Below are 257,212 nucleotides of genomic sequence, written 5' to 3' on the forward strand. Positions count from 1 at the left end.
TGGGACAGACAGACAGACCAACAGACTCGGGGACGAGGGGGAGGGACACCCGCTGACCTCAGTCATTCAGTTATATGAAGCGCCTCGCCCCACCAGGCGCTGACCTCACACTGGTGGAAGGGACGGATGGAGCAAGAATGACCAGTCTAGGGAGGAGGGGAGGGGAGGGGGAGCAGAGGAGGGGTGTGCACCCCGCGAGGCAGGCCTGGCAGGGAGGACCTGGGGAAGGATTCCTGGTGTCCTTAACCCCAGCTGCGCCCTGCGGCGGGTCTGCCGTAGGGAAGGGGCCGGGCGCCGCAGGCTCACTCGCTCCCATCTCCGCGTCAGCGCTGCCCGCGCTCCCGTCATTTCCGGCCAGCTAAGCGGGGCTGGGTGCGGAGGTGGAGGATGGAGACTAAGGGCGGGGCAGCCGCAACTCGGCTGAGCAGCGGTGTCCCCGGCTGGAGTCCCGATGCCCGCCTGGGTATGGGGAGCAGGATGTCAGCGGCCCCTGCGCGCCTGGCGTGGGCGCCTGTCAACCGTCAACGTCTCCGGCTCCGGGAGGGATGGAGTCCCCCGCATCCCAAGGCACTGGGGTTTGGGTTCCCTGGACAAGAACTGATAAAGTACCAGGGCTCCAAGGGTTCCCCAGGTCAGGTAGCGAGGTCCCCTGTGCCACCCCTGGGCACTGAGCTCCCCACCCTGCTAAATGGACCCCATGACAGGGCTTCCTGGCTGGTGGCTCAGGGAAGCCCGGCCCTGTGCATCTGGGAAGGCAGAGCTGATGTTCTTCATGGAGTAGGTTTTGTTTGTTTGGGCCTTGGGATATACTCAGTTCCTTCTTCATACAAGCTAGGAAAGGGCTTGAGCCATGCCTCCACCCCATTCTTTACTTTTTAGTTTCTTTGTTTTTTTTTTTTCTTTTGTCGGTCGTGGGGCTTGAACTCTGGGCCTGGGCACTGCCCCTCAGCTCTTCAGCTCAAGGCCAGCACTCTATCACTTCTTGAGCCACAGTGCCACTTCCGGTTTTCTGGTTCATGGGAGCTAAGAGTCTCACACCTTTCCTGCCTGGGCTGGCTTTGAACCTCAATCCTCAGATCCCTGCCTCCTGAGTAGCTAGGATGACTGGCATGAAAGCTTTTTAGTTTCTTTTAATAGAGAGCCTGCTAACGCTACCCAGGCTGGCTTTGATGATCCTCCTGATCCACCTCCAGGAGACAGGCAAGAGCCATTCAGGTTAGCGCCACCATGCCCAGCTTGTCAGGTGCTAGTTTAGAACATGCTTAGTCCAGATCAAACAGCAGACCCAGCACAGGGCTGGCACACAGAAAGAAAGCACGCCATCTGCCAGCAAGTCCCCAGCTCTAGAGTCACTTGTACTCAGTGCCCTGCAGAGGAAGGACCAGAGAAAGACCAAGGGTTCCACCATCTTGGCCAAGGTTGGTTGGTTGCCCAGCTTCAGCCCCACCCCCATCTGGGCCATCCACCTTGGATGAATGAACATGGATACTCTAACCTTCCTCCTCCAGCCTGTTTTCATCTCCAGTCCCTTCTGCTTGGTGTGTGACAGACCTGCATCTACGCATGACTGGAGCAGGAGTGAGAATGGTTTCCAGAAAGGAGAATACTTAGGTTAGACAGGGAGAGGGGTTGGCCAATGTGGACAAGGATAAAAAGTCTGAGAGGTGAGCCAGGAGCTGGACAACTTTCAATCCAGGTTGGGAGTGGGGGAAGCGTGGAATCTAAGTTGTGTCCAGGCTGGCTTCCAACCTTGATTCTCAGATCTTAGCCTCCTGAGTATTTAGGATTACAGGTGTGAGCTACTAGTGCTTGGCTAGGGAAGGAATGCTTAGTAGGCAGAGTTTTAATTTTATAATATGTAAAGAATTCAGGAAACAGGACTGGGAAGGTGGCTTAGTGGTAGAGTGCTTGCTTATCATGCATGAAGCCCTGGGTTCAATTCCTCAATACCACATACACAGGAAAAGCTGGAAGTGGCGCTGTGGCTCAAGTGGTAGAGCATTAGCCTTGAGGAAAAGAATCTCAGGGACAGTGCCAAGACCCTGAGTTTAAGCCCCAGGACTGGCAAGAAAGAAAGAAAGAAAGAAAGGCAAAAAGAATTCAGGAAACAGATGCTATGCAACATTATAATTTTATTTAAGACCATTTTGCTGTACACTTAAAACTTGTTAAGCTGGACATGGTGATATAAAGCTGTAACCCCAGCTACTAAGGAAGCAGAGGCAAGAGGATCACAAGTTTGAAGTCAGCCTGGGTAACTTAGACACTGACTCAGAATAAAAAGGGATATGGCTCAGTGGTAGAGTGCTTGTCCAGCATGCCTTCTGAGGGCCTTGGGTTCAATCCCCGAGCTACATAAAGGAAAAAATGTTAAGATGGCATATTTTACACTATGTATATTTACCACAATAAAATACCTAATTAAAAAAAAAAACAAGAGCTAGAGGCATGGCTCATGTGGTAGAGCACCAGCTATGAGCAAACAAGAGTATGAGGGCCTGAGTTCAAAGCCCCAGTACCTTATTTACCATAGCTAAGATATGGAACCAACCCAGATGCCCCTCAGTAGATGAATGGATCAAGAAAATGTGGTATATATACACAATGGAATTCTATGCCTCCATCAGAAATAATGACATTTCCCCATTTGTTAGGAAATGGAAAGGCTTGGAAAAAATTATATTAAGTGAAGTAAGCCAGGCCCAAAGAAACATAGGTCCCATGGTTTCCCTTATTTGCAATATCTAGTATAGGTATGAGTCAAGCGGAAAAGGTCAGATAATGTGATGTTAGGAAAACGAACCCTTAAATATGTATTTTAATGTTTTCGTTTCTTTCATGCATGTGTTTCTAACGCATTTATAAGATTATTTCTTTGTTGCTTTGTATGTCCCTCCCCCACAGTGTAATCCCCGCTTTCACTATATTTGATGTCAGTATAACATGTGGAGGAGATGGGGACAAACAAGTCGTTTAAGGATTCAGGTGGACCTGTTGCAACAATGAGAAGTACAAAATGTCATGTCAAAACCAGCTTTACAATGTCAGTGTGGCGGGGGGGGGGGGTATGATTGGGGGGGGGAGGGGGGAGGCTGGGAAGGGAGGTGAAGGGTAAACAAAGGAGGAGGCTGCAATGCTTGGTAAGAAATGTATGCATTATCCTGCCCATGTAATTGTAACCCCTCTGTACAGTATGTTCTCAAATAAAATAAAATAAAATTAAAAAAAAAAGAAGATACAAAGCCCCAGTACCCTCATAAAAATAAATCAATTTAAAAAAAAAAAAAGAGCCTTGGACCTTTGGGATTTCTCATGTCTCCCCACAGACAAACCTAATTACATTGATCAGATTTGAACTTCATACACATGAGGACACGGTATTGTGACCTAACCATACCCCCAAATGTCTCAGCATCTAATCCCCCAAAACCTCTCAATATGGGAGTTTGGACTGCATAAGGGATTTTGCACATGTGTTAATTTAAGAACATTGAGAGAGGAAAATCACTGTGTGTTATTCAGGTGGGACAAACATCATTATAAAATAGGTGGTAGCAAAAGGCAGAGCCATACCATGTAAGAAGGATTCGTTGCTGAATTTTTTTTGTCAATCCCGGGGTTTGAACTCAGCCTGGGCACTGTCCCTGAGCTTCTTTTGTTCAAGGTTAGCACTCTACCACTTGAAACACAGTGTTACTTCTGGCCTTTTCTGTGTATATGATACTGAGGAATGGAACCCAGAGCTTCATGCATGCCAGGCAAGCACTCTACCACTAAGCCACATTCCCAGCTCTCATTGCTGGCTTTTAAGACAGAAAAAGGAGCCATGAGCTAAGGAAAAACACAGTTCTGCCAATATCTTGACTTGAACCAGCAATATTCATGTCAGACCCCTATAAAACTGCAAGATAATAAACGTGTGCTGTTTCAAGGCAGTATATGTGGGACCATTTGCTTTAAAGAGCTAGGAAATGAATGTAAATATTTGCTGTTAGTATCTGCCATCTTAATATTTACCATATAATATTTCATTATATGAAACACTGTGTGTATGTGCTTGTGTGTGTGCACACGTGTGTGCACATACGCGTGCTGCGATTTGACTCAGGACTTGCACACTGTTCCTTAGCTTTTTCTCTCAAGGCTGTTGCTTTACCACTTAATCCACAACTCCACTTCCAGCTTGATGCTGGCTAATTGGAATTAAGAGTCTTATGGACTTTCCTATCTGGGCTAGCTTCAAACTGCAGTCCTCAGATCTCAGCCTCCTGGGAAGCTAGATTACAGGTGTGAGCCACAGGTGCCTGGCTTTTTCATCGACTGTTGATGAGCGTTTGGAGATTTCCAGTGTAAGATATTATGACATGTGCTGCTAGGAACATTCTTGTGTCTTTTTGTTAACATACCTTGTTTTCATTTCTCTTGCACATATATGGGACTAGAATTTCTGGTTTCCAAGAGTTCTTGGAAACTACACAGAATCATTGAGGACCTATCCTGCTCAGTGAGCATCCACTGCTAGCTGAGAACTTGCTTCAGCAGAAGAGAGCCAAGGTCACCTCACTTCCCAGAAATACCTTTAATCTATTCAATGCCTAGTTGATGAGTGCTGAAGATATAAAGGTCCTCTTTGCATTGCCACTTGGAATAGCTTGGAAGGGTAACCCCAGATTCAGAGCTCTTGGAGATGACTTTTTTTTTTTTTTTTTGTGGTCATTGGGCTTGAACTCTGGGCCTGGGTGCTGATCCTCAGCTCTTCAGTTCAAGGCTAGTGCTCTACCACTTGAGCCACAGTGCCACTGCCGGTTTTCTGGTGATTCATTGGAGATAAGAGTCTCATGGACTTTCCTGCCTGGGCTGGCTTTGAACCGTGATCCTTAGATCTCAGCCTCCTGAGTAGCTAGGATTACAGTGGTGAGCCACTTGCGTCTAGCTAAGAGGGTTTTTTTTTTTTTGTCGGTTGTGGGGCTTGAACTCTGGGCCTGGGCGCTGTCCCTCAGCTCTTCAGCTCAAGGCGAGCGCTCTACCACTTGAGCTACAGCGCCACTTCCGGTTTTCTGGTGGTTTATTGGAGATAGGAGTCTCACGGTCTTTCTTGCCTGGGCTGGCTTTGAACCGCGATCCTCAGATCTCAGCCTCCTGAGTAGCTAGGATTACAGGCGTGAGCCACCAGCGCCCGGCTAAGAGGGTTTTTTTTTGAGGTGACATCTCAAGCCCTCCCTCTGCCCAACCCTGCAGCTTCCTCTGCAGTGCACTGCACTCCCTAATCAACTCTCTTCATCCCAGGACCAGTTGCCTGGGAATCCCAACTTCTAACAGACTACAAACCAACAATGTGAGGGAATTCCAGTTGCTCAGTATTTTTTTTTTTTTTTTTTGGTTCCGGTCATGGGGCCTGAACTCTGGGCCTGGGTGCTGTCCCTCAGCTCTTCAGCTCAAGGCTAGTGCTCTACTTCTTTTTGCTTATGTGGTGCTGAGGAATCGAACCCAGGGCCTCATGCATTCAAGGCAAGTGCTCTACCACTGAGCCACCTTCCCAGCCCTTGCTCAGTATTCTTGTTAATAGTCTTGTCCTAAAATTAAAGTTTAGCCACTCATTTGGTAAGCTGAGTGTCTCAGTTTCCTGTCACTATAACAAATACCTTAGATAATGAACTGCTATGGTTTGGAAGTGTCCTCTAAAACCTTATGCTATCAAGCCCTACGACCAACAAAAATAAATAAATAAATAGCAACCAACCTTCATTAATTTATACCAGGAGCATGATATCATACAAAGTACTTGATGGTCACAGAAATAAATGAACAAACTAAAACCCTATGCTAAAGGCTTGGTCACCAGCCTATTAGGTAGCACTACTGGAAAGTGGTAAAACTTTACAGATGAAGGACCTGTGGAAAGGAAGTTAGGTCATTGGGGGTGGGGCCTGTGGGAAGGAAGTTAGATCATTGGCCCTTGCCTTTAAAGGGGATATTGAGTCCTTAGTTCTTTCCTGGCTCTCTCTTTGCTTCCTAGCTGCCATTAGGTAATGAATGTCCTCTGCCATATACTCCCACTATGACATACTACCTTGCTACAAGTCCAAAAGCAAGGGAACTAAACAACCATGGACTGAAACCTTGAGAATAAACCTTTTCTCCTAAGTTGATTTATCTCAGGTATTTTGTCACAGGGATGGAAAAGTGTGTTAGTTACTTCTTACAGTTCTGACGAAGATAGATTTGTTTGGGCTTACGTTTTCAGAGCATTTGGTCCAGGCTTACTTTGCCTTGTGTACTTGGGGAGAATGTAACACACCAGCTGGAACATGTAGTGAGGACATTCTTCCATTCTTCTCTTCTTGGTGGACAGGTAGCAGAGACTGGGGACGAGAAGGAGCAAGGACAAGATATAACCCCCAAGGACACACCCTTGATGACCTACTTCCTTCAGCTAGGTCCTACTTCCTGTCTTTTAATCCCGCCCCCCCATAGCATCATTCCATTATGAACCCATCAAGGGATTAATCCATTAAGTCAGAGCCCCCATGTTCTACTTGACCCATCATAAACAACCTCCAGAGGATGCTTTTATTAATCTGGACATTTCTCAATCCAATTGGGTTAGTTAAAATTAACTATTACACTAACAAACCAACTTACAAAGACCATTCAGAAGGCCCAGACCTCTAAAGGCTCTACCACCCCACCGCCCAACAACAGCACCATCTTTTTTTTTTTTTTTAATTGTAAAGATACTATACAGAGGGTTACAGTTACATGAGTGAGGTAATGAGTACACTTCCTCTTGAACATTGTTACCCCCTCCATTGTTTTCCCCCTACCATCCCCTCCCTCCCTCCCTTCCCCGAGGTTCTTTTTTTTTTTTTTTGATTGTGATTGAGTGATTACATAATTTCAAAGTCACAAGTTCATTCTAACTTCCCTGGAGCAAATTGTCTACCACAGTCTGTAATATATAACAGTGTTCACATGTTATATACCATATTTGTGATCAGCAGCATGGGGATATTTAGTAGTGGTTCAACCAGATGAGCGGGAGTTCTTTGTTTCTTAAGTCCTGTTAGTTTTGTCATATCACCTAACATTTTGGATTTAGCATCTACTTATCAGGGAGACCATGTACCATTTGTCTCTTCGTTCTAGGCTTACCTCGCTCAACATGATTCCTTCCAGCTCCATCCATTTCCCTGCAAATGCCATTATTTTGTCATTTCTAATGGCTGCATAATATTCCATTGTGTATAGATACCACAATTTTTGGATCCATTCATCTGTGGTGGGGCATCTAGGTTGTTTCCATATCCTAGCTATTGCGAACAGTGCTGCAATAAACATGGAGGTGCACGTGTCCTTGTATATTGGTTCCTGTTGTTCAGGGTAGATGCCTAGAAGTGGTATGACTGGGTCGTAAGGTAGGTCAATCTTTAGCTTTCTAAGGACCCGCCAGACTGCTTTCCAAAGTGGTTGTATAAGTGACCACCTTTTTATTTTCTTTTTTCTTTCCTTTTTTTTCTTTTTGTGCTAGTGCTGGGACTTGAACTCAGGGCCTCACACTCTCAGCTGAGCTTTCTTGTTTTCTGCTGGTACTCTTCCACTTGAGCCACAGCTCCAGCCTGCATAACACTAGCCTTGAAATCAAGCCTCTAACATATGGGAGTTGGGGATAGGGGATGAGGTCATTAAAGACTCAAATTATATCAGTAATGGTTTTTTATTATGGATTTAATTTGCATTTCCCTGATGACTAAAGAAGTTAAGAACCTTATATGTTTGTTGGGCCATTTATCTTACAGGCTAGGCAGACACTTTACCACTAAGAGCCACACCCATTTTCTTCTTATATTTTTTGTTTTTGAGATAGAGTCTGACCAGTAACTCACTATCTTACTTCTAGCTCTTCAGAAGCTGCAATTACAGGAGTGACCCACCTGGCCCAGCTCTGGTCAAGTCTTTTATATACTTTTCTTCTAAGTTTTAGCCTTTCTCTGATGGATTTGCAGGTTTTTCTCTTTCTTTCTTTCTGTACTTTGGATATACACCCTTTGTTGGCTATATTACAACCTATATTCAGAGGTCTAGCGGGTGGGTGGGAGCCAGCAAAAATTACTTACATGAATGCTTGAGTCTGAAAATTCCTGTAAGGAAGGAATACTTGGGTCGGTGAAATGGGTGGTTTAAACAGGTACAGTTGGATAGGGATACCCCAGGAAAAAGGAAACAAAAACTTAAAAGAGAAAGGCCCAGAACGCAAGTAACACACCCTCAACCCTTCACTACACCCGGCCTGCTTCGGTTTTTCCAGCCAGAGGCTTTTAAACCTTAGAAGATTATAAGTTAACACCGTTCAAAGAATGTTCATGGGAGGTGTCGGTGGGCCAGCTTGGGTTGGTTTTCTTTTGGAGGGGAGTTCCCGCTGTGAACAAGAGACCGATCCTTTCTTGCTGTCATCCAGAAGGAGGGACAACACGTAGACAAATAACTGCAGATGGACCCAAAGAAGCGGGGCGCGGGGGGGGGGGGGGGGGGGCCGAGGGCGCGAGGGGGGCCGCTGACCCAGCAACTCCCACAGCAGGACCCCAGGAAGGTCCCCCTCCCGGCCCCGCCTCCCGCTTTGCATACGCGTCCTGATTGGCTGGCGGCGGCTGACCCCACCCCGCGGAGCTGTTGGGCTTGGGGAAGCTGCGGGCCCAGGGCCGGCCCAGCCGAGATGCGGCGTCGGCGGCGGCTCGGGGCGTCGCGGGCCGGGCCGGGGAGCGCGCGGGCCGGAGCTGAGCACCGGGGGCCCGCCGCGATGCCCGCGCCCTTCTAAGCTCCAGAACCATCGGGCGCGCCTGAACCTTCTCTCCCACCGTCCCGCTCTTGGTCCCCACCCCTCCAATCCTTTGTGCCGCGGTTACCCCCCGACTCTGCGGGACTCTTCCCCCCGCCATCCCCGGGGCGAGCGAGGCTCCGGACTCCCCTCCGCGCGCCCGCGCGCGCCCGCGGGCACCGGGCAGGCGGCCCATGGCGAGGGTGCGCGGCGCGGGCAGGGGCGACGCGGGAGGCCGGGCCCGCCTCCGCCGCCTCGGCCGCCGCCGCCGCATTGTCCCGGCCCCCGCGCCCCGGCCCTGAGCGGCAGCGGCGCCGCCCGCCCCGCCGCCGCCGCCGCAGCGCCCGCCCCCCGCCAGCGCCCCGCGCGGGGCCATGCGGAGAGCCGCGGGCATGGAGGACTTCCCGGCCGAGGAAGAGGAGCCCTGGTACGACCAGCAGGATCTGGAGCAGGGTGAGCGCGTGGCGCAGGCAGGGCGGGGAGGACGCGGGTGCCCCTGCGACCCCGGGCCCGCTACTCCATTGTTGGGGGAGGCGGGGTGACCGTCACCCGGGCTGGGCTGGGCTTGAACCCGGGCAGCGCTGAGTCGGGAGGATGGGAGGGGGGGGGGCCGCTGTGGACAGTAGTAGATCCTTGTCCAGTAAATCCTGGACGGGGCGGAAGGAGACCTACAGAAGTGCCTGGGTATTCTTCCCATTTCTCCACCCGCCAGCTCAACCCAGAGGCGGCCACAGCTCGGGTGCCCCTGGTTTTGTTGGGGGGCGGGGGGCTTGGGTGCTGGCTGGAAAGCCTATGGGGGGGGGGGGGTGGCGATGGGGGCTCAGGGCCCGTTCGGGTGACAGCATGTAATCTAGGTGAAGGGAAGTCATCTCTGGAGATCCAGCCGCACCTGTTCCTGCCAGGATTTCCGAGCGCTGCTGAGACTAGCAGAAAGTTTCCCCGACTCGCTTGACTGTACCCAGGGAAGGGGGTGGGTGCGGGCACCAAGCCCGGCAAACAGAAAAGCCCCAATCTGTCTTCCTGAGGGGAGGAGGAATCGCCTAGCCCCCTTCCCTTCCCAGGACCTCCTCCCCCAAATGGCTTCCTGCCTAGGGGAAGGTCGAGTTGGGGAACTGCAGACCACGTCCCAACACAGAGCCTGAGAAAAGAGGGGAGCCGTCCCTTCCACCACCACCGCGTCCCTCCGAGGGCGCATCTCGGGGCGGAGAGGGCCACTGGAAGAGGTTAGAATCTGGTGATGAGGTGGCATCACTGGGAGGAGGGGTGGAGCTGTTGGACAGGAAGGAGAAGACTTGAGGGTCATGGCTGAAGCCTGCTGGAATGGAATCAAATCCATCCTCTCCAACACCAAAGGGCCACTTTCTTGGATGCTGAGGGCTCTGAAGGGACAAAAACAAATGTCCAGGGAGAAGGGACCTTCCCACTGTCATCTGTAAAGCCCGGAGGCTGTGGACACAAGCCTGGCACATTCGGTGCCCTTGGTACCCTGGTCTCTGTCTCAGAAGACCTAGGCTCTAGGTCCCCACAGAGAACATCCACCCAGATCCTGCAGCCTTTGTTTCCCTGCCCTGACCCACTTCTCCAGGCAGCCAAGACTCACAGGCAGATGAGGCTCTATCCTTGTGCTTAGAACTATGGGTCAATCAGAGCCTTGGGGGGGAGGGGGTGAATCATGCCAGATGGAGGATGTATTTTAGACCCTGCTGTGCGCTATTCTGTGGACTGTAGCCTCAGCCATCCTGTGGTGAGATGCCCCCCATACTGGCTAGGACAATGTCTTCTCCCACCCTGGATAACTTTTCCATTCCACAAACACCTCTGGGCCTCACTTGCATGCTAGATCCCATCTTGGAAATTCAGAAGAGTGACCACCTTGACCTCTAGTTCTACCTGGGCCTGTGGAGGAGGCTTGCTTGTAACTATAGGTGGCAAGAGTGTGTCGATGACTTCCTGGAAGTGGCAGTTGCTAAGTTCAAGGGAAGATGGCCTCCAGGGAAGGCAGATGCTGATACCGTTGGCGTCTCATTTAGTTCCAGCACTCTTGATGAAGGCTTGGCACTGTGCCCGGCCCAGATGTGGGAGGAAGGAGCCAGGGAGCTGGGGCAGGAAGGCGATGAGCAGCTTCTGAGGATAGGGAAGTGTGGAGATTCCAGTAGGGTCCCTGAGCTTGGTGAGGAAATGGGCCCTATAGGCTCCCATCTTTTCTGTCCCTGCTAGTCTGCACTAGTCATGTGGGTAGCTGGAGCCCAGGAACAAGTCGGGGAGGGAGAACTAGTAATTAGACCGACTGGAAAGCAACTGGAACTTCCCACCAGAATCCAAGGTATCTGTCTGCCATGGGCCAGGGGCTGTGCTGAGCCTGCCCTCTGAGGACCCCACATTCCAGCAGAGAAGACTGAAATGAGATCACACCAACAGCTGTGTCCCCTCAACGGGGGATTTGCAATTCCCTGCACCAGACACAGTGAAGCTTGCGCTGGAGGGCTGAGGAAGGAGGAGAAAAGGACATTTGTACCAAGGCCCGGGAGCCAAATGAGAAACTAGACAGTAGGAAGTGGGGGTACAACCACAGAAGCACCAGCACCCCACCTCTGCATGGCTAGGAGAGCAGCTGCAGCGGGGGTCACATACCTGTTGAATTCCTCTTTCCTACACCCAGTCCTCAAATTCTCTTCTGTCCCAGCTGCTCTCTGGTGGCCTCTGGGTGGCCCAGGGGGGATGATTTTCCTCTCTAGTCGTTCATCAGGTCCCCCTCTTTCCCCTAGCCAAGTACAAACCTGACTTCACTTTCCACATGTTTGGCCCTAGAGCCAAACTGTGACTGTGGCTGTGTCCCAAGAGAAGGAAGTGATTGAGACAGACAAGGGCCTAGATTTGCTGCGTTCTCTCTACCCACTGCCACGACCACTTTAAAAATAGAAAAAGCCATGAATTATTAAGCGCTGGCTCTCTGTCTACCCACCCCCTCCCCCACATTGGGCCCAGTGGGGCAGACTGTGTGGATACCTCTGTCCAGGCAGAGATGGCTGCTGACTCACAGATTTGAAAGTCCTGGGCACCTGCCTAGCCTGACCTTGAGTCCTTTCCCTCTAGGGAGAGCTCTGACATGGCAAAAGGAGGGGACATTCTTCTTCCATCTTGGGTGTCCTAAAAGACCTGACCACCGCTCCCCTCCTCTCCAAATCTGTGAGCTCCAGAATTCCTGAGAATTCCTGTTCCTTTCCTTCCAGTCTATTCTGGAGTCTGCCCTTCCTGGCCGAGGATTTTCATGTTTCTGGTGGTGCTAGGGATTGAACTCAGTGCCCTGAGCTTCCTAAGACAGGGATTCTACCACTTGAGCCAGGCCTTCCTTTCCAGCTTTTTGCTGGTTAATTGGAGGTAAGAGTCAAATTTGTCTGCCTGGACTGGCAGACTCCTTAAATCTCTCCTTATGTCTCAGTGTTGCTGGGAGCCGGTGGCTCCTGCCTTTAATCCTAGCTACTCAGGAGATTGAGATCTGAGGATCACAGTTCAAAGCCAGCCCAGGCAGGAAAAGTCCATGAGATTCTTATCGCCAACAAACCACCAGAAAAACCAGAAGTGGCGCTGTGACTCAAATGGTAGAGCGCTTGCCTTGAGGTGAAGAGCTGAGGGACAGCACCCAGGCCCCGAGTTCAAGCCCCATGACCCAAAAAACAAACAAATAAAAAAACTCAGCCTCCTGAGTAGCTCGGATTACAGGTGTGAGCCACCAGTGTTTGGCTTGATGGTTATTTTCTAGGTAGGGTCTTTCTGTATTCCTTGGGCAGCCTAGGCTGTAATACTCCTGTTCATGCTGCTGGAGGTGTTAGGTGTGTGCTTTTGTGCCCAGCCATTGCTTTAGATGGCATCTCACAAACTTCTTTTTGCCCAGGCTGGTCTAGAACCATGATCCCTCAATCTCTGCTTCCCCCCAAGTAGCTAAGATAACAGGCTTGAACCACTATACCTAGCTTTGCTTTTGAGACAGCCAATATGTAACCTGCTTGGCCTTGAACTTCATTGGAGATTTCCTTTCAAAGACAGCCCCTGAACCCTTAGCCATTCCCTCTCAGGCCTCTGGAGCAATGCATCATAAAAACACTGAAGTCCCTTGGAAGGAACCCCAGAAAACCCTGAGGCCCAGGCAGGGGAAGTGTGAGCTCAGACTCCAAAGCTTCCCTGGCTTGGTCCTGTTTATCTGGCCATAGACATCTGTTTGTCACTCAGCACAAATCCCACAAAGCCACCCTCCCCGGAACCTGGAGCTGCCTGGTGATACTGAGTCTTCTGCCCTGCAGCTTCTAGACTCCTGCGATTCTCCTGTGGGGGAATCTGGCTGGGACCAGTGTCGTGGTCTGAGATACTCCTCCTTGTCCCCAGGTGGCTTGCACTATGACCCCTCCTCCCTGTCCCTGAAGAAGTAGGTGACTAGGTTATGAAGCAGTCTCTGATGACCCCACTTATAGTACCAAGTGTGGACAATAGGACTCCGAAAGCCAGACACACACTGACCTGGAAGGAGAAGCACTTGAGTCTTTCCTCTCTCCCCCTCTGATGCTGTGTCTTTGGGCCCTGGTGAAGGTGCAGAGGCCCCACGCAGGCCACTTTGTAGAGTGCTAGCAACAGCCTCTTTGAAGACCACGTCATAGTTCATGTGTGTGTGTGTGTGTGTGTGTGTGTGTGTGTGTGTGTGTGTGTGTGTTTGCAAGTACTGGGCTTGCTCTCCCTTAGCTTTTTCACTCAAGGCTGGCATTCTACCACTACAGCAACAGCTCCACTTCTGGCTTTTTGGTGGTTAACTGGAGATAAGTCTCTCCATTTTGTCTACTTAGGCTGGCTTCCAATCTCAAGTCTTCAGATCTCAGCCTCTTTTTTTTTTTTTTTTTTTGTACACAGCACCACTTCTAGTTTTCTGGTGGTTCACTGGAGATAAGAGTCTCACAGACTTTCCTGCCCCAGCTGGCTTTGAACCATGATCCTCAGATCCTAGCCTCCTGAGTAGCTAGAATTACAGGCATGAGCTGCTGGTGCCCTGCTAAGGTTTCTGGTTTGTTTTGATGATATTTGGCCTTTTGTTCATGCCAATAGCAATCAGGCCCCTCTGGCTTCCAGAAGGTGACTTAAGTCCTGTGTCTAGTTTGGCTGAAAGAAATCACAAGGCTTTGCTTAAGGGTCCCACGAGGAAGGCCTCCAACCACCTGCCTGATATGTAGCAAACGGCTAAGCAGAGACAACCATATTTATGAAGTTTGTTAGGAGGAAAAAGGAAGCCCACCCAGAAGTAGTATTAGGTCTAAAAAGGAAAAGCATTAATGCTCGGGCCAGTGGCTCACGCCTGTATTCCTAGCTACTCAGGAGGCTGAGATCTGAGGATCACAGTTCAAGCCAGCCTGGGCAGGAAAGTTCATGAGACTCTTGTTTCCAATTAAACACCAAAAAACTGGAAGTGGAACTGTGGCTCAAGGTGGTAAAGCACTAGCCTTGAGTGAAAAAGCTCAGGAACAGCACATAGGCCCTGAGTTCAGGCCCCCCAACCGACAGAAAAAAGAAAAAGCATTAACCAGCTGAATCCTTGGACCACATCATATAGGCCCTAGTAGATTCGTTTTTATGCATCTTGATCCAGATTTACACCATCAGCCTAGCTTGAAGGCTGTCTTAGCAAACAGCTCGTAAAATAGAAAGACCAAATCTTTCTTGCTTTGGACAGAAAATAGACCAAAAAGGCTCACCCTTTGGATCATGGCTCAGGTGCTCACCTGGTTGGGAAGAGACCCTATCTTAAAAATAACCAGTGAGGGATTGGAGGCATGGCTCAGTCAGTAGAGTGCTAGCCAGTGACCAAAAACATCAGGTACCCAGTTCAAGTCCTGATCTTGGACCAAAAGATAATAATAACCAATGAAAAGCTGATGGCTCATACCTGAAGTCCTAGATACTCAGGAGTCTGAGATCTGATGGTCATAGGTCAAAGCACACAAATCCATGAGACTTTTATTTCCAGTTAACTAGCAAAAAGCATGGAGTGGAGATGTGGCCCAAGTGGTAGAGTACCAGCCTTGAGTCATAAGCCAAGAAAAAGCTAAATGAGACTAAGGCCTTGAGTTGAAGCCCAGAACTGGCACAAAAAAAGAAAAAAGAGAGAGACAGAAACAGAGAGAGAGAGAAGAGGGAAGGGAGGGAGGGAAGAAGGCAGGCAGGCAGGAAGGAAGAAAGGAAGGAAGGAAGGGAGGAAGGAAGGAAGGAAGGAAATAGAATAATGAAGCCTGTTGGGGGAGGAGAAATGAGGGAGAGTGATGGAGGAGAGAGGTTGATGAGGTATAAGTTGTTGAGATGGATGGAAATGTCACAGTGAAACCCCCCTTGTACAATTAATGTGTGCCAATAAAAAACTTAATTAAAAAGATAAAAAAGAAAAGAATTAAAGCTATTTTAGAAAACAGCATGGTGTCTCAGCCTGAGCTTACCCTAAGGATCTCTTTAAGGACTTACTTTCTTCCATCAGTCTCTGTCTTTGGATTAAACCCACTTAAAAATTATATATATTTACATATTTTATTATTAATAATTATTTTCTTTCTGGGTGGTGCTAGGGTTTGGATTTAGGGTGGACAGGCACTCTACCACTCATGCCACACCTCATCTTTTTTTGAACTTTATTTTTTAAATAGCCTCCCAAATTGGCCTTGGATTGCAATTCTGCTCCCTGTAACTTACCCAGTAACTGTGACTATGCCTGTTTATTGGTTGAGATATGTTGTCACTGACACAGGTTGGCCTTGATCCTCCATAGGATTGTCACCTCCATAGTTGCTGGGCAAAAAAAAAAAATGCTTAACTTTATTGTATAATTCACATACTATAAAATTCACCCATTTAAGCTGGGTGCCAGTGACTCCGACCTAGCTACTCAGTAGCCTAGCTAAGTAGCCTAGCTACTCATGAGGCTGAGCTCTGAGGATCACGGTTCAAAACCAGCCTAGGCAGGAAAGTCCTTGAGACTCTCATCTCCAATTAATCACCAGAAAACTGGAAGTGGTGCTGTGGCTCAGGTGGTAGAGTGCTAGCCCTGAGCATAGAGCTAAGGGACAGTAGCCGGGCGCTGGTGGCTCACGCTTGTAATCCTAGCTACTCAGGAGGCTGAGATGTGAGGATCTCGGTTCAAAGCCAGCCTGGGCAGGAGAGACCGTGAGACTCTTATCTCCAATAAACCACCAGAAAACCGGAAGTGGCGCTGTAGCTCAAATGGTAGAGCACTTGCCTTGAGCTGAAGAGCTGAGAGACAGTGTCCAGGCCCAGAGTTGAAGCCCCATGACTGACAAAAAAAAAAAAAAAGAGCTAAGGGACAGTGCCAAGGCCCAGAGTTCAAGCTCCATGACTGGCAAAAAAAAAAAACAAAAAAATTCACCCATTTGATGGGTTCAATTTAGTCTGGTCACAGACTTGTATGTTCACAACCATAATCAACCTTAAAATAGTTCACTCCCTCATGATTGCTGGGAAGGTGGCTCAGTGGTAGAGTGCTTGCCTTGCATGCATGAGGCCCTGGGTTCGATTCCTCAGCACCACATAAGCAAAAAGAAAAAAGCGGGAAGTGACACTGTGGCTCAAGTGGTAGAGCGTTAGCCTTGAGCTGAAGAGCTGAGGGACAGCCCCATGACCGGACCCCCCCCCCAAAAAATTAATATATCAAATATACATAAATGTGGAAGGATGGATCTGCACGCTAAATGTCTAGGCACCTTCACACAGACCCATAAGGAAAAGTTTTAGAGGGAAGTGAGGGTGTGGTCCAAGTGGTAGGACTCAGCCTTGAGCAAAGAATCGAAGCAAGGCTTGGGATGCCAGTGGCTTATGCCTGTAATCCCAGCTACTCAGGAGGCTGAGATCTGAGGATCGAGGTTCAAAGCCAACCCTGGCAAAAAAGACTCTTTATCTCCCATTAGCCAGAAAAGGGCTGGAAGCAGAGCTGTGGCTCAAGTAGTAGAGCTCTCTAGCCTTGAGCATAAAAGCTCAGGGACAGCACCCAGGCCCTGAGTTCAAGCCCCAGGACCAGTACAGGGGGAAAACAAAAACAAAACAACAAAGAAAGAAAGAAAGAAGCTTTAGGGCTCTCAGTACCTGCCACGTCCTTTTACCCCAACATGAATCCTAAAAACAGGACAGATTTACTCTGAACTCACCTTTGTCTGAGCGTGAGGGAGAAGTTCCAGTTCTACAAGGTACCAGAACTGGGCTGCTACAGAAAGATTATTTGCCATCCAAAGAAAGGAGAAGTTTGGGGGAGGGCCATACGTCACCAGCATCTAATAGCTCCCAGCTGAGGTAATGAGACCAGCCAGCTGCTGACTATGGGAAAGATGCTTTTCCTTGGCCTGCCTGTGACCTATAACATGACGAAGCTGGATCAACCCCACCCAATTCTAGTACTGTGCCCTATCTGCCCCTCGCTGAGCCCCTACTCACCCTTCAAAGCCAAACTGCAGCATTGCTCATTTGCCTCTTCCTTACATACTGACTCCTTAGCCTCCTATGTTTATTGATGTACTTAGTATATTCTACTTACTCATTCTTTGCAAAATGATGTATTATAGATCTGCTCTGTACCATGTATTGTCCTAGACCCTGGGCCTATCAGTGAACAAAATATAATTAGTTATGGGTAATAAACAAGAAAAATGAATATGTTGTTTGCTTAGATGGTGCTAGGAGAAAAATTAAGGAAGAGAGAGAATGCAGAGCAGGGGAGACTTCAGCTTTGAATCCCATGGTTGGCAAAGACCATACCATCACACCCAGGAAAAGGTGACATTAAAAGACAGACTTGTTTCTGATCACAGTCTTCCTGTGATCCTAGCACTCAAGAGGCTGAGGTAATAAGATCCTGAGTTTGAGACCAGCCTGGGATACTTAAGGAGGCTAAGAGCCAGTAACTCTTGCTCATAATCCTAACTACTCAAAAGGCTGAGATCCAAGCATTGAAGCTTGAAACTAATTCAGACAAGAAAGTCTAAGAGACTCTTATCTTCAATTAACCATCAAAAAGCCAGCAGTGGAGCTGTGGCTCAAGTAATAGAACACCAGCCTTAGGAGAAAAAAACTAAGGGAAGCACCGAGGCCCTGAGTACAAGCCCTGGTACTGGTACAAAAATAATGAAGTAATTAGGGCTGGGAAGGTGGCTCAGTGGTAGACTGCTTGCCAGTATAATGCCAAGCTGGAGGCATGGGTCAAGTGGTAGGACACCGGCCAAGCAAGCAAGCTGAGCAAGCATGAGGCCTCGAGTTCAAACCCCTAGAAACAACAACAAAAACAGATTTTGAAGGAGGAAAGGTAGTGAGAGCGCTGGAGCGTGCAGATAAAGGACATTTGGGGCAGAAACAACAGTGGTAGAAAGGTGACCTCCCAGGCTCCCTGTGTAAAAAATGATGAGCTCAGCACCGGTAATCACACCTGTATTCCTAGCTACTCAAGAGGCTGAGATCTGAGGATCTCAGTTCAAAGCCAGCCTGGGCAGGAAAGTCTGTGAGACTCTTATCTCCAATAAGCCACTAGAAAACCAGAAGTGGTGCTGTGGCACAAGTGGTAGAGCACTAGCCTTGAGCTGAAGAGCCAAGGGACAGCACCAAGACCCAGAATTCAAGCCCCATGAACAACCAAAAAAAAAAAAAATGCTGGCCTTTCTCACAGTGCTGTGTTCTCCTGCCCCCTCCCTCAGACTTACACCTGGCGGCCGAACTGGGAAAGACCCTGCTGGAGAGGAACAAGGAGCTGGAGGAGTCTCTTCAGCAGATGTACTCCACCAATGAGGAGCAAGTGCAGGAGATTGAGGTAAGCGCCTCGCAGCCTCCTCAAGTGCAGCTCTGTGCATGCGGCCTCCTCCCATCGAGAGCCTGCTTTGCAAGAAGCACCCTCTGAGCAGACAGCCCTAATCCCAAGGCCTTGTACAGCTCACAACCTGCTTGGCTGTCCTAGGCACCCCCATTGTCTTTATCTCTTGCTCAGCTGAAGATAAACTGCTCAGCTGGTGCCCACCAACGCCTGTAATCCTAGCTACTCAGGATGCAGAGATCTAAGGATCGCGGTTCAAAGCCAGCCTAGGCAGGAAAGTCTATGAGATACTTATCTCCAATAAACCACTAGAAAACCGGAAGTGACACTGTGGCCCAAGTGGTAGAGCTCTGGCCTTGAGCCGAATAGTTGAGGGATAGTGCCCAGGCCCAGAGTTCAAGCCCCATGACTGACCAAAAAAAAAAAGAAAAAGATAAATCATTCAAAAGCAGTGAGTGTGTCCATAGGAGTGAGCTAGGCAGAGATACCAGCCCTGCTTCCTCCAAAAGTTCACTTCAGCTGGATGCCAGTGGCTCACGCCTATAATCCTAGCTACTCAGGAGGCTGAGATCTGAGGATCATGGTTCAAAGCCAGCCCAGGCAGGAAAGTCTGTGAGATTTTTATCTCCAATAAAAACCACTCAAACCAGAAGTGGCACTGTGGTTTAAGCAGTAGAGTGCTCACCTTGAGCTGAAGAGTGCAAGGACAGCACCCAAGCCCAGAGTTCAAGCCCCACAACCGACCAAAAACAAAAACATAAAGTTCACTCCAGCCAGGTACTGGTGGCTCATACCTGTAATCCTAGCTACTTAGGAGGTTGAGGTCTGAAGACTGCAGTTCAAAGCCAACCCAGGCAGGAAAATACAAGAGATTTTTTTTTTTTGTCGGTCATGGGGCTTGAACTCTGGGCCTGGGCGCTGTCCCTCAGCTCTTCAGCTCAAGGCAAGCGCTCTACCACTTGAGCTACAGCGCCACTTCCGGTTTTCTAGTGGTTTATTGGAGATAGGAGTCTCACGGTCTTTTCTGCCCGGGCTGGCTTTGAACCGCGATTCTCAGATCTCAGCCTCCTGAGTAGCTAGGATTACAGGCGTGAGCCACCGGCGCCCGGCCTAATACAAGAGATTATTATCTCCAATTATTGAACTATCAAAAATCTGGAAGTGGGCTGGGAAGGTAGCTCAGTGGTAGAGTGCTTGCGTCGCATGCATGAGGCCCTGGGTTCGATTCCTCAGCACCACATAAGCAAAAAAGCCAGAAGTGGCGCTGTGGCTCAAGTGGTAGAGCGCGAGCCTTGAGCTAAAGAGCTGAGGGACAGCACCCAGGCCCAGAGTTCAGGTCCCACGACTGACAAAAAAAATAAATAAATCTGGAAGTGGAGCTGTGCTCAAAGTGGTAGAGCAGTAGCTTTGAGCACAAAAGCAAAGGAGCAGTGCCCTGAGTTCAAACAAAAACTGTTTTACTACAACTTACCTCTTGCTCATAGTATCTGACCAAGCAGCTAGACACGCTACGGCATGTGAACGAGCAGCACGCCAAAGTGTATGAGCAGCTGGACCTGACTGCCCGAGACCTGGAGCTGACCAACCAGAGGCTGGTGCTGGAGAGTAAGGCTGCCCAGCAGAAGATCCATGGGTGAGGGCTGGGCCGAGGTGGGGGAGGGGAGAGGCCCAGGGCTGAGTGCACCTGGGCCTGGGGCAGGGGGGGAGAGGGGGATCCCAGGCCAGGACCCCAGGATTGTGCTGAGTTTTGTCCTCACCAGTTCAGCACCAGGCTGTTTTAGACAAAAGATGAGGTGCCAGTGGCTCACGCCTGCAATCCTGGCTACTCAGGAGACTGAGATATGAGGATCCCAGTTCAAAGTCAGCCTGGGTAGGAAAGTCTATGAGAGTCTTACCTCCAAATAACCAGACAAAGAGGGAAGTGAAACTGTGGCTCAGGTGGTAGAGTGCTAGTCTTGAGTAAAAAGGAGGCAGTGTCTAGCATGCAGAGGTCCCTGTTCATCTCAGCAGACTCAAGTTTGGGTGATTTTGTTTTGGTGTTGATATTGGGCCTTGAACGCAAGAACTTGTGCTCTTGCCTGGTTTTTATGCTCAAGGTTTGATGCTCTACCACTTGATGAGAATCCCATGGATTTGTCTGTCTGGGCTGGTTTTCAACCAGAATCCTCAGATCTCAGCCTCCTGCGTAGCTAGGGTTATAGGCATGAGCCACCAGTGCCCGGCCACTCATGTCCCTTCGTCCACAGTGAGCCAGGACTGCCCTGAGTAGGCTTTTCTGTGCCCTTCAAACTTCTCCCATCTATATGATCCCCTCACCTCAGGCTGACAGAGACCATCGAGCGTCTTCAGACCCAGGTGGAGGAGCTGCAAGCCCAGGTGGAGCAGCTGCGGGGCCTGGAGCAGCTGCAGGTGCGCCGGGAAAAGCGGGAACGCAGGAGGACCATCCACACGTTCCCCTGCCTCAAGGAACTGTGCAGCAGCCCCCGGTAGGTGAGGGTCCCCAGGGTCTCTGAATCCCAGGAGTGCCAGTCAGGGGAAAAAGGCAAAGATGGACAACAACAGGCAGCAGGTGGGAGGGAGGGTTGGTAGTTCATCCGGGACACAGACAGTAGTGGCCAGGACACACTGTTCTGTCGATTTAACACTCACTGCTTCCTACAAGGCGTGTTTTGCCCACCACCACACAGGTAAGGCAATTGGAGCTTGGTGGTGTTTCATCCAAGGTCATGTGTTTAACAAGAGGCACAGATGAGTTCTAAACCAGGAGGACTTAAGCACTGCACCTTTCAGTGCCCATTAAATCTAAGATGGACAAGAAACACTAAATGAAGCCTGCCACCTGTGGCTTACACGTGTAATCCTAGCTACTCAGGAGATCTGAGATCTGAGGATTGCAATTCAGTCAGCCAGGGCAGGAACATCTCTGAAACTCTTATCTCTAATTAACCACCAAAAAGCCCAAAGTGGAGCTGTGGTTCAAGTTGTAGAGTACCAGCCTTGATCAAGAAAGCTAAGGACAGCACCCAGACCCTGAGCTCAAGCCCCAGTACTGAGCACTTGTGGCTCACACCTGTAGCCCTGGCTACTCAAAAGACTGAAATCTAAGGACTGCAGTTCAAAGCCAGCCCAGGCACAGAAGCTTGAGAGTCTCTTCTCTCCAGTTATCCAGCCAAAAGCCAAAGTATTAGTGTGGCTCAAGTGGTAGAGGGCCAGCCTTGAGGAAAAAAGTCCAGCAAAAGGGCAAGGCCCTGATTTCAAGTTCCAGAAAGAGCACTAAAATAAGAGCAAAAAGAGTGGTGGGGTGAGGGGGACCCTCGGCTGAGCTTGTAGCGCAGTGCATCCCAGGATGCATGGGGGACTTTGGCCCTGACCAGTGACCGCCCATCCCTCCTCCCTGCAGGTGCGAGGATGCCTTCCGCCTGCACAGCTCCTCGCTGGAGCTGGGCCCTCGGCCCCTAGAGCAGGAGAACGAGCGGCTGCAGACCTTGGTGGGGGTGCTACGTTCCCAGGTGAGCCAGGAACGCCAGCGCAAGGACCGGGCTGAGCGAGAGTACACAGCGGTACTACAGGAGTACACAGAGCTGGAGGGTCAGCTGTGTGAGATGGAGGGCTGCCGCCTGCGGGTGCAGGAGCTGGAGGCCGAGCTGCTGGAGCTACAGCAGATGAAGCAGGCCAAGACCTACCTGCTAGGCCGGGATGACCACCTGGCTGAGGCCCTGCTAGCCCCCCTGGCCCAGGCCCCTGAGGCTGACGATCCCCAGCCAGGAAGTGGGGACGGTTGCGGAGGCCAGGATGGGATCTCCTCTCCCACGGCCTCCCCCGGACACGCAGTGCGGAAGAGCTGCAGCGACACCGCGCTCAATGCCATCGTGGCCAAAGACCCAGCCAGCAGGCACGCAGGCAACCTCACCCTGCATGCCAACAGCGTGCGCCGGCGGGGCATGTCCATCCTGCGAGAGGTGGACGAGCAGTACCACGCGCTGCTGGACAAGTACGAGGAGCTGTTGAGCAAGTGCCGGCAGCACGGGGCCGCGGTGCGGCACGCAGGCGTGCAGACCTCCCGGCCCATCTCTCGGGACAGCTCGTGGAGGGACCTGCGGGGTGGCGAGGATGGCCAAGGGGAGGCCAAGACGGGCGAGAAGAGTCTGAGCCAACATGTGGAGGCTGTAGACAAGAGGCTGGAGCAGAGCCAGCCCGAGTACAAGGCGCTCTTCAAGGAGATTTTTGCCAGGATCCAGAAGACCAAGGCGGACATCAACGCCACCAAAGTCAAGACGCACAGCAGCAAGTGACCCCTTCCCAGCCCGCAGCCTCCCCTGGGCTCCCGGCTCTGGGGTCCCTCATGCCAGGCCCGCCATCTTTGTAGAGGAAAGGGACCCTTTAGCCACACTGTGTTCTGGCAGGCGTATGAGGTGAGGCCGCTCTGGTGTGGGGATCTAACATATTCCTGGCTCATGGAGTGGCCTGCCTGCCCTGTCTTCTAAGATCCCTTGGCCACCCCGCTTCAGCCTGAAGGCACAGCTCAGTTTCAAAGCCAAACACCCCCATTCCCTGCACCCCAGGCTTCCAGGCTCTGAGCCTCTCTTTCAGAGGGTGGCTGAATGGCAGGAAGCAACTCTGGCTCAGCTGACTTTGTTTTCCCTTCCCCAAAGTTGTTTTTCTGAGAGATTTGTAATGCAAGTCTCCTTGACTGTGTCCTCCCCCCCCCCCCCCCCCCCATGCCACAACTGGAAACACTTGAAAAGGGAAGTCTCAGAGCCAGCCAGTGCTGGTTTCCAGAGCCCCCTAGACCACCCACTGCTTCTCTCCAGCCATGACATGCTGTCATTCCCTTAGTACCAGCTGTCCCACCCCCCCCCCCTCCAGAGCCCTGAGCAGGTCACAGATGGCCCTGGCACTGCAAAGCCAGGCCCAGTGTCCCCTGCTCCAGCCATGGCAGGGACCCTCAGTTCATGACAGATCTGTAGCCAATCAGAGGAGGGGGAGATGGCGCCCCCCCTTCCGCAGCCATACACAAGTGGTGCCCATTTCCCTCAGATCCAACATCCTCCACCTCCAGCCTTGGAAAAGCCTTCTGGGCAGGAAACTCACTAGGACCCAGGATGGCTAGGGAGCCCCCCCCATGTCTGCAACCTCCTCTGCCTCCCGTCTCTGCGCTGCCCCATCTCAGGGACCATGATGGCTCATCTATTCCATGCTCCCAGCCCGGGCACAGGGCGCAGCTGCAACACCCCCTCCCCCTAGAATGTCTTGGGCATGTGCTTCCAGCCAGTGCTCTCCGTGTCACCCCGTTTCCCTCTTTACTGGGGACTACCCATGACTCTCACCTCACATTGGGCAGAGGCAGGGACAAGAACGAGCTCCTTTCCCCACCCGAAATGCCCGCTCTTCACCTCTCATCTTTGGGGGGAAGGCCCTCTGGAGGCACCAGCTTACCCCTAAAGGGTTAAGATTTCAGAGAATCATCCAAGAAATGTCCAGGTCCCCAGCTTGCCCTCAGCTTCTGGTTCCTTCTGCCACCCTCCCTGAGACCCTGGTAGTCCAAGAAGCCGTGGAAGACAGTGGCCCTGCCCTGAGTGGAGAACACAGCGGAAACCTTCATGCCTTATTCTTTCTAATGGGTAAAGGGGTTTTCTTAGCATGCCTGACCTCCCTGGAGATGCCACCGAGCTCCTGGAGGCACTGTGACACCAGCCGCCCGCTGGGTCTCTGTTCAGACAACTTGGAATCTCACCCTTTGGGGCTGGACAGTTCCCAGCCTTCATGTCTCTGTCCTATTGGGGTGGGAGGGGGGAGCTCTGGTCTCTTTGCTCCCAGCTCTGTAGCAGCCACCCAGCATCCCCTTTGAAGTGTACATGAGAGAAATATATTTACAAATGCTTTATTCTCTTCTTTAATAAAAAAAAAAAAAAAGTACCAGTATTCTAAAAGCCAAAACAGCCCTGCTGTCTATTTTTTTTTTTTTTTTGTGGGTCATGGGGCTTGAACTCTGGGCCTGGGCGCTGTCCCTGAGCTCTTCAGCTCAAGGCCAGAGCTCTACCACTTGAGCCACAACACCACTTCTGGTTTTCTGGTGGCTTATTGGAGATAAGAGTCTCTCGGAATTTCCTGCCCTGGCTGGCTTTGAACCATGTTCCTCAGCTAGGATTACAGGAGTGAGCCAGCAGCACCCGGCCAGCCCTACAGTCGTGTGTGTGCGTGTGTGTGTGTGTGTGCGTGTGTGTGTGTGTGTGTGTGTGTGTGTGTGTGTGTGTGTGTGTGTGTGTGTCACAGGCCTGCCTTTCCTATGATCTTCCTGAGCGCCTGGCTTCTCAGCCTGTCCTTGTTCACTGCAATACCAGGAGCATCTGTACAGTTCTAAGCGAGCTCTGGAGGAAGTCGCCAACTTACTGGACAGAGCCCCCATTCCATTGGAGCATCTACTTTGGTGTGGGGGGGATCGTGCCCCCAAATCAGTTAAAATTAAACCAAAATAGAAGATGAGGTGATGGGGAAATTGGAGAGTGGTTCTACATCAGCCAGGGCACGTATGTTCAGCGCAGGTATACTGACGTTAAATCATTTTTGGAGGCACTGGGGGCCTGAACTCAGGGCTTTGTACTCTTGCTTAAGTGGTTTGTTGTTGTTGTTGTTGTTTGTTGTTTGCTTAAAGCTGGTGCTCTGCAACTAGAATCATACCTCCACTTCTGGTTTTTTGCCAGTTAATTGGAGACAAGAGCTGGAGATTGTTCTACCTGAGCTGGCTTTGAACCTTGATCCTCAGATCTCAGCCTCCTGAGTAGCTAGGATGACAGGAGAGAGCCTGGAGAACTCAGCATTCTCCCTCAACGCTAAAACTACCCTCTCCCTTCTGATCACTACTGGGGCCTTAGCTAGTGGATGTTCACTCCCTGTAGCTTCCTTACTGGATGGAACTGGCACCTCCCCACTCCCAAGAGCCCCACTGAGTGACTGTCTTCAGGGGGCAGGACAGACAGGAGGAGGGGGTAAAGAAAGCAGTTTCCAGCAAGGAGGTGAAGTTGTACACACTCCTGCCACAGACCTGCCATGTGCCTTCAGGAAGCAGGAAATGCACTGTGGACAGAGCTAGTCAAGACTGGATTTCCCACCCCAGAGCTTCAGGAAAAGCTAACATTCCTCAAGTATCTGGAAGAAAAAGAAAATTCCTAGCTGGACTCTAAGTGACTTGTGCCTGTAATCTTACCTACTAAGAAGTCTGAGATCTCAGGATCACAGATCAAAGCCAGCCCAGGCAGGGAAGTCTGTGAAATTCTTACCTGCAATAAAGGATTTTTTTTAAAAAAAAGGTCACAAGTGGAGTTGTAGCTCAAGTGGTAGAGGACCAGCCTTGAGGAAAACCTCAGGGACAGCACCCAGGCCCTGAGTTCTAGTGTCAGGACCAACACACACACACACACACACACACACGTGGGGAGTGGTATCTGTGAGCCCATCTGCTACCAGGAATGGCTTGATGAGTTGTTTTTTGAAGAAGAATCTCAATATGTAGCCCACGATGAGTGCTGGTGGCTCAAGCCTGTAATCCTAGCTACTCAGGAGGCTGAGATCTGAGGCTCATAGTTCAAAGCCAGCCTAGGTGGGAAAGTCCGTGAGTCTTATCTCCAGTTAATCATCAGAAAACTGGAAGTGGGCTGTGGCTCAAAGCAGTAAGGCCCTAGCGTTGAGCAGAAAAACTGAGAAACATTGCCCAGGCCTGAGTTCAAGCTCCACAACTGACAAAACAAAAACAATAGGTAGCCCAGGCTGGCCTCAAATTGACAATCCTCCTGCCTTAGCCTCCTGAGTTCTGGGATTACAGGCATGTACCACCATGCTTCCCATCGATGATTCTTTGTCCTTTTCTCCTCTTTCTTCTCTTGCCATGAATGTCCCCCTCCTGAAGCACTATCTCAACCTGTGAAGGGACTGAGGAGGGGAAGGAAAAAAGTGACGCCAGTCTTCAGTGTGGGCCTTTCTAGGGGAACAGGTGGCTTCTCTCAGGCCTGGTTCTCCCAGAAGGGCCTCCATTCTGGATGTTTTCCTACAGCAGCAGGTGAGGGGTGCTTGCCAGCTGCTCTATTCTCCATCCGAGGGCAGCTTGTCTCATTCTCTCCTCTACCCCCACCTCTTCCAGAATCCAGGCCACCAGATGGCCTGAGCAGGCTGTGTTTATTTGAGGCCATGGAAACCTACAGCTTCCTTTTCCTGAGGCTGTGCGGCACAAGCACAGGCTGGATCGCAGCCTGGGAGCAACAATGATTCCATCTCTGATTTTCTTATTTCTAATCTTGAGTCCTAGACCTGAGTGAGAGACTAGCTATGCTCTCCTGAGCAGCTCATTCCAGTCACCATGGAGACAACTCTGTTCCCTCTGGGACTGTGGGACTAAGTCAGACAAAGAAGGACCCAGGAGAGTTTCATTGCAGCCTACAGCTCCAAAAGAATATGTCAATTGCCATTCCTCCCTTGGTTTATCTCCTCAATGATGCAGAGATAGTAAAGGCTCCCTTCAATGATAATCTCCGGTTTCAATCAGCCAGCATCCCCAGGGAATACTTAAACTATCCCAGGGGCTTATTTTTGTAGGTAATTATGTTTTTTGTCCCTAAAAATAGCACTCTTCATGAAGAAAACTACCACAAGCATTACTACTAATGACTACATTTATTGAGTTCTGTTTTCCCTCAGCACTGTGTAAAGGAACTTTGGGTTTAGCTTGTTTTCAAACTGCTGGCTCTACTTGGAACCTTTTCAGAATTAAGAGCTTCTCAGTTCAGGAGTTCATGCTTTAGCAGAGCTATTTAAAAAAAAAAAAAAAAAGATGGGGAGGGGTTGCTTTGCAGGTTGGGTGCCAGTGGCTCATACTTATAATTCTAGCTACTCAGGAGGCTGAGATCTGAGGATCCTTTTCTTTTTGTCAGTTGTGGGGCTTTAACTCCAGGCCTGGGCACAGTCCCTCAGCTCTTCAGCTCAAGGCTAGCGCTCTGCCACTTGTGCCACAGCACCACTTCCAGTTTTCTGGTGGTTAATTGGAGATAAGAGTCTCAAGGACTTAACTACCTGGGCTGGCTTTGAACTGTATTCCTCAGATCTCAGCCTCCTGAGTAGCTAGGATTACAGGCGTGAGCCACTGGCACCTTGCAAGGGAATCCTATTTCAAAGCCAGTCTGTGCAGGAAAGCCCAAGACTCTGGTCTCCAATTAACTAGCCAAAAGCTAGACGTGAGTGTGTGGCTTAAGTGGTACAGCACCTGCCTTGGAGCAGGGGAAGCTAAAGCTGAGTGAAAAGCCCTGAGTTCAAGTCTTAGTACCCCCTCCCCCTATATACAAACATATAACTATGGCCCTCTGTACCTACCTCTCCAGGCTCCCCTTTACTTCCTGGCTAGAAGAAATCACCTTCCTAATCCTGGAAGCTGGGGGGGAGGGAATGTTGTCAACGCTTTGGAAATACTTTCCTCTGTGACCTTCCTTTCTAACATGCCCTACAGACCTGCAAAGGTGTGCTGATAGGCTGCCTTTTGGAAAGATCCAAAATCCTTTCATCTGTATCTAAACTCAACTCTCAAATACACATCACCACAAAAGGACCTCCATTCTGGATGTTTTCCTACAGCAGTAGGTGAGGGGAGCTTTGCCAGCTGCTCTATTCACCCCAGGGCAGCTTGTCTCAAGTCTTTCCTCGACCTTGCTCAGTATTTGTGCAGTGCTACAGAGGTGCCATGCTCCTGTTGCTAGGCAGGGAGGCTCTCTCCTAGGGCTCACATTCTGCCTAAGAGACAGAAACTTAAATTAGAAAAGTAAGATCGGATGATGGGTAGCTAGAAGGCAGGCAATCAAGTTCGAAAAATAAGATTGGGCCACAGGGGAAGATTACACTAATGAGAGCTTTCATTTGGATATTGAAGGATCCAAGAGGAGGCTGAACACACTGAGAAAAGAAGTATTTCTAGGGGCAAGGAATCCTGGGTTTTATCTTAAAGGTCTCCCAGCGTAGCCCACTGGCGCGCGGCCCGCCAGCCTCTACCTCCTGAGCGCTGGGATTACAGGCGCGCACCACCAGCTGACCCAGGGTTCCTTTTACTGGCGGGCTCTTTGGGAAACCCACTGTCTGGGAGTCTTCCGGGTGCCAACCAGGACTCCCCAGGAACAGCTGACCCGGGAGTATTACGGGGCGCCCAGCCTGCCGCCTCCAGGACAGGAGACTCGGAAGCGGGACGCAACCCCAGAAGCAGGACGGAACCGAAGTGTCTAGCGCAGCGCGAGCGCGCAGACCGCAGAAGGACGTGCACACCGGAAGTCGCTTGAGATTCCAACATGGCGGCCGCCAGGTGCCTGCGCTGGGGCCTGACACGAGCCGGAACTTGGCTGTTCCCGCCGCCCGCACGCTGTCCCCGCCGGGCTCTGCACAAGCAGGTAGACGGCACCGAGTTCCAGAGCATCTACAGCCTGGACAAACTCTACCCCGACTCCAAGGGTTCCGACACCGCCTGGAGGGTCCCGGTGAGCTGGAAAGGACGACGTCATGCCGACGGGGTTCCATTGGCCGGGCATGGAGTCACGTGAAGGCCTCCGCGCAGAACGTGGCGGCGGGGAGGGGCTTGTCGTCCTGGCAACCAGGGGGCGGGGCGGGGACTGCAGCGCGGGCACTGCGGGGCTGGGGCCCGGTCTCCGGTGGCTAGAGCGGTGGGCGCGTTGGGAAACTTGGTTAGATGGACTTCTTTCGAGGCCTGTAGCTTTTCCGCGTTTGTTCCTGGTCGTCAGGCCCACATTCTTACCCCCAGAGGCATTCTGGCCCTCCACGATGGACAATAATGGTAGAGGCTGCCTGCTGCCTGGTACCGGTGACTCACACCTGTAATCCTTACTGAGACTGAGATCTGAGGGTCCGTGGTTCGAAGCCAGACAGGTCAGAAAAGCCCCCGTAAGATTCATCTCCAATTAATCATTCAAAAACCAGAAGTGGGGTTGTGGATCAAGCGCCAGAGAGCTACCCTTGAGCGGGGAAAAAGCTCCAGGACAGTGACCAGACCCTAAATTCAAGCCCCAGTACTGGCACAAAATTAATTAATTAAGGGGCTGGGAAGGTGGCTTAGTGGTAGAGCGCTTGCCTTGCATGCATGAGGCCCTGGGTTCGATTCCTCAGCACCACATAAGCAAAAAAGAAAAAAGCCGGAAGTGGCGCTGTGGCTCAAGTGGTAGAGTGCCAGCCTTGAGCTGGAGAGTTGAAGGACAGCGCCCAGGCCCAGAGTTCAGGCCCCACGACCGGACCCAAAAAATAAATAAATAAAGTAGGATAGGGCCTATGAAGAGTTGGCATTTAAGTAACAGTAGAAGAAACAAATCAATGAGCTGTGAGAATATGGGGGAGGTGAACATCCCAGGTGTGTTTTATGCTCCCAAGGCAGTCCCTGTATTCAGGTTTTCATAATCCCTTCACGTATATGTATAGACTCAGATAAACAGACTTAGAGAAATACAGATTTCAGCCACATGTGAGCAGCACATAAACTCTCAAGGCAGTAGCACGCTGGACAGGTATGGCTGATCAGAGCAAGTCTAGAGTGAAGCTACATAGGAGAAGGGTAGTTGGGGAAAGCGTCTTCTGGCCGTTAACCTTTCCTCTGAATGCAGTGGAGACCTTTTGGAGAGTTGAGGTAGAGAATGGAATGTTAGAACCCAGTTTTACAAGGATCTTTTATAGAGTCTGGCCACTCACAAACAATGGCCATCGCAAGATAAATTAGGAGATTGTAATAATGCAGCCAGAGGGCTGAGAGTGTGGCCTAGTTGGTAGAGTGCTTGCCTAGCATGCATGAAACCCAGGGTTCGATTCCTCAGTACCACATAACAGAGAAAAAGCCAAAAGTGGTGCTGTGGCTCAAGTCGTAGAGTGCTAGCCTTGAGCAAAAGAAGCTCAGGGACAGTGCCCAAGCCCTGAATTCAAGCCCTAGGGCTAGCAAAATAATAATAATCATCATCATCATCATAATCATCATCATAATAATAACGTAGGAAGAGAGGACAAGCAGGGTGAAAACAGGAGAAGTACTCTAAATTGATCAGATTCTAGCCTCTGTGTGTATGCAGACAGGGCAGTCTCCAGTGACAGTGAGGTGTGAAAGTACATTAGCATCTCAGAAGTGACTTTACATATAGAACTGAAGTTGTGAGGTTTGAGCCAACAAGTAGTCAGTCACCAACACAGATGACATTTTTTTTTTTTGCCAATCTTGGGGCCTGAACTGAGGGCCTGGGCACTGTCCCTGAACTTCATTTGCTCAAGGCTATAGCACTCTACCATTTGAGCCACAGTACCACTTCCAGCATTTTTCTTATTATGTGGTACTGAGGAATCGAACCCAGGGCTTCATGCATGCTAGGCAAGCATTCTACCACTAAGCCACATTCCCAGCCCACAGATGATATTTTCATCATGGAAATATGAACAGAGAAAGGATTTCAGGCAGACACCAGTATTTAAGATTACAAAGGCCAGGATTATGCCTGCAATCCTAGCTGAAATCTGGAGGATCATGGTTTGAAGCCAGACCAGGCAGAAAAGTCTGCTAGACTCTATTTCCAATTAAACAGCAAAATGCCAGACCTAAAGGATGGCTCAAGTAGTAGAGCATCATGAGACCCTTGGCTTAAGCCCCAGCACATGCCCACGCACGCGCGCACACGCACACAAAGAGATTCTAAGGAAGAGATATAGGGAGATATCTTCCCTCAGTCATTCTTTTTGTTGTTGTTGTTGAATTCAGGGCTTGGGCCCTGCGGAGCTCTTTTGCTCAAGGCTAGTGTTTTACCACTTTGAGCAACTGCTGCCCTTGCAGTTTTTGAGTGGTTAATTGGAGATAAGAGTCTCATGGGGACTTTTCTGCCCAGCTGACTTTGAACCATGATCCTCAGCTCTCAGCTTCCTGAGTAGCCAAGATTACAGTAGTGAGCCACTGGCACCCAGCTTTCCTCAGTCATTCTAAGACAAAAGGGATGCAGGCAGCCAGAAGGAATGTTTGGGCTTGGATGTCAGCAGCCAGAGGGCGTCCAGACAAAGATGCTTTGTGCTTAGTGGGCCAGAAAAGCCTTGGAGAGGGTAGTGATTGTGCTGGGCCTCAAGGATTTAAGGCTGAAGAGGACAAAGAGCTTAGGGAGAAACACATGATAGATAAGTCCTGGGCTAAGGTAGTTTGACAGGAGCCTGCCCAGGCCCAATCAAGGTAGGTGCCCTCACCTGGGAGTCTCCTGTGACACCCAAAGGAGTCGGGAGCAGAGGTGACCAGGCTTGAGGCTCAAGGGTGACAGTGGATGTTGGCTCTGTTCTGCAGCTACATACAGATGCATGTGTGCAGGTCTCTGGCCGTGCCTCCCAAGAGCTTATGTCCACTCAGTCAGGGGCAGCTGCAGATGTGAATTCTGTTTCCTAGAGGAGCGGAGTTTTGGGTTTTTTCTTTTGTTTTGTTTTGCCAGTCCTAGGTCTTGAACTCAGTACCTGGGCTCTGTCCCTGAGCTTCTTTTGCTCAAGGCTAGTACTCTGCCAGTTGAGCCACAATGCTAACTTCTGGCTTTTTTCTGCTTACGTGGTACCAAGGAATTGAACCCAGGGCTTCATGCATGCTAGGTAAGCATGCTAAGCTAAGCCACAGTTCCAGCCCTCAGGAGTGTTTCTAAGGGGGCATTTCTGGAATCAGCAGAATACTGCTTCTGTCACTCTGATCTGATGATTTTGTTGGACACTTGAAAATGCTCATTATTTCATTTGAGAGAATTACAGTTTTAAAGCTACTTCTTTTGTTGCCCTGGACCAGTTAGGGGGTCACCCAGCAGGTAATACTTCTTTGACACTGTGTACATTACATTCCAGGGTGATTTGAAACAAGCCATCAATGACATCCCTCTAGGTAAGTAATTTGGCTTTCATTAAAATATCAGACAGTTTGGTAGAGCACTTGCCAATGAGCGAAAGTGTCGGTTACTGAGTTTGAGTCCTGGTCTCAGACTAAAAAAAAAGAGAGGCTAGATGGTAGAGCGCCCCCCTCCATCTCACACTTGTTCCTTCCAAAATCCCTCACCCACTCAAGGAAAAGAAATAGTTTGAGGCTGGGAAGGTGGCTCAGCGGTAGAGTGCTTGCCTTGCATGCATGAGGCCCTGAGTTCGATTCCTGAGCTCCACATAAGTGGAAAAAGCCAGAAGTAGCTCTGTGGCTCAAGTGGTAGAGCGCTAGCCTTGAGCTGAAGAGCTGAGGGACAGTGCCCAGGCCCAGAGTTCAGACCCCAGGACCGACCAAAAAAAAAAAGAAAGAAATGGTTTCTGGGTAAAAAGTAAATGGCGTGTAGCTACTCATGTACAGCTATACAGGTTACCACACAATTGAAGAGTGAGCTTGCTTGCTTTCTCTCTCTCTCTCTCTCTCTCTGTCTTTTGTTCGTGTGTGTGTGTATTGGTACTGGGGCTTGAACTCAGGGCCTTCTGCTCTCATTCAGTGTTTTCTGCTTGTAGCTAGTGTTCTACTACTTGAACTCTGCCTCCAATCCAACTTGAACTTGGTGCGTGGGCATAGTCCCTGAGCATTTTCACTCAAGGCTGGCGCTCTACCACTTGAGCCATACCACCACTTGGATTCTTGCTGGTTATTTGGAGTTTCATGGACTTTTCTGCCCAGGAGGCTTCAAATCTCAAGCCCCAGATCTCAGCCTCCTGAATAGCTAGTGCCACTGGCACCTGGCTTGGTACCAGAATTTAAATCCAGAACTTTTTGCTTGCTGGGCAAGGTGCTCTGCCCCTAGAGCCACACCTCCAGCCTCACTCTGTGTTTGACTGTGTGTGGCTGGAGGGCAGGGCTGTGCGGTGGGGCAGCTGGACTGACGGTGGGTTCGCAGTTTGCGTATTTGGGTGTGTGATAGTCATTTGTGTGTGTGTGTTCCTCCATTTCACAGACCGCCTGACCATATCTTACTGTCGGAGCAGTGGGCCCGGGGGTCAGAACGTTAACAAAGGTACAGCACCTTGGTGTGTTCTTTTGCTTTAAAACTCAGTTAGGGGATGGGCTTGAGGAGGGAGCACTGTGTATGCATGCCTGTGAAATAAAGGGATTTTTCAGCAGCATCTTACGCGCCACCAGCTTAGAATAATCCTCTCTGTTCTTCTGAGTGTGGTCTGACCGTAGGCTCTCTGCTGTGGGTTGCTAGACTGGCTTGTGAAGCTGAACAAAGAGAACTCAGTGTGAGCTGCTAGCCTGGTCCAGGAACAGGTTTCCTGCATTCTTTTTGTTTTGTTTTACTTTTTTTTTTTTTTTTTTTTGTGCCAGTATTGGGGCTTGAATCGGGCCTGAGTGCTGTCCCTGAGCTTTTGTATGCAGTGCTAGCACTCTACCACTTGAGCTACAGCTCCACTTCTGGTTTTCTGGTGGTTAATTGGTGATAAGAAGCTCATGGACTTTTCTGCCCAGGCTGGCTTTGAACCATGATCCTTAGATCTCAGCCTCCTCAGTAGCTGGGATTACAGGCGTGCGTCACCGGTGCCTGCTGGTTCCCTTCCTTCCTTATGGGACACACTCCTCCTTTTCTTTTTGGGACCACAGTAGAACTGTACATGAGCACTGTACATTGGGTTCCCAGGATCTCTTTTGTCTTAGTCCACTAGCTTTGCAGGCCTGTGCTGGGGCTGGTTGATACAGAACTCAGTGTGTGTGGTCGGGGTCCCCTGGGCACCTCCTAAGAGCCTTGTGATCTATGTGTGCCCTGTTCTCCCTTCATCCACAGTGAATTCCAAGGCAGAGGTCAGGTTCCACTTGGCATCTGCTGACTGGATGGCAGAGCCCGTGCGGCAGAAGATCGCTGTCAGGGTACTCTTCTCCCCATCTTCCTCCTGGTGCCACGGGGGGGGGGGGGGGGGGGGGGGGGGGGGGAGGGCGGGGGCAGGGAAGGGAGAGCTAAGCCTGCCCCTGCCGGACCCATTGTTGTGTTTGTTCTCTGCAGCATAAAAATAAGATCAACCGAGCAGGAGAGTTGATAGTCACCTCTGAAAGCAGCCGCTTTCAATTCCGCAATCTAGCAGACTGCCTACAGAAAATTCGAGATATGATCGCTGAGGCCAGCCAGACACCCAAGGAGCCATCCAGAGAAGATGCTCAAATCCAGAGAATTAGGTATCAGACAGTGCCCTAGGCTTTTATGAACTGGTCTGTGTGGCCAAAGGCTGCACTGGTGAGAAGAGGAGGCAGGGTGGCGCCTGGGAGCTCCCAGCAGGTGGGGGGGGGGGGGGAGGTGGGTAGGAGGAGGAGTGGTGAGGACTTTGACCCTGGCTGAGGTACACCTCTGGCACCTGCAGGCGGGGATGCTCGGCTTCCAGCTCCTCTCTCCACTCTGAAAAGCACTGATTGGACATCTGGGCCTCACTGCGGTGTTTTTGTTTCTAGGATAGAAAACATGAATCGGGAAAGGCTGAGACAAAAGAGAATCAGTTCTGCCATAAAGACAAGCAGGAGGGTAGATGTGGATTGACATCACCCGCAGCAGCAAAGACCAGTGCTTGGGACGTCGCAGTAACACCACAAGAAGATGGCTCTGTTTCATTTGTCTGTGGCGAATGATTGTGCACTGACTCCGTACAAGCACCATCCGTGGTCCCTAGGCAGTGTCATTGTTCTTCCCGTCCCCCAACATTGTTGGCCCCAGTAAACTCCCCAGCTTGCTGGGCTCCACTCCCCATTCAGAATGCCTCAGAGCCGAATTCTTACTTTTTCTCTCAGTGAGATAGATCCTCCTGGACACCAACCGTCCTAACGTGGTGCAGGGCAGAGGGTTCTGGCTCTGTCCTTGAGGGCTGAAGCGAGTAAGCAGCCATTTCGGCTGAGCTTTGGGAAAGGTGTGCGTTTTAATCAGGGAGGGAGTAGGACATGGCGTCTGAAGGGGACAGACAGTGTGAACACAAGACAGTGTGAGCACGGAACAGGAAACAGCTGTCTGCAGGTGCCGAGGAAAACAGTGGTAGGTCCTGCATGGGGCTGAGGGCTTGACTAAGGGGTAAGGGAGAGGCAGTGAGAAGACCTCAGATCCAAGGGAAGGTGGTTAGGTTTGGGGTTTTTTTGGCCCTTCATGAGGCTTGAACTCTAGGCCTGGGCATTTTCCCTGAGCTGCTTTTGCTCAAGACTAGCACTCTACCACTTGAGCCACAGCTCCACTTCTGGCTTTTTCCGAGTAGTTTATTGGAGATAAAGAGTCTCATGGATTTTCATGCCCAGGCTGGCTTCATACGATTCTTGGATCTCAGCCTCCTGAGTAGCTAGGATTGCAGGTGTGAGCCACCAGCACCCAGTAGGAGGTTAGGTTTTAATAGAGAAGCTGGACACTGGTGGCTCACTATAATCCTAGCTACTTAGGAAACTAAGATCTGAGGATCACAGTTCATAGCCAGCCTGGGAAGATAAATCCAATAGACTCTTAAGTCCAAATAACCAGTAAAAAGTCAGAAGTAGAACTGTAGCTTAAGTAATAGAGCATCACTTTTGAGGGAAAATGCTAAGCAAGAGTAGAGTATAAAGCCTTGGGCTGGGAGTGTGGCTTAGTGGTAGATTGCTTGCCTAGCATACATGAAGCCCTGGGTTTGATTCCTCAGTACCACATACTCAGAAAAAGCTAGAAGTAGTGCTATGGCTCCAGTTTTAGAGTGCTAGCCTTGAGCAAAAAGCTCAAGGATAGTGCCCAGGCCCTGAGTTCAAGCCCCAGTACTGCCCAAAAATAAAACAAACAGGAGCCATAGAGTATTTGAAGGAAGAAGCGGCATGCATGAGGAGCTGTGTTAGGTGTAGACTTCAAAGGCAGGGCTGGGAAGATTTTTACAGTCCTCTGAGGATGAACACAGAGGCTTGCATGACAGAAGATTACTTGGAAGTTCTTAGAATGTTCTATACTGTCAGATCAAGTTCTCCCATTTGACAAATACCACATCATGATGTATCAGATGTGCACTGATGAACCAGGTGTGAGCAGGTACATGCCTCCCTGCAGGCCAGGCCAGATACCAGAGAAACATTGTTTGGCGTCATATAGGTGAGCAGGGGGTTGAGGGTCGTATGCAGGATGTGCAACGTTCTTTAACTCAGTGATGCTGGGTGTATGACATACTGGATGAGGAGGAGGATGGCAGGGAACAAAGGAAGTCATCCTTGGATATTCTAGCAGGTGACAATGAAAAGCTGAGCTCAGGAGGCAGAGCTGGTGAGAGACACTGAGTTCAAACCCCCAGAAAAGGACACCGGGGGGGGGGGGGTGCATTGGGAAGGTGGCTCAGTGGTAGAGTGCTTGCCTAGCATGCATGAAGCCCTGGGTTTAATTCCTCAGTACCACAGACACAGAAAAGGCCAGAAGTGGTTCTGTGGCTCAAGTGGCAGAGCGCTAGCCTTGAGCAAAAGCAGCTCATTGACAGTGCCCAGGCCCTGAGCTCAAGCCCCAGGACTGGCCAAAAAATGGGGGAAAATGGATTTCTATTCTACTTATGTAACCCAAGAAAGGTCTCAAGACAGAGGCAGGGTGACAACAGCAGCTGGATGGGCAGAGGCGAGGTGGGCAGAGGCGGGGTGGTATAGAAGACACGGCTCCATGGAAGGGAAGCTAGGTAAAAGTGTTTCTTGGAGAAACCAGTGGTGACTCAAGGTACAGAGGGGGGTGAGCCGGGGAGGGGGTCACTCCTAGACCTGCCTGGGGCTGGGATGGTGAGTGCAAATTACAACCATCTCCTGCCCCCCACCCCAGCTGGGACCCTCTGGGAAGTGGCTACCCTTTCGTCATTACAGGGGCTTAAATAAGAGACTCCTGCTCATCTCCAGAGAATCATAGCCTTGGTTTCTAGCTCAATTCACTGGAACCCAGAGGTTCCAGCCAAGACACCTCACCCCTATTGGGGCTACTGCCCAGCCAGGGTGTGAGCAGGCAGGGACCCCAGGGGCAGGTGGAGAGGAAATGCCAGGTGTTCCAGGAACCTGGGGACAACATTGGCCTGGGAAGAATGGGAGTTGGGGGTTGGGGGTAGGAAGCCCCAGCCAAGCATGGCTGCATGAACCCTCCTGGCCTACAGGAGCTGGATGTGTGGCCAGGAGTGAGGTGAAGAAGGAGGGGTATTGGGAACACAGACAAGGCAAGCCAGCACTCAGGGAGGAAGGAAGGAAAGCAGAGGAGGCTTAGAAGACACGTGATTTGTGAAGGCCCCTGGGAAAGCAGGAAATGCACAGGAGGGGATGGTGGGGGAAACAGACACACACCAGTGGCTCACACCTGTAATCCTAGCTCCTTAGGAGGTTGAGATCTGAGGATCTTGAAGCCAACCTGGGCAGAAGAGGCCATGAATGAGACTCTTCTCTCCAATTAACTAGCAAAAGAAAGGGGAGTAGAAAGTGGAGGTGTGGCTGAAGTGGTAGAGCACCAGCTTGAACAAAAAAAAAACCAAGTGAGAGTGTAAGACCCTGTAGTGCGTGCGCCCCCCCCCCCACACACACAAGCAGGTTCAAAAGAATGAACATGACAGGTCTCAAAGACTCAGGACTGAGTGACAGAGACAACTACAATTCCACTAAGGTGATACTCAAGAAGACGCAAAACTACTTCAGGAATGCTTGTCTCAACGGAAGTGGCTCAAAGACATATGCATAGGTACACACGGAGACTCAAGTCTTTTTTGGTGGAACTGAGGCTGGAATCCAAGGTCTAGTGCTTGTCCTCTACCACTTGAGTCACACTTCCCAACCCCTGTATTGTGTGTGTGTGTGTGTGTGTTTGGATAGGGTCTCCCTAAAGTTGTCCTAGCTGGCCTCAAATTCCTGATCCTCCTGTCTCTGCCTCCCATGGTGGTACAGCCATTGTAAGACCTGTAGTTACTACTGATTGTTAGGTTTCAAAGGCACTGTCTTCTTTTTTTTTTTTTTTTGAGGGTCCTGGGGCTTGAACTCGGGGCCTGGGCGCTGTCCCTCAGCTCTTCAGCTCAAGGCTAGCACTCTACCACTTGAGCCACAGCACCACTTCCGGCTTCTGCTTATGTGGTGCTGAGGAATCGAACCCAGGGCCTCATGCATGCAAGACAAGCACTGTACCACTGAGTCACCTTCCCAGCCCCTGTTTGTCATTCTTAAACAAGATTTTAAATAAATAACCAAACAAACAAACAAATGGACACTATGTTTATCACTTGCCTAAGGCAGGGTATTCTGCTCCAACAGGAAAGCAAGACTAGGGTGAAGTACCCCTTTGCCTGATGCATACATACAGAACAGACAGGCCTAACAGGACCTTTGGGGGACGACTGTCCGTGTTTTCCTTTCAGGGGTATGATTCCTATTTGTTCATCTTCAGCCTAAAGTTCTTGGGTTACCCTGATAGGGTATTTTTCCTCTTTGTGAAGTGCCCTCCTCCCCCCCCACACACACACATGGGTTTGACTATAGATGGACACAACAAGCCCAGAGCAGTAGGAAAGTGCATCCCTGGTGCAGATGTCCCGGCGGCCCCAGCGCGGCCCAGCGCGGCCTCGGGCGGCCTCGGGCGGCCCAGCGCGGCCCCAGCGCGGCCCCCAGTGAGGCCCCAGCGCGGCCTCGGGCAGCCCCAGCGCGGCCCAGCGCGGCCCCAGCGCGGCCTCGGGCGGCCCAGCGCGGCCCCAGCGCGGCCCCCAGTGAGGCCCCAGCGCGGCCTCGGGCAGCCCCAGCGCGGCCCAGCGCGGCCCCAGCGCGGCCTCGGGCGGCCCAGCGCGGCCCCAGTGCGGCCCCCAGTGAGGCCCCAGCGCGGCCTCGGGCAGCCCCAGCGCGGCCCAGCGCGGCCTCAGGCAGCAGCCCCATCACGGCCCCAGCGCGGCCCAGCGAGGCCCCCAGCGCGGCCCCAGCTCCCTTGTGTACTGGGACTGGGCTGGAGTCTGCTGCTGGCCCAGCTCTCTGCTCCTGAAGACACTACAAGGTCACCGTCCTGGAAGCGCCGTCCATTAGAGGCATAGGGGCAACAAGCACGTGCTGTGAGCCCCAGTGGCCTAATGGATAAGGCACTGGCCTCCTAAGCCAGGGATTGTGGGTTCGAGTCCCACCTGGGGTAAGGGTGTGTTTATTTTACCAAACGACAGGGATGTATCGATCCACCTTAGCCTCCCACTGCACTGCGACCTAAAGGAGAGTCTCCATACCGACGTGGGAAGAAAAACAAGGCCAAGTAGGGGAACTGCGTGGCCACCGCCCTTCTATACGCGAAGTCCTGCCACCAAAATTCACTTGAAAAGCTGCAAATGAGGGCACCACCCCAGGTGGGACTCGAACCCACAATCCCTGGCTTAGGAGGCCAGTGCCTTATCCATTAGGCCACTGGGGCGCGACAAAAAGCTGCATCCACGTGTTCCGTGATCGCGCGTGTGCAAACACGTGTTCAGACACTGCGGCAGGCCAAGGTCCGGGCGCAGAGGTCGTGGAGGTCGAGCCCGCGGGCGCCGCCCGTGGAACCCCGCACAGCGCCGACTGCGGCGCAGTGACACGCGTCGCGGGGGGCGGGGGCGCTGCACCTCTGCACCTCGCAGAAGAGACTCGAACCCACGGCTTCCTGACTCGCAGCCAAATGCCCTAGCCGCTAGCCCACGCCCTGCCCGAGCGCCCGGAACGATCGCCGCACGCAGTGTCCCGGTGCGGAGGCGCGGCGGCGGCGGACGGAGTAAGCCAACGCGGCAGAGCAAACCACAAGCCGCGACCGAGTCGCCTGCGTGCCCTGAGGCCGCAAGTGATGGCTGGTGGACCAACTAATAGTGCCTGGCAAAGGCAGCCAGGGAGTGGACCGCGTGGCCTAATGGATAAGGCGTCTGACTTCGGATCAGAAGATTGAGGGTTCGAGTCCCTTCGTGGTCGGAACGTTTTAATCCCACCCATTACAATCCTACAACAGAATTCCACTTTTGATCCTTGCTTTGAGAGACACCAGAGCCGCCGCACCACTGAGCCAAGGACTCCCCTGGTCCGCGGATACTATCCGGCGTCTCCTCCCTTCCGTGTGATTGGTTTTGTTTCTGATTACAGCCGGACGTGATGTCATCACGCAGCACACGGCGTCACAATTTAAGAGGCATCGGAGCTGACGCTTTTTGCGTGAAGCCCCAGTGGCCTAATGGATAAGGCACTGGCCTCCTAAGCCAGGGATTGTGGGTTCGAGTCCCATCTGGGGTGCGTGGTGTGAGTCTTTTGTGTTTTTTAGATTGTGTGTGTTGTTTTGATTTGTTGTTTTTTTTCGAGACTCGATCTCGTTGTCGAGTCCAGACTTGATCTTCAATCCCCAGATTCTCCTGCTTCGTCTTCCCAAGTCCTGGCCTGCCCAGCCCGTGCCAGCATGCCCAGGAAATGATCCCAGCGTGAACAGAAGGGACAGGGCGGCATCCAGGGGACCCACCCGGGAGACGTTGAGGTCGTGAGCTCCGTGCTGCCCGGCTGGCTCCGGAGAGCGGGGCGCAGGGGCGCCAGCTGGAAGGAAGTGGGAAGGAAACTGGATCTTCCCGCCAGCTCCCACACTGCCCCTGTATTTTACTTCCAACACATGTATCTATTTCTGTTATGTTAGGAAAACAGCTTCGACTCACCCACACTAGATTTAACACTTAAATCTAACCAGGATATACTTTTATGTAACTTAAGGTATCTTCATGGTGCTGTAAATATTTAAACAGACTAATGACTTTTCCAATGACTCAAAATGCTACTGGGATTATCCATTACTTACGAGCATTGTTCTGCTCCACGGATCTCAGTCCTAGGTTTTTGTTGTTGTTGTTTTGTGTTTTGTTTGCCTTTTTGGTATTGTCCCGGGGCTTGAATGCAGAGCCTGGGCACTATCTCTGAGCTCTTTTTGCTCAGGACCAGCACTTGACCACTTATGCCACAGTTCCGTTTCTGGCTTTTTGGTGACTAATTGGAGATAAGAGGTTAAAGGACTTTCCTGCCCAGCGGGTTGTGAACATGTATCCTTAGATCTCAGCCTGCTGTCCAGTCTTTTCTAGTTTTTTTTTTTTTTTTTTTAATAATGTATGACACTACAGTACTCATTTACTTCTCGACTTTTTATCAGTATTTCGATTATTCTTTTTTCTATGATCTAGTATTGGGGCTGGGAAGATGGCTCAGTGGTAGAGTGCTTGCCTTGCATGCATGAGGCCCTGAGTTCCATCCCTCAGCACCACATAAGCAGAAAAAGCCAGAAGTGGCGCTGTGGCTCAAGCTCTAGAGCGCTAGCCTTGACCTGAAGAGCTGAGGGACAGTGTCCAGGCCCAGAGTTCAAGCCCCACAACCGACCAAAAAAAAAGAACATATATGTATGCTGTGTATTGTATACTAAAAGGTTTTAGGATTTTATTTGCGGTATGGTCTTGCTATGGAATCCATCAAAGTGTAGCTCAGGCTGGTCTCATGCTTAAGATACAAACTTGCAACCTAACCTACCTTTCATCTTCTATATCTTTTTTTTCTGGCAAACTTTAGAAAGCTTAATGCATTGCATGTATGAACCTCTGGGTTGGAGCTAGGCATAATATTACATCCCTAACCCTGCTACTCAGGAGGTGCCAGGTGGTCAGGGCATGAAGTACAAGACACTGAGAAATAATTTAAAAAAAAAAAAAAAAAGACTTGGATCAAATTGCAGATTACTTTCCTAAGAAGCAACAAGGCCCTGAATCCAAACCCCAGTACTGTTTAAAAAGCTCTTTCATTCTGCTCATGCCTGGCAAATACCCTACCATTGAACTATATACCCAGACTCTGCAAAGCCATTAATACACTCCCCAAAATGAGTATACCAGTAGTGGCTCACGCCTGTAATGCAAGCTACTTAGAAGACTGAGATTTGAGGATTATTGTTTGAAGACAGTCCAGGCAGGAAAGTCTGTGAGATTCTTACCTTCAGTTAATCACCAAAAGTCAGAAATGAAGATGTGGCTCAAGCAGTAGAGCACCAGCCTTAAGCAAAAAAGCTCAGGGACAGCACCCAAGCCCTGAGTTCAAGTATGCTCTAGTACTTAGTCCACATTGGAATATCTCAAAGGTATTTTCTCCTGGGTAATTGGTACAAATGAAAATCTAAATAAGGCCCATATGCAGTATCTCAATGTTGGATCTCTTCAATCTCTCTGTCTCTGTCTCTGTCTCTCTCTCTTTCTTTTGGAGGAAAGGGAAGTCCTGGTTTGAACTCAGGGCTTTGCACCTGGTAGGCACCTAGCTGCACCTTGAGCCATTTTTGCTATTGTCATTTTTGAGATAGGTTCTTGATTTTTTTGGCCAGATGGAACTGGACTGTGATCCTCCTCTTTCTGCTTCCTGGTGTCGCTGAGATGACAAGCCTGTTCCACTATGGGCCTGTGAGGCAGGTGCTCTACCACTTAAGTCACACCTTCAGGGCAACCCTCCCCCCCCCCCCACACACCTTTTAATGTTAATTTAGGGGCTGAGGATGAAGCTCTGTGGTAGTCTGAGCACTACCTAGCAACTAAAAAATAAAAATAAAAAAATTAACTGAACGCATGTACAATGTAAATAAAACCAACGTAAAGCATCCCCAACTGTTCATCGTGAAACTCAGACCCTCCCAGGGCCCCTCCCAGATGAGCTGTCTCCTGGTGTGACAGCACTAACACAGGAGCCACCATGGTGATCTTTGTTGTTTTGTTTTTGGGTCCAGTCATGGGGCCTGAACTCTGGGCCTGGGTGCTGTCCCTCAGCTCTTCAGCTCAAGGCTAGCGCTCTACCACTTGAGCCACAGCGCCACTTCCGGCTTTTTTCTTTTTGCGTATGTGGTGCTGAGGAATCGAACCCAGGGCCTCATGCATGCAAGGCAAGCGCTCTACCACTGAGCCACCTTCCCAGCACCCCATGGTGATCTTTGATGATCAGTAAGTTGAGGGTTTTTTCCCCCCAAATTTTCAAGGTTTCTGCCTGGCTGTTATCTGAATTCCTAGAGCTTCAGCCAGATGGCTGGGGGACTCTGCTATCCCGAGGCAGGCGTGCATAGGACTTTTGTTCTGTTTCAGACATTAAAAACATAGTCACCACTGAACAGCTCTTGATGGTTCTGGGACTGAAAGCACTTCTCGTGGAATAGATCTTGTCTCCTGACTGCCCTCCATCTTTAGCCAGCACCTCTTCCCCCACCGGAGGGAGGGCCCCACACTCTTGGCTCTCATCAGCTTCTATTCCAGAAGACAGAACAGACTTACCCAAGTCAGCCAGTGCAGATGGCCGTGTTGCAGGAACACGGGTTTCGATCTGTACACGCCACCCTTGTGTATGTGACGTTCCCAACAGGATTTATGTCACATCGTTAGATGGTTGTGCTTACATATCTCCAATTTTCTAGGTTCTCTCATTTGATACTCATTACAATCCAGTTTATACATACAATAACTGAAGTCACTATATGCTGGTGGCTCACGCCTGTCATCCTAGCTACTCAGAAGGCTGAGACCTAAGGATCAAGGTTCAAAGCCAGCTGGGGTAGGAAAGTCGTGAGACTCATCTCCAATTAACCACCAGAAAACCAGAAGTGTCAGTGTGGCTCAAGTGGCAGAGCGATGAGGGACAGCACTGAAGCCCAGAGTTTAAGCCCCATAACCGACCAAAAGAGTTTAAAACCCTTGAGGTCTCTGCTCAAACTGCTCCCAAACTCAGGTTTGAGAGCTCCTCTGCCTCTGCCTCCCAAGTACTGGAAGTCGAGGCTGCAGTGCTGCCGCCTTATTCATGAGTTCTAAAAGCGCAATAATGCAGTAGGAAGTTACTGTTGAGACAGGGCCTTGCTGTTGCCCAGAATGGTCTCAAGCCATCCTCTCTCCCCCCTAGCCTCTAGGAGGAGCAGAGACTACAGGCATGCATCACTCTTTTAGTAGGAATTTAACCAGTTCACTTTAGTAGGAATTAAGGATTTGTAAAATGCCTACTAAAGTGAATTAGTGGAATGAAAACAATTTTCTAGCTGGGCGCCGGTGGCTCACACCTATAATCCTAGCTACTCAGGAGGCTGAGATTGAGGATCACAGTTCAAAATCGGCCCAGGCAGTAGAGTCCATGAGACTCTTATCTCCAATAAACCACTAGAAAACCAGAATTGGCACTGTGACTCAAGCAGTAGAGTGCAAGAACAGCGCCTACGCCCAGAGTTCAAGCCCCATGACTGACAAAAACAAAAAACAAAAAAACAATTTTCTGCTCAGATGTAAATAGCTGTCAACTGTTAACTTTGTCACAATGTTTCCTTGTGCTCTGAAAAGTTGAAGCAGAGGAAAGCCAGTCCCTTCTGCTGGCCTGCAGTTGGGACGGGATGTTATGGCTCACAAAGTGTGGGGGTGGGCACTTCCTTGGATGTAGTAGTTGGAAAGTAAAGCAAGAGTTAAGGGCCTCAGCAGACAAAATTCCTTTTTCCTATCTCAGTGAAATACCTGGTCTCGGGCCCCAGGTCCTTCCTGGACATTCGAGGCTTTGGTCATGCGCTCTTGGGAATGCTGATCCTTAGCCACCAGCTCATCACATACCCTTTGCTCACCCTTCCACTTAACAGACTCCCACCTCCGTGAGACCACGTCAAAGGAGAGGTGTGACCATCTCAACCACAAAGACAGCTCATGAAGACTATGTAATTATGTTTATTTTTCAACATCCAGAGTTTGCCATGTGAGGACCCTCAGAGCTTCCTCCCAGACTTGATTTTATAAATTCTCGATTGGCTGGTGGGGCCAGTAGGGGTACTTCTTCGTGTCCAATTTGGTTTCTGGGAAGACTTCATTCAAGTCCTCTATGGTCATCTGCTCAAAAGGAATCATGTTTCTCAATTTTTCCAGCTAGAAAGAGCAGAAACGTGTTTAGTCAGGGGAAGGCAGGAGATGGAGATGCCAATCAAGAGCGGCAGGCGAAGGCTGCGAGCGGTGAGAGGGGGAGGGTGCCCAGCCCCCACCGCCCCAGTGCCACCTCACCTGTTTCTCATACTCCTGGATCCTGACCCTTGACTGAGACACAAACTCAGCACAGTGTTTCACCTTTAAGAGAAGAGAGAAATGCTGTCAGAAACCAAGTTGTATCCTGCTGCTAAGGCTGCGGCTGGAAGGGGCCGGCCCTTTCCCAAGGCCGCACAGAGCTCCCGCTCTGGCAGGCCAAGCGCTCACAGTCAGGACTGAGTTAGGACAAGCACCCAGCCATCCAGCCACACTTCTCTCTGGTGCAACCACCTAGGTTTCAGCACCAGCCTTCCTGGCTTTCAGGAAAGCTGCTGGGTTACTTGAACACAACTTGGACGAAACTTCTACCTAATGACAACTCCTTATAGTTGCTTTGAACAACTTTATTGAGGTACAACTGACATATAGAAACATGCACATTTAAATGGCACCACTCAACATATATGAAGCTATTACTTTATTCAAAAGAACAAATATAGCTGAGCACCAGTGGCTCACGCCTATCATCCTAGCTACTCAGGAGGCTGAGATCTGAGGATCACAGTTCAAAGCCAGCCAAGGCAGGAAAGTCTGTGAGACTCTTATTTCCAATTAACCACCAGAAAACCAGAAGTGATACAGTGGCTCCGGTGGTAGAACACATGCCTTGAGCAGAAGAGCTGAGGGACAGTGCCCAGGCCCAGAGTTCAAGCCCCATGACCAAAAAAAAAAAAAACAAAAACAAAAAAAAACAAAACCAATATATTTATCATCTCCCCTTCTGTCCACAAGCAACTACTAATATAAACCTCTGTCACTACATATTAAGTGTGTTTTCTACAGATTTGTGAAACAGAATCATATGTACTTTTCTTTTTTTTGGGGGGGGGGGGGGTCCGGTCGTGGGGCCTGAACTCTGGGCCTGGGCGCTGTCCCTCAGCTCTTCAGCTCAAGGCTAGCACTCTACCACTTGAGCCACAGTGCCACTTCTGGCTTTTTTCTTATGTGGTGCTGAGGAATTGAACCCAGGGCCTTGTGCATGCAAGGCAAGCGCTCTACCACTGAGCCACCTTCCCAGCCCCCACTCCCGGTTTTCTGACGATTAACTGGAAATAAAGAGTCCCATGGGGACTTTACTACTGGCTTTGAATCACAATTCCAAATCTCAACCTACTGAGAAGCTAGGATTATAAGCGTGAGCCACTGGCGTCTAGCCAGAGCATGATTATTAAGGAAATTCCAAATACGGCTGGGAAGGGGGCTCAGTGGTAGCGTGCTTGCGTGCGTGAAGGAGGCCCTGGGTTCGATTCCTCAGCACCACATAAGCAGAAAAGGCTGGAAGTGGCGCTGTGGCTTAAGTGGTAGAGTGTTAGGCTTGAGTTGAAGAGCTGAGGGAGTGTCCAGGCCCTGAGTTCAGGCCCCAGGACTGACCAAAAAAGAAAACTCCATAATAAATAAGAGCATCAACAACTTACATCTTCCTTTTCTTCAGCATCCACCAAGGCTGTGTATTTATCTTCGGGTATAGGAATCTTCAGGGCATTAAACTGCAAACAGGAACAGTGGGTTGTCACCAACACACCCAGAAGTGCGAGAGCGCAAAGCTGCTGTTCTGTATAAATCATACTACAATGCATTTTCCATCCAAAGAGGAAACTGGTAGCATGTGTCACAGAAGGAATACTGAGAGAAGGGTCTGCTCGACCCCATCACTAATTAACTAGGATAAACTTTTAACACAGTGAGCTTGTTTCCTCATCTGAAAGCACAGCTACACTTGATGACCAAGAAAACAGCCTCGTAGTACTCCACATTAATCATGCTAACATAATGGGGATAGACATGGTCTGTGGAAGACTAGCAAATGTTATAGCCTAAGTAAATGAACTTTGAATATGGAGCTTAATCTGGAAGACTCAAAGGAAGAGAAGTGAATGAGAAATTACAGCTACAAGGGGCTGAACAAGGAGGAACCTGTGAAAGAGTAGAAAACATGCTAGTCTGTACAGAAGGGAGACAGGTGGGCAGCCAGAAGAAAATCAGGGAGATGAGTTGGTGGATTTCTGACTCAGCAGGGGCAAGGTTATACTGTACAGTCAAATGAACAGACCCTCAGTTCCCTGCACCTATTCACTATTTAAATCTAACACCATTTAAATCTAACCAGGGCTGGTGGCTCACACCTGTAATCCTAGCTACTCAGTGGGCTGAGATCTGAGGATGGTGGTTCAAAGCCAGCCCAGGCAGGAAAGTCTGTGAGACTCTTATCTCCAATAAACCACTAGAAAACTAGAAGTGGCGCTGTGGCTCAGGTGGTAGAGTGCTGACCTTGAGCTGAAGAGTGCAGGGACAGCACCCAAGCCCAGAGTTCAAGCCCCAGGACCGACAAAAAAGAAAGAAAGGAAGAAAGAAAGCAAGCAAAGAAACAAAGCTTAGGGATAGGGCCCAGGCCCTGAGTTCAAGCCCCAGGACCACCACAAAAACAAAATAATAAAATCTATTAGGTCACACCATCCTTCCTAAGACATATAGATGTTAATACCACCATCTTCTCTTGCGGTGCCTATTTGATTTTCTATCTTCTGCTTCCCACCCACTAACCAAATGAGTGTCACAGTTATCTGGTCTCACCTTCTTCTCAAAGTCATCCACCAAGCCGGCCTTGGCCACGTTGGCCTTGTAGTAAGCCCAGTCGATAGCTGGTGGTTTCTCAGGCAGAGCGGCCAACCTGTTCATGTGGAAAGGCAATTAGAACTGTTCCATGCACAGAAGAAAATTCACACAGAAACTTCCCTAGTCCTTATTCTCATGCCTGGGGTCATCACCCTTTTCTAAGGTCACCATGAAAATGCCAGAAAATATGTTTATTTGGAAAATACATGGATTTATTTTTTTGTTAGAAAAATTCCAGAAACTTATGTAATTCCAAAGCATTTTTTTTTTTGGGGGGGGGGCGCGCAGTCCTGGGGCTTGAACTCAGGGCCTGGGCACTGTCCCTGAGCTTCTTTTGCTCAAGGCTAGCACTCTACCACTTGAGCCACAGCACTACTTCCAGCCTTTTCTGTTTATGTGGTACTGAGGAATCGAACCCAGGGCTTCATGCATGCTAGGCAAGCACTCTACCACTAGGCCACCTTCCTAGCCCCCTCAAAGCATTTGTTTCAAGATCAGTATTGGGTTCCCTCTCAGAAACACACTGACCTGGAGCTGAGGATCTCATTCCATGACTTCAAGGAGTTAGCAATAACCTTTTGGTTTGAGGGGATAATTTCCCCAAAAGCTATCCAGTCAATGGCTTTTATAGCAAGTTTGCGCCCAGCCATCTTGGGATCCTAGAAAATAAAACAGGTCAGATCAAACCAGTGTTCTTAGCTCTACACCAGTGGCCCATTCCTGTAATTCTTGCTTCTCAGGAGGCTAAGATCTGGAGAATCACAGCTGAAAGCCATCCTGAGTAGAAAAGTCAAGACTCTCTCCAAAATAAGTAATAGAAACGCCCCCAGCCAGGCCAGATAACATGGCTCAAGTGCTAGCTGAGCAAGGGCAAGGCCCTGAGTTCAGGCTCCAATACCACCAAAATTAACACATTTAAAAAAATTCCCAGGGCTGGGAAGGTGGCTCAGTGGTAGAGCGCTTGCCTGGCATGCATGAGGCCCTGGGTTCAATTCCTCAGCACCATAAAAGCAAAAAGAAAAAAAGCTGGAAGTGGCGCTGTGGCTCAAGTGGTAGAGGGCCTGCCTTGAGCTGAAGAGCTGAGGGACAGTGCCCAGGCCCAGAGTTCAGGCCCCACAACCGGACCCAAAAAAAAAAAAAAAAAATCCCAAAATGGTGTTCTTACATAGAATATTTTAAAGAGCAATTTATCAACTTACAAATTTTTATTTTATTTTTTGGTCGGTCATGGGGCTTGAACCCTGGGCCTGAGCGCTGTCCTTGTGCTCTTCAGCTCAAGGCGAGCACTCTACTGCTTTAGCCACAGCACCACTTCTGGTTTTCTAGTGGTTTATTGGAGATAAGAGTCTCATAGATTTTCTTGCCCAGGCTAGCTGTGAACTGCTAAACTTGCCATTTCTTTTTCTGATTTTTTTTTTTTTTTTGTGAAAATACTGTACAAGGGGTTACAATTACATGGGCAAGATAATGAGTAATTTCTTATCAAGCATTGTAGCCTCCTCCTTTGTTTCCCCTTCCCATCCCATCCTCCCACCACCAAAGTTGTAACGTTTGTTTTCAACATAACGACTTGTACGTCTCACTATTGCAATGGATCCATCTGTATCCCTATTTAAATGATTTGTTTTTCCCTTCCCCTCCACAAATTATACCAACATCAAATACAGTGAAAGCAGGGGTTATACCATGGGGGAGGGACATACAAAGCAACAAAGAAATAATCTTATAAATGTGTTAGAAACAATTGCATGAAAGAAAAAAACATTTGAATACATATCTTAGGGTTCATTTCCCTAACATCAACTTATCTGACCTTTTCTGCTTGACTCAGACATATAATAGTTATTGCAAATAAGGGAAACCATGGGACCTATGTTTCTTTGGGCCTGGCTTACTAAACTTGCAAATTTTTATGAAATATATCAGAACTGGAGGTGTGGCTCAAGTGGTAGAGTGCCTGCCCAGTGAGTGCAAACCCTGGGTTCAATTTCCAGTAACGCCAAGAAAAAAAAAAAAAAAGGAAAGAAATCACTTGGTGGGTCTATCTATCAACTACAGGGATGAGGATTACTAACTCAGAAAAGAAGGGTAGTAACTTCACAAATTCAAGCTGTGTAATCTGGCATCTCTTCCAACAGAGTGCCTTCTCGCAGAGAGTGCTTTCTCAATTTTCCTATTCAACCTTAAAAGCTCAGACCTCTCCTTTTTGCTGTGTCTTTGGAAATGTTACTAAAATAACATTCATGCATTGCATAACAAAATAAGTTAAAGATTTTTCAGTCCAGATTGTGCTTTATTCACTTATTCTCCAGTGCACAAAACTTGACATTAAAATTTTTTTTCTTTTTTTTTGGTAGGTCATGGGGCTTGAACTCTAGGCTTAGGAGCTGTCCCTGCACTTGTCAGCTCAAGGCAAGCGCTCTACCACTTTTGCCACAGCACCACTTCCGGCTTTCTAGTGGTTTATTGGAGATGAGTCTCACAGATTTTCTTGCCCAGGCTGGCTGTGAACCGCGATGCTCAGATCTCAGCCTCCTGAGTAGCTAGGATTACAGGCATGAGCCACTGGCACCTGGCTCCACATTAATTTTATTTTTTTGGGTCCGGTCATGGGGCTTGAACTCTGGGCCTGGGCGCTATGCCACTTTGGGCTTTTTTCTTTTTGCTTATGTGGTGCTGAGGAATCGAACCCAAGGCCTCATGCATGCAAGGCAAGCACTCTACCACTGAACCATCTTCCCAGCCCCTAAACCTAGTTAAAATTTTAATGTCAAGCCATCTTCCCAGCCCCTAAACCTAGTTAAAATTTTAATGTCAAGGGCTGGGAAAGTGGCTCAGTGATAGAGTGCTTGCCTTGCATGCCTGAGGCCCTGGGTTCGATTCCTCAGCACCACATAAGCAGAAAAAGCCAGAAGTGGCGCTGTGGCTCAAGTGGTAGGTAGAGTGCTAGCCTTGAGCTGAAGAGCTGAGGGACAGAGCTCAGGCCCCACTAATGACCCCCCCCAAAAAAAAAAATTAACTATGTTTAAATACAACAAATCATAGGATAAAATTTCAATTACCTGTAAACTGTGGAAAATAGCCATTCAGTGTACTAGAAAGTACCAGGTAAGTGTGTGCACATCAACTTCTACTATGTTTCTAGAAACTTCAGGGGCTCTCTCTGCCCTTGCCCTACTAATTTGTCACACACCTGTATCTCTTATTCAAGCCCCCCTCCCCCTGGCACACACCCGGCATTCACCCATGCCCTGCATTTGATATATAGGTGAACGTAAGATACATGACTGCAGCAATCCTGTTTGTTTGTTTTTTTGGGGGGGGTCCAGTCATGGGGCCTGAACTCTGGGCCTGGGCGCTGTCCCTCAGCTCTTCAGCTCAAGACGAGCGCTCTACCACTTGAGCCACAGCACTACTTCCAGCTTTTTTCTTTTTTCTTATGTGGTGCTGAGGAATCGAACCCAGGGCCTCAGGCATGCAAGACAAGTGCTCTACCACTGCGCCACCTTCCCAGCCCGACTGCAGCAATCTTAAACCAAGACAACACAAGGAAAATAATTAACTTGAACTAAAAAAGATTGGGGACGATATCAGACCTAAAAAGACTTCAAAGTTAAAGATCTCTAATAGGAGAGGTGGAAATCTTCCTAGAGATCTTTAAGAACGTAAAAAATACAAGTGATGATACACCTATTCCTGTCCCTTCTCATGATCATTTTATGTCTCCTGGAAGAGACAGGAGTGAGTAAGGGTGGCTGATTAACTTTTTCTTTTGTGCCAGTACTGAGGGTTAAACTCAGAGCCTGGGCGCTGTCCTTGAGTTCTTCGTTAAATTCTTCATTAAAGGCTAGCGCTCTACCACTTAAGTCACAGCTCCACTTGTGGCTTTTTGGTGGTTAATTGGGAGGTAAGAGTCGCTTACTTTCCTCCTCGGGTTGGCTTTGAACCTCCATCCTCAAATATCAGCCTCCTGAGCAGCTAGATTACAGGCGTGAGCCACTGGTGCAGCTTAACTTTTGAAGATGCCAGAGAATTAAACAACTTCGTACACTTTCTCGAGCACCAGGAAAGAGGAGTAACAAAGTTTCCCCCCTCCTTTTTTTTTTTTGGCCAGTCCTAGGTCTTGAACTCAGGGCCTGGGTGCTGTCAATGAGCTTCTTTTGCTCAAAGCTAGCACTCTACCCCTTGAGCTGCAGAGCCACGTCTGGCTTTTTCAGCTTATGCGGTACTGAGGAATCGAACTCAGGGCTTCATGCATGCTAGGCAAGCGCTCTACCACTGAGCCACATTCTCCCCTCCCCCCCTTGTTTATTGCAGTTTTCACCGCAGAGAACAGGTCAGGAACCTACGAGGTGCTCGACGGAGACTTGAACCCTACCCTTGAGCAGCCTCAACTCGGCCCACGTCGGAACCCAGGCCCCAACCCGAGGAGGTTCGGCCTGTCCAGGGTTCCGCGACGTGACACTACGACCGGGTCACGTCCCTGCCGTCCCTAAAGCCAACTGCACGACCGTCAACGTGCTGGCGGCGGACGGAGCCTGGCACGGTCTGTGGCAACGCCTAAACTCTGGCCCCGGCCCGGCCTCCACTAGGCCCCGCGACCTCGCGGGTCCGCACGGTGAGCCGGGCCAAGCGCAGCAACCCCAGGCCTCTGCCGACCCGCGCGCCGAGAGCCGGGCGTCCTCGGGGTGGACGCCGCAAAGGCCGGCGCAAGGCCTGAGAGATCCGGGGCAGAGCCGCCCCCCAGGGCCCGGACGTGACCCCCGCAACCCACTCACCTTCACCGCCTGGGACGGACCGTCGTCCCCGCTCAGCCAGAAGCGGCGGAAGTAAGTCGCCGGAAGGCCTTCCCTCGCCCAACCGCAGCGCGCAGGAGGCGTGTCTCCTGTCGCATATCAGCCAATAAGAGTGAAGCATGGGGGGGCCTGCCCCGCCCCGGGGGCGGACGCGGCGCCTGCGCCTCCGGGGGCCCCCGCGAGTTGAGGGGCGCTCCCGTCCGCTCCCCCCGCCCCACCCCCGCCGATGGGCCGGCCCGGCTCTCCCTGCCGAGAAATGGGCCGGCCCGGCGGTGCGCGGGCAGCGGCGGCGGCGGCGGCGGCGGTGGCCCAAGATGGCGGAGCTGCAGCTGGACCCGGCGATGGCGGGGCTGGGAGGCGGCGGCGGGAGCGGGGCGGGCGACGGGAGCGGCCCGGGCCGCGGACCCCCCAGCCCTCGCCCGACGGGCCCCACGCCCCGCGGGCACGGCCGCCAGCCCGCGGCCGTCGCGCAGCCCCTGGAGCCGGGGCCGGGGCCCCCCGAGCGGGCCGGGGGCGGCGGCGCGGCCCGCTGGGTCCGGCTGAACGTGGGCGGCACCTACTTCGTGACCACCCGACAGACCCTGGGCCGGGAGCCCAAGTCCTTCCTCTGCCGCCTCTGCTGCCAGGAGGACCCGGAGCTGGACTCGGATAAGGTGCGCCCCGCCCTCGGGCGCGCCCCCGGCCCTGCCGACCCCCTCCTTCCTCCTGGTCGCCACACCGACCCTCAGGCCGCGACCCTTACCCTCTGCCCCCCCCCACCTCTGGCATCGGGAGTCCAGGACCCCTCCCCCCCATCCTCAGGCACGCCCCGGCTTGCCGTCTGACCCCTCCCTGTCCACCCGCGAAGGGCCACCCCGTCCACACCCCTCTCCCAAATTCTCTGCCCCTCGTCCCCAGCCTCTCAGGTCTGCATGAGTGAATTTTTTTCCCCTGGATTTTTCTTCAGCCCCTCACTGCCGGTACCAGATGCATCCAGAACTGGGTCAGGGTGAGCGAAGGCATCTTTGTAGCTTTCTCTCAGATTTCCTCTTGAACCCCTATACAAAGTTGAGTCCAAGCCTGGGTCAGATAACGGCTTCCACGACGTGCTGCTTGTGAAAGAAAGCACCCGGCTTTCCCGAAGTTCTGGTCCCGGGACGTGTATGTGATAGTAGTCAGTGTTTAGGTCTGTATTTGCGATCAAATGCGTCCTTGGGAAAAAGGTGACATTTGCCCGCTACACATATAAGCTGACCTGCCAAGAGCTGGGGAAAATGAGGACCTGGGAATGTTGTTGGGCGAGATACTAAAGGATAAAGAAGTGAAAAGACAAACTATTTCAACGTATGCAGGTTCATCTTTAGGTTATCTTAAGACACAGCCAGGGCTGCATATACATTTATCAATTTCATCTATTCATCTCTTAATAGATGGTATCAAAGCCAGGTGCTGGGGGGCACACACCTGTAATCCTAGCTAGTCAGTGAGCTGAGATCTGCAGATCACCAGTTTGAAGCCAAATGGAACAGGAATGTCTGTGAAATTCTTATCTCCAGTTAACCATCCAAAAGTTGAAAGTGGAGGTGTGGCTCAAGTGGTAGAGGGCTATCCTTGAGCACAAAACCTCAGGAATAGCTCTCAGACCCTAAAGTCCCAGGACACACACACACACACACACACACACACACACGATTCCAGAACCCATTTTGATGAAGGAATTATTTTTGTATACTCTAGATCTTCCTTATGGCTCTATAAGCCAGTTTCTTCATGTTCCTTTTACTGTAAAGATGAGTAGGATTAAAGCTGCTCAGAGCCAAGTCCTGGCAGTACCACGCTTCCTCTGGGCACAGAGCTAGGGTGTGTAAGATTACAGCTGGCAGTGCAGACTCCCACTGGCCTTGAACTCCAGGAGGGTTGCCAATTGAACACAGGTTTTCTTAGAATTAGGAATGAGGTCCAGGGGCAATAGAAAAATATTATCTATCTGAAGCACAGATCTAAAACACACAGCGTGACATTTTCTTCCTTCTCATATCCTGAATCCAGCAACCACAAAAATATTGGTAGTTGTCCAAAGATCATAGAAATTTAAGCCAGTAAATAATCTGGGTATGACTGTGCATCTGATACCTGACCTGAAATGATCTTAAAGCACAAGATGCCAAAAGCTATCTTCTGGGTCTAGAGTTTGCAATAAGCAAATGTGTAATAAAACTTATCTTTGTGTCTATGTGTGTGTGTGGTGGTGATGTATGCATACATGTGTGTGCTTGTGTTCATGCATGTGCCAGTACTGAGGCTTAAATCAGGGCCTGGGCACTCTTCTTAGCCTAGAGTTCTACCACTTGAGCCACACTTCAATTCAGGCTTCTTGGTAGCTAATTAGAGATGAGTTTCACAGATTTTTCCTGCCTGGGCTGATTTCAAACTTTAATCCTCACATCTCAGCCTCCTGGGTAACTAGAATTACAGGCATAAGCCATCGGCATACACTATATAGAGGTTTATTTGCTTTTTTTTTTTTTTTTTTTGTGGTCGTGGGGCTTGAACTCTGGGCCTGGGCGCTGTCCCTCAGCTCTTCAGCTCAAGGCGAGCACTCTACCATTTGAGCTACAGCGCCACTTCCGGTTTTCTGGTGGTTTGTTGGAGATAGGAGTCTCACGGTCTCTCCTGCCCGGGCTGGCTTTGAACCTCGATCCTCAGATCTCAGCCTCCTGAGTAGCTAGGATTACAGGCGTGAGCCACCAGCGCCCGGCTTGTTTTTGTTTTTTTGAGACAAGGTCTCACTACGTAACCCAGACTGGCCACCACCTGACAGACCACTTGTCACCTGACAAACTGGAGAATGAATTAGGTCAACTGACTCGGTATCTTCCTGCCTCAGCCACCCTAAGTGCTGGCATTATAGCCTTATGCCACCATACCAGGCTTAACTATAAAACTTAGTTGGTGGAATGAATTGTTGTCTCTGGGCACTGGCAAAGATGAGAACAGTACTCAGTTTTAAAATGCTCCTGAAAGCTTCACAATGACTCCTTGTGCTTGGTTGGCAGGATGAGACTGGAGCGTATCTGATTGACAGAGACCCCACCTACTTCGGTCCTATCCTAAACTACCTCCGCCACGGGAAACTCATCATTACTAAGGAGTTGGCAGAAGAAGGTAAGAACCATTTGCCCTGGGCCTTTTCAAAATTCACGTCAATTAAGCTATCGCGCAGCCTTGAGTTTAGTTTGAAGTTTTATAGGCTCCTGTGCAGGTGGGTCATACAGGTTTATGAAAGTGGACAGGGAGGGCTGGGAAGGTGGCTCAGTGGTAGAGTGCTTGCCTTGCATGCATGAGGCCCTGGGTTCCATTCCTCAGCACCACATAAACAGAAAAAGCCGGAGGTGTCGCTGTGGCTTAAGGGGTAGAGTGCTTGCCTTAAGCTGAAGAGCTGAGGGACAGCGCCCAGGGCCCAAGTTCAGGTCCATGACCGGCAAAAAAAAAAAAAGAAAGAAAATGGACAGGGAGCTGTCAATTACCTAGGCTTGTCTTAAAAGAATTGTGTTGAGGAAAGATCCACTGGGCCTACTCAGCTTCCGCAGTGAGAAGGAGGATGGGTAGCTTGCTTTGCAGACAGCTTTAGTAGTTTTCATTCAAACCTGCACAGTTGTCAACATCTATCTTCTTTTTTTTTTGGTCAGTTATGGGTCTTGAACTCTGGACCTGGGTGCTGTCCCTCAGCTTTTCAGTTCAAGGATAGCACTCTACCTACCACTTGAACCACAGTGCCACTTCCAGTTTTCTGGTGGTTTATTGGAAATAAGAGTCTCATGGACTGTCCTGCCAGGGCTGGCTTTGAACCACAATCCTCAGATCTCAGCCTCCTGAGTAGCTAGGATTACAGGCGTGAGCCACCAGCGCCCGGCTGTCAACATCTATCTTTACTTATATCTATCTGTTTATGTGCTGGTGGTGAATGGCTATTGCCTGAAGCACTACTCTCTGCCATCTGGTTATTTATGTTTTCAATTTTAGTTTGAATCTGCAACTGAAAAAAAAAAAAAGATAAAGGCTTGGCCTCATTTCTTTTTAAGACTCTGGTCTCATGCTTCCCTGTACATTTTTGCAGCTGACCTAATTCATTCTCCAGGACATTGTCAAGTGTATTACTGGTTTGTAGAGTGTTTAGGCTGTAAGTGGGTCTGGTCCTCTTTCTAAAGGCTTGGTTTGGTGTCCCTGGAGGCCTTCTGTGGAAAATGGGGGCCTTTCCTTGGATCCAGGACACCCTGAGTGATCGCTCTAAGCCAGAAAGCTTGCAGTGGCTGTCCTCATTAGTGAAATAAACAACTCTATTTCAGCTGGTAACAGAGTTGCTCTCTCTCCCTCTCTTGCTCTCACTCTGATTCCTGCTCTCAGTCAGGTAAGGTAGCTCAAGGCTATCATTGTAGCTACTTGGGAGGGGAGGTTTGGAGGATTGCAGTTCAAGCCCAGCCAAACAGAAAACATTCTTGAAACTCTGTCTCAACCAGTGGCTGGGCTTGGTGATGGACATCAGTTATCCCTGCTCCAGGGGCAGGAAGCACGAAGGCTGAGTACGGTGGCACACACCTTCATCTGTATTGACACTCAGAGGCACAAGTAGGAGTTATCAAAGCCCAGGCTAGCCCAAGCATAGGCTAGCCCAGACATAAAGCAAGATAATACTCTGAAAATAAGAAATATGAAAAGGGACTGGAGGTGTGGCTCACTTGGTAACAGTGCCTGCCCAGAAGCTTGAGGCTTAGTTCAAACACTCCAGACTCATACAAAGGTAATAATAATTGCCAGGTGCTGATGGCTCACACCTGTAATCCTAATCAGGAGGCTGAGATCTGAGGATCGAGGTGCAAAACTAGCCCACGCAGGAAAGTTCGTGAGACTCTTATCTCCAGTGAACCACCAGAAAACCAGAAGTGGTGCTGTGGCTCAAGTGGTAGAGCACTAGCCTTGAGCTAAAGAGCTGAGGGACAGTGCCCAGGCCCAGAGTTCAAGCCCCATAACCCACCAAAAACAAAAAATTTAAAAAAACACACACATTTTCCTGCCCAGGCTGGCTTTGAACTGCAATCCTCAGACTTCAGCCTCCTGAGTAGCTAGGATTATAGACATGAGCCACCAGTGCTTGGCAGTAATTACCTTTTGGTAACAATATTTTTCCTGGTACAAGAGCATTCATCTCATGCTTGATCTATACGAGGTTTTTGACTTTATTTAGCATGAGAATCTTTCAATGATTTATTGCCTTTAAAAAATTATTTACTTATCTATTTTCTAGCTGGGCCACCCTAGGGCCTTGTGCCTATTAGGCAAGCATTGCCCTGAGCTACATCCCCTGCCCTGATTGACTTTGAAAATTGCCGAAATAACAAGTATCCTATTAAATTTGATCCCTATAATTCTGCATCCATGCATCTGTCTGCCAGTCCTTTTTAGAGCCAACTGGATAAAAACCGCAAGCTCAGGAGGTGTCCAGTGTGACTAGCTCCCGGAACCAAGTGACATATGGAAAAGGTACCCGCAGCTAATGGCCTGCGCCAGGAGGAGACAGTGAGCAGAGCAGACCAACCCTGTGCTCAGGGAGAGACTAGATGTGTGCTTGAAAAACACGCTTTTAGCCATCTTACTGCTGGTGTCCTGGTGAAATCACGAGTGTCTCACTACAGTCTTGTCCTTGTTCTAGGTGTGCTGGAAGAAGCCGAGTTTTACAATATCGCATCTCTTGTGCGGCTGGTCAAGGAAAGGATACGAGACAATGAGAACAGAACTTCACAGGTAAGGTGTTTTGAACTGCTATGGGAAAAACATCTCCAGTGCCTCTGTGTGTGTGTGTGTCTGTCTGTCTGGGTATGATCTGAAAAGGATCCCTTTCCCCTCAGATTTGTAGGTCAGGGTAGAACCCTGCCTGTCAGTCCACTGAACAGATGGAACATTCTCAGCCAGAGTTGTTTAGAGCTAAGATATGAAGGAGAAATAGCCGAAAGCTGAGGCGCCCGTGTCCCTAAGGGGAGCTTGTCAGTGCTGGCTGCCCGGTAGAGGGAGGAACTCAAGGCTGGGCACATTAGGTGCCAGACCCGTTCTCCCTGACAGAGTGTCTCCTTTTTTTTTTTTTGGTGGGTCGTGGGGCTTGAACTCTGGGCCTGGGCGCTGTCCCTCAGCTCTTCAGCTCAAGGCGAGCGCTCTACTACTTAAGCCACAGCCACTTCCAGTTTTCTAGTGGTTTATTGGAGATAAGAGTCTCACGGACTTTCCTGCCCGGGCTGGCTTTGAACTGTGATTCTCAGATCTCAGCCTCCTGAGTAGCTAGGAATACAGGCGTGAGCCACTGGCGCCTGGCTGGATTTTCATATTAATGCAGTGGCCATAGCAGTAGAAATGAAACAGAGTTTCCTGTCTGTGTTGAGGAAGGAGAGATGATCGGATGGACTTGGCTTATTTCACATGTTCTTCAGCATGCATTTGAATAGCCACCATAGGATCAACTGCTGAACACTTTTTTTTGGTGCCAGTTTTGGGGCTTGAACTCAGGGCCTAGATGCTAGCCATAAGCTTTTGCTCAAGGTTAGTATTCTACTACTTGGGCCACAGCTCCTCCAGCTTCTTGGTGATTGGAGATAAGTGTGTCACAGATTTTTCTGCCTAGGCAGGCTTTGAGCTGTGATCTTCAGATCTCGGCCTCCTGATTAGCCACCAGTGCCTGGCATACTTTTTTTTGGGGGGGGTGGGGAGGTCTGGTCGTGGGGCCTGAACTCTGGGCCTGGGCGCTATCCCTCAGCTCTTCAGCTCAAGGCTAGTACTCTACCACTTGAGCCACAGTGCCACTTCTGGCTTTTTTCTTTTTGCTTATGTGGTACCGAGGAATCGAACCCAGGGCCTCAGGCATGCAAGGCAAGCACTCTACCACTGAGCCACTTTCCCAGCCCTGGCATACTTCTTTTTTTTAAGGGAACTAGAATTGAACTAAGAGCCTCACACCTCATGAAAACCTGATGTCCATGGATAGCATGTGTTGATGTGTGGATTACCATGTGGAACCATGAGCTAGGGTCATCAGGGTCTTACAGTTCACGGATATTTTATTGCTATAGGCACTTAATGCTTTCGACATTGTGGAAAGGTAGCTTATATCTCAATTTTCCATATTCTGAAAACCTGGATTGCTTCATAGAAATTTTGATGTTACTATCAATTACATAATTTGAAAGCATTCAAATCATGGAGCCTGAACATTGTACATTCTTTGCCATCAGTTAATTCTTTGAGAGCATTATTATAAGGTTTCTATTTGATCACAGCAATTCACTTAATTAGTTCTCTAGGTTCTGAAGGCTCATGGACTCAGACCCAGTTGGAAGCTTTTTTGTTCTAGGAATGTCAAGACCTTTTTGATGTTAATTGATCTTTCCATCTGTCCTCTTCATTGAGTGAAACGCTGAGGAATGGATTTGATTTTGTTCAAAGGACCTCTTTTCCTCTTGTCACTGGTCATTCTAAGAAGTTGGCTCTGTTTGGATTTTCAAAGATTACTGCCTTTGGCTTGTCTGAAGTCGCTCAAAGCCCAAGATGTAGGGGTCATAACCCACTCTATTGTGAGGGCTGCTTATCTCTTAGTGGCTGCCACTATTCCAGCTCCTTGGCTGTCTCCATTAATACGTTCTGCAAGTGCTTTTCACAGCAAGCAAAGAAAGAGTGGGCAAGGTAGCAGCTCTCAGATGTCATAGGTCATTGCGATGTTCTAAACTTTGTAATAGAACTTTTGGTTAATTCCCAAGTGTGTGATAGAACCACTGAAAACTTCAGAGGATTTGTCCCTTTATTTTTTAGGCTTTTTGAGACAAAGTTTGCGATTAAGCTACACACAGCCTCAAATGACTTTCTTTTTTTTTTTTTCTTTTAATAGTTGTACAAAGGGGTTTCAGTTGAACAAATCAGTTTATAAGTACAGTACATCTTGATCAATGCTTTGTTTTAAAGTGAGACTAGGTCTCACTGTGTAGTTAAGAGTTGGCCTTGAACTCACAATCCTCCTGCCTCAGCCTCCTTAGTGCTGAGATTACAGGCAGATACAATCACACCTACCAAGATTCTCTTATTAGGAAATTCCAAAGGTTTAAAGAGCTCTGCTTAGGATGAGACAAAACCCTAATATTTATATTTTATTATACTGTACTTCTGTGACAGGAATACTAATGTTTAACCCTGAAGCACTCTTAGGTAGCATCAGCAGAGGTAAAAATACCTTGGGTATTTGTACATAGTATGCTTCCTCTTTGATAAATTTAACATATTGATGTTATTCCTATTACCATTCATATCAGTGTAGATAAAAATCAATATATGGGGCTGGGAAAGGTGGCTTAGTGAGACTCTGCCTTGCATGCATGAGGCCCCGGGTTTAATTCCTCAGCACCACATAAACAGAAAAAGCTGGAAGCGGCACTGTGGCTCAAGTAGTAGAGTGCTAGTCTTGAGCTGAAGAGCTGAGGGACAGCGCCCAGGCCCAGAGTTCAGGCCCCATGATGAACAGGGAGGATAAGGGGGGAAATCAATACATAACATTCACTTTAAGATATAAATCAGATATAAACCACTTCAGAAAAAAATGTGACTGTTTCATGCAAACTAATTGGTGAAATGATGAAATCTGAGTTTGTTAACATGATTGCTCAAATGTAATTCAGCCTTCCAAAATTCAGAATTATTTTGCCCACTGGTCTGTGTTCTTGGGCCCTTGGCTGAGCGGTCATTGGGAAGCCACAGTGCTGTTTGTGGAGGAGGCATGTGGGTGGGCAGAGAGAGTAAATGATCGTGTTCTTAGCGTTGCTCTTCTTAGCCTGTGTGTTTGTTGCAGGGCCCCGTGAAGCACGTGTACAGGGTCCTGCAGTGTCAAGAGGAGGAGCTCACACAGATGGTCTCCACCATGTCTGACGGCTGGAAATTTGAGCAGGTAAACATCTCAAAGAGCAGCAACCCTAGGCAGGACTTCATCGTGGGGAGGGGAGGGCACAGCTCCACCATCACCAGCCAGTCAGTACCCTGGGAGGGGTGGGAAGAGAGAGCCAATGGTGTTCACCACTCGTCCAGTAGCATGTGGTGGCGGCGGAGAGATGGGCCACATCCACCAGCTTTGTTTGCATCCAGAGCTTGAACTTGACAGTGCTGGTCTGTGTCCAGAAAGCCCTCCTTTTGCTTTTCCTTCCCACAAGTATTTTGTTGGCATATTCTAGAATGAGTCCCTAAAGAAGACAGATTCAACAACAAGCCCCGGGGAGAGATTTTGAATTCTGATGTGTAAACCAGCCACCTTAAAGCTTTACTGGGAGGGTCAGCAAGAACCAGAGTGTGGTCCCCTCCCATCATTATTTTTCTTTCACAAGTTGTTGTTATGTGGTGTTTTGTTTTGTTTTGTTTTTGGTTAGTTGTGGGGCCTGAACTCTGGGTCTGGGCGCTGTCCCTGAGCTTTGCAGCTCAGGGTGAGTGCTCTACACTTGAGCCACAGTGCCACTTCCCCTCCCATCATTCTCCCCGGTCAGAACCAAGCCCACTGAGTCTGGGCGTTGCTTTCTTCTTCCACTAGGTGGCAGGATTGTTCCTCTTCAAAGTTACAGGAAGGCTGAGTGGCTATTGGAAAACATTTTACATGGATTGTGCCAGTTGCTGTAAAGAGTTGAAGAGGCCAGCTAAACTGTCACCATAAACTCACCCACAAAGATAAAAGTTGGAGTCTGTGGAATTACTGTTAGGTTACAGTTCCCATGCAGCCCACGTCTGTCCTCAGAGCCAGTGCTGGACTGTTCCCCGCCTGCCTTCTGCGGCAGTCCTGCCCCTGTGCCCGCAAAGCACTGCCTGGAGTTGATTGGTCTCCACCCCATTAGCGTTTTTCCCTGAAGCAAAGAATATGCTGAGAATGGGGCCCAGGGCCTCAGGTGAGCTGGTGGGCGCATGCTCTATCACTGCGCTGCACCCCAGCTCTTACGTTGTTTTCCCACGTGGAGGACACCCCATGGAGGACCATGCTTTTATGGCATGGACGAGGTTGGGCGTAGGGGTTGGTGAGGTGCCCCCCCCAGTCATACAGCAGGGTGAGGTGCCCTCCCGGTCGCACAGAGGAGCAAGGGGTCCCTCTAATCATACAGCAGGGTGAGGTGCCCCCCCCTCCCCCCGGGTCATACAGCAGGCTGAGGTGCCCTCCCAGTCACACAGAGGGGCAAGGGGGCCTCTAATCATACAGCAGGGTGGGGCCCCCCTCTCTAATCATACAGTTGGGGTCTTCCTACTTGAGGCCTTGCCTGCCTGGGAGGAAGCCCTTGCTCTCTGACTCAGCTTCTCCCTTTAGAACTCAATTCTGAGTTCCGTTCTCCAAGAGTTACGAGTGCTAGCAGCACACGCCTTTGGTTCACGTAGAACCTTCCACCTTGCGCCACAGTCTCTTGTCTCAGACTCCTGCTTTCTTTTTTTGGGGGGGTCTGGTTGTGGGGCCTGAACTCTGGGCCTGGGCGCTGTCCCTCAGCTCTTCAGCTCAAGGCTAGTGCTCTACCACTTGAGCCACAGCGCCACTTCCGGCTTTTTCTCTTATGTGGTGCTGAGGAATCGAACCCAGGGCCTCAAGCATGCACGGCAAGCGCTCTACCACCTTCCCAGCCCCCAGACGCCTGCTTTCTGATGAGCCAGTTCTGTTTTGGCTGAAGCAGATGTCCATGCTTATTTAGAGACCTGCAGAGGGAGAGTGACTGTATGCTGCTCACTGCTGCTTTGTGGTTTCTTGGGTAAGGGGCAAGGCTGGGACTCCGGCTTTTCTTCTTAGGGAAGCCTCACTCTTGGTGTCTTGATGAACAGCAGAGGCCGTTACTCCCCTGGCTCAGCAGAGAGTTCTTCCTCTTCCAGACAAAAAATTATCAAGTCCAGTCAGAGGGCATGTGATTTATGAGGCACTTGAGTATTTTTTTCTTTTTCTTTTTTTCCTGTCAGTTGTGGGGCTTTAACTCAGGGCCTGGGCATTGTCTTTGAGCCTCTTTGTGCTCAAGGATAGCACTCTACTACTTGAACCACAGTGCCACTTCCAGTTTTTAAGTAGTTTATTGGAGATAAGGGTCTCCTGAAGAGTTTTCTGCCTGGGCTAGCTTTGAGCTGCGATCCTCAGATCTCAGCCTCCTGAGTAGCTAGGATTACAGGTGTGAGCCACCAGTGCCCAGCACGCTTGACTGTTAGAAGACCACTGTTTACATGGTTACCATTTTCTTCTTTTGTCAGCTAATCAGCATCGGCTCCTCCTATAACTATGGAAATGAGGACCAGGCAGAATTCCTCTGTGTCGTCTCCAGAGAACTAAATAATTCTACCAACGGCATTGTCATAGAGCCGAGTGAAAAGGCAAAGGTAAGAAAGAAAAAAGCCAGGCCCACTCCTGAGAATCCAGAGTTGAGGGCCAGCCTGGACCACATAGTCCAGGGGTGGTGGGACCCTCAGCTTCCCCAGGTTGTGTTCAGCGCTGCTCCTCTGCCCTGCCCCTGCAGCCCACGGTGCGCTTCCCTCCTGTGCCAGGGCTCAGAGCAGCCACGGGTTTGCCAGGGTGGATTCTCCAGCCTCTGTCAAGTCAGCAAAAGAAGGGCTTCATGGCGATGATGATGGCCACCCAGAGAGAAGGGGAAAGTGTCCACCTTTGTTCTTTTCAGGGCCTTAGAGGAGAGAGTTGAAGTTGTCTTAGGCTGTTACCTTCTCCTCCACTGTGTTCCACACACGCTTCTGAACTATCTGTCAGTGGTGACCTTGGCCTGGTCCTGTAGCGTGGGAAAGCAGGCCTAACAGTACACAAACTTCAGGGCCTGCTGCGTTTAGCAGGCAGGCCTTCTGCAGTCAGGCGCTCAGTGTGGCAGGGGCTCTGCCTGCCCTGCTGCTTCGGCTGACCCAGGGCCACGTGCTCACAGATGCCTGTGGAAGTAGCTAGGCAGGGTCATCTCTTTGTTCAACCATTTTTTTTTTTTTTTTTGGCAGTCATGGGGCCTGAGCTCTGGGCCTGGGCACTGTTCCTCCGCTCTTCAGCTCAAGGCTAGCGCTCTACCACTTGAGCCACAGTGCCACTTCTGACTTTTTTCTGTTTATGTGGTACTGAGGAATTGAACCCAGGGCCTCATGCATGTAAAGCAAGCACTCTACCACTGAGCTACCTTCCCAGCCCCTGTTCAACCATTTTTATTATTAATTTAATATTTTAATACTTATTGGCAGTACTGAATGGCATTTGAATACTGGGCCTCATACTTGCTAGTTAGGTGTTCTAGCACATAAGATATTCTGCAAAACCTTTTTGCATTATTATTTTATTATTATGAGTTGTTTGTTTGCATGCTTGCTTTGTGCCAGAACTGGGGCTTTAACTCAAAGCCTTGTGCTCTTCCTTGGCTTTTTCCACTCAAGGCTGGTGCCCTATCCCTTGAACCACACCTGCACTTCAGCATTGCTTATTTTTGAGATAATAGCCTTGCTCTATGCCCAGGCAAGCCTGGTCTGTGATCCTCTATTTGTGCTAAAAGTACTAGAATGATACGTGCATACTACTGTGCCCGACCATTGATGGAGATGGGATCTCATTCACTTCTTTGGCCCAAATTGGCCTCATACCACAATTCCCCCAGTCTTCAGTATCTAGGATCACAGGCTTGAGCCACAGTACCCAGGTTTCCTGATGGATTTCAAACTTCATTCTACTGCAGTTAGAATATTTGCTATGATTTAATTTTTTTTTGGTCAGTCATGCGTCTTGAACTCTGGGCCTGGGTGCTGTCTCTGAGCTCTTCAGCTCAAGGCTAGCGCTCTACCACTTGAGCCACAGTGCCACTTCTGGTTTTCTGAGTGATTTATTGGAGATAAGAGTCTCATGGACTGGGTGCCAGTGTCTCCCTTCTGTAATCCTAGCTACTCAGGAAGCCGAGATCTGAGAATCACAGTTCAAAGCCAGCCCGGGCAAGAAAGTCTTATCTCCAATAAACCACCAGAAAACCGGAAGTGGCGCTGTAGTTCAAGTGGTAGAGCGATAGCCTTGAGCTGAAGAGCTGAGGGACAGCGCCCAGGCCCAGAGTTCAAGCCCTACAACCAACCCCCCGCCCCCCCCCCCAAAAAAAAAGTCATGGACTTTTGTGCCTGGGCTGGCTTCGAACTGTGATCCTCAGATCTCAGCCTCCTGAGTAGCTAGGATGACAGGCGTGAGCCACTGGTGCCCGGCTTTGATTTGAATCTTTTAAGCACTTCCTTGTTCCAGTGCAGTGAGGGAACCAGCACCTGGCTCTGTTGCCAAGCCATGCCCTCAGCTCGTGTGGACCGTTCCTTCCCTCAGCCTTCTCCCTGCTCTTCCACTTCCAGATTCTTCAGGAGAGGGGGTCTCGGATGTAACCTGAGAGTCGCATATTTCAGAATCCTGAGGGGAAGGAGAGTGATCTAGCAGAGCAGTTCTGTGACATGAAATCTTGCACCTGTACAGTAACCGAGCTACTGCAAAGCACAGCCAAGCCTGGCCCCCAGGGGAGAGGTGTTCTGGTTGGAACCAAAGGATTCCCCACCCCGCCGAAGGCAGATGCACCTCTGGCTGCAGATGAGCTTTCCAGAAACCTGCTTTTGTTTTCTTAGCCAACATATGACAGACTTTTACAATGGCAGCTGGGCTGGGTCCCCAGTTGGAGCTTTTCAGGGATCTGAAGGAAGGAGATGAAGGCCAGCTCCTTGGAAATAGCCTAGAATGCCAAGGAAGCCAGAGCAAGGAAGGGAGCGTTGTCCTTAGCGGAGCCAGGTCTCTCGGGTGTACAGCTTGGATGTTGACAGCCCCTTTGGACCATTCTTCCCCCTTTTAGACAGCCAGAAGGGTGTGAGAGATGCAGAGCTCTAGCTTCAGTGTGCCAAACGGAGGTGTGGGGGAGCAGATATTGTTGCTGGAAGACCCACATTCCTTTAAAGAGAGCCTCCAAAGCAGGGGAGGGCGGTGGCCCCTCCAAGAGACTTTGCCCCGTGTGCCCCAGTGGCTGGCCCCACGTGGCCTGCCTGCTCCTGAGGGGAGGTTTGAGGTGGTGGCATCCCGAACCACGTTGGACAGATGAAGGAGCCAGGCAGTGGGCATGACTGCTTCTTACCCGTTGACCATCTTCCGTCGTCAGTTTTGTAAACTGGACCAGAGAGAGGATCTTGTGGACTGACCCTCTGGTGGCTTGACGTGCGCAAGTTGCCAAATGTTGTCCTCTTGTAGCTAATAGTCCTGTTTTGTGATTGTCCCCGAACATGCCCTGACTGCAGGGCAGCACTGTATGTCTCCTGGTTTCCAGCCTTGCTACACCAGCCCTGGTGACTGTGCCAGCCCTGCCTGGGGCCTGCTGGGCGGGTGATCCCTGAGTGCCCCTCTGATAAGCGTGCCCCAAACCCCCAGGGGTGGTAACTGCAGAGCTGGTCTGTGCGTCTCTGAGCTTCCCTGTCTTTGTGAGCAGTTGTAGAAGGCAGGGCCAGAGACACTGCCATTTCCCCTGGACAGCTTGGAGCCAAATGGCATACGTGTGGAGCAGGGCAGGGGACCCCAAGAAAGAGCATCTGTAAAAGCTGGCTCTGGCCTGGCACTGCCTGGCACCCTGGGTGCCTTCAATGCCCAGGCTCTCTGCAGTCCCAACACCCAGCTGCTCACCAGGGGTTCAAGAGACATCTGTCCACTCTGCCGGAAGTGTTTTAAGCACCTGGCAGACCATGCCCAGCTGGGTTCATTTTTCTTGCACATTCTCACTCTGTCCTTTCTGTGTGTCTGTAGCGTAGCATAGAATTGTGAGCGTGTTTGCACCTGCGTGCCATCACAGTGTGAGTACAGAAGTGTTCGTACAGGTACAACAGTAGATGAGCCTCCTGCTGCAGGAGTCCCGTCACCTCTTCCACAGGGTCGCAGGCCTCTGTCCAGGCCTGTCTTTCAGGAAAACAAGCTTGGCTGTGGTGAAAAGAAGTAGACATGCAGGAAGAGTTGCTCTATCCACAGGACAGAGGACTTTGGAAAGAGCAGGTGAGGTCAGACTGGGAAGAGAAGCCCTTTGGGGCTTTGAGCCTCCTCACTCTGGTACAGGCCTTTGTCCCTCTACCTAACGGCGTCAAACCACCCGGGCTCCAGCCAGGCCAGCTTGTGACCCCAACCCCAGTTCTACCACCAAGTTCAGCGAGAAGGGGAGAAGAGGCTGGAGTGCAGGCAGCAAAGGCCTGGCGGATGCACTGTTACTTCAGTTAAGCTTCTAGAGTGCTTTGGAGTGCTGCTGAACGGCAAGTCGGTCTCTGGGAAACAAAACGTATCACTGGCATTTCTGGTCTCCCAGAGGACTGTGACAAGTTCCCATCCTCACCGCAGCCCTGTGTCACTTGAGTCCTGTAGTCTGGGATCTGGGGTGACTCGTTTCTAAGGCTTCTGAGGAGTGTTTCACTCAGTATTTCTTCCCAGGAGAGTCAGGCAGGTCGCTGCAGAGGGAGGGCTGCCCTCGGGGACTGCCAAGTGGGAGCATCTTTCTGCCCTTTTCTCTGCCCAAGCCTGGGCCTAGGTGATGCTGGCTGGGCCCCAGAGTGCTGCTGTCCCCTCTCCTCGGAACCTGGCCCCTGACTTGGCCGTGTGGGCCCAGCCTCCTCTAACAGGACTTCATCTCCGCACAATCTGCTGTGCCGTTTCTCTCTGGGGTCAGCCAAGTGTGGGGGGAAGAGTGAGGTTGAGGGAATAAGGCTGAAGGGACGCGCACACCCTCCAACATGGCCTTTGACCCAGGCCTTTGGGACCATGCCTGTTACTCTTGGGTGCCCTTGTTACTGTTCATGTGTCTGAACAAAGTTTGAAATGCTGTGACTTTTTTTTGTCAATAAAGATATGAAACAAATATGAGTCGTGGACCTCAGGTATTTGTGCCACACTGCTGGCTCCCAGCGTGCCCTGGCCCTGCCCCGCTCATTTCCCAGGCTTCCCACCCCCCGTCCTCAAGAGTACCTCACACAGCCGGGCGCTGGTGGCTCACGCCTGTAATCCTAGCTACTCAGGAGGCTGAGATCTGAGGATCGCGGTTCAAAGCCAGCCTGGGCAGGAGAGACCGTGAGACTCCTATCTCCAATAAACCACCAGAAAACCGGAAGTGGCGCTGTAGCTCAAGTGGTAGAGCGCTCGCCTTGAGCTGAAGAGCTCAGGGACAATGCCCAGGCCCAGAGTTCAAGCCCCACGACCAACAACAACAAAAAAAAAAGAGTACCTCACACAGCGTCATTGCTGCTCCTGCTGAAATTGCCAGACATATGCTGTCCTTATTCCTTCCACTTCACTAAATTCGAAAGGCCCAGAAAGTACTGAGGGACAGAAGGCGGGACAGATGGGCCGTGTGTGGAGACCTTAGATCACCAGGGAAGAGCAGGGAAGAAAAGAGGTGACCAGGTGGTGTATGCATGGAAGAATGAGTTAAGAAAAGTAAGACTAGCCAGGTGCCAGTGGCTCACACCTGTAATCCTTGCTACTCAGGAGGCTGAGATCTGAGGATCACCGTTCAAAGCTAGCCAAGGCAGGAGGGTCCAATAAACCACCAGATAACTGGAAGTGGCGATGTGGCTCAGGTGGTAGAGCGCTAGCCTTGAGCTGAAGAGCTGAGGGACAGCGCCTAGGCCCAGAGTTCAAGTCCCATGACTGATCAGAAAAAAAGAAAAAGAATAACGTGCCTGTAACCTCAGCACTCTGGCAGGAGTACTGTTCTGAAAGCGTTGCACATGTTAGCAAATCAAGGAGTGAAACATTCTTTACAAAATGCCCATTTTTGGGGGCGGGTAGAAAATGAGGGAGCTAGTAACATTGTTCCAAAAAATGTACCCCTTATAAAATGGTAACCCCTCTGTACATCACCTTTATAATAAAATTTAAAATAAAATGTCCATTTTGCTCAATTGAGGTGAACTGCTGACAAGCGCTTATGTGCAAAGGAAGAACTTGGATGGTGGCAGGGCACTCTTGAACTTGACTGAAGGCAGAAAAGAACATGACCAGCAGGAGCAAGGAGGCTCTGTCCTCTAGACTTGCTCAGGCTGCCTCCTGCGTCCCAGGGCTAGAGCCCATAGGTACTTATGCAGCCAGGTGCTCCACATCTGCAGATATGCTAGCCCTGAAATCCTAGGGCTGAGTCTCCAAGCCTTATGGTAGACCAGAGAGGCAGCCAGGAAGCTTCTGTCACAGCTAAAGAGGAGTGCAGAACGCAAGAAGAGTGGCAACAAAGAGACTGCTGAACCTCAGAAGGTAGACCAGGATTTATACCGCGTGCTAGGGGGAGGAGCCTGGAGTGATGGGCAGGTGAGGATGAGGAAAGTGGAATGGACTTGGTTTAACTTGGGAGAGTAGATTCAGTCAGAAGAGTCACCTGGGAAGGGCTCCCTAAAGCTGTCTCTGAGAGAATGGTCTGGGTATGAGCACAGATTTAGTGCTTGCTTCTTTAGACATTTCTGATTACATCCTCACAACCCTGTGGCCACTTGCCTGATAGCAGAAAGCAGTGGCCATTAAGTTCTGAAATCTGAACCACATTTAGTCACCACAGCAACCTTCTGAGTTATTTTCACTCCCATGTTTTGTTTTGTTTTGTTTTTGCCAGTCCTGGGCTTGAACTCTAGGTCTGGGCACTATCCCTCAGCTCTTCAGCTCAAGGCAAGCACTCTACCACTTGAGCCACAGCGCCACTTCTGGCTTTTTCTGCTTATGTGGTGCTGAGGAATCAAACCCAGGGCCTCATGCATGCAAGGCAAGCACTCTACCACTGAGCCACCTTCCCAGCCCCTTTACTCCCATGTTTGAGATGAAGAAACATGGACAAAATGATAGGTGATTTGCCTGGATGTGTATTAGTCTGGGGGTTTTTTTTGTTTTTGTTTTTTGGTTTTTTTGGTAGGTCGTGGGGCTTGAACTCTTCAGCTCAAGGCAGCTCAAGGCACTCTACAACTTGTGCCACAGCGCCACTTCCGGTTTTCTGGTGGTTTATTGGAGATAAAGAGTCTCACAGACTTCCCTGCCTGGACTGGTTTTGTACTGAAATCTTCAGATCTCAGCCTCCTGAGTAACTAGGATTACAGGTGTGAGCCACCAGCACCCGGCTTACTTTATTTTTTCAAGTAGGGTTCTTTTTTTTTCTGCCCCCAAGGCCAGCCTGGACTTTGATCTTCCTACTTAATGCTTCCCACATAGCTGAAATGAAAAGTACACACTACTACTCCTAAGCTTATTGTGATGGGGGGAATGTCTCACTGACTTTTCATCCAGACCAAGTTTGAACCTTGATCCTCCTGATCTCTGCCTCCTGGGTAGCTGGGATCAGAGAGGCACAAGCCACTGTGCCTAACAGAGAACCATCTTACTTTAGGTCAAGAAGGAGCCTCAAAGCTGAGTGCCTGTGGCTCACACCTGTAATCCTAGTTACTCAGGAGGCTGAGATCTGAAGATCACAGTACAAAGCCAGTCTGGGCAGGAAAGTCCGTGAGACTCTTATTTCCAATAAGCCACCAGAAAACGGGAAGTAGCTACTTTCAGTGGATCAAGTGGTAGAGCACTTGCCTTGGGCTGAAGGGTTGAGGGACAGCACCCAGGCCCAGAGTTCAAGCCCCCGACTGACCAAAAAAAGAAGAAGGAGGAGCCTCGATCTGCCATTTACCTCAACATCCCTGTTGATTCACAAAAGAACCAGGGTCCAGAGGAAATAAAGGAGCCCATGATCCTGCCATTTTCCCCTCTAGTCAGAAATATGAGAGGCCATTAAGTCAGCTGTAGTGGCTCTGCCTTCCAGTGGCTTCCTCATTTCCTGGGATAAAGGTTCTGGAACACAATTGGCCTGTGCACCAGCTAGATGTATCAGCACCAAAGCAAGCCCACCTTTGCCCTGCTGACATCACAAGCCAAATGAGGGGGTGGCTGCATTTGAATTGTGACCTCAGGGAGCAAAAGTACAGTGGTCTTTAAGGAGGGGAGCCAGCTTGACAGGGAGACCACAAAACAGCAACCACAGGGAAAGGTGAGAAGGACTCACCCCGCTCCCCGCCCCCCACAGGAGTCATGATGCATTTGGGGTGGGGTTCAAGGTGGATGGAGATCTTCCCAGCATCTGGTGAGTATGGCTGGGGCAAGATACCAGTGCCTGATGATTTGAAGTTCTTTTTTCTTTCTGGTACAGGGTAGTGAAGTCTCTAACTCTCCCTGACATGCAGAAGCTTTTCCGTAAGTTCTTGTGATCTTTCCTTCCAAGTGTCAAGAAGTACCTCCTTTGCCTCTTCATGATCCCCCCCTCCCCTTTGGTCTATCTCTCTCTTTGTGTGTGTGTGTGTGTGTGTGTGTGTGTGTGTGTGTGTGTGTGTGTACACCAGTACTGGGGCTTGAACTCAGGGTTTGGTTTTTGTCCATTAGCTTTGTCACTCAAGACTTGTACTCTACCACTTGAGCTATATAGTCCCACTTCCAGCTTTTTAAGTTGGTTAATGAAAGAAAACTTTCCTACTTGGGCTTCAAACTTTGATCCTTAGATCTCAGCCTCCCTAAGTAGCTAGGATTATAGGTGTGAGCCACAGACTCCTTCCCTCTCCTCCCCCACACCATGATCTTTTTTGTGCTTCTCCTCTCGTGCACTCAGAAATGGGACAAGGAGAACACAACTCCCAGGGTATACAGTCCCACGGAGGCACAGCCCTGCATCCCCTAGGCAGACAGAAGGCAGCAGCACCCCACCAGAGGCGGCTTCCGTCCAGCTTTGCTCTGTCTTTCCAGGGCCAGCCCAGGACCAGGTCCCAGGTCCGCAGCTCCCTGCCCCGCCTGAAACACCTCCCCCGGGGCCTGGAACACCTTCCTCGGGGAAGGCCCTGACAAGCAACAATAGCAATCTCCGGATGCTGGGAGACCAAGTCCTCTGTCCCATTTGTCTCGACGTGCTCTGCAACCCAATCACCACCGCCTGTGGCCACAACTTCTGTATGACCTGCCTCCAAGACTTCTGGGATCACCAGGCTGCGGTGGGCGAGACTCACTACTGCCCCCAGTGTAGGCAGCGCTTCCCCATCAGGCCCAATCTCTGCAAGAATGTCGTCCTCGGGGAGATGGTGGCCTGCTTCACCCAGGCCAAGGGCCAGGCGTCGGGGCCCCTGTGGGCCCTGGCGAGCCCCCGGGATGTGCCCTGTGACTTTTGCTCCCCGCAGAAGCTGCGGTCCGTCAAGTCTTGCTTGCAGTGCGTGGCCTCCCTGTGTGAGAAGCACCTGCGGAGCCACTTCGAAGACCAGGTGTTTCAGGACCACCAGCTGCTGGAGCCCGTCTGGGACCTGAAGACCCGCCTGTGCCGGAAGCACCGCAAGCTGCGCCGGCTGTACAGCCGCACGGAAGGCAGCTGCGTGTGCGGGGCCTGCCAGATGGAGGAGAACAAGAACCAGGACGCGGCGGCCCTGGCGGAGGAGCGCGCGCTCAAGGAGGTGGGCGCGGCCCCCGGAAGGGGCGGGAACTCCCCGAAGGAGGTAGGCGCGGCCCCCGGAAGGGGCGGGGACTCCCCGCTGTCCATCACGCTTCCGCGGGCGGGGTGGGGCGGGCTGGATCCTGGGTAGTTCAGGCCCCGAAGTTAAGACCCTGCCTAGAATGATCATAACGACGAGGGCGGGGAAGCTAGCATGCGTGAAGCCACGGGTTCGATTCCTCAGTACCACATACACAGAAAGAAGCCCGAGGTGGTGCTGTGGCTCAAGAGGTAGAGCGCTAGATCTTGAGCCAAAGAAGCGCAGACTGTACCCTAGGCCCTGAGTTCAAGGCCCATGACAGGCAACAAAAATGATGATGATGATGATTGCAAACACATGTCCTCCCCTTTCCTCCACTTTCAAGTTATTGTATACTGTGTGTATATAATTTATGTGTATTTATATATTATATGCATATATATATATATATATAATTTATTTTGGTGCCAGTACTAGGGCTTGAACTCAGAGCCTGGACACTGTCTTTTAGCTTTTTCACTCAAGGCTATCACTTGACCATTTGAGCCACGGCTCCACTTCCAGCTTTTTGCTGGTTAATCGGAAATAAGAGTCTTCCATACTTTTGTGCCCAGGCTGGCTTTGAAGTACGATCCTCAGATCTCAGCCTCCTGAGTAGTTAAGATTACAGGCAGGAGCCACCTGTGCCCAACTTATATTGCTTTTCTTCCTTCCTTTCATTTTTTTTTTTTCCTTTCTCTTTGTGCCGGGCCTGGCGCATGAACTCAGAGCCTGAGCTCTGTTCCTGAGCTTCTTTGCTCAAGGCTAGCACTCTGACACTCCAGCCACAACTCCATTCTGGCTTTTTGGTGGTTAACTGGAGATAAAAGTCTCATACTTTCCTGCCCAGACTGGCTTTGAACCACCATCCTCACATCTCAGCCTCCTAGGATTACAGGTGTGGGCCATGTCTTGCTTTTTACAGCAAAAATCTTGGCATTTTAGATTCCATAGCAAAGCCACTGATCAGTAGTCCATGGTAAGACAGTTTTATTACTAAGCACAACACAGTACAGTGACAATTTTCACACTGCAAGGCCTTCTTGAAGAAGGAAACCCAGGATCCATTTACAATCAGAGTAGCATAGGCAGGCACTTAAAATGCTGTTTTGTTTTGTATTACCATGGCTGGAAAAGGTGGAGATGAGGGAAGGTGATTGCATTCCTTCTGTGTGCCTGGCCTCCGTACCACCTGACTATCTCAAGTTGTTAAAACAGCCCCTTTCTGTGGCTTGAAATCACTGTCAATGTGGGGGGGGGGGGGAGGGGGGATTCTCAGGGGTTGAGAAGTCAAAACAGAGAAGTATGCCTGAGGGCTCTACTTTTCTGCTTTGTCTCATTCTTACTGAAGCCAAGCAGATACATGAAAAATGTATAGCTCTTCTGTGTTTGGACAGATGTGTCTGCTCTGCCTCTCTGGTCTAGTGTATTCTCTGAGCTCCCTCTCTGAATCAAAGGTTTCTCTCTCTCTTCTACCCTACCCCACCTGCAGGTGGAAGTTCGGAAGGTCCAGGCTAACGTGGACAACCAGATGTTGATCATTGCTTCTGACAGCCAGAAGCACCAAGGGCGGGTAGCCTTTCTCACAGTAAGGGCTACCCATTCCCCACCCCAGACCCAGGCTACCCCAGAGCCTTGCATTAGGCTGGGGTGGGGGGCGGGGCGGGGAGATGATATGGAGGGGAGAGGGGCAGGTAGACAGATGCCCAGATTGGCTCTGGATGGTAAATAGCAGAGAACAGGAGTGGAGCTCAGTCCTGACTCTCTGCACCCACCCCAGAAGCTGATCCAAACAGTTCGTGATGAGGTCAACATCTGCTTCTCCGACATCATCCATGAGATCAAACAACTGCAGACAAAGGTCTTGGATTTTGTGGAGAAAGAAGAGGCTGTCACCCTGAGGAAGCTGGACCGCGCCATTCAACAGAACCACAGCCGGCTCATGAAGCTGGAAGGGGACAGCGTGTGGCTCCACATGCTGCTCGACAACCGAACGGATGAGCAGTTCTTACAGGCAAGACGCCGCTGTGCCCCGGGACCCTTCCCAAGCCTCCATCCACGCATCCAGGGGCTCCCACCTCACCCTGAGCTCAATCAACACCCTCAGCTTCTCGCTGTCCCAGAGAAACCAGCCTTCCTCTTCCAGGCCTTCCATTCCACGCAACAATTAGGGTGTACCCAGGCATCTGGCACAGTCTATTTCTCTCTGGACTCCCGCAGACTAGGGCTGGAAGTGAGACCAGAACAATCTACATATGGAGATCTTTTTTCCTCCCCAGCCCCAGTCTGGTTGGTGGTGCAAATGGGAGCTATGGCTAGTGTATCAGGAGAATTGGCCAGAAGGTGGCAGCATTGTTTTATTTTTGTTTTTTTATGGCTGGGCACCTCCTAGCCAAGGCGGACCTTTCTTTCTTTTTCTTTCTTTTTGTATGTGCACTGGGGTTTGAACTCTAGGGCGTGTGCACCCGCACTTAACTTTCTCACTCAAGATGGGCACACTACCACTTGAGCCACAGCTCCGTGCTGACTTTTTGCTGGTTAATTGGAGATAAAAGTCTTGGGGCTGGGAGGGTGGCTCAGTGGTAGAGCGCTTGCCTTGCATACCTGAGGCCCTGGGTTCGATTCCTCAGCACCACATAAGCAAAAGCTGGAAGTGGCGCTGTGGCTCAAGTGGTAGAGTGCTAGCCTTGAGCTGAAGAGCTGAGGGACAGCGCCCAGGCCCAGAGCACAGGCACCATGACCGGACCCCTCCCACCCCCCCCCAAAAAAAAAGTCTTACAGAGGGCTGGGGATGTGACTTAGTGGTAGAGTGCTTGCTAGCATGCATGACGCCCTGGGTTCAATTCCTCAATATCACATAAACAGAAAAGGCCAGAAGCAAAGCTGTGGTAGAGTGCTAGCCTTGAGCACGGATTGGTTCAGGGACAGTGCCCAAGACCTGAGTTCAATGGATTTGTCTGCCTAGGTTGGCTTCAAACTGTGATCCTCAGATCTCAGCCTCCTGAGTAGCTACAATTACAGGTGTGAGCCATTGGTGCCCAGCTCAGACCTCTTTTTTTTTTTTTTTTTTTGCTGGTTCTGGGGCTTGAATACTTGACAAGGGCTCTGTCCCTGGGCTCCCTTTTGCTCAAGGTTAGCACTCTACCACTTGAGGCCACAGCACCACTTCCAACTTTTTCTATGATTAATTGGAGCTGGCTTCAAACCACAAGCCTCACATCTCAGCCTCCTAAGTAGTTGGGGTTACATGTGACAGCCACCAGCGCCCAACTCAGACTTTCTTTTTCAAGTTGCTCTCAACTCCCTGGACATTTTTTTTTTCTATTAGTCGTGGGACTTGAACTCTGAGCCTGGGCGTTGTCCTGAGCTCTTCAGCTCAAGGCTAGCACTCTACCACTTGAGCCACAGCATCACCTCCAGTTTATTGGTGGTTTTATTGGAGATAAGAGTCTCACAGCCGGGCACCAGTGGCTCATGCCTGTCATCCTAGCTACTCAGGAGGCTGAGATCTGAGGATCCCTGTTCAAAGCCAGCTTGGACAGTAAAGTCCATGAGACTCTTATCTCCAACAAACCACCAGAAAACCAGAAGTGGCACCATGGCTCAAATGGTAGAATGCTGGCCTTGGGCTGAAGAGCTGAGGGACAGTGCCTGGCCCAGAGTTCAAGCCCCACAACCCACAAAAAGAGAAAGAAAATGGGCAAGTCTTCTACCTGCTTGTGGTTCTGAGTGTCAATGAGCCTCTAGCATCAGAGGAAACCCTTGGCATCTGCCAGGGCGGTGACTAACGCTGGCACCAATCTTCCCCTCCCCACGTGTCAGGAGTTCCCTAGGCTGAAACACCTCCCTGCGTTCTTAGAGCCCCTGGTGGGCACCAACTATGAGGAGACACAGAGCTTCCTGCAGCTGCCCGAGACACTGGCCGAGCTCTGCTCCCAGCTGAAGGACAAAGGGCTCAGCTTCCTCAACCAGCTCCTTCAGAAGGGTCAGTCCCTGCCAGCTGCGGCTCGCATCCCTGGGGTGGGTGGTGCTTGTAGGAGCCCTGCCTGCCTGTGTGCACCTTCCTCGGGGGATGCAACCTCCAGGGTGCCCGCTCCTCTCTCCGGAAGGATGCTGGGCTGGTGAGAGGGGTGCTCAGCAAAGTCCTCCCATGTCCTGCAGGCATTAAGATGAACTCCTATGATGTGCTGCCTCCTGCTGTGGACAAGAAAGAGCTCCTCCAGTGTGAGTCCTCCCTACTAGGTGTGGCCTCAAGGAACAGGGAGGGGGAACAGGGGGGAGCTGGGAAGGTGGCTCAGTGGTACAGTGCCCACCTCATACGCATGAGGCCCTGGGTTCGATTCCTCAGCACCACATAAACAGAAAAGGCCGGAAGTGGCACTGTGGCTCAAGTGGTAGAGCGCTAGCCTTGAGCTGAAGCGCTGAGGGTCAGTGCCCAGGCTGAGTTCAGGCCCCATGACTGCCCTTAGGCCAGGGCCTCCAAGGAAATGCCTGGTCTCTCTTACCTAACCTCTCCCTCCAAACTGGGACATCTCAAAAGAACTTTTCTGGGCCCAGGGCACTGGTTAGGAGTAGGTAGGAGACTGTGTACCACCCTGCCCAAGTCTGCTGTGTGTCTCTTTGTCACTTTGTGTTTTTTGTTTTAGTCTAGACCTGGGGCTTGAACTTGGGGCCTAGGCCCTGACCCAGACCTTTTGTGCTCAAAGCCAACACTCTACCACTTGAGCCACAGTTCCATTTCAGGCTTTTTGGTGGTTAATTAGAGATGTCTCATGGATGTTCCTGCCCCAGGGTTGGCTAGGACCTGCGATCCTCAGATCTCAGCCTCCTGAGTAGCTGGGATTATAGGCATGAGCCACTGGTGCCTGGCTCTCTTTATCTTGTGTTGCACGATGGGCTCTGTCCTCCATTTGGTGTGGGCTAACCCCCTTGGGGTTTTAGCCATGCCAGCTTGGATGAGCTCTGATCATTTCTTTTTCTGCCCTAAGTTCTCCAATGAGTCTCTTCCAGGTTGGGTTCTGTGGTTTCTCTGAGATCTTGCGAGCCGAGGTTGTGTTGTCTTTGAGGTCCCCTTCTGGGTCACCTCCTCCAGGAACCCTTCAATCTCCCTCAGTGCCTGTCATAGCTACTCAGGAGGCTGAGATTTGAGGACTCTAGTTCAAAGCCAGAAAAGTCAGTGACACTTGAGAGAATAAAACCAAGTGATGGGCTGGGAAGGTGGCTCAGTGGTAGAGCGCTTACCTAGCATGCATGAGGCCCTGGGTTCGATTCCTCAGTACCATATAAGCAGAAAAAGCCAGAAGTGGCGCTGTGGCTCAAGTGGTAGAGCGCTAGCCTTGAGCTGAAGAGCTGAGGGACAGCGCCCAGGCCCAGTGTTCAAGCCCCACAACTGACAAAAAAAAAAAAAAGAAAGAAAGGAAAGAAAGAAAGAAAACCAAGTGAGAGTACGAGGTCTTTGAGTTCAACTCCAGTACTGACATGAAACAGGAGAGAAAGTTAGGTTCTTGGGGGAGGCGGGTGTAAAGAGTTCCTAGTCTCAACCTCTCTCTCCCCTTGGGTGGAGCAAATCAGACAAGGGACCAAACAGATCCTTTAAGTAATGTCCTCTAAAGTTGGGGAGCTTACCTCCTCCCCATATCTGACCCTGGCTCAACCCCAATTCCCGCCCCTCTCCCCCACCACCCCTTGTACCCTTTAGGTTACTGCAACCTGAGCTTTGACCCCTCCTCGGCCAGTGAAGATCTGTTCTTGTTCAAGGAGACAAATTCAGTACTGAATCTGGGCGTGGTCCTGGATCCCTCGCCCCCCGGCGGCCCCATACCTGGCTTCAAGCAGTGGCCCCAGGTGCTGTGCTCCCGCGGCCTGTCCGAAGGCCGCCACTACTGGGAAGCCGAGGTGTCCAACTCGTGGATGTGTCTGGGGGTCACCTACCGCCGCAGCCTGGCTCCCAGCAGCCGTACCTGCCGCAGCATCTTCTACCTGCTCGGCCGCAACCCCTACTCCTGGTGCCTGGAGTGGGACTCGCTCAAGTTCTCCGTGTGGCACAACAACACGCAGACCGTGCTGCACGGCGCCTACCACCGCACGCTCGGCGTGTCTCTGGACTGCGCCGCCGGCTGCCTGTCCTTCTACGGGGTGGCCGGCGGCGTCAGCCTCCTCTACCACTTCCTGGCCTCCTTCTTGGAGCCTCTCTACCCTGCTGTCATGGTCAGCAGCGGGGCTTCTGTCACACTCAAGCAGCGCCCCGAAGCCTAGCCACATGCCACCCACTTGCTCAGAAGGCCGATCAATAAAGCAGGACTCTTAAGCTGGACAGGCCAAGTGGCCTCCAGAGAGGGGAGGTTCCGGCTGTGAGGCTCCACCCTACGACCCATCCTCCACCCCAGCCAAGGTCCCCGGTGGCTTGGTTTCCAGGCCAATTCTTATCACTCCAAACTGGGGGGGGCTTGCCTCCCCCCGAAAACCCTTAAGGCTTGGAAGTCTGGGAATGGCTTGGACCAGGTGGCTTCCATCCTGGCCTCCCTCCCCAGGGTTCCAGATGGAGAGATGGCACTAGGGGGGAGGTGGGAGGGGGAGATCCTATCTAAATTCTGGTTTCCTCCAGGGCTGAGGAAGCCAGGCCGGATCTCAGACCCAAGACTACCAGGCTGAGACCCAAAGGCCCCAGCCTAGGCTCCCACCACCCGTGATTCCACCCTGCGGGGCGGCAGATCCCATCCTAGTTGATTAAACTACCCCCCCCCCCCAGGAAGTTCCGTCCCCCGGCGGGCCTCCACCAGCCCGTCTGCCCAGCCAAGCGTGTGGAAGTCCGTGTGAAAGTCTGTCTCTGCCATGGCTGGGGTCTCCGCCCCACCACCCCGGTGGCAAACACCTCCACATTTCCAACCCCAGCCAGCCCCAGAGCCTGCGGGTACAAAACAAGGGCTCTTAGTAAAGTTAATGATCCACTCTGAGGAGGAAATTATACCCCGTCATGGGGGAGACTACCCCTAGGGCAAAGCAGTGGGCACCCAAGCCAGACCAGACCCCACAGAGTGTTCCAGAATTCTACCACTTGGCTCAGTGGTAGAATTTCTCCTTGAGGTGTTTCATTCTGGAGTTGGACAGAGCAGGGCTTTGGGGGAGGCGGGTAGCATGTGCTTGGCGTCTCCTGGGGAAGGAAGGGGGCAGCTTCTTTGGTGGTTCTGAGACCTCATGGAAACCTTGGAATCTTCGCTCAGCTTCAGACCCTGTGACTGTGTGTGTGTGTGTGTGTGTGTGTGTGTGTGTGTGTGTGTGTGTGTGTGCACTTTTGTACATGAGTACTAGGAATTGAACTCAAGGTCTTTCACACGTAGGTTTTTTTTTGCTCATGCTCTACCACTTGAGCCACAGCTCCACTTCTGGCTTTTTGCTGATGACCTGTGTTTTAAGAGTTTTTTTGTTTTTTTTGGGGGGGGGGTCTGGTCGTGGGGCCTGAACTCTGGGCCTGGGTGCGGTCCCTCAGCTCTTCAGCTCAAGGCTAGTGCTCTACCACTTGAGCTACAGTGCCACTTCTGGCTTTTTCTGCTTATGTGGTGCTGAGGAGTCGAACCCAGGGCTCTATTCATGCAAGTCAAGTGCTCTACCACTGAGCCACCTTCCCAGCCCTGTCTGGGTTGTCTCCATCTTCACATCTCTGCCTTGTGAGTAGCTAGGATTTCAGGTGTGACCCAATGGTGCCTGACTCCGGTACTGTGTCTGAAGGATCAAGGAGTGAAAGGTGAGAACTTACTCCCAAATCCCTCCCAATCTTGTCTCCCCACCTCCATTTTTATCCTTTCTGGCTGAGATGGAAAGTCAGAGGGGGCTGCTTGACCTTCGTGGCTGGGCTGAGGTCAGGAAATACTAAGGAGGCAAAAGCAGGAGCCAAGCAGACAGCAAAGCCACGTGGATCTGGGACCCTGCCCACCAGGGAGCCAACAAGGAGGGGGCTTCCTCCACCGTTCCCCCTCGGCTAACTGCCCAGTAGTAGGTGATGGACCATGGCCTCTCCTGAAACACACATCAGGGATGTTACCTACTCTCTTAAACAAGCATCCTTTATTGAGGATGGAGGGGAGCGGAGAGTCTGGAACCACTAGGAGTCAACAGCCGTAGCCCTGGGGATCCTCAGACTGGCAGATCCAAATGGGGATCCTCAGACTGGCAGATCCAAATGTCCAGGGTTCTTCGGTCCTGGCTCAGCAAAAAACCTTAGAAGGGAAAATATCACCGAAGGGTAGAAATCATGCTTGAGGAGGTGGAAATGCTAATTGGCCCTCATTGAATCATTGCACATGATGGTCTGAGGATGTAGCGCAGCGGCAGTGTGTTTTACCCAGAGTGTACAAGGCCTAAGTAGGTAGGCAAATGATAGGTCCATAGGTCGATAGATCAATTGATTGATAGGTAGATAGCGCAGATGGATGCTTATACAACAGGAAGACCCGGAATGGCAAGGTCAGCAATGTTCTAGAACAATCTATATCAGTAAACCCTACTCTCCTCTCCTCCCCACTGCACTGTGGAAAGGTCAGGGTGGGGACTGTCCTTGAAATGCCATCTGCACCCTTGTATCCTACTTTTACTACTAAGCGAAAGGTTTTATGGGGTTTTTTAATTCAGGGGCATGGGCAGGCTAAATACACCAACGTTGGGCTGTACCTCGAGCCCACTAGTAGTTTTTTTTGTTTTGCTTTTTGTTTTGTTTTTAAAACAATACTAGGAAGCCAGGCACTGGTGGCTCACACCTGTAATCCTAGCTACTTAGGAGACCAAGATCTGAGGATTATTGTTCAAAGCCAGCCCAGGTAGGAAAGTCTTATCTCCAATTAACCACCAGAACCAGAAGAGGTGCTGTAGCTCAAGTGGTAGAGCACTTGCCTTCTGGAAAAAACAAACAAAAAAAAAACCCCTCAGGCCCAGAGTTCAAGCCCCATTACTGACCATACATACATACATACATACATACATACATAGAGAACTAGGCCTAAACACAGGGGCTTGCATTTGCTAAGCACGTACTATAGCACTTGATTCATGTCTCCTACTCTGTTTTTCCAAGGTGCATCTTTTGTCTTTTGCTCTTTTTAAAAAAATTTTTAGGCTTTTTTGAATGGGGGAATTGCTTTGAAATAAGATCTCTCACTGTAGCCCAGTTAGACCTCTTAGCTTTGGACCCTCCTGCATCAGTTTCCTGAGTGCTTGGATTACAGGTGTGTATCACCATGCCTAGCCTCCTTAATATCTCTGAACTGGCTGTAAATGAATGTTTCCAAGGATGGTTTTGTCTTAAAAAGTTCCAAGCTCTGGAGTTGGGAAGGTGGCTCAGTGGTAGAGTGCTTGCCTCGCGTACATGAGGTTTGCTTCCTCAGAACCACATAAACAGAAAAAGCCGGAAGTGGTGCTATGGCTCAAGTGGTAGAGCTGAGGGACAGCGCCCAGGCCCAGAGTTAAGTGGTAGAGCTGAGGGACAGCGCCCAGGCCCAGAGTTCAAGCCCCACAACCTCCCCCTCCCCCCCCCCCCACACAATTTCAAGCTGGGCACGCAAACACACATACACACATACACACATTGAGACTCTGTCTCAAAAATATATCCAAAAGTTTCTATTTCTGTATTCTGTATTCCTAATTAAAAGGTGACATTGTTATATCACTTGAGTGGGTAGTTGTTTTGATTTGTTTCAGTGGTTTGATAATACTGAAGTTTGAACTCAGGACCTTGATCTTGCTAGGCAGGAGTTCCATCATCTGAGGCATGCCCCAGACCTTTTTGCTTTATGTTTTTGTTTTTGTTTTTTGTCAGTCCTGGGGCTTAAACTTTGGGGCTAGGCTAGGAACTCTGAGCCTCATGAGCCACAGTGCCACTTCTGGTTTTCTGGTAGTTAATTGGAGATGAATCTCATGGGAACTTTCCTGCCTAGGCTGACTTTGAAGTGTGACCTTCAGATCTCAGCCTCCTGAATGGCTAGGATTACAGGCCATCAGCACCTGGCTGCTTTAAGCATTATTTATTATTTTTTTTTTTGCCAGTCGTGGGCCTGAACTCTGGGCCTGGGCGCTGTCCCTCAGCTCTTCAGCTCAAGGCTAGCACTCTACCACTTGAGCCACAGCGCCACTTCTGGCTTTTTTCTTTTTGCTTATGTGGTGCTGAGGAATTGAACCCAGGGCCTCAGGCATGCAAGGCAAGCACTCTACCACTGAGCCATCTTCCCAGCCCTAAGTATTTTTTAAATAGGCCTTGAATTTATGTCCAGGCCAGCCTGGGCCACATTGCTCCTCTTTATACGTCCCCTATCATTGAGATGCAAGTTTATTGGTTAACATATGATCTCACTTTATTTTGCCTAAGCTGGCCTTGAGCTGAGATCCTCCGGATCCTTTTTCTAGGAGAAGTACACAGGTGAGCTTATGCTGTCTTGGGAGGAAGGCAGCTAGCAGGGGTCACCCACCGGCTCAGGAGAACTGGGCCCCCAGGTGGGGGCCAAGGGTTCCCCGGTCCCTGCTGCTCTGTGTCTATTTCCACCTCCCTGAAGCCTGAGATCTTTCAAGGCTGAGAGCTCTGGCAGGTGTGGGAGGGGAGAGATGCCTATCACCACCGCCTATTTCCTGTGGTGCATATCTGCTGAACCTTCTAATACCCAGGAATCCTAGGGTCTACCAGTGGGAAAATGAGAGGTATTGAGGGGTGGAGCAAAGAGCAATATTAACTTTGAAATCAATATAAATAGTATTCTCCTACAGCGTTTCTTTTTCTTTTTCTTTTTTTTTTTTTTAGTCGGTCGTGGAGCTTGAACTCTGGACCTGGGCACTGTCCCTTGGCTCTTCAGCTCAAGGCGAGCACTCTACCACTTGAGCTACAGTGCCACTTCCGGTTTTCTGGTGGTTTATTGGAGATAGGAGTCTCACGGTCTTTCCTGCCCGGGCTGGTTTTGAACTGTGATCCTCAGATCTCAGCCTCCTGAGTAGCTAGGATTACAGGCGTGAGCCACCAGCGCCCGGCCATATAGTGTTTCTTAACATTAATACATGGAGTATCAACATCAAAAAGAGCAGATCTAGGGGCTGGGAAGGTGGCTCGGTGGTAGAGTCCTTGCTTTTGCATGCATGAGGCCCTGGGTTCGATTCCTCAGCACCACATAAGCAGAAAAAACCAGAAGTGGCGCTGTGGCTCAAGCAGTAGAGCATTCGCCTTGAGATGAAGAGCTGAGGGACAGTGCCCAGGCCCAGAGTTCAAGCCCCATGACCGGCAAAAAAAAAAGAAACAGAGCATATCTGAGCTGCACGAGGTGCCTCATGCCTGTCATCCTACCTACACAAGGGCTCAGGCCAGGAGGATCCAAGTTTGAGGCCAACTGAGACCCCCCCCCCTCCAATCTCAACCAACAAGCTGGTAGTGGGCATGGTAGTGTGCCTCTGTGGTCCTGGCTACATAGGAGGAATAAGAAAAAGAATCATAGACTGAGTGGGTCTAGGTATAAATGCAACACCTTCTTTGGAAAAGTAATTAAAACAAACAAAAAGGGCCGGTTCTATGCCAACAAGAGCAAGGTGCTGAATTCAAGATCTCAGTCCCACCAAAACCAACCCCTGCCTCATCCTTACACAAATATAAGCCCTGGCACCAAGGAAAAAAATTTTTTTGAGGTCTTGGGGCTTGAATTCTGGGCCTGGGTGCTGTCCCTGCTGAGCAATTTAGCTCAAGCTTAGCTCTCTACCACTTGAGCCATAGCACCACTTTAGTTTTCTGCGGACTAATTGGAGATAAGAGCCTCACAGACATTCCTGCCTGGGCTGGCTTTGAACCATGATCCTCAGATCTCAGCCTCCTGAATAGCTAGGATTACAGTTGCCACCAGCACCTGGCAGAATTTTTTTTTCCATTTTCCCAAGATTAAATGATTATTAAAAAAAGCGTGCCACACTGTATAGAAATCAACATTCTCTCCCATAATTCTGTGCATCTGGGACTATAGAAATGTCACTGTCTTTGCCCCACATCTTCAAACTAACATCCTCAGGTCATAACAATAAATCTTCCCACAGGGGACCTTCCGGAAAAACAAGCTATTTCCTTGGCTCGTATTTCCCTCTTTTTGCAGCATGTACCAGCAATCTATCCAAGAAGTATATAGGGGGAGTAAGGAGGGAATCCAGCAGCAAGCCCGCAGTTATTGACAGCCACAGTTAGATATAAGCACAAAGGGACAGGTCAACACACTGGCAAAGAATCCTGTGACAGCTTGGGAATAACCTTTCATTCACGGTAGAAACCCCACTGTCCAGTGCATAGGTGTTGACGAGGTAGGCCAGGGAGTTGCAGAGCCACAGAGAAATGATGTCACCTAGGAGGCGAAGAATGAGACCCACAAAAAATCCCAGGATGCCCTCTTCCCGATAGATGGTTAATATGGAGTCACAGAGTCCACAGTACTTCGATTCTCTGCCAATGAACTGTATCATAGATCTCAGAGTGATCACGTGGAAGGGATGTGTAATGAGGGTAGCAGCAGAACGAGCCATCATCCCTGGAGTTGTCTGTTTGAGAACTCGGTCAAAGGAACATGAGCCTTCTCTATGGAACCTTCCAATTCCTGAATCCTCAGGTTTGTCCAGGTCCTGAGAGTGCTGTGAAACTTGGCTATGGACCATAGTTCCAAGGACTTCTGAACACAGTCTTGGAGTTTAGCCTGTGAACAAGACACGCTTCCCATCGATGCTTGCAATGTGCTGAGCATAACAAAAGAGACCAGGAAGCTGACATACTTGCTGCCCAAAAATAGTCCGTCCCATTGTTGGAGGAAGAGGCTAATATCCCACCTGGATGAGACTTGCCCATGAACGGCTGGGACAGGATGGTAAGACCGGAGCCCGGGAGGGAGCACTTGACTGGCCGCGTCCGCCATGATGGCACCCACGGACGGACAGACCCAGAAGTTTTTGTGTGTGTGGCAGTTCTGGGGCTTGAATTCAGGGCCTGGTCACTATCCCTGAACCTGTCTGTGCTCAAGGCTAGCTAGCACTCTACCACTGGAGCCACTGCACCACTTCTGGCTTTTTCTGGGTATTTGGTACTGAGGAATCAAACCCAGGGCTTCATGCATGCTAGGCAAGCGCTCTACCACTAAGCTACATTCCTAGCCCCCAAGGAAATTTTATTCACAAAGCTACCACAGCCCAGCACTGGTGGCTCACACCTGTAATCCTAGCTATTTAGCTTCTGAGATCAGACGAAATCGGGCACGTTCAGGGTGGTATGGCTGTAGACAATCCTAGCTATTTAGGAGGTTGAGATCTGAGGATCACAGTTCAAAGCAAGCCCAGGCAGGAAAGTCTGTGAGACTCTTATCTCCAATTAGCCAGCAGAAAACTGAAGTGCTGTGGCTCAAGTGGTAGAGTGCTAACCTTGAGCTGAAGAGCTCAGGGACAGTGCCCAGGCCCAGAGTTCAGGCCCCACAACAGAAAAAAATAAAAATAAAACTACCACTACCACCCTTGCTAGCCATACTTTGCTGATCCAATTTTCTAAAAAACGTACCTTGATTGCAGAATTTTTTGGCCTCCCTTGAATTTTGGGTCCCAAGCAAGCAGTTTAATCTACAAAGTATCAGGTGGATTGAAGAAGTAAGGGTCAAGTGTGTCAAATGTCTAGATTTCAATCATGTTCTGAAGAACAACCAATCAATCAGCTAGTCACCAGAGGGAAAAAAAAATCAACCAATCAGCAAAATCCCAAGTCATTCCATAAAAGCCTGTGTCTAACCCTTATTGGCTCAGTAGTGTTATTTCCTTGTTGCTCCTGTGCCTGCTGCTTCCCTTGGCAGTATAGTAGTGTGTGTGTGTGCGTGTGTGTGTGTGTGCGCGCGTGTGCGTGTGTGTGTGTGTGCGTGTGCGTGTGCGCGCGTGCGCACTCTGATACTGAGGTTTGAACTCAAGGCCCTGAGCTCTCACTTGACTTGGAAATATAAAAATCTCTTGGCGCCGGGTGCTGGTGGCTCACACCTGTAATCCTAGCTACTCAGGAGGCTGAGATCTGAGGATCGCGGTTCAAAGTCAGCCTGGGCAAGAAAGACCGTGAGACTCCTATCTCCAATAAACCACCAGAAAACCGGAAGTGGCGCTGTAGCTCAAGTGGTAGAGCGCTCGCCTTGAGCTGAAGAGCTGAGGGACAGCGCCCAGGCCCAGAGTTCAAGCCCTACGACTGACAAAAAAAAAAAAAAAAATCTCTTGGCTATGTCTTCTGGGGCTGGCCTTGAACCAAGATCCTCCCATCTCAGCCTCCTGTGTAGTGCCAGCACCAATAAGCTTTTGTTTTCCTTTCTTGCTCCTCCCCCAGCTCCTGACAGTCACTTCACCTATTTGTAGGGGGGTCACAGGGATTTAGTGGCTGGGTGAGGGGAAGGGACCAGGAACCGCGAGTATCCTGCGATTCTCAGAAGTCACTGTCCGAATGCCCGGCACACCTCTGTTAGTGGGAAGGAAATGCAAATACCACTAAACGAAGATGTCAAATCACATTAGTTTGGCTGCTCCCCTTGGCCAAAACAAATAAAAAAGCAGCAGAAGCCTATGGGCACAGGTAAAACGACTTCTGATTTCTTGCCAGTATTCCTGGAAGCTGCGGTGTCTACAGAGCTACCAACTTCCTGCCTGGCGGAGGACAGGTCGGTGATTCTCACACACTAAACCACAGGGCTGGAGACAATCCTGATTAGATTTCTAACCCTTTTGTGCTAGAGGTCTACACTTGCCCCTAGGTGGCTCAGGCTTAGCCGGAGAGGAGGCTGGGAGGAGCAAGCTACACCCAATCCCTGCCTTGGAACAGCTTAGGGGGTGAGGACAGACCCAATTTCAGTCATGTGGTGTCTACACTGAACTCCAAATTGAGGTACAGGAGCCTTTCATGTCTGAGACCTGCAGGATGCACCAAATGGATGGGAGGGGAGATGATGATCACATACACAGACTCCAAAACCACCTGGGTGCAAGGCACCCTCCAGGGGACAGAGTCAAGACAGTGCTGTGAGCAGGGAGACTTGGCGAGACAAAGACCCTGCCCAGCCAGGGGAGCCAAGGACAGCAAGCAGCGGAGAATGATGGAGGGCTGGCCCCAGGCTTGGAGGGCTCTGCTGTTCCTCCATGGGTTCATCTTCATTTGTAAGTCCTGGATTGGTTTTCTTGAGTTTCATTCTGTTCTGGGTCAAAGGGAATAAACCCAGGGCCTCCCCTATGGCAGGCAAGTGCTGAAGCACCAAGCCACAGCCCCAGACTTTTGGTTTGTATGTCATCTCTGAGGCGGCCTTGCTGACTTTCCTGGAGCTGGATTCCAGAGCTCTGGTCCCTTCCTGGTGCAGATGTGGAAAGTGGCTGCTCATGGGGTGGTGAGTCTGGATATTTAGGCAGAGAAGCCAGGGGTGTGAGGCCTTGGGTGTTGCCAGGGTAACCAGGGAGAGGAAGAAGGAGGCTGGATCAAGTCTCAGGAGGAAGAATGGAGAAGCTGGCCTGGGAGCAGGTGCAGGAGGGGGCGGGGCTTGCACATAAGGCGCCGAGGGACCCAGCAGTGCAGCAGCATCAGAGCCCAGCCAGCGCCCCGGGTCCAGCACTGCCTGTGCCAAGGTCAGCACAGGGGTCATAGCTAGAGGCTAAGAGTTGGGGGAAAGGGCAGAGGGACAGGGAGCCCTACCTGGAGCTTTCAGGTAATCATCCCAACTTCGAAGTTCCACCCCACTGTTGTTATCCGGGGTCATGGGATGTGGCAGAGAATTTCTGTAGAAGTTATGGGAGTGTGATGGGAGAAAAACAACACGCAGAGGACGGATGCCTCAACTTAGAAGTCTAGAAAGGCCAGGTGCTGGTGGCTCACGCCTGTAATCCTAGCTATTCAGGAGGCTGAGATCTGAGGATGGCGGTTTAAAACCAACCCAGGCAGGAAAGTCCCTGTAAGACTCTTATCTCCAATGAACCACCAGAAAACTGAAGTGGTGCTGTGGCTCAAGTGGTAGAGCACTCACGTTGAGCTGAAGAACTGAGGGACAGCACCCAGGCCCAGAGTTCAAGCCGCACAACACACACACACACACACACACACACACACACACACACACACACACACACACACACACACACACACACACACACACACACAGAGTCTAGGAAGCCTTCCTGGAAGAAGCCTCAAAGTTGACATTAAAAAAACAAGTAAAAGGGGCTGGGAAGGTGGCTCAGTGGTAGAGCGCTTGCCTTGCATGCCTGAGGCCTTGGGTTCGATTCCTCAGCACCACATAAGCAAAAAGAAAAAAGCCGGAAGTCACGCTGTGGCTCAAGTGGTAGAGCGCTAACCTTGAGCTGAAGAGCTGAGGGACAGCGCCCAGGCCCAGAATTCAGGCCCCACCACCAACCGGACCCAAAAAAAAAAAAAAAAAAAAAAAAAAAAACCAAGTAAAAGACCATTCATTCATATGCAATCATGCAAAATCTCAAGGGACTAAACAGACCGAGGTAGGGGGTCTTGTTACTGTTGTCATGGTAGCTATGCTATTAATTGCCAGTTACTTGGTATTTTTTGTGGTTATTTTGGTTTGGATTGTTTATTGAAGACAAGGCTGGCCTCAAATATAAGATCTTGCTTCAGCCTTTTGAGTGTTGGGATTACAAGAATACACCAGCATGCTTGGCTTATTATTTACTATCATGTTTGAAGTGGTTTTTTTTTTTTGCTTGCTTGTTTGAAACAGTCTCACCATGTAGCCCAAGGTGACCTCCAGTTACGGTCCTCCTGCCTTAGCTTCCTGAGTTCTGGGATTCTGAGTGTGAACTACTCTACCTGGCTGGTTACTTCCTGTTAATTCCCCAAGTTTGATGATTTTGAGCGGGTGCTTCCCTTTTGTATTTGGCACATGTCATCCTCATCTCTGGGTACTTAGAAACTACTTTTGCTAAAAAGCACTGAGTCCTTACTTGGGGTCCATGAATTAGCTAAAAGCCAGAGAAACACTTGGGCCTTCCTGACTCTTTTGTTTGTCTCCTTGGCTCTGGAATTGCCTTGAGTTCCAGAAAAGACAAGAATGAGCCTGGTGCTGATGGCTCATACCTATAATCCTAGCTACTCAGGAGGCTGAGATCTGAGGATCATGGTTCAAGGCTAGCTGGGGCAGGAAAGTCCGTGAGACTCTTATATCCAATAAACCACCTGAAAACCAGAAGTGGTGCTGTGGCTCAAGTGGTAGAGCGTGAGTCTTGAGCTGAAGAGCTGAGGGACAGCACCCAGGCCCAGAGTTCAAGCCCCACTACCAACCAACCAAAAAAAAAAAAAAAAAAGACAAGAATGATGGATAACATCCTTAAGACAAGGGACCAAAATAGTAGAGCCTCAGGACAAAAGATAAAACCCACCCACCCACTCTCCCACCCCCAAAAAAATATAACAGAATACTCCATACATCCCCTTTATAATAACAATGTTTTGTTTTTTTTTAACACCTTCGAGGATGAGGCTGGACCCGGGATCCAGAGGTTCAGAGGGTGGACCCCAGGGATGGCGGGACACACCCCTCTAGTGAGGACAGACCCACACTTCTCTGGAAGAACTGAGATAATGATCAGGCAGGCCTCGCTTTGCCTGGGACTGCTTCATTATGCAACCCGCCCCGCCCTGCCTGAATTTGTCTCCTATTTAAACCTAACTGCCCCCCACCCCATACCTGGAAGGTGGCCTGCAAGGCTCAATTTGCCTTTCCTTACCTGCAGTAGAGAGTCTTCTTCCTCTGCCCTCCACCACTGTAAGTCTGTCTCTCCCTCCCTCTCCCTCTCCCCTGCACTTCAGATAGAGGAGAGTGACTGGACCTGACAGCTGGAATCCCCAGAGCTGGGCCTTTGGTTTAGGACTGCCCATTACCAGCCTTTCTAACTGTGGATCCTTCCTTCTCAGCCCTCACTCACGACAGCCACAGGCCCCACCAAAACTGAGCCGATTGCTTAGCTTTGCATCATAGAGGAGGCCCGGGGAAGGCTGGGAGGACTCTGGCTCTGGGCTTTGTAGTGACCATGGGCCTCCAGCTCAGTGGGGGCCTTAGCCCTAGAAAGGGTCCTGCAATCCAGGATTGGGGGCAGAGAACATTATCAACTTCATCTTGATGAAAGACAGGTCGAAGTTGGAAGTGTGGCTTCCCAGAGAACAGTGAGATCCTCAGAAAATTCCTTGTTTCATTATGATGTGTGTGAGGGGCGGGGAGGGGAGGAGACCGTCCTGAGGCTTGAACTCAGGACCTGGACACTGTCTCTGAGTTTCTTTGGCTCAAGGCTTGCACTCTACCACCTGAGCCATGGCTCCATTTCTGGCTTTTTTTTAGTGGTGATAAGAGTCTCACAGACTTTTCTGCCCTGGCTGGCTTTGAAACGAGATCCTCACATCTCAGCCTCCTGAGTAGCTAGGATGACCAGCGTGAGCCATGGGCGCCAGGCCCAGCTGCCCCGCTTGAAAGGCTGGGCCCCAGGGCTGCTAGACTCAGGTTTTGAAGGGAGTGGAGCCTTCTTCTCTCCGTGGGATGGGAAGGCAAGCCAGTGAGTGGCCTTCCCTAGGACCCCAGGCATAGCCAAGGCATTTCGCCCCCTGAGATCGCTGCTAGTGTGCTTGTGCATCCTGTTATGCATCCCCCACCCCAGTCCTCCCAGAAGTTCTGGCCATCCCAGAATGACCGGGGACCCTCACACCCCAGGAGGGGGCCCTCTAGAGCAACTCCCCCTTTCCAAGGCCTTGGGGGTGGGGAAGCTGACACCACCAAGCTCTAGCCTAAAGCAAGGCCGGCTCTTCCTGGCATTCCCAGAGGAGATCACCCCAGGGAAGAATGCTAACTAAGGTGGAGTAGAACCAGATGCCCACAGGGGCTGACCAGGATAGGGCCAGAGTGAGAGGAGGCCATATATTCCATTGCTTATCCTACCCCTACCAGGTTGTTGTCACCAGGGTGGGGCAGGGGTGTGTGGTGGGGAGGCTCATGCAGGGCCAGTTAAGGGCAGGAGAAGTGGGTGACTCATCCCAGATCTCCAGCCTTGGGGACGCCTCCCTCCCTCCCACTTCCCTCCCAGGCTCAGGGAGTTGTCAGCTTGTAGGCTCAAGTTCAGGCTGACCCTCACTGCTCCGCCAGGTGGGAGCCCTGGGCTCCTGATCTATATGGAATTGGGGGGAGGATCCCCAGAACCCTTACAATACTTCCCAGGCTCGTAGTTCCTTACTGTCTGCCCTTGGGACTCTCCCAAGAGAGCAGGAAGAGGAAGAGGAGGCTGCACCTCTACTCTAGACTCTAGGTTTCCCCCAAAGCCCAGCTTGAGAGCAGTCTCGCCCTTGTGATGACAGTAATCAGATCCAAAGAAGTAGGGACAGGGCTATGTTATGCCATGATTCCTGCCTTAGGGCTCCTCCATCTGATAAAGTCCTTGATTGGGCCAGGTGTTGGTGATCTAGCTACTCGTGAGGCTGAGATCTGAGGATCATAGTTTGAAGCCAGCCTGGGGAAGGAAAGCTGTGGGACTGTTATCTCCAATTAACCACCAAAAAGCTAGATGTAGAAGTGGGGCTCAAGAGGAAGAGCATCAGCGTTGAGTGAAAAAGCTAAGGTAGGGGCCGGGAAGGTGGCTTAGTGGTAGAGTGCTTGCCCTGGGTTTGATTCCTCAGTACCACATACTCAGAAAAAGCCGGAAGTGGTGCTGTGGCGCAAGTGATAGAGTGCTAGCAAAAGAAGCTCAGGAACAGTGCCCAGGCCCTGAGTTTAAGCCCTAGCACTAGAAAATAATAATAATAAGGTACAATGCCTAGACTCTGAGCTCAAGCCCTAACACACACACACACACACACACACACACACACACACACACACACACACACACACTGACAAGGGACTATATGATGAGGGAAGGACTAGAAACATCACTGAAACTTTGTCCTTCTAATAAATACTGCAGCTTCATATTGCTGGGCTGGGAAACTGATTTCACATGTCGGGGGGTGGGGGGAGTTGTAGATCTGAGGTGAGCAGGTCTCACAACCTCAGCCCCCCACCAACACCACGCACACACAGAAGATGGGGGTGTGGGGAGGGCGCCTCATCTTGTCTCCTCCTCCTCCCAGATGCTCACCAGGCATTCATACCATGCATTATAGTTCCTGGCCTAAAGGGAAGAAGACCATTTCCCTGTTGGGGCAGGGCAGAGATCATTCTCCAAGCCTCTCACTTCTCTGAATTTTCTGGAATAGGTGAGTTACATTATGATCTTTTGGACTCAACCAGAGGCTGGGTTGGGGGTGTAAACACATCCCTGCTCTCCTGCTGCAGGCAGAAGTGGGTAGGAAGGGTGAGGGTGAGGGTAAACAAAGGAAGGATTCTCTCCAATGCGGTGTGAAAGCCACCATGAGGAGATTAATAATAATGATGATGATGATAATATAGCCCAGTCTGGAGTGGGGGTTGGGACAGGTTTCCTAGGAGTGCTGCAAGAGCTAAATTGTGAAGGACCAATGTCACTTCTCTGGCTATGAATTACAGAATTGCAGCAAGTAAACTGAGAAAGAGGAGCCAACTGGTTGTGGGAGGGACAGGAAGACACCATCAATATAAATGTGGGGGGGGGGGTGGATGCGCTAGCTCTGGAAATGTAGGAGGGGCAGTTTCGCAGGAAGAGTGGAGTCACTGGGGATGCGGGGTGGCAGTGCGCTCCCTGGGGAGGGCTGGGCATGTCCTGAGACCTTCCGAGCAAGGCTCCCGGTGTGTGAAGACAGCAGAGGTCACGGGGTTTCCTGACTCATTTGTCCTGGAGGTCCTTGGCTTCCTGGTCCCAGGCAGGAGACCTGGGAAGTGTAGAACCAGCCTCACCTGTTGAAAGCTTCAGGGAAGGTTAGGCACAGAGTAAAGGTCACAGGAAGCAAGGCAAAAAGCCCCTGAAAAACGGCTGCAGCCAGGGACTAGTGGTTCACGCCTATGGTCCTAGCTACTCAGAAAGCCTAAGATCTGAGGATCACGCTGCAAAACTAGCCAGGGTAAGAAAGTCAGTGAGAGGACTGGGAAGGTGGCTCAGTGGTAGAGAGCTTGCCTTGCATGCATGAGACCCTGGGTTCGATTTCTCAGCACCACATAAGCAGAAAAAGCTGGGAGTGGTGCTGTGGCTCAAGTGGTAAAGTGCTAGCCTTGAGCTGAAGAGCTGAGGCCCAAAGTTCAGGCCCCATGACTGACAAAATAAAGTCAGTGAGATTCTCATCTCTAATTAACCACCAAAAAACTGTAAGTGGTACTGTGGCTCAAAGTGCTAGAGCACTAGCCTTGAGCAAAAGACCTGAAGGACAGCCCAGCGCCAGTGGCTCACATCTGTAATCCTAGCTACTCAGGAGGCTGAGATCTAAGGATCCCAGTTCAAAGCCAGCCCGGGCAGGAAAGTCTGTGAGACTCTTATCTCCAATAAACCACTCAGAAAACTGGAAGTGGTGCTGTGGCTCAAGTGGTAGAGCGCTAGCCTTGAGCTAAAGAGCTGCGGGACAGTGCCCAGGCCAAGTTCAACCCCCACCACTAACCTTCCCCCCCCCAAAAAAAAAATCATGCCTGTAATCTTAGTTGTAGTTCAGTGCCATCCTAGGCAAAAAAATCCATAAAACTCTTATCTCCAATGAGCCACCAAGAAACCAAAGGAGAGGTATGGCTCAAATGGTAAAGCCTTGAGCATAAAAGCCAAGTGGAAGTGCAAAGCCCTGAGTTCAAGCCCTAGTACTGGTACAATAATTGAATGAATGAATGGATGAATGAATGAATGAATGAGACTTCTTCCCCATGGGGCAGGATGAGGAAGAACAAGTAGGAATCAGGGCAGGTCAGTGGAGAGAAGGAGCTGGGAAGGACAGGAGGAAACTGGACAGGCTGGTGGGCCCTGGGAAAGCAGCCAATGTGAATGCCGGGGAGCAGGAGAGGCTGAGGAGGACAGACAGACCAACAGACCAGAGAAGGACGTGGGAACTTGACACTGGAGCTCAGGGAGGGAGAGTCCAGCAGCAACCATGGTTTTTCCATGTGCTGCAAGAACAGAACTCCTGGAAGAAGCAGAGCCAGTTTTACATCTCCATGTTTAAATGTCCATGCAGGACAGCCTGTCTTTCCACAGTGTTGGTGTATATGGAAAATGAGTAGATTCACAAAACATACAGTGGTTTCATCGGCTTTGCTTCCCTGAGTTCTCCTGACTTCACTTGAAGTCTTGACCACAGCAATCACAAGTTGTTGATTCCATGCTAATCTGTGTGTGTGTGTGTGTGTGCGTGCTCACACGCACTGCTTCTAGGACTTGAACTCGGGGCCTGCATGCTGTCCTTTCACTTTTTCACTCAAATCACAGCTCCACTTCCAGCTTTTTGATGGTTAATTAGAGATAAGAGCCACACAGACTTTCCTGCCCAAGCTGGTCTTGAACCAATATCCTCAGGTCTCAGGTCTCTTGAGTAGCTAGGATTCTAAGTGTAGTAGAGTGCCGATCTTGAGGGCAAAAGCTAAATGACAGCATCCAAGCCCTGAGTTCAGTATTGGCACATGTACACACACACACACACACACACACGTGCACACACACACACTCACACAGAGAAGGAAGTTCATGCCTGGCAATCTCTAGGGCAGAGGTGTATACTTTGTCATGAACAAAGTGACAGTGGGGGTTCAATACTACACTCTGTCCTGTCTCTCCTCAGATGTGTCTTTAGTGAGGGAGTTGTGTCATCCATGGGTCTCTGTCCAATGAGCTCCCAGGTGTTTTGTGTTTGGCTTTTTTTTTTATTAGTGTGAATAAGTCACTTATCAGCCAGTACAGGACAGTTAGTTGAAGGTAAAAGTTACCAGTCATTCTACCTCATCATTGTTACCTAACGTAAAGTGACTCAGGAAAAACAGATTCTCTGTACAAGATGGACTGGACTAATCTGGGGCAGGGTAGAATATGCCCTATAGGTTGTTCTTTTTAAACTCTGGGATCAGCAGGGCACAGTAGTGCACACCTGAAGTTCTAGCTGAGGTGGAGGATTGCTTGAGCCTGTGAGTTCTAGACTAACCTGAGAAACATAGCTAGAACCTACATTAAGAAACAGAAAGAGGGCTGGGAATGTGGCTTAGTGGTAGAATGATTTGATTCCTCAGTACCACATAAACAGAAAAAGCTAGAAATGGCCCTATGCCTCAAGTGGTAGAGTGCTAGCCTTGAACAAATGAACCTCAGGGACAGTGCCTAGGCCCTGAGTTCAAGCTCCAGAAAGAAAGAAAGAGAGAGAAAGAGAAACAAAGAAAGAGAGAAAGAGAAAGAAAGAAAAAGAAAGAGAGAGAGAAAGGAAAGAGAGGGAGAAAGAAAGAAAGAAAAAGAAAGAGAGAGAGAAAGGAAAGAGAGGGAGAAAGAAGACAGAAAGAAAGAAAGGAAAGAGAGGGAGAGAGGGAGGGAGGAAAGGAAGGAAGGGAGAAAGGGAAGGAAGAAAGGGAAGAAAAAAGGGAGAAGGGAAGAAGGGAGAGAAGAGAAGGGAAGGGAAGGGAAGCAGGTAGGCTGGTGTGGTGGCTCACACCTGTCATCCTAGTTACTCAGGAGGCTGAGATCTGGAGAAGGCTGTTTAAGGCAAAAAAATGTTTGTGAGACTATTTCCAATTAATGGGAGGTGTGGCTCAAGTGGTAGAATACTAGCTATGAACAAGACAAGAAATCTGAGAGGGACAGAGAAAATGTGTATAAAAGGCCCTGAGTTCAAGCTCCAGTGCCACAAGAAAGGAAAAGAGGCTAGGAAGGTGGCTCAGTAGTAGAGTGCTTGCCTTGCACGCGTGAGGCCCTGGGTTCGATTCCTCAGCACCACATAAGCAGAAAAAGCCAGAAGTGGCACTGTGGCTCAAGTGGTAGAGCGTTAGTCTTGAGCTGAAGAGCTAAGGGATAGCGCCCAGGCCCAGAATTCAGGCCCCACGACCGACCAAAAAAAATCAATAATTATTGCTTGGACGCCCGTGGCGCACACCTGTAATGCTAGCTACTCAGGAGGCTGAGATCAGAGGATCAGGGTTCAAAGCCAGCCCAGGCAGGAACACCTGTGAGACTCTTATCTCCAATAAACCACCAGAAAACCAGAAGTGGCGCTGTGGCCAAGCGGTAGAGCGTTAGCCTTGAGCTGAAGAGTTGAGGGACAGCGCCCAGGCCCAGAGTTCAAGCCCCACAATGGACAAAAAAGAAAAAAGAAAGAAAAAGAGGGAAGGAGGGCTGGGAAGGTGGCTCAGTGGTAGAGCGCTTGCCTTGCATGCTCGAGGCCCTGGGTTCGATTCCTCAGCACCACATAAGCAAAAAGCCGGAAGTGGCGCTGTGGCTCAAGTGGTAGAGCGCTAGCCTTGAGCTGGAGAGCTGAGGGACAGCGCCCAGGCCCAGAGTTCAGGCCCCACGACCGGACCGAAAAAAAAAAAAAAAGAGGGAAGGAGCAGGGAATGTGAAAGTGGGTCCATATATATAAGGTGAGAGTGTGTAACTATTTGTGTGTGTAGCTGCATGGCTCTGTGTGTGTGTGTGTGTGTGTGTGTGCGTACAGGCCTGCGCAGTGTGTGGCTGTGTGTATGTGCCTGTGCATATCACAGAGTTGTCCATGGGTCTGTGCATCTCTGCATCTTCCTGGGAACTTGTGCACCTGCTCCGGTGCTTGGCATCTCTGCCTGGTGGTTCTGTGGTTGGGAGGGGCCTGGCGAGGCCTCGGCAGGTGGCAGGTCAATATCCGCCTATGGAATTCGACTTTGAACTCCCTGAGTGAGAGGAAGGTTATGATAGACTCCAGAGGGCTTCTAGATGAACCCTGGTGGCTTATCTCTGAAGGCTGCAGGTCACGGGCCCTTGTTAAGCTGTTGTGTGTTTGTTCTTTGGCTGTACTCAGCAACGCTGATTGTGGACTTAGGCTGTTGGCGCGGCATGGAGGAAAGAAAGTCTCTTGGTATGCAGGAAGCCTGGCTGGCAAGGTGTAGGACTGTATCCATGGATACCCTTGGGGCCAATGGGGCCTCAGCAGCCCCCCCCCAAGGGAGGTGTACAGGTAGTGGAGTGGTCCTACCTGCCCAGTGCCAGGTGATGTAGCCACCGGAAGGAGCTCCTCCTACCTGCCTGGCGCCATTGGTCACTGCCTGCCCCACCCCTGCTGCCCTTCCTGTCCCCTCCTCCCAGGCTGACTCTGAGAAGTGGGTGAAAGGAGATGCCAGGCTGATGCGTGGGTCTCTGGCCACTTCCCAGGGGGCGGTGCCCTCGGTGCTAGCAGGTGCTGGGGTATGAGGAGGAGACAGTGTCAGTCACCCAGGCAGGAGAGGTGGCAGGGGAGCTTGGCAGCCCGCCAAGCCCAAGCTCCGTTCTCTTCCCTTCCCAGGCAGTGGCAGCAGAGGATGCCCCAGGCCCTGGAACGTGCAGATGGCAGATGGGCCTGGGTGGTACTGCTGGCTTCCCTGGTGACCCAGGCCCTCACCCTGGCTTTCCCTATGTGCATCGGCGTGTTCTTCACTGAGCTGCAGCATGACTTCCAGGCCAGCAACAGCGAGACCTCCTGGCTCCCCTCCATTATGGGGTCCATGCTCCACGCTGGGGGTGAGCAGTGTGGGAAGGGGGTGAGGGCTGGGGGGGGGGGAAGAGGCCACAATGTGCCAGCCTCCTGGTGCTCTCTCTGTCTCTCTGTCTCTGTCTCTGTCTATCTGTTGTCTCTCTCTCTCTCACTGTCTGCCATCCCAGGCTTTGCCTCTTGGACATACTCCTGAGATATACTGGATCTCAGCAAGGCCACCCACCGCCCCACCCCTCACCCCCACTGGCAGGGAAAAGAGGCTGTCCTGGGATGAGGACAGGGCAGAGGTACTGAGGTGGGTGGAAAGCCAGGCAAATTCCTAGAGAGTCCTTTCAGTGGGATGGAGGATCCATCCCAGTGCCAAACAGGAAAAAGCTGGGACTTGGGCCAGCAGATCCAGGACCTGCTGCTTTCCAACTGGGCCATCTCCCAATGTCCTTTCTTCCCCCGCAGGCTGGAGGTAACGCCCTGCGTCCCACCCTGCTTCTGTGGGATGTGAACTGGGAAATACACAAGCTATGAATGATGAGTATCTTTTTTGGGGGGTCGGTCGTGGGGCTTGAATCCTGGGCCTGGGCGCTGTCTCTGATCTCTTCAGCTCACGATGAGCACTCTACCACTGGAGCTCCAGTGCCACTATCTGGTGTTCTGGTGGTTCACTGGAGATAAGAGTCTCACAGACTTTTCTGCCCGGGGCTGGCTTTGAATGGCGATCCTCAGATCTCAGCCTCCTGAGTAGCTAGGATTATAGTCGTAACCCACCGGTGCCTGACTGAAGAGAATCTTAAAGACCCTTATCGGGGCTTAAGTATGGGAACAGGGCCTCAGGAAGAAGAGGGACAAGGCCTGCACCCCACCTTTCCCGGGGGTTTCTTACAGAGGGGAGCCTACTGAGGCTAGAGCCTGGGAAGAGGCAGCCTCCATCTTCCCATTCTCCTTGCTCTCACCTCTGGCCCCAGAGGCCTGTGACCAGGTTGGCATGTGACCAGGAATGTGACTGTCTCCCCTTTTCCTCCCTGCCCCCCCACATTGCTGGGGGCAGGTTAGGAGCTGCCCTGAGAGTTCTGCATGGGAACCCTAGTTCCCGGGAGCTCTCTGGGGAGATGGCAGAGACAGTGACTTCAGGGGAGGCTCTTGGTCAACAGCAGCTAAACGAACCCAACTTCAGGGCTTGCCCACCTCCAAACCCCAGCTCCCTAGTTCTCTGCCTGGCCACTCCCTCCACCTGGCACCAGCACCCTGATGATTATTCTAGGGTGTTCTTTCTAGGTATTTGGAGGAAGGAGACCAGGAGAGATTGACCTGTCAGGATGATCCTTGATCAGCCTGGGCAAAATGTGAGGGGTAAAGCCAGGTCTGGCCCTGAACACGTGACCTCTTGGCCTGCGGGGCTGGACTAAGCAATGGGAATCTCTGACCGTTGTTTCTCATGCAGCCAAAGGGACCTGGGGCAGGGGCTAGGGACCTGGGGCATCAGTCGGGGACCCGCTGCTCCCCCCCCAGAGCAGGCGCCCTGTCTCTGTTGGTGTGAGAGTCCTCTCTGTCGGGTTTTCTGTCCCTTTCTCAGACACCCGCCTTTTCGTCCATGCTCATTCAGCATACCATTGAAACTTTCAGTCCTTTCCCCAGGCTCCCCTCCCCACCCCCCCACCTCCCCACCCCCCACCCCCCCACCCCCGCCACACACACACATCTTAGAGATGAAGAAAGCAATCCCAAATTGCAAGGCTTGCCCGTGGCTGAGGAGAGGTTCCTGGCAGGAGCCATGCCCCTGGCAGAAGGAACAGCCACCTCCAGGGCCCCACCCCATGCCAACGACTCAGGGATTTGCCCCAAGGTCACCTTTCCTGAGTTAGGCAAGACTCAGCACCAGTGGTCAGAGCCTCTCTACAGCCCTGTCTATCCCTCGGCTCCTGCTTGGTCGTCTTTGAGGATGGGCTGCTCACTCCCTCTGTTGCCCTCAAACTGACACTGGCTCACACAACACACCCTCTTTCTACCACCGGCACGCATGCGCACACCTGCACAAGCACAGGCCCGCGTTGTCTGGCCCTCCAGTTGCACTCCGGGAGAGTTACTCGGGGAAACTCGTGTGTGCTGGGGGCTCTCTGCAAGGTGTCTTGGAGCTGACAACCAGACTGGCTAGTTTTCTACCTGTCAGGCTAGAAAGCAAGCAGTCAGGGTTAGAAGCAGGTCCCTCTCCACATAGAGACAAATGTCTGGAGTGGGGGACTTGAAGAAGAGGTGGAATTTTGAGGGTTTTTGTTTTTCTGTTGTTTTGTGGGGTTTTTGTTTTTGTTTTTCCAGTCATGGAGCTTGAACTCAGATCCTAGGTGCTGTCCCTGAGCTCTTTCGTTGTAGACTAGTGCTCTACAACTTGGGGCCACAGTTCCACTTCCGATTTTCTGGAGGTTAATTGGGGAGTCTCGCCGACTTTCCTGCCTGGGCTAGCTTTGAACCGCGATCCTCAGATCTCAGCCCCCTGAGTAGCTAGAATTACAGGCGTGAGCCACTGGTGCCCGGCTCCTCCTCCTCCTCCTCCTCCTCCTCCTCCCCCTCCTCCTCCTCTTCCTCCTCCTCCCCCTCCTCCTCCTCTTCCTCCTCCTCCTCCTCCTCCTCCTCCTCCTCCTCCTCACTTTAACTCAGGGTCTGGCACTGTCCCTGAGCTTGCTCTACCATTTGAGCCACAGATCCACTTCAGCTTTGTTTTTTTTTTTGTCAGTCGTGGGGCCTGAACTCTGAACCTGGGTGCTGTCCCTCAGCGCTCTACCACTTGAGCCACAGCAGCCACTTCCAGCTTTTTCTGAGGAATCGAACCCAGGGCCTCATGAATGCAAGGCAAGCGCTCTACCACTGAGCCACCTTCCCAGACCTCCCCGCACCGTTTTTTGTTTTTTGGTGTTTTTTTGTTTTGTTTTGTTTTTGGTGGTTAGCTGGAGATAAGACTCACAGACTTTCCTGCCCAGTCTGGCTTGGAGTGTTGATCCTCATATCTCAACCTCCTAAGTACCTACGTAAGATTGCAGGCATGAGCCTTTGCTGCTGGCTGAACTGCTGTTGAACTACACTCCTAGTCCTAGATGTGGATTTTGGTGGTAGCCGGAAGTGATGGGAGAGGAGAAGGTACCCGGCCTGATTCTCTCCAGAAGCCAGAGTAAGCAAGTACAAGGTGGCTCAGGAGCCACCTAAATGTGCAAGGCTGGCAGGCAGAGAGAGGGGAGTGGTGCGTGCTACACAGGACTTCGGTCAGCACAGAAGAGGGCAGAAGTATTCTCTATGGCTGAGATGCCTGAGAGGCGCACTATGAGACAGACCCCAACTGAAGGGTATGCACAAAAGTCAGGAACCAGCCGTGTGCAGTGCCGGGCCTTGGTGTGCCCATGGGGTTCCTTGTCAGGTTCAACATCACCTAGACTGACTCCCCCTTACTCTGAAGAAACTGAGGCAGAGAGAACCCTTAAGTCTTAGACCACAACTATGACAGGATGGAATCAGTCTGGCAGGATCCAGGGCTTGTGTCCTTGAAGCCACCTATTAGTTCCTGCTGGGACCCCTCTCCCCAGTCCCTCACTGGGTGTCGCCTGCTGACCCTTGGCTCTCCACAGGACCCCTGTGCAGCATCCTGGTGGGGCGCTTCGGCTGCCGAGTGACTATGATGTTAGGGGGTATGCTGTCCAGCCTGGGCATGGTGGCCAGCTCCTTCTCCAGGACCCTCGTCCAGCTCTTCCTCACAGCGGGATTGATCACAGGTGACTGTCAGTCCATCGAAAATGGTGGCAGGAGTGGACAGGGCCAGCAAGCCTGCTCACCTCCCAGAACTGCTTACAGTCCAGCCAGAGAGACGGATAATTGTCAGATAAATAGCAATGCTTAAGCCGGGGGGGGGGGGGGGGGGCTGTCTCAGGAGGCTGAGATCTGAGGATCGTGGTTCAAACCCAGAGCAGGCAAAAAAGTCCATGAAACTCTTGTCTCCAATAAATTACTCAGAAAAGGCCAGAAATGGTACTGTGGGCTTAAGGAATATGCTCCCCTTTTAGCTTGGGCAGAGTGCCGGGGCCTTGAGTTCAAGCCCCAGAACTGGCCCCCAAAAAAGCTTAAATACTTCCCATCCCGACAGTTCGTGAGAAGACCAGGCAGTAGGGGAGATGGGCAGGCATAAAACGAGACAAGAAATAGACTAGCGGGGACACCTAGGAAACACAGCAGAGGTGGAGAAGTTTGAGAAAGGGACAGTTGAGTAGTGTATTAGTCAGCTTTCATTTAGTGCAGTGAATTCCTGAGGTAATCCACTTACAAAGAAAGAAAGCTCATAGTTGGCAAGGTTCAGGCCATGATTCATTGTTCCTGGTAGCTTAGGGCTGTGGGGTGAGGAGCACTTTGTGCTTGGAGCAGAGTAGAGCAAAACTACTCATCTGAAGGTCAGAAGAGGTTGGAGTCCTATTTCCCGAGGGAGGGCACCTCCTTCAGTGACCTAAAGAGCTCCCGCTAGGCCCCGCCCCTCCAGGTTTCCATTACCTCCCAGCTAGGGACCTTGCTTTTCCCACAAAGTAACAGTAGGTCAGAGAGGTATGAATAGGAGATTGGGTGCAGGCTGGATGAAAGGCTTCCTAATGAGCCAGGCACGGGTGTCTCGCACCTGTAATCCCAGCTACTCAGGAGGCTGAGATCTGAAGCTCATGGCTTGAAGGCAACCCAGGGCAGGAAAGTCTGTGAGGCTCTTACCTCCAATTAACCATAAAAAGCTGAAAGTATGGCTGTGGCTCAAGAGATAGCATGCTGGCCTTGAACCAAGAAGCTCAGCAAGAGTTCAAGGCCTCAGTACTGGCACCAAAATGGAGGAAGAAAAGGAGGAGACAGCACTAAGACACTAAGGAGTAAACCACTGGCAGGATGGGGCAGACCTCACCTATGAAGAGACTCCCCTATGGGGAAGATGGAAGGCCCCATCTGGGCTTCGAAGGGAGAAGCCTTGAGCTAGAGCAGACAGTTCAGGGGTCAGGAGATGGAGGTGGGGGCAAAATCTGGAGGAGAAACTGTCCTGCTGTCACAGAGGGAATGAGGGAGTTCAAGCCCCACAACTGAAAAAAAACAGTGATCTGGGGTTGTACCAAGGGAAAGTGGGTGCCCCTGGCAAGGCTTGCCGGGCAGATCTGAGGGGTAAGATGCTTAGCGGGAGGTGGACGTAAAAATACTCTGGCCTAGGCTGGGAAGGTGGCTCAGTGGTAGAGCGCTTGCCTTGCATGCATGAGGCCCTGGGTTCGATCCCTCAGCACCACATAAGCAAAAAGAAAAGAGCCGGCAGTGGCACTGTGGCTCAAGTGGTAGAGCGCTAGCCTTGAGCTGAAGAGCTGAGGGACAGCGCCCAGGCCCAGAGTTCAGGTCCCACGACCGGACCCCCCCAAAAAACAAAACAAAACAAAACAAAAAAACAGAGGCAGCCGTGGAACCTGACCCTCAGACTCCCTGCCCACCCCCCCAATCTGAGTGTGGGTAAAAGGTCCCAGAATGCCCCTGCCCTGATTTCCACTGTCACCCTACAGGCCTGGGCATGAGCTTCAGCTTCCAGGGCTGTGTCACCGCACTGGGCTTGTACTTCGTCCGCCGGCGGCCACTGGCCAACGCGCTGGCCTCCATAGGCATCTCCATAGGAGTCACCCTGTGGCCACTGCTAGCCCGCTACCTCTTGGAGGAGCTGGGATGGAGGGGTGCCTTCCTGGTCTTCGGCGGGGCCTTCCTCCACTGCTGCATCTGCGGCGCCATCATGAGGCCCGTGGCCACCAGTGAAGCCCCTGAGACCAGAGACCATCTCCCCCCACTCCCCAAGACGCCATCCCATGGTTGCCTGGCAACCTGCGGCTCCACCCTCCGGTACCACCTGGCCTGTGACATCCTGCGGCACAACCTGGGCTACTGCGTGTACACCGTGGGTGTGACGGTGATGGTCCTGGGTTACTCGCTGCCACACATCTTCCTGGTGCCATATGCCATGCGGTACGGCATGGAGGAGTATTGGGCTGCGCTGCTCATGTCCATCGTGGGCTTCTGCAACATCTTCCTGCGGCCCATCGCTGGGCTGTTGGTAGGTCGGAAGTGCTTTGCTGACTACCGGAAGTACTTATTCAGCCTGGCGATCCTGCTCAATGGGCTCACCAACCTGATATGTCCAGTGTCTGCTGAATTCTGGGTGCTTGTGGGCTACTGCCTGGTGTACAGCGTGTCTATGTGCGGGATAGGAATCCTTCTCTTCCAAGTCCTCATGGACATCGTCCCGATGGACCGGTTCCCCAGCGCCCTGGGCCTCGTCAGTGTCCTCTGCAGCCTCACATCCCTCATCTCCCCTCCGCTGGCTGGTGAGATCCTGGGTGGGCCAGGGTGGGGTTTGTGGGGGCCAGAATCAGAGGTTGGGTCAACAAGAAATCTAATCTGGCCAGGCACTGGTGGCTCACACCTAGAATCCTAGCTACTCAGGAGGCTGAGTTCTGAGGATCACAGTTTAAAGCCAGCCGGTGAAGGAGCTTCAGTGTGACTCTGATCTTCCAATAAACCACTCAGAAAAAGCTGAAAGTGGGGTTCTGGCTCAAGTGGTAGAGTGCTAGCCTTGAGCACAAAGAGGCTCAGGAATAGCACCCAGGCCCTGAGTTCAAGCCCCAGGACTGGGAAAGAGAGGAAGAGGGGCTGGGAAGGTGGCTCAGTGGTAGAGTGCTTGCCTTGCATGCATGAGGCCCACATAAGCAGAAAAAGCCAGAAGTGGCACTGTGGCTCAAGTGGTAGAGTGCTAGCCTTGAGCTGAAGAGGGACAGCGCCCAGGCCCAGATTTCGGGCCCCATGCCCGACAAGAAGAAAGAAAAAAGAAAGAAAGAAAGAAAGAAAGAAAGAAAGAAAGGAAGGAAGGAAGGAAGGAGGGAGGGAGGGAGGGAGGGAGGGAGAGAGGGAGGGAGGGAAGGAAGGAAGGAAGGAAAGAAAGGAAAGAAAGGAAGGAAGGAAGGAAGGAAGGAAGGAAGAAGCCAGGCGCCAGTGGCTCACGCCTGTAATCCTAGCTACTCAGGAGCTGAGATCTGGGATCTTGGTTCAAAGCCAGCCTGGGCAGGAAAGTCTGTGAGACTCTTATCTCCAATAAACCATTAGAAAACCGGAAGTGGCACTGTGGCTCAAGCAGTAGAGCATTTGCCTTGAGCTGAAGAGCGCAGGGACAGTGCCCAAGCCCAGAGTTCAAGCCCCACCACTGACAAAAAAAAAAAAAGAAAGAAAGGAAGAAAGGAAGAAAGGGAGGGAGGGAGGGAAGAAAAAATATGAGGTTTGTGTATTTGTTCTCCTACTTCCTACCTGGAAGGCCCAGGGAAATAATTTCCTTCTTTGAGCCACAATGACAGCTGCAAAATGCCAAACAGAACAGGTGCCTTAACCCTTTATCACCCAGGACAGTCACTGGATATGCCTGGCCAAAATGATGCTTTTGGGGGCTTACCTTGTAGCGAAGAAGTGGGGAATGGAGCCACGGTGGTGATCTACAGTGAGAAACACAAAATTTATAAGATGAGGTCCACAGAGGAGGCTGCCTGGCAGATGAATGACTTAGTGGAGTTACTGGAAGAGTGACATGATGGAAAGTTAAGCGGGGTGCTTTGTCTCACACCTGTAATCCTAGCTACTTAGGAAGCTGAGGTCTGAGGACTGAGGTTCAAAGCCAGCTGAGCAGAAAATTTAGCGTGACTCTGATCTCCAGTTAACACCAAAAAGCCAGAAGTGAAGGTGGTATGGCTCAAATGGTAGAGTGCTAGTCTTGAGCCAAATTTTTTTTTAAAAAAGAAGAATTGAAGGCCCTGAGTTCAAGTCCCAGTGACAGCAACCCACCTCACCATTCTTTTGTTGTTGGTGGTGGTGATTGTGGGGCTTGAACTCAGGGCCTGGGCGCTGTCCCTGAGCTTTTTCACTCAAGACGAGCACTCTACCACTTTGAGCCACGATGCCAACTCTGATTTTCTGATGGTTTATTAGAGAAAAGAGTCTCACAGACTTTCCTGCTGGGACTGGCTTTGAACTGTGATCCTCAGATCTCAGCCTCCTGAGTAGCTAGGATTACAGACGTGAGCCACTAACACCCAGCTTCCAATACTTTTTTAATGAAAATAAAATAAAATCTCTGCTCTCTGGAGCAGACATCCTTGGGAGCATCCTGGGATGCACCAGGCAATGGCCTGCTGTATTCTCTGTTCCCAGGGCTCGTTCTGGACAGCACTGACAACTTCAGCTATGTCTTCTACATGTCAAGCTTTTTTCTCATCACCTCTGCCTTCTTCATGGGTGGCAGCTTCTATTCCCTACAAAAGAGGGAGAGAAAAGGCCAGCAAGACAAGGCAAAGGGAGACACCTCAGAGACTGTTCCAGTGCCAGGTCTTATCCTGGAAGACAGACCCAAGAGGGAGCTGTGTACGGAGAGCATGTACGTGACCAGCGTGTGAGCCTGAGGCCAGCCTAAGACCTTCCAAGCAGTATCCTGGAGTGACCCTTCCTGGCTTCCTTCCACTGAGTCCTGCTGGGGGCAGCCAAGGCCAGCTCAGCCTGGCTGGCTCCACACTGCTGCTACTACAACACAGCACGTTGGATCTTCACGTCCAACTTGCATGCCTCCAACATCAGCTCTCCTTTGACCTTCTCTGGTCCGCTTCCAAAGTGACTGGTCATGACCCTGGAGGCAGCAAGTCTGCCTCCACACAAGTGATCGGACCTCACGTTGACTGGACGGAGGGCCAGGCTGAGGAGGTGGCCTGGATACAGAATGAGGACAGATGAAAGGGGGTGTGGAGTTCCCCCACCCTGACACATGAGCAGACTACGGGGAAGGGAGCCCCTGCTGCTGTCCTGGAGCAGGCCTCTAGCTTTGGTCTCTGAGTTGGGGAGTCGGAGGGGTTCCCTGACACTCAGCAGGGTCTCCCCCAGTCTCCCCTTGTATCCAGTATAGGGTTGGGGGAAGTAGACATTCAAATGACCGGCAGAGGGAAAGGCTTGCTTAGGTAGCTGAAAGACTGTCATGAAGCCGGGCACCATGGCTCACGCCTGTAATCCTAGCTACTCAGGAGGCTGAGATCTGGGATCTTGGTTCAAAGCCAGCCTGGGCAGGAAAGTCTCCAAGACTCTTATCTCAAATAAACCACCAGAAAACCAGAAGTGGCACTGTGGCTCAAGTGGTAGAGCACTAGCCTTGAACTGAAGAGCTGAGGGACAGCACTTAGGCCCAGAGTTCAAGCCCCAAGACCACCACCAACAACAAAAAGCCAGAAGTAGAGCTGTGGCTCAAGTAGAATACAAGGCCCTGGGTTCAGGCCCCAATACCTATACACACAGGCGTGCACACACACATACACACACCACACATACACACACACACACAAAGACTGTTGCATAAGCAACAGAAGCCTTCCCAGATCCTGGCCTGGCCTCCTGAGACCCCTCTTCCTTGCTGTTACCATGTAATTGCTGAGGACTGGGAATGGAGTTTGGTGGGAGAGGCTTGCCTGCCATGTACAAGGCTTTAGGTTCGATCCTCAGTACGCCCCTCCAAAATAAAATTTTATAATAAAACAAGTCAAATCAAAAAAGGAAAGAGTAAAGCCAGGTGCTGGTGGTTCACGCCCGTAATCTTAGCTACTTAGGAAGCAGAGACCTGAGGATCATGGTTCAAGGCCAGCCCAGGCAGAAAAGTCCATGAGACTCTTTTTTTTTTTTTTTTGGGTCCGGTCGTAGGGCCTGAACTCTGGGCCTGGGCGCTGTCCCTCAGCTCTTCAGCTCAAGGCTAGCGCTCTACCACTTGAGCCACAGTGCCTCTTCCAGCTTTTTTCTTTTTGCTTATGTGGTGCTGAGGAATCGAACCCAGGGCCTCATGCATGCAAGGCAAGCGCTCTACCACTGAGCCACCTTCCCAGCCCTCCATGAGACTCTTATCTCCAATGAGCTACCAGAAAGCCAGAAGTGGTGCTGTGGCTCAAAGTGAGAGTATTAGCCTTGAGCAAAAGAGCTCAGGGACAACACCAGGTCCTGAGTTCAAATACCATGATTGACCGAAAAAAGAAAAAAAGGGAAAGTGACTGTCAACTGAGAACAGTAGCTGGCTGAGCCCCTGCTTGTCCTCTGCCCTTTTGGGGCCTGGGCTTGTGTTCTGGAGATCAGAGCTATTGACATACCTTGCAGGGGCCTCTCCCTGAGGACACTCAGGGCTGGCTGGCAACAGTCCAGACTTGTCTCAGCAGGGTATCCCAGGGACTAGAAAATGGCTTGTTTGAATTATACACACAAACCTTCCCTGCAGCAGGTCATAAACTGGACACATCAAGCAGGGAAAACAGGACTTGTAGTAAATCTCTTCCCTCCCCTTTCCTTTCTCCCAGCTTGGCAGGAGCAGCTCAGGACCTTGTTTGCTGGTTCAGGCTCAACCAGACTCCAGCAAGAAAAGCTTATCACGAGAAATAGTATTATTTTCAAGACCTGATGACAGTCTTCCTCCTCCATCTGCTCTCTGGAAAACAACCCTCCCTAGGGCTGTCTTTTAGGATGCTCTAGTGCCACCTTGTGGCCAGAGGCGATAGCACAGCAGCAAAAGTCTCGCTCCTGGGGTACCAAGATGTCAAACAACCTGCTGCAGTACTCTGGGCAAATTACTAACCATCATGGGGCTGGGAAGGTGGTTCGGTGGTACAGTGCTTGCTTTGCATGCATGAGGCCCTGGGTTCTACTCCTCAGCACCACATAAGCAGAAAAAGCCAGAAGTGGTGCTGTGGCTTAAGTAGTAGAGCACTAGCCTTGAGCTGAAGAGCTGAGGGGCAGCGCCCAGGCCCATAGATCAGGCCCCAGGACTGACCCACCCCCCAAACAACAACAACAACAACGCAAAAGCATGGGGCTGGGAAGGTGGCTCAGTGGTAGAGCGCTTGCCTTGCATGCCTGAGGCCCTGGGTTCGATTCCTCAGCACCACATAAGCAAAAAGAAAAAAGCTGGAAGTGGTGCTGTGGCTCAAGTGGTAGGGCACTAGCCTTGAGCTGAAGAGCTGAGGGACAGTGCTCAGGCCTAGAGTTCAGGCCCCACAACCGGACCAAAAACAACAACAACAACAACGCAAAAGCAGATACAAAAAAGGAAGCTGAAGTGGTCCACCTGACCCACATTTGGCTGATTTCTTTTTTCTTTTTCTTTTTTGCTGGTCATGGGGCCTGAACTCTGGGTCTGGGCACTGTCCCCCAGCTCTTCGGCTCAAGGCTAGCACTCTAGCACTTGAGCCAGAGCACCACTTCTTCTGGCTTTTTCTGGTTATGTGGTGCTGAGGAATCGAACCCAGGGCCTCATGCATGCAAAGCAAACACTCTACCACTGAGCCACCTTCCCAATCCCATGGCTGAGTATTCTTGAGAATACTCTAAGGAGGAATTCTAGAGGGGTGGCACTTACTCCCATCCTCCTCCCAATCCCTGTGCTCCTCATCCAAAAATCTTTTGCTGCTCTGCCTGCTGAGAGGTGAAGACACTGGGTGAGGCATTTTGAGCTGAGATGCATTTCACCAGGCTGCAGACTCCTCACTGAAACCAATGGTCTGGAGAGGTCACTGAGCAGCTGAGGGATTCAAACACCCAGACTAAGCTCAAGACTCCTATCCCAGAAGATATGCATTCAACAGGGACTGTATACAGGGATAGGAAACTTTATTTGGGGCCTGTGTCCAGCTGGAGTGTAGAGGCCACTATGCCTTAATCCAGACTCTCACACCTGGCCTAGAGCTCAAGGTACAAGGTCACCACTTCTACACTTTTTGGGAGTACTGGGGTTTGAACTCAGGTCCTCGCACTTGCTAGGCAGGGGTTCTAGCCCACCCTCCACCTCTACATTAAGAGGATGCCAGCATAAGGCCTCCTCCCTCTCTGGTGCTTTGTTCCCTACGACCATGAGATCTTCCTCACTGAGAAGTTGTGCAAAGCAATCAGGCCAAAGGGCTTCGGCCTCCAGGGCTCCACACCCCATACAAAGGCCCTCGCGGGAGGTCTGGGTGGACAGCGGCTGTTCCCAGGGACTGACCCCACGACATCTGGCTAGAAGTAGCAGGTCCAGATACCTGCCAGGGTGCAGTGTCGGCTCGCCCAGCTTTTCAGGAAAAAACAGCCAAACCCTAGGGACAAAAGTCCGATGGTGGGAGGCACGGAATCAACCTCCGAATTCCAGAGGGGAGCCGCATGGCCGAGACCACTCGATGACCCACCCGGCCGTGTGAGGGGCTGGAGGTGCTTCTACCCGGACGGCTTCCGTCAGGGCCCCCTCCCACTCCTCGACGTTCCTTAGCGTCCCACAGATGTTCCCCGCGCCAGGGGATTCAACCTCGCTAACCTGCTTGGAAAGGGTCTGGGGTTTCAGCGCCTCTTGCAGCTGAGCGACAGCCCCTCACCTCCCTCCCCACCAATCCCGCCCCTTCCGCCCTCTAGGGGCGGGGCCAGCACGACGTCCGTCATCTAGGGGTGTGGCCATCATAACCGTAGCCAAACAACGTCGACTGGGGGCGGGGCCCGCACGGCTTCCGCCCTCCAGGGGGCGGGGCTAGCACGGCTTCGGCTTGCATCCTAGAAAGGAAACCCGGAGCGGAAGGCGGGGCGCTCCTTCCGGCTCCTCCTCCTCGGGCGGACGGCGACGTCGTGGGTCGGGATTTTGATCTGGAAGTCCGACCCTGACGGCATCCTCCGCATTCCCTCACATCCCCATCCCCAGCCGCACAGGGCTGCAGGATCCGAGCCCAGGGCGGGAGCCCGCCCCCCGTCCCCGCGCCGGCCCGGGCCCGCCCCGGGGGGCTCAGGGGAGGGCGTCCCGGGCCCTCCCGCCCGGCCCCGGCGGGGCTCTCCGCGCCCCGACCATGGCCCAGAAGCCGAAGGTCGACCCCCACGTCGGGCGGCTGGGGTACCTGCAGGCGCTGGTCACGGAGTTCCAGGAGACGCAGAGCCGAGGTGAGCGGCCGCGGGCGGGCGGGCGGGCGGGGTCCCCCGTGCCCCCCGCGGGGCCGGGCTCCAGTGCCGCTTTCCCACTCAGACGCCAAGGAGCAGGTCCTCGCCAACCTTGCCAACTTCGCCTATGACCCCAACAACTACCAGTACCTGCGGCAACTGCAAGTCCTGGATTTATTCCTCGACTCGCTGTCCGAGGAGAGTGAAACGCTGGTGGAGTTTGCAATTGGTAAGAATGGGGTCGAAACCTGATGGGCCGGGATGAGCTGAGCTTTGAAAGTGAGTCCTTGGGAAAGGAATCTCTTACATGGTCTCTCAGCGAGGGGGCGGCCCTTTTCCAATGTCCCCACGTGGTCCCCAATGTTCACACGTGGTCCAGGGTCAATGGTCTGGAAGTCACTGCACGGGGCTAGCTCTCTGCCTATCTGCCTTCCCTGTCGCTTGGAAACGAGATAATGAATTGAAGGAAAAGTTTGGGGATTATACTGTGTGTGTGTGTGTGTGCACGTGTAGCTAGTACTGGGGCTTGAACTCAAGGCCTAGGCTCTGTCTCAACTTTTTCATTCAAGGTCGGTGATGCACTACCATTGAGCCACAGCTCCACTACCGTCTTTTTGGTTGTTAATTGGAGATAAGACTCAACAGACTTTCCTCCCCTGGCGGGCTTCAAACTGCCATCCTTTTACTGTCAACTAAAACGGGCTGGAGGCGGCTCAAGTAATTCTACCAATGCCCAGCAAGCCTTGAGTGCTGCAAAAAAAAAAAAAAAAAAGTGAACAAAGCCAGGTGCCAGTCAGTGGCTCACACCTGCAATCCTAACTGATTGAGGGACTGAGTTTGAGAAGATCAAAGTAGTCCCTGAAGAAAAGTTCAAGAGTGTCAGAAAGCTGCATTCCGTGGTGCCTGTTATCCTAACTATGAAAGCCAGACTTGTTTTGTTTTGTTTAGGTCCTGCAGCTTGGGTGCAGTCCTTGGGATTTTTTGCTCAAGGCCAGCACTCTGCCATTGAGCCACAGCTCCATTTCTGGCTTGTTTAGTGGTTAATTGGAAATATTAGTCTCACAGACTTTCCTGCCAGGACAATCCTCAGATCTCAGCTTCCTGAATAGCTAGGATTACAAGCATGAGTCATTGGCACCCAACAAAACATCACTGATGGATAGAAAAATGTAGACACTTGGATCCTCACTTCAGAGCAGGTGCTCAGGCAGGGTGGCTGGAGGACTTACTGGCTACACACTTACACCTGGCACTGAGAGGGCACCACCTGATACCAGGCTCTACTTCTTTTTTTTTTTTTTTTTTTGCAAGTCATGGTGCCTGAACTCTGGGCCTGGGCACTGTCCCTCAGCTCTTCAGCTCAAGGCTAGCGCTCTACCACTTGAGCTACAGCGCCACTTCCGGTTTTCTGGTGGTTTATTGGAGATAGGAGTCTCACAGTCTCTCCTGCCCGGGCTGGCTTTGAACCATGATCCTCAGATCTCAGCCTCCTGAGTAGCTAGGATTACAGGCGTGAGCCACCAGCGCCCAGCTTGGTTTTCCCTGTTCTTTACAATTGTTTTGTTTTGGGGGTCCAGTCGTGCGCCTGAACTTTGGGCCTGGGTGCTGTCCCTCAGGTCTTCAGCTCAAGGCTAGCGGTCTACCACTTGAGCCACAGCGCCACTTCCGGCTTTTTTCCTTTTTGCTTATGTGGTGGTGGGGAATCAAACCAAGGGCCTCATGCATGCAAGGCAAGCGCTCTACCACTGAGCCACCTTCCCAGCCCGTGACTGCAATTGTTAATAGAAGAGTCTTCAGAGTTCAGATGTTGTAATTCATTTTGTACGGTTTGTTTTTATTTCATTAATTTATTTAGGCAGTACGGAGGTTTGAACTCAGAGCGAGGCAGGTGCTCTAACACTCCAGTTTCCTATGGTTCCTGCATGCTGATGCATCCTTTCTCCCAGGTAGGCATCTGAGAGTGGGAGTTGCCAGCCATAGGGAAATGTGTATCTAACTTTATTAGAAAATAATGTTGCCAGGCGTTGGTGGCTCACGCCTGTAATCCTAGTTACTCAAGAGGCTGAGATCTGAGGATTGTGGTTCGAAGCCAGCCTGGGCAGGAAAGTTCATCAGACTCTTACCTCCAGTTAACCACCGGAAAACCAGAAGTGGAGCTGTGGCTCAAAGTGGTAGAGTGGCTGGGCACCAATGGCTCACAGAAAAAGTCTGTGAGACTCTTATTTCCAATTAATCACTAGAAAACCAGAAGTGGCGCTGTGGCTCAAGAGGTAGAGCACTCGCCTTGAGCTAAAGAGCACAGGGATAGTGCCCAAGCCCAGAGTTAAAGCCCCACAACTGACAAAATAAAAAAAGTGATAGAGTGCTAGTCCCTTGAGCAAAAGAGCCTAGGGACATTGACCAGGCCCTGAGTTCAAGCCCCATGACCGACAAAAAAAGCAAAGAAAGAAAGAAAGAAAGAGAGAGTGTGTGTAGACAGTGCCGTGGCTTACACCTATAATCCTAGCTACTCAGGAGGCTGGGATCTGAGGAAAGCCAGCCTGGGCAAGAAGGTCTGTGAAACTCTTATCTCCAATTAATCACCAAAAAGCTATAACTGGTTCAAGTAGTAGAGTGCTAGCTGGGAGCAAAAAAGCTCAGGGACAGTGAGTGCCTAGACCCAGAGTTCAAGCCCCTAGGAGGGGCAAAAAATAAATAAGAATGAGCTTGTAATCCAGTGACAGACACCTGTCTAAAGTCAGCAGGACTGGTGGTATACTGCTGAGCTGCACCAGCCCACCTGACATTCCTGTCCATGTCCGGGTTCAGCCCAGACTCACCCAGGTATACTTGGGGCCCAGGGCTCGTGTAGCTGTTTGAGATGTCTCATGTTCCTTGGGCGCCATCTTGTGCCAGCAGACCTTCTTGCCCCTCAGGTTCTCTCCTGGGTCCTCAGTCCCGTTTCCATAGCCAAGGGATACAGCCAGGTAGGCACAGGAGTCTAAAGGTAGCTGGTGCCAGTGGCGGACACCTGCAATCCTAGCTACTCGGGAGGCTGAGATCTGATTGTGACAGTTTGCATTTATCTCTAAGGCCAGCAAAAATTTGTGAGTGAAAAAGCTAAGGGACAGCATCCAATCCATGAGTTCAAGCCCATTACCCCCACCAAAAAAAAAAAAAAATGGTGTACTATGTTGGGCCCGAGCAGCTGGTGATCTCTGGCAGGCACCTGATCCATCCTTGGAAGGCTTCCAGGCCCTGACCTGCAGCTTCTGTCCCCACCCGCCAACTGATGCCATCAGATTATCCCCTAATTCCCTGCCCAGACACACCTGAGCGTGCTGCAACTCACTCTACAGCAGAGATAAACCACCTGCCCGGCCCCAGTCCCCAGTGAGGAGGAGGTGCCCCATTCAGAAGGGGTGGCGTGGGGTGTCTGAGAGCCAGAGGCCTGCCAGTGTTTCTACTTGTCCTTGCATCAAGCTAAGCCTGGCAGTAGTTGTCTGTGGCTTCCACAGGAACACCATTGCTCCTACTGGAGGCAGAGTTCCCTCACTGGGGAATTTAGTTTCTCCCACTAGAGCAAAGTTGAAGGTAGCACTTGCTCCTGTGTTCACTGAGTACCACGATGCCAGGCACAGTGGTGAGCCGGCCAGCAGCACCGGCCTGCAGCCCTTAATGCAGGGACAAAGTACAGAAGGTGGGGACATAGTGACTCCCCGATGGGCTAAAAGGAGTGAGTGCTGAGGCAGAGTGGCTAGGGAGGTGGAGCTCTGCTGCCGCCACGCATGACTATGCCATGCATCCAGGTGGACCGGCTCCTGTCCCATCCTCCAGCCTCTGCAGTTCTGCAGGTCCTCTCCTTCAAACTACTTCCAGCACGCCAGGCACCAGTGGCTCACGCCTGCAGTCCTAGCTACTCAAGAGGCTCAGATCTGAGGATTTTGGTTCAAAGCTAGCCCAGGCAGGAAAGTCCATAAGCCTCTTACCTCCAGTTAACCACCAAAAAAATCTGAGGTTGGCTGGGAAGGTAGCTCAGTGGTAGAGCGCTTGCCTTGCATGCATGAGGCACTGTGTTCGATTCCTCAGCACCACATAAGCAAAAAGAAAAGAGCCGGCAGTGGCGCTGTGGCTCAAGTGGTAGAGCACTAGCCTTGAGCTAAAGAGCTGAGGGACAGGACAGCGCCCAGGCCCAGAAACCAGACCCCACAACCTGACCAAAAAAAAAAACTGAAGTGGAGCTGTGACTCAGTTGGTAGAGCACTAGCCTTCAGCAAAACAAAGCTCAGGGATGGTGCCTGAGTCCTGCTCCAAAAAATAAATAATAATAATACTTCTAGCAAATGTTTGCGGAGCCTGCCTTGCTTGTATCAAACTCCAAGGACCTGACCTCCCTGAAGCCCCTCCTCGCAGGCTGGTGGAGAAGATAAAAAGCGGGAAAACAAATGTGGTAGATGATTTCCTCAGGATTCAGTCTGAAAAATATGCCAGTGATGAGGGGCCATCCGGGCATGGGGGGAGGCATCCAGCAGGCTGACCAGAGTGGCCCAGGCTCACCCAGCAGAGCGGCCTGTCACCAGCAAGAAAGCTGGGGAGGGGTAGGGGGGGAGGGGCAGACAGGGACCTGAGCAAAGGGTGCAGAGGCATGAGAACAAATGGATTACTCTAAAAGCCAGTCCTCTAAAGCAGGAGCCAGCTGTAGAACCAAACCTTGGCGACTCATGCTTCGTCCCTGCCTGGGCGCCAGGGGAAGGTGTCTTTGTTGAGAGTGTATGTGTGCACTCATGCCAGTATTGTGACCTGGGCCTCACACTGTTGCTTGGCATTTTTGCTCAAAGCTGGTACTCTGAGCTTGGTACCAGTGGCTCACGCCTTTAATCTTAGGTATTCAGGAGGCTGAGATCTGAGGATCATGGTTCCAAGCCAGCCTGGGCAAGAAAGTTCAAGAGACTTTTTTTTTTTGGCCAGTCATGGGGCTGAATTCTGGGCCTGGGCGCTGTCCCTCAGCTCTTTAGCTCAAGGCTAGTGCTCTACCACTTGAGCCACAGTGCCTCTTCGGACTTTTTCTGCTTATGTGGTGCTGAGGAGTCGAGCCCAGGGCCTCATGCATGCGAGGCAAGCACTTTACCGCTGAGCCACCTTCCCAGCCCTCAAGAGACTCTTATCTCCAGTTAGCCACCAGAAAACTGGAAGTGGTTTAAAGTGGTAGAGTGCTAGCCCTGAGTGAAAAAGCTCAGGCCCTGAGTACAAGACCCACATCTGACCAGAAAAAAAAAGCTGGCACTCTACCACTTGTCAACTTTCATTTCTGGCTTTTTGTTAATTAAGAGATAAGAATTTCTTGGGGCTTGAACTCTGGGCCTGGGCGCTGTCCCTCAGCTCTTCAGCTCAAGGCAAGTGCTGGCCCACTTGAGTCACAATGCCACTTCTGGTTTTCTGCTGGTTCATTGGAGATAAGAGTCTCACAGGCTCTCCTGCCCGGGCTGGCTTTGAACCACAATCCTCAGATCTCAGCCTCCTGAGTAGCTAGGATTACAGGCGTGAGCCATCAGCACCCAGCAGCCCCAGCTTCTTAGTTGGATCTTAGGGGTACCTGCTTGGTAATTTCCAGAGAAGCAGGGGAAGCAGGCATGACCCTCACCTTTGACTGGCCGCTCGGGCATGTTAATACAAATGAGCCAAGATGTAGTTTCCTCCTCCTAGAAGCAGGAACCAACAGATAGAGGTAAGATGGCAGGAAACTGAGTCAGTGTGCACAGGAAGTTGTCTGCTTGCACTAAAAAGCCAATGCTAAGGAAAGGGTCCTCTAAGTAGAAGTATCTGTCCCCAAGGTCAAGAAGTCACAAAGTTGAGGGGCCCTGAGGAGACTGGGGAGTGGGAAAGGGGTCTGATCTGACACTCAGGCCTTTTCTGCTTTCCCTAGAATCCTAGACAGTGATGTGAAAATGACATTATAATGCTCTCGCCTCATGCCCACAAAATGTTGCCAGCAGAACATCTGCATTACATTGTTAATAAGAGCTGGCTTTGGAAACACCAATGAGGGTACCTTTCTTAAATTAAATATCTGTATTTACATATGTTTTAAATTGTGGGATAAAGAAACAAGTGTTAGCCAGGTGCTGGAGGCTCACGCCTGTAATCCTAGCAACTCAGGAGGCTGAGATCTGAGGATCGTGGTTCAAAGCCAGTCCAGGCAGGAAAGTCCGTGAGACTCTTATCTCCAATGAGCTACCAGAAAACCGGAAGTGGCACTATGGCTCAAGCAGTAGAGCGAGTGCAGGGACAGCACCCAGGCCCAGAGTTCAAGCCCCACAACTGACAACAAAAACAAAAACCAAGTGATAATAGCCTCGTGCTAGTGACTTATTCCAGTAGCTAATCAGGAGGCTGAGACCCAGAGGATCTTAATTTGAGGCCAGTCCAGACAGAAAAGCCCATGAGACTCCATTTTCAAAATAACCAGAGAAGAGCTTGACAAGAAGTGTGGCTGGAGATCCCGAGAACAAGCTGAGAAAGTGTGAGGCCCTGACTTCAGAACTTAATAGTGGGCAATGAATAAAAGAAAAAGGAAAGCGTACCAGCCCTCAAAGTTCTGAACCAAGAAGAGGCGCTTGTGCCCACTGTGACAAGCTAGGTGATGGTGGCAGGCTGGTCTTTGTGGAAATGGGAGAGAGCTGGGGCCTGGAGTCTTCTCATCCCTTATCCCTGGGCCAGCATCCCAGTGCCTCCTCACAGCTCACTGGGCAAAGAGGAACCCGGGAGGAGGAGGAGGGAGGAAGCCAGGCCCTGGCACCCAGGCTCCACACTGCTTTTCCCCAGGAGGCCTCTGCAACCTGTGCTCAGACAGGACCAACAAGGAATACATCCTGCAGGCAGGGGGCGTCCCACTCATCATCAACTGCCTGTCCAGCCCCAACGAGGAGACGGTGCTGTCCGCTGTGACCACGCTCATGTACCTGAGCTCACCACGCCCTGGCTCTCACCCCGAGCTCACCTCCATGCCAGTCATCCAGTGCATGCTGCGCTTCTCTCTCTCGGCCAGCACAAGGCTCCAGAACCTGGCCCAGATCTTCCTGCAGGACTTCTGTTCCCCAGGCCAGGTGGCTGAAGCCCAAAGCTGGCAGGCGCACTCTGCTCTGGGTATCCCACTGCCAAGGAATGAGACCCCCCAGCAACCCTGATCCAGGGAGACTCCCGCGGCTCTAGCATCCCTGCTACCAGAGACCACCCTCTTGAAGGGCAAAGGGGCAGACGGCTGAGGAAGTCCCTGCTGCAGCAGCAGTACCGTCTTCAGGGTGAGGTTTTTCAGCACGGGTCTCACACGGGTAAAACTAGACCGAGATACATACATGGAGAAGGGACCAAAAGCTAGTGCCGCTCATGGGGGGGGCTGGCACTCAACACACTATAAATGAAGGACCTACCTCTGGTCCCCCACTGCCAGGCTCACACCCCCGTAGGATGTGCAGGCTTCAGGTGTGCAGGGTGGACTGTGAGCAGTGGTTGGGACCATGGCATTAAAGGAAAGCTAGGGAGATGCCACGCCCCTCCAGGGCTGTGCAAGACCATACCACCACTCATCTCCAAGTTGGGCATTTGAGCATGGCAGACACTGACCCAGGTAACTACAGCTCAGGAGTAGCTGTCTACACAACCCTCCAACCTACTGTGTATCCTGTGAGGAATACAAAGATGGAGATGTGCTCCCTGCCCTTGTTGATGCAGCCCAATGACTGCTAATATGACCAGCAGACAGCAAAGCTTGGTGTGGTGACACACAACTGTAATCCCAGAAAGGCTCATAAGAGGCAACAAGATCACAGGTTCAAGGCTAGCCCAGACTACAAAATCCAAAATACTTTAAATAAAGATTGCCAGAAGCTGGGCACTGTGTAATCCTATCTACTCAGAAGGCTGAGATCTGAAGATCATGTTCAAAGCCAGCCTGGGTAGAAATGTTGTGAGACGCTTACCTCCAATTAACCACCAAAAAGCCAGAAGTGGAGCTGAGTCTCAAGTGGTAGAGCCATACCCTTGAGCAAAACAAGGCTAAGGAACAGCACCAAAGCCCTGACTTCATGCCCCGGTACTGGCATCAAATAAAGACCCTTGGAGCTGGCCCTTTTCTGCTGTCATGGTTGATGAGGGGAGGCCGACCCCTGGAAGGGCCCTCTGGAACTTGGGGGGGTGCAAGTTGGGGTGATGCTCCAGACACAAGGACCACCCATCTGGTGTATATGTCCAGTGTGTGGGGCCGAGGCAAGGTCACCTGCTCAGCTCCACCCTGGGCTCCTATGGCTTCCCCTTACCAAATAAACAGCCAGAGATTATGGTTTTTTGGTTTTGTAATTAAAAGCGTCCTGATTTCCCTACTGTATTTCCATGCCAGGCATGATTGTTCATTCAGCCTGCCATCTTGGAAGCTGCTTCATGATAGGGCTTGTGCAAGCAGACACTCTGGTGTCTATTCCCCAGCCAGGTCCTGCTCAGTCCTGCTGAACAGGTGCGCGCTTGCTGTCTATGATTCCCCTCCAGTTGTCACTCCAGGAGTGCAGCCGCCTCCTGGAGGGGGGCAGGGCCAGGTGCTGGTTGTGGCAGCAGGTGAACAAGATGTGCTCCCAGCTCGGGGTCTCCTCTAAACCTGGGACAGAAAAGGCAGCACATGTAATCTGTAATCTTGGTTATTTTTACTCCCTCTCTCTAATCCGGGCAGGCCAGATGTCTGGAGGTTGCCCGGGAAAAAGGGACCAACCTTGAATGTTGTCCTTGTCATCGATGAGCAGGTCCCCCCTGACCACCGTCTTGTCCCTCGTCAGGATAATGCGCTGCACAAACTCGGGCCCCAAGTTCTGCTCCACCCAGCGGTACTGTGGAGGAGACAGGTTTGCCAGTGGGGTCTGAGGGACCCTAAGTCAGGGGCCGTCAGTGGTGGGTGTGGACGTCACTGCTCCCCTTTCCCCAGGCCCCGGCTTTGTGTCTGTGGTCACGGTTACACCCCGGTTTGGAAAGCCTCGGCTTGCGCAGGCGCCGCACCTTCTCGCCCACACAGTGGTCATACTTGAGCAGGGGGCTGGTGCAGATGAAGACCTCGGTGCTGCGGGGGAGGAAGGGGAGCGGTCAGCCCGGGCGGAGCCTCCCTCGGCCCCCTCCGCGCCTGGGTCCGCCCTGCTCACCCGGGCATGCGGTTCATCTCCCGCAGGGCCTCCACGGCTCCGGGGATGGGCTCCAAGTCCAGGAAGAAGCCTGGCGCTTCGTACACACTGGCCACCTTGTCCTACGAGACACAAGCCCGGGGCTCGGGCGCCCGCCGGCGGAGGGGCGGGGGACCCGACCTTTCTGGACCTGGGGTGAACTGTGGACTCGGAGGTGGCGTCCCCGGACCGCGCCCCCACCCCCGCCGCCTCCTACCGCCAGGTCCGGCCGCAGGGCTCGGTACTGCTCGCGGGCCAGGAAGCCGCGGCGCTGCGCCAGCGGCACGTGCGGCTCTCCGGGAAAGCGGCGCCGGAAGCCCCGCAGGAGGCCGGCCTCGAAGTCGGCCAGCACGCCGTCCATGTCCACCAACACGCGCACAGGCCGCGCCGCCATCGCCGCCGGGAACCCCGGCAGCGCGCACGGGCGGAAGCGGGCGGCGCGGCGCCAGGGCCGAGCTCTGCGCGCCCAGACGGCCGCTTCCGGGACCGAGAGCGGTGGGCGGGGCCTGGCCGGTGATTTGCATAGAGCTGGACTTGGGTAATTTGCATAGGGCTCCGGACGCTCGGACCCGGGGACCCGGCGGCTCGCGGGCGGGAGAGCGGGAGGGCGGAGGGCGGAGGGCGGGCGGACTTCCTGGGGCGGGGGCTTGCGGCGCTCGCTCTTCTGGTATTCCGCTTTCTACCTCAAAGTGTGACCTTCACCTAGGTGTTACCTTAGGCGATCTGAACGACCGGGAGCAGCGTCTGAGGAGTCGCCCGTGGGGCGCCCGCTCCCGGCGGGGGGGCCGGACCAGAGCTGTCTGCAGACAGCGCCAGCCCAGGCCCAAGTCTGGGGGCTGCGGATTAACGCGAGTGAGTGAATGGACTCAGCTGGGTTTAAGCTCCCGACGGCCAACGCATGAACCAGTTAGCTTGAGGCAGGGGTTTCTTCTTCAAACCGGAGCCAGATTTCCACCTGGCTCCGGTAACCAGCGCTCGCTCCCCCCCCCCCCCCCCCCCCCCCGCGCACCGCATCCCGAGCACGTCCGGTAACCAGCGCTCGTCCCGCCCCCCCTTCCCCCTCCCCGCCCCCCCCCCCCCCGCGCACCGCATCCCGAGCGCGTCCGGTAACCAGCGCTCGTCCCGCCCCCCCTTCCCCCTCCCCGCCCCCCCCCCCCGCGCACCGCATCCTTAGCGCGTCCGGTAACCAGCGCTCGTCCCGCCCCCCCTTCCCCCTCCCCGCCGCCCCCCCCTTCCCCCTCCCCGCCCCCCCCCCCCACCGCGCACCGCATCCCTGCTCGGTCAGAACTTTGCATTCCCCGTGGAAAGCGATGAGCTTCGCTAACTTTTGTGGAATCCTCTGTAAATCTCACATCCACATCTATTTACCTCACAAACTACACTGATCGGAGTAGGAGCCTCTCTTGCTGCTCCAGCTCAGCTGAGGGCCCTCTATGTCCAAACCACGGCGGCAGGAGCCGCAGAAGGGGCAGCCTGTGGCTCAAGCGTCAGACTGCCAAGAGAGCAGGAGAGCAGACAGGAGAGCAGGCAGGCCCGAGGGGAGCAGGAGAGAGGGGAGCAGGCAGGCCAGAGGGGAGCAGGCAAACTGAGCACGCTGGAAGCCCTCGGTTTAGAGACGTGGGGGAGGAGGGCACTGATCATTCTAGGGTGAGTCAGTTTAGAATGTGGAGGAGGCTGCATTGGCAGAGCCTTAGGTCCCTGGGCTTTGTCCTGATGCCGCACAAACTTCGCTAAGAGGTCTGGCTGCCAAGAATGTTTCTGCTGCCCCTTTAGGGAATCTTTTTTTTTTTTTTTGCCAGTCCTGGGCGCTGTCCCTGAGCTTCTTGTGCTCAAGGCCAGCACTCTGCCACTTGAGCCATAGCACCACTTCTGGCATTTTGGTAGTTAATTGAAGATGAAAGTCTCATGGACTTTCCTGCCTGGGCCAGCTTTGAACTGTGATCCTCAGATCTCAGCCTCCTAAGATTACAAGTGTGAGTGTGAGCCACCAGCACCAACCTGGATAACTTTTAATATCCATTATAATTTACAAGGATAACTTTTAATATCCATTATAATTTAGTTTATATTTAATATTATCCATTTTAAGATCATGTGATTTCACATTCCAGACCTGAAATTTTCTTGAACATGGTCTTGCAAACATTTCATTTCCTAAAACCTTCTTTGACAATATCAGACCTCAATTCCGAGTAGGCACTTACCTTCAGAGAGTAAAGCCAACTTATCAAGTTATGACACAAACCAGGATATTTCCAGGAACTCCACCCTTATTCACTCACAGGCTAAGGGTGCAGGTTCCCTCCCTTTGAGATTCATAATAGAAATCATCGTAAGCCGGTAAAACCAGTGTTGCTATTTATAAAGCTGACCTGCTTCAGAAATATTGGAACAATCATGATATAGCTGTTGATTCAACCTTTTGCAAAATGCTTTATTGCCATAATAAAGGGAGAAAAAACCTAACATTCAACCATCTACACGGGGCACCAGTGGCTCATGCCTGTAATCCTAGCTACTTAGAAGGCTGAGATCTCAGGATCGCAGTTCAAGTCCCCCTGGATGGGGAGAAAGTCCATGAGACTCTTATCTCCAATAAACCACCAGAAAACTGGAAGTGGCGTCGTGGCTCAAGTGGTAGAGTCCCAGCCTTGAGCTGAAGAGCTGAGAGACAGCGCCCAGGCCCAGAGTTCAAGCCCCACAACCAGCAAAATAAAAGGGGAGGGGAGGGAGGGAGAGGGGAAAGGAGCTCAAATGGTAGAGCACCTGCCTATGGAGTGCAAGATCCTAAGTTCAAACTTCTTGTTACAGAACTAAGGGAGGAAAGAAGGAAGGAAGGGAGGGCTGGGGATGTGGTTTAGTGGTAGAGGGCTTGTCTCGCATGCATGAAGCCCTGGGTTCCTCAGTACTACATAAACAGAAAAAGCCAGAAGTGGCGCTGTGGCTCAAGTGGTAGTGCCAGCCTTGAGCAAAAGAAGCTCAGGGACAGTGCCTAGGCCCAAGTTCAAGGTCCAGGTCTGGCAAAAAAAAAAAAAAGATAAAAAAAGGAAGAAAGGAAAAAGAAAAATGAAGAAAGGAAGAAATGAAAGAAGTAACTAAGAAGAAAGGGGCCTAATTTGGATATTCAAATGAATTGTAGCTTACCTGGCAGATCAGCGAGTACAAAGCTAAGTACCAGTCTTGCCAAAGCTGTAGAACTGCAGCTGTAGAAACCAAAAGCTCTTCTCCTGTCTTCTGGATGCTTCTTTGAAGCCTTCTCCTCTGATCACAGGCCATAGAAAAGAGCTTCACTAGAATAGAGGCTCAAAGCTTTATTCACCATGGGTGCTGGGGATGGAAACCAGGCCTCCCTGGGGACCCACTGCCTCCAGGCCCTGCCACAGCCACTTTGACATGCTTTGACATGCGCAAAGGGAAGGTAGGCAGTAGAAATGTCTCGGGTATTTTTTGTTGTTGTTGGTCATGGGGCCTGAACTCTGGGCCTGGGTGCTGTCCCTCAGTTCTTCAGCTCAAGGCTAGTGCTCTACCACTTGAGCCACAGCACCACTTCTAATTTTCTGGTGGTTTATTGGAAATAGAAGTCTCATGGACTTTTCTGCCCGAGGTGGCTTTGAACCTTGATCTTCAGATCTCAGTTTCTTGAGTAGCTAGGATTATAGGCATGAGCCACTGGTGCCCAGCTATGTATTTTTTTGGAGAACACCCTTCCTTCCTCTGCATCTTCACCAAATCACCAAATGCCTCACCAAATCAGCTTGCAGGATTGTGAGGAGGCAGCAGACCCAGTGTCAGAAAGAAGACACAGACACAGCGGTTGCAAACGTGGATATTGTTTACTTGAAGCAACAGTCCAGGATTGAGCAGTACAACACATTTAAGGATGAGACTTCCTCTCATGGTCGAGCACCAGCATCATGCACACAGCATCAAGCTACTTAATAAGAACACACACAGCCCCGGCCCCGCCCCTGCATGGGGACCTCCACCTCTCCGGCATCACTGCCTCCCTCCACTGCCTCAACCACTGGGCCTTTCCAGGCAGCCTTGGCCCCACACCAGATGCTGACCTGGGCATCACAGCAGCAGAAGCGCCCACTGGCCAGCCAGTCATCTTGGCATGCGGCAGCAAGGTGACAGGGGTGGGCCTCTGTTGGTCCACAGGGAACCAGAAGATGTGTTTAGCAAAGGACAACACGGAGGAGAAGCTCTGTGTAAAGGCAGCCTGGTGTGGTAGAGCTGCCAGGTGCTGCCTGTAGTCTGTCCCATCATGGTAAAGCGAACACAGAGCATTTAAAAAAAAAAAAAAAGGACAAAATCCAGTACAAAAGAGCCTCTAGCAAACACATCAGGAACCCGATCATTTGTTCTTAAAAACACAGTACTAAGTGCCACAAAGCTTTCCCTCCAATCTACTACTAGAAAACACCCATGCCACGGCCCAGACCCAAAGGAGTCAGAGAAATAGAAACTTGTTCTTCAAAAAGAAGAGAGAGAGAAAGAGAGAGAGAGAGAGAAAGGGGGAGGAAAAAAAAGACAGCAGTACATAAAGTGCTTCTTTTTTAATGAAACAAATCCAAAAGATGTACAGTCAGGCTCAAGTTGTGCAGTCACGAGCACGTAGAAACAGACAAATAAAACGACAGAGTTCAGGACAGCTGGAGTTAACCCAGGACCAGGCTGGACTTGCCCCCGGGAGGATTTCTCCTGGATGGCACGGGGGCCGGGGCCACAGGACTGGGCACAGGGGCAGCGGGCACCGGCTTCTCTTCGCTTTGCCCCAGGTTGCCCTGGAAGTCTGTGTCCACATTTTCTAGAAAAAACAGAGAATGGAAATGAGCCTAATAACCATTTCTAGTTTAGGTGAAGAGTCCCAAGATCTTTCTCCTCATTGGATGGAGGATGGTTTGAAATGTATTGAAAAATTAATCCGGGTGTTGGTGGCTCACGCCTGTCATCTTAGCTACTCAGGAGGCTGAGATCTGAGGATAAAGGTTCAAAGCCAGCCCGAGCAGGAAAAGTCTGTGAGACTCTTATCTCCAATAAACCACTTGGAAAACCAGAAGTGGTACTGTGGCTCAAGTGGTAGAGCACTGGCCTTGAGCTGAAGAGCTCAGGGACAGCGCACAGGCCCAAAGTTCAGGACTCACGACCGACAGAAAGAAAAATAGAGAAAAAAAAGAAAAATTAAAAAACCACATTTAGGGGGCTGGGAAGGTGGCTCAGTGGTAGAGCGCTTGCCTTGCATGCCTGAGGCCCTGGGTTCAATTCCTCAGCACCACACAAGCAAAAAGAAAAAAGCCAGAAGTGGCGCTGTGGCTCAAGTGGTAGAGCGCTAGCCTTGAGCTGAAGAGCTGAGGGACAGTGCCCAGGCCCAGAATTCAGGCCCCACAACTGGACCCAAAAACAAAACAAAACAACAAAAACCACGTTTAGACCACTCAGAGCTTTGCACTGTTTTTGCCACATGCTTTTCATATGATCTTTTTAAAATTATACAAGCATATATGAGTAATAGAGGGGTTTTTTGTTTGTTTGTTTTTGATCCTGGGACTTAATTGAACTCAGACCTCAGCACCTGGTGCTGTCCTTGAGCTTCTTTTGCTCAAAGCTAACGCCTATCACTTGAGCCCCAACTCTAATTCCAGCTTTTTTAAGGTTTAAATACAGGAACTGAAAAACAAACATTTAGATTCTCCCTCCCTTTCTACTTCTGTCTCCCAAGTAGAAGTGATTCCAGGCATGCATCATCAAACCTGATCTTAGGTACTTCAAAAGTCTTGGTCTACCCTAATAATTCCAAAGCAGGGGCCTCAAAGGAAAATATTCGGACCAATATATAGACAGACAGAAATTTCATTTTAAGCTATTTATTGCAGTGCTGAGGATCAAACCCAGGGTCTTTGAGCATCAAAATAAACATTTTATCTACTCCTGACTTTTCTTTGGCACTGTAAGATAAGTGAACAAAGACAGCTTTGTCTTGAATACAAAAAAATGATTCATTGTAAGCATCAAAGAACTGGGACAAGAAGAAATGTAGTGGACAATCTAACTTTCTGAAGGAGGGAAAAGGCTTCTACCTAACCTTCCTGGATTTCTTTCTTTTTTTCTTTTGGTTGGTCTCGGGCTTGAACTGAGGGCCTGGGCTCTATCCTTGAGTTCCTTTTCCTCAAGGCTAGCATGCTACCACTTTGAGCCACAACTCCACTTCCAGTTTCCCCAGCTAACCACCAATTTCCTTCCCTGGGCTGACTTTCAACCACAGTCTTCAAATCTCAGCCTCCTGAGTAGCTAGAATTACAAAACGCCACCAGCACCCAGCTCTTTGTACTTTGTCGTACTGGGGATTGAACCCAGGGTCTTGCAAGTGCTAGGAAATCTTTTAACCATTGACTATATTCCCAACCTCTCATTATAGCTATTCCTATGTTTAATTATCCAAAAGGTCAAGAATTTCCCTTAAGCTGCACGCCGGTGGCTGATACCTGTCATCCTAGCTACTCAGGAGGCTGAGATCTGAGGATAAAGGTTCAAAGCCAGCCTGGGCAGGAAAGACCATGAGACTCCTATCTCCAATAAACCACTAGAAAACCGGAAGTGGCGCTGTAGCTCAAGTGGTAGAGCGCTCGCCTTGAGCTGCAGAGCTGAAGGACAGTGCCCAGGCCCAGAGTTCAAACCCCATGACCGACCCTAAAAAAAAAAAAAAAAAAAAAAAAGCATTTCCCTTATATCTAAACAAACCTGACCTTACTGAAGTAATGGTGCAGCAGGGCCACCAGCTGCATCATGGGAACTTTATGGCAAATGAGCTCAAGTTGCACCAGTCAGGGTCATAATGAACAGATGATAAAATTGGTGATCAGCAAAAAAAAAAATAAAGAGGGGGGGCTCAGTACAGTGGTGCATGCCTGTAACCCCAGTGCTGGCTGGGGGAAGGCCAACATTCCAGTGGCCAAGGTTCTGCCTGGCCGTCCCCATCTCCAGGTTGCTGTGGCCAGGCAGGTGGCTTAGTCCCTAAGTTAACCCCGTCACCCACTCTTCTAGCAGGCTCCCTCCCTATAAATACCCCTTCCTAACAATGGCAGCTGGCAGCTGCTGCTCTCTGTCCTGATGGAGTCAGCCTGCCAGTCTTTCCACATTAGACTCCCCTCTCAGACATGCGTGCTGTGCTTTATTCGGCCAAGACAGCTAACACCCGACACACTTAGGAGGCTGAGGCAAGAGGTTCTTGAGTTTGAGGCCAGCCTGGCTACACTTGGTGGAAAAATGCTTGCCTCGTGCAACACTCAGCTTCATCACCACCATAACCACCATGCCAGACAGCTGGCTCACACTGTCCTAGCCAGCACAAGCAAAGCTAGTGAATGACCTCATTCCAACAAATAAACTGGGCATGGTGGCATATACCCATAACCCAACTCCAAGGAAGCCTAGGTAGGAAGATTGAGATCTGAGGATTGATTGGGCAAAAACTAGAGATCTTATCTCAAACCAAAGCAGGGGAAAAAAAAAAGGCATACAACCCAGTGTGCTGTTTCCTTGAAGAAGAGGGGCAGGGAAGAGCATAATTACTCAGTAGATCTGATGACATGTTGTTTCTTTTTTTTTTTTTCTTTTTGGGTCCGGTCGTGGGGCCTGAACTCTGGGCCTGGGCGCTGTCCCTCAGCTCTTCAGCTCAAGGCTAGCACTCTACCACTTGAGCCACAGCGCCACTTCTGGCTTTTTTCTTATGTGGTGCTGAGGAATCGAACCCAGGGCCTCGAGCATGCAAGGCAAGTGCTCTACCACTGAGCCACCTTTCCAGCCTGTTGTTTCTTTCTTAGTCTCACAGGCTTTCCTGCCTGGGCTACTTTGAACCGCAATCCTCAGATCTCAGCCTTCTGAGTAGCTAGGATTATAGGTATGAGCCACCAGCACCCTGCTTCTTCTTTATTTATTTTTTTTGGCCAGTCCTGGGCTTGAACTCAGGGCCTGGGCACTGTCCCTGAGCTTCTTTTGCTAAAGGCTGGCACTCTACCACTTGAGCCACAGAGCCACTTCCAGCTTTTTCTGTGTATGTGGTACTGAGAATCCAACCCAGGGCTCTATGCATGCTAGGCAAGTACTCTACCACTGAGCCACCTTCCCAGCCCTCCACAAATCTTTAATTATATCCATTAGTTCAAATCAGGTCAACGGATTCTGGGGCTGGGGTGCAGCTCACTCTAGAAGACTTGCCTAAATGACCCAGGCTCATAGGTCTGGATCCTCAGTATCACAAAGAAAACAAAAGATTATCTGACCACTAAGTCCAGTGTAATTGAGGAAGATGAAAAGTAGTGCAACTAAAGCCTAGACTTACAAATGCCACTAAAGACCCACACAGTAACATATATCTTGGATCCAATATAAGCGTGACCTATTCTGCAAGGAGTGAGCCCAGACAATGTGCCCCGAGGCCCAGCAGCTCCTGCCTCCTGCCACCTTCAGGAGCACCATTCAAGAGGGCGAAGTGGTGGCTGGGAAGGTGGCTCAGTGGTAGAGTGCTTGCCTCACATGCATGAGGCCTTGGCTTTGATTCCTCAGCACCACATAAGTAGAAAAAGCCGGAAGTAGCGCTGTGGCTCAAGTGGTAGAGTGCTAGCTTTGAGCTGAAGAGCTGAGAGACAGCGCCTAGGCCCAGAGTTCAACCCCCACCACCGACCCAAAAAAAAAAAAAAAAAAAAAGAGGGCAAAGAGGAATTCAGTTCACACAGACTGGCTCACAAAAACCAACCATAGGGATGGGGCAAGAAAGATGTGCTATCCACACGCATGGGAATCTCACAGTGAACCCTCGTATTGCACAGTCAACATGTGCTAACAAAAAAGGCAATGGAAGAAAAGCCAGAAAGAAGCAGTATCTTCCTCAGGGCCATAGGCCCAGTGACTGCTACCTTCACCAGGAGACCTGACTGGTGGCTACAGCCCAACACCTGTAAACTCACACTTACACTCATCAGTAATTCCCTAGCACTTGTTAGAAGAGGTGCCAGCAAATACTTCAAAGGCTGAAAATAATTAAGTGGATGATTGCAGCTCATTTCCATCTGTAATTGGTAATGTGAATGGCTAACTGGAAACTTAAAAAACAACCCAGTGGGTAACGAAGGTCTGGCTGAATAAGCATCTCAGTATCAAATCAAATAAACCAATTTCATAAAATGAATGCTGTGAGTAGAGCTTGGGACACCAGAGCCTATTATAAAAAAAAGCTCTCAGCTGGGCGCCGGTGGCTCACGCCTGTAATCCTAGCTGAGATCTGAGGATCGTAGTTCAAAGCCAGCCCAGGCAGGAAAGTCCATAAGACTCTTATCTCCAATAAACCACTAGAAAACCGGAAGTGGCGCTGTGGCTCAAGCGGTAGAGCGCTCGCTTTGAGCTGAAGAGCTGAGGAACAGCGCCCAAGCCCAGAGTTCAAACCCCATGGGTGCTGGTGGCTCAAGCCTATAATCCTAGCTATTCAGGAGGCTGAGATCAGAGGATCCCAGTTTGAAGCCAGCCCAGACAAGTGTCTGTGAGACTCTTATCTCCAACAAATTACTAAAAAAAAAAACTGATCCAGGCTTCAGTGACTCACATCTATAATCCTAGCTACTCAGGAGGTTGAGATCTGAGGATCGCAGTTCAAAGCCAGTCTGGACAGGAAATTTCATAAGGCTCTTATCACCAATTAACCACCAGAAAACCAAAGTGGCACTGTGGCTCAAGTGGTAATTGTGCTAGCCTTGAGCTGATGAGCTCAGGGACAACACCCAAGCAGAGTTGAAGCCCCAGGACTAACAAAAAAAGAAAAGAAACGCTGAAAGTGGAGCTCATGTGGTAGAGTGAAAGTCTTGAGCAAAAGCTTAGAAACAGTGGGCTCTGAGTTCAAGTTCTAGGACCTGCACAAAAATAAATAAAAGCTCTCATAAAATAGCACAAGGGGCTGGGAATGTGGCCTAGTGGTAGAGTGCTTGCTTAGCATGCACAAAATCCTGGGTTCAATTCCTCAGCACCAGATAAACAGAAAATGCCAGAACTAGTGCTGTGGCTCAAGTGGTAGAGTGCTAGCCTTGAGCAAAAAGAAGCTCAGGGACAATACTCAGGCCCTGAGTTCAAGCCCCAAGACTGGCAAAATAAAAAATTTTTTTAATTACAAAAAAGATTAATGCATTACATTTTTTAAAAAAAAGGGGTCCCAGGGCTGGGAAGGTGGCTCAGTGGTAGAGCGCTTGCCTTGCATGCCTGAGGCCCTGGGTTCTATTCCTCAGCACCACATAAGCAAAAAGAAAAAAGCCGGAAGTGGTGCTGTGGCTCAAGTGGTAGAGCACTAGCCTTGAGCTGAAGAGCTAAGGGACAGTGCCCAGGCCCAGAGTATAAGCCCCATGACCGGACCCCCCAAAAAAAAATTTTTAAAAGGGTTCCCAATTGTTTATTCTAGTCCATATCTAGTATTTACCTCATTAAAAATAAAGCCAGATTTACTAATTTAATTTTCTCTCTACCCAGAGTATTTTTACAGTTGGGGCACATTCAGGTCTCTTTCCCCAGTACAAATTTTTTTAGGGGTGCCAGTCTTGAACTGAGGCCTAGGCCTTGTCCCTGAACTTCTTTTGCTCAAGGCTAGCGTTCTACCACTTGAGTCATAGCTCCACTCCCAGCTTTTTGGTAATTTAGTGAAGATAAGTCTCACAGACTTCTCTACTTGGGCTGGCTTTGAACCATGATCCTCAGCTTTCAGCTTTCTAAGTAGCTAGGATTACAGGTATGAGCTACCAGTACCTGGACACAATTATTTAGTTATTTGTTTCATTAAACAGGTTTATGTTTGAACTAAAAAGCTTATTAGAAACCTGAGAAATCCCAAGACATGAGTTGAATTAAAATTCTGATCTGTTCTAAAACTGACTACAAAATCAACAATTCAGGCTTCATAACTACTTCCACGGCTGGAGGCCTGGCTCAGAGGCAGAGTACCAGCCTAACAAACCCAAGTATTGCCAATTAAAGAAGAAAAAAAAAAAGTACTCACCATGAACATCTCCGTCTCCCTGGAAAAGAAAAAAATAAAATAAACAATGACTCCCTAAGTTAATGTGCAACACACATACAGAAGTCACAGCTGACCATGGATACATTAGGTCGAAATCCAATGTTCTTGACAGGATTAACTAAAGAAGCATATTAGGAATGGCCAGATCATTACAAAACTATACTTGTAAATTAGGTACACTGTGATTTCAAAATCTGTGCAGACATTGAAATCTCTCCCTGTCATTCTAGCTACTTAGGAGGCTGAGCACTGAGGATCACAGTTCAAAGCCAGCTGGAGCAGAAAACCACTCAGGAAAAGCCGGAAGTGGCACTGTGGCTCAAGTGGTAGAGGACTTGCCTTGAGCTGAAGAGCTGAGGGACAGCGCCAGGCCCAGAGTTCAGGCCCCATGACCGAACCCAAAAAGAAAAGAAAAAAAAAAAAAAAAAGATTTGAAAGACTTAGCAAACAAGGGAAGCTTAGTTTAGCTTTTCAACCCCACAGCCCTCAGCCTGTCTTCCCTTATGGTGTCCTTCTGACCTTCAGATCTAAGAAGTCTCCAGAGCTTGCTTCCGAGGTGTTCCTGCTCTGTGGTCCAGATGACTCCAAATCTTCCCTGCCACCACTAGACTTGGCACCTAGAAACCGAAATATGCTTTTTTGAGAAATACAACAGGAAGCCCTAAAACTAGCATATATGTGTTCCTGTATTAAGAAACATTAGTTAATGGCTCAAAAAATCCCAATCTGACTTCCTTAAATCCCCCTTGTAGACTCTCTGTATTGCCCATTTTTAAATATTCATTCATTCATTCATCCATTTGTTCATTCAATTATCTACAGAACTGAAGGACTTAAGAGTAAAGCTAGAGATAAAAGAGACTTCTGGGCAAGTGCTGGTGGCTCACGCCTGTAATCCTAGCTACTCAGGAGGCTGAGATCTGAGGATCGGGGTTCAAAGCCAGCCCGGGCAGGGAAGTGCAGCAAAATCCGTGAAACTTTTTTTTTTTTTTGGGGTACAGTCGTGGGGCCTGAACTCTGGGCCTGGGCACTATCCCTCAGCTCTTCAGTTCAAGGCTAGCGCTCTACCACCTGAGCCACAGCACCACTTCCGGCTTTTTTTCTTTTTGCTTATGTGGTGCTGGGGAATCGAACCCAGGGCCTCAGGCATGCAAGGCAAGCGCTCTACCACTGAGCCACCTTCCCAGCCCAAAATCCGTGAAACTCTTATCTCCAATAAACCACCAGAAAATCGGAAGTGGCACTATAGCTCAAGTGGTAGAGCGTTAGCCTTGAGCTGAAGAGCTGAGGGACAGTGCTCAGGCCCAGAGTTCAAGGCCCATGACTGACCAAAAAAAAAAAAAAGAGAGAGACTTCTGGGCAGGTGCTGGTGGCTCACACCTGTAATCCTAGCTATTCAGGAGGCTGAGATGTGAGGATTACAATTCAAAGCCAGCCCAGGCAGGAAAGTCCATGAGACTCTTATCTTCAACTAACCACCAGAAAACCAGAAGTGGTATTATAGCTCAAAGTGGTACCGTGCTAGCCTTGAGCTGAAGAGCTCAGCAACAGAACCCAGAACTTGAGTTCAAGCCCCACAATGGGGGGGAGGGGGGGGGGAGGAGGGAAAGAGGGAGAGGAGAGAGGGAGAAAGAGAGGGAGGGAGGGAGAGGGAAGGAGGGAGGGAGGAAGAGAGGGAGGGAGGGAGGGAGAGAGAGAGAGAGAGAGAGAGAGAAAGGAAGGGAAAAAGAGAGACTTAGTAAGTCAGGCCAGGTTAACTCAAGTAGCTCTCAGGCTGGTCTTGAACTCCTACTTTTCCAGGCTCAGACTCCTGAGGCTGACTCTCCTGATGCTACACCGCCTCTGGCTAGACTGTGCCACCTGTTCATTCCTATTAAGCTAGGCTTTGTTGGCCAGCACAAAACCAGCAGTCACAGCTAAAAGCAGTACCTGTCGGCTTGGCCCAGGAAGGAGGGTTTTCTTCAGGTGTCCCAAAGATGTTAGAGGCCATTTTGTTCTTCCTCACTGGCTGTTCCGTTGGTTCATCGAAGCCTAAGGAGAAATTGGATCCACCGCCCGGAGGCCGCAAAACCCTACAAATAATGGTGAAAAGTTCATTCCAGATCCTACTGAAACATTTCTGGTCCTAAATATTTCCTAACAACCTTCATTTCCCTCACCCATTGACCCCTGCCACCCCCCCGCAAAGAGCTGCTAATGAGAAAAAAAGAATTGACTCAGCTCAGCACAAGTTCAATGCTGCTATTAAAACACTACATACTGCTTTATAGCTTTTCCCACTTATTCACTGCTTTACCAATTTTCAGTTTACAGCTGGAACTGCCCAAGTGTCATCCCAGAGCTCAGCCTGCTTGGTGTCCCATCTTTCAGAAAGGGGGAGACTAAGGGACCTCGCCCTTGGGAAGTTCGGAAACAGATGCTGTGATTGATCTAGTCCTGGGAAAAGCATTTCTAGGCGGGAGCTGGTGGTTCTACATCTGTAGAGCAAGATACTGAGGAGGCTGAGAAGATCATTTGAGTTCAGGAGTTAGAGACCAGCCTGAAAAACATTTATCATGATTAAAAAAAAAAAAGCCCTCAGCCTCACTAGCTGCGCTAACTCCTTCCCCTAACACCCTCCCCAACGACGGACACTAGACTTCGGCGGACACTAGACTTCCTCTGCTCCAGGTGCTCTTTGAACTCTCGAACTCTCATCTTCCACCACCTTTTTGTCTTGGTGCTGGCCACGGTAAAATCCTCTAGAAGGCAGCTCACACCTGTAATCCTCGCTATGCAGAAGACTGAGATCTGGTTCAGAGCCAGCCCAGGAACTATTTTTTTTTTGGGGGGGGGGGAGTCATGGGGCTTGAACTCTGGGCCTGGGCACTGTCCCTGCACTCTTCAGCTCAAGGTGAGCACTCTACCGCCACAGCGCCACTTCACTTCTGGTTTTCGAGTGGTTTATTGGAGGCAAGAGTCTCTCGGACTTTCCTGCCCTGGCTGGCTTTAAACCACGATCCTCAGATCTCAGCCTCCTGAGTAGCTGGGATTACAGGCGTGAGCCATCAGGGCAGGGCTAGGAACTAAATTTTTTGCTAAACCCCTCAGCAAAATAACCAGCAAATAGGAGGGCTGGAGGTGTGGCTCAAGTGGTAAAGGGCCAACCCAGGTAGGCCCAGGATTCAAGAGAATCATGGTTTAAAGTGGGCCCAGGAAAACAAAGTCTGGAGACTCTTTTCTCCACTAAATTACAAAAAAAAAAAAAAAAAAAGCCAGAAACGGAGCTGTGCCTCAAGCGGTAGAGCATTACCTTGACCAAAAGAAGTTCAAGGGGGCTGGGAAGGGGGGCTCAGTGGTAGAGCGCTTGCCTTGCATGCCTGAGGCCCTGGGTTCGATTCCTCAGCACCACATAAGCAAAAAGAAAAAAGCCAGAAGTGGTGCTGTGGCTCAAGTGGTAGAGCGCTAGCCTTGAGCTGAAGAGCTGAGGGACAGCGCCCAGGCCCAGAGTTCAGGCCCCACGACCGGACCCAAAAAAAAAAAAAAAGTTCAAGGACAGTACCTAAGGCCCTGAGTTCAAGCCCCAGTACCCACCCACCCCATCCCCAAAAAAATCCTCATTTGTCTGCCAGGGAAAAGAAAGCCTAACATGTTTGGGGGTCCCAGAAATTTGAGAGGAAAGAAGAAACATGATTCTTTTTACTCAGATTAGGAAATAAATGCAATTGGAAACAAGAATATTACTTGTTTGCTTATTTGAATGGAAATGATGAGGAAAAAGCCAACTTAATTCAGCATTTTATTACGTTATAAACTCCTAGGATTGCAGGTGTGAGCCCCAGCGCCCAGCTAAACTCACACACACTATCTAAACAGCACTTTGTGAGTTGCTTAGCCTCTCTTATGCTGGAGTAAGGGTAATAGTATCTGTCTCAGAAGACTATTATTACAGGAGTATCATATATAATCTGGAATATGGCAATCATGTACATGAGCTGTTATTATAACCATATAAATGTCACCACAGTGTTATCTAGGTTCCCTCTTACTGAAGGGATATTAGGTGAATTTTAATGTTTTATATTTTGTAGCTTGTTTTAATCATTAAAAAAAAAAAAAAAACACCTCATGATCTTGTGCTTGCTAAGCAGGTGCTCTACCACTGAAGCCACATCCCCAGCCCTTTCTGCTTTAGCTATTTTTTAGATATGGTCTTTTGTCAGGACCAGCCTTTTATCCTCCAACCTAGGCCTAATGTGTAGCTGAGATTACAGGTGTGCACCACCATACCTAATGTGTTTGTTCAGATGAGGGTTTCACTAATATTTTGCCCAGGCTGGCTTCAGAGATCTTCCAGATCTTAGACACCTCACCTGGCTTAGCTGTTTTGTGGTTGTGGTGGTGGTAGTGGTGGTTTTGTTTTTGGTCAGTCATGAGGCTTGAACTCTGGGCCTGGGTGCTGCCCCTGAGTTCTTCAGCTCAAGGCAAGCGCTCTACCACTTGAACCACAGGCCACTTCTGGTTTTCTGGTGGTCTCTTGGAGATAAGAGTCTCGTGGACTTTCCTGCCAGGGCTGGCTTTGAACCACGATCCTCAGATCTCAGCCTCCTGAGTAGCTAGGATGACAGGTGTGAGCCACCAGTGCCCAGCTGCACCACCTCTTCTGACAATAAGACTTTTCCCACACAGCTCATTCTGGATCCCCAGACAGAAATCCTGGCTTCTCAGTTCCCTTAGGTAAATGCTGGCACCCTGGCCTTTGCCCTTCATTGGACTCATATTGTCCCACCTTCCTCTACTTCCTTTTGTGCCAGACTTCCCAGTTCTGCAAATGCAAGGCTTGTCACACAAACTCTGCCCTCTGGCAATATGGCCTCTTCTTGAACAGATGTAGACGCTCCTAACCACCTCCCTCATCAGTCCAGTCCTGCTGCTTCCTCTGCTCTGAGGCTAATCTCCACGTGGGAACTTTCCCTGGCCTGCTCCCTCCTGCCTGGAGCACTGTCCAGGCTTCCAGTGCCTTTTCAAACTCCCAATATAGCTTTTCAAACCGCCTCCTCCAGAAGGTCTGAGTGGAGTCAGGGAGGCGCGGCAGGGGTGGGGTTAGAGCTCCGGGGAGTCTCCAGTCTCTGTAAAAGACCAGCCAGGAAATTCTGGCTTTGTGAACCAAGTCTTCCTGAAACATTCCCTGACTGTCCTGTGGCCCTGACAGCCACAGAAACCGCGAAGATGAGTGTGGTTCATCTTCATAGCTTTGTTTTCCTCAGTAACAAAATGGTGTTGGTGTTATTGTTTTTAACCACTTATCAGTGGAAAAATCATGCAGAGTTCCGGTCCTTCAAACACAAGGAGGCTTGGTGGGGCGTGCAGGTGGTTAGATAGAGTGCTGAGCTTGGCTCTGGTTAGTTCAAGAGCCTAGTGTCGATTGTGTGCATGTTTGGACATGTCACAATGAAACCCTCTGGGCACAATGTAGGCTAACAAAAAAAACATAAAAAGTTGAAATAAAAAGTTTCTTACACACACACACACACACACACACACACACACACACACACACGAAGAGCCTACAGTTGGAGCAGAGGGAGCCCCAAGCAACTCTAAATAATGCCTGGTATTATGAATCCTCTGTGGCGCGAAGGCTGATGATAACAAGGGCTGCAAGGGCTTGGGGGGGGGGGGGGTGTCACATATGAAGCCAGAATTTCTCTTTAATCAGAATTTCTCTGATTAAGCTAGTCCCTCTATACATACTAATGTCTGCCTTTAGTAAAATGCACTATTCACTTCATGCTAAAGAAAAATTTCACTCAGGTGGGCGTGGTGGTGCACAACTGTAATCTAAGCACTTGCACTCAGGACACTAAGGCAGGAAAATTGGGACTCCACTGCATTCCTTTATTAAAGGTGAAATGTTTATAAAGTCTCAGATATTCAATATCCACTTAGATTAAATTCATCACATACGTGTGTTCAGGCAAGTATTTATAAAATAAAGATTATAAAATAAAGGTGATAATTTTATATTAACATAAAGATTCTTAACAAGTCTTCTCTTAGGGTAAAATCTGAAAGGAGTATTTTTTTTTATCATTTATAGCATTTATCAACAAATCAATATCAACTTGCTTCACTCGGGATTTAGAGTGATTTTCTTTGCTAATTAATCATAATTGAAAACCCTCATAATTTATTTTAGCCAGATGAGACTCTTTAGAAACCCTAGTGTGCTTAGAAATATTTCTGGCAAGGGGTGGGGGTGGGGGAAGGAATGGGGAGCAAGAATGAGGCACTGGCATCCAAACATCAGCTTAAAAGCAAGTCAAAGCTCTGTCTAGTCCAACTTCCACAGGTCCGCTGGGCTCCTCCAGCAACAGCAGGTAATACTAACGCGGATGACGTCAGTGTTGTTGAGCCCATTTGAAATAGCAAGATCCCCAAACAAAGGATTTGATCCTAAGACAAAGTACTCCAGTTTTATTTTTTAATATTTCTTTCCAAACCACAAACACAGTAACTACATCAGGACTACCTAGTGAAGACTTACCAAAAATGTGGTATTATACATAACATTGTTTAAAAAAAAAAAAAAAAGACTTCTGTCTTCTCCCTTTAAACCCTAGAGTTTCCACATGATCGTTGCAGATCACTGCCACCATACTAAATTTGTAATGAGGTTACAGAGGCAGAAGAGTGTTACTGGAAAACAGAAGTTTAGGAGAATTAGGTGGGATCACAAAAGAAAGGAAGAAAGTAAATGCAACCACAATGCTACCAATACCTAGACAATACTGGACGGAGACTGATGACAAAGATGAGTTAAAATATTAATTTTGCAGAAATGAAAATGTCTCACGTTTCAAATGTGTGTGTGTGGGGGGGGGAAGCAGAAGGATTCATTTGACCCAGGTATTGAAATTCTTTACAGAGCATTAAACTCAACTCAACCCCAAAGGATGAAACCCCAGATGCCACATTATCATTCTAACAACTGAAGTTTGACCAGCAGAAAGTTGACCTCTTCACACAAAATGGAAAAGCAAGGCTCAGTTTGTCCCAGTGTACTGATAAAATTATCTCATTGGAAGGATGACCACAAAAGAGGGAGTGACCAGTGTTCTCCTGGGTCTGTTCCACTGAAGTTCTCCATTCTCCTTGTAATCTACAATTTCGGTTTCTTCAATCTTATCCTCTTCCCTACGTTGTAAAACTGAAAGGAGTGGAGGTGCAAGGGACGATCCCTTCCGTGCTTCCTCCTGAGACTCCTCTGACGAGGCTGCTTTTTGTTTCCAAGTTCTCTAACCCCTGTGAGATATTGCTATTTCACGTCTGTCTTCTTAGCCCCACAAAATGGCTCCCTTTGTGCTAACCCCAAGGTTAGCCACACAAGACTGCAGATCCTGATCAATGGACAACAGTTCCCAAAAAGTGAAATCTAAGCTTCCTTTAAGCTTTAAGGAAAGACCCCAGAGATGCCTATAGAAGATCTTAAAGAACAGGGTGCTATTAGCTGAGACAATGTGGCCACCTCCACACAACCCAAACCCTTCCACCAAGTTAAGACAGGGTTTCGTAAAGGGTTCCTGGTCCAAACTGCGTGTCCAGTGCCCCTCCCCAAAACGCAGTGGGATGAATGGCCAGAAGGGCCCCCCCCCCCTTCCCAGATGGAGATACCACGGAAGAGACAATGGATATCTTCCCCGGCCCCGCCCAAGAACAGGAAACCTCCCACTGCAAGGGAACGGGGTGGGGGGCCAGGGATGAACTCATCTGGCAAACGTCAAAGACCCAAGTCAAGGGGCTGGCATACACGGACCGGGGTCGGAAGGTCTGAGCGCAGAAACCCCGCACACTGGCTGGCTCGGTGCCCCCTGCGCTCGGAGCTGGGCGCCGGGAGGGGGCAGGAGACGGGGGTCTCTCCTTTGTTAGGAGAGGAGAGGCACTCGGGAGAGGAGAAAGACCGTGAGGTCCCGGACGGGAGTTGCGCGTCGCGATGTCCAGCCTCCCCTGACCACAGATGCACCTGTCGGGCAGGCCAGGGCAGGGGGGGGGGGGACACCGCCGGGGCAGGAGCCAGGCCGACCGGGCAGATCCCGTCGCAGGATCAGATCGTTGAGCCCAAGCTCGGGGCCAGCACCCGTCGGGAGTCCACACACGGCCAGGAGCGCGTGGTCCGGGGGTGGGACAAAGGGGCCCGGCCGCGGCGCCCCGCAGGCCCCGGGGACCAAGTCCACCACCCTGGGCAGGAAGCGAGCCCTCCCGCGCGTTACACCCCAAACCTGCAGCCGCGCTGCCCGAAAACGGGGGTCCCCCCCCACCCACCCCGCCGGCCCCGGCCCACCCCCACCCCCGGCCCCCGCTCCGTGGAAATGAATGGGAAGCCGAGGGATCGGGGCGGGGCCGGCGCAGCCAGCGAACCCGGTGGCACAAAGCCGCCCGCGGCCGCGCTCGGCCGCCCGCGCGCCCCGCACGCACGTTACCGACAACGACCGGCACCGGCCGCCCGCGCCGCCCGCCCGTCCCGCCCCGCCCCGCCCGCAGCCGCCCTCCGGCCCCTCAGCCCCCTCCGGCTCTGGGGCCGCCCGGCGCCTCCGCTCCCCGCGCCTCACCCCCGGCGCCTCACCGGGAGCTGTTCCTGCTGTTGGGATCCACACCCTTGAAGGTGGTCGTGGTGGTCATGGCGCCGAAGGAACGAGGTAGGCTGGCGCGGAAAACGAACGCTGAGAAGACAGGACCCGAGGGGCGCAGGGAAGCTCCGGACCCACAGCCAGCAGCCGCTGCAGGAGCCTCCGCCACCGCCTGCCTGCTCGCTCCGACGCTGCCTTTATTGGGCTCTTAAGCCCCGCCCCCTCCCCAACACTATTGGTCTATTCAAATAAATGATTTTGATCCTATTGGTGTCCGGCGGTGCCAAGCACCGTACGGCGTTTTGACGGGCTGCGGAGGGCACGGCTTGACCTAAGCCCGCCCCCTTCGTGGACAGAAAGTATACGGATGTTCTCCCCTCCCCCGCCCCAAAATCTCGGATGATGATTGGTGGGTGATCGGACTGGAGGTGATTTTATCCAACGCTTAGTAGACGTCGTGCTCCCTGTCACCTGGAAAGTTACCTGGCGTGAGGAAAGTCTCGCTCAGAGGGACTTACCACTGGCACACCTAGAGCAGATTTCTCATGGTTAACGTGCGCTCACTAACCTTACCTTTTTGCTAGAATAGTAAGGGCACCCTTCCTAAGGGTTTAAAAAAATGACTGCTACTACCTTTATTGAGCACCTACTGTGTGTCCCATTTGGAAACGTTTCAAAGCAGTCCCAAGACAGGCGCACTATGAGTCAGCAACAGAAAGCATGCCAAGTGATCTCTCTCTAAACGTCTGGAGATGCCTTACATTTTAATGTCACTACTTAGCTGTAATGGGTGGTGCGTGAGTTGCTCCAAATTTAGGGTCTGGTTCTAAAGCCTGTTAATGCCGGGTAAGGGGGAATGGCCTCATTCCCTGCTACCAAGCTGATCAAGCAGACCCCAGGCTTCTGCAGCTGTTTATAGCTTTTAAGTCATGACTCTTCCACCTGTCTGAGTAAATCTATCCCTGCAACAAATGCAGACACACTTGGAGGACTCAGGCATGACTGTTTACAAAGCCATAATAGAGAAGTCTTGAGCAAAGGAGAAGAAGCAGGTGATAGATAACCCTTTTCTCATGTCATGCATATTTCTTCAAAGCAGATGCCTTTCTGAGTTGCAGTATTTCCATAGAAGCTGAACTACATTCCTTCGGATCTCTTCCAGGCAATTGGAAGTTTGTATTCCAGGTAATTTGGAAGTTGGAGTTCACTATTGTCCCTTTGTAGGCTTTCAGGAAAAGCCACAAGGATGGTCCTCACTTCGAGAACCCAAGCTCATTAAACCTAAATTTCCCAAAGCTAAAAAATTTAAAAATCAGATCAATCTAGTCAGTGAGAATATGCTCCTTAGGAAGCCTGTAGTTATTGAGTAGGTCACAGTAGTAGTCTGGAGATTGCTAGTTTGGTCTCTGTTGGTAGAAATCTAGATTCCCAAAGAATGTTGCCAGGCACTGCTGGTTCATGCCGGTAATACTTAGGAGGCTGAGATATGAGGACAGTGGTTGGAAGCCAGCCAGGACAGAAAAATCCTTGAGACTCTTTATCTCCATTGAAACAGGAAAAAGCCAGAAGTGGAGGTGTGGCTCACGTGGTAGAGTACTAGCCTTGAGCAAAAGAACTAAGCAATCTAGCTTTACTAAAATATGATTTTTAAAGGACATGGGCTGGGAAGGTGGCTCAGTGGTAGAGCGCTTGCCTTGCCTGCATGAGGCCCTGGGTTTGATTCCTCAGCACCACATAAGCAGAAAAGGCCAGAAAAGTGGCACTGTGGCTGCTAGCTTTGAGCTGAAGAGCTGAGGGACAGCACCCAGGCCCAGAGTTCAGGCCCCATGACCAGCAAAATAAATAAAAAATTTAAATAGTCTAGTGCTGGAGGTTCATCCCTATAATTCTAACTACTCAGGAGGCTGAAATCTGAGGATTGTGGTTAAAAGCCAGCCCAGGCAGGAAAGTCTATGAGACTTTTTTTTTTTCTGGTCCTGGGGCTTGAACTCTGGGCCTGGGTACTATCCAGGAGCAGCTTTTGCTCAATGCTAGCACTGTACCACTTGAGCCACAATGCCAGTTCGGGCTTTTCCAGGATAAACTGGAGATAAGAGTCACACAAACTTTCCTGCCTGAGTTGGCTTGGAATTCAGATCCTCAGATCTCAGCCTCCTGAACCACTATCCCCTCCGAGTCTTGAGATTCTTTTTTTTTTTTTTTTTTTTTTTTTGGGGGGGGGGTCCGGTCGTGGGGCCTAAACTCTGGGCCTGGGTAAAATAAAAAAATAAAGTGCTGTTTTATGGTCATAAGTGCTTTGAAAACTGAGTAAGTAAATAGGTCTAAAGAAAGTACTTCATCTAACATTCATCAAAACAAGTCATTTTTATTATCAAACTTATTAGAAAGTAATCATAAGCCAGATAGAGGTGGCTCCTGACTGTAACCTTAGCTATTCAAAAAGCTGAGATCTGCCAGGGGCCAGTGCCTCACGCCTGTAATACTAGCTACTCAGGAGGCTGAAATCTGAGGGTCGAGGTTCAAAGCCAGCCCAGGCAGGAAAGTCCGGGCAGGAAAGTCCATGAGACTCTTATCTCCAATAAACCACTAGAAAACCAGAAGTGGTGTTGTGGTTCAAGTAGTAGAGCACTAGCCTTGAGCTGAAGAGCGCGTGGATGGCACCCAGGCCTAGAGTTCAAGCCCAAGGATTGACCAAAAAAAAAAAAAAAAAAAAAAAAAGCTGGGATCTGAGAATCATGGTTGAAGCCAGCCTGGGCAGGAAAATCCCTGAAACACTTATCTCCAATTAACCAGCAAAAATCCAGAAATGGAGCCATGACTCAAATAGTAGAGCACCAGCACCAATGAAAAAGGTCTAGCAAGAAAAAAAAAAAGTCTCATGGACTTTCCTGCCCTGGCTGGCTTTGAACTGTGATTCTCAGATCTCAGCCTCCTGAGTAACTAGGATTATAGGCAGGAGTCATAGCATACAGATCTTTTTTTTTTTTTTGTCTTGAACTCTGGGCCTGGGTACTGTCCCTCAGCAATTCAGCTCAAGGCTAGCGCTCTACCACTTGAGACAGCACCACTTCTGGTTTTCTGAGTGGTTTATGGGAGATAAGAGTCTCGTGAGGGGCTGGGAAGGTGGCTCAGTGGTAGAGCGCTTGCCTTGCATGCATGAGGTATAAAAAGAAAAAAGCTGGAAGTGGCGCTGTGGCTCAAGTGGTAGAGCACTAGCCTTGAGCTGAAGAGCTGAGGGATAGTGCCCAGGCCCAGAGTTCAGGCCCCACAACCGGACCCAAAAAAAAACAAAAGTCACATGAGCTGCACGCCCAAGCCCAGACTTCAAGCCCCATGGCCGTGAGCTAGCGGCACACAGCATATCTTTTGTTGTTGTTGTTGGTTGTAGGACTTGAACTCTGGAACTCTGGGCCTGGGCACTGTTGCTCAGCTCTTCAGCTCAAGGCTAGTGCTCTACCACTTGAGCCACAGGGCCACTTACGGTTTTCTGGTGGTTTATTGGAGATGAGTCTCCATAGACTTTCCTGCTTGAGCTGGCTTTAATCTTCAGATTTTAGCCTGAGTAGCTAGGATTACAGGTTGGAGCCACCAGCACCTGGCCAGCACAGAGCTCTTTAGTTTCTTAGATAGTCTCATTGTAGAGCCTACGCAAGTCCTGAACATGTGATCCTTCTACCTGGGTGGATTATAGGCTACCACTCTGCTGGGCTCACTTTTTTGTTTTTATGCAAATAAATTTCTAGGGCTGTCTCTCCTAATAGCACACTTTTCTCTTTTTTGATAAAGATGCAGCTAAAAAAAGGATGGACAGATGGATACTATATTTGGCTTTTAAAGTGATGAACTTAGAATATATGTTAATATGGGTGGTTAAATCACAAGTAATACACTTAAGGGCTACTCAGCAAGATTGGTATTAAGAGGTAATGTTTGTAGAAATTCTTCTCATTAGAGCATGCATTAATTTAGTCACTTAACCAAGTTAAAAAGCACATAACCACCAAAGTTAAAGCGCATACACTGAGCTGGGGTTGAAGCATAGCTTAGTGCTAGAGTTGGCAAATGAAGGTTCCTGGGTTTGGTCTACACCAGGCACCACACACACACACACACACACACACACACACACACACACACACACACACACACCACACACACACACACACACACACACACACACACACACACACACACACACACCACTCCAAAACCTAAATTGTTGATTATAAGCAGTTGCTATTGTAATTCAAAAGCAGTCAAACACTACAGCTCCCCACAGTTCAGCCTGATCTGTGTGTACTGGATCACAGTAAAAACAAAACAGTAGTTCTAGCCAGGTGCTAAAACTACTCAGGAGGTTGCGATCTGAGGATCAGTTTCAATATATCCTGGGTAGGAAAATCTATGAGAGTCTTAACTGCAATTAACCAGCAAAAAACCAGAAGTAGAGAGGTGACTCCAGTGGTAGAGCACTAGTCTTGAGCACAGAAAATAAGTGATAGTGCCCAGGCTCTGAGTTCAAGTCCCAGCAAAACAGAACTGGCCTTTAAGGTTCATTTCAACTCGACTGTAGAATTAGGGAGAGCAAATTCCAAAAGTCCAATGTCTATTGCCTTTTTTTTTGGGGGGGGGGAGGAGGGAGTCAGTTCTGGGGCTTGAACTCAGGGCCTGGGCACTGACGCTGAGCTTCTTTTGCTCAAAGCTAGCACTCTACCACTTGAGTCATAGTTCCATTTCCAGCTTTTTCTGTTTCTGTGGTACTAAGGAATTGAACCCAGGTCTCCATGTATGCTAGGTGAGCACTCTACCACTAAGCCACATTCTCAGCCCTCCAAGAGACTCTTATATCCAATTATCCATCAGAAAATCTGAAGTGGAGCTATGGTTCAAAGTGGTAAAGTGCTAGCCTTGAGTGAAAGAGCTCAAAGACAATCCCTAGGACCTGAGTTCAAGCCCCAGAACCTACAAAAAGTCTCGAGGTATTTCCTGCCTGGGCTGGCTTCAAACCGTGATCCATGTCTATATATAAAACATGGCTTACGGCTGGGAAGGTGACTCAGTGGTAGAGCGCTTGCCTTGTATGCATGAGGCCCTGGGTTTGATTCCACAGTACCACATAAGCAGAAAATAAAAAAGCCAAAAGTGGTGCTAGGGCTCAAGTGGTAGAGTGCTAGTCTTGAGCTGAAGAGCTGAGGGACAGCACTCAGGCCCAGAGTTCAAGCCCCATGACTGGACGCCCCAAAAAACTTTTTTTTTTAAATGGCTTAGTCTACATTTTTTTCCCCTCAATTTTATGCTACGTGTGTGTGTGTGTGTGTGTGTGTGTGTGTGTGTGTGTGTGTGTGTGTGTGATGGGGCTTGAACTCTGGGCTTGGGCACTGTCCCTGAGCTGTTTGTTCAGCTCAAATCTAGCACTCTACCACTTGAGCCACAGCACCATTTACAGTGATTTATTGGCAATTAAGAGTCTCACAGATTATCCTGCCCAGGCTGGCTTTGAACCGCAGTCCTCAGATCTCACACTCCTGAGTAGCTAGAATTACAGGCATGAGCCACTGACACCCAGCTTCTATGCTACTTTTCTTAACTAAAGGAAAAGTAAAAACAAAACAAAAAAGCAACCTGCCAATCAGCATTGATCTTCTGGAGATGAATTTAGCTTCTTTTGCAAAAATAAAACTAAAAACTCAAATTAACAAAGACAGGTCCAGAAAGGTGTGGGGACATTTTTCCTTTAGCATTCCAAATTCTATAACTTGTAGCCCAGTTAGCTGCAAAATATGTGATTGAAACATGAATTATAAAGCAAATATATGACAATTCTTAGACTTTAAGAGCTTCCCAGAGGCCACAGAATTAACTTCCAAAATGACCCATGTCACATGTCACTACTTACAGGGAAATAACACTCCACATTCCAAACAACAGATTAAATTCCAACCTGTTTATATGTACTGTTCTAATTATGTTTCACCCAGAATAACTCTTTTCACTAGCTAGCCACTAGAAAAGCCAGTCTCAGTGTGGCACATATGTATTTGCTACATACAGAACTTGACCTTTGAGTCATCGCCTTCAGATCATCACTTAAGTACTTTGCTTTTGTTTTTTTGTCTGTTATGGGGCTTGAACTCTGGGCCTGGGCCCTGTCCCTGAGCTCTTCAGCTCAAGGCTAATTTAAGCATTTTTTTTTTAAGCCTAAAAGTTACTTATGCTGGAGGCCCAAGCCTGTATTCCTATCTACTCATAAGGGTGAGATCTGAGGATCATAGTTCAAAGCCAGCTAGAGCAGGAAAGTTTATGAGACTTACCTCCAATTAGCCACCAAAAATCTGGAACTTGAGCTGTGGCTCAAGCATTAGAGTGCTTGCATTAAGCAGAAAAATCTCAGAGTACCCAGAACCTGAGCTCAAGCCCCAAGACCAGAACACACACACATAATAACTATGCATTGGGTGGGGGGGAGGGGGGAGGGTGGGGAGAGAGGTGAAGGGTAAACAAAGGAGGAGGCTGCAATGCTTGGTAAGAAATGTATGCATTATCCTGCCCATGTAATTGTAACCCCTCTGTACAGTATGTTCTCAAATAAAATAAAATAAAAAAAAAAAAGAACTATGCAACTTGTGGGCAAGGATGGGAGGGGAAACTAAGGGAAAGTGAAGTGGTGACACTGTCCAAAAGCATTATACGCATTATAGGGCTGGGAAGGTGGCTCAGTGGTAGAGCACTTGCTTTGCATGCATGAGGCCCTGGGTTCGATTCCTCAGTACCACATAAGCAGAAAAAGAAAAAAGCTGGAAGTGGCACTGTGACTCAAGTGGTAGAGCCCTAGCCTTGAGCTGAAGAGCTGAGGGACAGTGCCCAGGCACAGAGTTCAGGCCCCACAACCGGCCCCCCCCAAAAAAAAATTATACTCATTATAATCGCATTCATGACTTAGGGAATAATAACCTCTCTGTACAACACTCTAATAACAAAACTGGCTCACATGTATAATCTTAGCTACTCCCAAGTTAGCTAGCTCCCTTCATTGAGCTAGTATAAAACATGTGCTTAGTATATAAATATGGTTTGATATTCAGCATGGCAAAAACTTTCATCTACCTCACCAGGTTATGATAGAAAATATCCATAATCCCACTAACTCAATAGTTTGAGGCAGGACAATCAACAGTTCAGGCCAGCATGGGCTAAACTCAAAAAAAAAAAAAAAAGACTGTCAGCCAGCCAACAGTGGCTCACACCTATAATCCTTACTACTCAGGAAGCTCTCTACAGATTGTGGTTCAAAGCTAGCCCAGGTAGGGAATTCTATGAGACTCCTGTCTCCAATTAACCACTAAAAAGCAGGAAGTGAAACTGTGACTCACCCTTGAGTAAAAAAGCTAAATGAGCCAAGTGTCGGTGGCTCACGCCTGTCATCCTAGCTACTCAGGAGTCTGAGATCTGAGGATCACAGCTCAAAGCCAGCCCAGGCAGGAAAGTCTGTGAGACTCTTATCTCCAATAAACCATTCACAACCAGAAGTGGTGCTTTGGCTCAAGGGGTAGAGCGCTCACCTTGAGCTGAAGAGCTCAGGGGACAGTGCCCAGGCCAAGTTCAAGCCCCAGGACTGACCAAAAAATAAATAAATAAATAAATAAATAAAGCTTAAAGAGAGAACAAGGTTCTGAGTTCCGTTCCCAGTACTAGAACACAAAAGCCAGCTGAGGCAAAAGGATGACACTGCTATTCCAACACTATGGAAGTGGTGGCTCACTCCAATAATCTGTTACATAAAACAAGGTCCAGAGCTGACCCAGAGGAAACCCTATCCCTAAACTGGAGCCCTGGAGGCTGGTAGTACAGAACTCTAATTCTAGTTACTCAGGAGGCCGAGGTATGAGGATTGCAGTTTGAAGCCAGCCTGGGCAAGAAAGTCTGTGACTCTTTTATGTCCAATTGGCCACCAGAAAACCAGAAGTAGAGTATTGGCCCTGAACAAGAGGTCAGCCACATCCTAAGCCAGGAATTTAAGCCTCAGGACCAACACACACACACAAAATCCTAGAAAGTGAGGCTGAATTCAAACTCCAATACTGTAAAGAAATAAAAACAGATGGCTGGGGAAGGTGGCTCAGTGGTAGAGTGCTTGCCTTGCATGCATGAGGCCCTGGGTTTGATTCCTCAGCACTACATAAGCAGAAAAAAAAAAGCCGGAAGTGGTGCTGTGGCTCAAGTGGTAGAGTGCTAGCCTTGAGCTGAAGAGTGAGGGACAGTGCCCAGGCCCAGAGTTCAGGCCCCACAACCAGACCCAAAAAAATATAAAAATAAGAAATAAAAAAAAGCGAAGCCAGGGGTGCTGGGAAGGTGGGTCAGTGTAGAGCACTTGCCCTGCATGCATGAGGCCCTGGGTTCCATTCCTCAGCACTACATAAACAGGCAAAAAAACCCCAAAAACTTAAGCTAGGCTCTGGTGTAATCCTAGCTACTCAGGAGGCTGAGATGTGAGGATTACCGTTCAGAGTTCAAGCCTTCCCTCTCCCCCCCCAAAAAAAAACAAAGTTCAGGGACAATGCTTAGGGCCCAAGTTCAATCTCAAGGATCCCCCCCTTAAAAAAAAAAAAAAAGGCCAGAACTGGAGGTTTGGCTCAAGCAGTACTGTACTAGATGTGACTGAAAAAACGGAGTTTAAGTCTCAAATTCAAGCTCCAGTGGCGTAACAGCAATTGAACAGATATGTTAGTTCTCTCCATACACCAACTTGAATTGTCCTGTGTATCTAATGCTTTAAGGCTGCAAACACACATAGACAGAATATACATTCTGTCTCCCAACAACAATTATGAACAAAACCTTTGCTAGGTTAGGGTGTACTCTTCAAATAAAATGAAGCTCAAATGGTGATTTATCAGCAGAGAAAACAAAATCACAACCTAGCCTACCATGTGTCTGTATTACCCCACCTGGATTCAGGCAATGGTTCTAAAAGAAAGCACTGTGGCTGGGTGCCAGTGGCTCCGCCTGTAATCCTAGCTACTCAGGAGGCTGAGATCTGAGGATCTTGGTTCAAAGCCAGCCCGGGCAGGAAGGATCCCTGAGACTCTTATCCCCAACAAACTACCAGAAAACCGGAAGTGGTGCTGTGGCTCAAGCGGCAGAACACTCGCCTTGAGCTCAAGAGCTGAAGGACAGTGCCCAGGCCGAGTTCAAGCCCCACTACCGACAAAAAAAAAAAAAAGCATTGTGGACTTGATCCCAATCATGACCCACATTTTTTGCTTACAAAGTTGCAGGATTTGAACAGGCCCCTCCTCAAGCCTTTCCAAGCTAAGACATTTGTTTAACTTTGTTATTTTATTACTTCTGTGAAATGGTACTTTTAAGCAAGCCTATTTTTTGTTTCATCTTATTGTTTGTTTCGTATTATTTGTTTCATGTTTGTAATAAAAAAAACAGCTCATTTTAAACAAGAAGTTTATTTAAACAACAAGACGCTTGACTTGAAGGGAAAACTATCTAGGATTCTTTTTTTTTTTTAAGAGTAATTTACCCCTACTTAAAGACAGATTGCCCTACATGTAACAGCTACGTACAAAAAAGTTATAAAATTGTCCTTGGTTTTACAATGATAAATGAAAACATTAAAATTCTCCAATCAAACAAGGTATGCAAGGATTTTTGTTGTTTTTTTCTTTTTTTTGTTAAAACAGTGAGAGCAAAATAACTTACTGAAATATAAAGATAAAAGCTGAATGCGCATGCCACGAATGGAGAAGGGGGATATTTTCACAGGACCAGTATTTTTCCCCATCCCATCTCCATTTGATGTCAATCAAAATATACCATTGGCCATTTAGTTTAAAAGAAAAAAAAAAGAAAAAGAAAAAAGAAAAGCAATATGCTTGTGCACATACACCAGTTACTTTATGTACAATAAAGGAATGGGGAAGGGGAAAATGAAAGAATAGAGAAAACTATACTGTAGTAGTCAGGATGTGGTGGAACCAAATTGCAGTTTTCTAATTAAGAATGTATTCTTGGTCTATAAGAACAAAGTTCTGGAGCAAAGTAGCAGGTTCCCTTTTTTAGTAGACACCTCCTGTCTGCTGCTGGAACACATCAATTGTATCTTCATCCTCCATTTCCAACTAGCATAAAAAAGAAAGAACAAAATTTACAATTAAGATCACTGATTGCATTCTTTGAATCTTTGTGTTTTCAGACTTAAATATCTTGGAAAGTATACAAAAATTCTACTCTATTCCAGAGTTCACCAATGATGTCACAGTTTAATGCAAGCTAGTATAAAGGCAGTCACCTGTAATCCCAGCACCAGAGAGAAAGATAGGATGATATGATTAAAGTCCAGTCTGGGCTATAACATAAACTTTGTCTCAAAGAAAGAGGGATAAGGAGGAAGGAAAGCTAGACACCAGTAGCTCATGTCTGTAATCCACCTATGAATGAGGCTGAAGTCTGAGGAGCTTTTTTCAAAGCCAGCCATGGTAAAGTCTGAAGATTCTGCATCAAATTAACAAGTAGTAATACCTGACTAGAAGTGTGGTTCAAGTGGTAAAGTACCAGTCATGAATAACAAAAGCTGAAGGAGCTTACAAGGCCCTCAGTTCCACTGTAGTATTAACATAAAAATATAAAAGTTTGGGGCTGGGAATGTGGTTTACTGATAAAATGCTTGCCTAGCATATATAAAGCCTTGGATTCGATTCCTCAGTATGGAAAAACAGAAAAAGCCAGAAGTGGTGCTGTAGTTCAAGTGGTAGAGTATTAGCCTTGAGAAAAAGAAACTCGGGGACAGTGCCCAGGCAGAGTTCAAGCCCCAGGACTGGTTTAAAAAAAAAAAAAAGTTTAATATAGAAGCTACAAAGTAGGCTGAGATCTGAGGATCATGGTTTAACAGCAGCCAAGGGAAGGAAAGTTTCTGAAATTCCCATCTCCAATTAACCACCAAAAAATGCTGGAAGTGGAGCTATGTCAAGTGATAGAGTGCTATAGACTTGAACAAAAAAGCTCAGGGACAGTGTCCAACCCAGAGTTCAAGCCCTAGGACACACCACACACACCATACCCACACCCACACACCCTCTTCTCTCTCTCCCAGATGCAATGGTTCATGCCTATGATCCCAGATTCTCAGGAAATCAGGAGTACCCTATTTATACACTTTATAACTACCCATTCTTAATCAATTAACTGGGAATACTAGGGTATAGCTGTCATGTCAGCTCTACAGGAGATTTAAGTGGCAAGTGTTAAGAATGAAGACTGTATTCGTGACCAGCCAAAAATTAAGACTCCCTATGAGAAAAATAAGGCAAAAAGGGCTGAGGCATGGCAAGTGGTAAACTACTTGTCTAGCAGCACCAGGCCCTGAATTTGAACCCCAGTAACTAGCAGAGGAAAAAAAAAATCCACCAATGTCCACAGAAGGGTGCTGTGTGTGCTATAATACTGTTTGAATTTAGAAAGATTTTATTTATTTTTTTTTGGGGGGGGGGGGTGTCAGTTGTTGGGCTTGAACTCAGGTCCTGGGCATGGTCATTGGGCTTTTTTGCTCAAGTACAGCACACCACCACTACCATTTTGGAGCCACAGCTCCACTTCTGGTTTTCTGGTGGTTAATTGGAGATAAAAACCTGGGCTGGGGCTGGGAAGTTGGCTCAGTGGTAGAGCGCTTGCCTTGCATGCCTGAGGCCCTGGGTTTGATTCCTCAGCACCACATAAGCAAAAAGAAAAAAAAGCTGGAAGTGGTGCTGTGGCTCAAGTGGTAGGGCACTAGCCTTGAGCTGAAGAGCTGAGGGACAGTGCTCAGGCCCCACAACCGGACCAAAAAAAAAAAACAAAAAAAACCTGGGCTGGCTTTGAACCACAATACTGAGATCTTAGCTTCCTGAGCAGTTAGGATTAACAGGCACGAGCCATTGGTACCCAGCTTAGCAAGACATTTTCTAAGCCAGGAATTGTGGGTGCCTGTAATATCAGCAACAGGAGGCTAAAGGCAAGTGAACCAAAAGTTCAAACTCAGTCTACAGTTTCACAGTGACAACCTATCTCAAAAAAAAAAAAAAGGGGGGGGGGGGGAACACGGAATTTGTTTAAAAATATCCATAGAAATTCAGATATGAAATATGGTACACTGATACACGAAACATTCTACATTAGGCTAAAAACTAAGAGATAAACAGCCTATAGTATTACTTTTTTTTACAGGTTTATGTGTAAAAGGCACATGCATGTATAGATATCAGTCTATTCTTACTTATGCACAAAACTGGTTACCTCTAGGCACCAGAGTAAGCAAGTGTTTAGAACTGCTTTTCCAGCCAAAGGCTCACACTTGCAATCCTAGCTACTCAGGAGGGCTATTAGGGATCTTAGTTCAAAGGTCCTTATCTCCAATAAACAATTCAGAAAAAGGCTGAAGTGGAATTGTGACTCAAATGATAGTGCTACCCTCAAGGAAAAGAAGCTCAATAAAAGAGACCAGGCCCACACAGTTCAAAGCCCAGGACCAGCACAAAAAGGCAGGTGCCAGTGGCTCATGCTTATTATCCTACCTACTCCAGGCCGAGATCTGGAGATCAGTTTGAAACTAGCATAGGCAATAAAGCCCATAAGACTGTCATTAACTCTTTTCTCCAATAACCACCAAAATGCCAGGAGAGGAGCTCTTGTTCAAGAGGGAAAAGCTTGGATCAAAAAAATCTCAAGGACAGTGCTCAGACACTGAGTTCAAACTCTAGGACTGGAATCAGGGATCATGTCCAGGCCTCAGTTCAAGCCCCTAGTACTGGCACCAAAAAATTAAAGAAAGAATGGCAAGATGTCATCTATTCTATTATTTTCTGAACAAGTAATACTCTATGGAACATAATATTTACATATTGAAACAGTTTTACAGGGAAACTTGTTCTTCTCATTTAAACAGATTAATTTTTCCCTACTTCTCAGGAGAAATTGGCACCTCCTGGTGGCCACAAAATAAAGTTGCTGCATGGAGACGGTCACCAATGTAAAGTCCTTCAAATCATTCTTTTCTGAAAACATTAATGTATGTCAAATATGAAGATGTATCAATATACCCGCATCTGGATGTGCTACTTCACTCATGCTGTATTTATCCCTATTTTTTACTGGACAATTAAAATAGAAATTCAGTAGTACAAAGGACTTAACCACTGTCAGTATCTTTTCTCCAGGACTGGAATTTTAAAATGCAGACAAGAATTAAAAAAAAAAAAAAAAAAAGAAGAAATGGGGCTGGGAAGTTGGCTCAGTGGTAGAGTGCTTGCCTTGCAAGCATCAGGCCCTGGGTTTGATTCCTCAGCACCACATAAGCAGAAAAAAGCCAGAAGTGGTGCTGTGGCTCAAGTGGTAGGGCACTACCCTTGAGCTGAATAGCTGAGGGATAGCACCCAGGCCCAGAGTTCAGCCCCCACAACTGGCAAAAAATAAAAAATAAAAATGGTGGGTGGCAGTAGCTCACACCTATAATCGTGGCTACTTAGGAAGCTGAGATCTGAGGATTGCTGTTCCAAGCCAGCCTGGGCAGGAAAGTCCATGAGACTTTGAATAAACTACTCAGAAAAAGCCTGATAATCAGTTTTGAAGTAGTGGCTCATGTGGCAGCGCTGTGGCCTCCCAATCTTGAGGTCCTGATTTTAACACCCCGCCCCCACCCCCGCAGTACAACTGAAAGAAAGAAGGAAAGGTGGTAGTCTCTGATTCTTTAGTTTCTTTGTGTATTACTGAAGTTGGTTCTATAATTTTATGTGTCTGGAAATCTCTTATAAGCTTTGTGGATTTTTTTTTACAGATGTGAGCCACCAGCACTGGACCATCTTATTTTTATAGTAAGGGTTTGAAAATTTGCCTATTGTCAATATCTTTTTGTCAATCTTAAAACTATAACCTATAAGACTAACAGCTAGACTTAAGGATAGACAAAAGCAAATCCATTCCACCGTAACAAGCTAAAAATAAGATCAACAGCCAGTTACATGTGGAAAACCCTAGGCATGATCAAGGACTATATAGCAAGAAAACAAGAGGAAATCACAGGAGTTTTATTTTTTTTTCCAAATAATACTCATAATATCAAAGGGGGAGATTATTAAGTCACCAAATTATCCCCTTCACTGAATAAACTATTTGGCATTTCCTGAATTTACTCCTACTCCTTCCATTCTGTTCTCCTTTGGCCACACTTCACATAACTTCATTTCTGCAAGAATTATATGCTAACAACTGAAATTTCAGGAATTCAGACAGTTAAAAAAAAAACATTAAAGGATAATTTCCTAATTAGTATAGCTTTTTACCTGTGCAGGTGTGTCTGTTTCATTGATTGGCTGCCCATCAAATCGGAATCTGATCTGCCTCATTGACAAACCCTAAAATAGTGTAAAAAAAAAAAAAAAAAGGCATTATCAAGAAATAAGAACTCCATTTAAATAAAAATGTGTATATGGTAAAATATATGGTAGATAAACTGAGATAATCAAAGACAGTCATCAATATGTTAACACTTCAATGTGTGTGTAAAATCTTAAGGATTTCTCCAAAGTTAGGACATTAAGTAAACTGGCTGGAATAATGGGTAGTTTTACCTAACATACGTAGGAATTTGGTTTGCGTTCCCAGTATTGTACCGAAGAATTAAACAAAATATAAACCTTCTAAAAGGAGAAAAACTCTACCATATGCTTTAAAAGGTATGAGTGATCAAAATAAAATTTTTCCAGTCCTTAATTTTAACCCCTACAGTGTATTTTTCACCTTGGAGTTGTCAAGACATTCTGACCAGAAAACAAGCAATTAAGCTGTCAGTCTTTAAAACTTCCCTATAGAACCAGCTGGCTAAGTATAGTCGGCAACATGGAGGGAAAGGCACAGTATCTGTCTGGCTTAGCCCCATATCCTTTACACAGTGGGTGCTGCTCAGTAAGTACTGATGGGATGGCAAGACAGCAATAAACGTGAAATCATACTTCACATTTTTTGTGTGTCAGTATTGGGAACGAACTCAGGACCTTCTGCTCTTTTTCACTCAAGGCTGGAGGTTTGCCACTTGAGTCATATCCCTTTTAACTTTTTGCTGATTAATTGGAGATAACAGTCACAGACTTTTCAACCAGGCTGACTTTGAACTGCAATTCTCAGATCTCAATCTTTTCGGTTGTGGGGCTTGAACTCTGGGCTTGGGCACTGTCCCTGCTCTCTTCAGCTCAAGGCGAGCGCTCTACCACTTGAGTCACAGCCTCACAGACTTTCCTGCTCGAGATGGCTTTCAACTGTGATCCTCAGATCTCAGCCTCCTGGAGTAGCTAGGATTACAGGTGTGAACCACTGGCCCCCAGCTTATCCTTCAGTTTCTTCTGCCCAAGGATAGTGTTCTATCACTTGAGCCACAGTGCTACTTCCTGCTTTTTCTGAGTAGTTTGGAATAAGTCTTACATAGCCAGGCACCCAGGCACTGGTGGCTCACATCTGTAATCCTAGCTACTCAGGAGGCTAAGATCTAAGGATCTCAGTGGAAAGCCGGGGGAGCAGGGAGGGAAGTGGTTGGAAGATGGCTTAGTGGTTGAGTGCTTGCCTAGCATGCACGAAGCCCTGGGTTTGATTCCCCAATATCACATAAACAGAATAAGCCAAAAGTGGCTCTATGGCACAAAGAGGCTCAGGAACAGTACCCAGGATCCCAAGTTCAAATCCCAGGACCAAAAAAAAAAAGTATAGATAGTGTGCTTGGGTTCTAGCTGTATTTTTTTTTTTTGTCGGGCATGGGGCTTAAACTCTGGGCCTGGCCACTCTCAGCTCTTCAGCTCAAGTCCAGAGCTCTACCACTTGAGCCACAGCATCACTTCTGGCTTTCTGAATGGTCTGGCTAGCTTTGAACCGTGATCCTCAGAGCTCAGTCTCCTGAGTAACTAGGATTAGAGGAATGAGCCACCAGCACCCAGCTTCTAGCTGTATTTATATTAACATTATAAACATGCCCTTCTGCGATACTATATTTCACTTATGAGGTATTACTTAGCAGATAAAGAGAAAGTGGGGGAAGAGAAAAGCTGTTAATAACCAAATGAAGACAAGGAAACAAAGTGACTCCTGTATCATTCTAAATTATAAAGTACAACTGTTACATAAGCTTATTACATACCAATTTCACAGAAAACTCAGCTCAGTTTCTAAGACTAAATAATGAAACAAAGTGTTCAGTAAACATTTGTGAGGGATGGGAAGGTGGCTCAGTGGTAGTGTTTGCCTTGCATGCATGAGGCCCTGGGTTCCATTCCTCAGCACCACATGAGCAAAAAAAAAAAAAAAAAAGCCGGAAGTTGCGCTGTGGCTCAAGTGGTAGAGCGCTGGCCTGGAGCTGAAGAGCTGAGGGACAGTGCCCAGGCCCAGAGTTCAGGCCCCACGACCGGACCCCCCCAAAAAAAAAAAAAAAATTGTGAGACTTTTCTTCTCTAATAAGGTATCACTGCATATGTACAAATCTACCCATAATAAGATCATACTGCTTTCCTTTTTAAAATACTTCTGGTAAACCAGGCAGGAGATACTATCAACAGAAAAAGTCGGGCATGGTGGGTCATATTTGATATCCCAGTTACAGAAATATACCTGAGGACCATATCTACGCCTCCCAAAGGAGATCTTACCTCAAAAACACCTAAAATAGAAGGGTTGGAGGGATGTGGTCAAGTGGAAGAGCACCTGCTCATCAAATGTGAGGCCCTAACTCACTACTGACAAAAATGACTCTTGTTAAGTGATTAATACATTCCATTTCCACAGCAAATCTTTCCTTGAAAATCTACATGCAACACCCACAGCTGAAATAACTTTAAATCAGTTTTTAACACTAAAACTTGTGATTGTACAAATTAACAACTCAATGCCAAAACATTAATGGCAAAGTTTTACCTTTTGTCTTTGTGGTGGTCCTAACAGTTTGAACTCAGGGCCTGAGCACTGTGCCATTTAAGCCACATCTCCACTTTTCTATTTTGTTTGGTAAGTGGGACCTGAACGCTGTTCCTCAGCTCTTCAGCTCAAGGCTAGTGCTCTACCACTTGAGCCACAGCACTTCTGGATTTTTCTGTTTATGTGGTGCTGAGGAATAGAACCTAGGACCTCATGCATGCAAGGCAAGGACTCTACCACTGAGACACCTTCCCAGCTCACTTTTCTATTTTTAATCTTTTATTGGAGGTATCCTCACACAACTGGTCGCTCATACCTACAATCCTAGTTACTCAGGAAGCTAAGATCAGAGGATCTCAGTTCAAAGCCAGCCTGAGCAGAAATGTCCCCAGGGGACTTATCTCAAATTAACCACTAAAAACTGAAGTGGAGCTGTGGCTCAAAGTGGTACAATGCTTTTCTAGTATGCATGAGGCCCTGGGTTGGATTCCTCAGTACTACATAGACAGAAAAACCCAGAAAGTGGCGATGTGAGTCAAGTGGTAGAATGCTAGTCTTGAAGGGGGAAAAAAAACCCTCAGGGACATGGCCAGACCCAGAGTTCAAGCCCCATGATGGGCAAAAACAAACAGCACAGACCAGCACAAACAAAAAGCAACACATAATCCCATCTCAAAAATGATAACCAAGTGGGGAGGGTTAAAAAACAGTAAATGAAGATGAACAGTAAGTTTATTTGCATGTATGAAAAAAGAACAATGAAACCTATTGAAATTGCTGGACTAAGGGGAGAGAGTAAGGGAGAGTGATAGAGGATTTGATATGGATACAATGTGTAGAACAGTCACAATGTGACACACAGTTTAGCTGATGCCAACAACCCTAGCTACTGAGGAGGCTGAGATCTGAGGATGGAGGTTCAAAGCCATGGGGCTGGGAAGGTGGCTCAGTGGTAGAGTGCTTGCCTTGCAAGCATGAGGCCCTGTGTTCGATTCCTCAGCACCACATAAGCAGAAAAAGGTGGGAGTGGTGCTTTGGCTCAAGTGGAAGGGTGCTAGCCTTGAGCTGAAGAGCTGAGGGGGCTGAGGGACAGTGTTCAGGCCCCATGACCAACAACAAAAAAAGCCAGCCCAGAAGGCAAATTTGGAGATGTGTGTGTATATGTGTTGGTCCTGGGCACTATCTCTGAGCTTTTTTTGCTAAAGACTAGTTCACTTATTACTTGAGCCATAGCTCCATTTCTAGCTTTGTTGGTGCTTTAGCAGAGGTAAGAGTCTCAGAATCTGCTGGGTGCTGGGTAGCTCATGCCTGTAATTCTAGCTACTAAGGAGGCTAAGATCTGAGGATCAGGTTCAAAGCCAGCCTGGGCAGGAAAGTCTGTGAGACTATCTCCAATAAACCACCAGAAAATCAGAAGTGGTACTAAGGATCAAATGGTAGAGCACTAGCCTTGAGCTGAAGGATAGTGCCCAGAGCCCAGAGTTCAAGCCCCACAACTGAACAAAAACAAAAAGTCTCAGATTTTCCTGCCCAGGCTGACTTCAGAACCTCGGCTCTCATCTTCCTGAGTTGTTAGGATTACAGACATGAGCCACTGACTCAATTAAACTTGGAGATTTATCACCAGGTGAGCCACCCATAACCAGAAGTAGATGTACTATGCAATTGGTAGAGGCCCAGCCATGAACAAAAAAGCATAGCAAGACTAAGATACTAGGGGCTGGGAAGGTAGCTCAGCGGTAGAGTGCATGCCTTGCAAGCATGAGGCCCTGGGTTCGATTCCTCAGCACCACATAAACAGAAAAAGCCGGAAGTGGTGCTGTGGCTCCAGTGGTAGAGCACTAACCTTGAGCTGAAGAGCTGAGGGACAGCGCCCAGACCCAGAGTTCAGGCCCCGTGACCCCCCTCCCCCAAAAATAGACTAAGATTCTAAGTTTGAGCCCTAGCATGCATGCAGGTGCATGCACACACATACACAGAGAGAAAAAAAAGGAGGCGAGAGAAACGGCTCAAGTGGTAGTAACAAAGCAAATATGAGGATTTGAGTTCAACCCTATTACTGTCAAAAAAACAAAAGCTGAGAGCAAGTGGCTTATGCCTGTAATCCTAGCTACTTAGAAGGCTGAGATCTGAGGATCACGGTTCAAAGCCAGCCCAGGCAGGAAAAGTCTGTGAGACTCTTATCTCCAATAAACCACCAGAAAAAGGGAAGTAGTGCTGTGGCTTAAGTGGTGGCATACTCACCTTGAGCTGAAGCGCTGAGGGACAGCGCCCTGGCCCAGAGTTCAAGACCCAGGACCAACCAAAAAAAAAATAGAGAGAAAAAGAAAAGGCTAGGAATGTGGCTCCACGGTAGAGTGCTTGCCTAGCATGTAAGAAGCCCTGGGTCTGATCCCTTAGTATCACATACACAGACAAAAGCTGGAAGTGGTACTGTGGCTCAAGTGGTAGAGTGCTAGCCTTGAGCTAAAGAGCTCAGGGATAGCACCCAGAGTTCAAGCCCCACAACCCACCAAAAGAAAAAAAGGGAAAAAAGCTGGGCGCCTGTGGCTCCTAGCTACTCAAGGAGGATGAGAGCTAATCGGGGTTCAAAGCTAGCCTGGACAGGAAAGTCCCCAAGACTCTTATCTCCAATAAGCCACCAGAAAATCAGAAGTGGTGCTGTGGCTCAAGTGGTAGAGCACTATCCTTGCGCTGAAGAGCTGAGTGACAGTGCCCAGGCCCAGAGTTCAAAAGCCCCATAAATGACAATGGCAAAAAACAAAAAAAACACTCACCTCTCAGTTTTATCCTACTGCAACTTACACATGAATATTATATTGATGTACACCTGCAATTCCAGCATTGGAAAGGCTGAGAGGATTGAGTTTGAGTCCAGTCTGGTTATACAGTGAGACCTTGTTTTAAAACCTAAAGGGTAGCCGGGTGCCGGTGGCTATCACCTGTAATCGAAGCTACTGAGGAGGCTGAGGTCTGAGGATCACAGTTCAAAGCCAGCTGGGCAGTTAAAAGTCCATGAGACTCCTATCTCCAATTAACCATCAGAAAATCAGAAGTGGTACTGTGGCTCAAGTGGTAGAGTGCTCGCCTTGAGCTGAAGAGCTCGGTACTCGGGGACAGCACCCAGGCCCAGAATTCAAGCCCCACAACCAACCAAAAAAAAAAAAAAAAAGACCCCCAAACACCTAAAGGGTATCTGGTGGTAGTGGCTCACATCTGTAATCCCAACTCCTCAGGAGGCTGAGATCTGAAAATCTTGATTTGAAGCCAGCCAGGGCAGTCAGCAACTAACCAGCCAAGAGTGTGTCTGGAAGTAGGGATGTGATTCAAGTGGTATAGTGCCAGTCATATAAAATAGCTAAGACTACAAGAGTTCAAGATCCTGAGTTCAGCACACACACATACACCCAAAAAGAAAAAAGGACCAATCTTTATATCTTACACATACTTCTGCTGCCACATTTTGTTGCATTTACTGCCCTAGGTTCCAGGAATTTTGTTATTCTTCCAAGTTATAAATTTACTTTTGTCTTATTAGTACAGACTCCACATCCTTGAATAAAGGTCCTATGACTAGAAGTTTACACTAATCTATCAAAACCATCTGTTCAAATCTAAAGAACTGTCTGCAGGATGTCAATGGCTTATGCCTGTAGTCCCTAGCCACACAGTAGGCTGAGATCTGAGATTCATGATTCAAAGTCAGCCCAGGCAGCAAAGTCTGTGAGATGCTTATCTCCAACCAGGAAACCAGAAGTGATGCTATGGCTCAAGTGGTAGAGGGCCTGCTCAAGAGCTCAGAGACAGTGCCCAGGCCCAGAGTTCAAGCCCCATGACTGGTAACAACAACAAAAAAAGTTGAATGTTGCAGGACGCTGGTGCCTCAAGCCTGTAATCTTACCTACTAAGAAGGCTAAAATCTGAGGGTCACAGTTCAAAGCCAGGAAAAGCTCAGGGTTACTGCCCAGGCCCTAGCTTAAGCTACCAGACTGATCAAAGGGGGAAAAAAAAGGTGAATGTCACATTTCACATGTTTCAGAAAAACTGCAATGTCCTAAAACTAATATTAAATTTCCAAACTGGTTAAAATATTCAAAATGTGTTCTGACATTAGGCATTTTTAAAGTACATATAAAAAGAGATTACCAAAAAATTTTAGCAAGCTCACTGTCTCTTTTTGGTCAGTCATGGGGCTTGAACTCTGGGCCTAGGCTCTGTCCCTGAGCTCTTCATCTCAAGGTGAGTGCTCTACCACTTGAGCCACAGCGCCACTTCCGGTTTTCTGGTGGTTCATTGGAGATAAGAGTCTCATGGACTTTCCTGCACTGGTTGGCTTCAAACCTGGATTCTCAGATGTCAGTCTTCTGACTATCTAAGATTACAGGAGTGAGCCACCGTCACCCAGCTTATTTTCTTACGAAAGTATTAATTCCTTTTATTTGGGAGTTTATTACCAAGTCTTATGAATATAACAGATTTGTTCCTGGTATAGTACTAGGATCACACAATTCTAGCCAATCCATCCTAAGGCTTTTATGAGGAATCTATAAAGTGTATGACAAAACTGATACATAGGTGCATATTCATCCTACCGCAGAATTGTTGTAATATTATGCCAATCTAGTTACTAAGTGTCAAGAAGTTTTTTTTAACATATATGTAGTGGAAGTGCACATATCAATTCCTCACCTGTCGTTCACAATAGGCTTTCATTAGTTTACTAAGTGGTGTATGCCTCTTAATCTTAAACTGCACCACAGAACCATCCTGCCCCGCCACCTTCAAATTAATATGATCGTTGTTCTCAGTCTTGACTCCTTCCTGTTGAAAGAAAAATAAAAGTATAATTTGGAAAATGTAAAATACAAACACCTTTTAAAGCAGCAGCGGCCCAAGTTGCCTCAGAAATCAACAGGTTTCTCATGCTGCATGATAAAACAGTACACAGCTGTTTTCAGCCGCTGAAATCAATCTGAGATGAGAAATCCAGCAGCAACACCTTAGAGCTGTCTCAAGAACAGAAAAGCCTTCATGAGATACTATCACTGTCAAGATGAACATTTGTAAAATGAGGGTTTCATCAAATTTACTGCAATAGTCTCCTAAGTTTGAAAATTTTTGTTAAATGGCATTATTTCCCTATTGCCAAGGTATCTTTGCCCCTAAAGAGTAAATATCTTTTCCCTTTCCAAAGTGATATAAGAACACAGGCTGAAATTGAATGGGGGTGATGGAGAGAAAAAAAATAAAACATAAAAAAAAAACACAAGACCTCCACAACATGCAATTCAAAAGTCATCACTATCTCTCTTGTTAAAAAGTTAGCAAGCCCCAGCTTAAAAATTTAAATCTAATCCTATCTACCTACCTAGCTCTATAAAACCAGCTAAAGGCTACCAAGATTCCCTCGGGAGCATCACTATCTACTAGTACTCACTCTTAGCTCCATTTTGCATTATTTTGGGGCAAAATATCTGATTTTTCCTTTTCCCTGGGAGTTGAAGTCAAATAGTTTTCTCCCAAGTCCTTGTAGATTTCACCCCAATCTCAAGTTCATCAAGGAATTCCGCAGCCCCAAAATCCGTCCAGAGAGAGTGATGGCGAATGGGGGAGGGCGTCAAAAAAGCAACCTAAAGTAGTGGGGTTTCCGCGTGCCCCTGGCTGCGTGTTCCCCTAGATCTGCCGAGAAGCCGTTTGGTGCCTAAGAAAGTTCAGCCCCGCCGAGTCTCTGGCTCCAGCCTCAACCTCCAACTTCTCCAAACCACCCGGCACCCGTGGGTTCGGGGATCGTTGGCACCCCGGGGCGGGTCGCCGCCCCTCCCCCTCGCGCCCCTGAGGACACTCAAGTGGGAAATGGTCTTCGGGAGTCCCGCGGCCCGGGACTGGCGGCCGCAGCCCTTCGGTTCCAGGCCCAGCAGCGGCTCATTGATTCACCCCCTCGCCCTGGATCGGTCGCCGCGGCCCCCAAACGACCGGTGCAGCGAGTGGGGAGCCCTGCGCGGTCGCGACGGGACTCCCGCCAACGCCGAGGATGGGTTCCGCGCTCCCAACGCCCTCCTCACGCGCGCCGGCGGGCGAGCGGGGAGCCCGCGCGGGGCCTGTGGGCCCGCGAGCGCCCGCGACCGGCGGCCCGCCTCGCGGCGCGCGCGCTCGGAGGCCCGGGGGCGGGGGAGGGCGGCGGGCCTCCTCCCGCGCGGGCGGGAGGAAGCGAGGGAGGAAAATGGCGCGGAGCTCCGGGCCTGAGCCGCGGCCCCGTGGGGGGCCCGGGAAGGCGCGAGGAGCCCGCGGCGGGCTCGGGCCGGCCCCTGGCCCGTGCCTTCCCCTACCCGCGCGGCAACGCGAACAGCCGACGTCAAACTCACCTTGGGCTTTTCGTCGGCCATCGCGAGCGCCGGAGTCTCCTCAGATGCCGCTTCACAAAAGAGGTCCCCGGTCCGCACCGAACGAGCACACAGGCAGCACCACAGCGGCTGGAGGAGGTGGCAGCGGTGGACGAGGCGGAGGGCGCGCGCACGTCATGCGCTCCCTCCCCCAACCCTGCGTGCGCGAGCACGAGCCGCCGAGGCCTCCTATTGGCTCCCGGCTCGCGGGAGCGCGCAACGCTTACATAACCACCCCCACCCCCCGCCCCGCGCCGCCGCCGCCTGGGCCAGGCGCCCGCCAGGTCGGCGGGAAGAGGCGCGGACACGCGCACCCGGCCCGCCGCGGGGGCGCGCCTTGGCTCTGGGCGGGGCTGTATTGTCCTCCTTCTGTAGTGGAGCATAATCAAAATGGCTTCCAGCTGGTCCTTGGCGAAGACGAGTAGGCTCGAGGCTTTACTCTTGAGCCACGGGCCGGGAAAGGTTAGACCGACTAGTCGTGGAAGAGAGGGCCTAAATCAGAGGCTGAACAAGAGATTTTGGAGGGGGAGGAAAAAAAAAAAAAGAAAAGAAAAGAAAGAAGAAAACCTCTGGTTCGGTGGGCCAGATGCAGCCCTCTGCATTTTCAGAGCTCCATCCCACTGCCTTCCCGGCAGCCTCGGCCTGGGGTGTAAAGCTCCACCCTCCAGCGGGGAGCCTCGGTCCCCGCGTGGGTGAGCCCTGCACTGGCCGGCCTCGGGGCAAACGTGCCTGCGTGCCTCTGAGCCCTCCTGGCGCCGGGGGCTGCCGCCTTTCCATCCAGCGACTCGGGAGGCTGAGATCTGAGCACCGGGCAGCCCAGCCGGCCTGCGAGAGCAAAGCCGCCAGAACACAAAACCCAGCCAGAAGCCACGCGGGAGCCCACGTGGCCTTCCGTGAAAAGTAGCAGGGACAGTCGCCAGGCTCTGAGTTCAAGCCTCAGGACCTGGACAAAAGAGGAAATAAAACTCCTTAGCTCTTGGCTGGTCTCCCAACTTACAGAGGGAGGAGGGTGGGGGGAGAAGTCACTGCTAGGAGGATCCAGGTAGGAAAGTCAGGCCCGGAAAGAAAGACCTTGAGACTCTCCATTAATCACACACACATATACACACACAGAGAAAAAGCCGGAAGTAGAGCTGTGGCTCAAGCGGTAGAGCACCAGTGGTAAGCAAACAAAAGGCTCAGGGACATCACCCAGGCCCAGAGTTCAGGTGTCAGACCCACCCCCACCCCCAAGGCCACCCCAAGCCATCAGGGAATAACGACCCGACATCACACTACTTCCAAACGACTCATTCCTTTCCTCCTGCATCCGGTTTCCAAATATTAGTCGGTTCCTCCATTTTGGAGAACATTTGTTCAGTGGATGCCATCCTGCGGCCTTGGTTCGCTTTATGGTTTCCTGTGCCCCTGTATTTTCTTTCACATTTGTGTTACCGTTGAGGAGGGAAAAAATAAAATAAACCTCAATTATTGTATTACCACCAGAACTCAGTCCATTCCTGGTCCAACAGCTTGTCCATGCCAGCTGTCTCTGACGGTTCCCCTCCCACTCACTGCCATCTCCTGCAATCTGGGACCGTCTGCAAAGCTGCACAAAACTGCTCTTTACAAGGTCACTTCGGCTGAATCCCTATGCATCCCATTAGTCACTCTCCATGAACTCTAGCGATTTCACAAGTAGGTTTTCCTGTGACCTTTGACCTTAGCACTCCAGGAATTTTTTTTTTTTTTCTTCCTTAGCCCTTCCTTTAACTGTTCCATTCGGGTTTTGTTCTAGATCCTTTTCAATTGCCATTATATCATTCTCCCGATGATTTCAATCACTAGGATTACCTTTTATTTTTGGCCTCGTACTGGGGCTTGAACTCAAGAGCCTGAGCACTGTCCTTAGCTTTTTCTGCTGGAAATTGGTGCTCTACCATCTGACCACAGCTCCACTTGTAGCTTTTTGGGGGTTAATTGGAGATATCTATATCTATATCATCTATCTATCTATCTAGGACTTCCTGAGTTATTCAGGAGGCTGAGATCTGAGAATCCAGCTAGGTTAGGAAAGTCCTTGAGAATTCACCACCAAAAAGCTGAAAGTGGAGCTGTGACTCAAGTGTTAGAGCACCAGCTTTGAGCAAAACGTTGGCACAAAAATAAGAGTAGGGCTGGGAATGTGGTGTAAGCATTATGCCCACCTTTGGTCCTCAGCTCCACCAGATCTGCCAGCCTTTCCCTCTTTCCACTCAGATCCACCTGAACTCCCATCTACCTCACTTCCTACGCCTCAGACTCTGCTGCTACCTCCATAGTGGAGGTGCCATGTGCTCTCTCTCTCTCTCTCTTTCCAGGGCAAATATGGCTCCTCTAATAAACCTTGTAATAATCTTTCTCTTGTGCCTTCCTGCCTCTGTGTGGTCTCCTGGGATGGATATGATGGATGTTTTCATGTGGCTTAGTGGTAGAGTGCTTGCCTAGCATGCATAAAGCCCTGGGTTCAATTCCTCAGTACCACAAGAACAGAAAAAGCCAGAAATGGCACTGTGGCTCAAGTGGTAGAGTGCTAGCCTAGAGCAAAAGAAGCTCAGGGACAGTGCTCAGGCCTGAGTTCAAGCTCCAAGACAGGCAAAAAAAAAAAAACAGTAGAGTTTCAAGGACATTCCTTGAAACTGTAATCCTCAGCTCTGAGCCGTCTGAGTAGCAAGGATCATTGGTGTGAGTCAGCAACACCTCACACTATGGTGGCTCAGGCCTGTAATCCTAGCTACTCAGGAGGTTGAGATCTGAGGATCACGGTTCAGAGCCAGCCCAGGTAGAAAAGTCTGTGAGACTCTTATCTCCAATAAACCACTAGAAAACCGGAAGTGGCGCTGTGGCTCAAGCAGTAGAGTGCTCCCCTTGACCTGAAGAGCCCAGGGACAGCACCCAAGCCCAGAGTTCAAGTCCCACGACCGACACCTCCTCCCCCCCAAAAAATTCTCAAATCTATTTTTCTACCAGATCTTTCTTTGAGCTTCTCACTTGTGAGCATCTTCTCAGATGCCTGAGGCATCTCGTACTCAGTAGAGCTCAACTCAAATCTTCATCTTACTTTTCCCAATTTGCCCCCTCCTTTAATCCATGTACTTTCTATAAATGGCCATTACAACCCAGACTCCAAGCCAGAAAGCCTGGGGACATCCTTGTCTCCTCTTGTCCTTCAAAACCACATTTAATCCATTTCCAAATCTTATCCATTCTATCATCTAAATACCAATGAAAACTATCTACTCCAGTTCTGATCCTGCCTCTGGCTTTGGGTGGTTTCTCCTAGTCTTTTTTGGTGAAGAAGGGATTAAAGAAGGCCAAGTACGTAGTAACTCCTACCTGTAATGCTAGTTACTCAGGAGGCTGAGATCTGAAGATTGAGATTCAAACCCAGCCTAAATACAAAGGTCCATGAAACACATATTCAATTAACCAGCCAAAAAGCCTAAAAAGAGGTGTGGCTCAAGTAGTGGAGTTAGCAAGAATAGGACAAAGCAAGAATAGTACACCAGCGCCTGGGCTCACTCATGTAATCCTAGCTTCTCAGGAGGCTGAGATCTGAGGATCCAGATTCCAAGCCTGCCTGAGCAGGAAAGTCCGTGAGACTATTATCTCCAACTAACTACCAGAAAACCGGAAGTGGCACTGTGGCTCAAGTGGTAGAGCGGTGAAGAGCTCAGAGACAGGCCTAGAGTTCAAGCCTCATGACCAACCAAAAAATAAAAGGAAGGAAAAAAAATAGAGTGCTAGCCTTGAGCAAAAGAAACCCAGGAACAGTGCCCCGGCCCTGAGTTCAAGCCCCAGGAATGGCAAAACAAAACAACAAAAAAAGATACTTATGATGCCCCAAGTTCAAGTCCTAGTATTTGCACACACAAAAAAGGAAGAAACAACAGAACCAATAACTGTCAGACAATATATACTCAGCACTGAGCTCAATTTTTCCTATGTAAACCCTTAAGTGGGCACCAGTGGGCTCATGCCTATAATCCTAGCTACTCAGGAGGCTGAAGAACATGGGTCATTTTTGTCGTCGCAGCATCCTTTCCCAACTTCATAGTATTTCAAAATCTGTCAAAGATGATAGAAGTGAAGGTGTGGCGCAAGTGATAGAGCATAATAAGCCTTGAGGGGGAAAAGCCAAGGGCAAATACAAGGCCCTGAGTTCAAGCCCAGTATAGTCACACACAAAAAGTCACACACACACAAAAATTACCTCATATTAAATTTCCTGCTGGGTGCTGGTGCTCACACCTGTAATCCTAGCTACTCAGGAGGCTGAGATCTGAGGATCATGGTTCAAAGCCAGGCAGGAAAGTCCATGAAACTCTTTTTTTTTTTTTTTTTTGGGTCCAGTCGTGGGGGGCCTGAACTCTGGGCCTGGGCGCTGTTCCTCAGCTCTTCAGCTCAAGGCTAGCACTGTACCACTTGAGCCACAGCGTCACTTCTGGCTTTTTTCTTTTTTTTTTTTTTTTTTTTTTTTTTTGGGTCCGGTTGTGGGGCCTGAACTCTGGGCCTGAGCGCTGTCCCTCAGCTCTTCAGCTCAAGGCTAGCGCTCTACCACTTAAGCCACAGCGCCACTTCCGGCTTTTTTCTTATGTGGTGCTGAGGAATCGAACCCAGGGCCTCATGCATGCAAGGCAAGCGCTCTACCACTGAGCCACCTTCCCAGCCCCTTCTGGCTTTTTTCTTATGTGGTGCTGAGGAATCGAACCCAGGGCCTCGAGCATGCAAGGCAAGCGCTCTACCACTGAGCCACCTTCCCAGCCCCTCCATGAAACTCTTACCTCCAATAAACCACTAGAAAACTGGAAGTGGTGCTGTGGCTCAAGTGGTAGAGTGCTTGCCTTGTGCTGAAGAGGTGAAGGACAGCGTCCAGGCCCAGAGTTCAAGTACCATGACTGACAAAAACAAAACAAAATCCCTTCATTAATAACTGAAAATAATCCACAGATCTAATGCAATACACATCAAAACCCCAATGTTAGTCTTCACAGAAAAGGAAGTCAATCCCAAAATTCATGTGGAAATATAAAAGACCCTGAATAGCAAAAGTAATCCTAAGCAGAAACAATGGACGTATCATAATAACATATTTCTAATTAGACTACAGAGCCATAGTAACAAAACCAATATGAGAACAGGGTGCCAGTGGCTCAGTCCTGTAATCTAATTAGTCAGGATGCTGAGAACTGAGGACTGTAGATTAAAGCAAGCTCAGGCAGGAAAGTCCAAACTTTTCTTTTTTTGTCGATTGTGGGGCTTGAACTCAGGCCCTGGGCACTTTCAGCTCTCCAGCTCAAGGCAAGTGCTCTACCATTTGAGCCCTAGCACCACTTCTGATTTTCTGAGTGGTTTATTGGAGATAAGAGTCTCACGGACTTTCCTTGCTCGGGCTGGCTTTGAACTGCAATCCTCAAACCTCAGCATCTTGAGTAGCTAGTATTATAGGCGTGAGCTACTGACATCCAGCTGGCTTTCTTTCTTATCAGTCCCTGAGCTTCTTTTTGCTCAAGGCTAGCACTCTACCACTTGTACCACAGTGCCACTTCCAGCTTTTTCTATGTATGTGGTACTGGGGACTCAAACCCAGAGCTTCATGCATGCAAAGCAAGCACTCTACCATTGAACCACATTCCCAGTCCTCCAATCTTATCTTTAAATAACCACCAAAAAACTGGCAGTTAGGATGAGGCTCAAATGGTAGGATACTAGAGCATTTTTGCTCAAGGACAGTGCTCAGGCCCTGGGTGCTGTCCCTTAGTTTTTCCCTCAAGGCTGGTGCTCAACCACCTGAGCCATAGTGCTACTTCCAGCTTTTTTCTGGTTAACAGGAAATAGAAGTCTCGTGTACTTTCCAGCCTGGGCTAGCGTTGAACCTCAGATCTCAGCCTGCTGAGTAAAGGAATAAGCATGATGGTTGTTATGTAGTGGAAAGTTTTTTGTTTTTGTTTTTTGCTGGTTGTGGGACTTGAACTCAGGGCCTGCACACTGTCCCTGAACTCTTTTGCTCAAGGCTATCACTCTAGTTCTTTGAGCCACAGCTCTACTTCCAGTTTTCTAGTGGATAATTGGAGATTATAAAGTCTCAAAGACTTTCCTGCCTGGGCTGGCTTTGAATCAGGATCCTCAGATCTCAGTCTCTTGAGTAGCTAGGAGCCACTGGCACCTGACTAGTGAAAAGTTTTTACTATCAAAGGTGAATTAAAAATTTTGCAGACCAGGCACCAGTGGCTCATTCCTATACTCAGAAAGCTGAGATATGTAGATCACCAAGCCAGCTCTGGCAGAAAGTCCAAGAGTTTCTATTACCAATTAGCCAGCAAAATAATAGGCTAGAGTTGTAGATTACATGGTAGAGAGGCCCTTGAATAAGAAAGCTGAACATGTAAGCCTTGGGTTCAAGCCCTGGTACTAGAAAAAACAACAACAACAATTTGATTTGCAATAGAGTAGGAAAGAGCCAGGCATGCTGTTGTATGCTTGCACTCCCAGCTCTTTGGAGGTAGAAGCAGGAGAATCTCAAATTAAAAATCAGCCTTCACTCAAGTGGAAGAGTGTTAGCCTTCAGCTGAAGAGCTGAGGGACAGCGTCCAGCCCCCACGACTGACAAGAAAAAAAAAAAAAAAAGAAAGTAAAAATCAGCCTTGACTATACATTAAGTATTAAGTTCTGAGTGGCCAGGGCTATATACACATAGATAGATAGATAGATAGATAGAGAGATAGAGAGATAGATAGAGATAGATAGATAGATCTTGTATCATTAAATATATGATATGAATGAATGAATGGTTGAATAGCTAAATAAATGAGGAAGGGAACAAAGAATCACAGAATCCATTTAGAGTTTTTAATCCTTGCCAAAACCCCTGAGAAATACGTGAGCAAGTTGCTCATTTCCATAATCTGACAATAGAGGTCAAGAATATCTGAGCAGGAGGGGCTGGGAAGGTGGCTCAGTGGTAGAGCGCTTGCCTCGCGTGCCTGAGGGCCTGGGTTCAATTCCTCAGCACCACATAAGCAAAAAAGAAAAAAGCCGGAAGTGGTGCTGTGGCTCAAGTGGTAGAGCGCTAGCCTTGAGCTAAGAGCTGAGGGACAGCGCCCAGGCCCAGAGTTCAGGCCCCACGACCGGACCCAAAAAAAAAAACCAAAAAAAAAAACAACAACAAGAATATCTGAGCAGGAAACCTGGGCAGGAAAATCTGAGAAATTCTTATCTCTAATTAACCACCAAAAAGCTCAAAGTGGAGCTGTGGCTCAAGTGGTAGAGCACTAGCCTTAAGCAAAAAAGTTGAGGGAAGCTGGGCACCAGTGGCTCATGCCTATAATCCTAGCGACTCAGGAGGCCAAGACCTGAAGATCACTGTTCAAAACCAGCCCAGGCAGGAAAGTCCTTGAGACTCTTATCTCCAGTAAACCACCAGAAAATTGGAAAGGGTGCAGTGGCTCAAGTGGTAGAGCACTGCCTTGAGCTAACGAGCTCAGGGATAGCGCCCAGGCCCAGATTTCAAGCCCCATGACCAATAACAACAACAAAAAAGACAGTATTGGATCTAGCTGGGTGCTAGTGGCTCATGCCTCTAATCCTAGCTACTCAGGAGGCTGAGATATGAGGATCATGGTTCAAAGCCAGCCAGGGCAGGAAAGTCTGTGAGACTAATCTCCAATGAACCATCAGAAAACTAGAAGTGGTGCTGTGGCTCAAGTGGTAGAGCTCTTGCCTTGAGCTGAAGAACTGAGGGACAGAGTCCAGACCCAGAGTTCAAGGCCCATGACCAACAAAAAACAAACAAACACCTAAAGGGTATAGGGTGGTAGTGGCTTACATCAGTAATCCCAGCTCCTCAGGAGGCTGAGATCTGAGTATCTTGATTTGAAGCCATGCAGGGCAGACAGATTTCCAACTAACCTTAGCCAAAGTCTGGAAGTAGAGATGTGATTCAAGTTGTACAGTGCCAGTCTTATGTTCAAAGCCAGCCCAGGCAGGAAAATCCTTGAGACTCTTATCTCCAATAAACCACCAGAAAACTGGAAGTGGTGTTGTGGCTCAAGTGGTAGAGGGCTTACCTTGACCTGAAGAGCTAAGGGACAGCAACAGACAAACAAACAAACAAACAAAACAAAAAACTGAGGGACAGTGCCCAAGTCCGAAATTCAATTTCTGGAACTGGCACAAAACAAGAAAGAAAGAAAGTGTGTGGGGGGAAGGGAGGGAGGGAGGAAGGAAGGAAAAGAAATGAAATAAATAAATTGTAAAATATTAAATTGCAATCAAGTACAAAGTTTATACCCTCAAGTTTCTCTTTCATCTAACAGAGTTCATATGGATTCTTAAGCTATCTTTGAGTATTGCTGGAGTACTGAATACTGAATTCTTCCATTTTACAGGAAATCTGGAGGCAGAATGGTTCAAATGGTTCCTAGAGCTGATAATTATTATATATATGTATATTTATAATAATTATTATTTTTTTTGTGGTCCTGGGGCTTGAACTCTGGCCTACACTCTGTCCCTGAGCCTCTCTCTGCTCAGTGCTAGAGCTCTATTGCTGGAGCCAGGGTGTCTCTTCTGGCTTTTTCTTTTTTGGGGTCTGGTCGTGGGGCCTGAACTCTGGGTGCTGTCCCTCAGGTCTTCAGCTCAAGGCTAGCGCTCTACCACTTGAGCCACAGCGCCACTTCCGGCTTTTTTTTTCTTTTTGCTTATGTGGTGCTGAGGAATTGAACCCAGGGCCTCATGCATGCAAGGCAAGCGCTCTACCACTGAGCTACCTTCCCAGCCCTCTTCTTTTTGCTTTTTCTGAGCAATTTATTAGAGATAGGACTTTCACAGACTTTTCCTGCCTGGGCTGGTTTCAAATTGTGATCCTCAGTTCTCAGCCTCTCCTGAGTAGCTAGGACTACAAGTGTGAGCTACCACTGCCCAGCAAGGTTTGTTGACTTATTGATGATAATAACTTATTATTTCCTCCTCCTCCTCTTTCTCTTCCTCCTCTTCTTCTTCCTCATTTGCATCTGTGTGTGCATGTTGATACTGGGGGGCTTGAACTCAGGGCCTGGGCACTGTCCTTTAGCTCTTTTGCTCAAAGGTATTACTATGACTTGAACCACAGCTTCACTTCCAGCTTTTTGTTGGTTAAATGGAAATAAGAGTCTCACAGGGCTTGGAAGGTGGCTCAGTGGTAAAGCGCTTGCCTTGCATGTATGAGGCCCTGAGTTCAATTCCTCAGCACCACATAAGTAAAAAGAAAAAAGCCGGAAGTGGCCCTGTGGTTCAAGTGGTAGAGCGCTAGCCTTGAGCTGAAGACCTCAGGGACATCATCCAGGCCCAGAGTTCAGGCCCCACGACTGGAACCCCCCCTAAAAAAAAAAAAAAAAAAGCTAGGGCACAAAGTCTGTGAGACTTTTTTTTTTTTGGTCCGGTCGTGGGGCCTGAACTCTGGGCCTGGGTGCTGTCCCTCAGCTCTTCAGCTCAAGGCTCATGCTCTGCCACTTGAGCCACAGCGCCACTTCCGGCTTTTTTCTGTTTTCTTATGTGGTGCTGAGGAATCGAGCCGGGGCCTCATGCATGCAAGGCAAGTGCTCTACCACTGAGCCACCTTCCCAGCCCCCCCTGGCTAGCTTTGAACCATGATGATCCTCAGCCTTCAGAGTAACTAGGATTGCAGGGTGAGCCTTATTGGTACCTAATACCTAGTAATGATGATGCTGGAGATCATCCTGTGTGTGTGTGTCTGTTTGTGTGTGTGTACTGGTCTGGGCCTTAAATTCAGGGATGGCCTAGGGACTGTACCTTTTATTGGTGCTAATATTTTGTACAGAACTTGCCATGGAATTACTATGCCTGCAGAGTCCTTCCGTGAGTTATTCAGCCTCCACAGTGGTATGACAAATTCAAGTTTCTCTAAATCTACCAATGCCCCATTCCAACAACTCTGTCCACAAGATTCAAGCAGGGAACTGGAAGAGAGGCTCCATGACTATGGCTAATTAGAGGTCCTCTTTTCTTATTTTTCCTTTTTTCTTTTTTTTTTTTTGGGGGGGGGGGTGTCCGGTGGTAAGGCCTGAACTCTGGGTCTGGGTGCTGTCCCTCAGCTCTTCAGCTCAAGGCTAGCGCTCTACCACTTCAGCCACAGCGCCACTTTCAGCTTTTTTCTTTTCCTTATGTGGTGCTGAGGAATAGAACCCAGGGCCTCATGCATGCAAGGCAAGCGCTCAACCACTGAGCCACCTTCCCAGCCCTCCTTTTTTCTTTTTTGTTGCTTGTGGGGCTTGAACTCTGGGCTTGGGCACTGTCCCAAGCTCTTCAGCTCAATCAAGGTGTCCACGGCTCTATCACTTGAACCACAGCACCACTTCCGGTTTTTCTTTTTTTTTTTTGATTGTTCATTGGACTTTTCCACCTGGGTTGGCTTCAGCTTCCTGAGTAACGATTACAGGACTGAGCCCTGGAAGCCCAGCTGGAGGTCTTCTTTGTGAAGGATTATACTCTTGGAAAAGTTGAATTTGGCTGCTGGATCTCAAAGGGTGTAGCCCTACCAGACAACAACTTCCTGAGAGAGCTTGTTAGAAATGCAAATACCGGGCCCTACCCTAGACTTAATGGAATTTGAAACTCTGGGGACTAGGCTCAAGAATTTGTGATTTAGAGTTAGCACTCTAGATAATTTTGAAGGTTTTTTTTTTTTTTTTTTTTTTTTTTGTGCCAGTCCTGGGGTTTGAACTCAGGGCCTGGGTGCTATCCCTGAGCTGTTTTTTGCTTGAGCCATAACTCTACTTCCAGCTTTTCTTGTAGTTAACTGAAGCTAAGAGTCTCTTGAACATCGCTGCCCAAGCTAGTTTTGAACTGAGATCCATAGATCTCAGCCTCCTGAGTAGTTAGGATTACAGGCGTGAGCTACCTGGGCCCATCCAGCAATTCTGAAGTTTAGGGAGAGTGTGAGCAACAGGACTGGAGTAGTTTTTCAGACTACGATGGTTTGTCACATTTAGAATTGTATTCCTCAGTTTGTTTTTTTTCTTTTAGCTGTTGTTTGGTCTATATCTGGATTTGAACCTTGGCTTGCTTGGCTGGTATTCCACCACTTGAGTCACACTTTCAAAAAAAAAAAATAAAAAAATTAATGAGAGACATTTTAGCAGGGTGGGTCATGCCTGTAATCAATCCTAGCTACTCAGAATCAATGTTCAAAGCCAGCCCAGCCCAGACAGGCAAGTCTGTGAGAATTTTTTTTTTTTGCCAGTCCTGAGGCTTGAACTCAGGGCCAGGCACTTTCCTTGAACTGCTTTTTGCTCAAGGCTAGCACTCAACCACTTTAGACATAGTACCACTTCTGGCTTTTTCTATGTTTGTGGTACTGAGAGGAATTGAACCCAGGGCTTCACGCATGCTAGGCAAGCGCTCCACCACTAGGCCACATTCCCAGCACCCCCCCCCCCATAAATTTAATATTCATTTACAGTTTTGTTGGGTGTAATAGTGCATACCTATAATACCAACACTTAGGAGGCTGAGGCCAAATAATCAGATTCTAGGACAGGGCTGGGAATGTGGCTTAGGGTAGAGTTCTTACCTGGCACGAATGAAATGAAGCCCTGAGTTCCATTCCTCAGCACCACATAAAGAGTCGGAAGTGGTGCTGTGGCTCAAGTGGTAGCGTGCTAGCCCAAGCAAAAGAAATTCAGAGACAGTGCCCAGGCCCTGAGTTCACACACACACCCCATATATCTAGGACAGCTGGGACTGCATAGGAAGACCAAATCTAAAACCAAAACAAGCTAAAAGGGTTGTTTGTTTGGCCTTACAGAACGTTTCTATTTACGTGCTATTTGTTACTTAAAAAATTAAATTCTCTGAACAGCTCTTATTTTTCCACGCAGTCGGCCAGGGATTCCCTAATTCGAGTGCTTTGTTCTGTTTTTGCCAGGAGAGATTACAGAACCATCATTTATGCTTAGTGAACCAAGCCCAGCTGTCTGGATTTCACAACCACACCACCGCCTGTGTTTCCAGTGTTTGGGGGCGGGAGTGATGCACACACAAACACTAGTGCGGTCCGGGTGCAACCACAGCAAGCCAAACACCAGAAAGGGGTAGATCGACATGAGGACAGTGCAGGATCTACCGAGGCCGAGGCTCGGCTGACCCCCCGCTAGAGGCAGCGCCTCCGACGGCGCAGGCGCAGGCGCACAGCCCCGGCCCGGCCCGCCGCACTCCCTCCGGGAGTGTCTGAGGCCTTTTTCCTGAGTGGCGCGGGGCTGTCCTCAGCACCGCCTGATCGGATGAAAAAGTTCCTGCAAGCACCGATGGCTCCAGAAGCTGTGTTCCCCCTGGCGTGTGTCTGGGCTAGGAAGGAGACTGGTCTCCGAGGTCGCAGAGGAGCGGTGCTGGCGCAGATGAGAGGCCTCTGCAGTGCGGTGTAAGGTTGGGTCTGCAGGCGCTGCAGAAGGCGCCCTGGCGGGGTCCTCTCTCGCAGCTGACTCTGAGCGGGAACCCCGACTCCGGAGCCTCTGTAGCCCCGCGAGGTCTAGATTTTTCGGGGCGCGGCGCTATGGAGGAGCTTGACGGCGAGCCCACCATCACCGTAAGTGCGCCCCGAACGGACTGGATGCTCTGTCCGAGTTCAAGGACCGCGCGTGCTTCTCACTGCGGGTGCGCCGCTCCCAGCCGGCCGCGTGTGCGCCGCTGTCAGCTCAGGCCGGAGCGGGGGGGGGGGGGGTGGGGAGGGCGGGGAGGGGGGGTGGGGAGGGCGGGGAGGGGGGGTGGGGAGGGCGGGGGAGGGGGGCCTTGCTGCCCAGGCCCGGAGTGCGGCTGCGGGGCCGTGGCCGCCCGGTCTCCGCTCCTGTGTGCACTCGCAGGTCCCGGCCCCGGAAGCCCCACTCCATCGCGCCCCTGCCTTGGCTCCCTGCGCCCCTCGTTTCTCCTCTAGAACCTTAGAATGGGCTCGGACTAAGAAAAATGTCCCTCCCCTCCCTGCTGAACTAAGAGCCGCCCGCTGCACCGTCAGCCTGACATCGGTCTTGGTGCAGTCTGGAGGTGTGTCAGAGCCACTTGCTCCATCCGAGACTTCCTACTCGGTGGCTCTGTATTTAACCCCTCCTCCCCCGTCTTCCTCTCTACGGTGCCACTGGATTTCCCGGGCTTTAGTTGGGCTTTATCTGCCTTTAGGCCTTCATCTATCACTCTGGCTCTCGGGAATGTCCTCTTCGCTTTTATATTCTTGTTTTTCAAATGTCTTTCCTGACCTCCTCAGTAAGTCAAATAATTTCCCATAAGTTACTTTCCCTCGTGTGTGTGTGTGTGTGTGTGTGTGTGTGTGTGTTGGGCGATTTTAGAAAGTGGAAATACCTCCAGTTTTAAATTAGAGTTATCAGATTATAAAGCAGTGATAAAACAAAAAAGCGAAAAGGAAGTTACTGTCAAAGCTTACTAGGCAAAAATGACACGTGAGACCTTAAAAGCTGAGAATGTGGCTTAGTGGTAGAGTGCTTGCCTAGCATGCATGAAGCCTTGGGTTCGATTCCTCAATATAACATACACAGAAAAAGCTGGAAGTGGTTAATGGTGCTGTGGTTCAAGTGGTAGAGTGCTAGTCTTGAGCAAAAGAAGCTTAAGGACAGGGCCCTGAGTTCAAACCTCAGGACTGGCACACACACACAAAAAAGCAGTTAGTGGGGGTTATCTCCTACGAGGCTCACTTATTGTAAAATGTTAATATTAGGTAATTAAAAGTGAATTGCTTTTCCCTACTCTAACCTTGGAAAAAGGACAAACTATTAGATATGCCTGATGTTAATAGTTTAAATGGTGCCAGGCCTCTGTCCTTTAGCTTTTTCACTTGAGCCACAGCTCCACTTGATTTTTTTTTTTTTTGGTGGTTAATTGGAGGTAAGAGTCTCATAGGACTCAGATCTTAGCCTCCTTGTAGCCAGGATTACAAGTCTGAGCCATCTTGAAGTCAGGTTTGTTTGTTTTTCAGAAACTTATAATATTAGAATCACTACTATCACTTTATCCAGCCACAAGTCATCTCACTTTAACTTTTTCTACTTATGTAAGAATGTTGATTGGATTGGCTGGGAATGTGACATAGTGGTACAGTGCTTGGTTAGCATGCATGAAGCCCTGGGTTTGATGCCTCAGTACTGCATAGACAGAAAAAGCCAGGGCCTCGTGCATGCAAGGCAAGCACTCTACAGTGAGCCACCTTCCCAACCCCACCTCTTTTATTTTTATCTATCTCCTTTTTATTTTTTTCTTCTTTATTCTCTCTCTCTATATATATATATTTCTCTCTTTTGTAAGTTGTGGGGCTTGAACTCTGGGCCTGGATGCTGTTCCTCCCCTCTTCAGCTCAAGGCTATCCTGTTACCTCTTGAGCCACAGCGCCACTTATAGCTTTTTCTGCTTATGTGGTGCTGAGGAATTGAACCCAGGGCTTCATGCATGCAAGGCAAGTACTCTACCACTAAGCCACCTTCCCGGCCCCTGATCCCCCTTTTTCTTTTCTTTTTTTTGTTGGCCATGGGGCCTGAACTCTGGGCTTGGGCGCTGTCCTTCAGCTCTTCAGCTCAAGGCTAGCACTCTACCACTTGAGCCACAGCATCACTTCCGGCTTTTTCTGCTTATATGGTGCTGAGGAATCAAACCCAGGGTCTCATGCATGCGAGGCAAGCACTCTACCACTGAGCCATCTTCCAGGCCCCCCTCCCTTTTGTTAAACATAGATCATTAAATTCTTTTTTTTTTTTTTGCTGGTCGTGGGGCCTGAACTTTGAGCCTGGGCACTGTTCCTCAGCTCTTCAGCTCAAGGCTAGTGCTTTACCACTTGAGCCACAACGTCACTTCCAGCTTTTTCTGCTTATGTGGTGCTGAGGAATTGAACCCAGGGCCTCATGCATGCAAGGCAAACACTCTACCACTAAGCCACCTTCCCGGCCCCTGATCCCCCTTTTTCTTTTTTTTTGTTGGTCATGGGGCCTGAACTCTGGGCTTGGGCGCTGTCCTTCAGCTCTTCAGCTCAAGGCTAGCACTCTACCACTTGAGCCACAGCATCACTTCCGGCTTTTTCTACTTATGTGGTGCTGAGGAATGGAACCCAGGGTCTCATGCATGCGAGGCAAGCACTCTACCACTGAGCCACCTTCCCAGCCCCTAGATCATTAAATTCTAATGTAATAATTGTTTGTTTGTTTTTTTTTTTTGGGTCCGGTCGTGCGGCCTGAACTCTGGGCCTGGGCGCTGTCCCTCAGCTCTTCAGCTCAAGGCTAGCACTCTACTCCTTGAGCCACAGCGCCACTTCCGGCTTTTTTTTTAATGTGGTGCTGAGGAATCGAACCCAGGGCCTCAGGCATGCAAGGCAAGTTTTCTACCACTGAGCCACCTTCCCAGCCCTCTAATGTAATAATTGTTTAGGGCATAGTTTTCCTTTTCATCAACATGAGAAGTGGCAGGCTGAGATTAGATGCCCATTGAAGCTTGCTTGATTATCCAGGGTTTTTGAGTGTACCAGCAGGCTCAGTAGTCTCAGCTACATGAATGCATGCATGCACACAATCACCCACATGTAGATTAGGCTCTTTTTTGACCACCTACTGGAGTTTGAACTAAGTGGCTCACTCTTACTCTGGTACTTGAGACTCTTCCTTAGCCCTAGACTAGCACCACCTTCATCACTGTTGATTTCTAGGATGCTATTTGCAAATTGATGGAAATGAAAAGCCTTTAGTTGTAAGAACACTTTCTTTTCTTTTTTTCTTTCTTTCTTTTCTTTTTTTTTTTTGTGTGTGTGTGTGTGTGTTGGTCCTGGGGCTTGAACTCCGGGTCTAGATGCTGTCCGTGAGCTTTTTTGCTCAAAACTGGGGCTCTACCATTTGAGCCACAGCTACACTTCCTTGTTGTGGTGGTTTTTGTTTTTGCAGAGCCTTGCACATGCTAGGCAGGTGGTCTTCTAATGAGCTAAATCACCAATCCCTATTTCCAGCTTTTCTGGTGGTTAATTGGCAATAAGAGTCTCCTGGACTTGGGCTGGGAAGGTGGCTCAGTGGTAGAGCGCTTGCCTTGCGTGCATGAGGCCCTGGTTTCAATTCCTCAGCACCACATAAGCAGAAAAAAAAAAAAAACCCCGAAGAGTCTCCTGGACTTTGCTGCACCCATCTCAGCCTCCTGAGTAGCTAGAATTACAGGGGTAAGCCACTACTGCCCTGTTAGTAATAATATGTTCTGTGTCTTATCTTTTACTAGTTGATTCCAGGTATGAATTCTAAGAAGAAGCAAATGTGTTTTGACTGGGGTCCTGGGGAAATGCTGGTGTGTGAAACCACCTTCGACAAAAAAGGTAGTTCTTTTTCCCCAAGATTATCTATTTGACACATTTGATTGTTCTTTATTCTCTCAGATTTCATTTGGCTTTGGCACAGATAATTGAATTTACTGGGCTGGGAAGGTGGCTCAGTGGTAGAGTGCCTGCCTCGCATGCATGAGGCCCTGGGTTCAATCCCTTAGTACCACATAAGCAGAAAAAGCCAAAAGTGGTGCTGCAGCTCAAGTGGTAGAGCACTAGCCTTGAGCAGAAGAGCTGAGGGACAGCGCCCAGGCCCAGAGTTCAGGCCCCACGACCGACCCCCCCCCAAAAAAAAAAAAAAATTGAATTTACTTTGTAACTTTTTTTTTTTGCTAGTCCTGGGGCTTGAACTCAGGGCCTGGGCACACTCCCTTAGCTTCTTTTGCTCAAGGCTAGCACTCTTACTATTTGAGCCACAACACCACTTCTGGCTTTTTTTTTTTTTTTTTTTTGTCGGTCGTGGGGCTTGAACTCTGGGCCTGGGCGCTGTCCCTCAGCTCTTCAGCTCAAGGCGAGCGCTCTACCACTTGAGCTACAGCGCCACTTCCGGTTTTCTGTTGGTTTATTGGAGATAAGAGTCTCACGGTCTCTCCTGCCCGGGCTGGCTTTGAACCGCGATCCTCAGATCTCAGCCTCCTGAGTAGCTAGGATTACAGGCGTGAGCCACCAGCGCCCGGCTTGGCTTTTTTTTTTTTTTTTTTAATGCTTATGTGGTACTGAGGAATTGAACCCAGAGCCTAATGCATGCTAGGCAAACACTACCATTAGGCCACCTTTCCAGTCCTACTTTGTAACGTTTTTATTTTTGAAACTTTGTTTTAGAACTACGCAGCTTTATGTAATTATCACTTGCAAGATGTTGAGTCCTGGAAAAAAAAAAACTGACAAGTCTTCTTGGTGTTAAAACAATTTGCTTTTTAAATCTTTTTAAAATATCAGACTGGGGACAGGTGTCAGTGGCTTATACCTGTAGTCCTAACTGCTCAGGAGTCCGAGATCTAAGGATTGAGGTTTCCAGCCAGCCCGGGCAGACAAATTCAAGAGACTCTTTTTTTTTTTTTTTTTTTTGGGTCCAGTCGTGGGGCCTGAACTGTGGGCCTGGGCGCTATCCTTCAGCTCTTCAGCTCAAGGCTAGCGCTCTACCACTTGAGCCACAGCGCCACTTCTGGCTTTTTTCTTTTTGCTTATGTGGTGCTGAGGAATTGAACCCAGGGCCTCAGGCATACAAGGCAAGCGCTCTACCACTGAGCTACCTTCCCAGCCCTCAAGAGACTCTTGTATCCAGTTAACTACCAAAAAGCCAGAAGTAGACTTGTGGCTCATGTGGTATAGTGTTATCCTGGCCGGGGCTCAGAGGTTCTCTGGAGGCAGAACTGTGCAGGAGGCAGCGACAGGACCAGACTCACGGCTCATCCTGTACAGGCTAAGCACTGGAACCGTAGTTCTGCTTCCTGCTTTTTTGGTGATTAGTTGGAGATAGAGTCTCCTGGAATTTCCTGCCTGGGCTGACTTTGAATTGTGATCCTCAAGTCTTGGCTTCCTGATTATGTAGGGTTATAGGCTTGAGCCACTGGTGTTCCAGTGCTGTCACCCCCCCCCCCCCCCCCCCCCCCCCGCCCCGCTCCCGCTTAAGTTCTTTCTTTTTTTTGGTCCGGTCGTGGGGCCTGAACTCTGGGCATGGGCACTGTCCCTTAGCTCTTCAGCTCAAGGCTAGTGCTCTACCACTTGGGCCACAGCGCTACTTCCGGCTTTTTTCTTTTTTGCTTCTTCAATGCCAGTCATTAAACCGAGCCCTGAGAGTGCTAGATGCAGTCCCTTATTGTAAAACTTTGCAGATCCTGTCACCTTTTTTTTTTTGGGTCCGGTCGTGGGGCCTGAACTCTGGGCCTGGGCACTGTCCCTCAGCTCTTCAGCTCAAGGCGAGCGCTCTACCATTTGAGCCACAGCGCCACTTCCGTTTTTTTGTTTTTTGCTTATGTGGTGCTGGGGAATCGAACCCAGGGCCTTAGGCATGAAAGGCAAGCGCTCTACCACTGAGCTACCTTCCCAGCCCCTGCTCTGATTTCATTTATAAAAACTAATGTTTTAGTCAGGCTTGGTGACAGATGCTTGTAATCCTAGCACTTAGGAGGAAGGAATATCCAGAGATGAAGGCAAACATGTAGAATTTAATACCTCTGAGGGCTTGCATAGTGAGTTCCAGATTGGTCTAGGTTATTTACCAAAACCCTGTCTCAGCCAAGGGTTGGAGCTGCAGCTCAGTGGTAGAGTACTTTCCCAGCATTCACAAGGCTCTGGGTTTGATTTGTACTACCACTCAAACAGAAAGAGCTGGCTTGCTAATGCTTTTGTTGTCTTATTTTTTCTTTCTTTTGGTCTTTCATAGCTTTTTTTTCCTCCAGAGCTGAGGACCAAACTCAGGGCCTTGTACTCGCCAGGCAGGCGCTCTTCCACTGAGCTAAATCCCCAGCCCCTTGCTAATGCTTTTATCATTAAATAGGTTTAAAGTTGAGAATGGCTTCTCTTTTGGGGTAATTTTCTTTATTTTTCTTCTTTGTTTCAGAAAAATCAGAAACAGTGCCAAACTGCCCCTTTATCCATATTGTTCGGAAAGATGTAGATGTTTACTCTCAAATTTTGAGAAAACTCTTCAATGAATCACATGGAATCTTTGTGGGACTCCAGAGAATTGAAGAAGAATTGACTGGAAAATCTAGGAAAGCTCAGTAAGTAGGCTATTGAAAGATGCTGACGTCCAAAACAATTATGAAAAGCTCAATGAAAGTCATGCTTTATTGTTTACTTTATTGTTACTACATTTTATTTTGGCCAGTCCTGAGGTTGAACTCAGTGCTTGGGCTCTGTCCTTGAGCCTCTCTGCACTCAAGACTAGCACTCTACCATTTGAGCCACAGCACCACTTCTGGCTTTTTCTGTTTATATGGTACTGAGGAATTGAACCCAGGGTTTTATGCATGCTAGGCAAGTACTCTACCAGTAAGCCACATTCCTAGCCCAACTTTTGGCTTTTTCTGAGTAGTTTATTAGAGATAAGTCTCTCACAGACTTTCCTGCCCAGGCTGGCTTCAAACCACAATCCTCAGAGCTCAGCCTCCTGAGTAGTTAGGATTAAAGGTGTGAGCCACCAATGCCAGCCTTCATTTTCTAAATGTAGTAGCTACTAGTAGATTTCATCAACAAGTAACATCAGCATGGACTCAGGAGTGCTTTAGCCCATCGTTTGTATTACGTTTCAGTTTTTGTTGTTTGGGTGATTTCAGCTCCGCAATGCGCCACTTCAAGTTGACTTCCATCTCTCTTTTCAGCAAATTCCTATCTTTTTTGAGTGCTTTCTTTCTGGAACCACAGAATGTTCTGGACTCATCTTATCTGTCATTTCAATTTTATAGATTGGTTCGTGTGAGTAAAAACTACCGATCAGTCATTAGAGCATGTATGGAAGAAATGCACCAGGTGGCAAGTAAGGATTTTGTGTGTGTACTTGATGCTACTTGGAAGTATTTATCTGATTATAAATACTGTGAAGTAAAAATCTTGACATTCCAATCCCAAATTCTTGGTTTCTAATTGTAACACAATCCTTTTTTTTTTGACGGGGGAGGTCAGTCTTGGGCTTGAACTCCTATGTTCCAAGTTTGAATATATTCAGTTGCTTTACTCATTGATATGTATGAAGCTAAAGGCCCAAATTAAGGTGGTGAAAATTACCTTTCCAGTTCTTTAACATTGGCAATTTAAGGTCATTATAACCATGAGCCACATGGGTTCCCTAGTGTTTGATAGTGTCTTCTGTAACATGATTTCTTTGCTAGAGGCATTAATTAATTAATTTTTTTTATGCCAGTACTGGGGCTTCAACTGAGACCTGGGTTGTTGCTGTTCCTTAGCTTTTTTTTTTTTTTTTTGGGTCCATTCATGAGGCCTGAACTCTGGGCCTGGGCACTGTCCCTCAGCTCTTCAGCTCAAGGCTAGTGCTCTACCACTTGAGTCACAGCGCCACTTCCAGCTTTTTTCTTTTTGCTTATGTGGTGCTGAGGAATCAAACCCAGGGCCTCAGGCATGCAAGGCTAGTGCTCTTACCACTTGAGCCATAGTTCTGCTTCTGGTTTTTTGGCAGTTAAGTTGGAATCTCACCACTTTCCTGTGTTGGCTTTGAACCAGGATTCCCAAATCTCAGACTCTTGAGTAACTAAGATTTAAGTGTTAGTTATCAGTGCTTGGCAGTTGAGAGCCTTGATTTGTCACTGCTTTACATCAAATGAATATGAACCACTAAAGCTAAATCTAGCTGTGCACAGAGCGTTCACATCTATAATTGTAGCTACTTGGGAGGCTGAGATTAGAGAGTGGCAGGTTGAGGCTGGTCTTGGCAAAACTTTTGAAAAGTCTCATCCAAAACAAAGCTGTGTGTATTGGCAATTGTCTGAATCCCTGTTACTCAGGAACTATACAAAGGAGTTTTGTGGTCTGTGTTGTCTTGTGCCAAAAGTAAAACCCTGTTTGGGCAAAAAACCCAAAACCAAACCAAAAAAAAATGGGCTGAGACATAGCTTAAGTGGTAAAAGCACCTGCTTCCAAGCACTAGGCCCTGAGCTCAGACCACAGTATGGCAAAAACAAAAAACTTGGACTGAAAGCAGAAAGACAAACCTCAGAGCGGTGTATATGAAGCTGTAATGAGACTAAACATTTCATTTCCATTCACTTACATGTTTTGTGTTTTGCTAGTTGCTGCTAAAGATCCAGCCAGTGGCCACCGGTATAGCAGTCAGGTAAAGGAAACTGCCCTTGAAATGAGGAGGAAGTAATGAGTGTCCTGTTTCTGTTCAATAAAGCATTGGTTTTCCCTTGTAAGTTAGAATGATGTCTACATGCAGAGTTGGTAAAGGAAGAGCTGTATATTCTTCAGAGCAGAGTCCAGGTTTAATTTAGTGTTTTTTGTTTTTTTTTTGTCAGTAGTGGGGCCTGAACTCTGGGCCTGGGCGCTGTCCCTCAGCTCTTCAGCTCAAGGCTAGCACTCTACCACTTGAGCCACTTCCAGCTTTTTCTGTTTATGTGGTGCTGAGGAGTCAAACTCAGCGCCTCATGCATGTGAGACAAGCACTCTACCATTGAGCCACCTTCCTAGCCCTAATTTTTTATTTTTTGCTGGGCACTATCCCTGAGCTTCTTTTGCTCAAGGCTAGCACTCTACCGCTTGAGCTACAGCACCACTTCTGGCTTTTTCGGTGTACGTGGTTCTGAGAAATTGAACCCAGGGCTTCATGCATGCTAGGCAAGCACTCTCTCACTAAGCCACACTCCCAACCCCGCAGGAGTGTTTTGAATGGCCATTTATTAATGGCCATTTGTCCTCAGGTAGTCACAATTTAGGGTTTGCAAACCCAGAGTAGTAATCTTCAAGTCACAACCCAGTGGGAAGCCACTTGAGGGTGGAGTTTTTCATCTAAAGAATGAGTATAAAATTACTTCTTTTTGTTGTTAGTACCCAAGGAGTTCAAGCCCAGGACTGACTAACAACAACTTGGCTTGGTCACTGTCCCTGAGATTTTTTTCACTCAAAGCTAGTACTCTACTACTTTGAGCCACAGTGCTACTTCCAGTTTTCTGGTGGTTAGTTAGAGATAAGAGTCTTACAGACTTTCCTGCCTGGGCTGGCTTTGAACCAGATCCTCAGATTGCAGCCTCCTTAGTGGCTAGGATTATAGCTATGAGGCACCGATGCCTGGCTAAAATTATAATTTTTTTTTTTTTGGTCCGGTCATGGGGCCTGAACTCTGGGCCTGAGCGCTGTCCCTCAGCTCTTCAGCTCAAGGCTAGCGCTCTACCACTTGAGCCACAGCGCCCGGCTTTTTTCTTTTTGCTTATGTGGTGCTGGGGAATCGAACCCAGGGCCTCAGGCATGCAAGGCAAGCGCTCTACCACTGAGCCACCTTCCCACCCCTCTTTTTTTTTTTTTTGTCGGTCATGGGGCTTGAACTCTGGGCCTGGGCTCTGTCCCTGTGCTCTTCAGCTCAAGGGGAGCGCTCTACCGCTTGAGCCACAGCACCACTTCCGGTTTTCTGGTGGTTTATTGTAGATAAGATTCTCACGGACTTTCTCGGCTGGGCTGGCTTTGAACTGCAATCCTCAGATCTCATCCTCCTGAGTAGCTAGGATTACAGGCATGAGGCACTGGCGCCCGGCTAAAATTATAATTTTTACACTCACCATGTAAAATTTTCTTCTGGGCTTCCCTGTGAGAAATTCTACCAAAGGAACACTAGTTCCTTAAAGGTTACTGATTCAAGCCCTGCTTTATTCCTTTGCTTCAAGAATAGATCTCAGTAATATTTGTAGTTGAAACCTGTCTCCATTTCTTCCTAGGTCTCCATTTTGTCTGCAATGGAACTTATTTGGAATCTGTGTGAGATTCTTTTTATTGAAGTAGCTCCAGGTGAGTCTAGTGTAGCCCCAGGTAACCCCCAAGTAATTCTGTCACAATATCAAAGAAAGACCCTGTCATCTTTTTCCATTTTTGACTTTGGTACATCTTTAGGAAGATTTTGCTACGATGATGCAGTGCTTTTTTTTTTTTTCTCCCTGTCTGTCGGAGCCAGAACTCTGAGCCTGGGTTCTGTCCCTGAGTTCTTCAGCTCAAGGCTAGTGCTCTATCACTTGAGCCATGGTGCCTCTTCCAGCTTTTTCTGCTTATGTGGTGCTGAGGAATGGAACCTAGGGCCTCGTGCATGCAAGGCAAGCACTCTACCACTGAGCCAAACAATCCCAGGAATAGTGTCTAGGCCCTGAATTCAAGCCCCAGATCAGCAAAAACAAACATTCAAAAAAATTATAAGGAAAAAAACCCCATTTTGTTATGTTCCTTCTCCAGTAGATTTTGAGGGGATGGATACATAGACATTCGCCATTGCTCATGTATCCCTAGACAATATCAGTTCTTACATGGTCATTCCTTATACAGCCAGTATATATTCATAGACATTGTAGCTGTGATGGGAGTGTGAGAGTGGGGTGAGGTCTGAGTCCGCATTCAGTCCTTTCTAGGATTCAGTGAAAGAGGTGGTCGCCTGACATGGAGGGAGGGGGTTCAGTACGCGTCCTATCTGCATCGTCCAGCATCACGTGTTCCATTTAAATGATACAGCCCCTCCTACATCTTGTCTTCTGGTTTTTTTTTGTTTTTTTTTGCTGGTTGTGGGCCTGAACTCTGGGCCTGGGCGCTGTCCCTCAGCTCTTCAGCTCAAGGTTAGCTCTGTACCACTTGAGCCACAGCGCCACTTCGGCTTTTTCTGCTTATGTGGTGCTGAAGAATTGAACCCAGGGCCTCATGCATGCAAGGCAAGCGCTCTACCACTGAGCCACCTTCCCAGCCCAGCACACTCTGTCTGTAACTTGGTAAAATGGCAGCTGCCACACTTGAAGCCAAGCTATTTGTGTGTGACATAACTCTCTCTGCAGCTGGCCCTCTTCTTCTTCACCTCCTTGACTGGGTTCGACTCCATGTGTGTGAGGTGGACACGTTGTCGGCAGATGTTTTGGGCAGCGAGAATCCGAGCAAACATGAGAGCTTCTGGAACTTGGTAATAGTCCTCTGCAGACTCTTCCATGCACTTTGTAGTCTGTTGTCCCAGTGCTCTGGGAACTCGGGGGGAGGTATGCAATTGGACGCCAGGCCTGCATGTCCTTCCTGGCTCTTAGAGTCCAGGATCATGGAAACGCTGGTCCAGCTCTTCCTCTCTGTTCCAAAGTAGTTGAAAACTAATCTAGCACAGAAGAAGACTGCTTTGTACACTTTCCAATAAAAAACTTGAAATTTGAAGTAGGGCACTGGTGGCTCACATCTGTAATCTGAGCTACCCAGGAGGCTGATGAGTTCTAGGGATTGTGGTTTGAGGCCAACCTGGATAGAAAAGCCCTTGAGAGACTCTTTAATAGGCCACTAACAAGTCAGAAAAACAAGCAAAAAAACTTAGGGACAGTGTCCAGGCCCCGAGTTCAAGCCCTAGGACCAGCATACACAAAAAGAAATTGGATTTGTTGTAGATAAAAGGAAGAAAAGACATGAGTATAAAATTGATGGCTAAGGGCTGGGAAGGTGGCTCAGTGGTGGAGTGCTTACCTTGCATGCATGAGGCCCTGGGTTCCATTCCTCAGCACCACATAAGAAGAAAAAGCTGGAAGTGGCGCTGTTGCTGAAGTGGTAGATCACTAGTCTTGAGCTGAAGAATTCAGGGGCAGCGCCCAGGCCCAGAATTCAGGTTCCACGATTGACAAAAAAATAAATAAATAAAATAAAATCGATGGCTAGGGCCTAAGGGCTGGTTGCCACCTATACTGAAACTCCAGTTAGATGAGCAGGGTCTGGATACTGAAACTGTAGTTAGATAAGCAGGGTCTGGGGGTCCTTCTGGAAGAGGAGCAAGATGTTGCTCTTCCCAGGGGTGACTGTAAAACTTGGCCTCCCGCCATTCCTAATGGTCCCTCATCTCCTTGCAGGTGACCATCTTGGTGCTGCAGGGCCGGCTGGATGAGGCCCGACAGATGCTGTCCAAAGAGGCTGACGCTAACCCCCCCTCTGCAGGCATGTGCCGCATCCTAGGGGAACTGATGAGGACAATGCCCGTTCTCAGTGTATGTGGGAGCTCCTGGTTGGCTGGGTCGTGTCATGGGAGATGAGGCTCCATGACGCGGAAACATTCAGGTTTGGTGATGCCTCGCGGTATGTCTTTCCCCTTAGCCTGGCAATACCCAGACACTGACGGAGCTGGAGCTGAAGTGGCAGCACTGGTGTGAGGAGTGTGAGCGGCACCTGCAGGATGGCACGTTCGCTGCCAATCCCCATCTAGAGTGTCTCTGCAAGGTCTGGGGAGCAGCCGGGTTGGGTCTGGTTGGGCTGCCCCCGGGAGTAGGGGGAGGGGGGTCGGGGGTGGGGTGGGGAGGGCCTGGTATCCTAGATAGTCGGGGGGGGGGGGGGGGGGGGGAGCTGGCTCCTCCTGTGCCAGAGCTGTCAGTTGATTTTCTGGGAAGGAGAAGAGAGTTGTCACCTGTAGGTGAAACCTCCGACCCCAGCCAAGCTGTGAGTCCTAGGGCAGCAGCTCCCTGCATTCCAGAGCTCAGGGAATGCCTCTCTAGATCATGCTGGGGGATGAGGCCACCTTGCTGGAGCAGAAGGAGCTGCTGAGTAACTGGTATCACTTCCTGGTGACCCGCCTGCTCTACTCCCACCCCACGGTGAAACCCATCGACCTGCACTTCTATGCCCAGGTGAGTGAACTGCATTGGTGGGGGCTGACTTCTCTGTGGGTGGCCTCCAGGAACTGAATATCCCTAGGAACAGGTAGGCTCTGTCCTTCAACCTTTTTTGAAGGAACCCCTCACCACTCTCCAGGGTTCCCCATACAGCAGCCCTGCTGCCCTCTGTGTCTGCTTGCGTCCTGGGGATTGAGTGGGGCCATCACTTTCCACAGTCCAGCCTGGACATGTTTCTGGGAGGGGAGAGCAGCTCAGAGCCCTTGGACAACATTTTGATGGCAGCCTTCGAGTTTGATATCCACCAAGTGATCAAGGAGTGCAGGTAGGACCCCTCCCTCGAACTGTTGTAACCACTCACGGTCTCAGGTATGACACAACAATGTGCGATCACTAACACCACCGATTCTTGCCTTCCTCCTCAAGAGCTGCCTTAGTCCATTTTGTTCTGTATAACTGAATAGCTGAGACTGGTTAAGTTATATAGAAGAGAAATTATTTTCTCACAGTCTGGATGTTAGGAAGTGTAAGATCAATGGCTATAGCTGGGCACTGGTGGCTCACACCTGTAATCCTAGCTACTCAGGAGCCTGAAATCTGAGGATCTCGGTTCAGTCAACCCAGATAGGAAAGTCTATGAGACTCTTTTTTTCTTTTGGTTGGCCGTGGGGCTTGAACTCTGGGCCTGGGCGCTGTCCCTCAGCTCTTCAGCTCAAGGCGAGCGCTCTACCACTTGAGCTATAGCGCCACTTCCGGTTTTCTGGTGGTTTATTGGAGATAGGAGTCTCACGGTCTCTCCTGCACTGGCTTTGAACCGGGATCCTCAGATCTCAGCCTCCTGAGTAGCTAGGATTACAGGCGTGAGCCACCAGCGCCTGGCACTGTGAGACTCTTATCTCCAGTTAACCACTAGAAGTGGAGTTGTGGCTCAAAATAGTAGAGCACTAGCTTTGAGCAAAAGAGCTCAGGGATAGCACCCAGGCCCTGAGTTCAAGCACCATAACTAGCCAAAAAAGTTAATGGCTGAGTTAGGTGCTGGTAGTACACACCTATAATCTTAATTACTCAGGAGGCTAAAATCTAGAGGACCACAATTTTAAACTTAACTGCATGGGTTATCTTGAAATGGATTTCAGACTTCTGCTAGCTAGGATTGTGTGAACCACTCATGCTGGGCTTTGTTTTGACTTTTTTTTTTTTTGCCAGTCCTGGAGCTTGAACTTAGAGCCTGTGCCCAGTCCCTGAGCTTCTTTTGCTTAAGGCTAGCATTCTACCACTTGAGCCACAGTGCCACTTCTGGCTTGTTCTGTGTATGTGGTACTGAGGAATTGAACCCAGGGCTTCATGCATGCTAGTCAAGCATTTTACCACTAAGCCACATTCCCAACCCAAATGTTCTGTGAGTGTGTGTGTCTGTCTGTCTGTGTGTTTCAGAGAGAGAGAAAGAGAGAGAGAGAATATCTTAGGGCTTGAAATCAGGGCCTGGGAGCTGTCCTTGAGCTTTTTCTGCTCAATATTGGTGCTCTACCATGTGAGCCACAGCTGCACGTCTTGTTTTTTGGTGGTTAATAGAAGAATCTCAGGAAACTTTCCTGCCTGGGCCAGCTTTGAATAGCAATTCTCAGATCTTGGCCTCCTGAGTAGCTAGGACTATAGGCATGAGCTACCAGCACCCAGACTTGCTTAGATTTTCTGACAATAGCTCTCCTAACAGCTGAGAAGTGATATCACTTCTTTTTCAAACATAGGACTTGTGTTGTGGGCTTCCTACTGAAGCCCAGCTCATATGGGATTTGCTTTCTCCCTGATTTCCTTGTCTTGGTGTCTGATTTTATAGCATTGCTCTGAGCAATTGGTGGTTCGTGGCTCACTTGACAGACCTGCTGGATCACTGTAAACTCCTCCAGTCACACAACCTCTAGTAAGTGAGCTAGACGCCTGGCACTGACCCTCTTCCTACCACCAACAGGGGTAGGCTGGGCCAAATGCCTGAGAGCTTGGGCTGTGGAAGGGCCAGAATGGAGCACGTCCAAAGTCTTGGTTTTGTGTTTATTGCAGCTTTGGTTCCAACATGAGAGAGTTTCTCCTGCTGGAATATGCCTCGGGACTCTTTGCTCACCACAGGTAGGGGGCCCCGTTGCAGCTTGACGGTTTGCTGTTGTCTGCTTTCCTGATGGCCTCAGAGAGATCAGTGGGGAGGAGCCCCAGGGATTGCCAACCCCTCACATCTGCCTCCGTCCTCTGCAGCCTATGGCAGCTGGCGGTGGATTACTTTGACTACTGCCCTGAGCTGGGGCGAGTTTCCTTGGAGCTCCACATTGAGAGGATCCCCCTCAACACAGAGCAGAAAGCCCTCAAGGTACTTCGGATTTGTGAGCAGCGGCAGATGACTGAACAAGGTAGGGTGACCGTGCGCCCTGCTGGCCTCCGGGCCCTGAGCTGTGCCACTACGGTGCCAGCTTCCTCAGCCACATTCAAAGAGGCAGAGCCGTAGCTGCCACGATAGAAGACCTTTAGTAGGGAGGGACAGATGATTGAGAGGTCTTTGGGGACCCTTAGAAAATGGGGAATTTTCCTTTTTATTAAGACAAGCTGAGAGCTTGTGGCTCACGCCTGTAATCCTAGCTACTCAGGAAGCTGAGATCTGAGGATCACGGTTCAAAACCAGCCTGGGCAGGAAAGTCTGTGGGACTCTTTTCTCCAGTTAACCACCAGAAAATGGCACTGTGGCTCAAAGTGGTAGAATGCTAGCATTGAGCCAAAGAGCTCAGTGACAGCATCCAGGCCTGACTGACTTCAACCCTCATGACCAAAAAAAAAAGAGACTGGGGCTGGGAAGGTGGCTCAGTGGTAGAGTGCTTGCCTTGCATGCATGAGCCCTGGGTTCGATTCCTCAGCACCACATAAGCAGAAAAAGCCGGAAGTGGCGCTGTGGCTCAAGTGGTAGAGCGCTAGCCTTGAGCTGAAGAGCTGAGGGACAGCGCCCAGGCCCAGAGTTCAAGCCCCACAACCAACCAACCAAAAAAAAAAAAAAACAACCAGACTGACCTACTGCTCTCATGAAGTTTCCTGTCCAGTAGCTTGCTGCTGCCAGCTAAGCCTGACTCTGGAGAAGCAGAACACGAGGCATAACGCTTGTGCCTTTGCACCAATTGTGAGGAATAAAAGCCTGCCTGTCCATTACATGCTTATTATGACCATTTCTGAAAAAGCCCAGGGTGTTCCTGACCCAAAGGAACTTGGACTTTTAAGCTTCTGGACACAAAACGAAGGGACTAACAAGTGGGGAGAAACTTTTTCAAAATGAATTAATTTTTATTTTTTAAACTTAAAGTAGTTGTACAAAGGGTATTCCAATTTAACATGTCCGTAAGTGTTTGGCGCTTTTATTTATTATTTTTGTCAGTTGTGGGGTTTGAATTTAGGGCCTGGGTTCTTTTGCTCAAGGCCAGTGCTCTTACCACTTTGAGCCACAGTGCCCCAATTTTCTGGTGATGAATTGGAGATATAAGAATCTCACAGACTTTTCTGCCTAGGCTGGCTTTGAATTGTGATCCTTAGATCTCAGCCTCCTGAATAGCTAGAATTGCAGGAGTGAGCTACCAACACTCAGTATTGGTGCTGATTTTTTTTTTTTTTTTTTGCCAGTCCTGGGGCTTGAACTCAGAGCCTGGTACTGTCCCTGAGTTTCTTTTTGCTCAAGGCTAGTATTCTACCACTTGAGCCACAGCACGACTTCTGGCTTTCTCTGTTTATATGGTGCTGAGGAATCAAACGCAGGGCTTCATGCATGCCAGGCAAGCACTCTCACTAAGCCACATTCCCTCCCAGCCCTCCATGCTTTTTTTTTTTGCTCAGTAGTGGGGTTTGAACTCAGCCTGGGCACTATCCCTGAGCTCTTCATCTCAAGGTTAGTGCTTTACCACTTGAACCACAGCGCCACTTCTGGCTTTCTGGTGGTTTATTGGAGATAAGTGTCTCACACTATTTCCTGCCCTTTCTTGCCTGGGCTGTCTGAATGGGGATCCTCAGATTTCAGCCTTCTGAGTAGCTAGGATGACATGCGTGAGCCACCAACACCTGGCCCATGAGACTCTTATCTCTAATTAACCACCAGAAAACTGAAAGTGGTGCTGTGGCTCAAGTGGTAGAGTGTTCGCTTTGAGCTGAAAAGCTGAGGGACAGTGCCCAGGCCCAGAGTTCAAGCCCCACAACTAACAAAAAAATAAAAAATAAATCCAGAAGTTTCCCTTTTCTGCAGCCTGTTCCTATTTTGGGTCCATGCAGAAGTTTGAGGCTGTAGTTGAGGCTATAGTAAAGGCTCTGCCTGTGCCATCAGGTGCCACAATGGATTGATTCAATGGTGAAGGCCTTTCTTTGCCTCTTTTCCTTACAAAGTGCGCAGCATCTGCAAGATCTTAGCCATGAAGGCTGTTCGCAATAATCGCCTGGGCTCTGCACTCTCCTGGAGCGTCCGTGCCAAAGATGCTGCCTTTGCCACACTCGTGTCAGACAGGTAGGCGCAGCTGCTGCTGGCTCTCAAGGAGTGTTTGGGAGTTTGGAAGTTGAGGTCTGATCTCTGGAATGGGCCCTGCAGGTTCCTCAAGGATTACTGTGAGCGAGGCTGCTTTTCTGACTTGGACCTCATTGACAACCTAGGGCCAGCCATGATGCTGAGTGATAGACTGACATTTCTGGGTGAGTCTTTGTTCTTTCCCAGGGCATGGGGAGATAGTTGTCATTCTAGACATAAGGGAAAAGTTTCACATATATAAGGAATTGGGATTGCCCATATATATATTTCTAGATTGGCCAGTCATTTACCTTTGCTTCATTCATTATTTTGCCTTCATCCCTTTGCTTCATTGATCATTCTTGTGTGAACAGTTTGAGAGTAAGGTGGGGTCTTGTTCCCCTTCATAAGTGCGGCAATGTGTATGTTAGTGCATAGAATAGTTAACAAAACACATGGATTCATCATTGATATTGTACATTCATCTAGTCTGCATTTTGTCAGTTGTCCCAATGATGTCCTGTGTCCAGGATCAGAAATTTAGTTGGTATTTCTCAGTGCCTTTGTCCCTGTGAGTTTTTTCTTTTTTTTTTTGTTGGGCATGGGGCTTGAACTCTGGGCTTGAGCACTGTCCCTCAGCTTTTCAGCTCAAGGTAAGCGCTCTACCACTTGAACCACAGCACCACTTCCGGTTTTCTGGTCGCTTATTGGAGATGAGAGTCGTCTCATGGCCTTTCCTGCCCCGGCTGGCTTTGAACTGTGATCCTTAGATCTCAACCTCCTTGGTCGTTAGGATTACAGGAGTGAGCCACCGGTGCCTGGTCACTTCCAGCTTTTTGCTGTTTAATTAGAGATAAGGCTCAGATTTGTCTGTGCAGGCTGGCTTCGGATCTGAACTCACAGGTATCAACCTCCTGAGCAGCTAGGGTTATAGTATGATGGGTGCTTGGTGGCTGTTACTTATTTTGAAGCTGACAGATCTAAGATTTGGCTCCTCAGAGCCTGTGTTTTGAGCATTTTGGAGCTTGGAGATGTGTGGAAATGATCTCGCTGCTCTGTGGAGTGGCTGGAGCAGGCCCTCCACCGTTAGGGACAGGGTAGCCTTTGTTGGTGTCACCTGGAGGCCAGGAATGTGTTGGTGACTTCGGGCTCCCTTCTTGTCATAGGAAAGTACCGGGAGTTCCACCGGCTGTATGGGGAGAAGCGGTTTGGTGACGCTGCTTCTCTTCTGCTCTCTCTCATGACTTCTCAAATTGCACCTCGCTCCTTCTGGATGACTCTGCTTACAGACGCCCTGCCCCTTTTGGAACAGAAACAGGTAAGGATTGAATAAGCCCACAGTTGTTTTCTCCGCTCCCCCTTGTAGTTCCGACAGCTTAGCTCTGTAGCTGATGTACATTTCTTCCAAAGTAGCTGTGGTTGCACATGAGTATTCCTAGTTCCACATGGCAAATCCAGTATTCATACCAGCAACTTGAATCGATGCTGTATCCATAGTAGCAGCCCAGGGCCTGACTAGAGGGCTGATGTGAGACTCAGAAGCCATTCTGTTCTGTGTGGGCTTCTTGTACAACCCAAGGGCAAGACCACCTGTGGACCATTCTTGGACTAGCAGAGATCTTCAGGTTGGGCGGCAGCCAATCAAAGAAGCCTCTCTCTCCTAGGTGATTTTTTCAGCAGAACAGACTTACGAGCTGATGCGATGTCTGGAGGATTTGACTTCAGGGAAGTTGGAGTGTGCAGAGTTTGATGCTCATCGACTCCAGGTAACTTTTAACTTCTGGGGCTGGGAAGGTGGCTCAGTGGTAGAGCGTTTGCCTTGCATGCATGAGGCCCTGGGTTCAATTCTTCAGCACCTCATAAGCAGAAAAAGCTGGAAGTGGTGCTGTGGCTCAAGTGTTAGAGGGCTAACCTTGAGCTGAAGAGCTGAGGGACAGTGTGAGTTCAGGCCCACAACCGACAAAAAAAAAAAAAAAAAAAACCCAAAAAACTTTTAACTTCTGGGTAGATGGTGCCATGGTGAAGATGGGGAAGTCTCCCTGTTTTGGGCTTTTACTCCTCCCCCTCCACCCTGAGAACACTAGCTCCTTACAAACTCATGTTTGCTTTCTGGAACATGCTGGCTTTTGGACAGGGGATGATTGTTCAGTTCAGTGCCAGTGTCCTGGGCATACTGCTCCTGTACTGAGACTTGGTTAAGGGCATGACAAGAATGCCGCCTGCATGCCTCATTCTGGCCCTCTGCTTTGCAGGATGACGACATAGAGACCACCAAGGTGGAGATGCTGAGACTGGCTCTTGCCCGGAACCTTGCCCGGGCAATTGTGAGAGAAGGCTCATTAGAAGGCTCCTGATGAGCTGCAGCCACGTGGCAATGTATATAGATTTTTAAAATAAATGTGCTTTTGTGAATTAAAGGCGTTTTTAATCCATCTGTTCTGAAGGTGAGGTGGTAACAATGTAATTTCTTATGTTTTGCTTTGAGGCTGGTCTTGTTATACTGGCCCAAGCCACCTTCCTGCCCCCAAGTAGCTGTGTACCCTATGCATCTGGCTTAAGGATTAGCCATACCCAGAGTTTAGAATGGTAAGTGGTATCCTGCCTGAGACGGGCACCTTAAACAAGAGCATGTGGTGATATACTTAAGCTTCTTAGGTCTTGCCTCACATCAAATCATCTGGAACACTCCATGATCTAACTTTTTGATTATCGCCCCCCCTCCCCTACCCCCCCAAAAAAGTTTTAGAACCCTGTACTTGTGTATAGGCAATTCCAGCCCAGCCTGTCTACCTGTGTTTGGGAATTCACAGGTCACTTCCTGCCAGGGTGAATGGCGTCTTGTTTATATTAGAAGGATTCCATGTAGGGCAAAAATGGTTTTATTTAACATGCAGCAAAACAAGGGCGGAGGAGTTGGTACATCCAGTATAGCTGTTTCCATGAAGTAGTGACCTCAACAGTAATGAGTAACGCTCATAATTGTAATGTCTAATGCTTATCATAAAGGTCCACTTCCACACAGATATTCCAGGGCTGAAGCAGCCGGTCTGGAAAGTTCTTGGATTGATTCCTTAATTAGTGAAAATGATTCCGTTTTGACTTGTCCAGATGAAGCAGTGAAACCTGCTTGCTAAAGACAGGGAAGAAGAGGAGGCAGCCACACAGAACCACATGGGCCAGGGTGCTGTGTGAGCCCCCTTTCTCCAGAGGCAGCAGACCCCGAGCTGTCCGCTCCTCCTCAGGGCTGCTTGTCCGGAGCAGCTGCGGTTTGTTTCGGTGCCTCGGGGGCAGCGTGGTGGGCCTTGCGTGCACGCAGCTGGGTCATGCTAGCTGCGCTGAGTGCTGTGAAGCAATAGGGTCTGGTGACTTGGTTCAAGCATGGCCCCTCATCACCTCCAGACCCAACATCTCGCTGACAGCACCCCTTCATCTGTAGCTGGGGGACAGTGGGGATTTGTGGGCAGCACACAAGGACATCCATCTAGTGCAACGTGCTTGACCCTGAGGCTTCCTCAGCCCAGCCGCACGGGTGGGAAGGGGGGCAGGGCAGGACACCAGGTTTGGGAGTTGTCCTCTTCAGACTGAGGACAGCTGTTTACTGCATGCCAAGCAAGAGGTAGTGAGTAGGGTGGCTATCCCATGGCAGGAAATATGCTCCAGTACCTGCTTCTGAAGGGGAAACACTAGCTCACTTCTGTTTTCCTTCCTATCCCTAGCTGAGACTCACGAGGCCAGATTCTGCTTCTGCTGGGCTGAGGTCCATGGCCTGCTGAGATGTCCATAGGACACAGCCTGTCAGTCGCTAGGGACAGGCGGACCACTCACACTGCAGCATGACAGGATGCTGTGGCACAGGAGGCGGGAGCAGTGCACCAGCCTTTCTCAGGACCACCGGTTCGCCCACCTCACGGGAGGTGGCAGCAGAGCCAGACAGAGGGAAGCACAAGCGAGCGACAGGCTGCAGTGTGGTCTCAAGCCACCTGTCTTTGGGGTGTGAGGTTGGTTCTTGAGGGGGTCTGAGAACCTTCCTTTAGAACCTTGGCCTTGGGCATCAAGGAATGCCTGCAGGAGAAGGGAAACCCATCCCAGACCAGCCAGGGAAGCTCAGGGCCACTCCCCACCCCTTACAGTAAGTATATGGCTACTTCAAGTCACACAGGTAGATAGAAAACAGGTCCTTTTAGGGGCCAAGGAGGAGAGAGGATCACAGCAGTGGGCCTCTGGTCCACATCAAAGCTACAAATACTGCCATTAGGATAGTGATTAGACCGACTGGAGCCCTCTCTGGCTCAGGGCAGCCTGCCTGCCTTCCGAGTAGAGGTTGCAGCGTCCTCTGGGGTCATAGGTTCCCCCACTGCTCCACAGGAGGAAACTGGTCCACCTCTCCCAGCTCTGTGCTCAGCTGCTCCCCCAAGGCAAAGGTCAGCCTATACCGAAGCCGCACCTTCTCCTGCGACAGAGGGCAGTAGGTGAGAGAGAGCCCAGTGCCCCCCTTGGCCCCGGTCTGTGCTGGAGGTAGGATTCCTGTCCCCGCCACATCCACCCATGCTCGGCCACGGGACCTGGGGAAAGGAAAGGGACCCTGGATTCTACCCAGCTCACTCGCTCACCTTCAGTGGATTTGCCAGCAGCATGACCTGGGTGATGGCTGCAGGTGGTTGGATGGGACTAAATGGAGAGAGTTCTGTCCCAGAGGGCGGCTGCAACTTCACTTTCATGGACTAAAGAGAAAGAAGCTCCTTTGAAGAGAGCTGCCTGGCAGATGCCAACAAGACAGACACGGACTGGGATCTGGTTAAGGTGAATTTACAGTGCCATCTGCCAGCCACTGCAGACCCACAGCTCCCGTGGTTCAGGAGAAAGTTCTCACTCCCAGACACCCCAGGGAGCCAGTGGTACCTTGGGCACCGCAGCCTGAAGCACGATGCTCTTGACTGGCAAGGGAGCTGTATTCAGCATGGACACCACCACCACCAGAACGTCGGGCCGGCCCGGTGGACACTCCTTGGCGAAGTGGAAGAGGATGCGGAAGCCATTTTTGTCATAGGCTGTCACAGGAAGGGCACTGCCTGTAGGAAGGTAGCATATTCTTGCTGGGACAATGTTTCAGAGACATTTCTGAGCCCAGGCGGTGCCCGCCGTAGTCAAGGGGAAAGAGAAGGGTGTGGCTCTAAGTACAGTGCTCCCTTTTGCAGTCCAGGAATGGTGAGGGCTAAGGCCACCCAGCCACAAGAAGCAGAGGCTGAGAGAGCAGGCAAGGGGACCCTTAGCCATAAGGGATGCCTGCACAGAGGGCACACCCTGCAGCGCCCTGCCTATGGCCTCCTCCTCCCCCCCTCCAACACCTACTAGGCTTGATCGATTCCAGGGGCACATGGACACTGGCCAGGGAGAGCTCGGGCCCCTTCACAGGGCTGCCTTGGGGCTGGAAGGCTGGTGGCTGGAAGAGAGGGCTGCTGGGCCCAGCAGAGAAGGGCAGGAGAGGCCTGGCTGGGGCAGAGGTGGGGAGCCGGGGGGATGCGTTGGTCCCAGGGGGAAAGCAAGAGGAGACAGGTTTCGCCAAGCCTGAGGTCCTGGGAGGCAGGAAGGAGGACAGAAGGCAAGTTGGATGCAGGCCAGCGACAGCTCTCAGCCACCCCGCATCCCCAGCTTCTGACCTGACTGCCCAGCATGGGTGTCCACCCCTCAAGGCTCACTCTGGCTTGCACACCTGGCCCCGCCCTTGGCCATCCCACCTAGCGTCCCCTCCTTTACACTTTGGCCTCCTCCAGAAGCTGATCAAGGCCGTCCAGGTGGTGCAGGGTGGTGTCCCCCAGCCCTGAGCTGTGGTGCTCAGCGGCTGTGGGCTCAGTCTTTGGGGCCAAAGCTGGGGTGAGTCCGGAAGAGAACATGAAGGAGCCAGTGCTGGGGACAGGTATGCCAACAGAGACTGCAGGTGCGGGGAAGGCAGGTGGCGGTGGAGCTTGGGAGGTGCTGGAGGCAGGGGCTGAGGGGGGGAGCAGGGGCCCATCTGACGGGCAGCAGGCAGGAGGCCCCAGCCTGGGTCGGAAGAAGTCCAGATCTGACTGTTCGCCCTGTAATGGAAACAACGGGTTAGCAAAGGGCTGGGAAGGTCGGCTGCCCATGGCGGGGAGACAGCTTGCCACCCATGCAGTCCTTCCCCAGAGCTGTCCTGTCGGCCACTGGGCTGTGCGCTGGGAGACACCATGTCTGCAGCTGGTCACGAGGAAGGAGAGGACACTTTGTTTTCTGGCACTTGAGTGATGTCACCATGATCGAGCCCCTACCTGGAACAGGTGCCACTGGCTGCTTCCAATGGAGTCCTTCGGAGGAGCTGGGGGAGCTGGGTCAGTGAGGCCTGAGAACACATGATGTTACATCAGTCCCCCTGAAGTGACCATGTGACCAGAAGTGTCTGAGTGCTGGGGTGGGGAGAAAGTGGTCTTCAGGCAGCAGAGGGGTGTGGGAATCCCCTTTCCTTTCTATATACAGAGGTAGGGGCCTTCTGGGGCAGGAGGAACAGAGCAAGCGGGCTGGAGTCCACAGGGAAGGCGGCCCTGGAGATGCTGCAATTGAATGGCAAGCACACCAGACACCGCTTGGCCTTCTGACTCCACGTGTCCTTCCTTCGCCCAAATCCACCCCCCATCCCCAACCCCGTGAGGCCACCCTTCAGGACACACCCAAGCAGAGGAGCTCCTCGTCCAGCAAGGAGAGGCCGTTGCTTGTGCTGTTGGGCCCTGGGGGGGCCTCGGCCATGCTGGAAGAACGACTGCGTGGAGGTCCCGCGGTCTGGGGGGGTGGAGGGAGGATAGGGATGCCTGAGGTGGGTGGGGCGGGTGCTGGGGCCAACACTGGGGATGAGCTGTTGGGTGTATCCAACTCAGCAAGGTCGATGAGAGTGCCGTGGCTGGACGGGTGGTTTCCTGGATGAGTCAACAGCAGGGGAATGAGAATCATCAGGAGCAGTTCTAGTGCCCCCGAAACAGGAGGCCAGAACCCTGGGCACCACAGGCAGCTCTCTTGCTTCAGGTCTAACCCAGTGGCATTTCTTCCAGGAACGTCTTGAAAAGCAAGCTAGGCAAGGCAGGCAGGAAAGTTCCCATCCATACCTCCTGGCCTCTGGGAAGCTGGTGGACCTTCAGACCCTTGGGGTCCACTTGTGGTCAGGTGGTGGGAAGGTGGGGCTGGTCTGGAGGGTCCCAGGATGGGGAACCAGAACATTTTACCTTCAGAATCAGGCATGGTTGAGGTGGTCACATCACCATTGACGATCTGCCCTTCAACGATTGTTTTGTAAGAGTTGATGACCCGGGAGAGGTTGTCACTGGCCTGCAGGATGTCCCCTGGAGCAGAAGACAGACTCCTCATTCCTGGCTGTGACAGTTCCCATGCATACATCCAAATTCCTGGCTCACCGTTGCCAACTATGCTTGCCTTTTCACTCACCTAAACTATTGTCATTGTCCTCTGTCTCGCTGGCTAGTTTAAATAATGTCCGTCTCTTGTTCTCACACCGATCATACAGCTCCTGGGAGAGACCCAGACAAAAGTCACAACGATTCAGGGATGCTGTCCAGAAAATGGCAGGGCTCGCTAAGCGCCACAGACAGACAGGTGCTTCTCCTTCCACCAGCCGTCACCAGACCTGTCACCCAAGCCATGAACAGGAACTGTCAGTCAGTGGGGTAGCAGGAAGGAAGAAAGCCCCTTCCTGCCCCCCAGCTGACAAGTTCCTTCAGAGCTAGAGGACTGACCCAGCCACAATATCAGATGCCAGGGGAGGCCCTTCTATCCAAATTTCCCCAAGGCAGTAAGGAAAGGCCGAAAGTGGAAGTGAGCCCAGCCCCTTCCACCCAGCGTGCATTAGCTCATCACTCCACCTCCCCAACGCCAGCCAGATGGACGGGCTCACAGACAGCATGCATGTCCCCCTAGGCCGGTGTCCAGAGTGCAGAGCAGCCCGCCAGGCAGCGGTGCCTACCTTCATGAGCTCCTTGTCGGCAGGTGAGGAGTGCTCTTGGCTGTAGTGCAGCAGCATCTCATGAAGCAGCTTCACGTTGTTGCTCACCTCCTCCAGGGTGTGCATGCGCTTGGTCACCTTCTGGATCCGAGCCTCGTCCTGCCTCAGCCAACAGGGGCCAGGAGAAAGCTAGCTCACCTGGCCTATATTCCCTGCCTTACCAGGCAGGATGGTAACACAAGAACAGAGGCCAAGCCCTGGAGCTGTGCTGGGGATCACAGGCCTTTTACAGTGAATGCCTTCCCCCCTCCGCGCCACCCCCCCCCCCCCCCCGCAGCCTTAACACTCCCAGTGCTCTGACCCTCGCATTCCTCCATCCTGTCCCCCGCCCCCAGACTCCAGCTCTCTTCCTCCTCACTCCAGGTGAGGGCTGGGGCAGGGGACTTCTGCACTGTGGCCCCTGCTCCTCTCCCCCAAACCCACAAGGCCCACTCACTTCCTTCACCATGGACTTGATGAGCTTATTGGCCTCTTGCAGATCATCTGGGTTTTTGCTTTTTAGCAGCTTGGCTAAGAGCTGGAAGAGAAAGGTATGAAAAGTGACAGGAAGAGTTTCCCACCTGGAGGCCTGAAACACCGGAGCTCCCAGAGACCCAAGCAAAGCCCTGTTTCCCCCTGCTGCCACCACCTCTCATCCCATAGAAGCCCAGGCCTGGGATGCACTTCACCTTGGATTTCTCCTCATCATCAAACACAGGGTTTTTGGGACGAGGGGGTGGAGAGGGGATCAATGTTCTGTCCATGGGGATTGGAGGGTCAGACTGGACTATGCCTGGGAGGAGACACAAATGGCAAAGCGCATGCTCAGGGCATGATCACATTGCTCCCTAAGCCCTGTGATGAAGACCCAGAAGAGGAGGCAGGAGACACACCAGGCTACTTACATTTCTACCACTAACACCCATTGAGCCGGGCCCTGATGACAAACACGACTCCCTTTAGAAGGGGAAAAGCCTGGGGACCTCTAACGCCTACCCCTTCTCTTCCTTGCCTTGGCTGCCTTTGAGAGCTACCTGGAGGGTGAAGGAAGGTGGACATACCCTGTCTCTTCAACATATGGTAGGCATCTTTGATCTTGGCTTCTTCCGGCAGGGCCACTGTCCAGCTATAAAGCAACTCAATGACCTTGGTCTTCACTTTCTCAGACACCCTGTCTCCCAAGTACTAGGAGACAAATGGAAAACAGAATAGTAACTGAAGTTGGAAGGGAGTGTCAGGTTCTTGTCATGACCACGGAATGCTCTTACTAGTTAGTCCCCCAGACTGCTACAAGCCAGCAGATGTCAAGGTATGAGAGAGCAAGTTGCCTGAGGCCAAACTGCATTGTTGCCTGAAAAACCATTTCATACAGCCCTGCCAGGACTAGAGCTCCAGCTATAGAAACCCTTGGCTGGGCGCTGGTGGCTCCCACCTGTAATCCTAGCTGCTCAGGAGGCTGAGATCTGAGGATTACGGTTTGAGGCCAGCCTGGGCAGGAAAGTTTGTAAGACTCTTATTGCCAAAAAGTCAGAAGTGGAGGTGTGGTTCAAGTGGTAGAGTGCCACACTGAGTGAAAAAGCTAAGGAACAGCACCCAGGCTCTGAGTTAAAGCCCCAATACTGGCACCAAAAAAAAAAGCCCACAGAAGCAAGGAAATGGTCTTCGACTGACCTTTGGAGAGACAACTTTGATTAACTCATTCAAAAACCGGAACTTGCCCACTTCGTTATGAAACCTCCTCCCACAGTTCTTCATACACGCCTCCAGCACCTGTCGGCAACAGGGGGGCTCTCAGTGACGCGCTGGTTCTGGGGAAGCAGCTCAGCCTACGTGGGGCGCTGGCTGTATCCCAGAGAGGGGCGGGTAAGCCACCGCCGCTCACCTCACCCCTAAAATGGCACGTCTCTGTAGGGGATACAGTGAGGAGGCAGAGCAAGACCCGCTGAGGCCCCACCCCCCACAATCAAGTGTCTGTAAGCATTGCCAAGTGTCCCCTGGGGGGGGGAAACTGCCCCCTGGAGAATCACTATTTCAAGATCTTGGCTCTACAACCACCTTGACAGAGGGGTGGGCAGTGCTTCTCCAGAGATTGCCTGAAGTCCAGGGCAAGGAGGGCGGCAGACGGCTGTGAGCATGGCTCTTGTCTAGTTTGGGGAGAGCCAGGAGGTGCTCAGCACCCTGTCTTACTTCTCATTTTGAACTCTCTTAGTTTGAATCAAGGCTGAGACCTGTCCTGTAAACGCATCCATGGGGGCAGCCTCCCCAGTACCTGAATTCTTTTTAGCTACAGAATAAACTGTGCTTACCTCACTCTTCAGCTCAAGGCTAGCGCTCTACCACTTGAGCCATAGCACCACTTCCGGCTTTTTTCTTTTTGCTTATGTGGTGCTGAGGAATCGAACCCAGGGCCTCAGGCATGCAAGGCAAGCGCTCTACCACTGAGCCACCTTCCCAGCCCTACCTCACTCTTCTTTAGAGTCAGCTGCCGCCTGACTCTAGATGTCTCTGAACCCTCAAGCTCTGGCCCAGAGGCCCAGCCCATGCACCTGAATATATATCAAGGATTTTGGGGGCACAAACTACCAGAATTACCAAGGGCCCAGTGAGTGCATGAGGAAAGGCCTGGGTTGGGTGGAAACTTACTGCTTTCATCTCTAGGAGCAAAGACCTACCGTGAGGGCCTGCAATGCCTCCCATTCCTGTGGAGACTGGATCTTGTGGGCCAACAGTCGGACAGCGATCTGGGGCCTGGTGGATAATAAACCACAATCAATACATCCCCTTGGACCATGTGGCCACTTTTTGGCTGTCTCCAGTAGACTCACCCTTCAAGCTCTTTGTTGATTTGATCACAGAAGCCAATTATGTATTCCCAGTCTTCCTGGCGGTTAGAAGGATTGGTGGCTTTATCTTGGGACAGAACAAAGAAGAGGATGCTGTTATCAAGAGCGATGAGAACACAAAGGAAAAAATTTTTTTCTTTTCTTTTTGTCAGTTGTGGGGCTTGAACTCAGGGCCTGAGCACTGTCCCTGAGCTCTTCAGCTCAAGGCAAGGACTCTACCACTTGAGCTGCAGCTCTACTTCTGGTTTTCTGGTGGTTAATTGGAGATAAAAGTCTCATGGACTTTCCTGGCCAGGCTGGCTCTGAAATGCGATCCTCAGATCTCAGCCAACTGAGTAGCTAGGATTCCAGGCATGAGCCACTGGTGGCCAGCTTCTTTACAATTTTTTTGCCAGTCCTTGGGCTTGAACTCAGGGCCTGGGTACTGTCCCTGAGCTTCTTTTGTTCAGGCTAGCACTATACCACTTGAGCCATAGTGCCACTTCCAGCTGTGTATGGGATACTGAGGAATTGAACTCAGGGCTTCATGCATGCTAGGCAAGCATTCTAGCACTAAGCCACAAAAATATATATATATTTTTTAATTGGCCCTGGGGCTTGAACTCATGGCCTGGGTTCTGTCCCTGAGCTTTTTCATTCAAGGCTAGGGTGCTACCACTTTAAGCCACAGCGCCACTTCCAGTTTTCTGGTGGTTAACTGGAGATAAGAGTCTCACAGACTTTCCTGCCTGGGCTGGCTTTGAACTGTGATCCTCAGATCTCAGCCTCCTGAGTAGCTAGGATGACAGGTGTGAGCCATCAGCGCCTAGCTTGGTCCCCATTTTTGAAGCTGCACACAGTGCTCATCACCGTCAAATGGACATTTACTAAACCCCTACTAAGTAGCACCAGCCATCGTACTGTCTGTCCCTAGGACCACATCAATGGGATGGAGTATTCAGCTCCCTCAGTTTAAACGGCCGTCTGCTATCATGCACAAAGACAATGCTGGAGAGTTCTGAAGTCAGCTGAGGCTTCAAATTCCTGGCACTGAATGAAAAATTTGGTAATACTTGGTTTCAGCAGTCTTTTCTGTTCCGTAGCACCAGTGCTTAGAGGACAACCCACCTGAGGAGGTCCAATGGTTCTCTGCCTCTCTTCTAAAAGGCTCTCTCAAACTATTTGCTAAATTTAGGGCTTCAGGCTCAGAAGATGGATATACTTTCAACACACTCATGTTGCGCACAAGACAGACTGTCAGCTCTCTGACAAGAGATCAGGTTAGAAGTTCCTCAATTCTGATGTCTTATGACTGTGGGTGTTTCCTTAACTTAAAAAAAAAAAATCAGGGGCTGGGAAGATGGCTCAGTGGTAGAGCGCTTGCCTTGCATGCCTGAGGCCCTGGGTTCGATTCCTCAGCACCACATAACCAAAAAGAAAAAAGCCGGAAGTGCCGCTGTGGCTCAAGAGGTAGAGCGCTAGCCTTGAGCTGAAGAGTTGAGGGACAGTGCCCAGGCCCAGAGTTCAGGCCCTACGATCGGACCCAAAAAAAAAAAAAAAAAATCACCAGTTAGAAGCCAGCCACTAGTAGCTCACTTCTGTAATCTTAGCTACTCAGGAGGCAGAGATCCGAGGATCGAAGCTTGAAGCCAGCTTGGGCAGGAAAATCAAGCAGGAAATTTCCTAAGACTATCTCCAATTAACCACAGGGAAAGTGAAAGTGAAGCTGTGGCTCAAAGTGGTAGAGTGCTAGCCTTGAGCAAAAATGCTCAGGAACAGCGCCTGGGCCCTGAGTTCAAGCCCCCTGATCACTACCACCACCAACAAAATCACGAGTTAGAGCCCAGCTTTGGAACTAATTTCTATCACTTCAAATACTTCAGGCTTTCACACCACACCACGAAGCTGTGGGACTCAAAAGCATGATGCTCTGAGGAGCTGCCCACCCTGAACACTTACATCTCCTGGGAAGAGTGACGCACCTCATGGTTCATACTAGCTGCAATGGAAAAGTGTTTTCCTAATAGAGTAAAATGTGGATCCCACACCCGATACACAGTGGACAGTCATCAATCAATCCCTTCTTCTCATTGCTCCTCGCTCCTCTCCCTGTAGCACTGATACCTTCAGGAACACTCCCGTTTACTTTTCTGTGTTCCTGCATTCATGCCTGGAACCTCATTTTTCCATAGCCAGAAATCTGGAACCTCACTTTTCCCCCTCCAATCTGCAGGGAGCGCTCAGACTGCACAGGGCACAAAAAGCCTTTTGGTCACATTACTTCCCAGTGACTGCAGCTTGCCCCAGGGCCACCGAGATCCTAGCAGGGGCACATGTCCCCCCAACCCATCACCATTCTCTTCCTCTTGGCACCAGTGCAACACTAGAGTCTCCCATGTAGACCCTGACTTCTGGAGCCATCCCTTTGGGCTGTGCTCTGACTCATGATTTCTATTTTTGGGTCTCTGGTGAAAGCCTCATTCTCTTTTTGTGCTTCTAGATTTCCTGCTGTTATTCTCAGCTTAATTCTATCTCTAGCCTTGACTCTTGGGGGACCGAAAAATGTCACATCGTGATGGAAACAGTAGCACCGAGTAAGCCATGCTAGCATGGCTCGGACACCCCCCCATGGGAACCGAATGCCACAGGGCAGTGATTGGAAATGAGCAGGTGCAAGAGCATGGGCTAGAAAGACACCAGAGTCAATCTGTATGCTCGGTCTTAAACCAATATGTGGTCAGTTGCCAGGTCTCTCTCAGCACTCCCCAGCCCCAAAACAAATGAACAGCGTGCTAGACCCAAAGGGGCTATAGACAAAGAACAAGAAACAGACCTTTCCTTGAAGAAGTTGTACCTTTTTGTTTCAACATATGAAAAAAAAAATATCCAGTGCATAAAGCGTGACAGTACGTAATTATAAAGGTTAATTTGGTAGTGAAATGAGCCTGAACACACTCGTCATTTCTCCTGACTTAAAAAAAACAAAAACGTCTATAAATGGTGCTACTATTCAAAACCCATTTTGCTCCCATTCCCAGGCACCCCGGCTTGAAACCTGGCTGTGAATCCCCCCCTCCCCAACACACACCCATTCCTGTCAGTGCTGGAGGTTCTCCCTTCCCTCTTCTTCTCTAATCTCTCCCTTTCTTGTCTTCTGGTGGACAAAAGAGATTAGAACTTAGATTTGATTCTAGAACTTCCCCATTCTAAATAAAGCGCCAGAATCAACCGTCCAAATATTTCTGATTTCTTCAGCTACACAACAGATAGGGACTTGAAAGCCAGGAGCTTGTGGCTCCCACCTGTAATGCTACCTACTCAGGAGGCTGAGAGCTGAGGATTGTGGTTCAAAGACTCCCCAGGCAGGAAAGCCTGTGAGCTTCTTATCTTCAATTAACCATCAAAAAGGCAGAAGGAGGGCTGAGAAGTTGGCTCAATGGTAGAGCACTTGCCTTGCATGCCTGAGGCCCTGGGTTTAATTCCTCAGCACCACATAAGCAGAAGAAAAAAAAAAGCCAGAAATGGCGCTGTGGCTCAAGTGGTAGAGCGCTAGCCTTGAGCTGAACAGCTGAGGGACAGTGCCCAGGCCCAGAGTTCAGGCCCCGCAACCAGACCAAAAAAAAAAAAAAAGGCAGAAGGAAGCCAGGCACCAGTAGCTCCTGCCTGTAATCCTAGCTACTTTGGAGGCTGAGATCTGAGGATCACAGTTCAAAGCCAGCTGGGGGGGGCAGGAAAATCTGTGAGACTCTTTTTTTTTTTGGGTCCGGTCGTGGGGCCTGAACTCTGGGCCTGGGCGCTGTCCCTCAGCTCTTCAGCTCAAGGCTAGCACTCTACCACTTGAGCCACAGCACCACTTCTGGCTTTTTTCTTTTTGCTTCAGAAAACCTGAAGTGGCGCTGTGGCTCAGGTGGTAGAGTGCTAGCTTTGAGCTGAAGAGCTCAGGGGCAGCGCACAGGCTCTGAGTTCAAGCCCCACAACTGACAAAAAAAAAAAAAAGCCAGAAGGAAAGCACTAGTCTTGGGCAGGACAGTGCTCAGGCCATGAGTTCAAGCCCCAGGACAGGCACAAAAAAAGAAAGGAAGAATGAAGGGAGTAGGGACTTGATAAAGAGTAGAAATTTTTCTTGGGCTGGAATTTCCAGTTTTAGAGAATTTGGTCCTAACATTCCAGGCGATATCTCACTACATCCTTCCAGGAGCGTAGTGCTTGCTTGAGCCAGCCAGACTTCATTACTGGGTGCCCCAAACAGCTGGCTCCCCTCCACATCATCATTCAGTGTTTTCTTATCCTATTTTTCCAGTTCTCTAAGGCCTTGTTTGACTGCTGTTTCCTTATAGGATCATCTTCCAGTCTCCTTAATCCCAGTTTCCTAAAGAAACTGTCTGCATTATCTTTATCTTTTCTTTACCCATTCCTGCATCACTTCTATCAAACTGAAGGCAAAGACTGCTTGACCTTTCAATGTTTTTTGTTTTTGCTTTTGTTTATGGATGCTGGGGATGCAAGGTAGGAATTGCACATGCGATGCAACTAATCCTTCTGCTTCGAAGCCATATTTCCAGCCCTTTCTTGAACTTCCTGATTCTTCCAAACACCTCATATAGCAGGACATTGACTTTTGTACTAAGATTCCTGAAGTCATCAGGAAATGGTTTTTGGGCAAGGAGAATTGGAAATGGGTTCTGAAACATTTCATTGAGCAAAGAGGAGAAGGGCTTCCAGGTTAAAAGAGAAAAACATGTATTTGTGCACTAAGAACATCAGAATGACCAAAGTAGGGAGACGTATCAGAGAGCAATATTGAAAAAGGCAGGAAATAATGAGGGTCAGATTACAGTGGGAGTAGTTTGTTTGGCAGTAGTAGAATGACTTGATTCAGAACTGCTCTCTTGGGAGCAGAATAGATCAAGGAAAGAAGAGGAAAGGAGAGGCCTCAGGCATTACCAAAAGGATGCTGCTGCAGTAATTGAAGCAAGCCATGTGAAGACAAGGACCTTCACTTAGATGATGTTGACCCTAAGTACTATTTTCTTTTTTCCTCAGGAGGTGAGGACTGATACAATCTACATTATTCAATCATGAGAACTATAAAGATGAACAGAGGATAAGCGTGGAAGAATTTACACACACACACACACACACACACACACACCTCCCACATTGAGGTTTGAATTCATGGCCTCCAATTTGCTAAGTAGGATTTCTACCAGTGGAGCCATACCACTAGCCAAGATTGGAAGAAATATAAACAAAATCTAAACACTGTTACAAAGGCAAAACTAGCAGGAATAGTGCAAGGAAGGTCAACTGTAGTCTCTACAGATGCTCTCTCCTTCCGGTTACCTTCTCTCCTATTTCCAAGTATCTCTAAATAAAGCCTATTAGGTCATGTAAATTACTCCAACATGCCCATGAACATTCACAAACCAAACCAATTCCACCATGGTTACATCCAATATGGTTATATACATGGTTTGATTAGAGTCACTTATCCTTTTAAGATATTGTGGCAGCAGAACCTGCTCTGCTAGGATAGTTGGCATATAATGTGTGTGAGTGTGTGTGTGCGCGTGCACATGCACATGCACGAGTGCAAGCACAGAACAGGGGCTTGAAATGAAAGCCTAGATGCTGTCCCTGAGCTCTTCCACTCAAAGCTGGCACACTCTGAGCCACAGCTCCACTTCCAGCTTTTTGGTATCAATTGGAAGCAAGAGTCTTGCAGACTTTCCTGCCCTGGGTGGCTTCGAATCTCCATCCTCAGATCTCAGCCACCTGAGTACCTACGATTACAGTGGGAGCCACCAGCACCTCGCCCGGTGCATGTAATGTTAATTTTCTCCCCTTTGAGGGATTTTTCTTTTCTTTTTTTTTTTTTTAAAAGATTAGACAACTGTGGCCAACAGCTGTCACCTCTACTCGGCGAGATCCCAGTACAAATCAGTACCTAGGCAACTTAACCAATCTATCCGGCCCAATTTCCATCACCGCTTAAAAATGAGGCTTCCAGGGGAAAAGGGGGAGGTTGACTTATTAACTCCTCACTTAAGGGTTATTAAGTTCACCAATCAGCCTTTCTGAAGCTCATGAACTCCTGCCAACAGGCTAGCCCCTATTCCCTCCTAGCAATGTGAAAGCCATTGCTTTCACACCACCATAGCTCTACCTTCACACTTCTCTTCCTTAAGATGTCTCAAGTGTGTATCTGCGGGGAGGTGGGGGGGTCCGAACATCAGACCATCTAAAGCTTCGCCAAAAAACAAAACAAAACAAAAAAAGGGTCCGTTCTCTGCGGTCCCTCACTCTCTCTGGAAAGCTGCTTCTCCTTCAAACGTTCTGCCTGAGCAAAGCAGTCCCTTCTCGAACACACGGTCACAATCCGGCTGGTTCCGCAGCCGCCAGGCGCGCGTTTGGGTCAGGGCAGCCCCGTCGCGCCCGGGCCCCAGCCGGGAGCGGCCCGCCCCCCCCGCAGCCAAGCCTGTCCTCCCGTGGAGCCGGGCTGTCATCTTCCCGCGGCCTGTCCCCGCCGCGCGCGGGAACCGGAGGACGCGCCGAGGGAAGCGGCGTAGCGCGCGACGCCCGCCCGCGCGGCGAGCCCGCGGAGCCCGGCCCAGGGGGCGCCGGGGGGCGCAGACAGGGCAGCAGCGGGGTGGCAGGCCGAGGCGGCGCGGCTACTCACTCAGCCAGGACTCCAAGCTCTCCCCTTCCGCCTCCGCCATATTGCAGCCGCCCGGGCCAGCCCCGCGGCTTCAAACCTCGCGAGATTCTGCACGAGACCGTCCGAGGTGCGGCATACGCGGGGGCCTGAGAGGCGAAAGTGCTGCCGCCGGAGGGAGCGCCTGACTGCGACGGACCCTGGGAATGGCAGTGTGTGCTTTCGGCTCTTCTTTCGCTCGGGCGTCAGGGTGAAAGACTTTAACACCCAAATCAAGGGAGTGAGGTTCAGATTTAGGACCCCGTGGAGCCTTTAACCCGTCTATTTCGTCATTCGCTCAGGCGCGCTGAGGGCAGCCCTCGTGGGGTCCTCGAAGCCGGCCAAGATGGCTGCCCCCGCACTGAGAGCGGCGCCCGGGTGGCCGGGCCTGTCACTCGGGGTGCTGTGTGCTGTTTGGCGGCTTCCGGGGTGAGCGGGCAGCCGGGCACGCCGCTTGGGTCTTTCGGAAGGACCTGGAAGGGAGGAAGGGAGCCACAGGAGGCCGCGCTGGGCCCGGGAGGAAGACGGCTGTCCCAGGGGTCGGGCTAGCCCTGCACTCAGGCCTTAGCTGCGTGACCTGGCGCCCGGGGGAGGGCCGGGCTCGGGCCCGAGGGGTCGGGTTCTCTTGGGGGCTGCAAGCGCGGCCCGGCTGAGCCCCGAGCTGGGCGGGCGGGGCAGGGAGAGGCAGGAGGGGTTCGCTGAGCCTCGCTGTCAGCACGAGACAAGGAGAAGGCCCTGCGACCGCTTCGGACAGGGGCCAGAATTCCTGCGGTGCGTGCTTCGCCCGCGGTTCTTGGCGCTGCTGTCCCTCGTCAGCGGTCTGGCGCACATTGCTATTGTTAAGTCAAGCTTATCACGCGTGTGTGGTCAGCTTCCTCTTTCCACTCGCAGGTTAAGCCAGGTGAGATGGAGCCGCTACGGTCCTGAATTCAGGGATCCCCTCACTGACAAAGAACATTACCGCAGACCTGAGGCCGAACTCACCGAGGAGGAGAAACATGAGCAGGAGCTCAAGAAAACTCAGCCCATCAAAGCTGCCCCATCAACGAAAACAAGCTCTGTGTTTGCAGACCCGGTGATCAGGTTAGATGGAAACACTCGTGGCGTGGACTGGAACGATCCTACGGAGGGTTTAAAGAATTTCTAAATACTGCCGGGCAGCTCATGCCTGTAATCCATCAGCCTGGGCAGGAAAGTCCAGGAGACTCTTTACCTCCAAGTAACCAGCAAAAAGCCCGAAGTTGGACTGTGGCCTCCGTGGTAGAATGTCAGTCTTGAGTGAAAAGACTAAGGACAGCACCCAGGCCCTGAGTTCAAGCCCTAGTACCAGCACAAAAGCAATAAAGAATTTACCAAAAAAGCTAACAATGTTCCTTTTTTTTGTTTGTTTGTTTTCTGAAGTAAGTTCACCAACATGATGATGAGAGGAGGAAACAAGGTACTGGCCAGATCCCTCATGAACCAGGTAAATAGTTATTCTTGTTTTTGGTTTTTCCTCTAGCTTTGGACCCTGTCTGGTTCATCTCAGCTTTAAAATTAGAGAATTGGTCAGGCATTGGTGGCTCATGCCTGTGATCTTAGCCACTCAGGAGGTTGGGATCTCAGAATCTTGTTCAAAGCCAGGCTGGACAGGAAAACTCCAAAAGCTGGAAATAGAGTTATGACTCAAGTGGTGGAGCACCAGTCTTGAGCAAATAAATCTGCAGGACAATGTCTAAGCCCTGAGTTCAAGACTCACTACTGGCATCCTTCTGTCCCCCTCAAGAAAAGACTAACACCAACTACTTGGGAAGCAGAAGCAGGATTCTGAGTTTGAGACCAGTCAGGGAAAAATTAGGGAGATACTTCCTCAAAAAAACAAGTAAAGGGCTGGGAAGGTGGCTCAGTGGTAGAGCACTTGTCTTGCATGCTCGAGGCCCTGGGTTCGATTCCTCAGCACCACATAAGAAAAAAGCCGGAAGTGGCGCTGTGGCTCAAGTGGTAGAGTGCTAGCTTTGAGCTGAAGAGCTTAGGGACAGTGCCCAGGCCCAGAGTTCAGGCCCCACGACCGGACCCAAAAAAAAATAAAGCTGGGTGCTGGTGGCTCATACCTCATGCCTGTAATCCTAGTTACCTAGAAAACAGATCTGAGGATTTCAGTTAAAAGCCAGACTGGACAGGAAAGTCTGTGAGAGTTGTTTTTTTTTTTTTTTGTCGGTCATGGGGCTTGAACTCTGGGCTTGGGTGCTATTCCTGCACTCTTCAGCTTAAGACAAGTGCTCTACTGCTTGAGCCACAGTGCCGCTTCCGGTTTTCTAGTGGTTTCTTGGAGATTAGAGTCTTCCGGACTTTCCTGCCTGGGCTGGCTTTGAACCGTGATCCTCAGATCTCAGCCTCCTCAGTAGCTAGGATTACAGGTGTGAGCCACCAGCACCTGGCTACCTGTGAGACTCTTAATCTCCACTTAACTATCCCCCTCTAAAAAAATGCTGAAGTGGAGCTGTGGCTCAAGTGTTTGAATGCTAGCCTGAGCAAATAAGCTCAGGGACAATACCTAGATCCTGAGTTCAAGTCCTAGGACTGGCACAAAAAAAAAAATGTTGGACTGGGAAGGTGGCTTAGTGGTAGAGCGCTTGCTTTGCATGCATGAGGCCCTGGGTTCGATTCCTCAGCACCACATAAGCAAAAAGAAAAAAAGCCAGAAATGGTGCTGTGGCTCAAGTGGTAGAGCGCTAGCCTTGAGCTGAAGAGCTGAGGGACAGCGCCCAGGCCCAGAGTTCAGGCCCCACGACTGGACCCCCCCCCCAAAAAAAAAAAGAGTGAGTGTGTGTGTGTGTGTGTGGAAATGGGGGTTTTGATGCAGTCCTGCAGGAGTCTGTCATTTCCCTCCCATTAGCTAGTGCACTCTGTCCTATGATAGCACAGTGAAGCAGGAGAAACTTAGAAATGTAGTGCTGGATGTGCTGAGGGAGGAGACGTCTGGCCATGTTGATGTGAGTAAAAGGCAAGGTGCTAAGCTAGTAAGTGATGTGGGGAGCCTGAGTAGCCTTTGTGATGTCTCCCTTTGCAGACTCTGGAAGCAGTGAAAAGGAAGCAGTTTGAGAAGTACCACGCCGCTTCTGCGGAGGAGCGGGCAACTATTGAACGCAACCCCTATGTCATCTTCCACAAGGCACTGAAAAACTGTGAGCCAGTGATTGGGCTAGTCCCCATCCTCAGAGGTGGCCATTTCTACCAGGTGATGGGGGCAAGAAAGCAGCGTTGCCTACCTGTGAAACAAGGCGGGGGAGGGGGGAGGCACACAGTTGGGCCAAGGGTCATGGCCTTCTAGATTTGGGACATGTCAGGATCCATTCCTCTGGATCCTGTAGTATAGACAGAGATCACAGGTAGAGATAGAAAAGAGAGAGCCATGCACTGATGGTTCACACCTATAGTCCTAACTACTCAGGAAACAGATCTGAGGATCATGGTTCAAAGCCAACCCCAGGCAGGAAAGTCCATGAGACTCTTTTTTTTTTTTTTTTTTGGGTCCGGTCATGGGGCCTGAACTCTGGGCCTGGGCGCTGTCCCTCAGCTCTTCAGCTCAAGGCCAGTGCTCTACCACTTGAGCCACAGCGCCACTTCCGGCTTTTTCATGAGACTGTTATCTCCAATTAACTGCCAGAAACCGGAAGGGGAGCTGTGGCTTGAAGTGGTAAAGTGCTAGCCTTAAGTGCTACCCTTAAGATAGCGCCTAAGTCCTGAGTTCAAGTCCCATCATTGACAAAGCAAAAAAAGAGGGCTGAGAAGGTGGCTCAATGGTAGAGTACTTGCCTTGTATGCATGAGGCCCTGGGTTCCATTCCTCAGCACCATATAAGCAGAAAAAGCCAGAGGTGGCTCTCTGGCTCAAGTGGTAGAGCCCCTGTCTTGAGCTGAAGAGCTGAGGGACAGTGCCTAGGCCCAGAGTTCAGGCCCCACAACTGACACCAAAAAAAAAAAGAGAGAGAGAGAGCAAAGAAATGACAAAATGACATCTTCTGGGAGTCTCCCCTTCCCTCTGTCCAGCATCCTGAATCCCTAAACTGTAAACTTCTCATGTTGAAGGTCCATGTTTATGTGCCCGTATCTAGCATAGTACTTAACTCATAACTGACAATTCGTTAGTTTGTTGGATTTAACAAGATATCTCTATTTTAGCATTTAATCATTTTTTGTTGTCATAAGATTTTCTTGGCTTCTTTTTTGGTCTAAACACCGAGGGTGGGCCTGTCTCCACCTTAGCCTCTGGCATAGTCCCTGACACATAATAGAACCTGGGAAATGATTCTTGCATGAGGGACAGTTTTTAGTTACCCTTGATCTGAGGCAGCTAAATCACTCCAGCTAACAAGTCTGTCCCCAGTTCACGCTTGCGTCAGCTTGGTTACTTTTCCTTTTAGGAGGACAAGAGGCTTGTGCTTAATGAGTGTTTGCTGAGTAGGTGGCCTTATGTCTGTTAAACCGAAGTCACGCAAGGGTGAGAGATGATCAAAGAAACAAAGCCTTACTGGGGCCGCCCAGGGGAAACGCAGCCCCTCCTCAGAGCTAGGAAGGCCCAGACCTGGCAGGCCCTTCACCTGTGCCTTTGCTTACCCAGGTCCCTGCACCCATAGCCGACCGACGTCGACGCTTCCTGGCTATGAAGTGGATGATCACCGAGTGCAGAGAGAAGAAGCACCGGCGGACACTGATGCCAGAGAAACTGTCACACGAGCTGCTGGAGGCTTTTAACAACCAAGGCCCAGTGATCAAGAGGAAGCACGACATGCACAAGATGGCCGAGGCCAACAGGGCGCTGGCCCACTACCGCTGGTGGTAGAGGAGAGGACAGGCCCAGGGAGGAGCCAGGCTCTCCACGCAGGAATCCACTGCCCCAAGGGAGAGGACCTGGGACAGCTGTGAGTGAAGGACGTGGAAAAGGATGGAGCAGTGTGCTCGCTGCCCATTTTTCCTTCAGGGCTACCACTGGTATCCCTCTCCAACCCCTGCTGAAGAACATAGCCCCTCGGGGATTCCCTCTGAGAAACTAAGGCCAATCTTCTCTTCCCTCAGCTGGGGCTAGACATGTAGACACTGAAAGAAGGCAGTGTTCGTATGAGAAAAGATTTATTAGAAAATGCTCGGCCTGACCTGATGAGTGGCCATTTCATTACAGCTGACTGGCTGGGGCTTGTCTCCACCGCAGTCATTGTACAAAAGTATATCAAATGCAGTTTCTATCCTGACTTGTGTTTGGTCGCTGCTTCTCGATGTCCTAAAGTACCCTATGGCTGTGGTAACCCATTTTGTAGATGGGAAAACTGAGGCACCGTGGTAGTGTTGTACCAGTGGCTACATGGCTCTGGGTGGGAGTTGCCCTTCTCACCTGACCCACGTGGAAAGCGGGAGGAAGCGGCTATTGGGAAGGAGCAGTGCAGCAGGACTGCATGGTGTCTTCCAGGTCCTTAGTGGAGGAAGGAAAGGAGGCAGGACCACCGGTTAAGTAGGGAGGAGGGATGGTTGAGAAGGGACCATGGAGAGGCAGGCACTCTGTTACCAACTGTGGATTAGAATTACAGAATGGCCAGTGCGTGGCCAAGCCTAGTCAGTCACCTCACTGTAGTAATACTTGTGGGCAGCAGGTGTGGTCTTCCAGCCAGCTGCCCGGAACTCAATGATCTCCAGCAGCAGCAGATGGGACAGGGAGCTGAGACTGGTTTGGAGGAGGAAGCCATCCCGGATCAAGAAAAAGAGGTCATCCATGCGCTGCCCGTTCATCTTCTCCAGCTGCTCCCCGACCCGGTGCAGCTGCAGAACCAAGCAGTCTACCTGCAAAGGCAGCAGGAAGCCTCCTGGTCAGCTCCGGGCGAGCCAACCCAGCACACAAGAGCGACAGCACGTGCCAAGTGCCAGCTTCTGTGCTTTGCCCTTGTTCTGTGTTCATTCTTCACTCACCCTTACCTGATCGTGGGTACACATGAACTTGCTTCGAACATCTGGCCAGGCTGGATTCAGACCTGTCTCCAATCTACTGGTTAATCCTACTTTTCTGCCTACTCTTCACAACTTGGCCCAGGTTTAGTTTCTGTGCCTACTGTACCCGCAGCTGGCCATGCGCTCTCACCATTCCTATTGGAGCTTGGGTTTCCTGCTGGGGAGGGAGCTGCTGAACTAGTCAGGTTTGGCTGCTCTGTTCTGGATAAATACTAGACCCAGCAGTCGGTCATGTAACTGCACCAGGCTCCTGCCCAGAAGCAATGCCTTCCAGGGTCTCTGCAGGAGGAGTTTGCTATTCTGAGCCAACTCAGGCAGCTCATCTCTAGCACCACCTCCCCAACTACTCACCTCCTCCTCGTTGCTCAGACTGTCGGGCTGGGCTAGCCGGAAGAGGCAGTCATACACAGGGTTCACGAGGGCCATCATAGGCATGTTGCTCACCTGTGTGGAGGAGAGGGGTCAGGGCAGCTGTATTAGCGGCCCTGGGGAAACTGTCCAACCTGGCCTTGGAAGCAGGCCTCTGCCTCTCAGGGTGGCAGGCCTCACCCTCAGGTAGTCAAAGATGTTGCAGATAAAGGTGACATAGCAGACCCAGCCCTGTAGGGAGCGCGCTCGCAGCTGCTCCCGGGCCTGGTACTCCTGCTGCAGCCGGTTGAGGAGTCCACGGCGGAAGACACTCTGGCCTGCTTGTTTACTCTCTGCCTGTGAGCCAGGGAGAGGGTGATGAGAGCCAGAGGGACGGTGCTATTGCTACCCCACCCATCCTGGCCACTCCCTGTACATCTCTATTCTAGCTGGCCTGCGCCCTCTCCTGAGACATCTTACAGCAGCTCCCTCTCCTCTGCCAACTCCCCAACCTGGATGATGGCGTAGCACATGCGGCCTGCTTCCTTGCTGAACACACAGTCCTGCAGAGAGTGATCCACGATCACATTGGCCACTTTCTCCAAGTCCACCGCACCTGGATCTAGGGTAGAGACAGGAGGGAACCTAGAGCTGCCCATTGTTGGCACACTTGCCGCCACCTACTTCTGTGGATATTAGATGTCCTCAGAGCGCTAAATGTTGACATTTAAGGAGACTATGGGGCGGGGGTGTAGCTCAGTGGGTGAACGCTTGCCTACCGTGTGTGAGACTCAGGGTTTCATCCCCAACACTGCAAAGGAAACGAGAACACCTCCAAAGGAGACAGGCAGAAGCCATGTCTCGGGGCAGCCCCAGCCATCAGCCCCCTGGTTCTCTACAGAGAGCTGGAAATGATCAAAGTGAATGTGTCTCAGGGCACATCTTTTCCTGGCACGAAGTTGAGAAACTACTGAACACCCAATGCCACATGTGTCCCGATAACACGGCCCCGCGCCGGAGCAGCAGGGGCTCCCCACAAGCTCACAAGAACATAGCTAGTGGTTAACCAGGTCAATCTCCAGTCCTGACTGCTCAAGTGGAAAAGCCGGGTCCTCCATCCATCCAAATCCGGCAGCTCTGCATATTAAAGAGAGCTGTCAGAAAGCCAGTCAGCCTCAAAGGCTTAAAGGGCAGGAGCCTTGTTCTCTTTCATGGGTACTTAAAGGCTTTACAGGCAGAGACACGACTGATTCATCCTCCCCAAACCGGCCTGCCTGTGGGCTGCCTTCGGTCTGCGTTGGGCTGTGACTCCTATTCCCAGACAAGGGCTGGACGGGGCTGCGGGGACTCCCCGCTCACCTTTGAGCGCTGTCTTCAGCAGCTGCTGGGTCTCTGCGTCAAAAGACTGGATTTTATACTCTTCTCTCCCGGCCTCCCCCATGACAATCGGTCAGTCCCAGCAGCTCCTCACTGAGCGGGGGCTGTGACAGCACCTGGGAAGAAGCCGGGAGGGACGGGGCCTCAGGTGTGCGGGGGGCGGGGCCAACGCTCCTGGGAACAGGTGCAACCGGGCGGACCGCCGCTTTCCGCGGCTGACCGCGAGCCCACTAAGCTTGGCTCCTGGCGGAGACGGGCCGAGCCGGCCGGGCACCTGCTGAGCCTGGGAAACCCCGGGCTCCGGGGATTAGGAGCGACGAAGGGCGAAGGCCCCCGGCCCGCCCTCTCGGGGCAGGCAGGTTATTTTTAGCCGGCACTGAAGTAACTTGAGCGACGGTGCCTAAGCTGGGGTGCAGTGTTGGGCTCACACGAAGGGTCCTCCACTCCGCAGGGGACGAAGCTGAGGGCCCCACGCTGCGGACCTCAGCGCCTGCGGCAGCGCAGCCGTCGCTAGACGTCTCCAGAGTCGTCCTCGATCCACAAAGCCCACCCCCTGCCGCCCCGGGCCGGGGCCGGGGCCGGGCCTGCGCGGGCGCCACAGCCGCCTCCGCGTCTCCCCGTGTCCCCGCCCGCCTCTGCCGGACCGGGCCGGGACTGCCGGTGAAACTGGCTCCGGCGTGGCCGGGACCCAGCCCTACCCTCCCAGCCCATCGGGGCTGGTTGCACGCTGGGTCCTTCCTCGTAGGGTGGGGAGCGGATACGCGACCCGAGAGCTGGCTCCCGCTGGAGGCCCCTCCGCACGCGGACGGCCCCTCGGGTCGGAGGAGGCGACCTGGCGGCTCTCCAGGCCTCGGGAGCCTCCGCGAGCCCGGGACGCCGTGGGGTCCCGCGGGCCCGGAGCGCCGGGACCCACCTGCCGCGCCGGCGCCGCGCCCGCGCGCCGGGTCTGAGCTCATCTCCGGCGCGGGCCGGCTCGCGGGCGCCCTCTGCCGGCCCAGGGCTCCGCCGCCCGGGTTAGCGCCACGCGCCGGGGCGCGGTCCCGATGCCCGGCGCGGGACGGCGGGCGGGGAGGCCAGTCCGCCGGCCCGGGATGCGGGACGCGCCGTCGCCCTGCCCCGCCCGGCCCCGAGGGCTCGCGCGCTGGGCCGACTGGGAGCTTCTCCGTCCGCAGGAAGCCCGAGGCCGAGTCCGCCCGGCTGGTCCCTCCGAGGCTCAGGTGACCGGATCAGGGCCGACTTGGCCCCGCCGAGGGGGAGGAGCGCGCGGGGGGCGTGGCCGGGCTCGACGACGACGACGACGGGGCGGGCGGCGCGCGGCTCCGCTTCCCCCGCTCGGCTTCCCTCCGAGGTCCCGCGCTGCCCCCGCCGCCCGCGGTGAGCGTCGCCGCCCCCGGCCCTGCTGCCCGGCTCCGGGGAGCAGAGCGGCTTCCAGGACGTTCGCTCCTGCTGCGGAGCCGCCGTAGCAGTCGGGAGCCGTGGAGGCGCCGAGTTCTCAGCGGCAGCAAAGGAACCGGTGTGCGGGTAACAGACACGCGCGCCCCGCGCCCCGCGCCCCGCGCCCCGGCGGCGCCTCCCCGCGGCCCGGCCTCGCCGCCTCAGCCTGGACTCTGTAGGGACTTGCGCCAGCCGGCGGTGGGGCGGGGGTGGGCGCCACCGAGGGCCCGCCCGGGGCCCCCATGGCAGAGGGCAGGGCCCGGCTTGCCGCAGCGGCCGGAACTCAAGCCCAGCGCTGGGCGAAGGCGCGGCCCCGCTCCAGCCCAGCAGCCCGAACCCGTTTCTCCGTGGTGTGTAGATCCCCGCGTGTGCCCCCGGGCTCTGATGACTTCCGGTGCCAGCTGTGCCCCACCTGGGCTGCCATTCAGGGTTAACACTCTGAGCAGGCACAGCCTGAGGCGGCGTTGATGCCAGACCTTCACCTCCACTAGAACGGAACGGATCAGATGGGATGGGTCTTCCTGTGACGGGTCATCTGAGGTCGCCTGGGGGAATGACACCCCCCTCCCCCATACTCAAGCCAGTCAGCACGCATGCTCCACTTCCCGCCTGTAAGCTGTTGGGCTCTTTACCCAGGCCCACATGGTCCTAAGCAAAAGTGTGTGAAGCTGAGCATGGTGGTTCACACCTTTAGTGCTAGCCTACTCAAGAGGCTGAGATGTGAGGATCACAATTTGAAGGCAGTCCAGGCAGGAAAATCTGGGACGCTCATCTCCAATTTACCACCAAAAAAGCCAAGGGGACCTGTGGTTCTAGCAGTAGAGTGGCAACTTCGAACAACAAAAACAAAAAACAAAACTAGGGACAGCACCTAGGCCCCAAGTTCAAGCCCTAGTATTGGCACAAAGAGGAGAGAGAGGGAAAGAGGCGAGGGAGGGAGGAGGGGGAGGGAAGGAACAAGAGAGAAACAGAGAGAGAAAAGGGGGGAGGGAGAGGGGAAGGGGGCTCAGTGGTAGAGCGCTTGCCTTGCATGCCTGAGTTCCTGGGTTCAATTCCTCAGCACCACATAAGCAGAAGCCAAAAGTTGTGCTGTGGCTCAAGTGGTAGAGCGCTAGCTGAAGAGCAGAGGGACAGCACTCACAAGCCCATGACTGACAAAAAAGAGAGAGAGAGAGAGAGAGAAGGCCTGGGTGCCAATGCCTTTGCAGACTCAACCTTCTTGGCTTGGGGCTTTGGGAAACCAGTCAGCGGGTCCCCCCTCTGTGCCTAGGATAAAAGCTGAGCCAGAAGCGTGGGGGCCCTTCCTTCACGCCCGCGTTCAGGGAGGTGGCTCTCAAAGGAAGGTGCGGGAAGAAGGAATGTGCTTGTTGCTTTAATGTCTGTTAAATAAGTTGGCGGGGAAAACAGCCCTGGGGGGGGGGGCACCCTCCTAAGAGAGCCCAGTCCCAGTGCTCTCTTAGCCCTCAAGCTGCGCTTCCGAGCCAGAGCCAGGTGTTTCCGGAGGAGGAAGGTACCTCAGAGGAGGCAGGTCTGGCCTGAACAAAGGAGAAGCCACAGCCGCTTGCTCTGTCCCAGCGCTTTCCACTTGCTTCCTTCTCCCAGCACTTCCCATGGAGAAGGCCTTTGCCCTTCTGCTGGGGGGTCTCAGCCGGCTGGGTCCAGGCGGCCCCCTTCTCAGCCACCTTCTCAGTGACTCCAGAAAGCTGGCCTAGAGGGCACAGCAGGCTGCAGCCCTCAGAGCCACAGGAGCTCAGCGGGTAACTCTTGTTTCTTTGAGGAGGCAGCCTCCACTGGAGGCCCCTCCTGTCCTCTGAGCTAACTGTCCTCCCTCCGGATACAGTAGAGGAGGTTACAGAAGAACTCGTACCAGAAGAACATGAAGCCTGTGGACAAGGCGGCCTTCAGCAGGCTGGGGGACAGGCCCTTGAAGAAGCCCCGTATGCCTTCATGTTGCATCACCTGCTTGGTACAGTCCAGGAGGCCCTTATAGGTCCGCACCTGGGGAGAAGAAGAAGGTTTAGGAGGGAGGCCAAGATTGAAATAGGGATGCTGGCTAGGAATGTGGCTCAGTGGTAGAGTGCTTCCCTAACAAGCATGAAGCCCCGAGTTCCATTCCTCAGTACCACATAAACAGAAAAAGTGGGAAGTAGTACCGTGGGTCAAGTTGTAGAGTGCTAGCCTTGAGCAAAAGAAGCCCAGGGACAGTGCCTAGACCCAAGAGTAGCAGGGGGGGAAATATAGGAATGCATGGGGCTGGGAAGGTGGCTCAGTGGTAGAGCGCTTGCCTTGCATGCATGAGGCCCTGGGTTAGAGTCATCAGCATCACATAAGCAGAAAAAGCTGGAAGTGGCGCTGTGGCTCAAGTGGGAGAACTCTTTCCCACTGAGGCAGGGGTTGACCCTGGCTCTGAAAGATCCTGTGACCACTCTGTTTGATCCCCTCCAGTAGCAGATCTGAAAGTGCCCACTGCTAGCGCTGGCCTTGAGCTGAGGGGCAGCGCCCAGGCCCAGAATTGAGGCCCCATGACTGTCCAAAAAAAAAAGGGGGGGATGCAAGCTGGGCACGGGGCTCATGCTTGTGATCACTCAGCCACTCAGGAGGCTGAGATCAGAGAATAACGGCTCAAAGCCAGCCAGGGCAGAAAAGCCCATGAGACTCTGATCTCCAATAAACTAGCACAGAAGTTAGAAATGGCCGGGCGCCGGTGGCTCACACCTGTAATCCTAGCCACTCAGGAGGCTAAGATTTGAGGATCACCATTCAAAGCCAGCCTGGGCAGGAAAGTCTGTAAGACTCTTATCTCCAATAAACCACTCAGAAAACTGGAAGTGGTGCTGTGGCACAAGTGGTAGAGCGCTAGCCTTGAGCTGAAGAGCTGAGGGACAGCGCCCAGGCCCAGAGTTCAAGCCCCATGACTGACAAAAAAAAAAGACAAAAAAAAAAAGCTGGAAATGGAGCTGTGGCTCAAATGGTAGAGTGCCAGACTTGAGCAAAACAGTTTATGGTTAGTGCCCAAGCTCTGATTCAAACCCCAGGAATTTTCTTTTTTCTTTTTTTTTGGCCATTCCTGGGGCTTGAAGTCAGGACCTGGGCACTGTCCCTGAGCTTCTTTGGCTCAAAGCTAGTACTCTACCACTTGAGCCACAGCACCACTTCTGGCTTTTTTTGTTTATGTGGTACTAAGGAATTGAACCCAGGACTTCATGCATGCTAGGCAAGCACTCTACCACTAAGCCACATTCCCAGGCCCCCCTTTCTCTTTCTCTCTCTCCCTTTCTTCCTACCTCCCTCTCTCACTCTGCCCCCTTTCTCTCTCCCTCTCCCTCTTTCCCCTCCCTTCCTCCCTCCCTCCTTTTCTTCCTTTCCTCCCTATCTAGGCTGGCTTTGAACTTCAGTTTTCACATCTCAGCTAGGATACAGGCATGAGCCACTGGAGCCCGGCTCACCGTCATTCTTTCTAGTCTAAGTGGACTAAATTGGGCTGAAGGAAGGGCCTGGCAGTTGGCTGCAGGGCAGAGCACCTTCCCACTGAGGCAGGGGTTGACCCTGGCTCTGGAAGATCTGGTGACCACTCCTCTCCAGTAGCAGATCTGAAGGTGCCACTGCTAGCTGGTGCCCCACTGTGCCCACCTCTCCTTGGCCTCACTGCCTCCAGGTGACACCACACACTGGTGCGATGCTAAGGCCCGGCCCTCCCTATGCCCTTCTACCTTCCCTAATGATGCTGAGGACAGAGTCAAGTCCAAGCTCCAAGACCTGCGTGCTGAGACATTCCACCATCTGGCCGGTACTTCCTCCCTGACAGAGCTCCCACCAGTCTTCTAGAAGCGTCCCCACCCCCAGCCAAACACAGCGCAGAACTCCATAGGGAGCAGACCCTCCATCCTTTGCCCTGGGCTCTGGGCATTGCTCCCTGTCCAATTCTAGTTGTCTCTTCAGAACAAACAGGTAAACACAGAAAGGTTACAGAGTCTTGCATTCAGCCACATGCCAGTGGCTCACACCTGTCATCCTAGCTACTCAGCAGGCTGAGATCTGAGGACTGTGGTTCAAAGCCAGCCCGGTCAGAAAAGTCTGTGAGACTCTTAACTCCAATAAACCACTCAGAAAACTGGAAGTGGCGCTGTGGATCAAGTGGTAGAGCGTTTGCCTTGAGTTGAAGAGCTGAGGGACAGCACCCAGGCCCAAAGTTCAAGCCCCCAACAGACAAAAAAAAAAAAAAAAACAACTCTTGCATTCAGTGAATGCTTTTTTTTCTTTGTTTTTAATTTCAATGCTTTAATCACTGACATATTACTGCTCCTGTCTGTGTGTATGTGGAACCAAGGAATTGAAATCAGGGCCTCATGTATACTAGTTAAGCACTCTACCATTAAGCCACATTTCCTGCCTGAATCCTCTTTTTTTTTTTTTTTTTCTGTCGGTCATGGGGCCTGAACTATGGGCCTGGGCTGTCCCTCAGCTCTTCAGCTCAAGGCTAGTGCTCTACCACTTGAGCCATAGCACCACTTCCAGCTTTTTCTGCTTATGTGATGCTGAGGAATAGAACCCAGGGCCTCATGGAGGCAAGGCAAGCACTCTACCACTGAGCCACCTTCCCAGCCCTGAACCCTCATTTTTTGTTAGAGTACACACACCTGTATTGAGTTATGCAAGGAAATAAAGCTACAGGGGACAAGCCGAGGGTGCCGGGCCAGGGCTGTCCAGGGTAGGAGCTGACTGCCAGTCCCTCCTTGAGCCCAATGAGGGCAAAAGTTGGAGCTGTCTAAATGCCAGTAGCTCACCTGGCCAAAGGAAGATCGGGCGTGCTCGAACCCTCCAACCTGTAGCCGCTTCTTGAAGAGGTCCAGGGGATACGTAAAGGTCTTGCTGATGACTCCAGCTCCACAGCCACAAATCAGGCTTTTGATGGTCCCTGAGCCACAGAAGTGAATGTGAGAGGAATACAAGTGACCCTGGAGGACTTCAAGGTACTCAGGCCTAATCCTTCACTACACTACAGTATCGTACAATCACAGCGGGGAAGTTAACCTAGGAGCCAGAGCCGGAGAGAGCCACTGGACAAGAGTGATGGCAGGCCTCCCACTGGCCAGGCCCAACAGCAGGACGAGAGTTTCACTGACCAGTTCCCCCGCTGGAGGCCTAGGGACTCAGCCACTGGACTGGGCTCCAGGCTGGAGAGGGAATCCAGGGGTGCCTCCCTGCCCAAGCACAAAGTCCCAAGTAGGTAGGCACAGGTGGCTCACGCCTGTAATCCTAGCTACTTAGGAAAGTCAGTGAGACGCTTTCCCCAATTAACCATCAGAAACCTGGAAATGGTGCTGTGGCTCAAAGTGTAGAGTGCTAGCTGAGCAAAAGTTGCTCAGGGGACAGCGCCCAGGCCCTGAGTTCAAGCCTCATGACCAAGAAAAGAAAAAAAGCCGAGCACTGGTGGCTCACGCCTGTCATCCTAGCTACTGAGGAGGCTGAGATGTGAGGATCATGGTTCAATGCCAGCCTGGGCAGGAAAAGCCCCTGAGACTCTATCTCTAATAAACCACCAGAAAACCAGATGTGGCACTGTGGCTCAAGAGGTAGAGCGCTTGCCTTGAGCTGAAGAGCTGAGGGACAGCGCCCAGGCCCAAGTTCAAGCCCCAGGACTGTCCCCCCCCAAAAAAAATCTCATGGAATTTCCTACTCAGGCTGGCTTTGAACCAGGATAGTCAAATCTCAGTCTCCTGATAGGATTACAGGCACGAACAATTGGAACCTGGCTCCAAGTTACAAGCTGAACTCCTGACAAAAACTGAATACCAGGACCAATTACTGGGAATGGATCTTGGATACAGCAGGGATGGCTGGGTTTGTGTGCATCCCCAGCCATACTGCAGGGCAAGTTTGGGGAGCCGTGGGGCCTCCGCTCCCGCCATGACCCCTTCTCTCAGGGATACAGAAAGAGGGCTAGGGCCTGGGCTGGGCTGGAGATGGCTTACCAGTCTGGTTTTGGTCAGCAGGGAAGATCCAGTTGTAGGCGTGCTTCAAGGAGCGGTAACAGGAGAACTGGAGCCCAGCATAGGGGAAGATGGCAATCATGGTGGGGGTCAAACCTTTGTAGAAGACCAAGGGGCCCTCAGTCCTGTACATGGTCGACACGGCATCTCGCAGGGTCTTATAGACCTGGACACACACAGGTGCAACTTGAGCCAGTCCAGTCAAGTCATTTTGACCCGAGATCTGCCCATCACAGCTTCCCCTCACCCCAAACCCGGCTTCCAGGGGCCTAATTTCTCCTGCTAAACAAGTAAACAAAACGCTAGGCTGGGCGCTGGTGGCTCACACCTGTAATTCTAGCTACTCAAGAGGCTGAGATCTGAGGATCTCCGCTTGACACCAGCCCGGGCGGGAAAGCCCGTTAAGACTTTCTTTTTGGTCGGTTGTGGAGCATGAACTCTGGGCCTGGGCACTGTCCCTCGGCTCTTCAGCTCAAGGCAAGCGCTCTATCACTAGAGCCACAGCACTACTTCTAGCTTTTTCTGCTTATGTGGTGGTGAGGAATCGAACTTAGAGCCTCATGCATGGGAGACAAGCACTGTACCACTGAGCCAACTTCCAGCCCCTGTGAGACTCTTATCTCCAATTAACCACCAGAAAACTGGAAGTAGTGCTGTGGCTCAAAGTAATAGAGCTCTTGCCTTGAGCCGAAGAGCTCAGGGACAGTGTCCAGGCCCAGAGTACAAGCCCCACAACTGACAAAAAAAAAGACATCTACTCCACTGTCATTTCCATATGTGTTCACAAAAGCATGGTTCCAAGGAGTCACCACAGCACCCCAAGGAACCACAGGAGGAAGGGTGTCCAGCTGTGAGGCGAGGATTCCTTAAAGGATGAGTCTTGGCTCCACAAGAACACAGCTTAACTGTTACACAGGACTGGAGGGGGCGGGGGGAACAACCTCCCGGGAGGGCAACTAACACAGCAGCCCGCACAGATGTCCCGCTTGCCAAACAGATCGTGCGGGGTGGCTCTGCCCCACAAGGGCACACAATGATCATCTCCCGGAGGGGTGAGGGGCAGGGATGGTTCGAGAGCGCAGGGGAAGAGGGAATATATACCATTCTTTTTGTGGGGCTTGAACTCAGGGCCTAGGTGCTGTCCCTGAACTCTTCTGCTGAATGCTAGTGCTCTACCACTTGGAGCCACAGCGCCACTTTCAGTTTTCTGGTGGTTAATCGGAGATAAGAGTCTCATGGGGACTTTTCTCCACAGCCTGGCTTTGAACCACCATCCTCAGATTTCAGCCTCCTGAGTAGCTAGGATTACAGGTGTGAGCTACCAGTGCCAGGCTAGATCTGCACTTCTTGCTGCCTGCTTTCTAGAGTTCTGGCAGCCATTCCAAAAGGATTCCACCCTGGGGGGGGCTCTTTGAAGGGGCCAGACCCTAAGGGAAGGCCACCAGCAAGAAGAAAGATCCTGCCCAGAGCTACCATTTTGCTTTTCAGCTTCTAAAAAGAAAAGCCAAGAACAAAGAAAGACCATTCACGCCTGTAATCCTAGCTACTTAGGAGGCTGAGATCTGAGGAACACAGTTCAAAGCCAGCCTGGGCAGGAAAGTCCTTGAGACTCATCTCCAATTAACCACCAGAAAACTAGAAGTGGCGCTGTAGCTCAAGTGGTAGAAACGCTTGCCTTGAGCTGAAGAGCTCAGGGACAGCGCCCAGGCCCAGAGTTCAGGCCCCATTACTGAAAAAAAAAAAAAAAAAAGAACAAAGATATATTCCCCAAAGGGCATGGGGGCGGGGGGAACGTGCATTTTTTTCTTTTTTTCTTTTGCTGGTCCTGGGGCTTGAACTCAGGGCCTAAGCATTGTTCCTGAACTTTTTTTTTTTTTTTTTGGTGGGGGGGTCCAGTCATGGGGCCTGAACTCGGGCCTGGCTGCTGTCCCTTGGCTCTTCAGCTCAAGGCTAGCGCTCTACCACTTGAGCCACAGAGCCACTTCCGGCTTTTTTCTTTTTGCTTATGTGGTGCTGAGGAATCGAACCCAGGACCTCATGCATGCAAGGCAAGCGCTCTACCACTGAGCCACCTTCCCAGTCCTGTTCCTGAACTTCTGCTGCTCAAGGCTAGCACTTTTATCACTAGAGCCAGTCTCCGTCTGGCTTTTTCTGTGTATTTGGCCCTGAGGAATGGAACCCAGGGCTTCATGTGTGCTATGTAAGCACTCTATCACTAAGCCATATTCCCAGCCCTGTCTCTGAGCTCTTTCGCTTAAGGCTAGCAGCACTTTAAGACACAGCTCCATTTCTGGTTTCTGGTGGTTAATTGGAGATAAAGAGTCTCATGGTCTTTTCTGCCCAGGCTGGTTTTGAACCCTGATCCTAGATCTCAGCATCTTGAGTAATTAGGATTACAGGCGTGAGCCACCGAGCGCCCAGCTCTTTTTGTTTGTTTGTTTAAACCAGTCCTGGGGCTTGAACTCAGGGCCTAAGCATTGTCCCTCAAAGCTAGCACTGGCTCAAAGCTAGCACTCTACTGCTTGAGCCATAGCACTACTTCTGGCTTTTTCTGTTTATGTGGAGCTGAGCAATGGAACCCAGGGCTTTATGTACACTAAGTAAGCACTCTGCCACTAAGCCACATTTCCAGTCCTCTTTCATCTTTTTTTTTTTTTTTTTTTTGGGGGGGGGGGTTGGTCATGGGGCTTGAACTCTGGGCCTGGGCGCTATCCCTTGCTCTTCAGCTCAAGGTGAGCACTTGAGCCACAGCACCACTTCCGGTTTTCTGGTGGTTAATTTGAAGAGTCTCATGGACTTTCCTGCCTGGGCTGACTTTGAACTGCAATCTTCAGATCTCAGCCTCCTGAGTAGCTAGGATTACAGGCGTCAGCCACAGGTACCCGGCTTGTTCATCATTTTTTTTTTTTTTTTAATATTTTTTTTTGGGTCCAGTCGTGGGGCCTGAACTCTGGGCCTGGGCGCTGTCCCTCAGCCCTTCAGCTTAAGGCTAGCGCTCTACCACTTGAGCCACAGCGCCACTTCCGGCTTTTTTCTTTTTGCTTATGTGGTGCTGAGGAATCAAACCCAGGGCTTCAGGCATGCAAGGCAAGCGCTCTACCACTGAGCCACTTTCCCAGCCCCCTTGTTCATCATTTTTATGGTAAGCATTTTTTTTTGTTTTTGAGGGGGGTGGGGATGCCAATCCTGGGGCTTGAACTGGGAGCCTAGGCCCTGTCTGTGGCTTTAGGGCTCAGGGCTAGTGCCCTACCACTTGGAGCCATAGTTCCACTTGTGGCCTTTGGTGGTTAAGTGGAGATGAGTCTCGTGGCCTTTCCTGTCCAGGTTGGCTTCCAACTGCAGTCCTTAGATCTCAGCCCCGGGGTACCTAGGATAATAGGCACAAGCCACTGGCACCCAGGCTCTCTCTTTTTGTTTTGTTTTTTGTTTTTTTGAAATGGTCTTGCTATGTAGCCCAGGTTGGTCTAGAACTTACGACCCTCCTGCTTTCCACCTCGTGTGTGCTAGGCTTAAGTGTGTACCACTGAGTCTGGCGGATGCTACTTTTAAATACCTCCACTTGAGGTCAGGGTGGAGATCAGGGTGGAGGTCAAGTCCGGGTTCAATCCCTGGCCCTGTCAGGGAGTCCGACCCCTTCTCTGTGGGAGCCGAGGCCCTGCTGGATGACCTTGCTTCCCCATGCTGTTCCCACGCCCCCCCTCCCTCCCCCCCCCCCCCCCCCCCCCCCCGCGCTCACCTTGGGCTCGCCCTGGGCGGCGAAGCGCGTGCGCAGCACGTCCACGGGGTGCACGGTGAGCGTGGCGGCGCAGGCGGACAGGCCGCCGCACAGGAAGTGGATGGAGTACTCGTGCGCGCTCAGCTTGTGGGCCTTGTGCACCAGCTCCGTCAGCTGCTCGAACGAGAGGAACTGTAACACGGCGGCCAGAGAGAGCAGGGCGAGCGTGAGCGCGCATCGCGCATGCAGCCGGACCCCAGCCCACCCCGGGGACGCTGCGCTGGTGCCACGGCTCAAGGGCAGAGCGCCCGCCCGGCAAGCATGAACCCCAGGACGCCCAAGGAAAATACAGGGTGTCACCTTTAAGCAGCATGGGGGCCAGGGTGGAGAAAGACAAAACCCTCGCTCCTTGGGAGGCTCACATCAGGAGGCAAGACCCCATCTCAACCCACACCCGGAGGCGGTGGCGTGCGCCTGTCATCCCTGCCACAGTGGAAGTATGAGATGGGCAGATGGTGGCCCAGGAGTGGGCCTGGGCAAAAAAACTGAGACCCCCCCCACCATCTCAAAAACAGCTAGTGCAGAGGAATAGAGAAAGGTAGAGAGGCCTCTGTATTCATTCGTAAGGCTGTTGTTGGCTTTGTCATCTCTCTTTCAGTCATATTCAATGTACATTTTATATCTACATAATGAGGGGATGGATGGGTGGGGCTGGAGAATGACAGGAGCGACACTCATCAAGATGCATTGTGGGAGGGGGAGATGGGAAGGGGAAGCAAAGGAGGAGGCAACAATGCTTGATAAGAAATGTACTCATTACCTTGCCCAGGTAATTGTAACCCCTCTGTACAGTTTTTTCACAATAAAAAAACCTTATTAATAAAAAAAAAAAAAGATGCGTTGTACAGGGGTTGGAGGCATGGCTCAGTTGGTAGAAAGCTAGCCAATGAGCAAAAGCATCAGATACTGAGTTTAAGCTCCAGTCTCTGACCAAAACAACAAAAAATGCATTGACATAGAAACTGACTTATCGGGGGCTAGGAAGGCAGCTCTGTGGTAGAGTGCTTGCCTTGCATGCATGAGGCCCTGGGTTCGATTCCTCAGCACCACATAAACAAAAAGCCAGAAGTGGCGCTGTGGCTCAAGTGGTAGAGCACTAGCCTTGAGCTGAAGAGCTGAGGGACAGCCCCCAGGCCCAGAGTTCAGGCCCCACAACTGACAAAAAAATAAAATGATAATAATAATAATAATGATAAAGAAAAAGAAGAAAGTCTATAGAGCAGGGTGGAGTGGCTTGCTTGCCTAGCAAGTACCACACACAAAAAAAGCCAGCCAGAGCCGGGCGCTGGTGGCTCACGCCTGTAATCCTAGCTACTCAGGAGGCTGAGATCTGAGGATCGCGGTTCAAAGCCAGCCCGGGCAGGAGAGACCGTGAGACTCTTATCTCCAATAAACCACCAGAAAACCGGAAGTGGCGCTGTAGCTCAAGTGGTAGAGCGCTCGCCTTGAGCTGAAGAGCTGAGGGACAGCGCCCAGGCCCAGAGTTCAAGCCCCACGACCGACAAAAAAAAAAAAAGCCAGCCAGGCCCTAGCAGCCCGTGCCTACTGAGGAGGCTGGAATCTGGGGACTACAGCAGAAATATCTGTGCAACTCTTATCATCCCTAGCTTTTTCTGCTGAAATAGAGGTCTCGTGAACTTTTGTATCCAGGCTGTGCTACAACTACAATTTTTCCCATCTAAACCTTCCAAGTAGCTAGGATTATGCAGGCAGGAGTTACTATGCCCAGTTGTTTTTTTTTGTTGTTGTTGTTGTTTTGTTGTTGTTTTGTAGTGTAAGTGATAGGAAAATTTATTAGAAAGGACTTGTGTTGCTTTTTTTCCTCCCTTGGTCATGGGGCTTGAACTCAGGACCTGGGTGACATCCCTGAGCTTTTCTGCTCAAGGCTAATCCTCTACCACTTTAAGCCACAGCTTCACTTCTGGTTTTCTGGTGGTTAATTGGAGATGAGTCTCATGGTCTTGCCTGCCCAGGCTGGCTTTGAACCCTGATCCTCAAATCTCAGCCTCCTGAGTAGCTAAGATGACAGGTGTGAGCCACCGGCACCTGGCTTGTTTTGCCTTTTGAGACAGTGTTTCACTCTGTAGCAGCCTAGGATGGTCTTGAACTTGACATACTCGTATTTCAGCCTCCCTATTGCTGGAATTGCAGGCATGCACCACAACTGGCTTAAGAGAAAATTTTCTATCAGAAAACTGCATTCATTTACTTACCTTTCTGAGAACTGGGGAAAGAGCTGAGACCCCAAAGCCCCGCAGGCCGTGCACTGTGAGAACTAGCCTCCTCCGGCTCCTCCTCAGGGACCACGTTACATGAGGAAGGCCTGCACTCAGACCCTTCCCAGCCCGAAAGGGTAGGGCTCCTGAACTTCATCACCCCGCTGGGGTATCTCAGTGTGTACCAGGGGAGGGAGGATGGGGGGGGGAGGCACGTCCTCTCCTCCCACATCTGATTCCAACAATGGCTGTGTTGTTCTCAGGGCAGCAGCCAAGGGTGACTCTAGCACTAGCTGCCAGAGGATCCTGTTTCTGCCTTAAAAATAAAATAAAAGCCGCCCAGTGGCTCATGCCTGTCATCCTAGCTACTCAGGAAGCTGAGATCTGAGGATCTCGGGTCAAAGCCAATCCCGGGCAGGAAAAGCCCTGAGAATCTTATCCCCAATAAACCACCAGAAAACCGAGAGTGGTGCTGTGGCTCAAGTGGTAGAGTGCTCACCTTGAGCTGAAGAGCTGAGGGACAGCGCCCAGGCCCAGAGTTCAGGCCCCATGACTGACAAAAAAATAAAACAAAAATAAAAATTAGTTATGGTGTGTGTGTGTGTGTGTGTGTGTGTGTGTGTGTGTGTGTGTGTGTGTGTGTGTGCAGGCTCTGGGCTTGAATTCAGAGCCTAGGTACTGTCCTGAAATGCTTTTGCTCAAGGTGAGTGCTCTACCACTTGGGCCACAGTTCTATATCCAGTTTTTTCTTTTTTCATTTTGGTGGTCGTGGGGCTTGAACTCAGGGCCTGGGTTCGGTTCTGTCCTTGAGCTCTTTCACTCAAGACTAGCCATGGTCTACCACTTTGAGCCAAAGCACCACTTAGGATTTTTGAGTGGTTAATCGGAGCTAAGAATCTCTGCCCAGGCTGGCTTTGAACTGCTGATCCTCAGATCTCAGCCTCTTGAGTTACTAGAATACAGGCACGAGCCACCAGTCAGTACCTGGCCTTCCAGCTTTTTCTGAATTGTTTATTAGAGACGAGTCTCACAGACTTTCCTGCTCAGGTTGGCTTTGAACCCTGATCTTCAGATCTCAGCCTCCCAAGTAGCTAGGATACATGGGTGAGCCACCAGTGCCTGGCTTAGCTGTTTTTTGTTTTTGTTTTGTACCAGTTCTGGGGCTGGAACTCAGGGCCTGAGTGCTATCTCTTAGAGTTTTTGCTCAAGTCTGGTGTACTACTACTTTAGCCACACCTCCACTTCTGGGGCTTTTTTTTTTTTTTTTGGGTCCGGTCGTGGGGCCTGAACTCTGGGCCCGGGCACTGTCCCTCAGCTCTTCAGCTCAAGGCTAGCACTCTAAAACTTGAGCCACAGAGCCACCTCCGGCTTTTTTTTTTTTCTTTTTCTGCTTATGTGGTACTGAGGAATCGAACCCAGGGCTTCAAGCATGCAAGGCAAGCGCTCTACCACTGAGCCACCTTCCCAGCCCCCTTCTGGGGCTTTTTGCTGAGTAATTGCAGATAAGAGTCTCACAGACTTTCCTGCCTGGGCTGACTTTAAACAGGTAGGGGGAGCCTCAGCTCTCAAGCTCTTGAGTTGCTAGGATTACAGGTGTGACCACCAGCACCCTCACTGGATTCAGCTACATTGTGCCACGCTAGGGAGCAAACCCAGCACCTCACATCTATCTGCATGCTAAGCTCCCACTCTACCATTGAGCTACCATTGAGCTACCTGCCTTGTATCTTTGCTACTTTTTCATTTATGACTGGCTGGGTCTCTTCTGTAAAAGTGGATCAACAACAGAACTTACCTCAAAGGACTGCTGGGAGATCAGGCAGGGGAAGAGCTTGAAATAGGGGTGAGGCCCATAGTCTGCGCTGTGTGAGGGCTGGCATTTACATACACAGCCTCATGTGCCAGGAAGCATGGCAGAAAGGCCATGAGATACACAGGCAGTCAGCAAAAGGAATGAATGACCACAAGTAAGAGGCTTCAGTGGCAATCCCAACCCCACCGTGCACAGGCCTAAGGCCTCTGCACTAAGCTGACATCTTGGTAATCCCTGGTCCACCTTCTCAGTGCAGCTATGAATTCAAATGATGCACATGGCTGATGGTACTATTTCAAATAACGTAAGGCCTCAGTACTGCCCTTTGCCAAGCCAGTGAGGACACAGTGTCAAGCTGGTCTCCTGGGAGCAAAGCCTGCGTCACTAGAATGGCCAGTGGGAACATGGGGGGGAGTGTGTCTAAGTTAAGGCTCAGCCTGATGATGTCTTCAAATAGCCAGGCAGGCTTTTCCATTCAGGCAAGCGGGCAGGGTGGGCACCGCCACTCCCTGCCACCAAAGGCAGTGCTCCTGCTTGTCGGGCCCTCCCTCAGGCCCCTCCACTGTGTAATATGGCCCCAGGGGGCCAGGCCGGGTCCCCTGCCACCTACTTGGACTGCTCCATAGCCTATGGAGAGAAACTGGGCTGGAATGTGTCCTTTCCAGAAGGCTGCTAGGCCCTCCTCCTGGAAGATCTGCCTGCAGGCCTGGAGGATGCCATAGTATTTTGCGTTGGGGTCAGTTCGACACAGGCGCTCCACCTGAAGCTAGGGATCAAAGGTGGAAAGGTCAGGATGGAAAGGTCAGGAGGGGGGCAGCAGGGGCGAGAAGGGACATTTCAGGACAGGCAGCGTGTGTGTCAACACTTTTCTCTCACAGAATGGCAAGTGTGAGGACCTGCTTTTGCAAGGAAGACTCAACCGGTCTTCCAGCCCACGACACGGAAAATGAGGGGGGAAAGGGGTACCTGGAAACGGATCTTGATGACGTCCAAGGGGCTGATCAGTGCCCGAGTGACAAATCCAGACACAGACCCTGCCACCGCCACCTCCAACTTGGAGTTATTTCTGACATCTGCTTTGGGGTCATAGCCGACCATCCCTGCCTCCGGCCCATCCAATGTCCATCAGTTTGGAGCTAAACGTAAGAGACATAGAGTAAACACACACCAGGGTCCCCAGGGGCTCGGCTCAGACCTCACCTCCCCGCAGCCCTCCCTGCCCCACAGTCTCCATCATCACTGACCTTAATTCTCTTTAGTTTATTTTTGTGCCAGTATTGCAGCTTGAACTCAGGGCCTGGGCGTTGTGCCTTAGCTTTGGGGCTCAAGGCTAGCACTCTACCGCTGAAGCTACAGCTCTACCTCCGGCTTCTTGGTTGTTAAGTGGAGATGAGTCTCATGGACTTAGCTGAGGGCTGGTGGCTCACACCTGTAATCCTAGTTAGACAGGAGGCTGAGATCTGATGATGAGGTTCCAAGCCAGTCCAGGTAGACAAATCCACCAGGCCCTTATCTCCAGTGAACTAGCAAAAAGCCAAAAGTGGAGGTGTAGCTTAAGAGATACAGTGTTAACTTTCAGTGAAAAAGCTAAGCAAGAATACAGGGCCCTGAGTTCAAGCCCCAGTACAAACACAAAACAGTGCTAAATAAATAAATGGAGGAATAAAATACACAAAGTGATGTGAATACTATGTAGCCATTACAAAAATGACCTCATGCTACAAATACATACAAAGAGCCTCAGGATAGAGCAAACATAAAAAAGCAGATTTCAGGGCTAGGCATGGTGGTGCAGGTCTGTAATCCCATGGCCTAGGAGGCTGAAGCAAGAAGATAGAGAATTTCAGGCCAAGGGGCTGGGAAGGTGGCTCAGTGGTAGAGTGCTTGCCTTGCATGCATGAGGCCCTGGGTTCAATTCCTCAGCACCACATAAGCAAAAAGAAAAAAGCCAGAAGTGGCTCTGTGGCTCAAGTGGTAGAGCGCTAGCCTTAAGCTGAAGAGCTGAGGGAGAGGGCCCAGGCCCAGAGTTCAGGCCCCACGACTGGACCCCCACCCCCCAAAAAAAAAAAAAATGAACCGAGAATTGCAGGCCAAGTCTTCTGGCCTGGGCTTCATAGCAAGACCTTGTATCAAAACAAAACAAAACAACAAACAAACACCATAACAGTAGGCTGACGGTTATTGTAGAATTCCCCTTTTGTAAAAGCCAGCCTACAAAATGCTTCATAAAGTTGCGTAGAAACAGCCAACAACAACAACAACAACAGCACACACAGAGGAAGACGGAAAGTTACTACTGGGCTAAGGAAAAGAGAGGGCAGGCAGGTCTCCCTTTATACATTTCTAAATTGTTTTCACTTGCTTGGATTCACACACACACACACACACACACACACACACACACACACGACTAAGAGATGTGATAAAGGTCAAGTGGTAAATCCCAAGAACTGCAAAAAGAGATCGAAAAAAAAAAAAAAAACTAAACTAAAACTACATATAAAATGATTTTAGAAGGCTCCTCAGAATTCCCCTATTACTGGAATTCTTAGGGCCACAGGGAGAGGTCACTACCTGCACAGTGACATCTACTCCATCCCTCATTCTTTTCCCCCATTCACCCTGAAGCCCCTCTCGGGCACCTGTGAGAAGTGATTGAAACACGCGATGAGGGGCTAAGCCTCTCCCAGGGTAACCAGCGGACTGGCTCCCTGGAGGAGTAAGTATCAAGTTTCCTGCAGGGCAGAGCCCGCTGAGCAGCAGGTGTCCCGGCCCAGCTTTGGGAGCAGCAGAGAAGGTCTCAGTCTCTTTCCTCCCAGCGGAAGCCGAGTCCATAACTGCACCGTTCACCCAGAGGGAGGGTGGCGGAGAGGCTGGGTGTGAATTCCATAAATATGCAGTTCTGCATCGCTAGACACAACCTTAGACCTCAGATCAAGAAGCCTGAGTTCAACCCAGCATGGTGGCACAAGCCTGCAACCCCAGCATTTAGGAGGCTGAGGCGGGAGGAACAGGAGTTCGAGGTCAGCGCAGTCTACACTGAGATTCTGTCTCAAAACCAAAATCTTGCACCGGGGTTAATACCTAAATACCTAAACGGATCACATACACCACCAAATATCGTTCTACGCGGACCCGGAGCTGGTGTGAGCGGCGGGGTGCACGTGACCGTCTGCCCCAGGGCTGGGCACACAGGTGCCATCGGCGGGTGCCCGAGCGCCCAGGTGGGCGGCCAGGGGCGCGGCGGCGGTCCCGGCCTGGACACACGGGCGTCCAGTGCCGGGGGGTGCGCAGTCCCTCCCGCGAGCCGCAGATCACGCGTGCCGGGCGGGCGCCCGAGTGTGCGGGCGCCGGGGGCGGGGAGGCGTGCCGGGGAGAGGGTGCGGGCGATGCGGAGTCTCACCTCCGAGGATGCCTCGCAGGCCAGGTGCGCCACGTGAGCGTGTCACCGTCCCCGCGTGTGTACCTGCCCGAGGATGCCCGCCCCCCACCCCGTCCCGCCGCCGTCCGCGCCGGGGAGTCGGCGCAGGCCTCGGCCCGGGGGGACCCGGAGAGAAAAGCAGAGGTCACTCACCGGACTGGACGGGCTCCCGGGACTCAGCTCTCTCGCCCTTCACGCCGGCTAACAGCAAAACTTAACTGTGCTTGCCAATAACTGACGGGCTTCTAGACCAATCATCGCTCAGCTTCCGACAGGCCTGCCAATGTTTCCCGCGGGATGTCACTGGGTAATGTAGTCTTCCGCTGTTAAGCCCCGCCCCCGTTACAAAGCGAAAAGCTTCCTGGGAGATGTAGTTCCGCTAAACGTGCGTATGCGAGTATTTGACGCGTCGAAAGAGGCGGAGTCTCGAGGCCAGACTAAACTTAAAGGTTGCCGCCTTTAATGGCGCGTAGCTCGGAGCTCCACCTGCAGGATGTGTACGGTAGTGCACGATCATCATGTCCGTTTTTCCAAAAGCTCGCAGTCCCAAGGACTGAGTAATCTACACTTAGAAAGGGTGGGGGTGGCGTCGGGGGGGGGGGGGGGGGGGAGGGAGGGGAGGAGAATGGGAGGGCAGCGATGGGAAGGGCAAACAAAGGAGGAGGCATTATCTTGCCCATCTAATTGTAACCCCTTTGTACAGTATTTTCACAATAAAAAATTTAAAAAAAAAATGTACTCATTACCTTGCTCTTGTAATTGTAACCCCTTTGTACAGTATTTTCACAATAAAAAAAAAAAAGAAATGTACTCATTACCTTGCTCTTGTAATTGTAACCCCTCTGTACGGTATTTTCACAATAAAAAAACTTATTAATTAAAATAAAGTCAACGGAACCATAAAAAAAATAAAAGGTGAGGGTAAAGCCAGCACAGATCTCTCTCTCTTAATCTCTCTCTCTCTCTCTCTCTCTCTCACACACACACACACACACACACACACACACACTTGGTGGTTCTGATTTGAAGTTAAATCCTCGCCCTGACTAGACACCCCCAGACCTACAGATGAGTTCTTAAGATCCGAGTGTACAGAGGGTTTTTGTTTATTTTTCCCTGCTTGTATTAGGGTTTATACCTAAGAGTCTGTCTCTGCTTGCTTAGCTGGCCCTCTTCTACTTGAGCCATGCCTCCAGCATGGTATTTTACCAGACTTGCCTATCTGGCCAGGCTTGGTGCCTGGAGTGGCCACTGGAGTAGCTAGAAATCCAAGCTTCCTGAGAAAATTGTAAGCACAAACAAATATAAAACAAGTCTAATGCGCCCCCATGTGGTGCGGTCTCAACTCTACCACCAAGTTTGTTTTTAAGCATGCCTTTTATTTATATTATCTTTAGTCATACAAAGGGATTATAATCCAACACGTCAGTCTATAAATACAATGCATCTGGATTGATGTCACGCCTTTTGTCATTCTTCCAGGTCCCTCCCAAACTACTTCCAATATATTTTCAAGTCTGTTTCCTCTGTATTTGTATCTACGTAATCATACTAGAAATAGGAGTTGAACTCAGGATTTTAACCCTCACTCAGCTTTTTTTTGCTCATGGCTAGCACTCTACCACTTGAGCCCCAACTTCATTCCAGCTTTTCCATGTTTAATTGGAGAGTCTCCAGACTTTACTGCCTGGGCTGTCTTCAAACCTTGATTCCCAGATCTCAGCCTTCTGAATATCTAGTGTTACAGGCATGGGCCACTGGTCCCTGGCTTGAAAATATATCTTATGCGTGTTTTCCACATTTCTTTTGTAAATTGATAAGCTTTTTTTCTTCCAGAACATCTCTCTGGCTTAGGTGATTTTCGCCTGTATGGTCATACTACCCTATCTGGAGTTCAGTTGCATATGATCATCTAAAAATATTAAATAGAGAATTCCAGAAATAGACAACCCATTAGTTGTGCTTTTGTTTTTGGTGCCATCCTGGAGTTTGAACTTAGGGCCTGGGATCCACAGCTCTACTTCCAGCTGTTTTTGGTGGTTAACTGGAGATTCACCACCTATTCTGCTTGGGCTGGTTTTGAACTGTGATCCTCAGGTCTCTCAGCCTCCTGAGTAGCTAGGACTACAGGTATGAACTACCAGACCCAGGTACTTTCTTTCTTTTCTTTTTCTTTCTTTTTTTTTTTGTGTGTCTGTCTGTTATGGGGCTTGAACTCTGGGCCTGGGCGCTGTCCCTCAGCTCTTCCATGGTAGGCTAGTGCTCTACCACTTGAGCCACAGCACCACTTCTGGTATTCTAGTGGTTTATTGGGGATAAGAGTCTCATGGACTTTCCTGCCTGGGCTGGCTGTAAGCCATGATCCTCAGATCTCAGCCTCCTGAGTAGCTAGGATGACAGGCGTGAGCCACCGGCGCCCGGCTCCAGCTACTTTCTTTTCTCTTCTCTTCTTTTCTTTTTAAAATGTATTTATTTGTCTGCATGCTGGGGATGGAAGCCAAGGTCTTACACATACTAGACGAGTGCTCTGTCACTGACCACCGCTCTCTCTCCCTTTTCTTGGTAGTACTGGGTTTGAACTCAGGTCGCCATGCTTACTAGGCAGGCACTTAATCACTTCAACAATGCTCCTACTCTTTTTTTTTGCTTTCGTTATTTTTCACTCAGGTTTTGTAACTGTTGCCCAGGACTAACGTCAAACTGCAATCCTCCTCCTGACCTCACCTCTCAGGTAGCTAGAATTACAGGCGTGAGTCATTGCACGCAGCCTCCCCCTCCCTGCCTCCTTATTTTTTTTTAACCTCAAATCCTTTTCTTTTTTTTTTTTTTTGTCAGTCATGGGGCCTGAACTCTGGGCCTGGGCGCTGTCCCTCAGCTCTTCAGCTCAAGGTGAGGGCTCTACCACTTGAGCCACAGCACCACTTCCCTACATATGTTTTTAATTGTTCTGTTTTCTTTTTTGTTGTTGTTGGTTCATTGGAGATAAGAGACTTTCATGGGTTGGGAAGGTGGCTCAGTGGTAGAGTGCTTGCCTTGCATGCCTGAGGCCCTGGGTTCGATTCCTCAGCACCACATAAGCAAAAAGAAAAAAGCCGGAAGTGGCGCTGTGGCTCAAGTGGTAGAGTGCTAGCCTTGAGCTGAAGAGCTGAGGGACAGCGCCCAGGCCCAGAGTTCAGGCCCCACGACAGGACCCAAAAAAAAAAAAAAGAGACTCTCAGACTTTTCTGCCTGGGTTGGCTTTGAACAGGATTTTCAGATCTCAGTCTCCTGATTACCTAGGATTATAGTAATAAGCCACCAGAGCCCAATTTCATTATTGTATTGTTAATCTCTCTCTCTCTCAGTTGTGGGCTTGAACTCAGGGCCTGGACACTATTCGTGAGTTTTTTTTTGCTCAAGGCTCTACCACTTTGAGCCACAGCTCCACTTCCGGTTTTCTGGTAGTTAATTGGAGGCAAGAATCTCATGGACTTTCCGGCCTGGGCTGGCTTCCAACTGCAATCCTCAGATCTGAGCTTCTTGAGTAGCTAGGATTATAGGTGTGAGCCACCAGCACCCGGTTTGTTAATCTCGAAGAGATTGGGGTTCAAAGCCAGCCTGGAGAGGATAGTCTTGAGAGTCTTACCTCCAATTAACCACTAGAATAAGCCAGAAGGAGAGCTGTGAGTTAGGCTCAGGGAACCACTGAACCCAGAACTGTGAATATTCACGATCCACACAAGTCATTAAAGAGGGGTTGGAGGATTTTGGGGATGTGTCTGAGGCCCACAAGGTAAGATGGCAAACTGTCTGAGCAGGGATGAAATTGGGATAAGTGTTAGTTTTCTTGGGCTTAACTGTTAGTTCTAGGTTTGGCATTATATGAACTTTGATCCAATTCATTAAAAGTTAAGGTATTTAGTATAACATGTCATGGAAAAAGAGAAACCAGAAAGTAGCAGTTCCTGTCAGCTTGGGGAAGTGAATCCATGATCTCATCAACACTTGCCTTAAAAGACCTATTAACAACTCCTTTGCACTGGTGGCTCCTGCCTATTAATCTTGGCTATTCAGGAGGCAAAGACCTGAGGATCACAATTTGAAGCCATCTTGAGCAGAGAAGTCCATAAACTCTTACATGTAATTAACCAACAAAAACATGGAAGTCTGCTGGGCTCTGGTGGCTCACTCCTGTAATCCTAGCTACTCAGGAGGCTGAGATCTGAGAATCTCCATTCAAAGCCAGCAGGGGGGCTGGGAAGGTGGCTCAGTGGTAGGGCGCTTGCCTTGCATGCCTGAGGCCCTGGGTTCGATTCCTCAGCACCACATAAGCAAAAAGAAAAAAGCCGGAAGTGGCGCTGTGGCTCAAGTGGTAGAGTGCTAGCCTTGAGCTGAAGAGCTGAGGGACAGTGCCCAGGCCCAGAGTTCAGGCCCCACGACCAGACCCCCCCCAAAAAAAAAAACAAAAAAACCCATCAAAGCCAGCAGGGGCAGGAAAGTCCATGAGACCCTTATCTCCAATAAAAACCACCAGAAAACCACAAGTGGCGCTGTGGCTCAAGAGGTAGAGTGCTAGCCTTGAGCTGAAGAGCTCAGGGACAGTGCCCAGGCCCTAAGTTTAAGCCCCAGGACTGGCCCCCCCCAAAAAAGTAATAAATGAAGCCCGGTGGGTGTCAGTGGGTCACCAGCGAGAGCCGCTGGCACCTGGTCATTTTCTTTATTTTTGAGCTAAGACCTCACAATGTAGCCCAGGCCTGGTCTACAGCCAGCAATCCTCCTGCCTCAGGCTCCGGAGTGCTGGGGTTACAATATGCACCACCAGCTCTGCTTTCTTATAACTCAGGATGAGAGGAAGGACCTCTATTTTTCTTCTGTTAATTCACCCAATATTTATTGAGCTCTGCTTTGCCCCACACATTCAGACGATGTTTCACATGCCGAGAACACAGCAATGAAGGAATGTAACTTCCTGTCCTGTTGGAGATGACTTTTTCCACTTAGCAATATGGTGCCAATGAGTTTAGACCCTAGGAACACACACACACACACACACACCTGAAAGAAAGAAAAGAAAAAGAGAAAGAAAAACTTTAAAAAGGGAGAATATAAAAATTTTTTTTTTTTTTGGTTGGTTGTGGGGCTTGAACTCTGGGCCTGGGTGCTGTCTCTGAGATCTTCACCTCAAGGGTAGTGCTCTACCACTTGAGCCATAGCGCCACTTCTGGTTTTCTGCTGGTTTATTGGAGAGAAGAGTCTCATGGACTTTCCTGCTGGCTTTGAATGGAGATTCTCAGATCTCAGCCTCCTGAGTAGCTAGGATTACAGGCATGAGCCACCAGTTTCCGGTTTATGAAACATTTTTGTAAGAATCATCAATATCTTCTCATACTGAATAACATTCTGTTGCTATTCAGGAGGCTGAGATCTGAGGATTGCAGTTTAAAGCCAACCTGGGTAGGAAAGTCCAAGAGACTCTTCTCTCCAATTAACTAGCAAAAAGTTGGAAGTGGAGCTGCGGCTCCAGTGGTTGAGTGCCCAAGCCCCGGTACTGGCAAACACAAAAACATATACTCAGTTGTGTATGGCCAGTGGTATAGCTCAGGGGCCCAGCTCCAGCACACACACACACACACACACACACACACACACACACAGTCTCATGTGACTGCACCACACAGTGGCTTTAAATAGTCACTTAGTGAAGGATGTATTGGCTAATTCCAAGTTTTAGCATTTATAACGAAAGTAACAAAATGTATGCGTGTGGTGTCCCTATCATTTTGATTTAGTTTAGTAGTGTTTTTATAATTCTCAGGAAATATTAACACAATAAAATGAAACCCCCCAGATGGCTGGTAGATTCTAGAGGAAGTTCTGATAGGCCACAACAGCCAAAGATAGAGAGAGGCCCTTCTGAGAGCTCCTTTTTTTTTTTTCTGTTCTTTCAGATTCACTCAGCAAAGACTTAAAAAAAAATCAGCAAAATAGCTGAGAAAGGGAAGGGATTCACTGTCTAGTAGCTTGCTTTTCTCTCTCTCTCTCTTTTTCTTTCTTTCTTTTCCTTCCTTCCTTCCTTTCTTTCTTTCTATCTGGTCAGTCATGGGGCCTGAACTCTGGGCCTGGGCGCTGTCCCTCAGCTCTTCAGCTCAAGGCGAGCACTCTACCACTTGAGCCAGAGCACCGCTTCTGGCTTTTTCTGCTTATGTGGTGCTGAAAATCGAAACCAGGGCCTCATGCATGCAAGGCAAGCACTCTACCACTGAGCCACCTTCCCAGTCTCTCAAGAGCCGATTTCTTTTTTCTTTTTTTTTGTCGGTCGTGGGGCTTGAACTCTGGGTCTGGGTGCTGTCCCTCAGCTCTTCAGCTCAAGGCAAGCGCTCTACCACTTGAGCTACAGCGCCACTTCTGGTTTTCTGGTGGTTTATTGGAGATAGGAGTCTCACGGTCTCTCCTGCCCGGGCTGGCTTTGAACTGCAATCCTCAGATCTCAGCCTCCTGAGTAGCTAGGATTACAGGTGTGAGCCACCAGCGCCCGGCTAAGAGCTGATTTCTTCTTATGTGTCTCAACTTCTGCAGCACTACTCAGCAAATATCTTGAGACCTTTGGACCATCAGTGTCAGCCCAAAGGGGAAGGTTTCTTGGGAGCCTCAAGACTGCCAGTGTTCTAGACTTCATTACCCGCTCTCTCTCTCTCTCTCTCTTTTCCTTCCTTCCATTCTTCCTTTTTTTTATCAGTCCTGGGGCTTAAACTCAGGGCCTGGGCTCTGTCCCTAAACTTTTTAAGGCTAGCTCTCTACCACTTGAGCCACAGCATCACTTCTGGTTTTCTGGTGGTTCCCTGGAGATAAGAGTCTCATAAACTTTCCTGCCCAAGCTGGCTTTGAACCAGTATCCTCAGATCTCAACCTGTTGAGCCATCAGCACCAGGCAACCTTTGGTTATTACTGACCTGATCACCAGCCTTTAGGAGATAATACTTTCCCATCATCTCCATTGCCCATTTCTGAGAGAAAGGTATTTTGTTTTCTGTCTATGGGAAATCCATCTCCACCCTGCCCCCAAATACACAGAGGAAGAGACAAGGCAGAGGTGTCTGTGGCTGCAGGGCTGGTCTGTCCCTGTCAACCACAGACCAGATCTTCCTTGTGACTGCTGGTCCTGACTGCTCTGTTGGTGTGTGTGTGTGTGTGTGTGTGTGTGTGTGTGACTACTTCTTGGTTTCTAAAATCTGAGCAGCAGGGTTCTGTCCTGTCCACTGGAATTGGAGGCCTTGGAATGGAGGATGGAAGTGGGTACAGAGAAAATGGCCCTGGCTGCTCCTGGATCCCCCAGGAAGTCAGGGCGGGGGGAGGTCAACACCCTATAGCTAGGTGCCTGTGGCTCACAGCTGAGATATGAGGTTCCTGGTTTGAAGCCCGTCTGGGCAGAAAAGTCCATGAGACTTTTTATTTTTTTTGGTTGTCCTGGGGCTGAATGCTGTCCCTGCGTTTGTTTTGCTCAAGGCAAGAGCCACAGTGCCACTTCTGGCTCTTTTTGAGTAGTTTATTGGAGAGTAATGAGACTCTAATAAACTATCTACCCCAGAAAGCTGGAAGTAGAATTTTGGCTCAAGTGGTAAAGTGCTAGTCTTGAGCTAAAAGAAGCTCAGGAATGGGCTAGGAAGGTGGTTCAGTGGTAGAGTGCTTGCCTTGCTTGCATGAGGCCCTGGGTTCGATTCCTCAGCACCACATAAGCAGAAAAAGCTGGTAGTGGCACTGTGGCTCAAGTGGTAGAGTGCTAGCCTTGAGCTGAAGAGCTGAGGGACAGCACCCAGGCCCAGAGTTCAGGCCCCACGACTGACCAAAAAAAAAAAAAAGCAGCAGCAGCAGCAGCTTAGGGAAAGAGCCCAGGCCTAGTGTTCCAGACACAGGACTGGGCTGGGAAGGTGGCTCAGTGGTAGAGTGCTTGTCTTGCATGCCTGAGGCCCTGGGTTTGATTCCTCAGCACCACATAAGCAAAAAGAAAAAAAAAAAGCCGGAAGTGGCGCTGTGGCTCAAGTGGTAGAGCACTAGCCTTGATTTGAAGAGCTGAGGGACAGCGCCCAGACCCAGAGATCAGGCCCCACGACCAGACCCCCCCCAAAAAAAAAAAAAGAAAAGAAAAGAAGAAGACACAGGACTGGCAAAAAACAAAAAAAGAAGCTCAGGGATAGTGCCAAGGTGCTGAGTTCAAGCCCCAGGATTGGCATGCATGTGTGCATACACGCACATGCTCGCTCACGCATATACACACACACACACATTATTTCCACATCAAGGGCGGCCCTTTGACTCCTGTCCCAGCATTGGTCCCTCAGGGCCTACCTCAAAGGCCACCTCCAGGGTGTGTCGGGCCCTCCAAAGTCACTCCTCTGGCAGGATCAGCTGACCTTCTCTTGGGTTTCCCAACTAGGAGCACAAACCTGGACTCTCTGGGTTTGAGGGGAAGGAGCTTGAAGTACCTGGCTTCCCAGTGGGTCAGGACCATGTCTGCGCCTTCTTTCTGGTAGGCACTGGTAGAAGGCTCACCAGCAAAACGCACTAAGTACATAGGCCAAAAGACTCTGAAATGAATGGGGACAACCTCCACCTCTGGGAGGCTGAGAAGATGGTTCTCAGCTCAATCCACCTGGATGTTTGCCAGTAGGTTTTTCTAACATAAATAAATTCCAGAGGCAGTGCGCATGCGTGCTGGACAAGTGTTCTACTAAGGTAAAATAGTTGGTAGAGCCCCAGTGCCTAGTTTTTCTAATCTTAAAAAAACAAAAGCAGGGGGGAGGGGAGCCAGGAGAACTAGGAGAAAATGAGGGGTGACACTTCAAATAGAAATGTACTCACAAGCCGGGCACCGGTGGCTCACGCCTGTAATCCTAGCTGCTCAGGAGGCTGAGATCTGAGGATTGTGGTTCAAAGCCAGCCTAGGCAGGAAAGTCAGTAAGACTCTTCTCTCCAATATATTACCAAACAAAGTGGGAAGTGGTGCTGTGTCTCAAGTGATAGAGCACTAACCTTGAGCAAAAGAAGCTAAGGGACAAGGCTCAGGCCCTGAATTCAAGCTGCAGGATGGAGGGGTTTGGGGTGATAAGAAGCAGGGAGTGTGCAAATAGAAAGCAGTTCAAAAACAGGGCCCAGGCCCTGAGTTCAAGCCTCAGAACTGGCGCGCGCGCGCACATACACACACACACACACACACACACCCCAAAACTAAGCAAACAAAATTCCACATTTAATATCTTTTTTTTTTTTTCTTTCTGACTCCAGGTTAGTTGTGTGTGTGTGTGTATGTGAGTGTCAGTTGTGGGGCTTGAACTCTGGGCCTGGGTGCTGTCCCTCAGCTCTTCAGCTCAAGGCTAGTGCTCTACCACTAGAGCCACAGCACCACTTCAGACTCACCCCCCTTCGCCCCCCGTAGTGCTGAGGAATTGAACCCAGGGCCTCATGCATGCTAGGCAAGCACTCTACCACTGCGCCTCCTTCCCAGCCCTGTTTTTGTTTTTTAACTTGGAGCCTGGGCACTGTCCCTGAACTATTTTACTTAAGGTTGGTATTCTGCCATTTGAACCACAGCTCTACTTCTGGCTTTTGGTAGTTAACTGGAGATGAGTCTCATGGACTTTCCTGCCTGGGCTGACCCCTCAATCCTGAGATCTCAGCCTCCTGAGTAGCTAGGATTACAGAAGTGAGCCACTGGCTCACTGCCCATTGTTTTCTTTTGGATACATTTACATGATGTATGTTTGTTTTTAGTACAATGAATTCACTCTGCATATACATTATGATGTTTTACTTTTTTTTTTTGTCATGGGGCTTGAACTCTAGGCCTGGGCGCTGTCCCTCAGATCTTCAGCTCAAGGCTAGCGCTCTACCACTTGAGCCACAGTGCCACTTCAGGCTTTTTTTTTTTTTTTTTTTGCTTATGTGGTACTGAGGAATCAAAATCAGGGCTTCAGCCAGGCACCGGTGGCTCACGCCTGTAATCCTAGCTACTCAGGAGGCTGAGATCTGAGGATCTTGGTTCGAAGCCAGCCTGGGCAGGAAAGTCCGTGAAACTCTTATCTCCAATAAACCACTAGAAAACTGGAAAGTGGCACTGTAGCTCAAGTGGTAGAGCGCTAGCCTTGATGAAGAGCTCAGGAACAGCGCCCAGGCCCAGAGTTCAAGCCCCATGACCAACCAAAAAAAAAAAAAATCAGGGACTCATCTATGCAAGGCAAGCACTCTACCACTGAGCCACCTGCCCAGCCCACCCCTCCTTTCCTACTCAGGAGGCTGAGATCTGAGGATCGCGGTTCAAAGCCAACCCCGGCAGCAAAGTCTGTGAGACTCTTATTTCCAATAAACTACGAGAAAACCAGAAGTGGCGCTGTGGCTCAAGTGGTAGAGCACTGGCCTTGGGCTGAAGAGCACAGGGACAGCACCCAAGCCCAGAGTTCAAGCTCCACGACCGACCAAAAAAAAAAAAAAAAGATCCTCCTGAAAACTGGAACTACAGGCTTGCATCACTACTCCTGGCTTAAAGTACATTTTGCTCTCCACTTCCCTGAACCCACACCTTCTTCCTAATTCTCCTACTTCCCTCTTAGAAGGACCCTATCAGTTACACAAGGTCCACTAGGTAATCTTCCTACCTCCAGATCCTTATCACACCTGCTCAGGTCCCTTGGCCATATAAAGTCACAGCCAGACTCAAGGGATTACTATGAGTCAGAGCTGGTGACCATTAGCAGCCCACAGCACTAGACTAACTAGACACTCAGAGTAGCTGATAAAATGTGAGAAACTTGTAGAAGATTGACAAGAAAGAGATGAAAAGCTACTTAGGTGTGGTGGTGGACACCTGTAATATCAGTTACTTGAAGGTGGAAATAAGAGAATCTTGAGTTAGTCCCAGACCAGCCTGGGCTACATAGACTATGCCTGAAACACAAAACAACAAAATATATAACATTTTAATGTGTGTAACATATAAAATGATATATGTATATATATATATAAAATGTAATGTGGCTAGGAACATAAATAGGCTCATGCCTGTTAATCCTAGCTACTCAGGAGGCTGAGATCTAAGGATCACAGTTCAAAGCCAGCCTGAGCAGGAAAAATCCTTGACAGAGACTCTTATCTCTAATTTTACCACCGAAAAAACAGAAGTGGTGCTGTGGCTCAAGTGGTAGAGCACTAGCCTTGAGCTGAAGAGCTGAGGGACAGTGCCCAGGCCCAGAGTTCAAGACCCATGACTGATTAAAAAAAAAAAAAGTGGCCGGGCGCTGGTGGCTCACGCCTGTAATCCTAGCTACTCAGGAGGCTGAGATCTGAGGATCATGGTTTACAGCCAGCCCAGGCAGGAAAGTCCATGAGACTCTTATCCCCAATAAACCACTAGAATACCAGAAGTGGTGCTGTGGCTCAAGTGGTAGAGCACTAGCCTACCATGGAAGAGCTGAGGGACAGCGCCCAGGCCCAGAGTTCAAGCCCCACGTCCGACAAAAAAAAAAAAGTGTAAGTGTGCATAAAATTACATATATCTCTATAGAACAATGCATATATTTATATATAAGATACAAATATGGGGCTGGGAAGGTGGCTCAGTGGTAGAGTGCTTGCCTTGCATGCTCGAGGCCCTGGGTTCGATTCCTCAGCACCACATAAGCAGAAAGAAAAAAGCTGGAAGTGGCGCTGTGGCTCAAGTGGTAGAGCACTAGCCTTGAGCTGAAGAGCTGAGGGACAGCGCCCAGGCCCAGAGTTCAGGCCCCACGACCCGACCAAAAAAAAAAAAAAAAAAAGATACAAATATATGATATACATTGTATGTATATCACATTTTCCCATTTTTTACTTGTGTATGTGTGTGTGTGTGTTTGTATGCTAGTTCTAGGGCTTGAACTAAGCCTTGGGCTTGAACTCAGCCTTGAGCTCTTGCTTACCTTTTCCAATCTAGGTTAATGCTCTACCAATTAGAGCTACAACACCATTTCCTGCTTTTTGGTGGTTTATTGGAGATAAGAGTTTCTTTCAAGGATTTTCCTGCTTGGGCTGGCTTTGAGCTGCAGTCCTCAGATCTCAGCCTCCTGAGCGAGGATTATAGGCGTGAGCCTCCAGTGCCTGGCCATTTTGACTATTTTAGTTGCAAAAATTCTCTTCACAGTGGTACAAACATCACCACTCACCACTGTATAGCAAACTTTTCCTCACCCAAACAGAAACCCTATACCCACTAGGCAATAACTTCCTGTGCTCCCCCCCCCCCCCCTTCCCCAGCCTCTGGTGACTCCTAATCTACTTTCTGTCTGCATAGATTTGCTAATTCCAGCTATTTCCTGTAAGGGAACCATGCAGTATTTGTGCTTTTTTGACTGACTTTTTTCAAATAGCATCATGTCCTGTATGTTCACTCATGCTGTAGCATGTAGAACTTCATTCCTGGATGGGTCAGTGGCTCAAGTGGTACAGTAATTGCCGAGCAAGTGTGAGGTGCTGAGTTCAATCCTCAGTATTCCATAGAACCTTCTTTTGGAAGATGGGGGAGGCTGGTACTAGACTTTGAACTCAGAGCCTCAAAATCCAGGCCTCATGCTTTCTCTCTTGCTCAGCTTTTTCTCTTATGGCTGGCTGGTACACCACCACTTGAACCAAACCTCCAGTTCACACTTTTTGCTGGAAGAGTCTCATTGTCTTTCAGTCTGAGACTGGGTCTTACACTTGGTATCTGATGCTTTTGCTTATTGGCTGGTGCTCTACCACCAGATCCATGTGCATACTTTTTTTTGTCAGTTGTGGGGCTTGAACTTATGGCCTGCATACTATCCCTGAGCTTTTCTGCTCAAGGCTAGCACTCTACCATTTTGAGCCACAGTTCTACTTCTGTTTTTTGGGGGGGTGGTTAGCTGGAGAGAAGAGCCTTATGGAAGGGCTGGGAAGGTGGCTCAGTGGTAGAACGCTTGCCTCACATGCATGAGGCCTTGTGCTCGATTCCTCAGCACCACATAAGCAAAAAGAAAAAAACCGGAAGTGGTGCTGTGGCTCAAGTGGTAGAGCGCTAGCCTTGAGCTGAAGAGCTGAGGGACAGCACCCAGGCCCAGAGTTCAGGCCAGACCCCCCCCCCCAAAAAAAAAAAAAAAGTCTTATGGACTTTCTGACTTTCTTTCCCTGGCTTCTGTGATCCTCACATCTCAGCCTTCTGAGTAGCTATGATTACAGGTGTGAGCCACCAGCTCCTGGCTAATGCTCAAATTGTTGTTGTTTTTTTGTCCCTGAGCTCTTCAGCTCAAGGCTAGCATGCTACCACTTGGGCCACAGCACACTTCTGGCTTTTTTCTGTTTATGCAGTGCTAAGGAATTGAACCCAGGGCCTCATGCGTGTGATGCAAGCACTCTACCACCGAGCCAACTTCCTAGCCCCTGCTCATATTCTTGTTAACGCTCATTCTCTCCCTCCTTCCTTCCCTTTCCTCCAGAGAGGGTCTGTTTATGTAGACAGGCTGGCCTTGAACTTGCAATCCTCTTGCCCTAGCTGAAGTTACAGGTGTGTACTATCACATCCAGTGAGGGTACTCTAATTTTTTTTTGTCAGTCGTGGGACTTGAACTCAGGGCCTGGGCGCTGTCCCTAAGCCTCTTTTGCTCAAGGCTAGTGCTCTATCACTTGAGCCACAGCACCACTTCCAGCTTTTTCTGTGTATGTGGTACTGAGGAATTGAACCCAGAACTTCATGCATGCTAGGCAAGCACTCTACCACTAAGCCACATTCTCAGCCTTCCATGATACTCTTTTTTCTGGTTAGTGGTGGGGACTTGAATTCTGGCCCTGGGTGCTGTCCCTGAGCTCTTCAGCTCAAGGCTAAGTGCTCTACCACTTGAGCCATAGCACCATTTCTGGATACTGTAATCTTACACATATGATTTCCCTTTCTTTCTTGGTGTCTCTGTTCAAGTTAGCTGCTCAGAAGCCTCTCCAGATGCCATGCAAGTCTGAAGTCCCTGTGCTCACCTTGACCTGCCCCAGTCTGGGAACAGTTTATTACTCAAGCTCACTGATTTGATAACTTCTTTATTCATTTCTGTCTCCAGCACTAGGCGTGGGCAGTACTCAAAATGCTCAGTAGATGCCAGAGTGCAGGGATGGAAGACACAGTACCCATAGGCTCAGAGTGAGACGGTTTCCTTTCTTGGCACCTACTCCACCCATGAAGGTATTTATAGACAGGGAAGTGGGGGAAGTAGAGAAAATTACATGTATAGGAAAATGAAGAGAAAGACTGGGAGGGTCTTCAAATTGTGTATGTGGGTATGAGCATACATGCCAGTCCTGGGGCTTGAACTCAAGAGTCTGGGCACTGTCCTTTATTTATTTATTTTCACACAAGACTAACACTCAACCACTTGAGCTATACCTCCACTTCTTGCTTTTTTGGTGGTTAATCAGAGATGAGTCTCAGACTTTCCTGCCTGGGCTGGCTTCAAACTGTGATTCTCAGATCTTAGCCTCCTAAGTAGCTAGGATTACAATTGTGAGCTACTGGAGCCTGCTTTATTTATTTATTTTTTCAGTCCTTGGGCCTGAACTCAAGGCCTGGGCACTGTCCCTGAGCTTCTTTTGCTCAAAGTTAGCACTCTACTACTTGAGCCACAGCACCACTTCTGGCCTTTTTTTTTTTTTTTTTTGGTCGGTCGTGGGGTTTTCAACTCTGGGTTTGGGTGTTATCCCTCAGCTCTTCAGCTCAAGGCAAGTGTTCTACCACTTGAGCCACTGCACCACTTCTGGTTTTTATTGGAGATAAGAGCCTCACGGACTTTCCTGCCTGGACTGGCTTTTAACTGAGATCCTCAGATCTCAGCCTCCTGAGATTAGCTAGTATTACAGGCGTGAGCCACCGGCACCTGGTTTTCTGGTCTTTTCTGTTTATGTGGTACTGAGGAATCAAATCCAGGGTTTCATACATGCTAGGCAAGCACTCTACCATTAAGCCAAATTCCCAGCCTTTTTTATTTTTTTTGCCAGTCCTGGGGCTTGAACTCAGGGCCTAGGCACTGCACCTGAGCTTCATTTGCTCAGGGCTAGCACCCTACCACTTGAGCCACAGCATTACTTCCGGTTTTTTCTGTGCATGTGTACTGAGAAATCCAACCCAGGGCTTCATGCATGCTAGGCAAGCATTCTACCACTAAGCCACACTCCCAGCCCTCCCAGCCTTTATTTTTTTTCAGTCCTGGGGCTTGAACTCAAGGGTCTGGGCACTGTCCCTGAGCTCTTTTGCTCAAGGATAGTATTCTTCCACTTTGAACCACAGCTCCACGACCTGTTTTTGAGTGGTTAATTGGAGATATGCTCGCATTAGCTTTCACCTTTGATCCTCAGATCTCAGCCTCCTGAGTAGCTAGAATTACAGGCATGAGACACCAGCGTTCAGATTTTTTTTTTTCTTAATGCTAGACAAGTGTTCAACACTTCCAGGTCTTGAATTTTTGTGGGGCTTGAACTCAGAACCTGGGCACTGTCCCTGAGCTCTTTCCTCAAGGCTAGCGCTCTACCACTTTAGGCCACAGCACCACTTCCCAGTTTTCCTATGGTTAACTGGAGATGAGTCTCATGGACTTTTCTGCCCAGGCTGGCTTTGAACCATGACACTCAGATCTCAGCCTCCTGAGTAGCTAGGATTATAGTGGTGAGCCACCAGCAGCTGGCATCCTTTAATCTTTTCTTTTTTATTATTATTTTTTTATTTTTTTGCCGGTCATGGGGCCTGAACTCTGGGCGCTTTCCCTCAGCTCTTCAGCTCAAGGCTAGCCCTCTACCACTGGAGCCACAGCACCACTTCTGGCTTTTTTCTGTTTATGTGGTGCTGAGGAATCGAACCCAGGGCCTCATGCTTGCAAGGCAAGCACTCTACCACTGAGCCACCTTCCCAGCCCCTCCTTGAATCTTTTAATAATTACTATGTGCACAGTTGACCAGCCATCTGAAAACCAGCTGGATCTTTATCTCATACAACAGATCACCAGAATAGGCTTTAGGTAGATCAAAGATTTAGAAATGAAAAAATAAAACAAAACAAAAAAACAAGCTGGGTGTTGGTGGGCCCATGCCTGTAATCCTAGCTACCGAGGCTGAGTTCTAAGGATCAACTCTCAGGGTTCTGGTGGCTCCTAATAGGTGCTCAGCTAGATTTTTAAATAGAGAAAAGACACAAACCAGTTTCAGGGCTCTGGTTACAATATAGTAATAAAACCCTATATCACTGGTGGCTCATGTCAGTAATCTTAGGTACTCAGGTGGCTGAGATCTGAGGATCACAGTTTGAAGCCAGCCTGGGCAAGAAAGTCTGTGAGACTCCAATTAGCCATCAAAAAATGCCAGAGGGGAAGCCGTGGCTCAGGTTGTAGATCACTAGTTTTGAGTGAGAAAACCAGAGATGGTGTCCAGGCCCTTAGCTCAAACTCCAGAACCGGCAAAACCTAAAATAAAACCGTGTGTGTTGGGTCTCTGGTCTCCCGTTCCTGAGGGACAGGAGTCTGGAGTTAGCCCTGGATCAGCAGCAGGGGTTCAAGACAGGACAGGGTGGAGGTGCTTTCCCCAGCAAGCCTGGCACCATGTTTTCTGGGGCCTAGAACTTCCCTCTGCGGCTTCCTGCTTCCTTTTGTCTGGTCCTCCAAGGCCCACGCTTCCTCAGAGGGCCACGGCCAAGGAAGGCCTCAGGGCCACCAGCAAGCTGACCATCCCCGAATATGATTGCCTGCACTCCCAGGAGCATGGCCTGGTTTCCCAGATGTTCAAGCTGAGCCTGTCTCACCACTTTTCCCTCTACTCCTACCCCCTAGCCTCCTCTTCCAAGTGTCTTCAGCTACAAATCTCAATGCCCAAGTAAGTGTCCTAAAGGTCACTGTGACACCTCTTCCCCTCTATACATGCAGACTGGGACAGCTGGACCCATCTCTACAGCAGCCTCTCTCACTGTTCAGGCAGGATGGGACCAGACGAGTCTACTCTTCTACTTACAGGCATGAGCCAGAAAGTAGGCTGATGATTTTTGTTGTTTTTCTTTTCTATTGGTGCTGGTTCTGGGACTTGATCAGGGTCTGGGACCTGTCCCTGAGCTCTTCTGCTCAAGGTTAGCACTTTACTCACTTGAGCAACATCTCCACTTCTAGTTTTCTTGTGGTTAATTGCAGATATGAGTCTCATGGACTTTCCTGCCTGGGCTGGCTTTGAACCATGATCCTCAGATCTCAATCTCCTGAGAAGCTGGGATTACAGGCATGAGCCAACCAGTGCCCAAGTGTCCCTGAACTTTTCCACTCAAGGTTGGTGCTCTACTACTTGAAAGCTCTACTTTGAGCTGAGGCTTGAACTCAGGGCCTGGGCCTAGGCACTGTCCCTGAGCTTTGTTTGCTCAAGGCTAGCACTCTACCACTTGAATCACAGTGTCACTTTTGGCTTTTTTCTGTTTATGTGGTACTGAGGAATCGAACCCAGAGGTTTCATACGTGCTAGACAAGCACTTTACCACTGAGCCAACTTCCTAGCCCCCAACAATATTTTTAACACTTCATTTTACCGTACACCTAGGTAGTGTAACCTCCCATCTGTCTCCAACTCCTCTTCCAGGTGTGTGTGGTCTGCCCATACTTTCTGAAATCTGTACAGCCTATGGCTTGAGGGCAGTTACCAAAGTCAGAAGGCAAGAATACAACTAGAGAAGACCAAGTTGGGGTAAATTCCGGTTTCTAGATGACTCAGAACAGCAGTGGTCAAAGTGCAGGAGTACAAAGGGGAGGCTGCTAGTGTAGTGGATGTATGGGGCTCCTTTCAGCCTCTCTTTGGTGGAGTTTTCGGATTTCACAAGTAGAACAGGCCAGGAACCCCCAGGAGCCCCCAATAGGGAGGGAAGTGAGAGAGGGGCCAATCCTAGCCTCTACTCCCCTAGCTCTGCACAGGATGAAGGGTTCTGGGACTGGCCCATGTGTCCCCCCGAGGCCAGGGCCCTTACACAGCCTGAAGCACAGAGCACTGACAGCCGGAGGTTGTGGTTTGGAGCTGCAATGACTCACACCCTGACTGCTGTTTCTAAACCCCAACACTGGAGCTATTAAAAAAGGCTAGCTAGTCCTAGCTACTCAGGAGACTGAGATCTGAGGATTGTGGTTCAAAGCTAGCCTGGGCAGGAAAGCCCAATTAACCCCTAAAGCCCAGAAGTAGAGCTGTGGCTCAAAATGGTAGAGTGCTTGAACAAAAAGCTCAGGGACAGTGAGCCCAGGCCCTGAGTTTAAACCCCATGACCGACCGAAAAAGAAAAAAAAAAAAATGCTTATCCCTGAATTCAAATGCCAATACTGGTGTTCTATATTCGCCCTTCTCCGTTCAATCTCTGTAAACAAATCTCCTCAGGTCTATCATATGATCACATGCAGTGTGTGGTCAGACAGATAGGCCTACTCTCATCCTGAGAGCAGCCTACTGAGCAAATGTATTTTGGCTACTTACAATTTTCCATCTGTGGGGCTGGGAAGGTGGCTCAGTGGTAGAGCGCTTGCCTTGCATGCATGAGGCCCTGGGTTCGATTCCTCAGCACCACATAAGCAGAAAAAGCCAGAAGTGGCGCTGTGGTTCAAGTGGCAGAGCGCATGCCTTGAGCTGAAGAGCTGAGGGAAAGCACCCAGGCCCAGAGTTCAGGTCCCATGACTAACTGGTGAGCTGGTGGCTTTCAGCTGTAATCCTAGCTTCTCAGAAGGCTGAGATCTAAGAATTGCAGTTCAAAGCCAGCCTGGGCAGGAAAGTCTGTGAAACTCTTATTTCCAGAAAACCGGAAGTGGTGCTGTAGCTCAAGTGGTAGAGCGTTAGCCTTGAGCTGAAGAGCTGAGGGACAGCACTCAGGCCCAGAGTTCAAGCCCCACGACCAACAAAGAAAAAAAGAAAAAAAAATTTTATCTGTCCTTCCACTTTTTTAGCATGAGGAAGGGGGAGACTCAAACAAGTCCAATTCT

The 257,212-nt window shown here is 50.1% G+C and overlaps 15 protein-coding genes, 4 non-coding genes and 1 pseudogene across 31 annotated transcripts; 11 read left to right on the forward strand and 9 right to left on the reverse strand.

The window, feature by feature from the left end:
- Positions 1 to 9,149: 9,149 nt before the first annotated feature.
- Cdr2l (cerebellar degeneration related protein 2 like) lies at positions 9,150 to 23,459 on the forward strand. The gene is made up of 5 exons (XM_042702706.1): positions 9,150 to 9,265; positions 18,529 to 18,641; positions 20,126 to 20,274; positions 20,963 to 21,127; positions 22,042 to 23,459. The coding sequence occupies exons 1-5, from the start codon at positions 9,187 to 9,189 to the stop codon at positions 22,931 to 22,933; spliced, it is 1,398 nt and encodes a 465-aa protein (XP_042558640.1). The 5' UTR covers positions 9,150 to 9,186; the 3' UTR covers positions 22,934 to 23,459.
- Positions 23,460 to 28,941: 5,482 nt separating this feature from the next.
- On the forward strand, positions 28,942 to 35,357 carry Mrpl58 (mitochondrial ribosomal protein L58). 4 transcript variants are annotated; one of them, XM_042702699.1, is made up of 7 exons: positions 28,942 to 29,143; positions 32,508 to 32,544; positions 33,581 to 33,640; positions 34,406 to 34,488; positions 34,622 to 34,791; positions 35,062 to 35,157; positions 35,189 to 35,357. In XM_042702699.1, exons 1-6 carry the CDS (start codon positions 28,958 to 28,960, stop codon positions 35,144 to 35,146), a joined length of 621 nt encoding a protein of 206 aa, XP_042558633.1. In that variant the 5' UTR covers positions 28,942 to 28,957; the 3' UTR covers positions 35,147 to 35,157; positions 35,189 to 35,357. The 4 variants fall into 4 exon arrangements, with proteins under 4 accessions (XP_042558633.1, XP_042558632.1, XP_042558635.1 ...); XM_042702698.1 differs by having other exon boundaries at positions 35,062 to 35,357; XM_042702701.1 differs by having other exon boundaries at positions 35,067 to 35,357.
- A 4,282-nt stretch (positions 35,358 to 39,639) lies between these two features.
- On the forward strand, positions 39,640 to 39,712 carry Trnar-ccu. Its single transcript has one exon. It is a non-coding gene; the product is annotated as a tRNA-Arg (tRNA).
- Positions 39,713 to 39,909: 197 nt separating this feature from the next.
- On the reverse strand, positions 39,910 to 39,982 carry Trnar-ccu. Its single transcript has one exon. It is a non-coding gene; the product is annotated as a tRNA-Arg (tRNA).
- Positions 39,983 to 40,433: 451 nt separating this feature from the next.
- Trnar-ucg lies at positions 40,434 to 40,506 on the forward strand. Its single transcript has one exon. It is a non-coding gene; the product is annotated as a tRNA-Arg (tRNA).
- Positions 40,507 to 40,748: 242 nt separating this feature from the next.
- Trnar-ccu lies at positions 40,749 to 40,821 on the forward strand. The gene has a single exon. It is a non-coding gene; the product is annotated as a tRNA-Arg (tRNA).
- A 4,431-nt stretch (positions 40,822 to 45,252) lies between these two features.
- Atp5pd (ATP synthase peripheral stalk subunit d) lies at positions 45,253 to 53,100 on the reverse strand. Of its 2 annotated transcripts, none has more exons than XM_042702667.1 (6): positions 53,012 to 53,100; positions 48,762 to 48,892; positions 48,192 to 48,288; positions 47,036 to 47,107; positions 45,600 to 45,662; positions 45,253 to 45,467 (listed from the first exon to the last, which is right to left on the reverse strand). In XM_042702667.1, exons 2-6 carry the CDS (start codon positions 48,881 to 48,883, stop codon positions 45,336 to 45,338), a joined length of 486 nt encoding a protein of 161 aa, XP_042558601.1. In that variant the 5' UTR covers positions 48,884 to 48,892; positions 53,012 to 53,100; the 3' UTR covers positions 45,253 to 45,335. The 2 variants fall into 2 exon arrangements, with proteins under 2 accessions (XP_042558601.1, XP_042558602.1); XM_042702668.1 differs by lacking the exon at positions 53,012 to 53,100 and adding an exon at positions 51,924 to 51,939.
- A 233-nt stretch (positions 53,101 to 53,333) lies between these two features.
- Positions 53,334 to 68,906, forward strand: Kctd2 (potassium channel tetramerization domain containing 2). The gene is made up of 6 exons (XM_042665485.1): positions 53,334 to 53,682; positions 56,065 to 56,173; positions 58,716 to 58,807; positions 61,884 to 61,979; positions 64,283 to 64,408; positions 66,389 to 68,906. Exons 1-6 carry the CDS (start codon positions 53,344 to 53,346, stop codon positions 66,416 to 66,418), a joined length of 792 nt encoding a protein of 263 aa, XP_042521419.1. The 5' UTR covers positions 53,334 to 53,343; the 3' UTR covers positions 66,419 to 68,906.
- Positions 68,907 to 72,235: 3,329 nt separating this feature from the next.
- On the forward strand, positions 72,236 to 79,798 carry LOC122128359 (E3 ubiquitin/ISG15 ligase TRIM25-like). Its single transcript, XM_042702641.1, has 7 exons — positions 72,236 to 72,251; positions 72,795 to 73,486; positions 75,036 to 75,131; positions 75,324 to 75,557; positions 77,366 to 77,528; positions 77,705 to 77,767; positions 79,242 to 79,798. The coding sequence occupies exons 1-7, from the start codon at positions 72,236 to 72,238 to the stop codon at positions 79,796 to 79,798; spliced, it is 1,821 nt and encodes a 606-aa protein (XP_042558575.1).
- A 5,750-nt stretch (positions 79,799 to 85,548) lies between these two features.
- LOC122094954 lies at positions 85,549 to 86,451 on the reverse strand (annotated as a pseudogene).
- A 12,307-nt stretch (positions 86,452 to 98,758) lies between these two features.
- On the forward strand, positions 98,759 to 108,218 carry Slc16a5 (solute carrier family 16 member 5). Of its 2 annotated transcripts, XM_042665438.1 has the most exons (5): positions 98,759 to 98,833; positions 98,931 to 99,145; positions 102,725 to 102,868; positions 104,660 to 105,469; positions 107,337 to 108,218. In XM_042665438.1, the coding sequence occupies exons 2-5, from the start codon at positions 98,947 to 98,949 to the stop codon at positions 107,576 to 107,578; spliced, it is 1,395 nt and encodes a 464-aa protein (XP_042521372.1). In that variant the 5' UTR covers positions 98,759 to 98,833; positions 98,931 to 98,946; the 3' UTR covers positions 107,579 to 108,218. The 2 variants fall into 2 exon arrangements, with proteins under 2 accessions (XP_042521372.1, XP_042521371.1); XM_042665437.1 differs by lacking the exon at positions 98,759 to 98,833 and having other exon boundaries at positions 98,846 to 99,145.
- Positions 108,219 to 111,943: 3,725 nt separating this feature from the next.
- Positions 111,944 to 120,018, forward strand: Armc7 (armadillo repeat containing 7). Of its 4 annotated transcripts, XR_006151419.1 has the most exons (4): positions 111,952 to 112,091; positions 112,174 to 112,317; positions 113,944 to 114,034; positions 118,890 to 118,965. XR_006151419.1 is itself a non-coding variant. In XM_042702695.1 (3 exons), exons 1-3 carry the CDS (start codon positions 112,001 to 112,003, stop codon positions 119,249 to 119,251), a joined length of 597 nt encoding a protein of 198 aa, XP_042558629.1. In that variant the 5' UTR covers positions 111,944 to 112,000; the 3' UTR covers positions 119,252 to 120,018. The 4 variants fall into 4 exon arrangements, 3 of the variants coding, with proteins under 3 accessions (XP_042558629.1, XP_042558628.1, XP_042558627.1); XM_042702695.1 differs by lacking the exon at positions 113,944 to 114,034 and having other exon boundaries at positions 111,944 to 112,091; positions 118,890 to 120,018; XM_042702694.1 differs by lacking the exons at positions 113,944 to 114,034; positions 118,890 to 118,965 and adding an exon at positions 119,981 to 120,014.
- Positions 120,019 to 120,397: 379 nt separating this feature from the next.
- Nt5c (5', 3'-nucleotidase, cytosolic) lies at positions 120,398 to 121,699 on the reverse strand. Its single transcript, XM_042702691.1, has 5 exons — positions 121,479 to 121,699; positions 121,244 to 121,344; positions 121,104 to 121,164; positions 120,823 to 120,937; positions 120,398 to 120,711 (listed from the first exon to the last, which is right to left on the reverse strand). The coding sequence occupies exons 1-5, from the start codon at positions 121,653 to 121,655 to the stop codon at positions 120,557 to 120,559; spliced, it is 609 nt and encodes a 202-aa protein (XP_042558625.1). The 5' UTR covers positions 121,656 to 121,699; the 3' UTR covers positions 120,398 to 120,556.
- Positions 121,700 to 125,805: 4,106 nt separating this feature from the next.
- Positions 125,806 to 141,098, reverse strand: Jpt1 (Jupiter microtubule associated homolog 1). Its single transcript, XM_042702692.1, has 5 exons — positions 140,917 to 141,098; positions 134,244 to 134,386; positions 132,834 to 132,931; positions 132,294 to 132,312; positions 125,806 to 126,071 (listed from the first exon to the last, which is right to left on the reverse strand). The coding sequence occupies exons 1-5, from the start codon at positions 140,970 to 140,972 to the stop codon at positions 125,923 to 125,925; spliced, it is 465 nt and encodes a 154-aa protein (XP_042558626.1). The 5' UTR covers positions 140,973 to 141,098; the 3' UTR covers positions 125,806 to 125,922.
- A 9,670-nt stretch (positions 141,099 to 150,768) lies between these two features.
- On the reverse strand, positions 150,769 to 164,372 carry Sumo2 (small ubiquitin like modifier 2). The gene is made up of 4 exons (XM_042665455.1): positions 164,215 to 164,372; positions 162,542 to 162,673; positions 155,242 to 155,313; positions 150,769 to 151,050 (listed from the first exon to the last, which is right to left on the reverse strand). The coding sequence occupies exons 1-4, from the start codon at positions 164,233 to 164,235 to the stop codon at positions 150,988 to 150,990; spliced, it is 288 nt and encodes a 95-aa protein (XP_042521389.1). The 5' UTR covers positions 164,236 to 164,372; the 3' UTR covers positions 150,769 to 150,987.
- Positions 164,373 to 176,712: 12,340 nt separating this feature from the next.
- On the forward strand, positions 176,713 to 196,788 carry Nup85 (nucleoporin 85). The gene is made up of 19 exons (XM_042665470.1): positions 176,713 to 176,830; positions 180,490 to 180,583; positions 183,153 to 183,315; positions 184,000 to 184,070; positions 185,338 to 185,381; positions 186,976 to 187,045; positions 188,068 to 188,189; positions 189,106 to 189,240; positions 189,347 to 189,469; positions 189,742 to 189,873; positions 190,077 to 190,183; positions 191,696 to 191,779; positions 191,917 to 191,982; positions 192,106 to 192,257; positions 194,257 to 194,374; positions 194,456 to 194,556; positions 195,538 to 195,689; positions 196,036 to 196,137; positions 196,624 to 196,788. The coding sequence occupies exons 1-19, from the start codon at positions 176,798 to 176,800 to the stop codon at positions 196,723 to 196,725; spliced, it is 1,971 nt and encodes a 656-aa protein (XP_042521404.1). The 5' UTR covers positions 176,713 to 176,797; the 3' UTR covers positions 196,726 to 196,788.
- A 446-nt stretch (positions 196,789 to 197,234) lies between these two features.
- Positions 197,235 to 211,972, reverse strand: Gga3 (golgi associated, gamma adaptin ear containing, ARF binding protein 3). 2 transcript variants are annotated; one of them, XM_042702580.1, is made up of 17 exons: positions 211,875 to 211,972; positions 205,199 to 205,283; positions 205,046 to 205,121; positions 204,045 to 204,143; positions 203,435 to 203,558; positions 203,063 to 203,166; positions 202,831 to 202,911; positions 202,356 to 202,493; positions 201,821 to 201,902; positions 201,601 to 201,717; positions 201,055 to 201,297; positions 200,659 to 200,729; positions 200,126 to 200,445; positions 199,721 to 199,944; positions 199,271 to 199,440; positions 198,982 to 199,092; positions 197,235 to 198,821 (listed from the first exon to the last, which is right to left on the reverse strand). In XM_042702580.1, exons 1-17 carry the CDS (start codon positions 211,912 to 211,914, stop codon positions 198,711 to 198,713), a joined length of 2,196 nt encoding a protein of 731 aa, XP_042558514.1. In that variant the 5' UTR covers positions 211,915 to 211,972; the 3' UTR covers positions 197,235 to 198,710. The 2 variants fall into 2 exon arrangements, with proteins under 2 accessions (XP_042558514.1, XP_042558515.1); XM_042702581.1 differs by lacking the exon at positions 199,721 to 199,944 and having other exon boundaries at positions 199,271 to 199,436.
- Positions 211,973 to 212,117: 145 nt separating this feature from the next.
- Positions 212,118 to 217,116, forward strand: Mrps7 (mitochondrial ribosomal protein S7). Of its 2 annotated transcripts, none has more exons than XM_042702583.1 (5): positions 212,118 to 212,318; positions 212,781 to 212,972; positions 213,291 to 213,354; positions 215,041 to 215,106; positions 216,489 to 217,116. In XM_042702583.1, the coding sequence occupies exons 1-5, from the start codon at positions 212,236 to 212,238 to the stop codon at positions 216,708 to 216,710; spliced, it is 627 nt and encodes a 208-aa protein (XP_042558517.1). In that variant the 5' UTR covers positions 212,118 to 212,235; the 3' UTR covers positions 216,711 to 217,116. The 2 variants fall into 2 exon arrangements, with proteins under 2 accessions (XP_042558517.1, XP_042558516.1); XM_042702582.1 differs by having other exon boundaries at positions 212,120 to 212,318; positions 214,939 to 215,106.
- Positions 216,985 to 219,664, reverse strand: Mif4gd (MIF4G domain containing). Its single transcript, XM_042702584.1, has 5 exons — positions 219,572 to 219,664; positions 218,725 to 218,834; positions 218,414 to 218,569; positions 218,216 to 218,308; positions 216,985 to 217,699 (listed from the first exon to the last, which is right to left on the reverse strand). The coding sequence occupies exons 1-5, from the start codon at positions 219,651 to 219,653 to the stop codon at positions 217,472 to 217,474; spliced, it is 669 nt and encodes a 222-aa protein (XP_042558518.1). The 5' UTR covers positions 219,654 to 219,664; the 3' UTR covers positions 216,985 to 217,471.
- Positions 219,665 to 222,379: 2,715 nt separating this feature from the next.
- Positions 222,380 to 238,495, reverse strand: Slc25a19 (solute carrier family 25 member 19). Of its 3 annotated transcripts, none has more exons than XM_042702680.1 (7): positions 238,392 to 238,494; positions 235,784 to 235,953; positions 235,428 to 235,583; positions 230,750 to 230,920; positions 226,996 to 227,179; positions 225,808 to 225,938; positions 222,380 to 223,021 (listed from the first exon to the last, which is right to left on the reverse strand). In XM_042702680.1, the coding sequence occupies exons 2-7, from the start codon at positions 235,913 to 235,915 to the stop codon at positions 222,839 to 222,841; spliced, it is 957 nt and encodes a 318-aa protein (XP_042558614.1). In that variant the 5' UTR covers positions 235,916 to 235,953; positions 238,392 to 238,494; the 3' UTR covers positions 222,380 to 222,838. The 3 variants fall into 3 exon arrangements, with proteins under 3 accessions (XP_042558614.1, XP_042558615.1, XP_042558616.1); XM_042702681.1 differs by lacking the exon at positions 238,392 to 238,494 and adding an exon at positions 238,284 to 238,304; XM_042702682.1 differs by lacking the exon at positions 235,428 to 235,583 and having other exon boundaries at positions 238,392 to 238,495.
- Positions 238,496 to 257,212: the final 18,717 nt, after the last annotated feature.

The sequence above is a fragment of the Dipodomys spectabilis genome, unplaced genomic scaffold, assembly GCF_019054845.1.
Source record: "Dipodomys spectabilis isolate Male_0828 unplaced genomic scaffold, ASM1905484v1 ptg000329l, whole genome shotgun sequence".
In the NCBI taxonomy this organism is placed as follows: domain Eukaryota; kingdom Metazoa; phylum Chordata; class Mammalia; order Rodentia; family Heteromyidae; genus Dipodomys; species Dipodomys spectabilis.

What these genes read in the sequence shown, in the direction of transcription:
- Mrps7 (XM_042702582.1), top strand. Translation starts at nt 212,236, where the DNA reads ATGGCTGCCCCCGCACTGAGAGCGGCGCCCGGGTGGCCGGGCCTGTCA. An exon ending in TTTGCAGACCCGGTGATCAG is followed by an intron (nt 212,973 to 213,290) that starts GTTAGATGGAAA and finishes TGTTTTCTGAAG; the next exon opens with TAAGTTCACCAACATGATGA. An exon ending in GAGGTGGCCATTTCTACCAG is followed by an intron (nt 215,107 to 216,488) that starts GTGATGGGGGCA and finishes TTGCTTACCCAG; the next exon opens with GTCCCTGCACCCATAGCCGA.
- Mrpl58 (XM_042702701.1), top strand. Translation starts at nt 28,958, where the DNA reads ATGGCGGCCGCCAGGTGCCTGCGCTGGGGCCTGACACGAGCCGGAACT. An exon ending in GGCAGAAGATCGCTGTCAGG is followed by an intron (nt 34,489 to 34,621) that starts GTACTCTTCTCC and finishes TGTTCTCTGCAG; the next exon opens with CATAAAAATAAGATCAACCG. An exon ending in GCTCAAATCCAGAGAATTAG is followed by an intron (nt 34,792 to 35,066) that starts GTATCAGACAGT and finishes TTTCTAGGATAG; the next exon opens with AAAACATGAATCGGGAAAGG.
- Sumo2 (XM_042665455.1), bottom strand. Translation starts at nt 164,235, where the DNA reads ATGGCCGACGAAAAGCCCAAG. An exon ending in TGGCCGACGAAAAGCCCAAG is followed by an intron (nt 162,674 to 164,214) that starts GTGAGTTTGACG and finishes TTCTTTCAACAG; the next exon opens with GAAGGAGTCAAGACTGAGAA. An exon ending in AAGCCTATTGTGAACGACAG is followed by an intron (nt 155,314 to 162,541) that starts GTGAGGAATTGA and finishes ACACTATTTTAG; the next exon opens with GGTTTGTCAATGAGGCAGAT.
- Jpt1 (XM_042702692.1), bottom strand. Translation starts at nt 140,972, where the DNA reads ATGACCACCACGACCACCTTCAAGGGTGTGGATCCCAACAGCAGGAAC. An exon ending in AACAGCAGGAACAGCTCCCG is followed by an intron (nt 134,387 to 140,916) that starts GTGAGGCGCCGG and finishes CATTATTTGTAG; the next exon opens with GGTTTTGCGGCCTCCGGGCG. An exon ending in TTCCTGGGCCAAGCCGACAG is followed by an intron (nt 132,932 to 134,243) that starts GTACTGCTTTTA and finishes TTCGGTTTCTAG; the next exon opens with GTGCCAAGTCTAGTGGTGGC.
- Mif4gd (XM_042702584.1), bottom strand. Translation starts at nt 219,653, where the DNA reads ATGGGGGAGGCCGGGAGAGAAGAGTATAAAATCCAGTCTTTTGACGCA. An exon ending in TGTGCTACGCCATCATCCAG is followed by an intron (nt 218,570 to 218,724) that starts GTTGGGGAGTTG and finishes CCTGGCTCACAG; the next exon opens with GCAGAGAGTAAACAAGCAGG. An exon ending in ACATCTTTGACTACCTGAGG is followed by an intron (nt 218,309 to 218,413) that starts GTGAGGCCTGCC and finishes TCCTCCACACAG; the next exon opens with GTGAGCAACATGCCTATGAT.
- Nt5c (XM_042702691.1), bottom strand. Translation starts at nt 121,655, where the DNA reads ATGGCGGCGCGGCCTGTGCGCGTGTTGGTGGACATGGACGGCGTGCTG. An exon ending in CCCTGCGGCCGGACCTGGCG is followed by an intron (nt 121,345 to 121,478) that starts GTAGGAGGCGGC and finishes TGTGTCTCGTAG; the next exon opens with GACAAGGTGGCCAGTGTGTA. An exon ending in TGACAAGGACAACATTCAAG is followed by an intron (nt 120,712 to 120,822) that starts GTTGGTCCCTTT and finishes TTTCTGTCCCAG; the next exon opens with GTTTAGAGGAGACCCCGAGC.
- Gga3 (XM_042702580.1), bottom strand. Translation starts at nt 211,914, where the DNA reads ATGGCGGAGGCGGAAGGGGAGAGCTTGGAGTCCTGGCTGA. An exon ending in AGGCATTGCAGGCCCTCACG is followed by an intron (nt 204,144 to 205,045) that starts GTAGGTCTTTGC and finishes TGTTGCCGACAG; the next exon opens with GTGCTGGAGGCGTGTATGAA. An exon ending in ATGATGAGGAGAAATCCAAG is followed by an intron (nt 202,912 to 203,062) that starts GTGAAGTGCATC and finishes TTTCTCTTCCAG; the next exon opens with CTCTTAGCCAAGCTGCTAAA.
- Nup85 (XM_042665470.1), top strand. Translation starts at nt 176,798, where the DNA reads ATGGAGGAGCTTGACGGCGAGCCCACCATCACC. An exon ending in GCCACCGGTATAGCAGTCAG is followed by an intron (nt 185,382 to 186,975) that starts GTAAAGGAAACT and finishes ATTTCTTCCTAG; the next exon opens with GTCTCCATTTTGTCTGCAAT. An exon ending in CAAGTGATCAAGGAGTGCAG is followed by an intron (nt 190,184 to 191,695) that starts GTAGGACCCCTC and finishes CTGATTTTATAG; the next exon opens with CATTGCTCTGAGCAATTGGT.
- Atp5pd (XM_042702667.1), bottom strand. Translation starts at nt 48,883, where the DNA reads ATGGCTGGGCGCAAACTTGCTATAAAAGCCATTGACTGGATAGCTTTT. An exon ending in ATGCTGAAGAAAAGGAAGAT is followed by an intron (nt 45,663 to 47,035) that starts GTAAGTTGTTGA and finishes CTTCTCTTAAAG; the next exon opens with GTGAAACACTGTGCTGAGTT. An exon ending in TCCAGGAGTATGAGAAACAG is followed by an intron (nt 45,468 to 45,599) that starts GTGAGGTGGCAC and finishes TGCTCTTTCTAG; the next exon opens with CTGGAAAAATTGAGAAACAT.
- Kctd2 (XM_042665485.1), top strand. Translation starts at nt 53,344, where the DNA reads ATGGCGGAGCTGCAGCTGGACCCGGCGATGGCGGGGCTGGGAGGCGGC. An exon ending in CGGAGCTGGACTCGGATAAG is followed by an intron (nt 53,683 to 56,064) that starts GTGCGCCCCGCC and finishes CTTGGTTGGCAG; the next exon opens with GATGAGACTGGAGCGTATCT. An exon ending in ATGAGAACAGAACTTCACAG is followed by an intron (nt 58,808 to 61,883) that starts GTAAGGTGTTTT and finishes TGTTTGTTGCAG; the next exon opens with GGCCCCGTGAAGCACGTGTA.
- Slc25a19 (XM_042702680.1), bottom strand. Translation starts at nt 235,915, where the DNA reads ATGGTCGGCTATGACCCCAAAGCAGATGTCAGAAATAACTCCAAGTTG. An exon ending in CCGCCCAGGGCGAGCCCAAG is followed by an intron (nt 227,180 to 230,749) that starts GTGAGCGCGGGG and finishes GTGTGTGTCCAG; the next exon opens with GTCTATAAGACCCTGCGAGA. An exon ending in TGCTGACCAAAACCAGACTG is followed by an intron (nt 225,939 to 226,995) that starts GTAAGCCATCTC and finishes TCTGTGGCTCAG; the next exon opens with GGACCATCAAAAGCCTGATT.
- Slc16a5 (XM_042665438.1), top strand. Translation starts at nt 98,947, where the DNA reads ATGCCCCAGGCCCTGGAACGTGCAGATGGCAGATGGGCCTGGGTGGTA. An exon ending in GTCCATGCTCCACGCTGGGG is followed by an intron (nt 99,146 to 102,724) that starts GTGAGCAGTGTG and finishes GGCTCTCCACAG; the next exon opens with GACCCCTGTGCAGCATCCTG. An exon ending in CATCTCCCCTCCGCTGGCTG is followed by an intron (nt 105,470 to 107,336) that starts GTGAGATCCTGG and finishes CTCTGTTCCCAG; the next exon opens with GGCTCGTTCTGGACAGCACT.
- LOC122128359 (XM_042702641.1), top strand. An exon ending in AGGAGCGCGCGCTCAAGGAG is followed by an intron (nt 73,487 to 75,035) that starts GTGGGCGCGGCC and finishes CCCCACCTGCAG; the next exon opens with GTGGAAGTTCGGAAGGTCCA. An exon ending in CGGATGAGCAGTTCTTACAG is followed by an intron (nt 75,558 to 77,365) that starts GCAAGACGCCGC and finishes CCCACGTGTCAG; the next exon opens with GAGTTCCCTAGGCTGAAACA.
- Cdr2l (XM_042702706.1), top strand. Translation starts at nt 9,187, where the DNA reads ATGCGGAGAGCCGCGGGCATGGAGGACTTCCCGGCCGAGGAAGAGGAG. An exon ending in GCCCAGCAGAAGATCCATGG is followed by an intron (nt 20,275 to 20,962) that starts GTGAGGGCTGGG and finishes CCCTCACCTCAG; the next exon opens with GCTGACAGAGACCATCGAGC. An exon ending in GAACTGTGCAGCAGCCCCCG is followed by an intron (nt 21,128 to 22,041) that starts GTAGGTGAGGGT and finishes TCCTCCCTGCAG; the next exon opens with GTGCGAGGATGCCTTCCGCC.
- Armc7 (XM_042702695.1), top strand. Translation starts at nt 112,001, where the DNA reads ATGGCCCAGAAGCCGAAGGTCGACCCCCACGTCGGGCGGCTGGGGTAC. An exon ending in CCAGGAGACGCAGAGCCGAG is followed by an intron (nt 112,092 to 112,173) that starts GTGAGCGGCCGC and finishes TTTCCCACTCAG; the next exon opens with ACGCCAAGGAGCAGGTCCTC. An exon ending in GCTGGTGGAGTTTGCAATTG is followed by an intron (nt 112,318 to 118,889) that starts GTAAGAATGGGG and finishes GCTTTTCCCCAG; the next exon opens with GAGGCCTCTGCAACCTGTGC.